General features: G+C 37.5%; 9 protein-coding genes and 1 non-coding gene across 21 annotated transcripts; 5 read left to right on the forward strand and 5 right to left on the reverse strand.

Moving 5' to 3' along the window:
- Positions 1-10,858: 10,858 nt before the first annotated feature.
- On the reverse strand, positions 10,859-193,288 carry LOC131425526 (histone deacetylase 4). 8 transcript variants are annotated; one of them, XM_058587471.1, is made up of 14 exons: positions 192,872-193,288; positions 192,583-192,795; positions 192,432-192,483; positions 65,059-65,189; positions 50,981-51,088; positions 50,669-50,836; positions 50,537-50,604; positions 29,636-29,772; positions 29,006-29,236; positions 28,515-28,726; positions 28,052-28,453; positions 26,463-27,986; positions 26,090-26,397; positions 10,859-26,023 (listed from the first exon to the last, which is right to left on the reverse strand). In XM_058587471.1, exons 3-14 carry the CDS (start codon positions 192,460-192,462, stop codon positions 25,963-25,965), a joined length of 3,381 nt encoding a protein of 1,126 aa, XP_058443454.1. In that variant the 5' UTR covers positions 192,463-192,483; positions 192,583-192,795; positions 192,872-193,288; the 3' UTR covers positions 10,859-25,962. The 8 variants fall into 8 exon arrangements, with proteins under 8 accessions (XP_058443454.1, XP_058443459.1, XP_058443453.1 ...); XM_058587476.1 differs by having other exon boundaries at positions 50,669-50,800; positions 192,583-193,288; XM_058587470.1 differs by having other exon boundaries at positions 192,583-193,288.
- Positions 132,122-132,195, forward strand: Trnan-guu (transfer RNA asparagine (anticodon GUU)). Its single transcript has one exon. It is a non-coding gene; the product is annotated as a tRNA-Asn (tRNA).
- A 5,464-nt stretch (positions 193,289-198,752) lies between the features above and the next one.
- Positions 198,753-212,222, reverse strand: LOC131425527 (dnaJ homolog subfamily C member 16). 2 transcript variants are annotated; one of them, XM_058587479.1, is made up of 6 exons: positions 211,783-212,222; positions 210,348-211,716; positions 210,045-210,276; positions 209,809-209,983; positions 209,539-209,761; positions 198,753-209,474 (listed from the first exon to the last, which is right to left on the reverse strand). In XM_058587479.1, exons 1-6 carry the CDS (start codon positions 212,013-212,015, stop codon positions 209,241-209,243), a joined length of 2,466 nt encoding a protein of 821 aa, XP_058443462.1. In that variant the 5' UTR covers positions 212,016-212,222; the 3' UTR covers positions 198,753-209,240. The 2 variants fall into 2 exon arrangements, with proteins under 2 accessions (XP_058443462.1, XP_058443463.1); XM_058587480.1 differs by having other exon boundaries at positions 209,539-209,743; positions 211,783-212,221.
- Positions 212,223-223,558: 11,336 nt separating this feature from the next.
- Positions 223,559-224,030, forward strand: LOC131425530 (MICOS complex subunit Mic10-like). Its single transcript, XM_058587483.1, has 2 exons — positions 223,559-223,758; positions 223,831-224,030. The coding sequence occupies exons 1-2, from the start codon at positions 223,683-223,685 to the stop codon at positions 223,962-223,964; spliced, it is 210 nt and encodes a 69-aa protein (XP_058443466.1). The 5' UTR covers positions 223,559-223,682; the 3' UTR covers positions 223,965-224,030.
- Positions 224,031-224,158: 128 nt separating this feature from the next.
- LOC131425528 (thioredoxin domain-containing protein 5 homolog) lies at positions 224,159-226,141 on the reverse strand. Of its 2 annotated transcripts, none has more exons than XM_058587482.1 (3): positions 225,944-226,141; positions 225,680-225,860; positions 224,159-225,367 (listed from the first exon to the last, which is right to left on the reverse strand). In XM_058587482.1, exons 2-3 carry the CDS (start codon positions 225,838-225,840, stop codon positions 224,326-224,328), a joined length of 1,203 nt encoding a protein of 400 aa, XP_058443465.1. In that variant the 5' UTR covers positions 225,841-225,860; positions 225,944-226,141; the 3' UTR covers positions 224,159-224,325. The 2 variants fall into 2 exon arrangements, with proteins under 2 accessions (XP_058443465.1, XP_058443464.1); XM_058587481.1 differs by having other exon boundaries at positions 225,680-225,886.
- A 9,212-nt stretch (positions 226,142-235,353) lies between these two features.
- LOC131425532 (ATP synthase subunit delta, mitochondrial) lies at positions 235,354-236,417 on the forward strand. Its single transcript, XM_058587485.1, has 4 exons — positions 235,354-235,511; positions 235,663-235,875; positions 235,939-236,150; positions 236,214-236,417. The coding sequence occupies exons 2-4, from the start codon at positions 235,665-235,667 to the stop codon at positions 236,274-236,276; spliced, it is 486 nt and encodes a 161-aa protein (XP_058443468.1). The 5' UTR covers positions 235,354-235,511; positions 235,663-235,664; the 3' UTR covers positions 236,277-236,417.
- A 57-nt stretch (positions 236,418-236,474) lies between these two features.
- Positions 236,475-245,950, reverse strand: LOC131425531 (putative fatty acyl-CoA reductase CG5065). The gene is made up of 6 exons (XM_058587484.1): positions 245,499-245,950; positions 245,128-245,433; positions 244,672-245,069; positions 237,073-237,333; positions 236,877-237,002; positions 236,475-236,821 (listed from the first exon to the last, which is right to left on the reverse strand). Exons 1-6 carry the CDS (start codon positions 245,748-245,750, stop codon positions 236,554-236,556), a joined length of 1,611 nt encoding a protein of 536 aa, XP_058443467.1. The 5' UTR covers positions 245,751-245,950; the 3' UTR covers positions 236,475-236,553.
- Positions 245,951-255,575: 9,625 nt separating this feature from the next.
- Positions 255,576-266,353, forward strand: LOC131425533 (serine hydroxymethyltransferase). 2 transcript variants are annotated; one of them, XM_058587486.1, is made up of 3 exons: positions 255,576-256,292; positions 264,620-264,819; positions 265,004-266,353. In XM_058587486.1, the coding sequence occupies exons 1-3, from the start codon at positions 255,984-255,986 to the stop codon at positions 266,205-266,207; spliced, it is 1,713 nt and encodes a 570-aa protein (XP_058443469.1). In that variant the 5' UTR covers positions 255,576-255,983; the 3' UTR covers positions 266,208-266,353. The 2 variants fall into 2 exon arrangements, with proteins under 2 accessions (XP_058443469.1, XP_058443470.1); XM_058587487.1 differs by lacking the exon at positions 255,576-256,292 and adding an exon at positions 264,372-264,547 and having other exon boundaries at positions 265,004-266,352.
- A 5,317-nt stretch (positions 266,354-271,670) lies between these two features.
- On the reverse strand, positions 271,671-274,541 carry LOC131425534 (zinc finger protein 62 homolog). 2 transcript variants are annotated; one of them, XM_058587488.1, is made up of 6 exons: positions 274,146-274,541; positions 273,961-274,087; positions 273,695-273,903; positions 272,215-273,615; positions 271,948-272,146; positions 271,671-271,901 (listed from the first exon to the last, which is right to left on the reverse strand). In XM_058587488.1, exons 1-6 carry the CDS (start codon positions 274,205-274,207, stop codon positions 271,749-271,751), a joined length of 2,151 nt encoding a protein of 716 aa, XP_058443471.1. In that variant the 5' UTR covers positions 274,208-274,541; the 3' UTR covers positions 271,671-271,748. The 2 variants fall into 2 exon arrangements, with proteins under 2 accessions (XP_058443471.1, XP_058443472.1); XM_058587489.1 differs by having other exon boundaries at positions 273,961-274,541.
- A 5,917-nt stretch (positions 274,542-280,458) lies between these two features.
- LOC131425535 (transcription factor grauzone-like) lies at positions 280,459-283,222 on the forward strand. The gene is made up of 5 exons (XM_058587490.1): positions 280,459-280,745; positions 280,815-281,059; positions 281,125-282,669; positions 282,732-282,930; positions 282,993-283,222. Exons 1-5 carry the CDS (start codon positions 280,614-280,616, stop codon positions 283,143-283,145), a joined length of 2,274 nt encoding a protein of 757 aa, XP_058443473.1. The 5' UTR covers positions 280,459-280,613; the 3' UTR covers positions 283,146-283,222.
- Positions 283,223-288,358: the final 5,136 nt, after the last annotated feature.

Consider the following 288,358-nt stretch of genomic DNA (forward strand, 5'->3'; position numbering starts at 1 on the left):
TAGAGAATAAACAAATAAATAAGCCTAATCTCAACAACAGTACAGCTCGAGTTTATCGCTGCGTTTCCTACCATCATAATGTCATAAAGAAAAGTACTATCATTCTTATTGAATTAAACGATAAATTAAGGCATCCGTATTATAAGTGGCCAGAACAATATTTTCAGATTGATTCTAAGCATAAAATGAAGTAAAATACATCCATTTGTCAACAATTATTGTTGTCATTTTGTCAATTGTCGACCTTCTCCGATTGTAGCGAAAATTGCTGCACTTAATCTAAATTGTTATAATTTTGTATGAAAATCTTCTGCTTGCGAACTACCTCTAGTATCTGTAGTAGATGATGAATCGAAATGCTTTTAATGATATCGCCTTCGTATACAAAGTATTAGCTCTTCTCGATCGGTTACCAGAAAGACATTGCGCAATTTTTTTTTGTGAAAAAATGATTTTCTAAATATACAACATACAAAAACTATCGCTCAAAGCTATGTTGATTCAATCATACTATACCTTTATATCAAGATACAAATTGTTTAAACGAATTGTATTAGATATATTTCTTGTACACCAAAGCAATTACGTACGTAATTTGTATGCGCTCGTATCTTTTCTGCTTCTTTCACTTCAGGGGCTTTTTAACAATTCAAGCGTATTTATTGATAAAAAATTACAGGGTTTTTTCTAGGACAGGACCAGACAACTGGCTTCTTTTTCCAGAAAAATATTTCTCTTCTTATTCCGGTTGCTCCCTGCTGTAAATAAAAAATGCCTCGGGATCACTGTTGCCAGTAGAGATAATTATTCATTCTGAAAACTTTCTCCCCTTATAACATGCAATTATTTATCATTTGAAAACACTTAGACAAATGTTATATCGGTCAAAAATATAGCTCTGGATTCATTTTGATCAGATGTTTGTTTTGAAGAAAACGTTTAGTTGAAACAGCTTAATAAATTTTTTCTAAAACACTCAATTTTGGGTAATTAATTTTTGCAGCTTTATTAACTAAAGTAGGTATTCAACATATTCTATTTGAGAAAAAAAATAACATACAGAAGTATCCAAAGATTCGGTGCTATTCTCAACCAACATAATCAATATTCTCGTCCATATCACACTTCGTGATTTCAGGCTTTCTATTTGTATCATCCAGTGATTGTTAAATGTACTCGTATACTTTCCGCATTGACAGGACTTAAAAACAAATTGAACTTATATCCTATTGAAATTAATAATTTTGAAAAGATGACCCGAAAAATAAAATATCCAATATCAAGCTACATTGTTACCGACGATACTGACAACACTTTTTCTACCACCCTGCAGTAATATTGATTTCAACAACTTGTACTTGCTTATGTCAATTTCAACCAATCACGAGCTGGTCCGAAATTGGTCCTAAAAGTGGATTAACAATTGTCAGGTTCTGTCCTAGGGTTTTTTACGAGACACGACCGATCATAAGAGCTGCTGGGGCTTCCAGTTTATTTTGTTATAAATTCTAGATGTAAATTTTAAAACTGTCCTAAATTATTCATCTAGTACTAGAACACTCCTGAACTCCATGCCCTAATGATATAAGAAATGTAATTTAGAGACTCATGAACAGATTTAAGGTCAAAAATAGGTAACTAATTGTGAAACACTATCTAGGATTCTAAAGCTAATTTTAGGAAGTTATAACCTTCAGTTACTAATGAACCATCGTCAAGTGCGTTCAAGAAGTATTTACAATAATATTCATAACAAATTTATTTTATTTGCTATCTTCCGCTTACGTTCGTAAATAGAGATTTCTGTGCACAACACGCGTGACCAGTGATTGTCGCATGTTAAGTCCACAACAGATTCGTGATTCTGATATAAGCCTTTATAAAAATTTCCAATGCTGACGAATTTCTACGGATCTACTTCTTAGTGTTTATGTAGTTAGGTTTATTTCTTTAGAAAAATACAGAAAAAATAAATTGATAACTAGTTAATTATAATCATATAATTTTTGAATACTATATTAAAGAAAAATATTCCTTTGCTACTTTGATTGGTTTGAACGAGCGATGTTAGTCGCTTAAAAGTTGCCCCGCATTAAGCCGATCCCCACATTATCGAAATGACGGAATGAGCAATGAATTCTTACTCGACTGCATGATTTTTTAGTGCTCGATCGGTTCAGTGCTAGAATTTTCGCCTGAGTTGGCTGCTCGATCAACCTGATTGACAGTGACATTATAAATGTCATTGAATATTCGCTCATTTTATGAATGTGTTAGTGTGAAATTTAGGCGACTTAAGCCATTTCACTACACTCCAGCTAGAGGAATGGATGATGCTGACTAAGGTAGGCCGTTTTGTTAATTTCCAGCGAATTTCAATAGTTTATGTTGGGATTCTAAGAAGAACTGGTTATTTACTAGTTCTGTATATCCGAAAACCATGAAGATTTAAATTTGTATATTCAGTTATATAATGTTTTCGTTTAAAAATAAACTGAAAATCAGCACGAAAACGTGCAAAATCAGGAAAGAAGAAGAAGAAAACGAATTGACAATTCAGTCCGCATCTTCTCACTCAATTCCGAATGATTTCCGAATCAACCGGTTGCCGGCGAACCGGTTCATTCGGAATCGGTTGTTGCACTGGAGTTGGAATTGATTCGGAATCCATTATGATTTCCACATGAAATTCCGAATGAAAATTTCTCGCCGATTCGGAATTGATTCGGAATCCATTCGGATCTGATAATGTGGGTCCGAGCTTTCCACCACAGACTAACAGACAGGACACTGAGATTGGACTCTTTAATTATTTAACGGTCATCTCGAATATTCCTATAATTGGGACAGTACGCGTATGTCATGATGGCGCCACGTTACCCTATCAAAAACATTCTGACTGTCATCTAGACTGTGTTTATTTTTTTTTCATTTACCAACAGAGTTGCCATTCATACAGAATTACTTGTAATGTATTAATTTGTATACGTCCATGCGAATTTCATGCAGAATACAGATTTAATACGTACTGCCAAAACTATATATGTATAGAATTGAGCCTACTTCTCATTCTCCAACGCAATACAAAATCGAACCCGTTTTGCTACAATCACCCCGATTCTGCAATCCGACGGATTTGTGATACGAACAAATCTACACTTTCGTTCAAGTTCAAATTTTGCATTCTTTATTCCGTTCGACTTGTATCATTCGATCGGCTCTCGTTTGGGAATACTTGAAATTTCGAACACTAACCATCAAAGCTGTCAACATTACTTACACGTTCTTTTATATTATTCATTTCATTTTCTTAGTAAACGAAACCGCCACACTTGTATAAATAAATTAGAACGATTCTAAACCGAACAGAAGTAAAACGTACGCAAGTCGATCGAATAATGTTCGAAAATTCAACAACTCGAACGAAAGATATTCGAGTTCATACCCGACTCGATCGGAATGCAGAATGGAAATTGCACATTCGGTCGGAATATTTCGAATCAATCGACGTACATAATAGGAGTGAATATTTACTTGCAACTTACTTACGTCAGGCCAATTTTGGAATACTGCAGCATTGTATGGAACCCATGTACCTCCGTACACGTAGGACGCATCGAATCTGTCCAAAAACGATTTCTACTGTATGCGCTTCGTAGACTAAACTGGACTAAATTCCCTCTTCCACAGAGATGGCATTTCACCAGAGAGATACACGCTAGAGTCAGATTTTTGCCACACCGAGGATGAAAAAAACGAAGCACCGCACAAAGCGTAAAGCGCACTTCTTCTCAGTGTCGAATAGACAGCATTTGAGTGTGTGCTTGTGGTTAAAGCAGCTGGCGCGAGTGAAACACATTCTCTTCGCATGAATCGCTCACACGCGCTCTCGTCTAAATACACCCAAGTGACCACTGGCGCGTGATTGTGAGCGAACACTTCTGTGAACTTCAATTAATAGAGAGTAGATCTGGCCTTGCTATGAAAAATTTGCAAGGAAAACCGAAAATTTTACGATAAATTGTTTTATTTTGCTGATTTTGCGTGTCCACGCTTCATCTACGCAAACCATACAGCAGAGTGCTCACCGGCGTGTACACCTCTGTGAAAGTATCTGCATCCACCTCAGAGAATTTATTAGCTAATGCTCTACCACTTTGGTGCGATTCGGTGGAAGAGGTAAAAGGAAATAAACAAACGCACTCATGATGCGTGTACACTTTACACAACAGTGGTGTATAAATGTGAAAGAGAAGAGCTCTCGTTGAAGTTGTCAGTGCGAGGGGAGAAATTTTGCTTGCTCTTCGTCACACAGAGGAGATAGACATCTCTGCTCTTCCATCATATAAAGCGCGTTGTATGCTCATAAACTTACAAACACTCGAAGAACGTCGCAAAGCTACAATGCTTTATTTTATCAAAGACATTATTTCTCAACGAGTACAATCTGAATCATTGCTTTCATCTCAGAAGTCGACAAATATTCTTGGAAAAAAAATATGAAACAAATTATGCCAAAAATAATCCTGGTAATCAAATGATGCACTTTTATAACGAAAACTGCCAAAAAATGGATCTAATTATGTTCAGGAAACAAATAAAAGAAAAATTGAAACCAAATTGTAGAAATAATGTATGTAATAATGTCTTTCACGGCCCTCAACAAATATATACAGTCTGGCAATGATCGGCGCTGTGTGAAATTTACCCAGAAAGAATCGCAAGTTGACAATTATCGCAGAAAATCGAATCGATGATTCTCACACTAGGTTGCAATATTTCAAAACCCTTGTGTGCACTGAAATGAAAATCTTATTTATATTCATTAGATTTGTCATATGAATCATATGCCGAATATAATTCATAGAAATTATATAAAAACTTATAATCTTTATTTAATGTGTACGTCAAATCTGAATGGACGTTATCATAATGAAAGTTATAAAAATATCCCATATAATTTATATGGAAATCCGATGAAAGTCGTGAATCGTACTGCTTGAAGCTGAAGGAATAGTTGTGTCCTCGATATTCGTCAACTGCTCCAGACCATTTTTTTTCAGGAAGTTCCGCATCTCAATGTAATTTCAAATCGCGGAAAAAACAGCTCATCCAACTTCGTTCAAGGATATGCGTTGACGGACCATGAAATATATATCCGGTACGTTTCATTACTCTATCTGTCTAGTAAGATTCCTTTTTTTATTTTCAGTCTCGGGATCTCACTTCTCTTTCGCAAATATCATGAGGTGCTCCCTTACCGAACGGAATACTAGTATAGCTTGAATCCTCAAAGAAAAGTAGTAGTTTGCCATTAACTACTATTCGTATGACCTCCATTGAAAGTTTTATATATATATATATATATATATATATATATATATATATATATATATATATATATATATATATATATATATATATATATATATATATATATATATATATATATATATATATATATATATATATATATATATATATATATATATATATATATATATATATATATATATATATATATATACTAAACTAGTCATATGGTATATATGAACCTATCGAAATAAATTCGAAGTGAATATAATATGCGCTTCATAAATTGTTCCAATGTATGTTGTACGGATATCTAGTAATGGTTATAAGACGCGCCAATAAATTTGACTCAGACTGGAAATTTCATTCCTGTAAAAATAATGAGAAGAGTTTTATGTTTCATAAGATTATCTCATATATTTGACATGATGTTGAACACATCTTGTAACTATTATTGGAAATGCTAATAGTGCAAAATCATTAGAATATCATATAATGTGAAAAATAAAATTTAGCTCAGTGTGGGGCATTCACAGACATTTTAATAAACACAACTTATACAAAGGTTATATGGACATAGAATAAGCGACAAAAGTAAAATGATTCTATCGCAATTATCCACGGCCCATTTTTGTTGCTGCGATGATAGCCGTCTCTCATTGATGGCACTGGTTGAATCGTAGAGAGCGTTTTTTGATACGATAAAATCTACGTTCGGGCCTGGATGGCGCCAGTACTGTTCAAAGAACTCTGGGTTACCAGAAGATGTACATTGAAGGATGATTTGCCAGTCTCAGGTCTGATCATCTAGGAATTCTCTGTACAATTTCAGCTAATCCCGATCAGTAACGGAGTTTTTAATTTAATTCACAAAATATTGGAATCATCTTTTTCATCAGCAATTTATAGTTCTATTCCTAGTTAATAAATTTAATTTATTTTTATTACTCATGAATGTTCATCTATGAAGCAAAGTCTTGACATTACATTCCTTTTGTGGAATTTGGCTTTTCTGTTTCAGCAGACTTCGCAGCCGATTCATAGCGTACAGGATCATTGCATGGCTAGTACTACGATCCTACTGACACTAATGTACGATTCAGACGATCCGTCTCCTTCCGTCACCGTCACCATCAACATTAATTACATGCATTCTTATAGAACCATTCACACATAACGTCACCGTGACGGAACGTCTTGACGGACGGAGCATGTGAACGTTCCGGTAAGGAAAGTATTATGTACGGTTCAGACGGTCCGCCTTCTTCCGTCAGCTTCATCGGAACGTCAGCTTCACCGGAACGTCAGCTTCCGTCAAAATTAGTCTAATGTACGATACAGACGATCCGTCTCCTTCCTTCACAGTCAACATTAATTACATGCATTCTTATGGAGCCATTCACACGAAACGTCACCGTCACGGAACGTCTTGAAAGACGGAGCGTGTGAACGTCTCGATGATTCGAATGAAGGTGAAACGCCAGCCGGTGTATCAAACCCTGGGGCGCTCCCTTCGCATCACAGAAGTGACGACTGTGCGGAGTCAATCACCAGGCACAGCGAACGGGAGCGCAGACTCCCAGGTAAGTTCCTAGATTTCTTCACCGGTTTCAGAGCAACCTCTGCTGGTTTCATTTCTACTTCAACAGATGCGCCGTGTACATTCAACGATATTGCAAGCCGCAATGATCGTGAATCGTGGTTGAAAGCGGTTGAGGATGAGCTAACGTCCCTGAACGCTAACAACGTGTGGAAATTCGTACTATGCCCTGAAGCAGTGAAGCAGTTGAAATGTAAATGGGTTTTCCGTATCAAGGAAAATGAGCATGGAAGTGCGGTTAAGCGCAAAGCGAGACTGGTCGTAAAAGGATACCTGCAAAAGCCCAAGAGATGTATGCGCCGGTTGCGAGACTGCCTACCATCAGAGATGGCATTTCACCACAGTGATAAACGCTAGAGTCAGATTTCTGCCACACCGAGGATGAAAAAACGAAGCACCGCACAAAGAGGAAAGCGCACTTCTTCTCAGTGTCGAATAGACAGCATTTGAGTGTGTGCTTGTGGTTAAAGCAGCTGGCGCGAGTGAAACACATTCTCTTCGCATGAATCGCTCACACGCGCTCTCGTCTAAATACACCCAAGTGACCACTGGCGCGTGATTGTGAGCGAACACTTCTGTGAACTTCAATTAATAGAGAGTAGATCTGGCCTTGCCATGAAAAATTTGCAAGGAAAACCGAAAATTTTACGATAAATTGTTTTATTTTGTTGATTTTGCGTGTCCACGCTTCATCTACGCAAACCATACAGCAGAGTGCTCACCGGCGTGTGCACCTCTGTGAAAGTATCTGCATCCACCTCAGAGAATTTATTAGCTAATGCTCTACCACTTTGGTGCGATTCAGTGGAAGAGGTAAAAGGAAATAAACAAACGCACTCTTGATGCGTGCACACTTACACAACAGTGGTGTATAAATGTGAAAGAAAAGAGCTCTCGTTGAAGTTGTCAGTGCGAGGGGAGAAATTTTGCTTGCTCTTCGTCACACAGAGGAGATAGACATCTCTGCCTACCATTCGGACCGTGCTAGCAGTTGGAGTTCAGCAACGCTGTATATTCCATCAAATGGATGTTAAGACGGCGTTTCTGCATGACGAGATGCGTGAGGAAATCTATATGGATGTTCCTGAGGGCGTGAAGGCTCCTCCTGGAATGGTATGACGTTTACAGAAATCGTTGTACGGGCTAAAGCAGTCTCCTCGCTGCTGGAACGATAAGTTCAACAATGTTATTTTGAAACTGGGATTCGTGCGATCGAAACACGACTACTGTCTGTACACTTGGTGCAGTGGAAGTGATGCGATTTATCTTGTGCTGTATGTAGACGATCTGATAATACCCGGTCGAAAACTCGAAACAGTTCTGGCTTCGAAGAAAAAGTTGTCTGACGTTTTTGCGATGACGGATTGCGGCGAAATGAGGCATTTTCTGGGCATCAAGATTACCTACGATCAAGGTGCTGGGATTATAAAGCTTATACAGGCATCACACATTGAGAGGCTCCTGTTGAAATTTGGCTTGGTCGACTGTAACTCGTCGAGGACCCCTATGGAGAAAAACTTGAAACTGGAATCAACGTATGGCGAGCACACTATGGAACCTTACCGTGAGCTTCTAGGAAGTCTCATGTACATTATGATGTCGACACGACCCGATATCTGCTACCAGGTAGGGTATTTGGGACGATTTCAGCAGAAACCTGGCCAACCCCATTGGATCGCGTTGAAGCGGATTGTCCGTTATCTTAAAGGTACGACGGACTTGGTGTTGAAATTTGTAAAAAGCAATAAAGCAAGCCCACTTGTCGGGAATGTTGACGCAGATTGGGCTGCGGATACTGTTGACAGGAAGTCGGTGAGTGGTTACTTGTACCAGGTATTCGGTTGCACAGTACCATGGTGCAGTAAGAAGCAGACCACTGTAGCTACATCGTCAAACGAAGCAGAGTATGTGGCTCTGAGTGCTGCTGCAGCTGAAGCAATCTGGCTGACTGGAATATTGAACGATCTTGGTGTGTAGAATGTCGAACCAGTCACAATCTACGAAGACAACAACGGGGCTATAGGAATGGCAAAGAATTTGGAGTGCAAACGGGAAAAACACATAGATGCAAAGCATCATTTTGTTCGAGACCACGTACTCTCTGGAAGATTATCGATTGAACCCATAAGCACGACGAATCAGTTGGCGGACATTTTAACAAAAGCTTTGGACGCTGGAAGATTCGAAGATCTAAGAAAGAAGCTAGGAGTAAACGATCGAGAGGGGTGTAAGCGAAGCAACCCTTGAAATAATGAAGCGATCGCTGACATGAAAATTTTTAATCATTCCCATTACGACGCTCGAAGCAAACGGTCACTAGAAATAAATTGTTCTTACCAGTGTTTATCTTCTATTCCGACCGGTCATTTCATCATATACAATAATCAATATTAGCGTAACACCAAAGACATCATATTAACAAGATATCCAGCTCTCACATTTCTCGAACAAATCATTTTTAACATCCTTTTTTGCGAGCATGGCACCCTCAGGCGAGTCCGCATCGAATTTTGTACATACAAGTAGTTGAGAGAAATGTCAAATTCGTGCGTGCCAAAATAGCAACACTGCGAAATCATACAATTGACATGATATGTTGAATGTGATGCCGTGCGATGGCGTTGCTGAACTGAAGATTGATTTCGCTCCTAGCTGACACGGTTTGGTAATACCCAATTTCGCTCAAAAAAGAAAGGCATTTCACGAATATCATAGAGCACATTGCTCTATGCTAAATTTACAAAAAAAATAGCCCACAAATCCTGAACCAAATTCGGCCACGATTTGCAGAAAACAAAACTAATGTTACTAAGGGGTTTTGAACGACTTTCCAGCCGTACCGTATTTTTGGAAATCGGATGTGGATTAATACGCGTTATACATATTACTTTACAAAAAAGAAATTCACTCACCAGCGCCGAAAACAAATCAAACGTGCTTCTTTACAACATAAAAAAAATATATACACCTGAAATTAGGTCGGTACATGGACGACCCAAATCTTCACCAAATTCACTATACATGACATTTCTGCGCATAATAGCCGTAACTTCTACGTTTCTGTCAAGTTCGTTAAATCTGTGGTGGATTTTCGTATGATATAGCAGGGAAAGAGATAAAAAATGAGATTATAAACTATCCAAAAGATATCGGACACCAAAATAATAGCTGCAAAAATATTACACATAATTTAACAAAAAAAATGTAAATTGGTAACAGCTGATTAAGATGATAATCTTTGTTTCTCTATAATTGTACACCCGCCATTAGGTTCCGCGCGGTTTCCTCAGATATGCTCGCGGTGACGATTTTCCATTGTCTCTTGAAATCATCGGAGCCATTTGCTCTCTTCTTAGTTTCGAATAGTTTTCACCTCGCTAGAGCTCAGTTCTTCTCTATTGAGCGAAGCCCTGGACAGTTTGCTGAGCTGGCTCTATTTGGCACGTGTTTGACCTCTTATACCATTCCAGAACGAATGTCACATAGTGGCAAGAAGCCAAATTAGTCCAAACCTGAGATTCTCACCAAAACTTCATATGACCTGTCAAATCAAATACCTTTTTCCGAATTTATACACCTTGAAATGTGAAATGTTGTTTGTCAGCGCGGTTTGGCACCATTTTCACTTTGTACAAACTTCAGCCCTCTGCCTCTGCTTCACTTCCAGTGCCGATCAATTCGGATTTTGCTACCGTCCATACAAAATGCATTTGCGCACTTGAATGTTGTTCCACAAGATAAAGTGGAGGGTTTCAGCTGTCATATAAGTGGAACGTTTTACCGATCTGTGAAATAGTTCAAAATCTACACTGAAAAAAACTGCTCGAAATTTAACGTCGACAGGTTTAAAGTGACCTAGAAAAATGTAATTCGTTCGGTGTTTCTTTAGAGGATTAATAGGAATCAATTTTCTGTATATATTTCATAAATGACTTAGTAATTGCATTGTTTACTCATATATTTATTAATTTCCGTGTAACACAAAACGTTCAACATCGGTTTTTTCCATACTTAACATTTTCTATTTTACTCTCTAGCCGCCTTTTCAACTTCTGTTGGTCTTCATGTTTTTTAGCCGTGAGTGTCAGAGCGAGAGGGGCCATAAGAACAGGTTCACAACGACAATATAGAACGGGCAACCCTTGCGCGGCGCAGTTCAAAACTCGCAAAACCACCCAAAAGTGTTTGTAAAAGAGACTAATTATGAAAACAGAAGACTGATTGTAGTTTTTCTTTAGTTTTCCTCCAAACAAGTGGAACAGGCCACGCCTAAAAATAAACCATCTTGCGGCTTGTTACATTCATAATTCATTTTTCAAATGAGTCGTTGATGTTTTGTGTTTACTTTTATTTCTTTTTGTGTTTGTGTTTTTGCTGCAAATTGCTCTCAACCTACCCTAGCTAAAATTGCATCTGCTTTCCTCTTTTAAATAGATTTTCTCTTTTCCATCAAGTTCTTTCTCTAATTGAATTGAACTAGCTATTCGTTTTTTTTCTGGACTACCTTCCTTCACTTTGTGTGTGTGAGAGAGAGAGTGTGTATGTGATATATGAGCATAATTTGTTCCGGAATTAAAATAAAACTTTATTTTCATTGTACGATACAAGGAAATGAACAGCAACAGCTTAATAAAATTAAACGTTCTATATGGCTAAATAATAATTATGATTCAAATGTTATTAAAGAAGGGCTGTCAATTTAACGAAACGGGAGGGAAAATTACAGCTTTACGGTTTAACTATTTACAAACTTACCCGCAAAGCTGGTGTAACATTGCATAAACTTAGACAGTGAGTTTCAACTTAAAATAAACATTCATAGAGTTTATCATCCAATCAATTGCCATTCTTCCAGTATAACTTACTTTCTTTAAAAGAGGAATGTTTCATGTTTATTGTTGGCTTATTGTGTTATACCCTTACGCCTATCTCAAATGTTTTTCTTCGCTTTTCTCATGTTGTTTGCAGTTGGTTTCCTAAACATGAGTTGTGTTTTGAGGTGTTTCGTATGTGTTTTTTCTATGTTCGTTTTTTTTTCTTCTCCTTCTTCTTCTTCTTTTTCTTAGTACAACAAAAGCGTAATAATTCGTTTTCAAATGTTATGTTCGTCTTAAAAATGAGTTGGTTTGTTTATTGTTCGCCGTCAGCGTTCGTAAAATCAGATACCCGAGGATTGATACAACATGAACGATGGGGAATTGACAAACTAGAAAAAAAAAACACGAACAACTAATAGAGGCAAAGAGTGTAGTAGAAATGCATTTTTTCTGCTTATTGTGTTTTGAGAAACAATATCACATCTCACAGCTTCAAGCTATTTTTGTTTTCAGTACTAAACGCCTCCGTTGAATTCTTTTTTTTTGTTTCCTGTTAAACTGTGTGGGTATTAAAAAAAAACGAAATTTAGTGTCCAGCACTTGACAAATCCTTAATACAAACTATCGGTATTCGCTTCTATGCTTCCAGAAAACAGAAGCATTTTAGTACAAAATATGTTGGGAAAATATTTAGTACATAACACAAGTTTAGTACTCATCCACTGACAAATTATTATTATCTATACATATGTTCAATCGACTATTGATTAATAGTTTTAGTATAATCAGGATTACAAAATAACAACTCTGAGATAAACTTTGAATAGTTCGAAAATTTGATAAATTACTCTTGATTCTGATTTTGTTATATGCGGAAGGGCACGTGAACCGTGCCGTGCCTCTTCGCTGTGCCACAGTGTATGTATGTGTGTGTCTGTCTGTCTGTGTATGTGCTTTGTGATAACTTTAGGCAAATTTCCGTTCAGTTAGTACTCAACGCTTAAAACTTCTACCGTTTTTTTTCTCTGCTTCTTTTTCAGCTAAATCTCTCGTTCTCCACTGTTTGAAAGCTTATAAATGTTGAAATTTTACCACTTTGTTATGCTTATTTTTTTTTATTTTCGTTGGTATACATTAAGGTCACTCAACACTTATTAAAGATAAACTGTTAAAAATTTACTTACTTCTGCTCTGTTTTGTTTTGCAATAACTATAAATATTTCCTCTGGGATAATTCATATTTTACCATTTCATCTTATCTGCACATCAAGCTTACCTATGCTCAGTTTGCACGTTAGCTAAAACACGCGATTGTTCCACATGAGTCAGACATCGAGCTGGTAGGGAATTTAAAGGTTCACTAGTTTATTGTTTACTGGCAGCAGTTATTTGTATGTGTTGTGGGCTTAGTTTATAGCTCTATGCTGTTATCCTTGTTTTATTCTCTCTTTTATTTTTTGTTTAAAGCAGGAAGTGGAGCGACTGAAGCATATATTGGATTAAGGTTGAGCAAAATCTTCCGAGAGTATGATAGGTTGTTTTAGTTTATTTAGCACAATTTGTCGTATCCGATTGCCTCAGTCTCCGATACAGCGGAAAGGGGTTCGAAGGGAGTATGTTAAAACTTGCTGACGGGTAACTTTTTGGTTTCAGCTTGGAAAGATTAGAAACAGTGACGTAAATATAATATGTTGCTGTAAGAGCTTCATAGGAAATCGATTTCGTCGTAAGTATAATTTTGTGTCGCCTACTGGGGCCTTCAATTAGGTTAGTTCTATATAAAAATTACTTTGTAATTACCGTTTTATTTGCATTTTGAAAAACAAACGTACTTTTCTTAACTCTTGGTATATTAAAGAACTCTTAGTCCTATATTTCCTATTGTTTAAAATATTGTTGTTAATTGTGTAGATTTTTGCGACTACATCCGTGAAACTCGCTCACGAAAATAGCTCCTAATTTTCTTCTGTTGGTTTTTTTTTGTTTCCATCAACTATTAGTAAATAACAACTAACGAAAATTGGACGTCTGCGCTGTTAACAAAGAACATCCACAATATATTCCTTATAGAAATTTCCAATCATTCGTTTATAACCTCAAAAAGTGTTGGTTTTATGTTTTCTTTACCTATGTTTAAACCACATACTACAGTAGTCCCATCTGTCGGCAACGCGTACGAAAGATTTCTTTGCTTAATGTTTGGCGGGGCCCAACCATCACCTCATAGCTCATATCAGCTGTTTTTCAAAGAAGGACGTATCTTACAAAAGTAAACAAATCGAGGTTCTCTCTCCTACCAATAAATGCTTCAAAATCCTACAATTTTGTCTGAAAATTCGTATTCTACAAAAATTTCAATCTTAGTAATACAAAGAACTATGAAAGGCGAAACTGTCATTCCATTTGTTTACGCAAGTTTCGCCCTCCGTGTTCCATGCCAACAAAAAGGGCGATACTTAAATTGCTAGTAAGGAAGGGCGAAGCTATTTATTTTCTTTATTTTAGATGGTTACCGAACCTTTTATTACTGAAAATAGTAAAAGAAACAATAAAACTACTCACAGATTTGTCTTAGTAGCGAAAACCAGCCAATTTCATGAAAAATGCGCAAGGGCGTATCTTCATAATTCACACAGGAAGTATAAAAGTAAACAAATCGAAAAAGGGCGAAACTCTTTTTATGTTGATTTATTCAGTGGATATAGAAGGAAAGTGGTAACATTTGCGTGCCTTTTGAAGATAAACTAACAATTCATCGACTAATCATAAATTGATCAGAGAATATACGATAATTTCTAAACACGATTTGATACCAAAGTCGAAACATTCGTCGATGATTTTCTCCATTTGCTGTCAATGTTAGATTCGCCGTTCTTTGAAAAACAGCTGATATGTCACTGATCAATCAATTAATTCACGAAGAGATGTACTGGTTCTGTTACCAACCTTCTGATCATGAAGCGAATTTAATGGTACAGAGTTAAAACTTCATTTTGCTCTTGACAAAAAAAGATACCGAAAACACACAGTGAGATATTCAATCTAAATTAGAGCAAGAGTTTGTTATTCCGAACCAAAATCGAAGACAAACTAAAGCACGTCCACGAACCAGAGATGCCATTTATACAGATTTATATGTACACTGAAAATCATTTCTACCTATTTTTTGAGCAGATATCATTCATTGTCGAGCTCTTCTATAACCTACCCAAAATTAGGTCGTTCTCTACTCAAACTTTGAGTTGATCGGTAAAAATGGGTAGCGTGCTTTGTTAGGGCATAAATTTTGTACTAAACTTAAATTTACCTAAATTTTGAGGTCATCACTCGTTACCCAAAATTGGGGAGATGCACTTTAGTTGATTTTGGGTAGGTTTTGACCCAAAATTAGGTAGCGGCTGGTAAGAGTGTATTATACAGATTTTTACATACTCATACAGACTTAATACAGAGTACACATTTTATACAGATTTCCTCAATTTAATACAGATTTGTACAGATCTCACAAAAAGTAAGAAAGAAAAAAATAAACTTTTCTGTCTGAGCTATGTTTTGGTATTTTATTCCAGTGATGAGATAAAAGTCTTTCAATCAACGGACAAATCACAAATTAATATGAAAATCTGTTGTGAGATCCATTTATATTATATGTAGAAACCAATTTGAACTGATATTCAAGGAAGTAATGGCATCATGGAATTTTACTGTCAAATTGAAATTCCATGTCAAATTATGAAGTCAACAATTTCAAACTAGATAAGTATATGGAATTACAATTCAATTGTTGTGGATAAAAAAAAACAAAAAAAAACTATGAAGTTTCGTCGTTGTATATTCTTGTGAGCGCAGTAATGACTGATTGAATCTACCATCCTACAAACACAATATGTTGGAATAACATCTTTTGGCATCATTTTGTTGTAAGAATTTCATTTTATTAGTGAATACAGATTAATACAGATTTTTTATGCGAAGCAATACAGATTTTCTATGAAAATATCAGGCATCTCGCACGCACGCACAATAATAACTGTCAAAAACTGACTGGACATTCAAAATGGCCGGAATTGTCCAAATAAGTCAGGGTCATGAGTGTTATATCAGCTTTCAAATAAATATTTCTTTCAGTGCATTTTCGACTTAGTACTTTTTTCCTGAAGATAAAATTATGTAACAAGTATGAATTTACCGTGTGCCTTGAAACACACACTATGTTAAATGATAAGCATAAAACTATTTGAGAATATTGAACAATTAAATCAGCGTGGTCACCACGAGATAGCGTTATGGTGATTGTTTTGACATATCCCATGTATTTAGAAAAATTGTTGACGAATTTTTCAATTTACTTGAGTTTGAAAGAATGCAGATGGCATAACCTTACAAATATGGGTAAGAAAAACGATTATTCACGTGTTGTCATCAAACATATGATTTCAAATTGTCCTATACTCTTGACAATCTCGGATGGAATTTGAAATTTTCAGTCCACATACAGATTTGATTTAGATGATAAAACATGAGTAAATAGATTAGTCATAAAACTTTTGATCATAATTTATCAATTAATCTCAAAATCCAACCAAAAAAAAACAAAGAATATCCCAGATATGAAAACAGTACCCAACCTCACTTCTTCGAATTTGGTATTTCATGTAACGATTTCTCCATAAATATCAATCAAACATACCACGGAAAGTTACTGAATCATTAATGATCGATTTTTTTACCAAATTTTCACATGTTTTTGTATGTTAGTTTTCGATTAATAAGAAAAAAATAAATAAAAACCCGACATTTTGTTCGAATCTTCAAGCAAAATCTGAAAATTATCACCATCGCTTAGTTCAAAGCTTGCCGCTCGGGCAGCGCAGCAATCGCAAAAGAGTTGGTTGGATTCTTCAATATGAGCTGGTCACCGTGTGTTTCGTGTGCTGCAACGGTAAGTACACGTTCCAAATTTGCTATTGACAAGTGGGAAAAGTGTACTGATGAGAATCTTAAGTGAAAAATTGCCACAAAAAATCAACAATTCAACCGCCCCACGAAAGGGCTAACTGCAAATGACAGTTTCTCTTTGTTTACTTTTTCTTTTACGATTTATTGAACAGATTCTATGTTTGACGCTATATTCTTCGGAAAACTTTCAAGGTAAAACTACAAGCTTTCGATTTACATTGGAAAATTTAGAGAATTTGCAATAATGGCTTCGTAATAATCAAAAGAGAAAATAAATAAAGAGAGGCTCTCATTTGCAGTTAGGCCCTTTTGTCGTGGGAGCCTACGTTTGTCGTGGGTGCATACGTAGCCCACGAAAATTCCAAATTCGCGATACTTCATGAGGGTCTACTTACAGGAAACAGCTATTGTTGAAAAACGCAAAAGCGGATAGCTTTTGTCACTGGACAGCTGCCAACCAAGCTCTACAAATCGCCAGGTATGTCAAACCCAAAATTCTCTCGATATTTCACTAGTCAGGACGCTCATTGATTGCCAATGCAATTCAGTCACGTACCAAGAGGGGGGCCCTGGCCCCTCCCGAAATCAAAAACAGATATATAATTATTTAGGAGGTCTCAGACATATGTTACAGAAATAACAAGACAGTAAACGTAAAGAAATGTAAAACAATAACAGTTCCAGTGGATAAGTTTATAGTGTCTGTTAAAAACACCCGTAAAGAGCACTCCGAGAATTAGGTACATCAGCAATCTTCAGTAATATTATTTTTTTATCTCTATCTTTATACAACAGATTCACGAAACGACGACTCGTGGCCCGGTTCAAACTCGAAAGGACTACCATCGAGTGGACTGGGTTTCGTCACAGAGTAGATCAAAGGATTGATTATACCGCTCCACTTGAATCTACGGAAGATATTGACCCTGCAGTGCATCAACTTCAAGTCGCCATCCAAGCAGCCGAAGAGGAATGTGTTCGTAAAGTACCGATAGTAGGTAAGCGAGCCCAATTAGTCCCATCCACTTCCAGTATCATCAGAGTAAAAGATGCTTTAAGACGTCAATTCCTGAGAACTGATGACAAATTCGAAAAATTCAAGCCAAGAACCTAACGAAATTAATTTCCTTTCATACGCTCAAAGCTAAAGAACTAAATATTCTAAGAAGATATTGTTAAATTAGATCCGTTTTCAAAGCCTTTCTGAAAAGTGGCTAAAGTGCTAAAGTCCAAACCTCAGCAAATACCTCCTTTAAAATCAGGGAATTCTTTACTAGTAATACCACACGAAAAAGCTAACGCAATAGGCCACCATATCCTTGATTCACACAATCTAGGTAGTTCCATTATCAGTCCGATAGAGACAACAGTGCAGGGTACGTTGATCACATTGAATAATACCCCATGTTACGTATCAATTAACAAACGAATAACTCCCGAACAAGTAGCTACAGCTTGTAAACGTTGCAAAAACAAGAAAGCTCCGGGTTTTGATGCAATCTTCAACTTAATGTTAAAAAAACTAAGCCCTGAAACCTACGAACACATTTGCAAGCTATTTAACCGTTACTTAGATCCTCTCTACTTCCCGACCAACTAGAAATTGGCGAAAGTTATTTCCAGTGGCGTCTCGTCCTCATGTGCACCTCGTGCACTGCACTACCAGTCAACTTGAAGGAATTAACTGCATCCCCATCTGGTTTCAATTATTCTTTATTTATTCGATGAAAGCAAGTGGGGTGGCACCGAATATAAAATAATGAGCAAATTTTTGTCACAGCAGAATATGGACAAATTTACCCTAAGCTGCTTGCGCTTGGTGGTCAATGACAGCCCAACGATCTTTTCAAATCGCATTGTCGTAGCCAATAAGTGAAGTTCTAAACCTCAGCACTTTGCCTTATGCACCGAAATTGCGTGTATTCAGACACAACTCGTCCAATATAAAATTTCAAGCATCTCTTGTCGGAGTGTTAGTATCTTTTCCATGCACATGAACTACTGCGTAGATTCAAGAAGAGAAGGAATTACTCCGCTTAGCTCTGAGATTTGTTGTTCTCTCTGTCACGTTTGGTTTTGTCAAACTTGTATGCCCACCATCAGGAGAGGTTTCAATGGCTTATGCTTATGGCAGTTGAAAATAAAATGGTGTCTCATGTTTCATTGAAGTTATTGACAGATTTGCTCGACGTTCAAACGACGTGATATAAAATAAGTTTAATAAAAAAATACCATTCAAAAGTGTATTGGTATTTCGTTGTATAGACAAACACAAGTAAATTTTCATTCCTCAATCTTTAGTTTTCACTTACAACGAGCTGTCATACCACATAATCAGTACGCAACCCGTAAAAATGGTCACGAGACGCCACTGGTTAATTCAATTCTAAAATAGGGTAAAATCCCTCTAGCCCTGGCAGCTACCGGTCAATGAGCCTCTTGTCGTCAATCTCGTAAACTTTTTGAAATACTTTTGCTGGACAGAGTTCTCGAGCATGTTAGCTACAACGAAATCATTCCCCTCGTTCAGTTTGGTTTTCGAGCTGGCCATCCGACCACTCAGCAGCTGTACAGAGTGATGCAGATAGTTCGTAGGAAAACAACCTTAGCTAAATCCAGTAGGAAAACAACCTTAGTTACAATTTCTCTGTCTATTTGTTTAAAATCATACAAAACTATCTCTCGAATCGATCATACCAAGTAGTGCTGAATGGTAAATGCTCAGAAAGTTTACTGATTCCCGCAGGAGTTGCTACCTACACAGCAGATATTCCGGAGTTACCAAATAACTGTTTCCTATAACTTTTCGCTGATGATACAGCTATATTATACAACGGCAGAATAACGCAACATATCACAAAAAAGCTACAGAAGTGTCTCAATAACTTATGCAATTATTTAAGCACATGGAAAATCAGATTAAATTGTCAAAAAACTCAAGTTATACTGTTCCCATACCGTCCACCACGAAGGTTATTGCCACCACCTGATTGTAAATTCGCTATGTATCCATCGACAGGACGAATTAGGCTAACTACTTGGGCCTTACTGTAGATTCAAAAATGTTATAGAGAAACCTCGTGGAAAAGATAAAAAAAAGCAGAGTCCTTCTATTGATAACAAAATTCTATCCGTTGATAAATAGAAGATCCAAACTGAACACAAAAAATAAACTTGCTGTATACAAACAAACTATAGCACCTGTCATATACTACGCCATGCCAATATGGGCGGAATGTGCAAACTCCCCAGCAAAAGCTTCAAGTTATACAAAACAAATGTTTGAAAATAATTCTTGATTTGCCGTATGACACTAAAACAACTGAAGTCTATGGAAAAACATGAAAACTATACAAAAAGCCATAGAAAGTTATTGTGAAAAATTCATAGGAAAATACACAAGCTCCGAAAATGACGTCTTAAATATTTTGGTGGGCCTAGAGTACGCAAAACAGGTCATGGATATGTTGGTGAAAACATACCAGAAAGCGGGTACGGTTGCGATGGTGGTGATGAGAGAGCGGCTCTTCACCATAAAACACCGAAATCTGGGTTCGTTAAGGAAAATCTTCGATGAGTACGACGAAATCATTCGAAAGCTGAACAGAATGACATCAAGTGTAGGGCATGCTGAAAAGATGCATGCTCTACTAATCGCCATGCCTGTAAAGTTCAAACATGTTAAAGGTGCCTTACTGGTGCTTTCGAACGACGAACGTCAAGCGAATGTTTTTGAATGCAGAAGCCGAGGAAGAGAAGCAGACAGAAGAGAAAAACATTGCGCTTGCTTCTAGATACGCATCAAAACGGCAAACAACACAGTGCTTCGGATGCAACGAAATAGGGCATTTCAAGAACAAGTGCCCACTGATGAAAAAGTTTGTGTCCAAAGAGAAGGAAGAGTACCTGAAACGGAAGAAAAGCTTCGCATTGATCAAGAGAGTAGCCCACAAAAAGGTTAGATTTGCTGTAGATTCGGGAGCGAGCGATCACATGGTAAATGACTACAGGTTGCTAGAAGACGTCGAAGAATTAGCAAAACCAGTCGACATCTCTACAGGCAAATCAGGAGATAAACTTCGGGCTACGAAGGTTGGCAAAATGAATTTGAAAAGCGTTGTAGGTAAAAATACAATAAAAGATTTAACACTGTACAACGTTCTTTTTACTCCTGGACTTGAAGAAAATCTCCTTTCGGTTAGAAGGGTAAGCAAGCATGGAATAAATGTTATATTTATCGATGAAAAGGTTATTTTCAAGACCGAGAGCGAGGTTATCGCTTTGGGAAGTTTCGTTGAATCATTCATCAAAATAACACTTGGGCAGTGGTTAACTGTGTACCCAAGGGAATGAAACCGATACACTCAAAATGGGTGTTTTCAATTAAAGTTGATGGCAGTTATAAAGCAAGATTGGTAGCAAAAGGATCCTCACAACGTCCTGGATTTGATTATTGTGAAACATTTGCGCCAGTAGCCAAGCTAGAAAGTGTTAGAATTGCTATATCACTTGCTAATGAGCATAAGTTAATAATGCATCAAATGGATGTAAAAACAGCATTTTTACATGGAAGTTTAGAAACAGAAATATATATGAAACTTCCACCAAACGCGGATGATCAAAGCCAAATTGTTAGATTGAACAAATGTTTGTATAGTTTAAAACAAGCAAGTAGATCGTGGAACAAACACTTTGATGATGCAATGGAAGCACTTGGCTTTGAACCAATAAAAAACAATAACTGTGTATATAAGTCTGAAGAAAAAGGAATAATACTGATCCTTTATGTAGATAACATATTACTAATTGGCCAAACCCTAAAAGAGATTTATTGGATTAAGGAAAAACTCAGCAAGTTATTCCAAATGAAAGATATGTTAGAAGTAAATCGTTTCTATGGTATGGAAATAAATCGTAATTTTGAGAACCAAACAATTGAAATTTCGCAAACTACATATATAGAAAAGCTAGTTAAACGAAAACTACAGAAGAACCATTTAGGGAACTGCTAGGATGTCTACAATACCTTTCGTTGACAACCAGGCTCGATATCTGCGTTGCGGTAAACATATTAAGTAAATATTCCAATTATGCTACTGACTGGAATTAGTCCGGGTTAAAGCGAATATTGTGATATTTGCGAAGAACGAGCAATACAAAAATCGTTTACTCGACCAAAAATAATTATCCTGACTTCATAGGATTTGTGGATGCAGACTATGCAAATGATCCTGATGAGAGGAAATCTGTTTCAGGATACGCGTTTCTATTATAAGGTAATTTAGTTTCGTGATCAACGAAGCGACAACCAACGGTCAGCTTATCTACAACTGAAGCCGAACTGATAGCACTTTGTTCAGCTACAAAAGAAGGTCTGTGGCTAACTCAACTTCTCTACGAATTGGATGTAGTCGTAAAACCATTCGTTATAACAGAAGACAGTATTCCATGTATGAACATCGCGCAGGAGCCTAGGTCACATCAAAGGATGAAACACTTGGACATCAAATATCTCTTCGTTCGTGAACCCATCAAGAAAGGAAAACTGAAACTGCAGTTCATCGTAAGTGTCGACCAACCGGCAGATGCTTTCACTAAGGGGTTACCTAAAATTACACATAGAAGGTTATCGATAGTGTACTATGTTAGTATTTAGAGACTTGACGAATTGAATTCGAATAAAATCATCTTCAAACCTGTTACCAAATGTGTTTATATTCTTTGGTAATTTTCAACAGAAGAAAATTCTTTCAAAATCCCTGAATAGGAAACTTTTCGCTCTGGAAAACTAAAAATATAGGTATGTTTGCAATTTTAAAGCGTTTCGTACTGAGCTTTCTTCGGATTGCAGATGAATTTTCATGCTCTGATTGTAATGGAAACCATAACACAAATTATTGACAATGTCCAGACAAAAAATTTAAATTCTCATCCAATAAAATCCAATTCAAAAGCCCTTTTTTCCCCTCAACAGTGTTGTGCCCGTGAAGTAACCAGAAAGTACGATTGCTTCATAATGAACTCTCCGCTGGTTGATAGCCAGTTTTAGCCCAATTACTTTGTCCTTCTACAATTGATCTGGTCTCATTTGTAGTGATTGATCTGATTACTCAAACAGACTTCGATGCAGATCTTCTACCGATAAATGGTATCGCGCAAGCTAAAACTGGTTCTATATTCTACCACCTTAGAAATGATCGAATAGGATACAGATCACGTAAATTATTATATAAATTATTCACGCGTGATCTGTCCAAAATAGTGTTGCCTAAAAGGTACCAGCAAAAAATCACCCTTTACCAGAAGAAGTATTGCCTCAAGCTGACATTACTGAGACAAATTATGATGGAATTAGGGCAATCATAAGCGAACTTAAAAACACGAAGGATCCTAAGTACTTTCTAATAATTTTATTAGAATATTTTCTCGATGTTACCTTTAGAATTTCGCTAGCAAGCAATTGCCAGCGTTTTATATGCTCATTCTCCAGCATGATTGACAATACTTTTCCTTTAAAAATTAATATAAAACTATCGATTTTTTTTACGTCGGTTCAAATTGAACGTCCGAGTTTTGCATTATGCAGTTCAATTTGAACTGCTATACACTGATGAGTTTAAGACGAAATGTAAACAAAATTCAATTGTTGAAGTTTTACGCCGCTATTGTGTCCGTCTACATAGTATGCCTTAGAAATAAATAAATCAAATGTGACAACATGTACATAACAACATAACAAAACTGCTGTAAAGTATTGACTGAGGAGTGCTATGCTCCTGTTTTTAACATAATGCCAAAAATCTGTGACATAGAATAACAGATCGGCTGAAAAGTTCGTATCGTTTCTATGAGAGGGTGCCACTAGAATTAAATCCATGCCATTTTCAGTTAGTCCCAACCTTCAAAAGATACGTGTATAAATTTGACAGCTGTCTGATTATTAGTTTGTGAGATATTGCATTTTTAGTGAAGCTACTTTTGTTATTGTGAAAAAAAATGGAAAAAAAGGAATTTCGTGTGTTGATGAAACACTACTTTTTGATGAAAAAAAGTGCCGCCGATACCAAAAAACGGCTTGATGAGTGTTATCCAGACTCTGCACCGGGCGAAGCAACAATTCGTAAGTGGTTTGCAAAATTTCGTACTGGTCATATGAGCACCGAAGACGATGAACGCAGTGGACGTCCAAAAGAGTCTGTTACCGATGAAAACGTGAAAAAAATCCACAAAATGATTTTCAATGACCGTAAAGTGAAGTTGATCGAGATAGCTGACACCCTAAAGATATCAAAGGAACGTGTTGGACATATTATTCACGAATATTTGGATATGAGAAAGCTTTGTGCAAAATGGGTGCCGCGTGAGCTCACAATCGATCAAAAACAACAACGAATTGATGATTCTGAGCAGTGTTTGGAGCTGTTATATCGAAATAAAACCGATTTTTTTCGTCGATAGATAACAATGGACGAAACATGGCTCCATCACTTCACTCCGGAGTCCAATCGACAGTCAGCTGAGTGGACTGCTCGCGATGAACCGAACCCAAAGCGTGCAAAGACTCAACAATCGGCCGGTAAGGTTATGGCGTCTGTATTTTGGGATTCGCATGGTATAATTTTCATCGACTACCTTGAAAAGGGAAAAACCATCAACAGTGACTATTATATAGCGTTATTAGAGCGTTTGAAGGACGAAATTTCAAAAAAACGGCCTCATTTGAAGAAGAAAAAAGTTTTGTTTCATCAAGACAATGCACCGTGTCACAAGTCGATGAAAACCATGCTGAAATTGAACGAATTGGGCTTCGAATTGCTCCCTCATCCACCGTATTCTCCAGATTTGGCCCCCAGTAACTTTTTCCTGTTCTCAGACCTCAAGAGAATGCTCGCTGGTAAAAAATTTAGAAGCAATGAAGAGGTAATCGCTGAAACTGAGGTCTATTTTGAGGCAAAGGACAAATCGTACTACAAAAATGGTATCGAAAAGTTGGAAGATCGCTATAATCGCTGTATCACCTCTGATGGCAATTATGTTGAATAATAAAAAAGAATTTTGGCAAAAAAATGTGTGTTTCTATTAAACGATAGGAACTTTTCAGCCGAACTGTTATGTGTAGTAATTTTCAAAACCGTATTTCGGTATAGCATTTTGAATCACCGAGATATCGGTTGATTTCAGTTAAATATAGTTTTAACTCACTTTTTCCGGTATCTTTTTAGCCGAGTTCAAAATTAAGTTTTAAGTGTGTGATGTTTAACAAGAAACTCAACGCCGTAGTCAGATAATAACTCAGCGTTCAAATTGGCTTTGAGATTTCGAAACCAGTTTTGTACTACCTTACTATTTCAAAGAAGTCCCGCAACAATTCAGTGAGTCAAAGAAACATACACGATTGGGATTAACGGAAGAAGAAATGTAAGCATTACATAGAAACATAATTTGGACACCGGCTAATGAAATACTAGGAGACAGAAATCCAATTAACTCAATGTGGATATTCACCATTAAAATAGACAACGAGAACCACGATACAAAGCTCGTCGGAAAAGGTTTTTTGGATTCGATTTTTAAAAACTGATAGATATTGACTGGTGCTAGTTTCGTGACGTGAGGACACCCCGGGCCATACGGTTGCATAGGAATCTTTCGCGAATGTTGCCGACATATCTCTTAAAAACTGCAAATTAGTTACCAACCTGATGGTTTATACGTAGCGACTTCCAGTGGTATGACAAATTCTATTTGTCTTTTTTTTTTGTTTTGTTAGTTCATCTGCAATCAACCCAAAAATATTCCCTGATTCAATATGTTTACAATGTTGCGATTTTCGACGGTCTTTTCGAACTAGTCGGAAACTCTACCAAAAAATTTGTTAGAAAATATAGTTCAGCTCTTCAAAATAACTCACATCTGCCTATTTCTTATCCTGTTGTAAATCTTCTGTGTGCCTAAACTTTAAAATGAACGCTTTAAGCGTTCAACTTCGTTTTACCCCCTGGCATCGAGGGTAACGTACCTTAATTCTGCTTTCCTGCTTCCGCCAACACTACTACTAGCAAGTCAATAGAAAATCAATCCGTTTGATAAGTTCCTTCCCACTTATAGCGGTGCAGTTTCCAATATGCATCAGACGCCTCGGCTCAGCCCGAGCGCGGCTCAACGCTTCACATCCAACACCGAAAAATGAGGTATCCAACATCAACATCTTCCGAAATGTTTGGCTGCAACCTTCCGGAAGCGACCGGACAGAATAGTTCACTATGGTTTATTTTATTTAGACTCATCTTGATCCATTGGTTCCTCCGAGTCCTCTCGGGAGATGTCTGACGTTCTGCGAGAGAGTGGAAAAAAGGTAAATTTAAGACTTCGGCTGAATACGCGCAGCTTGCCACCCTACCTATTGGGCGGTTGCATCGACAATCCAGCCATGGCGGTGACGGTATCAGATTCTTCTCGATCATTCCCGCTCACTGCTTGCATGGCTGAAAGGCTAACGGTATGTGCTAACCGTTTCACGCAGGGCCAGTGCGACATCTGTATCGCAATAGTTTTCTGCAGTGTTTCGATGGCAGACAGACAGGGAGGTCGGGACAGTTCCGTCGTTACAATCGGCGACAGTTCATCACCTAGTAGTGCGCGAACGCATTCCTGGGCGGAATCGCAAATAGCCGGGAGGTCGTAACCACCTTCCAACGCTAGTACTACCTGTAATTAGGACAATATTTTAATCGATTGGTAACCAATTTAGAACTGAAACTGAAAAATCTTACCTTCCCATCCGCGAGTTTCATTAGCTCTCGGGTTAGGTAACCAAAACAGGCCGGCGAAACCATGTACCCACCGAGAGGAGCAGGATGACCATAAGCCGCATCAAATCCAGCCGACACAAGGACAATGTCGGGCTGAAAGTCACGCGCGATTGGCATCACCACAGTTCGGAAGGCTGCCAGGTACTCGGCATCACCAAGAGGAGGATTCAGTCCACCGGACCACGGAATATTCACGTTGAAACCAAGTCCCGGTCCAGCACCGCACTCCGTAGGACCACCGGTGCCGGGGAAAAAGTTCCCGTCGTCATGTCGGTGGATCGAAAGGTACAGCACATTGGGGTCATCGTAGAATACCTGCTGTGTTCCATTACCGTGATGGACGTCCCAGTCCACAATGAGGATTCTACGCATTTCGGACGGTAGTCGTTGCAGCAACAGTTTAGCCGCTATGGCTATCGAATTGAAGAAGCAGAAACCCATAGCGGCGTTTGGTTCCGCGTGATGACCCGGAGGACGAACAACGGCAAAAGCATTTCGGATTTCACTTTTAGCCACTTTGTACGATAAGTCTATCACGCATCCGGCCGCCATTCTGGCAGCAGCAGCAGTATGATGTTCGTTCCAGGTAGTATCGAGATCAACACCAACTCCACCACAGGCCAGCCTTACAAAGCTTACCCGGCTGGCATCCAACTTCTGTCTGTTGATCTGATTTGTACCGAATACGAGGGAATGCGCTTCGGTGTGCACGGTTTGCAGCTCCTCTTGGGTGGCTTTGCGAGAGCGAAGCTTGTCACAACGAGACGCTAGACCGGTTTCCACTAACCGAGCCCAGACACTCTGAAGTCGTCCGCTGTGCTCCGGATGGGCAGCGTTGTCACCACAGATACAGCTATGCTTCAGCATGAGACTATCGAAGGCCAGTCCGGTAGTCAGCTTGCCGTTCTGCTGTACGGATCGAAGAGGGATTGCCGAGGCGGACGACGAGGTTGTTAGCTGTAAAGGTCCAGGACTTGCGAGACCTTCGTTAGTGTAGCTAAGCATCGAACGACTACGATTCTGAACCGTCAGATTTACTGGAGGCGGAGTATCCTCCTGACCGGTATCCGACAGGGTCATCGGATGGTTACTGCTGGCCGGGGTTCCCAGATGGACTAGTGGACTCGAAGAGGTTCGAGAGAGTGGTCGCAGTATGGTACGATTGTACGGATCTTCCAATATTCCGAGCTGAATCGATTGTCGCATGAATTCACGCTGTTGTGCCTGTAGAAACTCGACGTGCTGCTGCTGTAAACTTTCCGCAGAATCACACAACAGCGTTGTATGGGAAGTACTCTTGATCACACTGTTCGCCGTTATCACCGTCGTCTTGGGTGGTTGTTTTTTGTCCGTTAGGTCAATCACCTCGCCGGATTCTACTTCCTCCTTCAACTCAGGTTCCCGCACGCAATTGGCACGGCTCAGTGCGGTCTGGCGTATTTTCTGTTTCATCAACAGATGCTGCTCGTAGGCTTGCCGTTCGGCCTGAATGAATAGAGTTAAAGCACATTAATTTACGCTAAACAAACTAGCGACCCCAGATAACTTACGTCACTGTCCTCGTAGTGTGTCTGACCGATGTTGACAACCGAACCGGATGTCCCGGTTAGCATCGGATGACCGAGTGGCAGAGGAGCCGACTGCGTCCGACCAAGCGGTCGATGGCCTTGTTTGTGCAGTCTTGCCTGTGCAACCTGAGCGTCGGTGATTGGTTGACCGTAAACCGGTGGAACACCGGAATTGATCCCTCCCAGATGGGTCGGGTTAATCGAGAGACCACCGGCGGCAGCTACAGCAGCCGCGGCTGCTTGCAATTGCTGCTCAGTGAGTTCCAGCATTGTAGGATGATTTACAAAATGCGGTGGTAACGGTGGAGGATGATGCGATAGTGAAGGTTGCGGTGGCTGGCCAGCGGCCACCATCTGGTGTGGAGGTCTCAGCGGAACCATCGTCTATGGGGATCATATGATACATTAGTAACTCTTACGGCGGAACCTAAAACGACACACTTACAAGGTGATTTCCGGGATGTGCATCAGCAAGATGGGGCCTGCCCAGCGAAATGTTTGGCATTGAAGGTGAACTGAACAGTGCAAGGTCGTTGATGCTAGACCGGTACTGTGGATCTTCGTTCTCCTCCTGTATCGGTGCATTGGATGGTGATCCACGGCTTCCCAGTGCCGGAGGTGAATTCGGTCCCGAGTCGGGTGTTCCAGTGGAGCAATCTGTGAAATTGAAACGTTATTAGCACTAGGCATGATGTGCCATTTAGAGATGGCGATGAAAAAAACGGTCAGACTCTGTCCTTTTCGATAGATTAGTCTCATTAGCACACAAACTCAGAGTGGGGGAGGCTTTGTTCGTGCAGCTAATCTTCGTTGGCGCAAAATTAGTTTAGCTCTAGTGTTTAACACACCACAGTCACACAAAATCAAAACGACACTAGTTCTATGGTGATTGTTGACTGATCGGTGATTGTTGATTCATGACGGTATTATACATACTTGCTGGATGAGCGGCCATCGAGGAAATTTGGTGATGTGACAGCTGTTGGGAATGTTGAGCTTGCTGGTGTTGCTGAGCGTGCTGTTGCTGGACTTGCGATTGTTTCTGGAGTCGTCGTTGGGCTGCCTGTTGGAGTCGTTCCTGGCGGCGCGCAGCCAACGGTCCGGTCATAGTACGTTTCTCGATAACACGCTGCTTGATGCGTATCTTCAGCAGGTTTGACTCGGAAGCTGTCGTGTGGCAAAAATACATGCATTCGGTTTGGACGGTTAGTGGTAACATCGAAACTGTGCTAGTCTATAAAGCGAACAAGATGGTGGCGTCTGGACTAGACATGGTCGCTTTGGTAGAAAAGCAAACTGTTCAAAAAGGCTGTCGCTTTTTTTAGTAGGTTAACTTGGTCTTGTCTGTTAAATGTTACAAAAGAAAAACGCGACAGACAAGCGCAACATGCAGAAAATCAAACGTAAAACTCTAGATTTAAGCTTCGCAATTTTGCAAACTGTTATTTCGTTTCGTTTATCCAGAAATTCCAGAATCGGATACAGCGGATTCATCCAATTAGTATCAATCAAGCGAAAATGACACGCACACACACATCGAGACTAACGATCCTGTGCACAACGTACCTGTTTTTCTCAATGGAAAGTCGGAATCATATTTGGCGATCGACGACGGAGGAGGTGGCGGGATTTTGTACGGATGTGAACTGGATGCAACGGCTCCGGCCGGTATCGATTCGCCCGACGAAGACTTCACGACGCCCCTGAAATGTGGAAATAATATTTAGTGTCAAAGAAAGCATCAAATGAGTAAGATATTTATTTTATGGAAACAATATTTGTCATAATGGACGTTAGGCGTGATCAATATTTGACATTAGAGCGAATACAAGTTTGTATGTTTTATTCGAAAAAGACGAAAATAACAAAGAAGATATTTTACTCTCAGCCCCATTCGCAAAATGTGAAAAAAATATCCATGTTCAATTGACAATAACAAATGGGACAGTAGCTTGAAAATCGTATTTTGACGTTCGTAATTCTACACGGGGAAAAATCCATTGCCGGTACCATGATTAAAAATCATGAAATCATGAATCATGTCTATCATGAATAACCAAACATAATTTCATGAGCAAAACCTCTTTTTAATCCATCTAGTGGTGTGATGTTTGATAAAAATTCATTCAGATTCAGTTATGCTGTTTTTGTTTTTAGCGCTGCACCGGTGTAGTGTAGCACTGACTATATTCGCTCCAAATTGGGTGTAATCAAGGCATCCTTTACTTTCCTGCACTGGTGTAGTAAAAAAAACGAAAATGCCATTAAAACGAAAAACGAAAATGCCATTAGTTCACAACATTCTCGAAACCAACAGTATCGGCAACGATACATTTGAACATAATCATTGGTTACTTTCTAAAGAAAATGCGGATAGAATAAAAGCGGGATTTGTCGGTTACGCCAGTTATACGATTATACCTTCGGAACCCGAAGTATCTACATTTTTGTTTCCAAACTTTATGTTAATTGTACGCGAGAGATACCAAAAAACGTGCTTAATCCACCTAGCAGTGAGATGATACCTTTTTTTATCATCCCCATGTGTTTTTTGCTTGAAAGTTCTTCGGTGTTTTAGTTCTCATGACATTATTTTAATGATCGTCGTTTTAAGAGGCAATTTGATATTTAAATCACTCATTACTCTGTAATGTCGAAACTGCAAATCGGATCGAATTTGAATCTAAACGTGTAATAACATTCCATTGAGATGTCGAAATAAGTTCCACTTTAGAGTTTAGGGTTATTTACGACACTACCAGAACCGGTATTCAATAACAATACTTTTGAGGCCAACTTTGAAGCGTTTTTGGCTTCGTTTTCTATATCGGTATGAATTTTAAAAACTCATCACCGTGTAATTCCAGATTCGGATAAAATTCATTAATTTTGTATGGGACCATAAATCCTTTAATTTGAATTTTTGTTTTTGAAATTCGATTTAGCCTTTTTTGAGAAAACGATTGAGCTTCGAGAATACTGGAACCGGAATTCTAAAGTCGGTGTAGCCGAAGTCAGATAAATTCACCTGAGTAGCTGTATAGTTTACATTTGTTTCAAAATGTTTGAAAAACAGTGTAGGCATCTTTGAGAAACCGTAGTGCGAATCAAATTTTTGGGTACCTTCCGAATCGAAAACTGAATACCGCTAAAACTGAAATAAATTTATTTGGTTATCGACTATCCAAATCTGCAAACCCGATAAACCTTATTACTTTATGTGAAATAAACATTTTAATACTAATCACCCTGTATCACCTGAACCGAAAGTCGGATATGACTAGAACGCAAGATGTTTTATAGGATCTTAAAACCTTTCATTTGAATCATAGATCGGTTCAGCCATCTGCGAGAAAATGAGTTACAATTTCGTTTCGCATATCATCCTGTAGTTCCGGAACCAGAAGTCGAGTCCAAATGTAATTTAGGAACCTTGTTTGAGATTATACGACTTTTCATATGAATCTGAGTTTGTAAAAACCGGTTGACCCATCTCCGAGAAAATTGAATGAAATTATTTGTCACACACGCATTTGCTGATCTTGACGAATGGTATCAATGGTACATAGGTGCTATGCTCTTCCAGCATTTATTGCTGTAAGTAGTTTAAATCAATCTGTATATATATATATATATATATATATATATATATATATATATATATATATATATATATATATATATATATATATATATATGTATATATATATATATATATATATATATATATATATATATATATATATATATATATATATATATATATATATATATATATATATATATATATATATATATATATATATATATATATATATATATATATATATATATATATATATATATATATATATATATATATATATATATATATATATATATATATATATATATATATATATATATATATATATATATATATATATATATATATATATATATATATATATATATATATATATATATATATATATATATATATATATATATATATATATATATATATATATATATATATATATACATATATATCTATATATATAAAAATGCAGAGATCATTCTTTGTAATCGCATCACGTAAGAACGGATGGACGGATTTACATGATTCTTTTTTTGTTTGATCAGTTTTTACCCCCACCGGGTTCGTACATCAAAAAAAATAGGAAAACTGGCAGGAAAATCCATAAAGTTGTTTTGTATGGACAATGGAATTTTCCACTGAAAAAGTCGCCAATGATTGCTAGATCATCGATAGGTGTTTGGCGCAAAACGAGTTGCATAAATGTATGGCCGTCGAAGAAAGGAATACTAGATCGTTGAAAGAATCTTTTGGCGCGCAACGAGTTGTTTTGTGTGAAGTTTTCACATTCATAGTTGATCCATGTGATTTGTCACTTCGAACCACGTGCTTAATTGGGTATCGAAATTATTGCTTACTAATGTCGTTTTCGCTTTGTAAAACTGAAACTGACTCAGGGTAGTGTCATCAAGTAAACACTTTTCACGAAACTAAGTTGGGTTCGCACCTAACAACGGGGTTGTGAGCAAACCCGAAATAAAAATCAGACTCGAAACTGACTCGATTTTCAGCTCAATATCGTTGAAACTATGTTCAAAACTGGTTTCCAATAAACGATTTGACAGCAGTTAGGGTGGAAACTGGGTTAGGTTAGGCATCAAGAGAAAACGACATAAATGACTGGCGGAATCCATATGACTGTTCTAGAAATGCCGCTGTAGGCAGAAGAAAAAGTTCTGATATCGTTCACCAGTTGATAGATTGTGTGTAATGGAGTTAAATGAATAATAACGGTAATTGTGAATCAATGAAAAAATTGTGCGCACATAATAAGTGGCAATTAGATATCAATATTCAAGATAGATTGAGACTATTTCATATTCTAAGAAGCAGTGTTGGTGATAGCCGATAATTTGTCAGAGAGTGGTTCGATATTTCTTTACATTGTATACAACATTGCCAATCTGGTAGAACCGTGAGAGAATATTTCTACATCTTTTCGCACCACTTCATACTCTGAGTATTTCACGGGCCTCTCGCACTGGTGTCTATGCTATGCTAAATGAACAAGGCCGGTTTTTTGTTGCTGAGATGATATCCGTCTCCCTTTGATGGCGCTGATTGAATCGTGTGATGAGTTGCTAAAGAGCATTTTTTGATACGTTAGTAAGATCAATATCAAATTAGTAAGATCAATATCAAATTAAAATGTAAGTGTCGTCTCTCCAAGTCACCAAAAGTTCCTTAGTTCCTAAAAATATCCACTTTATTAGAGCTCTAAAGTATGCGTGGCACTTTTTGGCAACTTGAACGTACAGAACAAGTTCTGAGAAAACTTTCTCGATGCTGAAAAGCTGTACAAGAAATTCATTCAAAGTTTGTTCTGTTTCGTCGGGTGAACATTGAAGTATGGATAATTCCTCAAAAACGGACTGTTCATTTTTTTTACAAACTTTTGGTTACTTGGCTAAATACAAATTGTAAATATATCCTGAGATGACAGTTTGTTCATTTGCTCTATTTTTACTTAACGGAAGTGTTTTACATTTCCACATTAAGTTTTGGTGATGTTTCTTTTTTGGGCTAAATGTGTTTCGAATTCCGTTGATTGTAGGTTAAAAAGCAAATCCTTGGTATTACATTCCTGTAGAGGAATTTGACCTTCTGTTTCAACAGACTTCGCAGACGATTCAGAGTGTACAGAACCATTGCATGGCCGATGGTACGATTCTACTGCGTAGTGTCAGTCAGTAGTGTCCTTCAAGGTCGGGGCTCGAACATACGACAACTGGTTTGTAAACCAGCGTCCTATGCATTGAACCATCAACCCGGGACGAGGTAGGTTAAGTAGTAAAAAAAACATTGGAGAGAAACGTTAACCATTTAGTCGTTCGACAATTCTGCTATCCGAATACACAACTGCGAACAAATAATTTTTAGGCGAGATGAAGTTCGACGGGTCAGCTAGGATAATTATAGAATTACTTTCAACTCGAAAATGCTGCCATCATTTACATATGTCATATTCGAACGATTATGTTACCAAAAATGAACCATGCTAAAATCGGTCCGAAGCAAAAAGTCATGAAAAAAGATGCTGTAGATTGGTATTTAGAAACAATTGTGTGTTTTCAGTATAAAAAATCGTGTTTCACGTTGCTCCCAAGCATTGCGTTGCATACAGCGTTAAAAATTCCTACTGCTGGAATAGGGGGGAAAGTCGCTTACACAAATATATCGATATTTCCGTTAAAAATGAACGGATTTTAACAATCTATGGCTTGTTGGATAGCTAGTACCGTGCGGAATCTAAATCGGAAAACGTTTTTTATTTTCAAGGTCAATTGTGACAAATATTGTCAAAAACTGATAATTTTGACATAAAACTCAAAAAGTAAACATCCGATCTCAAAACCATTCAACACACACGGACATTTGCTCAGATTGTCGAGCTGAATCGATTGGTATATGACACTCGGCCCTCCGGGCCTCGGAAAATTTTTCTAAAGTTGGAGCGAATTCTATACCTATTTTTTATATATATAAAAATGGTAAAACATGAAAATCTGCGAAAAAAAGCCCCGTAACATCGGAAATCCGCGTCCCATGATAAAAAGGCCTAACTGCAAACGAGAGCCTATTCAATATAAATCGAAAGCTTGTGGTTTTACCTTGAATGTTTTGCGAACAGCAAGTCGTCCCGGGTTGGCGGTTCAATGCATAGGACGCTGGTCTTACAAGCCAGTTGTCGTATGTTCGAGCCCCGACCTGGAAGGATTCTTAGTGTCAGTAGGATTCATAGTACTAGCCATGCACTACCATCTGTACACTAAGAATCGGCTGCGAAGTCTGTTGAAGCAGAAAGGCCAAATTCCACAAAAGGAATGTAATGCCAAGACTTTGACTTTGAAGTCGTCAAGTATAAAATCAGTGCAATAAATCGAAAAAGAAAAAGTAAACAAAGAGAAACTGTCATTTGCAGTTGGGCCCTTTTATCGTGGGACTGTCGAATTCTTTTGTTGGCAAATGTTTTCAAAAATTTATAAAAGATCGAGTTCGAAAAAAAATCGACGTTTGGCAACTGAAATAAATTTTTACCATTTTTTATATATATAAAAAATAGGTATAGAATTCGCTCAAACTTTAGAAAAATTTTCCGAGGCCCGAAGGGCCGAAAGTCATATACCAATCGATTCAGCTCGACGACCTGAACAAATGTCCGTGTGTGTGTATGTGTGTGTGTGTGTGTGTGTGTGTGTGTGTGTGTGTGTGTGTGTGTGTGTGTGTGTGTGTGTGTGTGTGTGTGTGTGTGTGTGTGTGTGTGTGTGTGTGTGTGTGTGTGTGTGTGTGTGTGTGTGTGTGCGTGTGTGTGTGTGTGTGTGTGTGTGTGTGTGTGTGTGTGTGTGTGTGTGTGTGTGTGTGTGTGTATGTTTGTGTGTATGTGTGTGTTGTCAACTAAGAGGTCGAGATCTCAGAGATGGCTGGACCGATTTTGATCAAACTAGTCGCAAATGAAAGGTCTCCCCGTCACCCAGAACGCTATTGAATGGTTTTGAGATAGGATGTTTACTTTTTGAGTTATACGTTTTATGTCAAAATTTTTAGTTTTTTGACAGTATCTGTCACACTTGACCTTGAAAACAGAATATGTTTCAATACTTAGATTCCACAAGGTAATACCTATCCAACTAGCCATAGATTGTTAAAATCCACCCATTTTCAACGGAGATATCGACATTTTTGTATAAGTGACTTTTCCCTCTATTCCAGCAGTAGAAGTTTTGAGCGCTAGATTATAAAGCAATGCTTGGGAGCAACGTGAAACGCGATTTTTTATACTGTTACATACAATTGTTTCTAAGTACCAAGAAGACTGTGTACAGCATCTTTTTTATGACATTTTGCCTTGGACCGATTTTGGCACGGTTCGTTTTTGGCAACATAATCGTTCGAATATGACATATGTTTAACCAGAGGATGGCAGAATTTTCGAGTTGAAAGCAATTCCATAATTATATTGATTTAAACTACTTACAGCAATAAGTGCTGGAAGAACATAACTTCCATATACCATACGACTCAGCTCGTCGTTTTCTACACACTCAGACTCATATGAAAAGTAGTATACTCCCAAACAAGGTTCCTAAATTACGTTTGGATCCGACTTCTGATTGCAGAACCACAGGATGATATGTGAAACGAAATTAAAATAATGCAATTCACTGAACCGATTTTAGATTCAAATGAAATATAAGAATCATCTATTATTCCAATGAGGTCTTAAAAACACATAAATTAATAAGGTTTATCGGGTTGGCAGATTTGGATAGTCGATTACCAAATAAATTTATTTCAGTTTTTGCGGTATTCGTTCTTGGATTCGGAATGTACCCCCAAATTTTAATTCGCATTACAATTTCTTAAAGATGTCTACACACTCCTCAGGTGAACTTAACTGATTTCGGCTACACCGATTTTAGAATTCAGGTTTCAGTATCGAATCGTTTCTCAAAGCTCAATCATTTTATCAAAAAGGCCAAATCGAACTTCACAAACAAAAATTCAAATTAAAGGACTTAAGGTCCCATACAAAATTGGTGAATTTTTTCCGATTCTGGAATTACAGATGATGAGTTTTTAAAATTCATGCCGATATATAAGATGTAAATTGCTTGGCGTATCAATTTATGGCCATTCGAATCATTTTGGGTTATGCTACACACCAAAAAATTCCAATGATTCTCGGTTCAAGTCGCGGCGGTTGCGCTATCAGCATTCTTTTTTTATTTCAACGAATTACATGTCATGGAGTTTTAGACACAATATTAAATGTTCTTCCACGTGAATTTGCGTGAACTGCGCCGCTTCATTTATGTGCATCTAATAAGATGTAAAATCACAGGGATTTTTTAAGTGTGTAGTTCCTGAATACCGGCTCTGGAAGTACCATTAATAATGACGAAAAACTCTAAAGTGGAACTTACTTCGACATCTCATGGAATGTTCAATCGATTTTCACACGTTAAGATTGAAATTCGATACGATTTCGACATTACAGGGTAATGAGTGATTAAAATCTCAATTTGCCGTTTAAAACAACGATAATTAAAATAATGAGAGCTAAAACACCTAAGAATATCCATGCAAAAACATATGCGGATTGATAAAAAAGATATCATCTCACTGCTAGGTGGATTAATCACGTTTTTTGATTACAAATGTCCTAAAAATGCATGAAACGGGGAGACCGGAGCTAAGCCAGAAACTGACTTGAAACTGAAATTTTTACACTTAAAACTAACGTTTTTACACTAAGCACGCAACCTCCGGAAGCAGGGCTTAAACCGAATGAAAATTGGGATCTTCTTATGATATCTTAGGACCTTTCATTTGAATCTATGTTTGTCAAAATCCGTGAACCCAATAAACCCGATAAATTTATGTGAAATTTTTACACTAATCCCGGTATCTTTTGAACCGGAAGTCGGATCAGACAAGCAGTTTTTAATTAAGACCTTACATGTGAATATTAGATGGACGAAATCGGTTCGTCATCAAGCGCGTAAAACTCCGACTACTGGAACAAGGCAAAAAGTCGCTTACACAAAAATACCGATATCTCCGTTAAAAATGGACGGATTTCAACAATCTATGGCTATGGTTGCGGAATCCAAGTCTCAAAACATATTCTGTTTTCTAGGGCAATTGAATACTTCGTATTATTCAAAAAGTAAACTTCTGATTTCAATATCATTCTATACGCGGATTTTTCAGGATGACGGGGAGACCTTTCATTTGCGACTAGTATGATCAAAATCGGTTCAGTCATCTCCGAGATCTCGACCTCTTTGTTGACAATGCACAAATACGGACATTTGCTTAGATCGTCGAGCTGAATCGATTGGTATATGACACTCGGCCCTCCGGGTCTGGGAAAATTTTTCTAATGTTTGAGCGAATTCTATATCTATTTTTAATATTAAAAAAAGAAGGTAAAATTGGATTCAGCACGAAATGAACATTTGCAAGTACTTTAAAGACCGGCATTACAATATACAGATTTGAAATAAACCCAAAAACTAGAAAATTCAATAAAAATGTTTTAGTAAAAAACGTGTACGTTTTCATACGAACACGATTGACGCCGAACTGAATTGATTCCAGCAAACTAAAGCCTGCCTATCACACGAAAGTGCGTTTTCAAAATCAACCCTTGGATCAACATAATTGCTGATTGGAAACATATTTAAGCTGTCCGGTTTAACCCCGGTCGCCCCTAATCTCGAGAAAATTTTTGGAAAAATATAAAAGTGTCAGTTAACACCAGATCTCGACGCTTCGTACTTTTATATGACAAAAAATAAGACAACCGCATAGCTTTGAAAATTCGTAGAAAAAAATCGCACAACTTCGAAAATCCGCATCAAAATCCGCGACAAAAAACCTCCCTCTACGACCCAATAGTAACTTTAAAACGAGCCTAGGACAGTTGCAATCGGATCAGCCATTTCTGAGAAAATTAGGCGAAGAGAAAACATTACGTTTTGTTGGTTATGTCACTTATATCGTTATACATTCAGAACTAAAAATGACAACCTTTTGATGTTTAACCTGAATGGCCTGAGATGGCTGAATCGATTTTCACAAACTTAGATTCAAATAAAAGGTATTGGGGCCCCAGAAAAAAATCTAATTTTGTTTGGATATGACGTCCGATTCCGGAATTGTGGGGTAAAATGTATAACAGAAATAAAATATGTGTACTAACTTTTCCCAGAGATTAGAGAACCGATGTTCACAAAATTATTTTCAAATGAAAGGTCTTATGATACCTTAGCAAATTTCTGAATTTCATCTAAATCCGTCTTCCGGTTCCAGAATTATGGGGTAAAGTGTGCTAAAAACTGAAAATATGTGTACCAACTTTTCTCGGGGATGGCTAAACCGATTTTCACAGAATTAGATTCAAATGAAAGGCCTCACGGTCTTATAGAAACATTTTTAATTTCATCTTGATCCGAGTTTTCAACGGTTCCGAGGTAAAGACAGCATAATGAAGGATAAAAACCTTCCAACCTTCATATAGTTGACAACACAAAACTGAAACGAACGAAGTTCAAATCGATACTTTTTGCCTTTCCCTAGAGAAAGAATATAGAATTGCTGGGAAAACCGAGTTTCAATCAGAACCCCAGAGACCCCTGATAACACATCACTCAATATATCCTGTAACTAACTAGGACAAACACCTTTTTTGCCAACAATCAATTTTATTCATCAATGTAATCTCCTTGAAGAGCAATACAATCATTTTAACGCTTCTCTAACTTCTCGATGCCGTACTTGTAGAAGGAGTTGTCTTTTACCTCAAAATAGGCTTCACATTCAGCAATTTCTTCTTCATTTGAATTGAATTTCTTACCGGTGATAATTTTTTTTATATATCAGCGAATAGCCAGTAGCCACATGGGGCCAGATCTGAATTATATGGAGGATGAGGAAGCAATTTGAAATGTAATTCATTAAATTTACCCATAGTTGCTATCGACTTGTGAATCAGTGCATTTTCTTGGTGTTGTTTCTTCGACATATGAGGTCGTTTTTCCTCGATTTTTGCATTCAAATGATTGAACAACGCTATTTAGTATTCGCTATTGATTGTTTACCATGTACATCCCAAAATACTGAAGCCATAACCTTCCCTGCTAACTATTGTGCCTTTGGATGCTTTAGACGTGGTTCACCGGCTGCCGACAACTCAGATGAAGATCGTTTTAATTCCGGAGCGATGTGATAGATCCATACTCCATCCATTGTCACATAACGACGCCAAAAAATTTAATTTATTACTCGTAAACAAGGCCAAACACTACTCTGAATCATCAACACGTTATTGTTTTGGATCGACTATTACTAAACGCGACATCCACTTTGAAAAGAGTTTGCTCATGGTCAAATGGTCATTTTAACAAACTACCTTCTGATATCTTTACGGCCTCAACCGTCTTACGTAAATTCGTTTTAAAATTAGATATAACCAATTTGTAGACTTTTTTATGCTTTCTGAAATAACCACCACAATTGGACGACCAGACCGTTCTCCATTTACTGGTCTAGATCCAGATTCTAATCCTGCATTAGGACCTCCCCTAATACAGGTACAGATGCAGTTACCGAACCCCACGGTGCTAATCATCACCAGATCTTTAACCAAGAAATGGACCAAGATCTTATATAACCATATTATGGATACAGTTTCAGGATCGGGATCTGCAGAAGTATAATGGTAAGGTCAGAATTTCGATCTGAAATTGGAACAGGAAGTCTATGACTAACTGTTCTTTCGTATTCGAGGAAAATGCTCTACAATGTCTACCATCGAAGGACTTAGACGATCCGTTTTATCCGTATTCACGTCACCCAGTTTTGTCTCTGACAAAACCCGTGCGCTTTTTTTTTTAAAGAAATAAGCAAAGCTACTAGGCAGCGGAAAAATTCGTGTGGTAATTTTTTTAAAAAACATCACTATTGCACCTGAAAATATCCCGAAATTGTTTTGGTTTTTCAATTTAAATAAAATTTCTGAAATTACTCGAGTTTTTTAGGAGTCGACATACACCGAATATAATAATCCATAATAGTTGGCAATTAAATACCAAAATTTTCGAAATAAATAACCGTAAAAACCACGTTCACTTCAACTAGAGGTTTTATGATGCTTTTCTCATTAACATTTATATGAAAAATCGAAGTAATTTTCTTTTTCGGAGTTTTTGACTAATTTTTTATCTAGTTTAGGAGATTTCTTCGTTAAATTTATGTCAGTTTCAATTCGTTATATATTGAGTATTTCGCCTTTCCATCTTCGTTCAGTTTGTGTGGAGTCCATTTAACAACCTTTTGAATTTTTTCATGACTCTCTGGTAATTGAAAATGGATCACGAGTGACATTAGAATGTTTCACCCTTCTTTGTGTTTGTGTATGTGTATGTAGTTTGAAGGTAGCTATAAATCTCTATGAGAATTCAATGACGTTCTGATGCCTTTTTCTTTTGATTAAGCAATAAATTCGCCACATGCCGTAAATGCTCTTTATTTGGCTTGACGTTCAACATGCTTAACATGAAATCTGTATAAAATGTTCAAAACGACGTATGTTACAATGAGAGATTCTCTTTGTTTACTTTTTCTTTCGATTATTGCAAAATATTCCTGAATTTTCCGGTCATTTCTTTAGTGCAGATTAAAAGATGATAGCTTTAGTTGTTAGTATCGATAGATAATTGGAGTGAAGGATTGCTAAGAGTACCGTAATAATCGAAAGAGAAAGTAAACAAAGAGAATCTCTCATTGAAACATACGTCGTTTTGAACATTTTATACAGAAATGAAAGTATGATTCTGGCTTGAAACCAAGATAATAAATATGACCCAATTAAAATCATCTATTGATAGCAAATCGACATTTTGAGCTTGCTCATCTGGAAAAATTTCACAATTTGGTTATCGAGGATTTAATCACAAGTATCACATATTGGTCGCAGCTAAAACATACGTTTGCATCATGCTAAGCCCATCGCTAGGAATGCGACTGGTTCAAAAAGTTTTATGCTTATAGAAAATTTTGGGACGAAATGTGCTTGTTTGACAACCACTTCAATTTTGTACGGTTTCGCAAAGCATGCTGCGAGCTGAAATTCCCCTTTAAGCTTTAGTCATGTAGCCGTTATCACAACGTTTGAAATGTTGCATATTCGATTCAATTCGTTATTTTCAAGCTGATAAAATATAACTTCGTTTCACTTTCTTTACGAAAGCTTTATCAGTCGGAAACCGTCCGCTATAATCTGCAGAACATTTTTGAGATAAATTGACAGTAGCTCGAAGCTGAAAAATGAATGGTTATCGAAACTTTTCGATACATTCGATTAAGAACTGGCATAATTGGGTGTTCAATTTTCGTTTTCATTGGAGAATCGTTTCATTTATTAGATTACTATTTTCAACGGAATAATTCTAATCGCAAACAAAGTGACAATAATCTAAGAACAATGTTTCCAATAGTAACTCAAGTTAGGTGAAATCTTAAAACATTTGAGCAGTGATCGAATAGCCGACAACGACTGCGAATATCGAAATAAACAAAAACGATTCATGATTGAAACAGATCTGCAATGATAGTTGTCTTAAACATGACTCATGCTTTTGAAGACCTTTGAGAACTCAGAAGTTTTTATTTATATGCTTTCAGATCAATTTTCCGACGAAATTTTGGTACTGTCGATAATTACAATATTGTTGCTTTTATCAGTATCTTGTTGTATCTTAGTTTACTTAACTTCTAAAAAATCATCTCTCACATTTCATATATTGAGAGGTGCTCCAACCTGATCAATTTCAACTTAACACATATGTTTTCATAGTGGAACAACAAAAAAATCTTCACACCCACCTTTTGCAAAATGTGTGTGCCATCGTTTTGACATTTGCTCTTCAGTTGTGAAAATGGCATCGAAGCAACAGGATCATCGCAATAAAAATTAGGCTCGCGCATAGCAAAAATCCGAACTACTCGCACATAAAGTTTTCGGAATTGTTTATCGTAACCAAAACGTAACCAACGTAATACACTATCGTCTACAGCCATTATTTCCCGATCAATTCATCATAACAGAAATATATCTTAATTGTTTCTCGTTCCGATACTTGTTCGGTAAAGTTGTTATTTTAACTACTAACGAAATCGGACTTACATCGAATCTTGTTACGAGAATTGCTTTATACTTGCCACCAGAGCTAATAAAAGTCATTTTCATTGACTCAAAACAGACGAAATTGACGAGAAATTAATGGCACTCTCAGTTCCGTTTGAAAATTTCGAGAACGACAACACTAGTTTCTAAATTGTGTTTCTGTTTCGTATTGTCGTTGGAGAACGAGTGACGTTGGCATATATACTCTCGTTAGTTGCAGCGAGAGACGAAAATGTTTCCTCTCTCTCCGTTAGGTTTGAATGCGATTTATCACGGATGAGACACTTAAAAAATGAAGATGAGACTGTTAGATACGTGGCAATTTGAAGCTCGACTTGCCGCTGCTTGCTGATCGGGATGAGTTAGAAATCGTTCCGGAATGTAGACTGTAGACAAAAAGTAGTGACACAAAATCGCAGCAGTCAATCGCTTGCCAAATCAGACATTTACTATCGAATTTACCAGCAAAAGCGAATTCATATCTGCTAAGATCATCTACAAATAAAAATATTTACATCTATTTTCATGCACATATTTGAAGCAGGGAATTTGAGATAAAGGTCTCTCAGGTCTTTATTTTTCAATATAATGTAAAAGCAAAACTAAGCGTAAATTGAAATAAGCTTTGATATTCATTGAAAAATCAATTTACTTTTACATTGATGATGGTTTTCAATCAAATTTTTTATTCAACTGATGCCTGTTTCAAAGTATCGTTGATTTTCATGGCGAGTAAATTTTTTTTTCTTTGTAATTTATCGGGTGTTGACCAGTGATGGCATTTCACTAGAGGGATACACCAGTGTGTAAGTTTCATTTCCACACTGCGGATTCATTCGGTAGGCTCCACACAAAAAGGAAAGAGCACTTCTTCTCAGTGTCCATTATACAGACTTTGAGTGTGTGCTTGTGTTGATAGAAGCAGGTACGAGAGAACCATATTCTCTTCGCACGAATCGCTGTCACGTGTTCTCGCCTAAATACACCCAAGTGATCACAGGCGCGTGATGGTGAGCGAACACTTATGTGAACTTCAATGAATAGAGAGTAGATCTGGCATTGCTTTGAAAATCTTGCAAGAGCTCTCGTTGAAGTTGTCAGTGTGAGATGGACATCTCTGGTGTTGACAGACTATTATGTCTATTAGCATGCAAAAATGAGTGTTGTATCTGTTTTGATGGCATCTTTGGACAGATAAGCTGTGAAGTGAATGATATGATCCATTTTTTCATGTTTTGAATTATTAATTGAGATGAATTGCGACGCTTCCTTTAAGTGCATCTATAGAGACGTAGATTTACGCTTTTTTTTCTAAGTGTGTATTTCACTCTACTGCTGCCATGATTCCAACTGTTTATTTATTTATCGGAAATCAAAAACCCATACACTATTTTATTCGTGTTACTTGATACTGTTTTTGGAACTACAATCATAGAAATAATTTTTTTGGAAAACATCAAACAAAAAATCAAAGTTTGAAGCTGCAATGTACTGAAGAAGCTGTATAAATTGGAGCAGAATCAGTCAAATAGTTTTCGAGATATCATGGAAGCAGTTTTATACAATCGTGTTTTGAAACAAACAAGTGAAACCTGTTTTAATCCACCTAGTGGTGTAATGATGCCTTTCTCATATCAATCATACTATCATATATAATACTGTGGTATTCTTCAAAATAATTTTCGTCGATTCTTAAAAAAATAACCGAAATCGGTTTGTTTGACCGTCTACTGATTAAAACTACCAATTGGAGAAGATTTGAGGCCGATTTAGAAAACTTTTCACGGTTTTTCGCCCTTTTCAGTGATGGTATAAAATTTTTAACACACATTACCCTATATTTCCGGATCCGGAAGTCGGATCCAAATAATATTCAGGAATTTTTTATGGGACCACAAGACCTTTCATTTGAATCTCAGTACGTGAAAATCGGTTCAGCAATCTCCGAGAAAAATTAGTGCAAAAATAAAACGTTACATACACACATATCAGTTGGCTTATCTCTAGCCTTCTTCCATGCTGCATAAAAAAACCCGCAAACCTCTTATTGATTGTTAGATTTGTGCAGCATCATGCAAATCGAAGCAAGAGGAGCAACGTGTCAAAAATGTGCTCGCAGATCGCAAAAACTCGAACTACTCGCACACCTAGTAGACGAAGTTGTTGAATATCACCAAATAAGCTTCCACCTATTCAATAGAAGTGTTCGGATAGGGATTGTCGACACTTAGGAAGACTGAATCTGGAGGTGAAATCGAAAATCGCGGTTTGCGAAATCGTCGAAGAAAAATAGCAGCTTTTTCAAGCGTGACCATAATCCCTCCGTCTCAGATATCGCAAATAAGCTAGGATTGTAAATGGCCAGAAATGCGTCTGTCAGTGAACAAATTTTTGCGATCAAATAGCAGATCTTCGGTCAACCTATACAATGCCAGTCGAGCGACTATTCGACGTTCACCATGTTCAAGCGGCTCTAATTCCTGAACCAACTGAATCTTGTATGGATTTAAACCAAGAACTTTTCGCAATTCTTTCCATGTTTTCCACAGGCAAAGGTTTAATTGTGACGTGCGCCGGTGAATACACAAATTCTGGTATCCCTCATTAACTCTCATTAACAGCAGTGATTGTTACGCACAGTTTAAGCACGAGATGATGGTTTAAGATCCAATAAAGTGTAGTCCGTACGAAATTTATTCATCACTCGACGAATGGTACGTGAAGAGGGCCAGCCATGAAAGCCAAAAACAACGCGCGTTTCACGAATTGAACTATTTTTCTGGAAATACATTTTCGCAATTTGAAAGCGTTGTTCTGGTGTAAACCTATCCATGATAATTTGCCAAATGTGATATTATCACTACGAAACACATTTTTGCGTCTCGCCAAAAAACACTTGCCTGCTTCTTGGGATAGAGATGATCTGGATCGGTGGATGCACTCAACTATTCCTCGAATCTCGACAAAGGCATGGTTCACGGGTCTGAGTAGGGATTTCATACGTGTGATGTCCAGACTACACGTTAGACACACATCTCCTTCGAATTGGATTTTCCGAGACTAACCATTGTGCTTGTGGCGAAGGTCATCGCGATATTGATCATGTCGTTTGGACATGCGTGGAGTATCGTGATGTCAGATCTCAACTAATAAATTCCTTGCGTACCCAAGGTAGACTATCCGATGTCCCAGTTCGCGACATTCTTACTTGTCGTGACCTTTCTTACATGAAACTTCTTTATCATTCTATTAAGTCCATTGGAGTTCCAATTTGAATTCTATGTTATGTTAGATCCCGTTCTCTTCCATGAGTTCAACCAATAGCCAGCTATTTTGTATTGTATAAAAGTGATGAACTGATACAAACAAACTGGAAATAGTTATAAGATCATGTACAAAATAATTGGTTTTTATTTGAATGCAATTTATAATAGCAAATCGCTTGATAAAAACAGTGTTTAGATTAATTAATGAATACCGACATAATAATATGATATTCGAAATGTATTAGGTTACAAGTACTATGTATTGTGGATGGCACTGTGAAAAAAACTAATGTATTATGAAATAAACGTATAAAATTATAAATTGCCAAAGATTACTGCACTTTTACAATTGGATGACCAGAATAACAGTTATCCCTATCGAAAGATGTGACACACAAAAACACGCTTACAGAAGGAATGGAGTCACGAATAGAAATATTAAACGACATTTGGAAGGAAAAAACTGTCGAAGTTTGCTAGAAAAACCTTTTAGTAGTTAATGTCAGAGACGAATATCCGTGAGATTTACGTAGGACTGCTGTCGACAAGGGACAGATCACTTTAAAAATGCACATTTATTCTGGTACATTGTTGTACTAATAAATCATCAGTTTCAAGTAGAATCTTATTAGTTCTTTGTAAAATGCTTTGGATTCCGAAAAGAACCGAAAGTTACCATCAGTGCAGTAAAACTTCATTCAATTCAATTGAAACTGAATGTGGAACATATTGACGATCTCTCTAATGCAGTAAACTTCACTCACACACACACACACACACACACACACACACACACACACACACACACACACACACACACACACACACACACACACACACACACACACACACACACACACACACACACACACACACACACACACACACACACACACACACACACACACACACACACACACACACACACACACACACACACACACACACACACACACACACACACACAATGTTTGCTGACGACCCGAACGGGCAGCATTCAGTTCATCACTGGTTTCTCTTCAATCGAGGCTCACTTTAACCACCGTCAGTTGATCTCTTGAAGTAACAAAATATCTCTTTCAATAGTGTGAGAGCGGCCTTCAAATGAGGTTCATGTAAACATTCGAATTGGTTCAAGATAATAGATGAAAGACAAACCAGATAGCTGAAATATCAATCACAGAACACATATAAATTAATTGTTTCCTCCAACAGTTTTCATTTTTAATACTTTACTCCATTTATAATTCTATTCGTTCGAACTTGCTTACTACCAAGAGCGAAGGCAATGAAGGAGCTACACAACTTGGCACTCGAAACTGAGCAAGCAAAACTTCAAATGACTAGGTACGATTATTCAACTGACGATAAATTCCGGGAGCTTCACTTGAAAATGGCAGCAAAAGTCAAATGAATTAGTAGGGCCATAAATTTCATTTTCATCTCATATTATTCGATTGAAAATGAAATTTTACCGCACTGGTTACCATTCCTTTGACTTTCAACACAGTTGATAATTATCAATATTTCTAAGAGTAAAATTCTGAACAAGTCGGTTCCCTCTTGGGTGGCGAACGGCGCATAAAGTAAACATGCCACTTGCTTGTGTGCCCTTTCCTACAGCGCTGACGTTCCGCACCGAGTGCAAATTATTATGATTGAAATTCGATTTCATAAAATCAAATTAATGAATATGAGGAAATCGATTCGACGTGGAGATAGTGAAAATAGTCAGAAGTTGAATTATTTTACCATATTAGCGAATTATAGAACTATCATTTATGCAAGAAATGTCGATTGCGTTCAAAGTTCGATGTATTTTCCGCACTTGTTTTAGGCGAAAGTCGTACTGCGAATGGAGCACCTAACAAATCCAGCGGTGCGAACGATGCACATAGTAGATCAAAAGGTCACAATCATTCGTTCTTCCTTGCCGCAAGAGGCTTCACTTTTTCCGACCGTCCTGTAGCAGAACTGCGGCCAATGGGCGATCCTAACAGTCAAATGCTAGCTTTACGTGTACTCGTTTGATGTGGATTTCGCATTGCAAAACATGCACAAAACTAATCAAATTATTCTATATTTGCACTAAACTGATGATTTTTACATCCTATTTGCAAATAAAAAATCTTTATAGTTCTTTAGATAACATTTAGAGCCATTAAAAGGGCTGATTTTGTATAATGTTCGTTCATCCTTGCCGCAAGAGGCTTCACTTTTTTCGACCGTCCTGCAGCAGAACTGCTCACAGTGCGGATACTGAAGCAATTTTTGTTAAGGGCTTTCTTTTTACGTGATTTCGTTTGCACTTTCTGCCAAATGGGCGGTCCTAACAGCCAAATGCTAGCTTTATTTGCACTCGTTTGGTGCGAATTTCGAACTGCGAAAAGTGCAAAAAACTGGTCAAATTATGTTAGATTTGCACTAAACTGATAATTTTCGCCACCTATTTGCAAAGAATTAATTTTAACAGTTCTATAGACAACATTTAGAGCCATTAAAAGGCAGATTTTGTATAATATTTCCCATTGTTGCTCATTTTTTGTTGCATTTTTCTCCAATGCAAATGACCATCAGCAGCATGTCGCAATCGCTCTTGTTTGAAGCCAAACTCACACTGAAAATGTCCCAAATCAGAACTACAGTATGCGTCAGAAAATAATGAGACCCAACCATTTTTAATTTTATTGGGGCTTAGTATCTTTATTATCAACTTTAAACATAACCTGTATTAACATAAAATGTTCGTAGAAGATTAAGCTTCCTCTTCACTCAATATGTCCGGTATTTGCATTTATGACCGCTTCTGGACGATGCTCAAAGCTATTGCAGACCTTGGCAATATTATCTGATGACATTTATCTCCAATGCTTTGTTATGGAGGTCCGTAGATAGATCAAATTCGTGTGAGGTTGTTCACATACACGTGGTCACATCTCTTTGGGCCAGAATTAAGGTATGTTATCCCTCAACCACATTTGTGTTTTCTTCGACGTGTGGGCAGCGGCCCCGTCTTGCTGGAACACAACATTTGCATCCTTGCCGTAGCTAGATGTAATCCAAGGCAAAACATGATTCTTAAGAATTCCTAAGTACACATCTGTGTGCACGTTCAGGCCTTCTTGGATAAAAACGGGGTTCATTTTTTGGCCATCGGAAGCAACCAATCCAAACATTCCTGCTGGATGCTTTATTCGAAACGTGAATTTGATATAATCAGGTACAGTATATGCTATCAATTATCAAATATCTTTTAACTTGAGCTCTAGATTTCTATTTTACAATTCTTCTTACCGTTGCTTCTGATACGCTAGCCTGCTCTGCCATTTTTATTATGCTCCGAACGGGATTACGAGTTACTTTCATCTTAATGGATTGTATCAAGCCTGGCTTTCTCACAGATCGCTTCCGATCACTTACAGGTTTTCTTAGTACTGTTGGGAGTCCAACTGACGCCTTGACACGAAATACAGTAGCCTTTGAACATTTTACAAGAGCCATGATACCAAAAACTGACTTCTGGGCGTGAAGTAGTTTAAGTTATATTTTTAAAAACAAATTCAAATATACAATTACTGACACCTGGAGCAAAATTTTGTAAAACTAGGTTGAGGGATTTGAGCGGTAAAGTCTTATTAGTGAGAGTCTGAAAATATTCTGACGCATAAAGTAGTTGTTGTTTTTCTACGTTTAGGCTTGAGAAACGGAGCCTCATATTCGCCATTGACTGAATAATGCCGGGCGTAGTTCCTCTGTCTTGACGTAGATGGCGGTCTGCGCACTCGATGTATCCCCGATGTTCATGGATTATCATAGACTAAAGCTAGCAAACGTGCGACAGGGTCTATTAATAGAGTCTGTTGATTTTAATGTTTTAGTGTTTAGACCTATTTTAGAATAGGTTTGAAATCAAATCTAAAGTAATTTTGTTACACTTTCGGGCTGTGAAATCTTGAAAATGCACCCAGGCGAGCATAGTAAAGAAAGACGTAGTGCTTCAAAAATATCTCGTGTGGTAAACCATCTGTTCTTGTGGCTTGAAGAGTGACATTTACATCGTCATGGCGGGATCAGCGCCAGAGTATGGAAAAAAGTCTGTTGTCTTCCCACAAGCAACTCAGTTTTGGTAGGATTTTGTATCTTACCGTTACGAAAAAAGACCATGGAACGATATGCCTCAAACAAAGTGCCACTTGTTTTGCAGAATGACTATAATGAATAAATAATTTACAATTATTTATGGTTGTCTAGAGAATATTCATCACACCTGTCGTTATGGGTAACGTATGCAACGTTGAATGTCTGTCTATTTCAATGAATTCACTGCCAAACATCCACTAGAACAAACGTTGTTCTCAAATTAATTTTAATATATGGTTAAAATCGGATGAGCCTCTAGTGTAAACTCGGCCAAGCTATTTGCTACTCACCAATTTCGATAGGAAGATGGGGAACTCATACCGTTGGAGGCAGCTGCTTGTTTTTTGATTAAAAAAGTCTGAAATTAAAACCCGTTAGTCACAGAAATGGATATCGTCATTGCCCAAGCAAGTAGCGAGTACCTGTAGCTTCTGTTTGACCTCGGAACTCGCATTGGCGCTGAAGTCCTGCTTCTCCTTGCGCTTCATGGCTTCCCGTTCCCGGCGTTCCCGTTGCTGGGCGGCTTCCTCGGCCAGCCGCTGGTCTCGCAGTTCCTGGAAGATGTAGCCAGTAGTGTGATAGGCCGCAAGCTATATCGATATTGTATTCGGTTTGTGAACAGATTGGTTTGTGTTTCTGTTTTGTGCAAGAAATTTGCTGACTGCAGCAGCCAGTTTTCGCAGGGGAAACCAAAAGCATGGGAAGGACACACGGACGCATTCGTCGAAAATTACCTGAAATTTGTGCTCAAGTTGCTGTCGGTGCTGCATCTCCAGTTCCTTGTTCTTCTCCTGGAAGGCATGCCAGAGCTTTTGTTTCTGGATTTCCTGCTCCTTGCGTAACTGAAATGGCATAAGAGAAAAAGTAGCAATTAGCATCGACTTGCTTCGTAGTGTACGAACTGTTTTTCAACAAATTGATCAATTCAACCGAGATTTTTTTGTTTGTTTTCAATCGACTGATTCAATGGCAGCAATCAGCAAATCATTAGAAATGCAAATCATAACAGGATTATGATTCCCTTTGACATGATTCCACAATAATTATTTTTTCCGTTTTTCGCTTGATGCCAAACCTCACCCAGCTTCCACCCTCACTACTCTGTGTCAGCTTCAGCTGGTGAAGCCAAGCAGTGTTCCCAGAAAACCGTATGAATATCGAAAAAAGAAACAATCCAAATAGATGACTGTGATTTACTGTTTCGCAAAGTTCTCCAATGACATGTAGAAAAAGCTAAAAAAAAACATCACAAACCACTTCACTTGGCCTTCGACTACTGTGACTCAACCGTTTTTCCGCGTAGTGTTGCGATTCTCGGGATTTTCGTTGAATAATCACCTCGGATGATTTTCATTTTCGCAACTCAATAGAACGAATAGAATGTGCAGTAGTTCATCCGTACACAACCACCAGAGAGGCCCAGCAGCGTCCGAGGTTGGTTTGATGCAGTGCCAGAGCGCAAAATACTGCAAACTAAAAACAGAAAGTCATAACACTAGATGCTGCCAGCACCGGCTAAAAATAGACCTGTAAACAAAGCACTCTATTCCTCTAGTAAGTCTGCTGCAGTGTGGTAGTTAGCCTGCTCGGATTGCTTGAATTGCCCTCGGACTTGCTCCGGTTTTGAGTACGGTCGATTTCTTGGATAGAAACTATGCGTGTGGAGATATTTTGAATGCGGCAGTGAATCTCTGATTGATGAAACGATGATGTAAACAACGACACACAAACACACATAACGAAATAACACTCGGAAAGTGCGACACACCGGCGCGGTGGTGCGTTTTCGCACGGGTCTTCGTAAGAGGGTTCTAGGGTACAATCAACCACGATGTCAACGAGCTGTTAGTTGCCCTTGCTCAACTCTAGCAGCGTCTGAACACGAAACACGCGGAATTGAGTTATACTCTAAATTTGAAAAATTCGTCCGCGGTTCTAATTTCGTTCCGACTCGAGTAGGCCGAAATGCTATTAATAAGCTTTCACTGGTCGGATTCGTCGTGGGAAATTTTTCACTTTCAGTTCAGGCGTCATTGGCCACTTCAGGGACCGGAGACAAATTGTGTGTTTTGTTTTCGTTTGGTGGTGTTTTCCCGGATTCTGGGATTTTTTCCCATTTTGCTGCAGCAGTTTAGAGAATGTTTGATATCAACATAGATGGGTGATTTACAATTTGTATTTTTACCATAAACTATAGATTTGGTTTTGGTTTCCAGTTTTGGTTAGGAAGAGTCAGGAAGTTATCGTAACAATGTTATAAAAGCAATGACACTAGTCATCAATAAACAACAAGCTCAGTCTATCTGCACTCCTGTCGCGCGTACATCCTCTTCGATTGCATTCGAGGTCTGTTCGGAAACGACGATTTATTTTTCGATATTCCGGTAAATTTCTGACAAAATTTGACCGCGTGGTTATTTATGATGAGCTGAAAAGTCCCGGGCCTACTTTAATCATCAACGTAAGCTCCATCATGAGCAACGCAATCATTCCAGCGCCGGTCTAACATTTCAATAGCAGTTTTGTAGAACGATTCTTCTTTAACCTCAAAACAGGCCTCAGTTTCAGCAATAACCTTTTCATTCGTGCGAAATTTCTTACCGACGAGCCTTTTTTTCAGGTCTGCGAACAGTCAGTAGTCACTGGGAGCCAAATCTGGCGAATATGGTGGATGTGGGGGCAATTCTAAGGTCAATCCATGTAGTTTTGCGATTGTTTTGATTGAATTGTGACACGGTGCGGCGTCTTGATGAAACAAATATTTTTTTTTGTCATATGCGGTCGTCTCTTTGCAATTTCAGCTTTCAAACGCTCTAAAAGCGCTATAGATTCTTCACTGTTAATGGTATTTCGTTTCTGAAGATAGTGAATAAATATTACACCACGCTCATCCCAAAATACCGAGTCCATAACCTTTCCAGCCGATTGTTGTGCTTTCGGACGCTTTGAGGTTCACCAGTTGCTGTCCACTCAGATGACGATCGTTTGCGGAGTGAAGTGATGAATCCATATTTCATCCATTGTCACATATCGACGAAAAAATTTCGATTTGTTACGTTTAAACATGGTCAAACACTGCTCAGAATCATCAATACGTTCTCGTTTTAGTCAACAGTGAGCAAACGCGACACCCGTTTTGAACAGAGCTAGCTCATAGTCAAATGCTCAAGCAATATAAAGCCAACACGTGCTTTTGTCAGCTAACTCACGCAAATTCACTTTTTGATTATTCAAAACGATTTTGTGGATTTTTTTTAGTGTTACCGCCTCATTTGGACGTCCGCTGCGTTGTGCATCATCGGTGTCTCTACGACCACGTTTGAAGTCAGCAAACCAACGCACAGTGGGGAAAAAACGATCAAAAACGCGACTTTGCTCAATAATTTTATAAAAACATGGGCAAATATTTTCAAAATTAGTATTTCTTATACAAATTTTTCTATAGAATCGATTTATGATAGTTAGAAGATCCGCAATATTCACTATCATGCCCGTTTTGCTCCAATTCCTCTTTTTTCTGACTTTACTTTGAAAACTAACTGTGAAACTCAGAAAAAAATTCAATTCCACCAATCGGAAGGTATTCCTGGCATGCTCATAAGTTAGATAAATGGATTGTTTTTAATAAGAATTACCGCAAACAACTGTATTCTGTTTTACCTCCAGTCATCTTCTTCCGTAAATTTACAAAAAAAAAGTTCTACTGATCGGTGTTTGGACCAATTTTGGTTAAACAAGATAGTTCTATGTTTCGCATATAACCTCAAATAATAATTTACAGATAGTGTTCATGATCGCATGCTTCGTGCTACATCGTTTTACCCCAATTTTCCGACAAATGTAATTTTATGTTGAATTCAGATTTACAATCTCGAAGCAGATCCAATTTGACCTACCAATATTGGTTCATATTACGTGCAAAACATCTGTGATCCAATAAAACACAATGGGAATGACAGTACTAGCCTGTTTAACCCGTTTTACCCCCCAATTTAATTCATGAGTCGTATTTCTGGTTAAACTTTCGCTCGCATACCGAAAGCAAGCTGATTGCGGTTGATGAAAATCGATTGATATTACGAAGAAAGACCTGGAAATAGGATTACAAATGAATTCAATGTGGAGCAAAATCTTAAGACTCAGTTAAAGGATAAATTGGGGTAAAGCGGTATAACAAGATTCGTGCGGTCATTGAATTCATTTGTAATCCTATTTTCAGGTCTTTCTTCGTAATATCAATCGATTTTCATCAACCGCAATCAGCTTGCTTTCGGTATGCGAGAGAAAGTTTAACCAGAAATACGACTTTTGGTATAAATTGGGGTAAAACGGGTTAAACAGACTAGTACTGTCATTCCCATTGTGTTTAATTGGATCACAGATGTTTTGCACGTATTATGAACCAATATTGATAGATCGCATTGGATCTGCTTTTGGATTGTTGATCATATTTCAACTAAATATTATAACTAGAAAAGAAATGGGGTAAAACGATGCAACGAGTTTTCTGCTGTCAATAAAACTAGTTGCAATAGATTTGTTAGACTTTTTTACATCGGAAACACTCTATTCGCTCTTCTGCAAGTTCTTCGGTTTCATGTTATATAGTTAAGCTTGAATATAATGCAGTATAAAACGGGAACTTGGGGTAAAATGAACATAATAGCGTTTCGTGCGGTCCTTCTAAATACATGGAATCGATTTTACTGACCATTTTACACCATAAAAGTGCTTTGTGGTCAGCTGTATCATGCCTTCAAAAAAATTGTCGCGTTTTTGGTCATTTTTCCCCACTGTGCAACGTTTTATTGTTGTTTCTGATGGTCTCCATAACACTTTTCAAACCATTGATTCGCTTGAACGGTATTTTTACCACCAAGAAGCAGTGTTGAATAGAATTAACTAAATTGAGTGTTCTGAAAATAACAAAAGTAGCGTCACTCGTAGCACAATAATTTTTAAAGGTTAGTATTAACAGGAAAAAAGTGACTCCAATAAAACTAGCACCATCCATGTGTTAGACCCGGAGCTTCTCAGCCCATGTGTTAATGCATTCTAACGTAGCAGAGTCGACGATCGTTTCAAGGCCAAAAAACTGTCGAAGTTTTCGGAAAGACGCATGGCTTGGCAGAATATTTGAAGTGGTGGTAAGAATAACCAGCAGGTTCATGTAAATGAGTGTCCTTTTTTGTTTTGGCCTTATTAAGCGTCTTGCCATTCTAGTAAAGCGGCAGGAAATAACATCAACATTGTACCAAAAGATGAAACAATCCTCAGAAGACGGATCCCAAAACTTGGGTCAGTAGAGATATATATTGGGCCATTGTGAAACGAGCTCTTGGAAGATTGAAAGGGCAGACAAATAAAGACAACGATTTTGCTAAATAGTAGGAAAAGCTTTCAGACAGGCGCAAAATTTAATGGGTGGATTTAAGCGTAAAAATAAGGCCATACGGATATAACGTGAATTAGTAGATGCATTTGGAACTCACAATAAATTCCGACTCAGTTTTACCTTTTTTATATTTATAAAAAATAGGTATAGAATTCGCTCAAACTTAAAAAAAAATTTGCGAGGTCGGATGTCATATACCAATCAATTCAGCTCGACGAACTGAACAAATGTCCGTGTGTGTATGTGTGTGTGTCTGAATGTGTGTTGTCAACCTTTGTTTGGACCGATTTTGATCAAACTAGTCGCAAATGAAAGGTCTTTCCGTCACCCAGAACGCTATTGAATGGTTTTAAGATCGGATGTTTACTTTTTGAGTTATACAAAGTTTTATGTCAAAATTATTAGTTTTTTGACATCATCTGTCACACTTGACCTTGAAAACAGAATATGTTTCTATACTTAGATTCCACACGGTAATAGCTATCCAACAAGCCATAGATTGTTAAATCCTTCCATTTTCAACGGAGATATCGACATTTTTGTATAAGCGATTTTAGCACGGTTCGTTTTTGGCAACATAATCGTTCGAATATGGCACATGTAAGCCAGATGATATCAGCATTTTCGAGTTGGAAGTAATTCCATAATTATATTGATTTAAACCATTTACAGCTGGAAATTAAATGCTGGAAGAACATAACTTCCATATGCCATACGACTCAGTTTGTCGCGATCAGCAAATGCGTGTGTGACAAATAATTTCACTCAATTTTCTCGGAGATGGCTAAACCGTTTTCTACAAACTCAGATTCATATGAAAAATAGTATACTCCCAAACAAGGTTCCTGAATTACGTTTGGATCCGACTTCTGATTGCGGAACCACAGGATGATATGTGAAACGAAATTAAAATAATGCAATTCATTTTTCTCGGAGATGGCTGAACCGATCTAAGATTCAAATGAAATCTAAGAATCATCTATGATTCAAATGAGAGGTCTTAAAATCCTATGAAACATCTTACTTTTAAGTCAGATTCGACTTCTGTTTTAGGAGATACAGGGTGATTAGTATAAAAATGTCCATTTCACATAAATTAATCAGGTTTTTCGGGTTTGCAGCTTTGGATAGTCGATTACCAAATAAATTTATTTCACTTTGAGCGGTATTCGTTTTTGGATTCGGAATGTACCCCCAAATTTTAATTCGCACTACAATTTTTCAAAGATGTCTACACACTCCTCAGGTGAATTTAACTGATCTCAAAGCTCAATCATTTTCTCAAAAGGCCAAATCGAACTTCAGAACTTGTCACACGTTAAGATTGAAATTCGATACGATTTGCAGTTACGACATTACAGGGTAATGAGTGATTAAAATCTCAATTTGCCGTTTAAAACAACGATAATTAACATAATGTCATGATAATTAAAACACCTAAGAATATCCATGCAAGAAACACATGCGGATTGATAAAAAAGGGTATCATCTCACTGCTAGGTGGATTAATCACGTTTTTCAATTTCAATTGTTTGTACATACACTTGGAAAATGAATCGATTTCATAGTTCCCAAGGTCTACGACTGGGTGAAGTTCTGTCATATTCGAAGAGTTTCCATCTTTAAGTACAAAATCAACATAATTACTTTTGTACCAGTATAAAACTACCGTAGTGGCAGGATGCCGATTCCAACCAAAACAGCGTCTTCGGTAATAGCAGGAGGCGCTACTTGAGGGAATCTTCTTCGTGCATTTCTTGATGATAGTTTGACTTTGTTCGTATCATCCACAGATCCTTTGTCAGACAAGAAACTTCTTGACACAGGGGGCCTTTTGCCAGTTGATGATCATTTGATTCATCTTATCTTATCGTTATGAGACTTTGTCTCCTTATAGACTTTTTCACGAAGATCGATGAATTATTGAAGATTCAGTGTTGGCATTATCATTCCTGAGAAACGTAAAAATCAGCTATCATCACCGATAATAATCGTCGGTGATTAACGTTAACAAAATCAGCACCGAGCATGATAACGAAAATCATTTGATTTTCTGAGATTCATATTGGGGCAGCATTATCACTGTTGCGCAACTATCACCTAGTGCAACATCGCCACTGAGTATAAACTTATTTCTTTCAATATCACTACAGTGATATTCCTTAAATTCAGTAAAAATCACTGTATGGCTAATAGTCGTAATATTTTTTTTTTGCGATGACTGAGTGGAGAAGCCAAATATGAAAAACTTACAGAAAAGATGATTTTTTGAAAAATATACGCTCAGAGACAGAACTCGAACCTGCGTTCTTATGCATTCCGTGCATACGCGCTACCATTTCGCCACCCTAAGGCTTTTGATAGACACAGCTCTAAAACACGACCAGGCATTTTGAATGATTTTCATTTCATTATCACGTGTGAGTTTATGGAACATCACTTTAGTGATATTGAACGGGATAAAATTATACTCTCCATACTCTCATCGAGTCATCATAATCGGGCATGACTTATTTCAGCGGTGTTTTTTCCGCAACACTGCTCAGATGCACAGAAGTTGTTCGAAACCGGTACAGAAACATTTCTATTTGCTCCACTTAACGATAGTATTGTAGTAATTTTCATAATATGGAGCCGGTTGCGTACTGATTGAATTAGTGTGTAATTTTCAAAGAAGACCATATTTTTTACGTGTAAAGGAGAGTCGGCAGTCTTGGGCCACTCGTGTTTAACGAAAAGTATTGAAAAACTTTATTTGATTTTTTGTATTGCAAGTAAAGTTAATAATTTTTGTGACCTTTATCCAACTTTCATCATAAATATTATATTACTTCAACAGAAAAAATAACCTCATTTTTACGATGACAATATATTGTTTTCAATAATTCCTTCATATTCATTCTACTGTGAGTCTACGCGAAGATGCCAGAGAAATATATAGTAAAAGAACATATCACATACGAAACTATTTGAAAGCACTTGCAAATCAAAAAGCAAAACATTGACGAGCTAAGTAAAAAACCTGTATTAATCCACCTAGTGGTGTGACGATACCTTTCTCATGTTGCTCATATTTTCATAAATATTACTTGGGGATTCATAAAACAAAACTTTTTCTGGAATCTTGAATAAAAACAAGAAAATTCACTTGCGCAAAAAATAGTATAATATTTTCCTATTTGCAACAGTGTTGAGCTAAATTTAGAAGATTTTCTTCCATAATTCGCAACGACGCTCAAGACGACAATTTGAAAGTTTCATCTCTCATCACCTTGTAATTCCGTTACCCGAAGTCGGATTCGGAGAAAAAATCATGAGTTTTGTCTATGACCACAATACCATTCATTTGAATCTAAATTTATGAAACACGGCTAAGCAGTCTCTGAGAAATCAGAGTGAGCTCCGTTTGAGAATATTGTACCACTATTTCCGGTACTTACCGGAGACTGATGATTCTTTGGACATTGACTAATAACATCATTAAACTTGAAAAATTTATGAACAATTTTTAAGGAAATTCCAGCTCTTTGCATGGTCATTCATGATAAAAACTCCCGTAAAATCAAAATGTTTGTACTAATCATCCTGTTACTACAGAATCGGAAGTCGTATAGAAAATCAGGAATTTAGTATGTCATACCAATACCTTACATTTGCATCCGAATCGATGAAAATCGGTTCAACCAAGGCTGAGAAAAGTTAGTACACAAATTTATATTTTTTGCACATGTTATCTCGTAATTCCGGAACCAGAGGTTGAATCCAAATCAAATTCAGGACCACGAAAACTTTTATTTGAATCTAAATTTGTTGTTTTCTAATCCTCCGGACCTCGGTTCAAAATTCGGTTTTCACAGTGATTGCATTATCATTCTAATTAGAGCTGTGCGCCGATCAAAATTGTCAACATCGGCGGCTGAAATGTCTTTTTGACCAGCGGCGGCGGCGAATCGGCGTGACGCTATTTCCTGAAAACATCGGCGGCGGAGGCGGCGCGATTCGGCGTAATCAATTATAAACATATTAACAATTTTAATATTGATTCACACAGGACAATTTCTCTATCTTATTGTTTTGTCGACCTACAATCAACGATCCTAATGTTTATGTGATCCATTAAAGCCAACGTAGTGAATAGAGATGGTAAATGGTTTCGAATGCATCGAATTAGAAGAGAAATTGAGATGAGTATAATTGCAATTATTTGGAGATGGTTGACTATTGTTTAAATAAATATTTCATTCATATACAAAGGGTTTTTTTTATTATGAGCAAGAAATATGAAGTTTTATTCGGAACTATTTTTCAAATCGCTTTTTACATAGTTGATAATTATCATGTATAAAAATCGTTTTATCAACTCAAAAAATAAGTATATCTTTTTCATACGTATGTAATTAACATAAAATCGATTTGGCGCTCAAATTCATTCAGATATCAAAAATAATATCAAATTAACAAATTCAAATTTTAATTACTTCACATTTGTAACGATTTCTTATAAAAACGGGTAAATTCATTTGAAAAGTCATAGTAGAAGTAGAAGAAAATGTTTTTACTTTGAGTTGGTAACGTTGATCTTAATTTATTGTGCGAAAACTAACGTTTATTTAAAATGGAGCATGAAACTTTGTTCTATACCATTTTTCAAATGCCCGGAAATAACAAATAAAGTATCCAAAATAAATGGTACTCGATCGCTAAACATTCTAGTAACCGAGAAATCAACACTACACTGGTTTCTAAAAAAAATGTTAATCGGAAAAAACCTAACATTATTTATTTTTTTCGGAAGAACCCTCCTTTTCTTGGTTCCATTTTTCATTTTCAGATGTCGCGACCGATAATGTGCCAATAGCTCAAAACCTTTTAAATAAAGACAGAAAATAGGCTTTGAATCAAATGACATTGGCTTCGGTTGACATCGGTAGTACTGATTTTCAGTATAAGTAGGAGGAAAGTAACTGTACTGTAATTTTCAATGAATTTTCATGAAAACTGTAAACAATTTTCCACATTGATAAAATCATTTTTTCGGCTGATGTAATATTATCGGCGGCAGGATTAAAATGTGATAACCGGCGCGCTGATCATCTTTTTCTTAAATCGGCGGCGTGTCGAAATTATCGGCGGCGGCGGCGTGGCGCGGCGGCGCACAGCTCTAATGAGAAAGGCAAGCGAAATTGAAAAACGTGTGACACGGATGAAGCATCACTTGGATCGCGATTGAAGTAACATGAGCTTCTCTAATGAATCTAAGCTTCAAAACCATGTTGTTATTTACAGACAATTTTAAGTAATTATTACCAAACAATGTTTCATGGTTATCAAAAGCTGCTCACAAGTTCCTATCTCATGCCTCCCCGAGTTTCCGTGATGACATTTGGTCAATAGAACTAGGTGCTATCGCCTTCTGCGTTAGTAGCAGAATGAGAGGCTGCGAATTAGTTCGTATGTAATAACTTCTTTAAAACGCGAGAACTATTAAATCTCCTTCAAATAGATTAACTATTTCGGCTTGACTTTCTATTGCTGAAGTGAATTGAAATACCGTAATGTGGTTTTAAGCTGACGATAGTTTATCCAGCTTTTTTTCAACATTCAAACCCGTCTGTAAATTTAATTTTGCATTATCCATAAATTAGCATTTTTATCTCATCCTTAAATCATTCGACGTAGAAAGCAAAATAAGTCTTATGAGTAACAGTAATCGTTTGAATATGAATAATGTTTATAAAGACTGTCCCAGAAAGTATGGACGCAATCAAAAACCGCTGCCATTTCGCAATGGTTCATAATCTGTCAATTTTTATGGCTGCGTCTCTAACCACTTGTGCAGTTGTTTATTCGTTTTCATTAGTTTGTTTTGAAATGCGTAGACTTTCAGCAGAACAACGTCGAAAAATTGTGTACAAATGGTGCACAGAACGCGGACTGTCACTGAGAAAGATAGCAAAAATGGAAGGAGTAAGTGCAAAAGCCGTGCGAAACGCAATCAGGAAGTTCGGTGAGGATAACACCTTTGAGGATAAACCGAAAACGGGTCGAAAAAAAGGTCCTGCTAACCCTTAGTTTTAGAGGTTTCAGTTCTAGATGTGTCCAAAAAAGTGGGCACTTCGAAATCAAATGTTTTTCGTGCTAAAGAACGTATGAATCTTCGAACCTATAAGAAGCAGAAACAACCAAAACGTAGTCCGAAACAATAAGCATCGATCAGGCCGAGGGTTCGAAAGCTGTATAATCATGGACGACGAAACCTACGTGAAACTAGATTACAAATCCTTGCCGGGACCACAATATTATACGGTGCGAGAAAAGCAAGTGTTAAACCAGTCCGAGACATCGATTTAAGTCGAAAAATTTGGTAAGAAAGCTATGGGCTGGCAAGCAATTTGTAGCTGCGGTAAGCTTTCGAAACCCTTCATCACCACGTCTTCAATGAACAGCGAAATATACATCAAGGAATGTTTACAAAAACGACTTCTACCTATGATTCGAAGCCACATGGATCCTGTTTCCTTCTAGCCAGATCTTGCTTCTTGCCACTACTCGAAATCAACGGTAGAACGGTATACTACCAAAAATGTCACTTTCGTCCCAAAAGACATGAATCCACCAAATTGCCCATAACTTCGACCAATGGAGGAATTTTGGGCATTAACGAAGGCACATCTTAGGAAACATGTCTAGGCAGCCGAAACCATTCAACAGTTCGAAAAAGATTTGTATTTTTTTATTTGGCTCCAATTTGCATAAGCGTTATTCATTATCAAACGAAACAATTTACATTATCAATTTGACCCACCGTTTCTGAAACATATATTATTGAAAATTTTCAAGGGATTTTTGCTTAGTCCCTTCTCAAAAGTAAGGTTATAGTAAACCTGGGAAACTTATGATGCAAATTGTCTCTTTTGATTATGAAGAATCCATATGCAAAATTTGAGCTTAATCATAAAATGAAAAAAAAATCGACCTTCGATTTCGTGTGGAATTGCTTTAGTAGTGTTTTATATAGGAGCATCTATAGTAAAAATGTTCAGATATGTGCAATTCATACTATATCCCAAGCATGGATGGCTTTTATCGTATCAAAGAACGCTCACTCGCAACTCTTCCACGATTGAATCAGTGCCATCAAAAAGAAACGGAAATCATCGCAACAACAACAACAAAACCGGCATGGTACATTTAACATAGAATAGACACTAGTGCGAGAGCGAATTTCTCTCGGTGAACCGTCTGAGAATCAACGGCTAGCACGCTGCTGTGGGGATTCTCTCTGAAGCAACAAACGGTCGCTTATTCTCGTTTCGCGATCCGATTATATACAGGCAGTTGACAATTGCGATAGAATCATTTTACTATTGCCGCTTATTCTAACTATGTGCGTATAACCTTTGTATAAGTTGTGCCTATGAAAATGTCTGTGAATGCTCTACACAAGGGTTTTTAAATATTGCAACCTAGTATGAGAATCATCAAGTCGAATCATCGATTCGATTTTCTGCGATGATTGTCAACTTGCGATTCTCTCTTGGTAAATTCCACACAGCAGCGATCATTACCAGACTGATATTTTTTAAGGGCCATGAAATACTCAGAGTATAAAGTGGAGCGAAGAAATGTAGAAAAATTCTCTCGAGGTTCATACATTGAGATACTCGAATTCTTGTAGCATCTTCTACCGGATTGAAAATGTTGTATACAATATAGACAAAAATCGAGCAGCTTCTGTCAAATTTTCAGCAATCACCAACACTGATCTCAAGAGTGTAATTGAATGGTTCCTAAGGTTGAATATTTGGATACGATTGGTAAGAAATAGAGCATTTAATGCAAACTAAAGTATTGGTAAGATCTGAAAATGGTAACTATTTAGACAAAACTGAAAAACATAACGCGTCGATTGCTTGCCATTCGCAAGGGATCGAGTCTTTATGTAGTGTTTGAATCCATTTGATGCAAACACTGCATTGAGGTGGGGGTGGTCGATGCAACACGATTTGCTTTTTATACGAAATAAATGGGTCATCGAATTCTTTGAAAGGAAACGACTCAAAATATCGAAGTTTTAGTAAGAGACAAAATTGAAATGTTATTATGAAAGTCTCTTCAAGAAGAATATGTCAAAAATCTCGCCAGAAGCATGTTCCGACGGTGGTATACAATAACTGATGACAGTGATGTCATAATAAAAATTATATCACTGCACTGATACAATACGACATGGATGAAAATCCAATTAATCTATAGGGTGATTTTTTAAGAGCTTGAGAACTTTTTTAAACAATAAAACGCATAAAATTTGCAAAATCTCATCGGTTCTTTATTTTAAACGTTAGATTGGTACATGACATTTACTTTTTGAAGATAATTTCATTTAAATGTTGACCGCGGCTGCGTCTTAGGTGGTCCATTCGGAAAGTCCAATTTTGGGCAACTTTTTCGAGCATTTCGGCCGGAATAGCCCGAATTTCTTCGGAAATGTTGTCTTCCAAAGCTGGAATAGTTACTGGCTTATTTCTGTAGACTTTAGACTTGACGTAGCCCCACAAAAAATAGTCTAAAGGCGTCAAATCGCATGATCTTGGTGGCCAACTTACCGGTCCATTTCTTGAGATGAATTGTTCTCCGAAGTTTTCCCTCAAAATGGCCATAGAATCGCGAGCTGTGTGGCATGTAGCGCCATCTTGTTGAAACCACATGTCAACCAAGTTCAGTTCTTCCATTTTTGGCAACAAAAAGTTTGTTGGCATCGAACGATAGCGATCGCCATTCACTGTAACGTTGCGTCCAACAGCATCTTTGAAAAAATACGGTCCAATGATTCCACCAGCGTACAAACCACACCAAACAGTGCATTTTTCGGGATGCATGGGCAGTTCTTGAACGGCTTCTGGTTGCTCTTCACTCCAAATGCGGCAATTTTGCTTATTTACGTAGCCATTCAACCAGAAATGAGCCTCATCGCTGAACAAAATTTGTCGATAAAAAAGCGGATTTTCCGAATGGACCACCTAAGACGCAGCCGCGGTCAACATTTAAATGAAATTATCTTCAAAAAGTAAATGTCATGTACCAATCTAACGTTTAAAATAAAGAACCGATGAGATTTTGCAAATTTTATGCGTTTTATTGTTTAAAAAAGTTCTCAAGCTCTTAAAAAATCACCCTGTATTTGCGTAATTCCGTAGCATGTCAACTCTGCTACATTGTCCGGTTATTACACAACATGTCTGAAACTGTAATTGATTCGATTATACAAGACTTAACTGTCTGATCATCAGTCTTTTATCGAATCATGGAAATTTTATTCTATTTTTAACAACGCTAGCTAGCATAGACCGCAGATAAGAATGGTTCTAAAAATAAGCAACTGTTAGCAGCAGTTAGGGACAATACAGCGCCGCTTACCTCCAGTATCTGCTGATTGATGTCGTTTGGTCCTGCCGCCGGTTGTGATGTGGAAGGTGTATCCAACGCGATACCGGTGCTGGGCATCACCAGAACCCGATCGCGTCCCATTGTCGAGTCGCGTGCCATTTCTGAAAGTAGTAGTAATAATAATAATAATAGCAATATGAGATGCTTGAAACTGATTAGATAACTGGATGAACATGCTATGAGGCAAATGAAAATTCTCTAGTGATAGCCTGTTCCGTGCAAGAAGCTTCGAAGAAGAGTTATTACTTGAAAATATCGATCATAGGTTCCCAAAATAGCAGACCAAGTCACGACCAGAAAAGAATTCCATAACACGGAGGAAAAAACCAATCATTGTCTATTTATAGTGAATGATATGTAACTGTCACGCATCTAATGGATTTTGTGGTATCGTACCCTCATTTCCATCCGACATGGCACTGTTATTTGTAGGTCTAACAAAAAATAACACACGCACTGGCTCCGTTTTGCGAGGTAAACGAAAATGCTGATGGTTTATTGGCGACGTTAGGCACTGACTAAATGCCCGACACGACTATCTTGATTACTGCGATCCACAATTTGACTGAGCAGATTACAAAATGTACCGACACTCCACTGATACTCACCAACAGTAGTTCCGCTCCCCATTTTCAATTTTACGACCAACCAGAATAGTTAAGGCCACAGAGAGTTAAGTAGTCGATTTGTAACCACTTCCATTAGTTTAATCATGTTTCCGAAAGCCTATTCCCACCAGACGACAAAAAATGGCATTTTTCCGCTTGGAGACATCAGGCTTCCAAAAGGAAAATAATTTTACTAAAATTTTCATCTGGCTAGTATAAATACGCAGACGATAGGCGGCTTATTACACACACTGTCAGTGGCCACGGGGGACGCGACATCCCGTCAAAGACTTCCAACGTTGGGCGCCCATAAAGTGTCTAATGTCTAATGCGATGGATTACACCCAACAAGTGCCATTTTAATTTTCCCCCTTTCAAGCCGCCAGAAATTCTTTTTTTTTCGTGAACAATATAAATTCAAACTCCACTGCTTTCCCACGACGCTAAATTTAGAGAGCAAAACTCACAGCCACACCTCCCGCTGCGACTACTGGGGCACTGGTTGATGTATGGCAGGGATTAAAACATGGCTGAGGCGTGTAAACGGTTTCCTACATCTATTTTTTTATCGGGATCTGTATGGGTGAAGGAAGGCAGTAAGAAAGTTTAGTCCAGTGAGACGAGCTGCAGGTGAGTAGATCTTGGTAAAATCATGAATCTTACAAAAATGCTATGCCTAAGGTATTGAGATTGAGGTGATAATGACCATTATTTTTTTTTTAATTTTCAAACTTACCAAAACTAGCAAAGAAGTCATTTTTCATTGCATTAGAGATGCTTTCGAAAACTTAGTCGAAATTGTATAATAAATTATAATATTATTGAACATATACAAAGTAATAAAATTACTAGATGAAAAGGTTGCCAGAAATTTTACAATTCATTTTGACTTCAAATGAAGCTGCTGGTGCAACATAGCAATTCGACTTGATCTACTACCAAGCAGATGTATAATTTACTCCTTTTGAATATCAAATCAAAAACTCTGAATAAATTATATTTGTAAACGGCTAAGGAATGGGAAGGGTTGTTAGTACAACACTCGTTGGTACTAGAGGTTGGATATACTACTGCGCACTCCACAAGCGTCACGGGAGAATATTTAAGGAGTGTATCGATAAGTAGTTAGCATCAGTTTGAAACAAAACAGTTATTACTCTGAAATGGCTTAATTTTTTGCAGCGTGTTTTCCGGTGACATGTTAGTTTACATGTCAATAACAGCTGCGCAATCGATTGGTTTCGGTACGGTTTATCGTTTCAATGATGAGTCGAATTGATGCGGAAACGCGAAAGAAAATTCTGCACACTTGGTGCTCAGAAAGTGGTGTCACGTACAACGACATTGCAAAACGGGTGAAAGTGCACCACACCAGTGTCAAAAATATTATCGAGAAGTTCGGTAAGACCCTTTCCATGAAGGATTTGCCCCGATCCGGGAGGAAAACGGGTCCTAGCCAGCCCGGCCGGGACTTAAAAGTGGTTGAGTACATCAGGAAAAACCCATCGACGTCGACGCGGGATTTGGCCAAGCAGTTTAATACCAGCATCGGGATGATTCAACGGATCAAAGTTCGGAACTCCCTGAAAACGTACAAGAAACAGAAGGTGCCGTAAAAGTCCCTGGTACAGCAAGTTCAGGCCAAAACAAGAGCGCGAAAATTGTATAACCGGATTCTACAGAATAAAGACGGATGCATCCTGATCGACGACGAAACCTACACCAAGGAAGACTCTCGAGCGCTGCCCGGACCGCAATGTTATACGAAATCGGTGTACCAGGACCTGGACGACGCTGACATCACGGTGGCGTTGGAAAAGTTTGGCAGAAAGCGTGGTCTGGCAAGCAATTTGTATCTGTGGTTTGCGGTCGTCGATTTTCTTCACGAAGGGCACAATTAACGCCAAGGTGTACGAAGAAGAGAATGCTGCCACTGTACAGAAAGCATAAGGCTCCTCCTCTCTTCTGGCCGGATTTGGCTTCAGCCCACTACGCCAACTCCGTTCTACAGTGGTTGTCAAAAAATAATGTACAATTCTTGGAAAAGGACATCAACCCACCGAACTGCCCGGATCTTCGGCCAATTGATAGGTATTGGGCAATTGTCCAGCGGCACTTTCGGAAGGAAGGTACAGTGTCCGAAAACATGCAGGAGTTAAAAAAAAAACAGGACTGCTGCCACCAGGAAAGTCACAAAAGTAACTGTGCAGAATTTAATGACGAATGTCAAGTCCAAAGTGTGAGCGTTTCACAGAAACTAGGATTTTTTTTCAATATAATCAGTGAAACGCATAAAAATGTAATTTTTCTACAATGTATCGAAAACTGATGTCAAAATATGTTTTTTTTTCGCTTTTTTATTCAATAATCAATGTTGCTAACTACTTTTCGATACACTCCCTATTAGAACAGGGTGTCCCACGAAAAATGTTGAATTCAAAAATGTAACAATTAAATAACTGTTTGATAGATTTCAATGATTATACATTTATTTGAAAGGTTGATTCATGAAATTTGTATGAAAAATAATTTCGTTCAAATGACCCCTCACGGCTGGCTTGGCAGTAGCCAATCCGATCCAGCCAATTTTTAAGTACATTTTCAATTGTTTCTAGCCTTATGTCACCAAGAGAGCAATTCCAGAAATGCTTAGCAGATCATCAGACTCGACCTTCTCCGATTTGGATGAAACTTTGCACATGGCTTCAGTATGGCAAACCATAAGTTTTGAACCGATGGAGAGGTCAATCCGACTCACAACTGATTTTTAAAAAGGACGTATGTATTTTTGCATTTCACAAAAATTGCCTTTTTCAAATTGTTGTAACTCGGAAACCGTTAATTGTACAAAAATGGCGTTTAGGAAGAAATTGTAGGGAACCGATTGGGAACTCTAAAAAAAAATTTTGATTTTTTTCTCAATAATTACAAAATAATCCGAAAAAGTTAAATAAAAAAATCAGTGTTTTAATTTTTACTTTAAAGCTGTTATTAAAATCTACAGATTGATGGCTATCCCATCCGTGCCTTTTGAAAAATGAAGAAGTTACAGCTAAAACAGTTTACGAGTGTCGTTGTTATTCGGAAACAGGGCACTATAAAAAAATATACTCTGAAAAAAAAATAGATTTTTTTTCTCAATAATTCCAAAAAGAACCAAAAAATTATAATAAAAATATAGGGTTTGGACTTTTTTTGATAATTTTTATTTTAAAGCTCTTATTAAAACCTACTGAATGATGGCTATCCCATCTGTGCCTTTTGAAAAATTAAGACGTTACAGCTAAAACAATTTACAGATATATTCGAAATTTCAAGTTCTGAAACTGAAGCCATGTGCAAAGTTTCATCCAAATCGGAGAAGGTCGACTCTGATTTTGTCACTTTTTCGTCCACCCATTCCTGGAATTGCTCAAGAGCAACATGAATTTCGTGCTAAAAGTCTTTAGTTGTTTCTGGATGGGTGGCGTAACATTTATCTGGAACCGATCCCCAAAGTAAATAATCCAGCGGTGTCAAATCGTAGCTTCTCGGAGGCTAATTCACATCAACATTTCTGCAGATTATTCGATTTTCAAAGATTGTTCGCAGAACATTGGTTCGTCGGCTGTGTGGCACGTAGCACCGTCCTGTTGAAACCAAACATTTTTCACAAATGAATTTCATGAATCAACCTTTCGAATAAATGTATATTCATTGAAATCTATCAAACTGTGTTCTTATTATTGCATTTTTAAATTCAAACTTTTTCGTGGGACACCGTGTATAAATTTCAGTTATGGTAGTATTCACGGGCAACGTATTATGTTCCGGTTTCAAGATGCTCGGATCCACCACCAAACTCATGGACTTCCTGAATGAAAGTTTCCACAATATCCAATACTACAATTCTTCTTCATGGATACTGAAGTTTTAAGCGCTATCGCGAAACAAATAGGGAAATTAGTTGGGGGCGAAACGTAAAATAAATTAAAATGAGATACCAAACCTCTCAAATGACTACTATCTGTTGGCGACCAGAAAACTGTCAGTTGGTTTCGTTTATTCCAGTACGTTAGGAAAGTCCTTGTACTTCGGTGCAAACATAAGGACTGTGCAAATAGCAATGACTTTGCTTAGCGGATTATGTTGATCTGTGAGGTGGCATTAGCAGTCCAACATAATCCGCTAATGCACTGATGAACCGAAGACGAAACGTGAAAGAAATTAGGAACAAGTATTAATTATCAGAAGTTAGATGATCAGCCATGTCTAGTATTTTCTTACTATTTATACAACATACCGATTTATGTTAACTTTGCCACTAACACTCTAATATTAACGGGTTTTCGCGATGGCTGATTTTTATTATTCAATGTATATCCTTGAAACACAAGAAAACACATGGAAGTAGAACAAAATTACCAAATAAATATTTTCTCATAAGAGCAATTCCAGGAATGAGTAGACGAAAAAGTGACAAAATCAGAATCTATTTCCGATTTGGATGAAACTTTGCACATGGCTTCAGTATGGCAAACCATAAGTTTTGAACCGATTGAGAGGTCAATCCGACTCACGACTGATTTTTAGAAAGGACGTATGTATTTGTGCATTTCACAAAAATTGCCTTTTTCAAATCGTTGTAACTCGGAAACCGTTAATTGTACAAAAATGGCGTTGAGGAAGAAGTTGTAGGGAATCGATTGGGCATTCTAAAAAAAAATACATACTGAAAATTTTTTTTGATTTTTTTCTCAATAATTACAAAATAATCCGAAAAAGTTAAATAAAAAAAAGCATGGTTTTATTTTTTTTTTTCGATAATTTTTATTTTTCAGCTGTTATTAAAACCTACAGATTGATGGCTATCTCATCCGTGCTTTTTGAAAAATGAAGAAGTTACAGCTAAAACAGTTTACGGGTCTCGTTGTAATGAACCTTGAATATAGTTAAGAATTATTCATGTACATGTAATAATTGTAGATATAGCAAGCAAATAAACAATTGATGGAAATGTAAAAATGGTGTTATAATTGAATATCCAAGTATCTCAAGAACAGATACTTTTAGAAGAAAGGATATCATGAACAAATTTATTGCCTTTAACCTGTAGAACAAAATTCTACTGTTTAAATGATTATCTTTCAACGAGAACTTGAAATTTCGAATATATCTGTAAACTGTTTTAGCTGTAACTTCTTCATTTTTCAAAAGGCACGGATGGGATAGCCACCAATCTGTAGGTTTTAATAACAGCTTTAAACTAAAAATTATCAAAAAAATTAATACCATGCTTTTTTATTTAACCTTTTCGGATTATTTTGTAATTATTGAGAAAAACAATTTTTTTCAGTATATCTTTTTTTAGAGTGCCCAATCGATTCCCTACAACTTCTCCCTGAACGCCATTTTTGTACAATTAACGGTTTCCGAGTTACAACGATTTGAAAAAGGCAATTTTTGTGAAATGCAAAAATACATACGCCCTTTTTAAAAATCAGTCGTGAGTCAGATTGACCTCTCAATCGGTTCAAAACATATTTTATTATATAGATTTATAGATTTTTTAAGTTATTGACATTCCACCATAAGAAATAGAATAATATCATAAACATTTCTCTTATCTTATTCTGATATGAACATGAATTTAGCCAGGTACCTCTCACCGATGATAACGCAAATTAATGAATAATTTGTTGCTAAATAATTGAGGTATTTTGAATTTGTTGCTCAATTTTGTTTCGAGTACTTCGTTAAGTTTGTATGAAGTTGACGAAGCACTCCTCCCAAATAAGCTTGAAAATAAGTCAAAACCCAGTGGATAACTTGTTGCTTATCAGTCGCCGGTTAGTTACGGAAATTTTGAATTTGTTGCTCAATTCTCTTAAAACTTTTTTAGGTTCATATGATATTAACGAAGCACCCCTCCCTAATAAGCTCACAAACGAATAGAAACTCAGTGGATAATTTGTTGCTTATTAGTTGCTAATTAGTTACGGTACTTTTGAATTTGTTTTTTATTTTTTAAATTATTTCAAGTACTGCACTAAGTTCGTTCATATGGAGTTAACGAAGCACCCCTCCCCAAATAATTTTGAAAACATGTCATAACCCAGTGGGTAATTTGTTGCTTATTAGTTGCCTGTTAGTTACGGTAATTTTGAATTTGTTGCTCAATTTTCTTAGTACTTTTTCAGGTTCATATGATATTAACGAAGCACCCCTCCTAAATAAGCTCACAAACGAATCGAAACTCAGTGGATAATTTGTTGCTTATTAGTTGCTAATTAGTTGCGGTAGTTTAAAATTTGTTGTTGATTTTTTTAACAATTATTTTAAGTACTTCGTTCTTTTATATGAAGTTAACGAAGCACTCCTCCCAAAAAAGCTTAAAAACATATCGAAACCCAGTGAATAGTTTGTTGCTAATCAGTTACGGTAATTTTGAATTAGTTGCTCAATTTATTTAATTTTTTTTTCAATGCTTCGCTAACCTCTTCCAAATAAGCTTGAAAACAAATCGAAACCCAGTGGATAGTTTGTTGCTAATAAGTTGCTAATTAGTTATATTAGTGTAAGTTCTATACATATTCAACTGAATTACGCATTTCTAACTCCTTCTGAATTGTAGTCTCATGATAGAAATAACAGATCGGCTGAAAAGTTCGTATCGTTTCTATGAGAGGGCACCACTAGAATTAAATCCATACCATTTTCAGTTAGTACCAACCTTCAAAAGATACGTGTATAAATTTGACAGCTGTCTGATTATTAGTTTGTGAGATATTGCATTTTGAGTGAAGCTACTTTTGTTATTGTCAAAAAAAATGGAAAAAAAGGAATTTCATATGTTGATGAAACACTACTTTTTGATGAAAAAAAGTGCCGCCGATACCAAAAAAATGGCTTGATGAGTGTTATCCAGACTCTGCACCGGGCGAAGCAACAATTCGTAAGTGGTTTGCAAAATTTCGTACTGGTCATATGAGCACCGAAGACGACGAACGCAGTGGACGTCCAAAAGAGGCTGTTACCGATGAAAACGTGAAAAAATCCACAAAATGATTTTCAATGACCGTAAAGTGAAGTTGATCGAGATAGCTGACACCCTAAAGATATCAAAGGAACGTGTTGGACATATTATTCACGAATATTTGGATATGAGAAAGCTTTGTGCAAAATGGGTGCCGCGTGAGCTCACAATCGATCAAAAACAACAACGAATTGATGATTCTGAGCAGTGTTTGGAGCTGTTATATCGAAATAAAACCGATTTTTTTCGTCGATAGATAACAATGGACGAAACATGGCTCCATCACTTCACTCTGGAGTCCAATCGACAGTCAGCTGAGTGGACTGCACGCGATGAACCGAACCCAAAGCGTGGAAAGACTCAACAATCGGCCGGTAAGGTTATGGCGTCTGTATTTTGGGATTCGCATGGTATAATTTTCATCGACTACCTTGAAAAGGGAAAAACCATCAACAGTGACTATTATAAAGCGTTATTAGAGCGTTTGAAGGACGAAATTTCAAAAAAACGGCCTTGAGGAAGAAATACGTTTTGTTTCATCAAGACAATGCATCGTGTCACAAGTCGATGAAAACCATGCTGAAATTGAACGAATTGGGCTTCGAATTGCTCCCTCATCCACCGTATTCTCCAGATTTGGCCCCCAGTGACTTTTTCCTGTTCTCAGACCTCAAGAGAATGCTCGCTGGTAAAAAATTTAGAAGCAATGGAGAGGTAATCGCTGAAACTGAGGCCTATTTTGAGGCAAAGGACAAATCGTACTACAAAAATGGTATCGAAAATTTGGAAGATCGCTATAATCGCTGTATCGCCTCTGATGGCAATTATGTTGAATATTAAAAACGAATTTTGGCAAAAAAATGTGTGTTTCTATTAAACGATACGAACTTTTCAGCCGAACTGTTACTGTGCCACCTTATTGAAGTATGTGCAATCATATCGAAAATCTGATGATTTTCCACGGTTACATTTTAAAATTCTTGACATGGATCCTATGTGTTTTATACACCAATTTTGCTATAATCGTGGCTCACCTTCGAATTGATTAGAAAACTCGTGTGAAAATCTCTGAATACGTAATACATCTATACGTAATTATACGTTAATTTTTTTTTCGATTTGATTTTTATATCCTATATTTTCAACATCATTAACATAAGTCGCAATTTTCAGGAAGTAGACATCACCTAAACGGCACACGCAGACCAAAATCAAAACAAAACCCCTTGCCGCACCGGCGGAAACGAATTCTGCGCCGTAGAAAACTACCAACCGCCTACAGAAGAAAAAAACAAAAATGAAAACATTAGCCCTAAACTGAAAAAGATGGTCGATTCCTCGGCGCAGAATAGTGCCCGGTTATATTCATAATTCATGAGACTACGTCGAAATGTTGGCGCATTTTGGCTATACGGCATCAAGCCGCCGCCGCCAATCAGTGGATGGTAGCGCATCTCATTTTAGGATTAGTACACACACACAAACCGGGCACGTACACCACCGATCCAAACATAGCAGGCAACGAATCCGGCTGTCATTGCAACAATATCCGAGAATCGTTTGAAATTTGCTATTTTTATCAACGCCTGTGCGCTTGGCTTTATTTATACTTTATATGTGCCTATTTTTAGTACCGACTGTACGGTTCCAAGATACTGAAACGAGTGTAGGAATTCTGGACAGATTGTTGATTAGCTTTATATGCAAGGTGAGTGACGCATGGAGCCGTACACATCAGCGTGAGTGTGTGTGTGTGTGTGTTTATAGCCGTAGCAATCGCGTGAGATCAAACCCTTTATATATTTGGCAACACATTCTGGGTGTAGCCGTCTGTGATGTCAAGTATCACCACTTTGACGCAGTTTAATCCGAAAGCAAAATATGAGAGAGAGAATGGATAATTAAACAACGAAACCAAATTAGTGACTGAAATAATGTGCTGATTGATTACAAATCGTGCTGCGGTTCTACCCGTCGCGGTTGTTTGGCATGGCGATGAGATTTATGGTGATAGATAGTCACTTGCTGCTGGTGTATCAACGGCAGCCCAGCCAATTCCATGCAGATCGATTGATGTTCTATTTTTAAATGCGAGTTTAGTGCGGAATCGGACAAACAAACAATTTTGTAAACAGCACTCAAATAATGTATCATATATAAATGATTTTCGTGGTGACACACGTCAGACCCTATGACTGTGCTATCGACGCCTGTAAAAAAAACAAATGCTCTGAAGGTAATGTTAACAAATATATTTGATTTTCCAAAAATAAAGGCACAGATTTGGAATAAACTCAAATTTTATAATTAGTTTTATATTCATTTTGCTTGGAAATATAAAAAAAAAACTATAGAGATCAATTGCTTTATATCCACTCTATTAGCGCATACAAATCCTACAAAAGACTTGTTCATTGCTTGGTAAAACTTACTTTCCATGCTAAAGTTAAATCCAAAACAACCTACGTACATTTTCAAAGCTTTAAATTCTCGATGAAAAATAGTCATTTCAACACTAGAACGAGATTCTACAGCTCGTGGGCAATAAATTTACCCATAATGATATTTCTCCTAGAAGTAATCGTTCCCGAGATATTTGGACACGGGATTCGTGACAGGTTTTAGTTAGATTGCGTCGTTTAAAACAGTTTACACACTCAAAAATAGTTATTCTAACTCAAATACACAACTACCACCCGGTGAACGACCGCAACTAGGTTAAAGCCGGGTATAAATAAATGATATAAAAAAAAACTATTTTAATCCACCTAGTGGTGTAATGATGCCTTTCTCATGCCTTACTCATTACATCATAAATATAACCGTGAAGTTCGCAAAAACAACTGTTTATTGGATATAAATAGGAAAATTTATTCGGACCGAATTCTACAAACTCTACAAATCCTGTTTAACTTGTAGTTCCGGAGCCGAAAGTAGTATCCACAACAAATTAAGGAATTTCGTATGAAACTGTAAGACTTTCCTTTTGAACCTATAAGTTTGTGAAAATCTATTCGGCCATCTCCAAGAAAAGTAAGTGAGATCCTTTTTGCAGTTTTTGATCACTATTTCCAATAGCCGAAGTTGGTTCGTTTACTACCAACAAATATGACCTACAAATTGGAACAGTTTTGAACGTAGTTAAACCTATACTTATTATCTCATGCTCTATTTCGAATAAACCAATTAAACGAAATCTAACAAACGAAACGAACCTGCGTTTTTGTTACTTCTGCATATGTAAGTCAAGCTAAACAGCATAAAACACGAATTATTTTTATTATTATTATTATTATTATTATTATTATTATTATTATTATTATTATTATTATTATTATTGACATCACTACATAACACAACGAATAGAACAAAGCACGCCTTGTTCGTTTTGTGTTTTCTTCTTCTTTCGGTGTTGTACATATTGTCACTCTATATGGCGATTTGATAACTTTGACACTCATCAACCTGTAACTGCGGAACCGGAAGTCGGATCCGGATGAAATTTCACAGTAGCTTTGAAGACTTTAAGGAACTTTAATTCAAATCAAGATTTGTTAAAATCGGTTCAAACATCGCAGAGAAATCGAAGTGAATTTAGTTTTAGGAATTTTTTTCTCCACTTTCGTTTTCATGCCCACAAACTAACAAGCTCTGCAAACTAGAAGAATTTATCAGACAGTTTTATGAGATTTGTACCTGTTTTTAACCATCGTTCGTGCAAAAATACTAATAAAAATGGTCATTTTTCACTTATCACGCTTTAGTTCCGGAACCGGAAGTCGGATCCAGATAAAATGTTCTACAAATTTTTAGGATATTATAAGACAGATAGATAAGATATTATTTGAATCTTAATTTGCAAAAATCGGTTTAGTTGTTCCAGAGATAATTGAGTGTGAACTTTTTTTCAAATTTTCACATATTACCATATAACTCCGGAACCGGAAGTCACATTCAAATGAAATTCAATAGCAAGCTATGGGACCATAATACCTTTTATTTGAATCTTAGTCTGTGGAAATCGGTTCAGCCATCTCTGAAAAAAGTGAGTGCATATTTTTTTCATTTTTTTGGTACATATTATCCTATATCTCCGGAACCGGATCGGAATGAAATTCAATAGCAGGCTATGGGACTATGAGACCTTTCATTTGAATCTTTGTTTGTGAAAATCGGTTCAGCCATCTCTGAGAAAAGTGAGTGCATATTTTTGTTACATACACACACAAACACACACACACACACACATATACAGAGAGGGAGAGAGAGAGAGAGAGAGAGAGAGAGAGAGAGAGAGAGAGAGAGAGAGAGAGAGAGAGAGAGAGAGAGAGAGAGAGAGAGAGAGAGAGAGAGAGAGAGAGAGAGAGAGAGAGAGAGAGAGAGAGAGAGAGAGAGAGAGAGAGAGACATTTGCTCAGTTCGTCGAGCTGAGTCGAATCGTATATGACGGTTAAAAAGTCGATTTTCACAGTGATTGCATAGCCTTTCTATATAGGCAAAACATAATTACTCACAGCTTGTTACATTTACGCAAATCCCTAAAAATCTGGATACGTTGAATTTCATGTTGAATATCACTTTAGTGGTGGCATAATTATTTCACATCAAGAACGATGACTCATCATTCTCTTCCATAGGTTTTGCGGAGCTGGAGATTGGGGTAGGCTTGAGGTCAAGGATGTGCTCTAAGCTTGTGATACGATCATGGTATAAATACAAAAAAGACTTCTATAGCCAGTCTAGACAAATACAACGTAGGTGTCTGATTCGAATCACACGTCTCCACACGAAAAATAAACTTATGTCGGTTTTCATTGATTCCACTCGCTCGGTGTCAGTGTTTTGCCCTGACAGCCGATCAATGAAACGGTTTTGTAAAGTTTGGTTTGCACGCATGCTGCTCGGAAAAGAAAACGGGTGCAAAATAGTTGCCCGCGAATTGCCCCGAAAGTGCATTTTTTTCGTGCGGTGCAAATCAATGAAACACAGTGCACCTGATTTAATTGCCCGACTGCACGAAAAGTGCACGAATCGAGCAAAACACTCCACGAGTGTTCTCAATGAAAAACGACAATCAATTCATTTATATTTTGCATAGAAACACAATCACAAAGACATCATTGAATACATGTTTCATTAAAATGAAAAAAGGTAAATTCCTGAAAAATTTTGACGGGAGCCTACAGCCCAAGAATTTGAATAGTTTAGGCTGAAACTTCCTTAATTACAAAAAAATATTTAAAAAATTAACACCAAATGTTATCGTTATTATCAGGATTCAAATGAAAATATTGCAAGATATATAGAAGAATCATGAAATATCATTGCAGTTTTGCCTTCCTCATATAGAAAGGTTATGCAATCACTGTGAAAACCGACTTTAGAACCGAGGCCCGGAGGGCCGAGTGTCATATACCATTCGACTCAGTTCGTCGAGTACGCAAAATGTCTGTGTGTGTATGTGCGTATGTAACGTTTTTTTGCACTAACTTCGATAAAAAAAAATGTTTTTTTTTGTAAGTAATTTAAATTTAAACGTTGGCCAATTGTACCTGTCGTGCGGCCTTGATTGCTATTTTTTCTGTATATTGCTTGTGCAATTTTATTAGACCTTTCAGTAGCAGATAGCCTATTGCTATTCCTACTAATGCGCAGAGTGCGATGCCTTCCGTTTCCCTCGACGGGAAGGCTATTGTGTTATTGATGGTTTCGTCTGACGAAAACCAACCCATAATCTATATTCACAAATGTTATTATGTCTTATAATCAATATATGCCTAGCTTCTTGTGTCCCTAACTCTTAACTTAAGCGGAGATGGCTGAACCGACTTTCACAAACTTAGATTCAAATGAAAGGTCTTGTGGTCCCATACAAAATTCCTGAATATTATTTGGATCCGACTTCCGGTTCCGGAATTATGGGGTAAAATGTGCAAAAATATGAAAATATGTGTTCTAACTTTTCTCATAGATGGCGCGACCGATTTTCACAAACTTAGGTTCAAATGAAAGGTCCTGTGGCCCCATACGCAATTCCTTAATTTCATCAGGATCCGGAAATATAGGGTAAAGTGTGTTAAAAATTTTATACCATCACTGAAAAGAACGAATAACCGTAAAAAGTTTTCTAAATCGACTTCAATTCTTTTCTAATTGATAGTTTTTATCAGTAGACGGTCAAACAAATCTATTTCGGTTATTCTTTTAAGAATCGAAGAAAAATAATTTTGAAGAATACCACAGTATTATATATGATAGTATGATTGATATGAAAAAGGCATCATTACACCACTAGGTGGATTAAAACAGGTTTTTTTTCGTCAGTGTAGTGATTTCCTATACAGTCTGTTACATATGAGGGTGGTCACGATTACTCGCGATCGGTAAAGTGGAAAAGTGTGATTTTTTTTAACACAGAGGGCAGTAGTGTCCTTGATGCAATGCGAAAATAAATCAGCTGACTATTGTTTGCAATTCGATTTGAGCATTTATCCAAAATGAGTACCGCGTACGCCATGCGCTTCGAAGCAGTTTTTTTTGTGCTCGCACCCGAAAGGTCCCAAAATGACCCAATCTGCCTCGGCGAAATACATGAAAAAGTCGAAACAGTTTGTGAGTAAGTGATGATGAGTGAACAACATATGCAAAAACGTCTTAAATGGGCAAAGGAGCAAAATGGTGTCGTGACCTTGGATTGGCCCTCTCAGTCGCCCGATGCCAATCCAATTGGGGCTCAAATGAAGATGAAGCTTGGTAAAAACCAACCACACAGTTTGAAACAGCTTGTTCGGCGAATTCACAAATTTGGAGGTCGTTTTCAGAAGAATACGCGCAAAATCTCGCTTAAAGTATGCCTCGAAGGTGTCAAGCCAATATTAACGCTGAAGGAGATTGGACTTGGTATTAATGTATTTGCATGCATGTTTTTGATCTAATAAAACAACATTCAAAAGTATTTTCATGTTGAGTCTTTTCATCAGAAATGCCACGTTTTAGGATTTCCGAATTTTAAACTATTAATTTATGTCAGCGTTATAAAATCATAATTCAGTTTTATCATTTTCAAACATTGTGAGGGATTGACTATTGTTGACTTCAGGCTGTGCAAAATTCGACCTTCGATACGAGAACTTGAAGGTTTACATCCAGTTTCATAAAGAGTTGGATGCAATTCAATTCGCGAAATACAATAACAATGTGCACTATGTGGAGCACGAAAACATTAAGTATAACATTCCAGTATATATGGAAGATAGTGCTATAGAAGTGCGTGTGCATGATCTTCCCTCAAGCGTCACCGATCCTTATATTCGCAAAACTATGTCTTAATACGGAGAGATTCTCTCTATCGAAAAAGAAAAGTGGAAGAATTTTTTGCCCGGTATTCTAAATGGCGTACGTTCGTTATGCATGCGCCTGAAGAGGCCTATATCTTCTTATGTCACCTTCGGTCAGGATACAAGAATCCCGTGCAAATCACTTGTTACCTATGACAATCAGATGGCCACATGTCAATATTGCCAAAAAGGTGCCAAAAAGGTGTTCACTACGGTAAGCCATGTGATAAACTGGACAAGGAGACAACTACACCAAAGGACAACGGTGCTTCCTTCACACAAACCCCAAGCAACCCCAGTACACCTGTGACAGCCACCAACAACAATGAATCTCCATCCCCTTCAACGAAACCATCAGTATCCCGTATAGAGCAAAGTACACCAGCTGCAGTTAACAACTTACCCTTAAACCAACCAGCAACTGCAACCATTGTACAACAAGGCGCATCTACAGCAACTAGCAACGAACTCAAGACTGCGAACAATGAGGAAAACGAGAAGAAGACAGAAACCAACAACACTACCACCGATGCGGCAATGGATGACGAGACGAGACACGAACAAAGTGCCCCTCAATCCTCGCTGGAGGGAAATGGAAGCTCCTCTCCCCCTAGAAAAAGGGTGACAACGAGATCCAATTCAAAAAAAATTTTTTTGTTTAAAAAATCGGCTCAACCAGCCACGTAAAGCTTGTACGCAAATAGGCCTGAATAAAAATATTTTTAAATAAAAAAATATTCATGTAAAACGTTAATTTATGACTTCAAAATAAAAAAAACATAATATTTCAAAATACATTCGTTCGGCTCGACTGCATATGGAAAAATGTGATGAAGCGGATACAATACGATGACAGACGTTGCGTTAGATCGAACGTAATCGGATAGTAACAGATAAGACTAATGGTTCGAAATTCCCTATTTTCCCCTACAATTATAGTTTTCGAGTTACAACGTGAAGTAAAATGAGTCGTTTAAATGAACTGTCCAAATATCTCGAGAACGTTTATGTCCAGGAGAAACGTCAATGAGATTATATTTTTTGTTATTGATCTGTGAAATCCAATTCTAGTGTTCAAATAACAATTTTTCATAAGCAACTTGAAGTTTTTGAATTGCATTTGAATTTTTCTGATCGATTTTTGCATTTGATCAGTATCTTACAAGGCAAACAGATTTGGAAAATGACATGCGAATGCAACTATGTAATGAAAACCGCAAAAATGTTACCGCAGAGACGGTAGTCGAACCCGTAGTTAGCTCCTATCCGGGGAAATTGTTTTACCAACTAAACTACCCTGGACGCAGGTAAAAATTGAAAGCCGAAGATCGATTCAGATTGTAACATGTTCCTCTATTCATAATGCAGTGAGCTGCGTAGCAAATGACGGTTCTTTTAAAACAGAGCCGTGATGCATCAGCTCACTTTCATGAATCGTTTCATTAGAACCGCTCAAGAGGTGATTGTTCATCTCTAGTATCTATTAAACATATTTTATGGTATCTTTTCCTATTACTGAGCGCATATAAAAATTGACTGATGCGATTGTATGCGAAGAAAAAAATTGAAAAAAACTCTGCGAATTTACTTTTGGCAAAAATGCTATGAAATGATATTTAGCGAAACGACTTTCGGCGAAATGAACCGCTCCCTTTGGTAAGTGTAAATGAATTCCGAATTATTTCGACTAAATTTTGCGTTTCTGATATAGAAAGGTTATACAATCGCTGTGAAAACCTACTTCTGAACCGAGGTGTGTGTGTGTGTGTGTGTGTGGATTTGCATGAAAATATGCGCATGATTTTCTTGAAGATGGATAAACCGATTTCTACAAACTTAGATTCATATACAGGGTGATTTTTTAAGAGCTTGAGAACTTTTTTAAACAATAAAACGCATAAAATTTGCAAAATCTCATCGGTTCTTTATTTTAAACGTTAGATTGGTACATGACATTTACTTTTTGAAGATAATTTCATTTAAATGTTGACCGCGGCTGCGTCTTAGGTGGTCCATTCGGAAAGTCCAATTTTGGGCAACTTTTTCGAGCATTTCGGCCGGAATAGCCCGAATTTCTTCGGAAATGTTGTCTTCCAAAGCTGGAATAGTTACTGGCTTATTTCTGTAGACTTTAGACTTGACGTAGCCCCACAAAAAATAGTCTAAAGGCGTCAAATCGCATGATCTTGGTGGCCAACTTACCGGTCCATTTCTTGAGATGAATTGTTCTCCGAAGTTTTCCCTCAAAATGGCCATAGAATCGCGAGCTGTGTGGCATGTAGCGCCATCTTGTTGAAACCACATGTCAACCAAGTTCAGTTCTTCCATTTTTGGCAACAAAAAGTTTGTTAGCATCGAACGATAGCGATCGCCATTCACTGTAACGTTGCGTCCAACAGCATCTTTGAAAAAATACGGTCCAATGATTTCACCAGCGTACAAACCACACCAAACAGTGCATTTTTCGGGATGCATGGGCAGTTCTTGAACGGCTTCTGGTTGCTCTTCACTCCAAATGCGGCAATTTTGCTTATTTACGTAGCCATTCAACCAGAAATGAGCCTCATCGCTGAACAAAATTTGTCGATAAAAAAGCGGATTTTCTGCCAACTTTTCTAGGGCACATTCACTGATTTGCAAGCGTTGCTCGTTAGTAAGTCTATTCATGATGAAATGTCGGAGCATACTGAGCAAATAATAATGCATGAAAATCATAACCTCAAAAAATCTGAGCAAATACTAATGCATGAAAATCCTAACCTCAAAAAAATCACCTTTTAAAAAGCAATACTTTCTCATAGAACTTTTCTAATACCGTTTTCGTTTTTGATCCTAGAAGCGGGCGAGTCTGACTCCGAGTAAAACGAACACGTGGTACGCGCCCTAAACAAAAACTCATGAAAAAAAATAAAAAATAAACAAACTTACATGGATGCGTGGTGCGACCCGAGAAAATTTTCAGAGCGAAACTACGCGATTGGAGTCCGATCTAGAGCGACCTCAGGTTGCTAAAACAAACGTATCACATGTTGTTTGGGCGACTCTGGGTCAGCTTTCGGGCTGCTCTGATCAATAAACGAAAACGGTATAAGTTTTATTCGGATCTGATTTCCGGTTCCAGGGTGGTATGAGTAAAAGTGGCTAAAAATATGCACTCCATGTTCTCGCAGCTGGCTGAACCGATTTTTACCAACTTAGATTCAAACGAAAGGTCTCACATACTCGTATAACAATACTAACTTTCATTTGTACACTACTTCAGGTTCTGAAATTACATGGTGATTAGTTGCAAATATGCATTTCCAGAGCGTTTTATGGTAAAAACAAAAAATATCCTTTGAACTAGTCATATAAAACTTATGTTGTGTACGTCTTGTTAGTTATTGGACGAAAAATTGATTTAGGTGATATTGATTATTAGTTCCGGGTTTCAGAAGTACCGGAAATAGCAGTCAAAAGTTTCTCTCATTCGGAGTGACGAAGCAAAAAAGGAGAAACTTTCTTCTAAATTTGTCCCAAAACTTTGAAAATTGTGCCAATGCTGACCAAACAACCCCAGTTCCCGGTTCCGGAAGTACCAGATCAAGAACTTCCAAACTGCAAAATTCATTTTTACAGTTCTTAGTTTCAAATCAAAGGTCTAATGGCTCTATATACTTACGGCTGTTGAATTTCATCCGGATCCTAGCTCCCGTTTTGTAACTACAGGTTGGAGTGTGCCAAATTTCAAACCATCTAGAGCGACGGTGAACAAATCGGGAGAAATTTTTCTAAACTTGGTTATTTAAAACTGTTTCAATTCATAGGATATGACAGTTTATGCCCGAAAAAAACTTTTTTTTGAGATTACATCAGATCTGGTCGTTTTATGCATTTATAAGACATTTGGCATCGAAAAAAATTCGTCCATTTAGCAGTATTTTTCTACGCGGATTTCCGAAATTACGCGGTTGTTTTACGCGGTATTTTACGTGCTACGTAATCCCCGTGTAAAAAGAGACCTCAGAGTATGAATAACATGAGAAAGATATCATCACACCACTAGGTGGCTTAAAAAAAGGTTTTTGCCTTTCTCAAATAGAAAGGCTATAACACATGGATCAATAAGTCCCGAGACTAAAGCAGAGATGGCGCTCGTAGTAAACCAGAACCACGTCTTTCTAGAGGACTAACCTTTGCTTGAAACGGGTCAAAATTTTAAGTCGATCCGACCAGAAACAGCTGAGTTATCGAAGTTTTGATAAAACATTGTTTTTTAATGGGTAAAAACACCGTGCAAGCGAAACAATGGATTGAAAAATGTTATCCGGACTCTTGTCCATCAAAAGCAACGATTTGTCGGTGGTTCGCCGAGTTCAAACGTGGTCGTACCGACACAAATGACGCGAAACGCTCGGGTAGACCTGTGGAAGCTGTTACACCGGAAAATGTGAGTGAAGTGACAAAAATTATAATGAAAGATCGTAAAGTGAAGCTCCGTGAGATTGCTGAGATGACACAGATATCATATGGAAGTGTATTTACTATCCTTCATGAAAAATTGAGCATGAAAAAGGTTTCTTCCAAGTGGGTGCCGCGATTGCTTTCAATGGAACAAAAACAGCCTGCCACAAGTCGATGAAAACAATGGCGAAAATGAGCGAATTGGGCTTTGATCTGCTTCCCCACCCCCCATACTCGCCAGATTTAGCCCCCAGTGATTACTGGCTCTTTGCTGATCCTAAAAAATGCTCCAGGGAAAAAGATTTGGCTCAAATGAGGAGGTCATCGCTGAAACTGAAGCTTATTTTGAAGTGAAAGATAAATTTTTTTATAAACATGGTATTGAAAAATTGGAAAAACGTTGGAACCATTGTATCACCCTAAAAGGTGATTATGTTGATAAATAAAAAAAAATTGCAAAAAAAATGTTGTTTCCATTGTTAGTCTCGGGACTTATTGATCCATGTGTTACAATCACTGTGAAAACCGACTTTTGAACGGAGGCTCGGAGGGCCGAATGTCATATACTATTCGACTCTCTGTGTATGCATTTGTGTGTATGTATGTATGTGTGAATGTGAAAAATAATGTCACTCGATTTTCTCAGAGACTACTGAACCGATTCTCACAAACTCGGATTCAAATGAAAGGTCTTATGGTCCCATAGATCGCTATTGAATTTCATCCCGATCCGACTTCCGGTTTCGGAACTACAAGGCAATATGTGCAAATCTATGAGAAAATGCGCATTCAATTTTCTCGGAAATTTCTAAACCGATTTTTACAAACTAAGATGCAAACGAAAGGTCTTGAATTTCTTAGAAAAGTCTCCGAAAAGTTGAAAATTTCATCTAGATCCGACTTCCGGTTCCGAAATTATAGGGCAATGAGTATCAAAACTTTCAAACTGGCATACCGAATGATGCAAAATCGGTGCGCATCGGTACGTGCTAGTACGGAATAAGAAGAAGAAGAAGAAGAAGAAAACGCACCCACCTAGCATGCTTTCTTCAGTTTTGTATTGCGAGCAGGGTTGCCACATTTAAATCTTTATTAAGAGTAAATTCAGCAGCCGCAGGATTCATGTGGGTGGACTATAATATAACTGAAACTGAAACAAACGTTCCCCAGCAAGCCGTTTTAGTTTTATTTGTTCGAACAGCTCTACGGTCAAATTTAGAACTGGTATACGCTGCCGTTTTATTTTTTATATATTTGAAACACAGATAAAACTCTGATGGGGCTGTCAGTTTTTTTTGTTATAATTTCTAGATTTAAGTTTTAAAACTGACAGAAATTATGCATCTTGAACTAGAACACTCTTAACTTGACAACATGCCCTAACTTGACATAACTGTTTACAAATTGAAAAGGTGATGGAAGTTTACACCAAAGATTTTTTTTGATTTTATTCAAGTTTGAAAAAGAAAATCTTGACAGAATTTTCTAGTGATAAAAAATATATGAGAAAGGCATCATTACACCACTTGGTGGATTAAAAAAGGTTTTTATGGAGTGATAAGAAAATTTTGGGTTGATTTAACAAATGTTTACTTGAAACGAAAGTAACCAAGACATTATTTAAGGGGTTTGGCATTTCAAGGATAGCCAGTTTGAGCAAAGTAGTAAATTCTAGTTACCTTTACATTTCGTCGTAGACTCATCAGTGCACTAGCAGTTTGTATTGCAACACTTTACATCTGCCAAGCGGTTTTTGACGGACCTCGAGGTGGCAATCTTCACGTTTCGTCTTAGACTCGTCCGGGCAGATCAGGTCAAATTGAACCGTCTGGTGCAAACTTAAACAATTTAACTTGAACCGCTAAGCAGACGTAAAGTTATTGCTACTTGCAAAACAGTTTGGAGTTTGGATTGATTTTTCAATGAATAATTCGGATCTAAGTTAACACTTAGTTTTGTTTATAAAAGCACATTGAAAAATAAAGAACTGTACAGTAAATTCACAAAATATTTTTATCTGTAAAGATCCGTTTACGACAGAGTTGTTCCTCTGTGAAGCAGCCGCATTCTGGCGCAAATCTATTATATCCTAGTCTAGAACTAACATCGTCGTGTTTTAATTTTTTGGTTCAACAGACAATTAAGCGTTTGGTTGTTTAGAATAGTCGGTATTTTTTATGTATCACTTTCTGAAAATTACAAATCTCCTCGGCCAATCTAAATATCGCGGTGACCGACAGCAATGTAAAACAACCTTATCTAAGTTGGTATGTGTGAAAGAGAGAGACAGAGAGAGAGAGAGAGAGAGAGAGAGAGAGAGTGAGACCAAAAACAACAATGGAAAACCAACAAGTGTCCCCCCGCCCCTAGTTTTCTAAGTGGCAGGATATACCGTCCAATACAAACTTTGTCTTTTCCATACAGTAACTCAAGAAACAATGCTCCACGTGACAGTTGACTAACTGCGAAGTCCTTGAATGTTCCGGTGCCGTACCAGAGAAAAACACGCACTGTCTAATGAGTCATTTTGTGCTTCCCGGAAACTCCTTCTCCCCAAAACACACACACACGAAAGGCCAAGGAAAATTTCCCCAACCATTCGAGTGACACAGAAGCTTGTGTGTGTAAGTGGTCGTAAGCTCCAGCAAGAAGGGGAAATTCTATGTATCGATTAAGACGATGGTACACTGTAAAAACATTTGACAAAGCACAGCAAGATAAGTTTGTTTAAAAATAGCGTGCTATTGATGTTGAAGTATTCGAGTTGGATCAAAAAATGAATGGTAATCAGATCATCTTATTTAATTGTATCAAATTAAGTTGACAGTTCAGAATCTATGAACCGTCATCTGACAGAGATTGTTGAAACCTAATTTACGCAAATTTGAGTATTAAACAGCACAAACAAAAAGATTCGGCACACACACCACCCTTCTCACATACATTTGGTCGGCTTTGTGTGGTACTTAATGTACGTTTACGTTATCAGTTAGCACCTTACAAAAAAACTTCCAGCTAACAACCAAACAGAATATTCCGTCGCCGACTAGGCGTCACAATCTGTTTGAAACGATGGAACGACGTCCCAACGTTTGGATCACATAATCAACCAAACTTTTCCGAGTGCGTTGTTTCAACGCTTAATCCCTCGAGTAGACATTCTGTTTCGACCTTGCCAAAAACAAAAAAAAAACATTATGCTACTGAACACGTAACCCACATACCAATACAAGTACCTAACCTATGTGCGCCGTCTGCAACAAATAATAGCGTTATCGATTGAAGTCTAAAAATAGCACCATTTGCCGCACCCGGCCTCTTCTTGGTATCACTCGCCGCGAGTCCCGATTCTGCCCGTTACCAGTAGAAGTTTTTTTCTTCTCCCAAGCGATCCAGTCACCAGTCAGTGCACTTGACCGAACGGCGAAGTTTGTCACTTCCAGGGTCAGGAATCTGAACGGCGCTGGAAACGAACGACAATGAGGAGAAAAAATTTGCACGTGTTTCACCTTTCTCTCATCGGTCATCTGTGGGAGTCAACAAGGGGTCTCTATATTAGTATTGCCGCCTACTTTCCGTACCAGGCCGATCCGTTCGGATTGGTGTAGTCAACAACCGATTCGAGGGCACGACACACCCCATTCTACCGGTCGGTGGCAGTTTGTGTCATTGTCATACTCGCAGGAGGTGGGCCGGTAGTCCAAAAATAGACTGTTTCTCGATCGGTGGTTGCCTCTGGTAACCATTTCATTATCCAGTACGGTACAGTGGTAGCGGCCCGTATGGAAGGGACTGTACATGGTTCCCTGTATTCGATGGAAATACCAGGGAGGTTGTTTTCGAAACTCATCCTATTTTTTTTTCCTCTATCCCACGCAAATGTCTCGATAAGACTGGCTCGACTTGTTATATTGTACAACAGTACCTTCCACCGGGAGTATTTGGTGTATGTAAATGTCGTTTCCCGAAATGTCAAAGCTTTAACCGGTGTTTTAATGGCTGTCTTTTTCTGTGACAGCCTGTACGGAGTGGGAAGTTTCCATATGTGTTCGCCAAATTGGAAAGTCGTTGGGTTGTTGCTATGATCTAGACTGCATTAAATATCACAGAAAAAGATTCCGCTAACCGTAGACCTAGTAACTATTTGCTTGTTTATTAAATTTGCTCAATTTGAATAATGCAGTGCGGATCAAATTGAGAATGAACTTTTTTTTCCAACAGGCATAAATCCTCCTCTTTTTCTGTATCAACAACATACAATCACTTAAAACGATATGATAATGTTTGTTTTGGTGTCCGTATCTCAGAAATGACAGATCTACTCGTCAACCAGACCGGTATTGATAATTGTAAGGATTTGATGGTAATTTTTGCCTTTCTCATATAGAAAGGTTATGCAACCACTTAAGGTGAAATGTATCGGAATGCGAAAATCGCGTTTTTGATCAATTATTCAAAAACTAGACCGATTTTCGAAAAACCAAAAACACTTAAGTTTTCTAAATCAAATTTATCATAACTAAGTATTCTTAGAATTTTGAAATTTTGCTTTGCCGAGCCGTAATTGGTTTTTGAAATGTACAAACGGTCACTGTTCCGTCCCACGGGGATGATTTTAGAACTGAAAAGTAGTGTTTGTAGCAGAATTTCACAAAGAATCTGAAAATGTAACTCAAAATTATAAAATTTTAGCGAAAACAACCGAAAATTGAAAAAGTTTACATAAACTTTTCAGCATTTTTTTTTTATTGCTTGCGCGCTGCTGTTTCGTATTGAAGTGGTGTGAGAAATGCACGGTGGGCACGGTGGCATTATATCGTGAGCAAAAATTACATATAAAATAATGACGCGAATTTATGCAGTATTGGGTTTTGTGTTGAAATAAAAATGAGTTGAATACAATAAAATGGGTAATGTAAGAAATCGTTTATTTTCTAAGTAACTGTCATTTATATTGCTAAAAATGTCCAACTCTGTTGAGTTCAATGCATTGATGTTTTTGAAGCAATAATGCTTGGCTGTGTAATATCGTAAAACAGGTATTATTTTAGATTGTAGCAATTTTTATAGCAAAACTAAAACTTCAACATTGACAAGCTACTGAATGAAATGAATACAAGCCAAGTATTATCGTTCATTAACCTGATACACAAACAATGTGATAAACATTGAGGGTCAGCTTCGAGCCAGTCAGCATGGAATTGGAATTCATTGGTTTTTCAAATATTATGAACACAATGAATCAACGATTGATTTTCCTTTCAAAATCGATTGAATAATAAGGAACTACGAAATAACTTTATATTCAATTTCGTGCCCCAAATATGTGCTTGAGAAAAGATTAACTAAATAATTTTAACTGCATGGTATGATGAACTATTAGTTATAATTGGAATGTATTCCAATAATGTAATCTAAGAAATTATTAAACTATTGATGATTTCTGGCACCGGAGGCCAGAGGCTGGTCTTCGGTTCGTTATCGTTGAAACAGACATTTCTAGACTCATCATGCTATATAATTCCGAAAGTCGCTCCCGAAAAAAATTTAATGGTGAATACTTTTACGTAAATTCTATCTCATCGGCGGGAAGGGCCTGGTGAACGACTGGCAAAGATATCGAAAATACTTGAATGTTCTCTTGTCTTCAATCGTTCTTTTGAAGGAGAATCGATGCTTGCTACTAAACTCAGGCATATACATGATTAGAAAGTTAGTCAATACATATACATATAACCTCATGTTAATCATTCATAATTACTCATGATTTATAGATCTAGTGTAAGAGTAATCACTAACAATGATGATTGAATTAGCATATATTCAAAGTGTGAAGAATTCTAAAATCCATTACGTCCAGTCTTTTTTACAAGCCAATATAACGAGAGGTAAGCCCACTGCGCTCAATCATTGAAAAAAGTTCTTGTTTCTATGTGGCCGTTTTTCTTGATACGCTTTGTGCGACGGTTCGTTCAACTGAAGCGGATAAAATTTTACGCGCATTTTATGACGCTACATTTCATCTTAAAAAACCGAACTAGTAATTCAGTTCATCGAACTGAGCAATGTCTGTGTGTGTGTATGCGTGTGTGTGTGTGTGTGTGTGTGTGTGTGTGTATGTGTGTGTGCGTATGTGTCAAATAATCTCACTAGGTTTTCTCGGAGATGGCTGAACCGATTTTGACAAACGATTCAAATGAAAGGTCTCGTGGTCCCATACGGAATTCCTGAATTTCATCCGGATCCGACTTCCGGTTCCGGAGTTATAGGGTAAAGTGTGTATGGATCCATCACCGACAGCTCTTCCCGAGACTTTTTCAGGTAGTTACGATTCTTGGGCCCTTGCTCGAAGCGTTGTGACGATTGAATCGGTCAAATGGGCAGTTGAGAGTTTTGCTCCGTACAAATCTCCTGGAAAGGATGGAGTTTTCCCAGTGTTACTGCAGAAAGGGTATGAACATTTCAAACATGTTTTGAAGAAAATACTTACTTTCAGTCTTGCGACAGGATATATTCCAAGAGCCTGGCAGGAAATAATTGTCAAATTTATTCCAAAAGGCGGTCGCGACACTTATGAGGAAGCGAAGAGTTTCAGGCCTATCAGTCTTAGCTCATTTCTTCTTAAAACAGTGGAACGCATAGTCGATCACTATATCAGGAATGTTAGTCTGGGCGTGCATCCGCTACATGGAATGCAACATGCTTACCAGCGTGGAAAGTCCACTACAACCCTGTTACATGATGTTGTGTACAACATTGAAAAAGCTTTCTCACAAAAGCAATCTTGCTTGGGAGTTTTCCTAGATATTGAAGGTGCCTTTGATAACGTGTCTTTCAATTCAATTCTGGAAGCAGCACGTGGTCATGGCATACCTTCAAGTATCACAAATTGGATACACGCAATGCTTAGAAATCGACTTCTTTGTTCATCGCTTCGGCAAGCAGAGATTAGAAAGCTGAGTGTCTGTGGGTGTCCTCAAGGTGGTGTACTATCCCCACTTTTATGGAACCTAGTCGCTGATGGTTTGTTAAGGAAACTTAATAACCTTGGATTTCCGACTTATGGTTTTGCCGACGATTATCATATATTGATGACCGGTATAAGCATTAACACTCTCTTTGATTTAATGCAGCAAGCCCTGCGATCTGTTGAACAATGGTGTTGTCAGGTTGGATTGTCTGTAAATCCGGGCAAAACATCAATGGTGCTTTTCACTCATCGTAGGATAATCACAGGAGCTCGTCCGTTACAGTTCTTCGGTTCAGAGGTCACTGTGGTCGATCAAGTTAAATACGTCGGGGTTATTCTTGACTCAAAACTGAATTGGTCTGCTCACATTGACTTCAGGATTAAGAGAGCTTGTATGGCTTTCGGCCAATGCAGACGAGCTTTTGGAAAATCATGGGGACTCAAACCCAGATATATTCATTGGATCTACACAACTATTGTTAGACCAATTTTAGCATATGGTTGTCTTGTATGGTGGCAGAAAGGAGAAGTCGCGACAGTTCAGTCAAAGCTAAATCATCTCCAAAGGATGGTCCTAATGGCGATGACAGGAGCATTCACGACAACTCCTACTGCTGCTCTAGAGGCGCTACTGTGCATTAAACCACTACATGTGTTCCTAAAACAAGAAGCATTATCTTGTGCATACCGTCTTAGGGTTACAGGGCTTTGGAACAGTAACCCATTAGATTATGCTACCAGCCACACTCGCTTGTGGTCTCAAATGGTTACATGGGATGAGTATTTACTCGCTCCTTGTGACCTAACTCTCACATGCAGTTTTCCTTTCAAAACATTCCATGTGAGCTATCCTCTTCGTGAGGAATGGTTGTCTGGTTGTCTGGAACGACAACTTGATGAACACATAGTTTGTTATACGGACGGTTCTCTGTTGAATGGTCGTGCTGGTGCTGGTGTCTACTGTCGTGAAATGAGGCTGGAGCAGTCTCATTCACTTGGTAGATACTGTACTGTGTTCCAAGCAGAAATCTACGCGATTCTGTGTGGAGTACAATCGGCACTTCAGCAGAGGATCTGTGGTAAACGAATTTATTTTTGTTCCGACAGTCAGGCAGCCTTAAAAGCACTCAGTTCGAATGACTCACGGTCGAATCTAGTGATCGCATGTCGAACTCAAATTGAAGACCTCAGCATTTCAAATGCTGTTTACTTCTTATGGGTACCCGGCCATTCTGGTATTACTGGAAATGAATGGGCTGATGTGTTGGCTAGAGCTGGTGCAACGAATGATTTCGTTGGTCCTGAACCAGCTTTACCACTTTCAACTATTTGGATAAAGCACAAGATTCGTTCTTGGGCTGCATCCAAACATGCCAGCTACTGGCGCAGCTTGCAAACTTGCGCTCAGACAAAAGCATTTCTACCAGATTTAAATCTGAAAATGTCAAAGTGTCTACTGCATTTCTCCAAGCAACATTGCAGTATTCTGGTCAGAGCTCTGACTGGACATTGCAAACTCAATTATCACATGGCTACTATTCAACGTGCTGAGTATTATTCGTGTGATTTGTGTGAATGCGATTACGGTACTTCATATCATCTGATATGTAACTGTCCCGCATTGACGCAGCTACGTATCCGGGTTTTTGGTTCTCCATACATGGTTGAGTCTGTGTATGCGGAGCTAAAATTGAAGGATATTCTCTCGTTTCTCACCCAATGTGGTAAGGAGCTATAGTCAGAAGGGTTCATCGTTCTTCCTGGAGTGAATGAATCCCTTCTGTATTCACCTTAAATAGGGTTTAGCAGATTGTTTGGCATCCTTTAGGGGGTGCCGAATTTACTTCTGCTCGTACATACTGCGAATCGTTCTGCATTCTTCCGGGAGTGCAGAATGGTGTCGCTTTTGTAAGATCTCTAAATCCTCTCGGGGGTTGGAGGTTTTATTAACAGCAGACTGTTCGGGACCTCGTAGAGGTTCAGAATTTACTTCTGCTTCCACTAAATGTGATCCTCAGCAGATTGATCGGCATCCCTTAGGGGTGCAGAATTTACTTCTGCTTTTATGTGTTTTTGTGTCGTCAATTTTTCCCATCCTCCTAGTCCAACCCTTACCATTTCCTTTCAATCCTTCCCTCTTATATATCGGGAAAATGATGCTAAAAACAAATTGATGGCAAGGCACAAATCTCCAAATGTCAAGGGGAACGTGCCATTTGAGCCAATTTGTTCTGATTCCTGATTCCTGATACATATTGTACACCGTCTCTTAAACCGGCGAAACAAAAAACGTGAAAAATTTTCTAAACTGGTCTCAAAACCACACAAATCGAAAGTCATTATCAGTAGGCAACTAAACAAACCGATTCCGGCTATCCTGGTTCCCGGTATCCGGTTCCGGAAATACCGGAAATAGTGGTCATATATACCAAAATGGATCTCACTCACTTTGCTCAGCGATGGTTTGACCGATTTCCACAAACTTAGATTCAAATGAAAGGTCTCGTGGTCCCATATGGAATTCCTGAATTTCATCCGGATCCGACTTCCGATTCTGGAGTTATAGGGTAAAGTGTGTGCAATATTGTACACCGTCACTTAAACTGGCGGAACAAAAACCGTAAAAATGTGATAAACTGGACTCTAAACCGTTATTCCCAATCTTAGGGTCAATTGAAAGGTCTTGAGACGTAATAAATCAAGTTCAAACGTTTTACTGCTGTTCCAATGAGACTGTTCAAATGAAAAGAGAAAGGCACATCATCGAACAACTATGTGGATTAGAAAACGTTTTTTTTTCATTTAGGGGTTAGCCGAATTTTGTGCTAGGGCACATAACCAATTTTGATTTTTCAATTAAAGAATACAAGCAAATGACACATATTTAACTTGAACCTTAAACTGCTCAAAGTTTACTCGTAGTGCCATCTATTGTAAAGTTTTAGAAACTTACAACCCAATATATGAGAAGAACGGAAAATTTTCTCAAAGCATATTGCAACCATTTCGAGCAATATGAGCCACTCCACGCTCTCTCAGCACTGTTTTATGGAACTATACCAGACGATTGCCAATTTAGCTTTAGCAAAGCCAGCTGCAATGACGCATTTCCACAGAAAGGCTGTTGGTGTTAATTGGATCTGCTAATGACGTAGCGTCAATTTAGCTATGAATGAAGGGAGGTGGTTTTTGATAACATCTGGATAGAACGAGATACATCTCATTCATGTAAGTAAACTGTTCGGAATTTCATTCTGAAGATTGCCATAGAAAAGAAGGATGAATTAACACCCGAAGGCAGTATCTCTGCTCCACTTTCCACTTAAGGTACGTACCAACAAAAGTGTCAACCGAACGACAAAACAATTAGGACCGGCTCCAATACAAACGACCAGCAGAATTTATGAAGGAAGCAAATAAAGTAGTCCAAATTGAGTTCGCCGCGCAAGTCTGCAAGCAAGTGCGTACGGTATCAAGCCAAGTCGGTACGGGAGGATGTGGTAGATGCAATATAAACAAAAGCCAGTTTATCCCGGTTCACAACTTAGCGAGAGTTAGTGTAATAGCAACAGAGCTTGCCGGTGCCACCAGAATTGAGTTTGACGATTTGCGTCAGAGTTTGTTTCGCTGCAAGCAAAGTGACATGGAATGTTCGTGGCCTCTGTAGCAGCATCATACGAACAGCTGTTTCTAGAGGTGATAATGCTGAAAATATTTCATCACTTGAACTTTATGTTTACAGCACTTTGTGCGGTTGTATGCGGTCACGCTTTTGACGTATGCCGCGACCGGAGCGGGCTTTGGTGATATTTGATTATCAAAATCTTCCTCTCGTACCACGACAGTGGTCCCGGAGGCGATCGTTTATTACTTGTACACAAAGCAATAATATATACATATGTTTACTCTGTGTTTGAGTCAAAACAACAAATATTTTCGTCCAGAAAATGTTTTGTCAAAATGCTTTAATTTGCAGAGCAAATATGGATTCAGCGAAATTCATTGTCCCATAAGGTACCCCATTTTTTGCTTCGATTCGAGTTTTTGAATCTTAATAAACGCTAAATGGAGAATATTGATGGTAGAAAAAATCCTCGATCAGAAGTGAAGAAGGATTCGTAGAAGACATTCAGAGTTGATGAATAGCACTAGCTGTTCATATTGAATTGCTAAAGCGGCCTAACAGTTTAGCATAAACCGCTAAGCAGACGTAAAGTACAACTCTGTTTGAATGTCACATTTTTTACCAGGATGAAAACATCACAGTTTTTTTTACTGATGTATCAGACGAAAATATTTATGTTGAACTGTTCAGTTGCGTTAGCAATTCGATAGGAACTGGTAACGCACTGATGAGTCGAAGACGAAATTTAGATAAATCAAAAAAGTTAGTGGTAATCTAAATTACTAAAAAATAGTCCCCGGTGAACGACCAAAAGGTTAAAGCCGTGGTAAAATAAATGATATTAATAATAATACTAAAAAATAACTAACTGAATTTTACCGTTATCTTCAAAACGAGGACATGTGAGGGTTTGTGGATTATCATTACTACCTAAGTGCCAATAATAGATTCTCTTTGGTTACTTTCTCTGTCAATTATTACGGAATAGTTATGTATTTTTTAATAATTTCTTCAGTGCATATTAAAAGATGATGGCTTTAGTTATTATTCTTTGCAAATTGCAGAGAGAAGGAGTTCCATAATAATCGAAAGACGGAATAAACACTAACAGATAGTGTCATATAACACAGGGCCTAAAAATTCCCGGACGTAACACAGAGAAGGTGCTAGTTTTATTGCAGTTACATTTTTTTCAGTTAATGCTAACCTTCAAACGACAGCTGTTAAAATTTCGTGATATCCTATTCATTAGTGTGTGAGTTATTGTGCTACGTGCAGTGCGGTAAAATTTCATTTTCAATCGAATAATATAAGATGAAAATGAAATTTATGGCATATCCTTTCTAATTCATTTGACTTTTGCTGCCATTTTCAAGTGAAGCTCCCAGAATTCATCGTCAGTTGAATAATCGTACCTAGTCATTTGAAGTTTTGCTTGCTCAGTTTCAAGTGCCAAGTAGTCTAGCTGCTTCATTGTCTTCGCTCTTGGTAGTAAGCAATTTCGAACGAATAGAATTATAAATGGGGTAAAGTATTAAAAATGAAAACTGTTGGAGGAAACAATTAATTTATGTGTATTCTGTGATTGATATTTCAGCTATCTGATTAGTATTTCATCTATTATCTTGAACCATTTCGAATGTTTACATGAACCTCATTTGAAGGCCACTCTTATACTATTGAAAGAGATATTTTGTTACTTCAAGAGATCAACTGACGGTGGTTAAACTGAGCCTCGATTGAAGAGAAACGTTCGGGCCGTCAGCAAACATTGTGTGTGTCAGAGAGTAAAGTTTACTGCAGTTGAGAGATCGTTAATGTGTTCCACATTCAGTTTCAATTGAATTGAATGAAGTTTTACTGCACTGGCTACGTGTGAAGCTAATTTTGTTATTTTCAGAACAATGGATCAAAACAATTTTGTGTTTTAATGTTACACTGCTTCTAGATGAGAAAAAAATTCGTTCAAGCTAAGCAATGGCTTGAAAAGTGTTATAGAGACGACGCGGTAACGCCATTTAAGTTTACAAAATCGTTTTGAATGATCGAAAAGTGAAGTTACGTGAGTTGGCTGACATCGTAAAGATATCAAAAGAACGTGTTGGTTTAATATTGCATAAGATTTTGATTATGAGAAAGCTCCAATATTGGATGAGATTTTGATTATGAGCAACCAAAAACCGCTGCCACTTCGCAATGATTCAGAATCTGTCAATTTTTACTGCTGCGTCATGTTGTTTACACTCTTCTCTAACCACTTTTGCAGTTGTTTATTCGTTTTCATTAGTTTGTTTCGGAATGCGTGGACTTTCAGCAGAACAACGTCAAAAAGTTGTGTACAAATGGTGCACAGAACGCGGACTGTCACTGAGAAAGATAGCAAAAATTGAAGGAGTAAATGAAAAAACCGTGCGAAATGCAAACAGGAAGTTCGGTGAGGATAACACCTTTGAGGATAAACCGAAAACGGGTCGAAAAAAGGTCCTGCTAACCCTCAGTTGGATAGACGTATACTGAAAGCGTTCGAAGGAGGTTTCAGTTCGGGATGTGACCAAAGAAGTGGGCACTTCGAAGTCAAATGTTCTTCGTGCTAAAGAACGTTTGAATCTTCGAACCTATAAGAAGCAAAAACAACCAAAACGTAGTCCGAAACAAGAAGCATCGATCAGGCCGAGGGTTCGAAAGCTGTACAATACGATTCTTGCTGGAAATTTGAACTGCATAATCATGGACGACGAAACCTACGTGAAACTCGATTACAAACCCTTGCCGGGACCACAATATTATACGGTGCAAGAAGGGCAAGTGTTAAACCAGTCCGAGACATCGATTGAAGTCGAAAAATTTGGTAAGAAAGCTATGGTCTGGCAAGTAATTTGTAGCTGCGGTAAGATTTCGAAACCATTCATCGCCACTGCTTCAATGAACAGCGAAATATACATCAAGGAATGTTTACAAAAACGACTTCTACCCATGATTCGAAGCCACACGGATCCTGTTGTCATCTGGCAGATCTTGCTTCTTGCCACTACTCGAAATCAACGGTGGAATTGTATACTATCAAAAATGTCACTTTCGTCTCAAAAGAAATGAATCCACAAAATTGCCCACAACTTCGACCAATTGAGGAATTTTGGGCAATAACGAAGGCACATCTTAGGAAACATGTCTCGGCAGCCGAAACCATTCAACAGTTCGAAAAAGATTGGAAAAAAGTGTCAAAACTTGTCGCCAAGAAGTCTGTACAGAATTTAATGAGGCACGTTCGCAAGAAGGTGCGCCAGCTAGTCTACAATGGCTAAGTAGCAAATGTTGAGAATAATATTCTGTTGTTGTAGTCTAATATTATCAGTATATCGAATAAAATTTGAATATCTAACACTTGTGAATTATTTAGAGCGAATATCAAAGTGCGTTTATCCTTTCAGGGACAGTCTTTATGTGACAATGGATGAAACATGGATTCATCACTTCACTCCGGAATCAAAACGATCGTTATCTGAGTGGACAGCAACTGGTGAACCTCGTCCAAAGCGCCTCGGTATTTCGGGATGAGCGTGGTGTAATATTTATCGACTATCTTGAGAAAGAAAATACCATTAACAGTGAATCTCTTTGTTAGGCCAGAGACTTTTCAGCCCATGTGTTATATTCAAGATCACGTTTCAGGTTATATTCAAGATCACGTTGGTTCCCCAAAGTAACAACAAACGAAAAGGAAAACGTTGGTGTCTGGTATTTTACATGTAGAAAGTGTGCAAAATTTGAAACAATGGGGGAAGCAGTTTTCGATTGACGATGGACACGGACTTTAATACCTGCTTTCGAGAAAAACGCGTTTTAAGTTTATGTCTATAAAATCGAAGAGAACAAATGGTCGTCAAATGGTGAGATAACTTAGTCCTCACAAGTTCCTATCTCATGTCTCCCCGAGTGTCTATGATGCCATTTGGTCAATAGAACGGCGTCGACTGGGTGCTATCGCCTTCTGCGTTAGTAGCAGAATAAGAGGGTGCGAAATGGCTTGTAGTTTGAAGCCAATCCTAAAGTGCAATATTTATCATAGTATATTGCAACATGTGGTTCTGTTGTTTGTTGTATTATTTGTTATTATATTGAATTAAATTATATTACATTGTATTATATATTGTTGTTATTATTATTACCATTACTATGGTTATTATTATTATTATTATTATTATTAGTATTATTAAAAAAGAAATATATCTCCTGCAGTACTGCAACGAAAGAGGAGCATAACTTACACTGCGACATGCGACTGTTATATATTGTATCATAGCATATCACTTCATATATTATATTTTGTTATGTTATATTATGTTGAATGGTATTATACTACATTGTATATTGTATTATATTAAAGTATATTGTTAGAATATATTCTTTAAATATCACATTATGTTACATTATATTTTATAGTATGTTATATCACAGAGAACAGATATCCAACAGACATTCATGCGAGCAAAGTTGTGTGCAACGGTGATTTTTAACGGATTTTCACTTGTATGCTTTACACAACTTTTTGAAAAAGTTTGTGCCTGCTTGGATGTCTATTCTCTATAGTGATATTATATTATATTGTATTATGTTTATAGAATTATATCATATTATATTGTTTTGTATTACATTATCAGGTGTACAACTTTGCTTCCGCCGTTTTTTTCCAAAATTAAAGACTTTATTGAGAAAAAGTGCTTACAGATGTATTATTCAAAGTTTTTTCCGTCGCTAGCGACGACTTTCTCTCATCTTTCCGGCAATTTTCGGATCCCGACTCGAAACAAGAAGTCTTCTTTTGACGCTATCCATGAAGCAATCCATTTTTCCAACTCTTCGAAGGATTGAAAATGTTGATCTGCCAGGCCGTGTGCCATCGAACGGAATAGGTGGAAGTCAGAAGGGGCGACATCTGGGGAATACACGGCGGGTGGGGCAAAACTTCCCATTCCAGCGTTTCCAGGTACTTTTTGACCACTTTTGCGATGTGAAGCCGAGCATTGTCATATTGGAATTTTTTCTCTTCCACCACCATGTTTGTCTTCGACATCGAAATCACCATTTTTAAAACATTGAAACTACTCCCGACACGTTCTTTTACTCAGAGCAGCATCCTTGTAAGTTTCTGAGAGCATTCGATGCGCTTCAGCTGAATTTTTTTTATTTCAAATTGTAACAGAAAAGTAAAACTTAACGCAATGGCGAGAATTGGGCACATAAACAGATATTTTCGAGCGTGAATAATACGAAAACAAGATATTATATTATATTATATTATATTATATTATATTATATTATATTATATTATATTATATTATATTATATTATATTATATTATATTATATTATATTATATTATATTATATTATATTGTATTATATTGTATTATATCGACAACGAGGAGAGGCAGGGAGTGCACCAGGGTATCTTACAAGTGAATGACTGGAGGATGGATTGGATTGCCAACCTGAGTCACGTGGGGGAAGCTTTGTGTTTCTCCCTGAAGGTCTGAAATAAGTAAGACGCACCCTTCTAACAAACAAACCATCAGGCGGGTTTACACTGGTATAGCGAAGTTCTTTATTATATGGCCGGATGTTCTTGCTGGAAGGCGCCGGGTCCTCAAAACCCATTTTTTGCCTTCTTAACTGTAGTTATATGAGAGCTATCTGATAATCAAATTCGGAAATTCGAATAAAATCGAAGAGAACAAATTATTTTTCTGGGCAGCACGTAGAACCCAATACTTTCGAAAAATCATATTTTTTCTTTGAATTTTGTCATAATAAGATATTTCAAGAATGTTTTGTCAAATTTTCAAGACAAAAGAAGCAGAACTCTTGGGCCTGTGTACCGAGCTCTTGCTTCTTCTGAGATAAGCAATGATAAAGGCCCATAAGTTTTGTTCCGATATGCTTGAAAATTTCACAGAATATTATTGAAATGTTTCACTATGAGAAAAACATAGAAAAAAATTAATGATTTTTCAAAACTGTACCCGCCCCTTATGGAAACGAATAAACGGCTACACAGATGGTGAAAGAAAAGCGCAAATAACAGGGTTTTCAGGGTCCGCCGGACATTACCAAAGCTAATTGATTACACTTATTTCATAGAAAAAAAAAATTCCACTTATTGTTCGACTTCCTATCCAAAAAATAAAATAATGAACGCCGTTATGCGAAAAAAAATAGTGCAATCCGAATCAGCACCAGAATGCTGAATAATAAATTGTTTTCTGGTTCGTAGAACTCCAGCAAGCGTTGATGTGGCGGCAGCGCAATGAGTTCTTCACTTCTTCTGCACTAATAACAGGAGCCGCCTACTCGGAGCACTCAGCCGTTCCGTCTTCGGTCTCTCTGATAAGAAACCATCGCGATGCAGGCACCATCGCACCGTCATCGGAGCTTGAGCTACCGGTTGGGAAGAGCAACAAAAATGTGGTAGAATCAATGACCGTCGGTTGTCGTCTATGGCGTCAAGATCAACCATCAAGATTCGCGGAATTTCATCATGCGGAAACTGCTCGTTACAAAACTGCCGCACGTGCCGTCTTGGGTTGGTATGGTCACGGAACGCGCATACACATACATACACTTCAAAATGGGAACGAGTATAAAATTGAATCGTCATTAAAATTGAACGTTTTTTTCTATTATTGTTATTTAGAATAATTTGTGGATCCCATCAGTGGTATTTTCGTTCGATCCGAAACGACCGCGAAAGTGGTTTATTTTCTGCGAAGGGTAAAATCTGCTATAATGAGGGGAGTAAATAAGTCTCTCCTAATTGTGTGACACAAATGCAGTACCACGACAACAGACAGCAAAGAGCGGTATTCAATTACAAATCCGTAGCTCAAATTTCCCATCAACAGAAAACGTAATGCTTAATAATGAATGGAATTTTAAGCAGCATAAATTCCTTTTTGCATATGATCAGTTTAGCTCGAGTTCACTGTATATATATAAAGTTGTTTACGTCGACGTCTCCTGTCGTTGTTTGAAAGATCCGGTTCGTTTCGTTTTCTCAGATTTTCTAGGAAACTGCACGGTTTTGTTTTGAAACTTTATGTGGGCCGATTATAAAACACAAACACACATACAAAACTCGAACGAGGTGACTTGTTAGTCTCAGCCACTTTTGCAACGTTTGACGCTATTGACGAGAGAGCATTTGTTTTCGCATTTTTGACTACATATTGAATGGATGTGAAGTTGGCCTCGGCCTTTAGACAAAAAGTGACCTTTGAATTTCTGTTCATGGTAAGATGTTTTCGTCATCATTTGCGTTATATTTGTAAATTGTTAAATGTAAAAACAAACATCTAAAAATGACACAATAAAAAGTCGTTTGTTGAGTCAGAGTTCATTCATTGAATAGTGCTAAGAGTTTCTATATGGAGAACACACGAACATTGGAAATTCGATGTTAACAGCAATCATGAATTGAAATATAGTATCTGGGGTAAATATTCAACTTATGTCCGAATAATGACAATCAGTGCAGTAAAAATTCATTCAATTCAATTGAAATCGAATGTGAAACACACAACGTTTGCTGACGTACCGAACGGACAGCATTCAGTTCTTCAATCGATTATCTTTAAATCAAAGCTCAGTTTAACCACCGTCAGTTGATCTCTTGAAGTAAAAAAATATCTCTTTCAATAGTGTGAGAGCGGCCTCCAAATGAGATTCATGTAAACATTCGAATTGGTTCAGGATAATAGATGAAAGACAAACCAGATAGCAGAAACATCAATCAAAGACTGTCCCAGAAAGTATGAACGCAACCAAAAACCGCTGCCATTTCGCAATGGTTCAGAATCTGTCAATTTTTCTGGCAGCGTCCAATTGTTTACACTCTTTCTTAATCACTTGTGCAGTTGTTTATTCGTTTTCATTAGTTTGTTTCGAAATGCGTGGACTTTCAGCAGAACAACGTCGAAAAATTGTGTCCAAATGGTGCACAGAACGCGGACTGTCACTGAGAAAGATAGCAAAAATGGAAGGAATAACTGAAAAAGCCGTGCGAAATGTAATCAAGAAGTTCGGTGAGGATAACACCTTTGAGGATAATCCGAAAACGGGTCGAAAAAAAGGTCCTGCTAACCCTCAATTGTACAAACGTATACTGAAGTCGTTCGAGCAAAAGAAGGAGGTTTCAGTTTGGGATGTGGCCAAAAAAGTGGGCACTTCGAAGTCAAATGTTCTTCGTGCTAGAGAACGTTTGAATCTTCGAACCTATAAGAAGCAGAAACAACCAAAACGTAGTCCGAAACAGGAAGCATCGATCAGACCGAGGGTTCGAAAGCTATACAATGCGATTCTTGCTGGAAATTTGAACTGGATAATCATGGACGACGAAACCTACGTGAAACTCGATTACAAATCCTTGCCGGGACCACAATATTATACGGTGCAAGAAGGGCAAGTGTTAAACCAGTCCGAGACATCGATTGAAGTCGAAAAATTTGGTAAGAAAGCTATGGTCTGGCAAGCAATTTGTAGCTGCGGTAAGATTTCGAAACCCTTCATCAGCACTACTTCAATGAACAGCGAAATATACATCAAGAAATGTTTACAAAAACGACTTCTATCCATGAATCGAAGCCATACTACTCGAAATCAACGGTAGAATGGTATACTACTGAAAATGTCACTTTCGTCCCAAAAGACATGAATCCACCAAATTGCCCACAACTTCAACCAATTGAGAAATTTTGGGCATTACCGAAAGCACATCTTAGGAAACATGTCTCGGCAGCCGAAACCATTCAACAGTTCGAAAAATATTGGAAAAAAGTGTCAAAACTTGTCGTCAAGAAGTCTGTAAAGAGGAACGTTCGCAAGAAGGTGCGCCAGCTAGTCTACAATGGCTAAGTAGCAAATGTTGAGGATAATATTCTGTTGTTGTTGTCTAATATTATCAGTATATCGAATAAAATTTGAATATCTAACACTTGTGAATTATTTACAGCGAAATCAAAGTGCGTCCATACTTTCTGGGCCAGTCTTTACAGAATACGCGTAAATTAATAGTTTTCTCCTTCAGTTTTCATGTTTAATACTTTATTCTATTTATAATTCTTTTCGTTCGAACTTGCTCACTACCAACAGCGAAGACAATGGTGCAGCTAGACTACTTAGCACTTGAAACTGAGCAAGCAAAACTTCAAATGACTAGGTACGATGAATTCTGGGAGCTTCACTTGAAGCTGGCAGCAAAAGTCAAATGAATTTGTATCGATATGCTGACGGTCAGTGGTCATAAACTACATTTTCAACTGATATTATTCGATTGAAAATGAAATTTTACCGCACTGATGATAATACCTGATCGACTGTTCCGTTAGGGAAAAGTGGAAAACAGCACAAAACAAGAAGAAATATGTACCAAAATGTTCATTTCATAAAACCTCCAACCCCCTTAGAGGATTTAGAGATTTTACAAAAGCGACACCATTCTGCATTCCCCGAAGAATGCAGAACGGTTCGCAGTATGTACGAGCAGAAGCAAATTCGGCACCCCATAAGGGATGCCAAACAATCTTCTAAAACCTTTTAAGGTCAATATAAAAAGGATTCATTCACTCCAGGACGAACGATGAACCCCTCTAACTATAGCTCCTACCACATTGGGTGAGAAACGATACAATATCCTTCAATTTTAGCTCCGCAAACACAGATTCAACCATGTATGGAGAACCAAAAACCCGGATAGTAGTTGCGTCAATGCGGGACAGTTACATATCAGATGATAATCACACGAATAATATTCAGCACGGTGAATAGAATCCATGTGATAGTTGAGTTTGCAATGTCCAGTCAGAGCTTTGACCAGGAAACTGCAATGATGCATGGAAAAATGCACATTTTGACATTTTCAGACTCAAGTCTAGTAAAAAGGCTTTTGTCTGAGTGAAAGTTTGCAAGCTGCGTCAGTAGCTGGCATGTTTGGATGCAGCCCAAGAACGAATCTTGTGTTTTATTCAACAATTTGCCAACTCATCAGTCTATTCTCTTCCAGAATGGCCGGGTACCCATAAGAGGTAAACAGAATTGAAATGCTGAGGTCTTCAATTTGAGTTCGACATGCGATCACTAGATTCGACCGTGAATCATTCGATATGAGTGCTTTTAAAGCTGCCTGACTGTCGGAAAAAAATATATTCGCATACCGCAGATTCCCTACTGAAGTGCCGGCTGTATCCCACTCAGACCCGCTTAGATTTATGCTTGGAGCACATTACAGTATCTACCAAGTGAATGAGACTGATTTAGCCTTATTTCACGACAGTAGACACCAGCACCAGCACGGTCATTCAACAGAGAACCGTCCGTATAACAAACTATGTGTTCATCAAGTTGTCGTTCCAAATAACTAGACTACCACGAAGAGGATAGCTCACATTAAATGTTTTGAAAGGAAAACTGCATGTGAGAGTTAAGTCACTAGAAGCGAGTAAATATCAAGTGTACAGCTTTGCTTCCGCCGTTTTCCGATAGGTGGCTGTACCAGCTTAGGCTGGTTAAAATACATAGATGATAATGCCTTTAAAGTGAGTGTATACAGTGCCTAACGAATTGTCATCGCCGTTTCAGTGACAATTGTTCTTGTTTTCGTATTATTCACGCTCAAAAATGTCTGTTTATGTGCCCAATTCTCGCCATTTGCGGGAAGTTTTACTTTTCTGTTACAATTCGAAAAATTGCAACTGAAGCGCATCGAATGATCTCAGAAACTTACACTACCTTGAGGACAGATACTCAGCTTTCTAATCTCTGTTTGCCGAAGTGATGAACAATGAAGTCGATAGCTAAACATTGCGTGTATCCAAGTTGTGATACTTGACGATATGCCATGACCACGGGCTGCTTCCAGAATTGAATGGAAAGACACGTTATCAAAGGCACCTTCAATGATCCCAAGCAAGATTGCTTCTGTGAGAAAGCTTTTTCAATGTTGTACACATCATTCAATAGGGTTGTACTGGTAAGCATACTAACATACCTGATGTAGTGATCGAAAATACGTTCCACTGTTTCAAGACGAAATGAGCTAAAACTGATAAGCCTGAAACACTTTGCTTCCTCATAAGTGTTGCGACCATCTTTGGGAATAAATTTGAAAATTATTTCCTGCCAGCTCTTGGAATATATCCTGTCACAAGACTAAAAGTAAGTATTTTCTTCAAAACATGTTTGAAATGTTCATACCCTTTCTGCAGTAACACTGGGAAAACTCCATCCTTTCCAGGAGATTTGTACGGAGCAAAACTCTCAACTGCCCATTTGACCGATTCAATCGTCAAAACGCTTCGAGCAAGGACCCAGGAATCGTAACTACCCGAAAAAGTCTCAGAAACAGCTGTCGGTGATCCCGAGTAGAGTGTGAGATCAAAAGAAAACTCAATTTGATGTTGTGCTGTCGGTATATATCAATTACTTAATTTGCTATCGTTTTGGCCGTTTTAACGGTTAAAAGATCAAAATTAAAAGCAGAAAAAATGCTATGTGACATCAAACTGAAAACTAGTTTTGCTCTCAGTGAAAGCACATTGAAAACTTAATATGATGTAGATTTTCTCGAAATGACACGTCACGAACATAAGCTAAAAATAAAACAGCCAAAAAAGGTCCGGGATAGTATACATTTAGGCGATATTACTCGCAAGCAAGAAAAAAGATTTTATGCAATCACCATATTAGTCGCAAGCAAGAAAAAAGATGTTATGCAATCTCCACACTACCGCGGAGAGAATCCAGTTTCGAACATAGGTGATTTGGAATGCGAACTTTTTGCGATTGCTATGAACTGTAAGTGTTAGCTATAAGGAGACGGAAAATTTTCGGTTATATGACAAGCAGTGTTGTTTCACAAAGTTGTATGCAGGTAGTTTCTGTCAATGCACACTCGTTGCGTCGCTTCCATCCCGCATCCACCGTGAATAGCAGTTTGGCTATTTGAGCACAGTATAAAAATGCTCTCTTTGTCCTTCTCATATCCAAAGCTGTAGCATTATAACAAGTTGAGTTATCTACTTGATCGCACACAACTCGCACACGTAATCACTTTGAAATACGAATTTAGAGGCTCTGAAGACCGAACGTTTTACAGTGAAGTCTCCTACAACACAGCGAACGTGAATTAGGAATCCAGCAATAAGATATCCCAGATCATTTGTTTTTCGACTAATTGGGACAATGAGCGATTATCTCGCTTCTGACCACAGATAGAACCATGATCTCTTCAGTAATTTTTTAGTTTTTTTGTAGACTTATAATTTACGATCATTTGATGCAGAATTAGTCCTGTGATTCAAAATTATGAAGATTTAGTTAGACGGTTTCTTTGGAAAAGTGTATTAAAGTTCCAAGATCTATTAGATGATTGATAAAATACTTCTCATAGTATCTAGCGTTAGTGAGTATATGAAGTTCTAAGCATTTATAACTAGGAATGAGAATTGTTTTAAAGATTGTCTTCGACACAGTTTGTGGAGTATACAAATTAAACACATATTTTCTTGGTGGCTGAAATCTGAGACATTCAATGTTCGTTGTTCGAGCTTCGTAAACAATTTTTCCATAGTGTTGGATATAAAGTTATGGGTATTTTCAGATTGGCGAGTAGTTTATTTTCGCAATCCAGATCCCCGATTTCTGGATGCACTGAAAATAATGGTCTAAAAACTTTGGAATGACCTTCGCGACGTCGTATGATTACAAATATCGAAACATTTTTTTTAAACTGAACGCAAAAATTGTTACAGGATCGGATACTTAACGTATCTAGAAGGATTTCGATGACGTCAAATAGATTTCTCATATCAAATTCTGAAATAAGCTCCTTCTACGGCAGACGATCAGTGAGATTGGAATGCCAAAGCCACTATTCAGTTTGACCTGCTTCAGACAAACGTGGTACCGATGATCGCCAATTTATCTAATGCCTCCCAGACGTGTGGTTTGATACCAATATTCTCGTGGTTAAAAAGAAGAAGCATTATTTGCGTAAAAGTTGAAAAATGTTGACAAAATCGTTTCTTCGCGGTTATGGTTGCGGTCAACTGCCAACTCGGCAGGATGTCAAAGCATTTTTGTAAAAGGTAACATAGGATTTTTGAGTTACCATTTGAAATTTGCTCAATTTCAATGGATTCACTAAGATGTTGATTTTAATATTTTCATTTTTTGAGTTTCACAAAACTTTTGCCTTTAAACAGCAAAATGATAACATGATGAGATATTAATTTAAAATTTGATGACATGTCGATATCATATTAGGATTTCAATCTGATGTTGCTATCATAATCAGATTTCAATTTGTTCTCATTTTGATGTTAGACTTTACTCGGGATGGCTTCATACATCCTGGAAAGTGAGTGTTAAAAAGATAGTGAAGTACATCACCTTCATCAGACAAGTACTCACCATCTGAAGTTCTCACGAAACCGACAATAAAGTTCTTAGATTTCGAGACTTTTGTGTAAAGGCTTTTCCATCCACTACGCTCAGGCGATCGAATAGAATCCTTTCGACCCATTTCTGCGTCGGTGGTTCCAAACTCTTCTGCAAAGTTTCCTTAGTCTAGCAAGTTCAGCATTTTACCAAGGAGTTCCGCTGGTAGCTAGCACAATCCGAAGTAGACAAGCCTCTTAATATGCTGCAACTATGAGTGAGTTTGTCTCGTCGACAACATTTTCCAAATCAATTGTGGTTTCAACTGTTGGTTGATACCCGTAAAATCTAGTCGCCAAACCCTCTTCATAGAGGTCCCAGCTTGTAGATTTGGGTTTACGATATGTGACGATATCAAATTGAACGTATGAATGATACAAAAAATGTACTTATGATCAAATAACGAAGGTTCGAGCTCATCGGAGACGAGCTAATTTACCAACACATGCGAAATTCTATCAGAGCAGAGAATCACGTCAAAGATTTCCTCTCTTTCAGATCTCGCAAAAGTTGGACGGTTTCCTGCATTGACTATGTGCAGGTTTGTACTACTCACAAATTCCATCATATCAGAGCCTATCGAATTTATATCTGTGCCGTCACTGCCGATTATAAGCGATAAATCAATTTTGCAGCAGTATGATACAACCTTTTCGAAGTCATCACTTGGCGAAGGTTGGTTATGCGGCAAATATTACGGACAATAGACATATTTCCTGTCTTGGCCAATCAATAGTCAGACCAACTGTGACAACACAAAAATCCCGAGTTGGAAGCTAAGATACATCGAGAGCACTATTTGCAAGTATGCAGGCTCGAAGCATTTCACGTGGATTAGTCATACCGTTTTTGTTGAAGGCAATGGAGACTGTGTTTAATAATTTTACAACGTAGAAGTTTCTGTTTTAGAAATATGGTCCTTGAACCAAAGCTATAGAAGGTTTACTTTCTTGCAGAAGTCTAAATAGATTCATAGTTACTGTACGATTATGCTGGAGATTGATTTGTGCTATTTTAACCATCATCAATTAAAGTTATGTACACTCCATCCCCAGAACTTATCCATTTAGTCGGTGTTGAACAGTCGTTCGCACCACACGCACTGGAATTTTTTTCTGGCTACCTAGAGTTTCATTGATTCAAGGCTTCAGTCTTTTTCAAGGCTACCTGAATCACTAACAGTCTTTTTAAAGACTAACAATTAGTCAGCCTTTCTCAAGGCTATACAAAGAGAGATATTAGAGTGACTCAGTGATACAAAGAGTGACTAAGTGATACAAAGAGTGATATTAAAGTGACTAAGAAATAAATCAGCCTTTTTTAAGGCTAGCTATTCAAAGAACTATTCTTCGAACTAATCAGTCTTTATCAAGACTTTTTCAAACTAGGAGTCTAATCGAAGACTAATTTAGCCTAGTTAATTTAATTTAAAACTTCATTCATTCCAAAAATGCCTGCGTCCAACCGGAAAGGCAACAAGCCTAAGGCTAAACATAATTCAATACGGAATAAATCACAATCCGTTATTCAACATTTTTCTAATAACATAGAAGAAAATTCTTCAAAAATTCCCAAAATGGGCGCTTGTCGTTCTGGGAAGAAACATCAATCTATGCCACCAGTGACGGTGATGATTTCCGACTTCAAAGCATTCCGGATTGAGCTTTCTACTTTTCTCCCGGAAGTAAAAGTCTCATTTAAAATCGGACGAAGAGGAGAATGTCGAGTCTTGGTTGATGGATTGGAAGATTACGAACGTCTTATTCGATATTTGTCCTAGAAACTTCATAAATTTTATTCATATGATATAAAATCAGACAGACCCTTCAAGGCTGTCTTGAAAAGCTTATCAAATGATCAAAGTACTGATGAAATTCAAAATGAACTAAAAGAATTGCTTAGTTTTGCTCCTTCCCAAGTAATACTTATGAAAAAAAAAGAACGAATGGTACTAAACCACGCTCTGGAATTTCCCATGAACTTCACCTAATACACTTCAATCGATTGAAAACTTTAGAAAAAGTACGTTTCATTTCCCACATTAAAATTCATTGGGAACATTATAAATGGCATAATCATATTGCAAACTTAACGCAATGTCGTCGTTGCCAAGGCTTCGGCCATGGAACCAAAAATTGTCTAATGGATATACGGTGTTTGAATTGTGGTAAATCGCATTCGAAAGACGTTTGTCCAATGAATGAAAGCACTGATAAATTTTCTTGTTCAAATTGCGATGGAAATCATAAATCCAATTATTTGAAACGTCCTGTCAGGGAAAAAATTTTAAACGCTCGTTCGCTTAGACAACAAGTCAAATCAACGACCTTAAATTTACAGAACATACCTGAAAATCAAAAAACCGTTACAAATGCCACGCCTAATTCTTCTAAGGCACTTATTTCTTTGAATTTAAAACAAAAAAATAAGTACGCCTGCCAATTCGTCTTCTAACGAAAACAATTTATTGACAGGTAGATTGACCTTGTCTTCATCTTCTTCTGTCACTTATGCTAGTATAACAGGTAGAAACCTACCACTTAATTCTTCTAATGTAAATAATCAAAACACAGGACCGCCTTGCAGTTCATCTTCTAACGAAAACAATTTATTAATCGGTAGATCGGCCATATCATCTTCTTCTAATGGCAGTCTACCTACAAATATTCCTTCAATGCCATTCGCTTCTTTAAATGAAGTTGATTTAGGCGATATAACTGAAAATAAAATGATCTACCTACAAGATCAACTTTTTCAAATGATCATCCGAATGAATTCGACTTCATCACTTTTTGAAGCATTTCAAATCGGATGGCAATTTGTAAATAATATTATAATGAATTTAAAATTTAACAGTGATGTTAAATAATTATTTGAATATTTTAAATTGGAATGCTCGATCTTTGAAATCGAGTGAAGATGAATTTTATAATTTTCTCAAAGTTCACAAAATTCATATTGCCATTGTGACAGAAACTTTTCTTAAACCAAATGTCAAATTGAAAAGTAATCCACATTATATGGTTCATCGATTTGACAGGTTTACTGGAATGGGTGGTGGAGTTGCCATTTTTGTCCAACAGCAAATTAAACATCGAATTTTACCTTCTTTCAATACTAAAGTTATTGAAAGCTTGGGAATCGAAGTTGAAACCATCAATGGAATTTATTTCATCGCTGGAGAATATTTGCCATTCCAATTCACCAACGAACAATTACATTTCTTTAAAGGCGATTTGCAAAAACTCACAAGATATCGATCGGAATTTTTCGTAATAGGGGACTTAAATGCTAAGCATGTCCAGTGGAATTGTAGGCAAAATAACAGTAATGGTAGAATACTTCATAATCAACTCTCAGCTTACAGGTTACTTCACAGTTCTTCATCCCAGTAATCCGACTTGTTTCTCTTCCGTGAAAAACCCGTCTACAATTGATCTGGTTCTAACAGATCAAAATCACATTTGTAGTGAACCGATTACACATGCTGACTTTGACTCATATCATCTTCCAGTAACATTCAGACTTTCCAACGAAGCTATAATTAATCCAATTAGTTCTATATTCAACTATCATAGAGCTAATTGGTTGGATTACAGATCTCACATCGAAAATCATGTAGATCATGAAACTATTTTAGAAAATTCTGCGGACATCGACACAGCAATTGATATTTTGAATCATTACATTATCGAAGCTAGAAATCTTTCAGTTTCCAAAGCTCAAACTAAATTGAATTCTTCTATCATCAATGACAATCTTCAACTGATCATTCGGTTGAAGAATGTTCGTCGACGACAAAATCAACGTTCTCGTGATCCTGCTATGAAAAACATAGTTAAGGATTTACAAAAAGAAATTAAACATAGATTTACTCTTTTGCGAAATGAAAATTTCGCTAAAAAAGTTGAACAAATTAAACCATATTCTAAACCTTTCTGGAAACTTTCTATGGTTCTTAAGAAACCTCAGAAACCAATTCCTGCTCTCAAGGAAGGAAATCAAATACTTCTTACAAATGGCGAAAAAGCTCAAAATCTTGCTCAGCAGTTCGAGAGTGTACATAATTTTAATTTGAACGTTGTGAGTCCTATTGAAAATGAAGTCTCATTGAAATATGCTCATATTTCAACCCAAGTGTTATCACAAGATGACATTATTGAGACGAATTTTGATGACATTAAATCAATTATTAGGAAACTTAAAAACATGAAGGCTCCTGGGAATGATGGAATTTTTAATATTCTTATCAAAAATCTTCCCGATGTTGCCTTGAGACTCCTGGTTAAAATTTTCAACAAGTGTTTTTCATTAGCTTACTTCCCAAAAAGATGGAAAAACGCTTAAGTAATTCCTATCCTGAAACCTGATAAAAATCCAGCAGAAACATCAAGTTATCGACCGATTACTTTCTTTTATCAGTAAACTTTTTGAAAAAATTATCTTGTTGAGAATGATATCTCATATAAATGAGAATTCATTTTTTTACCAGAGCAGTTTGGATTTCGTCATGAACATTCAACTACACATCAACTTGTCAGAGTAACGAACATGATAAAAGCAAATAAATCTTCTGGGTTATCCACTGGAGTTGCTCTTCTAGACATAGAAAAAGCATTCGACAGTGTTTGGCACAAAGGTGTAATAGTAAAAATATCTGATTTCCAGTTTCCTATTTATTTGATCAAAATGATTCAAAATTGTTTAACTGATTGTACTCCTCAGGTTAGCTATCAGGTGTTCCGCAGGGTTCGAGTGTAGCTCCAATCTTGTAGGGTAAGGGCTCCCTATTTCATCTCATTTGTAAGGACGTCGCCTTCAAACCTCGATTTAACCACTAAAATCACTATAACTATTTCATATTACTGCTTCATTCGCCTTGCTCCACATTGAGATTTGATTCACATTGCTTGGAAATTAAAATAATGTTCATTAAACAGCAAAAAACACTTATGAAATGTTCACTACTCTGCTCCTAATTTCATCTCAATGGATTTTTATCCATCCTATCGTTGATCCTTTATTCATCCTATAAATTAGCAATGGCGACAGCAATCAAAACGAAATATTCCACTAATTACACTCTCAGGTTAAAAATGTCAGAATTCTTCTTAAAAATGGCCTAATGCCAACTATGAGACAATATACGATATTTTTAGAACCAGTTTGAAATCATTTCAACGTTTAAAACTTTTTCAGTCGTTTCCGTTACCTTTCGCTTTAAATTTAAAATTTTACTGAAAAGTTAATTTGGTGAACTTTAAATAAAAACAAAACTGTGATTGTTACTATTTATTCATTAGCCCTTCTTAAAACAAAGTGTAGAGCCAGATATGCCATTTATACAGATTTATATGTATTGTATAGATTTTTGCGTTCGCATACTGGTTTAAATCGAAGTACCGATTTTGTAAAGATTTCCTAAATTTTAAACAGATTTGTACAGGTTCATAGAAAGAAAGAAGTAAAAAAATAGACTTTTCTTTCTGAGTATCTATAGTATTTGATTGCAGTGATTCTTTAAAAGTTTATTAATCAACGGACAAATCACATGTTAAAGTTAAAATCTTTTATGTAGATAATTGATTATGAACACTGATAAACATATATATATATTAAAATTTGGAACCAATTTGAACTATTTGAAGCCAGATATTTTCATAGAATATGTATTACGTTGCATAGAAAGTCTATATCTGGTCTATCTGTTTTCACTAATAAAATGATGTTAACAGATTTTATTAGTGAAAACAGATTTAACATCATTTTATTAGTGAAAACAGATAGACCAGATATAGAGTTTCTATGCAACGTAATATATATTTTCTATGAAAATATCTGGCACCTCTGTGCACAGCCGATGAAACACACACACTTCACAGCGTTATGTTGACGTTTAGCTGAATGAAACCAGTGCTACTAGATTTGCCACAATGGTTATTTCATTAGTATTTAACATGCTCTTCCTGGTAATATTCGAAGCCAAAACAGTTTTATTGAAATATTAATATCAATAATATAATTAAACTAATGTCACGGATACCAAAAAACATACTTTTTGATGAGATTTTGAAGAAGAAAAACAATTTTTGTTTTGTAACATTATGAGATAACTTGGCAACTTTGCGAAACCAAATGAGATGAAAACAAAGCGCAATCAAGTGAACTAAGTGAAAAACTTTCATCTCATATTTTTGAAGACTTTTATTATTTGTCGGGTAGTTTTTAAAGTATTAAATCGTTAAATAAACAAGTAGCAAGAGAACATTACTAATTATGAAGTCATCCAGCATTCAATGGTAGTGTAATTGTGCGAAAAAGTGATCATGTTTTGAGACGAATCGATTGGTAGATAATCAGAAACATGACGAACTGTAAATCTTGAGACGAAAATGTGTCCTAAATTGAAAAGTGAGTTTATTTGAAATGAAAAAAACGATAACCGAAGAACTTAAAATCATTTCTTTCAATAGTAAAGTGTGACAATAGCTTTTTTATTCTTTTTCAAACATTTCACAGTTTGGTTCAGGTAGGTTTTAAAATATTATTCATGTTCAAAGTTATGAGGTGAAGGGATGAGATGGAAATAGGAGCTCAGATGAAATAGGGAGCCGTTACCCTATAATATTTTCATTTCTGATCTTCCAAATCTACCCGTTGGTTGTCAGAAATTGCAATCTTCAATTGAATCGATTCGCTCTCTGTATTAGTTAGTAAGTTAGTATATAAGTTCCATTTCCCCATTACACAATACAAGTAGGTTTAGAATTTTCCCTACACAAAAAATCTCAGAATTGCGGAAGCAAATGATGTCCTCATGGTAATAACCAAATCATATATATAAAAGGGCTGAAAATTCACCACTTGTGGCTGAACACCCAATTTTAATCTTAATAATTTAATTTCAACGCATATTCCAATAAATAGTTATTTGAGAAAAAAATAACTTATTTATTCAGCAATCGGCACGGATATACACCTTGACTTGGGAACTCCTATTTATGTGGCCTTTTACGACATGGAACAGGAACCCAGTGGATCAATTCGTGGTTGAAAATAATTCCGCCGGATGCCATACAGCTTTTCTGTTTGGTGGACAAGATTTCTTGGGAATCCATTCCGAGGAACATGAATCAATCTAAAAAAATCAATCCTTTCTGGATTATTTCAGAAGTACGACTGTATGTCAACAAAACGGGAGTAAATACTATCATCTTTCGTTTGTCTTTATTTAAAAGTAATTCCAATCACAATATTAAGACAATTAAAGGATTCAACGAAATGACCCTCTCGGCGAAATGGTTTAAGGTGGAATAACCCTGACTCGAATGAACCAGGACTACCAAAAAATGGCTCCTGCAGAAGAAACGAGTGAATATGATTTATGCGAATTAAAGTTCTCAAAAAGAATTTTTATTAACTTTTCGTTTGAGTGTTTGAACAGAATGATTTTACAAGGATAATAATTAATATTACCATTTTATTCTGTTATAAGTATATCACGCTACTATACAAATTCACTATGTGTCTCACAACACTATAAATAATGTATAATGAACGTCACATCACATATACGTATTTCGAATACAATTTATATTCATCTTCAGTGTATTAGGTTTTTTTATTATTAAAAAAAAGATAAGAAAGAAAAATCGAATAATTGTTGAAGCATGTAAATTTTAGGACTGAAAAGTCACTACTGATGACTGAGTACCCAACTTAAATCCTAACAATGTAAATGTAAATTAATTTATATTTCACTAAGTAACATTAAAAAAAATCTTACCTAATTTTAAAACGTGCATTTCTTCGATAAACGACGGAAGATTGACGCAAACCGATTACTGTACTGTACCAGTCTACGGTCAAAACGAAAAACACACTTTTTATCAGCACTAGCGCATTATGTTGTTTACAAAAATGCCCAGTGCGATGATATGCACTCGAAGTGAAACCTCAATCCACCACCGTTAATCATGACATTATTTTTGTTGACACAAAACATCTATTATCTACCGACAGGATCTTTTTACTTTTTCTTTCGACTATCCTAAATTACTAACAAAATTGTGCTTGATCACTTCACCGTTCTTGATTTTCACTTGCACAAAATTGACTTTTCTTTTCCCAGAAGAAAAAATACACTATTTTCCAAGTTTTATTTCAACTCAAATTATTATGATATTCCTAAATATCTTTTCGCTGACAAATATCACTATAGCTCATTAAAAAAACTGAAAAATATATTGATAAACCAGATTTATTGCTATACCGGACCATCTATCGAATACGGCTATGTACCGTCATATCGTCTTTCTTCGTGCGTTGAATCACTAGAACCCGAACAACTGGTCCAATAGTGTGTTCGAGATGTATGTTGTTTATGCGTAAATGTCCTATATGCTCCATTTGCATAATGATAACGAGCAGACCGACGATCGTGCGTTGACAAGGTGACGTCGAGTGATAATGCGGTCAAACGAAATCTCTCAACAGATAAACAACAAAATACGAGTAGTAGTAGTAGTAGCAGTCAGAGAAGGAATTTGTGATGTCGATGTAATGATTATTTTCGACAGGGTACCAATGATTCATATTTGCAAATCAAAATAAGAGAAACATAAAAAAGTTATATTTTATAACACCATTCAATACCACGGAATAACTTTATGAAGGAACATAAAAATATAACGATTTAAATGCTTAGGTCTTCTCTACAAAATATATTCTCAAATAATCTAACACACACACACAAAATCTAGTTCGTCCAGTTTCTTGTTTTATTGCCATGATCGTTTGATTTTTTTTCTTAAACCCATCAAAACGCATTAACCGCTATCATAACCAATGAACTAAGCAGGTTTTCGTCTTTGAATTCTCTTCACCTCACTGTGCCATTTTTGTGTGCGGTTCCACACGAATCTTCAAATTCCGCACATTTCGCTACTGCCGTATTTGGCCGACTGAAAAATTAGCATTTCTTCTTTTTGTTTATTGAAAATAGTCACCAATATTCATACACTCATTCGGACGGATATTCTCACCGTGGCCTACTCTTCGCAAACTTTCGCAACTTGTTTTATTTAGTTTCAAAATTCATTCAAAAAAATCTTAGGAATCGCTAAATACTGTCAAAGTACTGCGCCAAAACAGGCTCTATCAGGAATGAACCGCACCACCGAGCGCTCGTAAAATAAATGATAGCCGACGGCAAACACAGAGCTACGTCGCTTATCAGCAGAGCGCACATACACACGCACGTGGCAACACACTACACAACTCTTTTCGCTCTCTGTCCAACGTTGCAGGACAAAACTCTGATACGCAGTCGGTATCAGCATCAGCACACACCTATAGAAGCATCACAAACGGCATTCCTGGTATGGGGATTCTACACACTAGCACAACGAGATTGACGGCTGTTTATGACGCGATGCTACTAAAAACACTACGCAACATAGACCAAAAAACACGTCCACTCGTGACAAACTGGTTCTCGAGACTGGAGATAATATAGGAAAACTTGCTTAGCGCGAGAGTACCGTTCTTTTCGCGATCGCTTCGGCCCATTCGGCTTCAGTGCTTGTCGTTGTGTGAGTGCGGCTCGGTTATCGCGCGGATGGGGAACCGGCTGCTCCACCAAGTATGCCAAAGTATGTGCGTGTGGCAGGCGAAACAGTGATAGTGCTGTGAGCCGCCGAAAGAAGAAAGTGTAAACCAATATGTAGGAGCAAGGAACATTCGATGCACAACGGGCCCAACAGGCAGAGATTTGAGCATATTACTGGTCTATGATACTAAGTTTTGCTTTTATTAAAATGATTTCCAAACGAATTGACCATTTGCTCTGTTTGAACGCGAATTTATGTAATAATAAATTAATAAATAAACAGAAAAAATAGGTATAGAATTCGCTCAAACTTTAGAAAAAATTCCCGAGGCCCCAAGGGCTGAGTGTCATATACCAATCGATTCAGATCGACGAACTCAGAAAATGTATGTGTGTGTGTGTGTTGTCAACAAAGAGCTCGAGATCTCAGAGATGACTAGACCGATTTTGATCAAACTAATCGCAAATGAAAGGTCACCCCGTCACCCTGAACGCTATTGAATGGTAGAGATAGGATGATTACCTTTTGAGTTATACGAAGTTTTATGTCAAAATTTTCAGTTTTTTCCAATATCTTGAAAACAAAATAGATGCCGCACGGTAATAGCTTTCCAACAAGCCATAGACTGTTAAAATCCGTCTATTTTTAATGGAGATTTAGATATTTTTGTGTAAACGACTTTTCGCCTAATTCAAATAGTAGGAGTATTCAGTTCGGTTTTAAATCTCATCCAAGTCAGTCGATAAAACAAAACCGCTTACGTTGGAAACAGAAGAAACCAAGTACAGTATTGTGTAGTGAACAATAGACCTCGAAAATGAGTGAACCAAACGAACAAAAGCTACCGCCGACACGAAAGAATACAATTGTTGTTGACTTTAGGCAGTGCAAAATTCGACCTTCGATACGAGAACTTGAAGATTTGCTTAAGGAGCAAATGCATCTTGACATTAAACGTGTGCATTTACTTCAATGCAATAAGACGAATAATGTTGTTTACATCCAGTTTTATAAAGAGTTGGATGCAATTCAATTCGCAAAAGACAATAACAATGTGCACTATGTGGAGCACGAGGACATAAAGTACAACATTCCAGTATATATGGATGATAGTGCTATAGAAGTGCGTGTGCATGATTTTCACTCAAGCGTCACCGATTATTATATTCGCAAAACTATGTCCCAATACGGAGAGATTCTCTCTATCGAAAAAGAAAAGTGGAAGATTTTTTTCCCCGGTATTCTAAATGGCGTACGTGTATTACGCATACACTTGAAGAAGCCTATACCTTCTTATGTGATTTTCGGTCAAGATACAAGAATCCTGTGCAAATCACTTGTTACCTATGACAATCAGATGGCCACATGTCAGTATTGTCAAAAAGCTGTTCACTACGGTAAGCCATGTGATAAACTGGACAAGGAGACAACTACACCAAAGGACAACAGTGCTTCCGTCACACCAACCCAAAGCAACCCCAGTACACCTGTAACAGTCACCAACAACAGTGAAGCATCTCCTTCAACGAAACCATCCAACGTATCCCCTATAGAACAAAGTGCATTAGCTGCAGTGAACAACTTACCATCCAACCAACCAGCAACTGCAAACAATGTACAACAAGGCTCATCTCCAGTAACTAGCAATGAAACCAACAACAATACCATCGATGTGGCAATGGATGACGAGACGATCCACGAACGAAGTGCCCCTCAATCCTCGCAGGAGGGAAATGGAAGCTCCTCTCCCCCTAGAAGAAGGGTGACAACGAGATCCAACTCAAAAAAAAAAATTATATAAAAAATCGGCTCAATCGGCCACGTAAAGCTTGCACGCAAATAGGCCTGAATAAAAAAAAAAAGTAGTAGGAGTATTAAGCGCTTGATGTAAAGCGGTGCTTCGGAGCAATTTGAAACACGATTTTCAATACAGTTTCATGCTATTGTTTCTTGGTACCTAAAAGACTATGCACAGCACCCTTTTTCGTGACGTTTCAATTTTGGCACGGTTCGTTTTTGGCAACATAATCGTTCGAACATAACATATGTGTTAAAAAGATGGCAGTATTTTCAAATTCAAAACAATTTCATATTTACATTGCTTTATATTGCTTGCAACAATAAATGTTGGAAGAACACAACTTCATGCACCCTTATACCATTCGAAGAAGTTCGTCGAGATAAGCAAATTTGTGTGTGAAAAATAATTTCAATTTTTCTCGACTGATTTCTACATACTATGACTCATATGATCAATCCTATGTTCTCATATATGGTTTCTGAATTTCATTTGGATCCGACTTCTGGTTCCGGATTTACAGGATGATATGTGTAATGAAATTTAAATAAGGTAACTCATTTTGCTAGTAGATGGCTGAACCGATATCGTCCATCTAACATTCAGATAAAAGGTCTTAAGGTCTCATGAAAACTGCTTGTTTTTCAGTCAGATTCGACTTCCGGTTTAGGAAACACAGGGTGATTAGTGTAAAAATTTCACATAAATTTATCGGGTTTAACGGGCTCACAGATTTTGAGAGTCGACGTTCAAATAAACTTATTTCAGTTTTACCGGTATTCGATTTTCGATCTCTGAATCCCGGATTTCTCCTAGGATACACTGATTTTCAAAAGTTTCGAATCTAAAGAAATGGTTAACAATACATTAAACGAATTTAACTGACTTCGGCTACACCGATTTCCGAAAGTATCGGGAAAAGAGAAGCTAAAAGAAGGGCCAAACGAGTTTAATAAACAAAAATTAAAATTAAAATAAACTAATGGTCCCATACATAATTGGTGAGTTTTATCCGATTCCAACTTCCATTTTTGAAATTACAGGGTGATGAATTTTTAAAATTCAAATCGTCGTAGAAGATCAAAAATTCTTCAAAGTTGGGCTCAAAACTATTTCAATTTATTTGTCATACTAATTCATGGACATATGAACTAATTTTAGTTATGCTGGTCTCTGAATACCGTTTCTGGAAGTACCATAAATAATGACAAAAACTTTAAAGAACCTAAACTTCTACATCTCATGGAATGCTTGATCGATTGTCACACGTTTAGATTTAAAGGCATAATTTTAAGATTCCATACAATTGCTATCTTCGATTCGTCATGCAGTTTCAAAATTTTAATTTTAATTCATTAAAAACGACGGTCATTAAACTAATTTAATGAAAACTAAACACAACGAAGAATATTTACGCGAAAAACACATGCTGATTGATAAAAAAAGAAATTGCAGTGACTCCATAATTTTTAAAAGAGAAAGTAAACAAAGAGAGGCTCTCATTTGTAGTTAGGCCCTTTTGTCGTGGAACTATCGAAATGGCCGTATAAGAAAGTTACAGTTTCTTTTTGTTTACTTTTACTTTTGATTGTAGTGAAACGATTATAAAGATGTTCTTGGTTTTAATAGTGCTGATATACACCATTCGACTCAGCTCGACAAAATCTGAAAATGTCTGTGTGTGAGCACCTTTCAATAACTTTTCTATCTTCTCAATTTTCTCGGAGATGATTAAACCGATTTCAATAAGTTCAGTATAGTTTATAACCGTGGTGGAAGGCCTGATTTGCACATGAAAAAATACGAATTAAGATATCTGAATGTGAATACAAAAACGCGCTCTGTGCATTGAAAAAATAAGTAATAAAATTGAAATAACGATCATTTTTTGAGTTGTGAAAACTGTGTAACACGTGGATCAATAAGTCCCGGAACTGATCATAGATGGCGTTGCCAAAAATTGCCCTATTTCTTCATACCTTCAAAAGATATCTGTAAAAAATTCATGACAATTTCGCGTGTCGTTGCTTTTGACCCGGGGTATTTCTGAAATCGGAAACTGAGCACCGGTATAACTAATGAGAGATTATTTGAACATATTTACCAACAAGATCTACGAACATTAGAAATTTATGAACAACTTTCAAGGAAATTGCAGTTCGTTATATGGTGATTGAAGAAAAAAAACTTTTAATCAAAATATTTGTACTAACCCTGTTTTTACCGAACCGTAATGAGAAACAAAATGTGACGGCTAAAACCCGGGCTCGCAAGCGCAGAGTTGACAAATCAAAATATGTGTCTTAATATGAGAAATGTGTTTACCTTCTGTAATGCATAAATTACATGAAAATCTGTAAAAATCTTAGTGAAATGTCTTCGAAATCTGTCAGTTTAAAAAAAATCATTAGAATCATACCTGAAGAAATCTGTGAATTTTTCTAAAATCTAAAAACATCTGTGATGTGTGATAATGGATGATGAAACATATGTGCTGGAAGACTTTAATCAGTTTCAGGGATTGTCATTTTTATACTGCCATACAACGGAGCGGAATAGAGCAGCATTTCAGTACAAAGAAAAAGGCCGTTTCCCCAAAAAATATGTGGGTTGGCAGGCAATATGCAGCTGTGGTCGAGCAAGCCAAAACATCATCACAAACTGAACGATAAGCAAGGAATAATATACCATTAATAATTCCTAAAGAAATGACTGTTACCATTCCTATGCAGCCATGGCGCTTCCTCGCTATTCTGTCTTGATTTGGCAGCATGTCACTATGCAGGGAGAACCCTTCGATCATAAAATCGCGATATCGCAGTTTTTGATTTTTGCGATAGTTGATTTAACTAATTTCATTTTGATTAAACCAATATGGTTTTTGATTTGCATATATTCAAGTAGTTATTATTATTATTATATCGTTTATTTATACCCGGTTTTAACCTAGTTGTGGTCGTTCACCGGGTTTGTATCGAGTATTTGGGTTTGGTGAAATTGTGTTCATTCGATTTGAGAAATTTATGATAACAAGTGTTTATCTAACAGCGGTGTTATGATACAGTTAACCATGTTTAGATTAAAAATATTTGGTGACAAATTAGAAAATGTTAATGAATGATCATCTCGTAATCTTTCAGGTATGCGCAAAAATTTTATGCTTCAAATTCGATCATTGATTTACTTCCAACAGACTGTTTTACTTCCAGCTGTTTGATACCGATGATGATGTTCATGCATTAGCAATAAAACGATTTTTGACATGAATTTAATTTATAAAAGTAACACACAGAACGCGCTGCGATTGTATGACGCGTTTGAATTGCCGTCGCAAAATTCCAATTCCCAGCGGTTGGTGCACCCAAGCTCATATAAATTGACTAAAATTATCAGTGCATAACTTTAGTTCAACCGTTTGAAGGCATCATCTTTCAATACTCATTTTAGGTAAATTTAATAATTTCGCTATTTACTTGCCCCTCCGGGCACTTTTGCTGATTGAAAACGTTTTTCTACATCAATCATTTCCGATAGAATCAGAAGTATTTTTTTAGAATTTAGATCTTTACTGATCTCGACTTGACATGATCATGATCATATACAAAAATCAAAATTACTTAGAGATCAGATGAGTCCTGATTTCGTAATTATTCCTTGGTTAAGATCACTTGAAATCAGCAGTGATCGGTGGTTTTCAATGTCAATGTCAATATAAAATACTGTTTATATTTTAACAACGATATTTATTTCATGAATCTCAGCATACCGAACTTATTTCAAATAGATCATGATGTGTATCAGTAAGTATATTATGATTATTTTCGCAAATCAATAACATTGTTCGAGCTGATTCAACTATTTGCAATGTCTAAAACAAATAAAACCGATTTATTTTTCAACTAACAGAATTTTGTTTCAATAACAACACCAGTTATTTCAATTAAAATATTTGTTGAAATTGAAAGGTATATATCCTCACTAATTGACAGCATTTTTTTTTAAACAGTTAAATTAGTTGTTTCAACCATCGTTTCTGCTAATCGAAAAACAAAAATGACAGTTTAGTTAAAACAACAATCGATTAGTTGTACCGAATTTTAACCAATCTAATTCAGAAAATCAACTAATATTCTGGTTGAAATGGGATCGCGGGTGGTTCTGTGTGCCGAAGATGTTTTGGAATGGTATAATAGAGTTCATGTTGTACCGAAAGAGGCGAATCCACAACTGCCCGGAGTTTCGTGAACGTCAAAAGCAGTAAAATCGATTGCAGAGTTTTCTGCACAGACCCTAAGGGCTGGAGTAATCTTAAAAGCTCGTAGTATCTTCATTCAGCTTAATTAAATAACTGTGACTAGTTTTAAGATGACTAATAATGTACAATTAAATGGATAAAAATGCATCTTGGATTGAACTAACAGCAAATTTCTTTTATTCTGAACTTAATCTGTCCAGATTTTGTCGCGAACAAGCCTTAAAAGAAAGGTGTTGAGACTACAACGAACGTTTTTTTTCGGGAATGTGTTTAAATCGCCTCGAGCAATCTCTGAGAAAATTGATCGGTAAAAACAACGCGTTTTGTCGCTTACGTCACTTATACCAATATATCTCCGGTAACAGAAATTAGATTAGCGCAATGACCCGGCAAACTTAAGCTGTCTGTCGCGTCTGGAAGATAGAAAGTAGCACAATTGTTCTGGCTCGATTTTACATCTAATTAGTTGAAAAATTGTTGTTTGAGAAATGTTTAAAAATGTATGGTAAAAAAATTAAAATACTATTTTTGATTTTAACTTTACGTTTAATCTGTGCCTTGTCTGCGCGTGATAAATTTTCAAGTTGACTGTGTGCAATGAATAGCTAACGTACTGACGCATCGAAGACTGAGTGTAAAGCATAGTAATTTCTTCTAAACACATTTTATAGCCCTTGAAAGATCTTTGTCCGAAAAGTCGCCCGTTGTCTGATGTCAAAAACAAGTAGGAACATCGTATACTAGGGGCTTATCTAAAGTATCGAAGTGTTCTTTCAATATTTAAATTTCATCGAAAAAAAATGTTATCGGACGTTTTATCAACTATTGATTGCTCTCGAATAGTTTACTTAGCCAAACTAAATTAAAAGGGTTCAGTTTATATTCGAGTACCGCCTACGAACGGCACTGGTCGTAATCTATGGAATCGAAGAGCTCGTAACTATCCTATCACAAAGCAGTGTTTAGAGGTATTGTAGAAAATACCCAACAAAACAAAGATGGGGGCGGCAGGCTAGGCTTGGAGACACAGCACAGCCGCACGAAGTCGCAAAAGCCATCAGTCTATTTATAGAATGTTTGCATTTGGACAGATCAGCTTGGTCTAAACGAAGAGTTGGAGGCGAAGTGTCCGTGCAAAAACTGTTTTTACACACACACAGTCTTTCGTTACATCCATACACGTTCGACGACAAATGGGCCGTTCACACAGAGACGATATTTTATTGATGATGGGGTTATGATGACAGATTATTTTTGGCTTGCAAACACCGAAATACGGATGATGTAAAATAGAAGCAATTATGACAGGCTGTCATTGACAGCCGGTAACAACACCTGGTGGAGCCATACTTTCCCGGATGGTGGTTAAACGAAGTTTCGATGACAAATCCATCACACGGAACGAGACGACAGTGATCTAAGAAATTAAATTTGGAAACAAAATAACAAATAGTGGATTGATTACATTTTTGTTTGCAATCTAAAGGTCAAAGTAGGCCATAAAGTCATTATCATGGACTCAATCAAACCTACTAATTAACCAAATACAACAAATACAAAATTTAGAGATGATATTTTTATTTGATCGTAGCTTCGGTATTTGGAACTCTATACAAAGACCATCTCGACAGAAGAAAGAAAAAAAATGCGGCATAATACACTAGAACTAGTCCTACAGCGCAAGCAATCAAGTTATGCATAAACGAAACTTTTCCGCGATAAAAATGTTTTCTTCGCGAAATTCTTGCTTCATCAACTTGTTAGTGTGCACGTGTACCGACCGGGGCCAGGCTGAGTTCCACTTCCACTTCATCCCATATGCGAAACCAGTCCGGCGAACTTGCTCTGCACCATAATAGTTCATCATAATATCGTTATCGTACAAACGAAACAACGATCGAAAAACAAAGTTGTATTTGTTGTTGAACCGAGCGCTTGATGTCGTGTTGTTGTAGTTGTTGTTATTATTATTTTTTTCTCATACCCCACGCTCCCTCGACACGTTCTGGTGAGTTGGAAAGTGAGGGGTTCTAAAAATAGCTTCTACTGCGCTGAGTTTGTTTGCGCACTTGTTGTCATGTTTCCGATGGATGTGTTAGAGAACGTTGTTTTAGCTACATACTTTACTGACACAACTGCGGTGATATACTTCTGCTGTTTTCTTCTGCCTTCCAGGAGGCATCGTGAACCGTGTGGCCAAAGTTCGGGATCTATTAGAAACCATCCATCCTGTTTTTCGCATTTCGAAATGAGCGTTTCTCAAGTTGGGTAGCGGTTCAAATTGAACGGCTTAGTTGCAATAGCAATTCAATTGGAATTGCATCTTTTCCGGTTGAATGGTTCAAATGAGATTGAAATTCGCTCTCTGTAATTTTAAATCCATCGGATGCAAACATTCTATACGGAACGGGTCATATACCTGAGTGCTGGAATCGAGTACTTTACACGTTTATTAAAACTACATGTTCGTTTAAACTACTGCGTCTGCCAGTAATGTTTTAAATTTTCACACAATTGGCTAAAATTATGCATTTGTGTGCGAATTTTAAACGAGTAAATTATGTAAATTTGCCAGACTTTGGTAAAATTCGATTCGTTTCAAATTATATTGCTAATCCCTGATAAATTTCGGAAATACAACTAGCAGACTCATCATCTGTTCATAGATGCAATGCCCGATTCGGTGTAGCGCAACGAACTGTGGCCAATCATGATGGAGTATGGCTTTCCAACAAAGCGGATTAGACTGACTGCAGGACGCTTGATGGTTCAAAATTATGCGTTGAGATAGTTGGTGTGAAATTCGATGTAATTGTGACACAAACTGGATGCTTGATATAGCGTTTGAAGGTGCGATACGAAGAAGCGGGATCAGCACACTAAGTCTCATGTGCTGTCTGGCCTTGCGGATGACATTGGTATTATTGGTGTTGATCGTAGAACTTTCTTCCACAGTTCCACAGCATTTGTTGGGAAACTGTGAGAACCACAAACTTTATCAAGACAACTCTATGATGACTGGTACAGCACGAGACATATAAAAAGATCTGAAATCAAGGTGGATAGAAGTTCCGATTGACAAACACCAGATCTCGACGTTTCATACATTTCAAAGACAAAACAAGACGCACAACTTTTAAAATTATTTAGAAAAATAGAATAAAGTTGTATAGTTTAGTTGTTGGTTTGGTAATGACAATGGTCGTAGATCTGGTTTTGTGATAATGTAAACTGTGGTATGTGGTTCCTGTAATGGTCTGTATGGAATGTAGTGGAAATAATTGTAATAGTAATAACAATAATAATAAGCTTTTAAATGGGTTTACCTGTTGGGTACTTGATGTATTTCTTTTACATACTTATCTATTCTTTTGTGTTATTTATTCGTTTCTTTTTTATATTTCTGGTATCCTGCATCATTCTCCTTCTTTTCCAAGTTTAAGAGCTTCTCTTAGTTCGATTTTCCAGTTTTCTCAGTGTGAATTAATTTCATATGGAATAGAAATGTTGTGTTAATAATTATTTACAAATGCAATTTACACATACATATACATCTACATATGCACGCAAACATACTCACATACATACATACATACATACATACATACATGTACATGTACATGTACTCTACAAGCAAATATCGTAACTTTGAGCTACTGTTTCTATTCTAATAGATTCTGACTAGGGTTAATGTACCAATAATCATCTCATCAGTAGTGTCACCATATTATTTTAGCGATTACTCGATTTTCAATTAAAGCATTGTGATCAAATCGAATACAATATCTTTGCTTCGGATTTGTGAAGCACTACCGCAGAAAAAGTAGTTCGAAAATGGTTCAATACTGTTGTTATAGCAACGCGAAAACTTGAAGCGAATGCTCCTAATTTCATCTTACTTTTGAAGTCAATCTATCGCACAGAGACAACAGGTCTCACTCTAACTAATGGTTTTCGTATATGAGATGACTAATGGAGCTGAGATAAATGAGGGTACCGTTACCCTACTTTTATCTCTACTATTGATCGATCGTTTGTCCTGAGCTGAAACGGTGGCCTTCATTACCGTTCTTGCATACACTTCCTCTTACACTTCACTCACATATCATCTCACCCATCAGGTCTCACATGAAAACGACACAACCTCACAAAATGATCTGGATGAACATCGTTTGACAGCTATCAATGGTTTGCTCATTTGTTCAGTCTGTATTATTTTATTCTATTCTACAATATTCTATCTCATTCCACAGTATTCCATGCTACACAAACCACCAATAAACGTCGAATATGGACTGCATTTACCGTTCGTGTCAACGTGTGAAACCCAATTGTGATACGTTCACTCCATTTAATTTCCATTTCACACTGGTAATAAGGGCCGGTAGTATGAAAATGAAACATAAAACAGAGCTCAGTTAAGCCCTACCGGCCTCTCCAAATCCCGGATGTTTGGAACGTAATGCAATCAACATCTTATTCAAGTCGTTCCGTATTTCATTAATTGAATTCAATAATTAAGCTAAAGCTGTAACATATATCTATATTTAATTCTAACTGTAATTGATTGTATCTGATGATGTTTGCAATACCGTCAAGCCCACCAACCACGGGAGGGAACTTTTTGAGTTTAGATAAATTTTGTATACAAATTCGAAAAAAAAAATTAAAAAAAATCGCTTTTGCATTGTTGCGTCTCTCTCATAATTGAATACCATAAACTAACTATAAAATTCGCTATACTCGTCAAACGTCACAGAATATGGTTTGGATTATACATAAAATAGTTTTACGTTACGTTGATCGAATGGCTTTTTTACATGCAGGCTTGTAGTTCCGGAACCGGAAATCGGATTCGGATGAAATTCAATGGCACCATAAAACCTTAAAACAGAACTTTTTAAAATCGATTGAGGTCTTTCTGAGAAAATTTAGTGAACTCTGGTTTTGAATTTTTGACCACTTTTTCCGGTACTGGTGAGCGGGAACCGATATAGTAGAAATATAGTCGCATTGTCGCTCTAAATGACAGGTTACAATTGAAAGCACACTTCACCCTGTAACTCCGGAACCGGTAATCAGATTCGGACAAAACTGTACATCAACCACAATACCTTTCATATGAATCTATGATGAAAATCGGTTCAGCGGTTGGAAGTATACGATCACTTTTTCCGGTACTTCCGGAACCGAGAACATGGATCCGGTATAGCCAAAATAAATATATTGGATCATAAACTGACACGGCCTGCCCAACTGAAGAATTACACGGCTAGTTGAAAGTATTTCGCAAGATATTTCAGTGTCATGAATACAAATACACTCTTGAAATTGAATTGTTTTTATACTTAGCAACCAGTACTTACAGAATTGGAAGTTGCATCTGGATACAATTTTATAGAAAATCGATTTTGCGGTCTTTGAGAAAATCGAGTATACTGCTTGCAGTTTTCTTGCTCATTTTACCCCGTTACTCCCGAACAGCTGTTCAAAACTGTTTAAAATTATAATTCTGGATTTTATAACACATTTATATTTTATAACAACATCGTTCTGATTAAATATCTCACTCAACATGGATACAAACGCATTCGACATCTACAAATTTAGTTTCCTACACTTCCTCTATCATACGTTCGGTACAAGAACGACTACAAGTACCTTATGATCAAAAAAGAACCGGAATTCCAGAGCTTGTCCAATCGGTAAACTTTTATTCTCTCAACGTTGGCAACACTTTTATACACATTCTGTTAAATTTTGACGCATATCGTACGATTAGTTTTTGTTTAGCATCTATGTTGAAGTTGAAAAATTTTCATGTGGCGATTTTTATAATGGATGAAAATTTAGAACAACGTGCGTGCATCAAATTTTGTGTTGCAAATGGATTTAAGTGTTCCGAAACGTTGAAAAAGCCTTTGGTGAATCGTGTCTAGGAAAAACACAGGCATACGAGTGGCATAAACGCTTCAAAGGTGGTCGTACAAGCTTGGATCATGTTGAGATCCCTGGCCGCCCAACAACATCTGTTACTGAAGAAAACATTGAATCGGCGAAGCAAATGGCGTTGCAAAATCGTTCTGTACCGATTAGAGAGATTGCTGTGTTGTCAGGCATCTGTTATGGATCAGCCGAACACATTTTAACTGATGTTTTGGGTTTGAAACGCGTCGCTTCTCGGCTGGTGCCAAAATAGATGAATTTCATTCAAAAGCGTCGTGTGTGCGTTGGTTGTGTCGCAGTTTTTGGCCAAAAACTCAACCAATATCATCAACCAAGCACCGTACTCTCCAGATATGGCCCCGTGTGACTTTTTCCTTTTCCCCAGACTCAAATTGCCATTGCGGGGAACGCGTTTTGAGACCATAGAGACCATAAAAGAGAATTCGCTGCGTGAACTAAAGGCCATACCTTCGGCGGCCTATAAAACTTGTATGGAAAATTGGATCAAGCGTTGTCATGCATGTATTGCCGCAGGAGGAGAGTACTTTGAAGGCGATAATAAAGAAATTTATTAAAAATTAAAATTTTACGTAATTCCGGTTCTTTTTTTATCATAAGGTATGTTCTATTTACACCGATTTATCCACTGCGTCTGACAAGATCATTCAAACCATATCAGGAATCAGAACAAATAGCACGTTCCCATTGATATTTGGAGATTCTAAATATCAAATATGTCTTACTGGTCGCGAAATGACGAACAGAAAATATTTGACTGTACAGCCTTATAATTCGCTGTTTCCTCTATATTTCCTCAAAGAAGTCACCTTGGACAATTTATACTTTTACTCTATCTCAATGATTTAAATTTTTTCGATCAACTGAATGAAACTATCGCTCGTCGACGAATTCAAATTAGTTTATATCATCAAAGCCACAGCTGACACGGAATTTTTACAAGAGCAGTTGAATTTGCCTGATTCATGTAATATAAACAGAATGGTTTCGAATGCCTCCAAATGCTCCGTAATCTCTTCTAGTCGCAAATGTAATCAAGTACGACTATAATATTTCTCAAATTGTTCTGGAGCGTCCATCATCTGTGAAAGACCTTGGTGTCTTTCTGGATCTGAGTTAAATTTTAAGGAGTTTCCAAGTCTCTAGGATTCATTTTCCGCGTTCCGTTACGCCGTTCTTTCATGTTTGCGGTGTTTGCAAATTGGCGATTGGGAACATCTGTAACGAGCCAGTTTGGGGAGAAGTTCAGGTCCTTCCGCTTGAGCGCTACATTTACCAGGAAGGTCAGGGACAACAGATGAAATTAGGTTTGCGAACTGGAAGGTGTGTACTTACTGGAAGGTACCAACAAAGTAGATACTAACAATAATTACGTTATGCACCTGAATGTATTTCCCGAATATGATCAGTAAAAGTTGCTGTTAAATAATTTCGGAACTTATGTCGGTCATATTCGTTTAGTGCTGCTTAAAATTGTCTCCAGGATTTCTCTGTTTCGCATGCACTATCAGACTATCGTTCATTACTATCAGACTTCATTTTCATTACGTATATTTGAGTTGGATGAAAATCGATCAAATTTTTGTTCCTGACATGGCAGAATACTTTTTACAGAAAAATAATAATAACATCAAATTTATCCACTTTTATGTTTGAAAGGATTCAGACTTAATTAATTGTGAGAGTTACGAACATGCCTCGCTATGTTTGTCTTGCGTAATTTGTGAACCAGTTGAAAACTTTCCGAATGCTACCAACGTTCATTGCTGTCAGTTGAACGATAACTTTGATACACACGTACACATTGCTAGAATATCGTGATCATTGCAATCATTAACAGTTGCAGGGCACGTTTGTGTCCCAAAACAGGCATACTGATTACCACTCGCAATCGAATCGGGAAAACTGACAGCAAGCAGACAGCCTCCGTGGCGCAATCGGCTAGCGCGTTCGGCTGTTAACCGAAAGGTTGGTGGTTCGAGCCCACCCGGGGGCGGAAAGTTTTTTTTACAGCGAAAAACAACGGCTCATGTTGATGTTGTTAAGAGAGATTAGCGCATGTTTAAATTTTGTTTTGACATTAAAAAGTTCCTAGCACCTGCCCTAGTTTAAGTTGTAACGTACGATTTATGTTTTTTTATTAGGATCAATACATACTCACATTTTATGTCCGGGTTGGTCAGTGTTAAAAAACTTTGGTTGGCCACATTTTGCTATAATATCATTCGAACCAACTACGGATACCAGAATTTGAAGCACGCTTTGAACTAACAAAATTAGGTCAAACAACTGACAGAACAGGAGGTAGATAAAATAAGATACAGCCAAAATTTAAATGATTTGATATATCAACGAATCTTTTGGATTTGTTTTTGTGCTAATTAATAATCTAATCAAACGAGCATCACCACTGTTTCGTAGTTTACTTGGCCAACAATCAGCGGATGACGCTGAAATCGGAATCCTTACCTGTAATGTAAAAGAGAATACAGAAAGTATTAGAACTAAAATCAGACGTGTTTGAACGGGTTGGAATTTGAAATCTTTTACGCGTATCAGAAAAACATAAAAATAAAGGAATACTATCAGGTGTACAACATTGCTTCCGCCGTTTTTTTTTCAAAACTAAAAGCTTTATTGCGAAAAAGTGCTTACAGATGCATTATTCAAAGTATTGCCCGTCGCTAGCGACAACTTTCTCCCATCTTTCCGGCAATTTTCGGATCCCAGCTCGAAAAAAGGAGTCCTCTTTTGACGCTATCCATGAAGCAATCCATTTTTCCAACTCTTCGAAGGATTGAAAATGTTGATCTGCCAGGCCGTGTACCATCGAACAGAATAGTAGGAAGTCAGAAGGGGCGACATGTGGGGAATACGGCGGGTGGGGCAAGACTTCCCATTTCAGCGTTTCCAGGTATTTTTAACCACTTTTGCGAAGTGAGGCCGAGCATTGTCGTGTTGGAGGATGACTTTGTCATGTTTGTCGCTCTTGATATTGTGGCCGCTTTTCTTTTAGCGCGCGCGACTAAGGCGCATCAGTTGCGTTCGCTAGCGATCTCATGTGATGGTTTCACACGGTTTTAAGAGCTCGTAGTAAATCACACCGAGCTGGTCCCACCAAATATCAATCATAACCTTGACGCCGTGAATATTCGGTTTTGCCTTCGACGAAGTAGCATGCCTGGGCTTTTCCCATGATTTTCTGCGTTTAGGATTATCGTATCGAACCCACTTTTCATCACCGGCTACGATTCGATGTAAAAACTCCTTACGATTTTGTCTTTGAAGCAGTTGCTCACATACAAATAGACGGCGCTCGATGTCCCTCGGTTTCAACTCGTACGGCACCCAGTTTCCTTCTTTCTGAATCATGCCCACGGGCTTGAGACGTTTTAAAATGGCTTGCCGACTCACTCCCAACGGTTCGGCAAGCTCTTCTTTGAAGGTTTTTTCTCTTCCACCACCATGTTTGTCTTCGACATCGAAATCACCATATTTTAAACGTTGAAACCACTCCCGACATGTTCTTTTACTCAGAGCAGCATCACAGTAAGTTTCTGAGAGCATTCGATGCGCTTCGGCAGCATTTTTTTCAAATCGTAACAGAAAAGTAAAACTTCCCACAAATGGCGAGAATTGGGCACATAAACAGACATTTCCGAGCGTGAATAATACGAAAACAAGAACAACTGTCACTGAAACGGTGATGACAATTCGCTTTAAAGGCATTATCATCTATGTATTTTGACCTGCCTCAGCCGGTACAGCCGAAATGCAATTTGATTTTGCTGTAAATAATTCACAAGTGTTAGATATTCAAATTTATACCTTCTTGCGAACGTTCCCCTTTAAATTCCGTACAGACTTCTTGGCGACAAGTTTTGACACTTTCTTCCAATAGTTTTCGAACTGTTGAATGGTTTCGGCTGCCGAGACATGTTTCCTAAGATGTGCCTTCGTTAATGTCCAAAATTCCTCAATTGGTCGAAGTTGTGGGCAATTTGGTGGATTCATGTCTTTTGGGACGAAAGTGACATTTTAGATAGTATACCATTCTACCATTGATTTCGAGTAGTGGCAAGAAGCAAAATCTCGCAAGAATACAACAGGATCTTTGTGGCTTCGAATCATGGGTAGAAGTTGTTTTTGTAAACATTCCTTGATGTATATTTCGCTGTTCATTGAAGCAGTGGTGATGAAGGGTTTCGAAATCTTACCGCAGCTTCAAATTGCTTGCCAGACCATAGCTTTCTTACCAAATTTTACGACTTCAATCGATGTCTCGGACTGGCAAGGATTTGTAATCGAGTTTCACGTAGGTTTCGTCGTTCATGATTATACAGTTCAAATTTCCAGCAAGAATCGTATTGTACAGCTTTCGAACTCTCGGCCTGATCGATGCTTCTTGTTTCGGACTACGTTTTGATTGTTTCTGCTTCTTATAGGTTCAAAGATTCAAACGTTTTTTAGCACGAAGAACATTTGACTTCAAAGTGCCCACTTTTTTGGCCACATCCCGAACTGAAACCTCCTTCTTTTGCTCGAACGCCTTCAGTATACGTTTATCCAACTGAGGGTTAGCAGGACCTTTTTTTCGACCCGTTTTCGGTTTATCCTCACCGAATTTCCTGATTGCATTTCGCACGGCTTTTTCACTTACTCCTTCCATTTTTGCTATCTTTCTCAGTGACAGTCCGCGTTCTGTGCACCATTTGTACACAATTTTTCGACGTTGTTCTGCTGAAAGTCCACGTATTTCAAAACAAACTAATGAAAACGAATAAACAACTGCACAAGTGATTAGAGAAGAGTGTAAACAATAGGACGTACCCATAAAAATTGACAGATTCTGAACCATTGCGAAATGGCAGCGGTTTTTGGTTCCGTCCATACTTTCTGGGACAGTCTTTATTGGTGAAGCTCGAAAAAAAGTCTGCTGTAATCCACCACAGTGGTGTAATAACACCTTTCTCATATTACTCATATTATCGTTAATATGGCTAAGGAACTCTACTGAACTCTACTCTTTCGCACTGCACCTTGTTGTTATTCTGGAATAGGAAGTCGGATCCGGACAAAACTCAACAAATCACTATCAAAACCTAACGTTTGAGCTTAAGTTTCGGAATTTTCGACCAGTATTTCCGGTACTTTCGGATCCGGAAAAAATACGATTAAAATTTATTTATTCGATTGATAAATTTCTCATGAAAGGTATTTAAGCTTACTTGCAAAAAAAATTCTACGTCCTTACAAGCGACCTTCCGGCAGTTAACCGGAAGATTTGACATGGCGGACGAAAACAACACCACCGCCACGTCGAGATTTGTCGGGAAAACCGAATTGATCATCTTCTGTCGTCCAGGCACTTTTTCACCAGGCCAAGCGCACGCAGCAATGTAATCACTTTTTCCTCGGTCTTCCGACAACCGGGCTTTCTTTCGATGCGTTGATTGTTAACTAATAATGCCAAGATGTTGTAGATGCCGGAAAGGGCGTATCAGGCGTTCACAAAGTGCCGCACAATGTCCGTTTTTGATGCGTCGGGTGCTGTTCTTTGAACACACTTCTGAACGAAGTTGCTTCACTGTTTTTGCCATCATGGTTAGAGTTCGACTGATAGAGCTGTCCAATTTTGTCTGCTGACTCATGTGTTACTATGATTGATGCTCACAGTTTTCATTGATTACAAGGGTGTTGTGTATCATGAATTCCTTCCACAACGCCAGACATGGCGTATTATTTTGGCATTTCGAGACGTTTGCGTAATTCGGTAAACAACTCGTGAATCTTGCATCACGATAACGTACCGTAACACAACTCCATCGTTATCAGTGAACATTTGACTAAAAACGAAACGAATACCATTCAGGAATCACCAAATTCGCCTGATTTGGCTCCCTGTGACTTTTTCCTATTCGGTCGACTAAAGAAAGTGCTCCGTGGAACGCGTTTCAGCACCCAAGATGAGATTATGGAAAAATCGCAGAGGCTTTGATGGTCATATCGGAAACTGAATATAAACTATATTTCGAGCATTGAATCAAGCAAGTGTGTTGCAGTCGATGGGGACTACTTTGAAGGGGACAATATCTATGCTAATGAATAATGTTTTTATTATTTTAACGTTTCGTGTTTGACTCATCAGTGCAGAGCAGTTCAAATTGAACTGCTTAGTGTTAAACTCGGCAGTTCAATTTGAACCGCTAATCAGACGTAAAGTTTCTGCTATTTACAGAACACTTTTTGTTTTGCAACGGAGTGCAATGTCTTTTCTGATGTGCCGAACGAAAACGTGTTTTCGACTATTTCTGGCCGATGCAGGTTTGGTCATTTAGGGGTTAGCCAAATTTTGTTGTATTTTTAATTTTCTGAATAAATCCTTGGAGTTTTTTGTTCAAGGTAGTGTCCCGAACCGGAAAAAAATTGCCGTTGTAACTTTCATATAAGCTTAAGCAAAGCAAAACACCTTGGTATTACACATTCCTCAGGTGGAATTTGACTTTTTGTCTCAACAGACTTCGCATTTCATAAGTGTACAGAACCATTGCCTGGATGGTCCTACTGACACTAAAAATCTTTCCAGGTCGGAACTCGAACATACCACAACTGGCTTGTAAGGCCAGTGCCTTAGGCATTGAGCCGACAACCCGGGCGAAATAAGCTTAACTTTCTCGAAATTTGTTGAGTCATCTTCGAGAAAATTTAGCCCACGAAAAAGAGCGATGAGTCGGTTACGTCACTTATACCTTTATATCTTCGGAAACAGAAGTGACAACCATTTGATCTTCGAACTTGATCCACTGTTAATTAGTAGCTTTCAAACAAGTATAGACTTGATTACATCGGCTCAACCATCTCGGAGAAAAAGAGCGATAAAAACAACGCGCTTTGTCGGTTACGTCACTTATATCATTATATCTCCGGAACTAGATCTGACAGTCATTTGATCTTAGAAATTGATCTACAATTCAATAGTAGCTTTCAAACTAGCGAGCTTAGACTTGATTCTTAGCATGCCAATTTTCCATATCGGACTGCGAGTATGGGTAGTAAAAGTGTGGTCAAAACCGTGATCTCGCTCTTTGGTCACCCTTCGGTACAACATTGTTTCCTCTATGCTGTTGCTTTGTTAAATATAATTTCCCCCGGTCTCGACCGCCGAAAGCTTCCAAGTGGGAGGAAAACTGATTCGCCGAAAGACTATTTACGATGCGAAAGGGGGGTGGGGGAGGGGACCAGGCGGGCGCGGAGATGACGAGTGCACATTTCCGTGTTGGCTATTTTTAAACCGATTCGCGTGTTTTTTTTCCCTCTTCAATTGTTCGATGTGGGCTTCGAGTGTTTTACTATCTTTAGCTTCACAGAATAATTGCAGCCGTCGCCAACGGTTGATAATAAAGGAGCATTCCTGGGAGGTGTCATTTTAGAGCGCAGCGGAACTTTGTTTCCGAGCTATATTTAGATGGTTTCGATGTATGCCGGGGTGCTATATGCGGTCGTAATCTGCTATTTCTGTAGCAGCGATAAAGTGAATCTGCTTCTAATCCCAATGCACCAAGCGATGATATTTTTAGGAGACAGTTGTTCCTGCACCAATTCGACGAGTAGCGCGAATAAGTCTACGGTGATTTTTCTTTTCAAATTTCTCTGTTATTGATCTGACACCTATGGATCGGATCAGACTTTGTTAAGAACTGCTACAACAAAGGATATTTTTAGTTGTTCTAAACTTTCACCACAAATAATTTCATCCCATAAATATCAAATTTTAACATGGTTTAATTTCGTCTGTATAAAAGAAAAACAAAAAAACAATCATGACAATAATTTGATGGATTGACGTCATCGCTGTCTGAAATACTCGACAAAAATGAAAGCTAATCTATTACTTCAGGTTGTACTATGTGTCGAACGGTGCGTGATGACGCAATGATGCCATGGTATTCTTGAGTTATTTCGTCGCTATTTCCACTGTTGCTTCGGTGTCTGTCTTTGGAGGAACGTAACAGGTTCGCAAAATAGAATCGGTAAAATAAATAAACGCATTTCACCAACATAGCAGAGCCCATTAGATGGAACCAAAATAATGAACAGAATCGATGCCAACTGTTTGTAAATAGAATTTGACGCAGCGCATTTCGTCCGAATAACAATAGTGGATCTTCCGAGTATGTTTGACAAAGTTTCTCCAAGGCCTGCTGTTAGTTATAAAACGGAAACTATATTTAAAAATACTTTGATTGACGCAGTTACTAGTTATCAGAGCAACAGAGAGCAACTCGTATACTTTTGCCGTAGATTTAAAATATATCCCTGACAGAGGTCAAAGGTGACAATCAATGTTATTCTTACAGGGCACAATGCGTAGGATCAGGTATTACTTTTATACGTCGCCAGAAACTTTCGGTGGTAAAACCCGGAAAGGTGAAATATGTAACGTGATGATGCACCATCGCGCCTACGTTCGAGGCTATAATTGCGTGCCGACGATAATGTTAGGGGTCACTTGAAACGATCCGAGCACGAAGCCTCCCGGTATTTTTCGTGCGAGAGCGGAAAGCAGATTATCGACATGGACTTGGATGATTTAGGATTATAACATTTGATAACGTTTGATCAGACTGAATTTTTCATTATTGTACCTTGCAATATCAAATACTAACATTGATTGTTTTAACAGTGCATCGACAGATGTCTGAAAATAAAGCTCACTGATTTTTCATATCTAAATGAAAAAAATCGTTTTTCCAATCAAGCGCTTGGCATCTGCGTTGCCTATTTATATGAGAAGAGATGCTAATCTAAAAAACTCTTCTTACTCCACTTAGTGGAATTTTCATAGATCTTGAAAAATTGGTGATGGTGATTTTTCCAGATCGAAAATTTTCAAATCTTAACCGCCGGGTAGCACCCCTTATACATATCCCATTTAGCTCAAATTTTGCTTGGGGACTTTTTTCGAGGTGCTTAAACTTTCGAACAATAGCGCTCTACGAAATTAGAGGTGATCCCAAATATTGGCACCTTTATATACAGGGTCCGGCACTCGAAGTGTAACCAATTAAAAAGGCCATAAATTCAGTTTGGAAAATTACTTTTACTTAATTCAAAGTACAAAATGTGTAAAAATAATACAAAATTCAGAATCAATTCACTTTTGCTCGATATGACCACCTTTTGCCTTGACTATGGCCTTGAGACGGTCAAAAAACGAATCGCAAGCTGCCCGAATGTGACTTGCAGGTATTTTGGCCCACTCGCGGACAATAACTTTTTTCAGCGCCTCGAGACTGGTGTATCTTTTAGTTCGGACTTTGCTCTCCGAAATGGCCCAAAGAGAATAATCCATTGGATTCGCATCTGGTGAATTCGAGAGCCATTGTGTGGACGTGATGAAGTTCGGAACGTTGTTTTTCAGCCATTCTTGGTTCACTCGAGCTTTGTGAGACGGTGCCGAGTCCTGCTGAAACGTCCATGGTCTGCCACCGAAATGTTTGTCTGCCCACGGCTTCAAAGCAACCTCCAGAATACTTTCCCGATAATATGTCGCATTTACCTTGACGCCAGGCTCGATGAAAACGATTGGAGAGCGCCCATCTGCGGTTACAGCGGCCCAAACCATTATCTGTTGCGGGTGCTGCCTCCTGGTGGCCAATCGATGACTCAAATTCTCGTATGAACGGTCGGTCAAGTAAACCCTATCGTTTTGAGAGTTTACGAATTGCTCAATTGGAAAAATTTTCTCGTCAGAAAATACAATGTTCGGAAATTGACCGCTTTCGGCCAAACGAAGCAACTCCATCGCTCTCTCAAGTCTAACTTGTTGCTGCTTCGGTGTGAGATCATGCGCCTTTTGGATCTTGTAAGGCTTGACCTTCAGATCATTTTCCAGTATCCGGCGGATGCTACGGTCGGATATTTTCAGTTCTTTTGCCATTTGATTGGCACTTCGTCGAGGATTTGGTTCAAGTCGCTTCTTCACTTTTTGAACCATCTCACGTGACGTTGCAATCTTTTGATGACCACCTCCATGACGTTTTGCGATGCTACCAGTATTATTGTAACGAGTTATGGTGCGATAAACAAAAACTTTATTCACTTTTGTTTGAGCTCAGAAACAATCGCTGGTTGTGATTTTCCATCTAAATATAAAGCAATCACACTATTACGTTTTAAATCCATCACTGATTTTTTTTCGCGTTCACTTTTGGCAAAATGCTTTCTTGCGCTTGTAAACAATACAACTCCGAACTGTCATTTAGCAAATTTCTAGAGAGCTGATGCCCGTGCGTCAGCTGCGCGAGCGGTCTGAAGTTTGTTACACTTCGAGTGCCGGACCCTGTACATTAGAGCGGTAAAACACAACCTGTTTTGTCGGTTACGTCACTTATACCCTCATATCTCCGGAACCTAAAGTCACAGCCTTCTGATTTTTCTAGCTTGATCAATGACCCTATAGTAGCTTTCAAACGAGCCTAAGTTTGTTAAAACCGGTTCAACCACCTCTGAGAAAATTTCGCGGTAAAAAAAAACCCGTTTATCGGTTACGTCACTTATACAATCATATCTCCGGAATCAGGAGTCATAGCCATTTGATCTTTGATCTTGATCAATGATTCGAAAGTAGCTTTCAAACGAGCCTAAGTTTGTTAAAATCGGTTCAGCAATTTCTGAGAAAATTGTGTGTTAAAAAAATTCGTTAAAAGGTGCATCTGCGTGTGAATGTCTACACCCATATACATACACAGACAGACATTTTTCGATCTCGTCGAGCTGAGTCGATTAGTATATAACACTATGGATCTCCGAGGCTCCAATCGATAGTCGGTTTGCCCAGTACACTAAGGTCATGTTTTATGCGGTTTTTTATGCGAATTTTCAGAGTTATGCGATTTTTTTCAATGCAAATTTTCACGTGCTTAATCCACATATCAGTGAGATGATACCTTTTTTATCGATCCGCATTTTGTGCTTTTGCATGAATATTCTTCGTGGCATTATTTAAATGATCGTCGTTTCAAGCTGCAGTTTGAGATTTTAATCACTCATTACTCTGTAATGTCTAAACTGCAAAACGGATTGAATTTGAATCTAAACGTGTGACAATCGATTGACCCTTCCATAAGATGTCGAAGTAAGTTCCAGTTTAGAGTTTTTCGTCATTATTTACAGTACTTCCAGAGCATATATTCCGGAACCAACATAAACCAAAACGATTCGTATTAAATTAATATGACGAATAAATTGCAATAGTTTTGAGTCCCACTTTGGAGCTTTTTTGGGATGGTCATCTTCTATATCGGTTTGAATTTTAAAACCTCATCATCCTGTAATTCCAGAATCGGAAGTCAGTATCGGATAATAATAATTAATTTTGTTTGGGACCATAAATCCTATGATTTGATTTTTTTTTGAACTCGATTTGGTCTTTTTGAGAAAACGATTGAGCTTTGAGAAACGATTCATTACTGGAATCGGTGTAACCGAAGTCAGATAAATTCACCTAAGGAGCAGTATAGTTTACATTTGCTTCAAAATGTTTGAAAATTAGTGTAGACATCTTTGAGAAATCGTAGTGCGAATTGAATTTTTGGCTACCTTCCGAATCGAAAACTGAATACCGCTAAAACTGAAAGATATTTATTTGGTTATCGACTATCTAAATCTACAAACCCGATAAACCTGATAAATTTGAAATGGACATTTTTGTACTAATTATCCTGTATCCCCTAAACCGGAAGTTAGATCTGACTGAAAAGCAAGATGTTTTAAAGGATCTTAAGACCTTTTATTTTGATCTTGTATGGTTCCTAGATTTCATTTGAATCTTAGACCGGTTTAGCCATCTACGAGGAAAATTATTATTTCAATTTCGTTTCACATGTCATCCTGTAGTTTCGGAACCAGAAGTCCGATCCAAATGTAATTCAGGAACCTTGTTTGGGAGCATACGACTTTTTATATGAATCTGAGTTTGTAGAATATTGTTGAGTCATCTCCGAGAAAATTGAGTGAAATTATTTATTACACATGCATTTGCTGATCTCGACGAACTGATTCGAATGGTATATGCGTGTTATGTTCGTCCAGCATTTATTTCTGTAAGTAGTTTAAATCAATATACTTATGGAATTGCTTTCAACTCGAAAAAGATCCCATCATTTGGTTTACATATATCATATTCGAACAATTATGTTGCCAAAAACGAACCGTGCTAAAATCGGTCCGAGGCAAAATTTCATGATAAAGTATACTGTACCCATTCTTTTTGGTATTTAGAAACAATTATATTAAAAATCGTGTTCCACGTGATGTGATGTGATGTGAAGTGAAGCCACCATCAGTTCAAGGACTTGCCAGTGGATGCGGGTAGACTTACAGTAGCCCCGATATGACTCATCCATTCACCTTCTTACTATAGCTGTTACCAAAAAGCGAACAAAAAGGGTTGGGCGGATATGTAAGTAGAGTTACTTACTCGTATTCCGCGGGAATAAAAGATGCTCTTCCAACCATAATATCCAGTGCATGGATGAAGCATATCGCTATACTTGCTTGAACCCGCCTGATGGTTTGTTTGAGAAGGGCGCGTCAGACTCATGTCAAACCTTCAGAAGGAAACAAGTTTCCTTCAAGTGACTTGGGCTGGCTATCCACAATCCCTCGTCCAGTCATCAATTCGTCCGATGCCCTGATGCTCCCTACCCTTTACGCCCCCGTGCAAAATGTTTTATATTGAAAAATACAATGAAACATAGTGTAATGAAATTAATATAACATGAAAAGATATAATAGATTACAAAATTATACAATATAACATAATATAATATAATATATTTTAATTTAATATAATATAATACAATGTCATAAAATATAATATAATATATCATAAAACAATATATAAAATAACATTTAGTGTAGAGTGTCAGTTATGCTCTTCTATCTTCGCAATACTGCAGGAAGTAGAATGTTTCTCTTCTAATAACAATAATAATATTCACATCTATAAAAATAATATATGTTATTATTATTGATGACAAATTAATAATAATAACAATAAATATAATAATGAAAATAATAATAAAAAACAAAAAAAAAACAAATCTAATATATTACAATGCAATATATAATAAATAATATAATGAATAAAATGATATGTTGCGATATGCTATGATATTATATTACTTGAATCTATATGTCATTTCTCACCCTTTCATTCTACCATCAACGCATTCCCTCGACCAATTGTCACCACAGACACACATGTAGGCATGAAACAGGAACCAGTGAGGACCAAGCTCAGCTTGTGACGACCTTGATAGTTAGTTAAAAGATTACTTAAAAAATGATAACTTATAAGGAAAACAAATTTATATTTTGCGCAGAGGTACGTAGTACTACTCATAATATTCTAAACCCTATAATATAATATAATATAATATAATATAATATAATATAAAATAATATAATATAATATAGTATAATATAATATAATATAATATAATATAATATAATATAATGCAATATAATATGCTATAATGCAATGCAGTATAATACCATACTAACATAAAATAGTGTAAGACGATAATATATGAAACAATATGCTATGATATAATATAACAGTTAATATCGCAGTGTAAGTTGCGCTCTTCTAATAATAAAAATAATACTAATAATACATGATGTAACAAACGACAGAACTATATGTTATAACATACTATGATGAACATTGCACTTTAGGATGGGCTTCAACCTACAAGCCATTTCGCACCCTCTCATTCTGCTACTAACGCAGAAGGCGATAGCACCCAGTCGACGCCGTTCTATTGACCAAATGTCATCATAAACGCTCGGGGAGGCATGAGATAGGGACTTGTGAGGACTTAGTTATCTCACCATTTGACGACCATTAAAAATCGTGTTCCACGTGCTCTCAAACATTACTTTGTCATTCAGCGCTCAAAACTCTTACTACTGGAATATAGCGAATAGTCGCCTACACAATAATATCGATATCCCCGTTAAAAATGGACGGGTTTGACAATCTATGGCTTGTTGAATAGATATTACCGTGCGGAATCTAAGCCTGGAATAATATTCTGTTTTCGAGGTCAATTGTGACAGATATTGTCAAAAAACTGAAAATTTTGACATAAAACTTGGTATAACTCAAAAAGTAGACATTCGATCTTAAAACCACTCAATAGCGTTCTGTGTGAAGAGGAGACTTTTCATTTGAAACTAGTTTGATCAAAATCGGTCCAGCCATCTCTGAGATCTCGACCTCTTAGTTGACAACACACATACAGACACACACATACACACACACGGACATTTGCTCAGTTCGTCGAGCTGAATCGACTTGTGTATGACACTCGGCCCTCCGGGCCTCGGAAGATTTTTCTAAAGTTTGAGCGAATTCTATACCTATTTTTTATATTTATAAAACAAGGTAAAAAGACTTGCTAAGGTCTTTTTTATGCGGTTTTTTTATGCGACTTTTTTATGCGAAGTTTCAGAGTTATGCGAGTTTTCAGAGTTATGCGGTTTTTTATGCGAATTTTCAGAGTAATGCGGTACGTAAACTCGCATAAAAAAGACTTAATTCTAACACCTTTCTATAGGCAAAACGTTACTGTAAAATCGGTTACATCGAAAAAAAAAGAAATTCACTTCAGAAATGTTCACTCAATTGCAAGGCGACTTTCGTAGTTAGAGTACGCTATGTCGCCTTCGCCCTCAGCCAACATCATGCGTACTGTTCTATTTTGATATTTGATTCTCGGTTGTTAAAATGTCAACGAAGCAAGAGTGGCATCATGTCGAAATTTTGCTCTCCCATCGCGAAAATCCAAACTACTCTCACGTAAAGTAGTCGAAATTGATTAATGTGGTAAATCAAACGGTTACCAATATGATAAAAGTATTCAGAAAACGTTTGTCGATTGCCAGGAAGACTGAATCAGGAGGGGTAGAAATCGAACGCCGGATGTCACAAGAATGTCGCAAAAGAGTGGCCATCTGTTTCACGCGGAACTTCTCCATCTAATGTTTAGCAAGCAAGCTAGAAATTCCATCCAAAATCGTGCATCGCCTTAAAAAAAATAGCTTGACTCACAAGAATGTCATAACTCCAAATCGCAAATCAAATCGGTCGGTCGCGCAAGCAGCTAATGAAGCAGCTAAATTACATCAAGACTTTCAGATTTTAAAAAGCATCCTGAACAGGAATATTCGACGACTACTGAAAAAGAGATTTTCAAATACCTTGAGCTAGAGAAATATCGCGTGTGGCGAGTAATCTGTTTTTTTTAAATTCAATAATATAATATAGTATTAAGGCACACTGCTTAAGCTCTAAGATGCCAAGGGTATTTTCTAATCTTAATTATCGTCTAACTTAAAACTAGAATAGTATCATTATGTAATGTAGTATCGGGGTCGCGGATTCTCCAGAATCCAGCTTTCAGCTGGCGATCGGTAGTGGCCGGTGAATTGAATTTCGTATGAGAGTCTTTCAGATGGCGTTGGTAATTATCTATGTTGGCCACATTCTTCGGTCCGTGTGGGTCTGCGGGGAGTAATCTGTTTTGATGTGAGATAACACATGGACTGAAAAGTCCCGAGTCTAATACAAAGATGGCGCTAGTTTTATTAAACTCAACTTTTTTCAGTTAATAATAACCTATAAAAGATAGCTGTTAAAATTTCATGACATTCTATTCATTAGTTTGTGAGTCATTGTGCTAAGAGTGACGCTACTTTTATAATTTTCAGAACAATGGATAAAAAACAAATTCGTGTTTTAATTTGACACTGCTTCTTGATGGGAAAAATACCGTTCAAGCGAAGCAATGGCTTGAAAAGTATTATAAAGGCGAGGCGGTAACACAAGAAAACATAAAAAAATTCAGAAAATCGTTTTGAATGATCGAAAAGTGAATTTGCGTGAGTTAGCTGACATCGTAAAAATATCAAAAGAACGTGTTGGCTTTATATTCCATGAGCATTTGACTTTGGGAAAACTCTGTTCAAAGTGGGTGCCGCGTTTGCTCACTATTGACCAAAAACGAGAACGTGTTGATGACTCTGAGCAGTGTTTGGCCATGTTTAAACGTAACAAACCGGAATTTTTGCGTCGATATGTGACAATGGATGAAACATGGATTCATCACTTCACTCCGGAATCAAAACGATCGTCATCTGAGTGGACAGCAACTGGTGCACCTCGTCCAAAGCGTTCGAAAGCACAACAATCGGAACGGTTATGGCCTCGGTATTTTGTGATGTGCGTGGTGTAATCGACTATCTTGAGAAAGGAAATATCATTAACAGTGAATATTATATAGCGTTATTGCAGCGTTTGGAAACTGGAATTGCAAAGAAACGATCTCATATGGCAAAGAACAAAATTTTGTTTCATCAAGACAACGCACCGTGTCAGAAGTCAATCTAAACAATGGCTAAACTACATTAATTGAACTTCGAATCGCTCTCACATCAACTGTATTCGCCAGATTTGACTCCCAACGACTACTGGCTGTTCGCAGATCTGAAAAGAATAATTAATTACTTTTATTTTGAAGCATGGTGTTCTCTTTATTAGAGCTGGGACTATTCAGCCCATGTGTTATGAAAAAACGCTGAAGACCAACAAAAAAGTTTGAAGACGCAATATTGCAAGCATTATTGGAAGAAAATGATTATTCCGATCGACAGTAATGTTAATATTGCACAACAAACGATTTCTGACCGTTTAAAAACTATAGATAAAATGCAAAGAGTGGCTGGGTTCTGCTATCCTACCCGTCGTATTCACCAGACTTGGTCACCAGTACAAAGATGTAACCTTTCCAAATTAAAAACCAAAGAGTTTACGAAATACTGAATCCGTCAAACACAACTGTTTTAAAACAGGCTTCAGTATGAACTACATCATTCAATTAAATGAATCTGTTTATTAACAATTTATATCCGGTTTGCTCAAAGCAACATACTTTCTCGAATTTACACAGACAGTAGTTGACGTTTCACAACTTAGAAAACGAAAATGAAAAGAAAACGAAAATAATAACAAGTAGTCAAGTTATTTTCAGATGTTTCCGCAGATAAATATACTAGTGGCAAATAGTTGAATGGAAAAACCAGCAAATACCAGAGCACGACGAATACGGTAAATAGTGACAACACGTGTGACGCAATTACCTACCAGGAAATGATTTTCTCAGTGTTATTATGTATTACGCAGTTCCGAGTTTGAAAAGTGAAAAACAAACTATCCTTGAATGCACGAAATCGTCCATGAATTAAAAATACCAGCCAAAGTTTGAGCATCGAGCATCACTAGAAGCCACAAGCACGTCAAGGCGAAGACGCAACTCAAAGAAGAAGTCTTTTCTTAGTCAGAAAAAAAATTGGCACGTGGTCTTGACCATTCATTTCGCAAGCTCGGAACATTTTCGACAGTCCTCCCACTAATGTCGTCCTATTCATAGTTCCCCAACTGGATTGAATGCTTTCTACTATTCAAGTGAGGTGGTCGGCAATTGAAACGTATACCCCGTCCGTCCGCGCCAAAGTGCAAAGAGACTAGCGGGCTAGCGGTTTTTACGTTTTTTTTTTAATCGAACATCTTGCCACCCACCACCCGCCACAACCACCACTAGTCACGCCACCGTCGACGGTATTTATTGGTTTGAAAATAAATTTACCAAGAATTTTCTAATTTTAGTCAAGCCGGTGCAGTCCGATTGGCACAGGAATCGTCGATAAAGGCGGATACACAAGTACAAACACAAGGTAGACGAAATTTTCAATAGCATGGTCTCGAGAAAGCGGATGGCAAAACAGATTGATGGCTTATTTAGCTCACCTTTACCTTTACAGACACAGAAAATGCTAGCAGACCAAACGTCGTCAACGTTGTCGATTGAGTGTTTTTTTTGCAGCTAGTAGCATCGATACCGATTCGGAATACACTCGTGATTTGTGGCACGTTACTGAGTCCCATCGAATCAACACCGAGAAATTTATAGATTGACATGGAATTTTTCGGTTCGCTTTTCACATACTCACATTTCATACCACAACTAAGAATTTTTGTGATAATACGTAACAATTTTAACATACAATCATTAGAAGTATTATGATCGCAAATACGAACACTCTCTTTCAAAATAACGAAACGTAATCACACCCTAGAGCGATAACATCACACATCTATTAATAGCATTACCGCGATAATAGTAAACACCCTTTTACAACATCGATTGTATCAGTGAATTACCACAACTCGTGTAACCGATACTCGCATTGGCAATCAACTTGTTATCACGGAGGTCACAGTTCTGTTAACAATGGTAGTTGAAATGAGAAGTATGAAAATCCAAAAAACAGAGCTACATTATTTCTAAAAATTAGAAATAAAGACTGTACCAGAAAGTATTGACGCACTTTGATTTCGCTGTAAATAATTCACAAGTGTTAGATATTCAGGGTTGTTACGAAAAATTTCAAAATTAAAACGCGCGAAATCCGCGCGAAGTTGTAAACTAAAACGCGCGATATTCGAGCGAAGCGTTTACACCACTAATTTTATGCAGAACTTGAAAATCCACTTGAATATAATAAATTTGTCATATAAACACGATAAATATGTCCGCATACAATACGTCACTTTGAGAAACCCCATGAAAACGATTTCATTTTAGTTCTACATCTTTTTTGATGTTCTTAGTTGATATTTACTCTCTGATGTACGGAAATGTAAAAGCGAAAATAAAATTGCCCACAATTTTGTCACTTTGAAACAAACTTAACAGAGAGAAAACATTTTTTTTTGTTTCAAGATCTCGGTAGGAAGAATTAAAATGTAGGCCACATCAGGATAATCTAATTTACTATTTTTATTTTTATTTTCAGTTTCAATTATTTGTCGCGTCCTGTTCAGCTTTTGTTTTCCGAGACAACGCCTTATCTTGTTGTCGGATTTTACTCTTACTGTCTTTCTTTTCCTTCTCATCTTTTATTATTTTTTTTGGAGCAGGGAAAAGCCTACTGGAGTTTCTGTCAAACTTGTTCTCCAGTATGCATAAAACCTCATCATCTCTTGCATCAACAGATTACGGTCATCTGAATGAGAAATTTCCTTAAATCTAGTGCTTTTATAGTAACTAAATACAATGAGACAATAACATGAGGAACGATTTCTTGATAACATTATGTGATATAAATGAACGCCGAAAGAATTGAAACATTTGTTAAATATACGGCACATGCTAGTAATGGACTCGTTATATCCATAATTAGTTCTAGCATAGGGAATCCGAAGACAAAATAAGATCGAAGATTATGACGTCGAATGTCTAATTGTAACAATTGCAAGCTCGGAGCAATCGATTCGCGTCTGAAGTAGGTCTGCCACAAAACTTGTCTTACAAACATTGCGAAGGACAGATAATAAATCGAGACCAATCAGTTCGCAGCGGTCATGGTATATCGGTAGGTTTAAAGAATATCTCCATGGAAGACGTCGGAGAGCGAAGCGGACGAATTTGCGTTGAATCACTTCAATGCGTTAGATGTCGTTTTTATAATAAGGTGATCAGATAACAGCAGCATATTCGGAAGTTGAGCGAACTAAAGCGTAATACAGAGCTTACAAGTAGCTTACATCAAAGGATTTTTAAGTAACGTGGAAAATAAATACTAATAGCTTAGAGGCTTTGGAGAAAGTAAACTCTATGTGTTCCTCCAGGTCCTTAACAGACAATGCGTGTTCGAGAACAGTTTGTGAAATATTCTGGTGGAACTTGAATACAGACTTTTTGCAACCAAAAGAGATGACAGAGCATTTAGAGGCATTTAAACCCATTTTGTTGATGTTACACCAATTAGTTGAATTAAATAATTGTTTTCGTAGAAACACTGAGTTAGCTGCAGATTTGATTATATGAAATATTTTAAAGTTATCGTCGAACGATAGTTTTATACATTATCGAAAAATTTTGATCGTTGAGATACAATAAAAGTATAAACGGTTCAAGGTGACATCCTCGAGAAACTCCAGAGGTAACAGCAAATGGTGAGGTTCTACAGTCTCCTGTTTTCAATATCATTTCACGACCAGTTAGATATGATTGAAACAAATTAAAAAAATATCCGTTAAATCCCAGTTTATTTAACTTGGAGATCGCTAAGTGATGATTGATTTTGTCGAACGCAGCAGAGAAATCGGTGTACACTGAGGTCTTTTATTACGCGTTTTTTATCCGGTTGTTTTATAACGCTTTTTTACGAGGATTTCCGAAGTTACGCGGTTTTCTTGTTTTGTCTTAGAAATACATGAAACGTCGAGGCCTGGTGTTATCTCGAAAGTCACTGATACTTAAAAAATATTAGATATGAAAAAAAAAAGTTTTTAGATTACACCAGATCTCAACTTTACAAGCATTTCGAAGACATTTGGCGCAAAAAAAAAACAATGTTTCGATTTCGTAAATCAAAGTTCTTAGTCGATTTTAACAAAAAAAATTGAGATTACACCAGATCTGGACATTTCATGCATTTCTAAGACACTCGGCATAAATTTTTTTTTGCCATTTTGCGGTTTTATTCTGCGCGGATTTCCGAAGTCACGCGGTTTTATTTTGCGCGTTTTTTTAGGCGGCACGTATCCCCCGCATGAAAAGAGACCTCAGATTATATAGAATCTAGTTGTAGTCGTGCTTGTGATGAAGGTATGATGAAGGAAGTGTAGGTTACTTCAAATAAAGAGATGGCTGTTTTGGTCAATTGGTTTCTCGTCAAAACATTTATTTTTCGTTAAAGGCCAACGTTTCGAAGGTTTCACCTACATCTTCAGGGCAACTGTAATTTTATGTATTATTTAGTAACAAAAATTTTTTTTTCGCAAAATACAATAATTTTACAAAATGTACTCACAACGACTACAAATATTTTTCGTCAAGTATGGTGTAACATTTATAATAGTTGGTTGAAAAACGGCTACTCTACACTAAAACACAAAAACGAGACATACGAATGCAATTTGTTTAGAAATTTCCATTAGAATTATTTGTTTTGCCAAGAACTTACACAAGCACTTCCCACGTACATCGACTTTGATTGAGCACTGAAATATTGCAAGCAGCGAATATGGAAGACAGTAGAGCAAAAATTAGAGTGAAACAGATGAGACATGATAGACAGCGAATTCGGAGGTGAGATTGACAGTTAATATGTGAGAGAGAGCAACAGATCGAAGTATACAGCATTCAAATTATGCGTGTCGGTGCTGAAGTTATTGGTTGAACTGTCAATAAAAATATGGCACATTTCCAATATTTGTAAAGGATTAGTTCTGTTTTCTTAATCGAGAATTTTGATTTTGTTTAGATCAAAACTGTGTTCATTGTCGATCATATGAACCATCAATGCGGTTTTTTTTTAACTCATCTATTTTGCTCTCTGTCTTTTCGGAATCCTACAATTTGAATTTTTTATATCGTTGTATTAATGAACGATGTCCAGACAACCGTTGTTTCAGTTGCTGTATAGTCAGACCAATGTAAGAACTATCGCAATCAATGCAGGGAATGGAACTGTAATTTTATGTATTATTTTTGTGACTAAATAATACATGAAATTACAGTTGCCCTGAAGATGAAAATATAACCTTCGAAACGTTGGCCTTTAACGAAAAATGAATCATTTAGGGGTTAGCCAAATTTTGTGCTAGGGCACATAACCCTTTTTATTATTTTTACGTTTCGTCTTTGACTCATCAGTGCAGAGCAGTTCAAATTGAACTGCTTAGTGCTAAACTCGGCAGTTCAATTTGAACCGCTTAGCAGACGTAAAGTTTCTGCTACTTACAGAACACTTTTTTGTTTTGCAACGAAGTGCAATGTCTTTTCTGACGTGCCGAACGAAAACGTGTTTTCGACTATTTCTGGCCGATGCAGGTATGGTCATTTAGGGGTTAGCCAAATTTTGTGCTAGGGCACATAACCGTTTTCATTATTTTTACGTTTCGTCTTTGACTCATCAGTGCAGAGCAGTTCAATTTGAACTGCTTCGTGCTGACGATCCGCGTTGTTCTGCTGAAAGTCCACGCATTTCGAAACAAACTGATGAAAACGAATAAACAACTGCACAAGTGGTTAGAGAAGAGTGTAAACAACAGGACGCAGCCATAAAAAATTGACAGATTCTGAACCATTGCGAAATGGCAGCGGTTTTTGGTTGCGTCCATTCTTTCTGGGACAGTCTTTAAAAAAAACTAATGGATGAACTTACTCTGAAAGGTCAGATACGATTCTCATAATAATGGGTCTGGTGACGTTTCAGCTAGTCTTGCGATATTATCCAAAAATCAGTACTCCTTTTTTCTCGAAATATATTAAGCATATTTACGCCAGTTCATTTCGAATCTACTACAAATCAGAAAATGTCCTTTTTGTTCAATCAGACAAATTCACTAAGATTAGTTTCTTTTTCACTGACTGCGACTACCCAAGTAGCAAATAAAACATGTTCAAATTGGCATGTTTCACGATTGCTACAGAACGGTTATTTTTGTTCGATATGTTAGACAAGAGATTTCACGTGTTTTTGTAACAAATGTAAAAATCATTCGTATTACTGCTTGTGAAACCAACTTAAAAACCTTTAAGGATTATGTTCTACCTCGGTTTTATTAACTGACTGTACACTATGTTCATTTGAACAGTTTCATTTCCGGCTTTCTCTTAACAAATATTACTGAAGTGAAACATATCAAACAAGAAACTTGTTGCACATCATACAAACAAAGTGCGCTTTTCCAATTTCTTAATCGTTGCGAGAAGAGTTACGAGATACAACACAAGAACAATGTTTGCTACTTGGGTATTATACTCCGAGCGCCTTTTCTGTTCAGAACCACGTTTAGCTGGTCGAAAACATAAGTCAAGTAAATCTGGACCAATCGATTCAAAAATTTTACAGAATATTCTCGAAAGTTATCTCCACAGAGGTACGTAGGGGTTTTTGAAAATTGTGAATATTTTTTTATGAACAATTTAGTGATGAAAAAAATGAGGTTTTATTTTCAAAGGGCTGTCATTTTACAGAAAATCAAAAAATTAAAAAACCCCTACGTACCTCTATGCACACTGTGAAATGAAATTAGGAAATGTTTCGTTTTTTGTTCTAGATCGAAAATTGCGGAAGCTGAATTTCCGGCCGTCAAAATGCAGCACTTTAGCGGAAATGCTGCCAAGCCGCCATTTTGTTTTTCAATTTTTAAAACTGATCATTTTTTTGTACTTATATACATATTGAAAAGTGCTTTATACAAAATTCGGACTACTCCATTTTTTGAATAAAAAATAATTCCCCAAAAAAGTCCCTTAAAATTATTCCTCTCAATCTTAACGTGTGACAATCGATTAAGCATTCCATGGGATGTAAAAGTGAGTTCCTCTTTAAAGTTTGTGTCATGATTTATGGTACTTCCAGAAACGGTGTTCAGAGACCAGCATAACCCAAAATCTTTTTTTTCGCCTCGAACAGTCATCGGGCGCGGTTCGCTTTTTCGAGCGCTCCGCAAGTAATTTATATTTATTTATTTTTTGACGCGTAGCCTACGTCGCGCGCGGGCTTTTTTCATAGCCTTTCGGACAAATTTTATCTAGAATAATGAAGTGCGGTGTAAAATCGTGTGTTAATATTGGCGATCGCTTCCTTTGGAAATGCGAATTCTGTGAAAAATCGTACCATTCAGCCTGCATCGGCGTGCAGCGGCATCAAGAAAATTTTATTCTGGCATTTATGGTACCAGTGTGTGCCGACTGTCAACATTTAATAAGGACAGGAGCTGAAACTCTAAAACTACTTCATCTACAGGAGCAACTTCTAAAGCACACAAAAAATCAAACGGAAACGTATCACCGGACCACTGCAGACATGAAAACCCATTACCTGTAAATATTCGACAGTGTCGAGCGCTTGCTCATCGACGTGAAGCAGTCATTGTCCAGTATCAGCAGAAACGACAACATTTGCGGTAAAGTAGGTCAGCGCATACAGTCATTCGAGGCCTCGTTACACAGTGCCATAAAAAACGTTAGCGATTTTAGTAAAGTCAATGACCAGCACATCAAGGAAATGAGCGAACGGCTTCTTCGCCTCGAAGAAAAATTCTTACTACCTACCAAATCTGAAGTCCCTGCAATAATACCTAACACTATTCTGGAAGAATTAAGGGATGAAGTCAAAGCAATATCGACTTCAATCTCCAGTATCGGAACCAAAGACCAAAATACCAAACCTAAGTCTCTAGCTGAAGAACTCAAAGAGAAGGAAATTCAAACATGCGACAGTGGCTGGCGCTTCATTGGAGGAAAAAAAAAATCTGGAAACGAGACTGGAGTGAGTATGACAAGAAACAGCGTACTCGACGACTGCAAGAAAAACAAGCAGAAAAAGCAAACCTCAGACGAAAACATCGGAAGCGGAAACAACAAAATAATACAAATTACAGTATAGGCAGTAAAAACAACAGCAAACACGACAACAACAACAACAACAACAACAACAGCAGCAGCAACAACAACGACAATAATGTGCACTACAACAGCAACTTGAACACTAATAGTAACAATACCTGCCACAACAATAACAATAATATGTCATTACAATATACCTTACCCTTGGACAAGGACTTACTAGCAGCTGCACGGGTTCAATTCTCCGGGCATCCAGGTGCAGATATTGCCTCAAAATTCATAAATTTTCAAAAAGGTGAAACCATCAACCCTTACAAAGGAACAAGAAGTATTCAAAACAACACTACTCCGGTCTTAGGAAGTAATGACATCGAAGCTGCACCATCCACTAACTATGTGAACACATCTTCAATATCACAGAACATAAATACATCTACAGTATCACAGGACATGAGTACAGACAGTTAATTCGAAATTGATCCAATGCGTCCTCCAATTGTACGTCTTACTTCACAATCTGCAAATGGCGACGAACGCTTCTTGAAAGCAAGACTTCGTGACCCGAAAATAATGCACGTCGTCCGTCTGTATTTGTCATACATGAAAAATCAACAATCTACAGTATGCATCGAGGGTATGACATCAACTAGTATAAAAATGCTATTAGCATCAGAAGGCCTTCCAACAACACCTGACCACCTTCTACGAATCTTCATCGAAGTGCATCAGGAATATGGAATGAAACCTAAGGAAGCGCAGGCCGACCTGGACTCTTATGGTAAATTTTTGACAAGTGAACATATCCGCCGACTCCAACTAATCCGGGAAGCCGAACACAATTTTACAAGGCCGAATTTTCGGAAATAACGACGCCCTTTGACGAAGGAATAGACACAGAAATTAGTAATTAATCCTCTTTCGACGTAATCCTTGGAACTGAAAGCAGCTGGGATGAAAATGTTAGAAGCGAAGAAGTATTTGGAAATAATTTTAACGTATTTCGGCACGACCGAAATTTATCTCTGTCAGAAAAAATCTGGAGGTGGAGTCCTCATAGCCATTAACTCTTGCTTTACTTCTGAAGAAATTATTACTCCTAAATATAAAGAATTTGAGCATGTATGGGCCAATGTCTCAATATTGGGAGAACATATTTACTGCTCTGTCTACTTCCCACCTGAAAATGCGAACAAATTCTCTTTTGAATTATTCTTTCAATCTTTAGACACAATTATTTCGAATTTGGAACCTGAAGTAAAGCTACATATTTTCGGCGACTTCAATCAACGTAATGCGGACCTCATTTCTGACATTGAAAATGAATCAATCTTACTTCCAGTCATAGGAGAAAACGAAACATTGCACTACTTTTTCGACAAAATTTCTAATTTTGGCCTACATCAAGTAAACTCCGTAAAAAATCAACAAAACGCATATTTAGACCTTCTTTTCACAAATTACACAGAAGACTTTTGTGTGAATGCATCAAACCTGCAATTATGGAAAAATGAAGCATTTCACACCGCAATTGAATATTCATTAATTACACACAATGCATCCCTTCCCTACGACTTGGAATATGAGGAAGTGCCGGAATACAATAAAATTGACTTTGAAGAAGTCAAGTGTAGACTAAGTATAATAAATTGGCGGAACATACTGAGTACAGAAGGAAATGTCGACGTCGAAGTAAACAAATTCTATCACATTATAAACAAAATATTATCCGAAACTTTGCCCATGAAAAGAAGAAGAAAAAATCATAACAGCAAATTACCTGTATGGTTCAATTCACAACTAAAACATTTGAAAAATAGGAAACAAAAAGCACACAAAACTTACAAACAAGAAAAAAGTGACGCTCATCTTCAAAATTACTTAAATCTATGCAATCAACTCAAAATAGCCATTAACACAGCACACGAAGAATACAACCGCAAAATTTAAAACGAAATAAAGACTTACCCTAAGAACTTTTTTAACTACACAAAAACTAAACTAAAAAGCAACAATTTTCCATCTCAAATGCACCTCGACGAACATGTAGGGAAAAATAGTACAGAAATCTGCAATCAATTTGCAGATTTGCAATCAATCCGATTTCCAAGAAGTATATACATCTTATTCAGAAACTGACCGTGACCGTGAGTACTTCTCTTTAATACCTGCATTTTCTAGCTCCATCTCTGTAAACTATCTATTAGAACATGACATTTCGACAGCACTGAACAACTTAGACGCCTCAAAAGGGCCTGGACCTGACAGTATACCACCAATATTTTAAAAAAATCTTGCTGAAGAACTTACACTACCACTACAACTACTTTTTAACTTATCACTTAATAAATGTACTTTTCCTAAAGCATGGAAATCTTCCTTTCTTGTACCAATATTTAAATCTGGTGCAAAATCTAACATTCGGAACTACCGTGGAATAGCCATTATCTCATGCATTCCAAAATTATTTGAAAAAATTGTAAACGAAAAACTTTTTCATCAACTTAAAAATGTAATAACAAACAAACAACATGGCTTTTTTAAAGGCCGCTCAACTACAACAAATCTTTTAGAATTTATGACATTCACTCTGAATGCAATGGACGCCGGCAACTACGTAGAAACTCTTTACACAGACTTTAGCAAAGCCTTCGACCGTATTGACATACCATTACTTCTACACAAACTACAAAAATATGGCATAAAACATACTCTTCTGAAATGGCTCAAATCATACTTAACGAATCGTGTACAGGTAGTCCGCTTCCAAAAACATTCTGTCTGAACCAATTAATGTAACTTCTGGCGTACCTCAGGGTTCTCACTTAGGGCCTCTCCTTTTCATTTTACATATAAACGACATTTCCTTCATACTCAAAAATCTGAAAGTGCTTATATATGCAGACGACATGAAACTCTTCATGGAAATAAAAAATATCAACGACGCTGTAATATTCCAGAACGAAATCAATCTATTCTTCATTTGGTGCTGCAAAAGTCTACTCCAACTTAATGTAAACAAATGTAACTCAATAACTTTCAGTAGGAAAAATGAAACTATACCCACAAACATACATCTAGGAAATCAACTTGTAGAAAAATGTAAAATTGTAAGAGATTTAGGCGTAATCTTAGACTCCAAGCTCACTTTTGTGGAACACTACAATACCATAATCAATAAAGCAAATAGCATGCTGTGCTTTATTAAACGCTTCAGTCATAACTTTCAGGACCCATACACAATAAAATTATTATACACTACATATGTCAGACCTATTTTGGAATATTGCAGCCTAGTATGGAATCCATATAATATTATTCACGAAGAACGCATCGAATCTATTCAAAAACAATTTCTTTTATATGCACTTCGTAAATTAAACTGGACAGCATTTCCTCTACCATCATATGAAGCACGCTGCATGCTCATCAATATACAAACACTTGAAGAACGCCGCGACCTTGCAATGCTTTATTTTATCAGCGACATTATTTCTCAACGCATTCAATCACCTTCTTTATTATCGCAACTAAATTTTTATACACCTAGCCGTCAATTACGAACCAGGAAATTATTTTTAGAAAGAAACACTAGAACAAATTATGCAAAATACAGTCCAGTCAATCGAATAATGCGCCATTACAATCAATACTGCGAACATCTTGACCTTACTATGTCAAAAAATCAAATCAAATCTCAGCTTTGTCGTAGAAATAATGCGTAGTATGTAAGTGAACATTGTAAACAATTTATATGTAGTCTACATTTGCTTGACGAAATAAATAAATAAATAAATAAGTTCGTAAGTCGATCAACTAGTATGACGAATAAATTGAAATAGTTTTGAGCCCAACTTTGAAGTTTTTTTTGTATCGCTATGACGCATTGAATTTTAAAAACTCATCATCCAGTCGGTGTTGAACAGTCGTTCGCACCGCACGCGTATAGCTCTTAGCTCCTGGAAATTTTTTCTGGCTACCTAGAGTTTCATTGATTCAAGGTTTCAGTCTATTTCAAGGCTACCTGAATCACTAACAGTCTTTTTAAAGACTAACAATTAGTCAGCCTTTCTCAAGGCTATACAAAGAGTGATATTAGAGTGACTAAGTGATACAAAGAGTGATATTAGAGTGACTAAGAAATTAATCAGCCTTTTTGAAGGCTAGCTATTCAAAGAACTATTCTTCGAACTAATTAGTCTTTATTAAGACTACCACAAAATCAGTCTTTATCAAGACTTTTCCAAACTAGGAGTCTAATCGAAGACTAATTTAGCCTAGTTAATTTAATTTAAAATTTCATTCATTTCAAAACTGCCTGCGTCCAACCGGAAAGGCAACAATAATTCAATACGGAATAAATCACAATCCGTTATTCAACATTTTTCTAATAACATTTACGATCTTATAGAATCTGAATGTAAAAATAAAAGACAACGGACGGATTTCCCTTGCCGTCTAACAATATTTACGAGATTCTTCCTGAATCCGATTGTAGCGACATAGAAGAAAATTCTTCAAAAATTCTCGAAATGGACGCTTGTCGTTCTGGGAAAAAACATCAATCTACAGGGTCCGGCACTCGAAGTGTAACCAACTAAAAAGGCCATAAATTCAGTTTGGAAAATTACTTTCACTTAATTCAAAGTACAAAATGTGTAAAAATAATACAAAATTCAGAATCAATTCACTTTTGCTCGATATGACCACCTTTTGCTTTGACTTGATGACTTGAGAGAGCGAAGGAGTTGCTTCGTTTGGCCGAATGTGACTTGCAGGTATTTTGGCCCACTCGCGGACAATAACTTTTTTCAGCGCCTCGAGACTGGTGTATCTTTTAGTTCGGACTTTGCTCTCCAAAATGGCCCAAAGAGAATAATCCATTGGATTCGCATCTGGTGAATTCGAGAGCCATTGTGTGGACGTGATGAAGTTCGGAACGTTGTTTTTCAGCCATTCTTGGTTCACTCGAGCTTTGTGAGACGGTGCCGAGTCCTGCTGAAACGTCCATGGTCTGCCACCGAAATGTTTGTCTGCCCACGGCTTCAAAGCAACCTCCAGAATACTTTCCCGATAATATGTCGCATTTACCTTGACGCCAGGCTCGATGAAAACGATTGGAGAGCGCCCATCTGTGGTTACAGCGGCCCAAACCATTATCTGTTGCGGGTGCTGCCTCCTGGTGGCCAATCGATGATTCAAATTCTCGTATGAACGGTCGGTCAAGTAAACCCTATCGTTTTGAGAGTTTACGAATTGCTCAATTGGAAAAATTTTCTCGTCAGAAAATACAATGTTCGGAAATTGACCGCTTTCGGCCAAACGAAGCAACTCCTTCGCTCTCTCAAGTCATCAAGTCAAGGCAAAAGGTGGTCATATCGAGCAAAAGTGAATTGATTCTGAATTTTGTATTATTTTTACACATTTTGTACTTTGAATTAAGTAAAAGTAATTTTCCAAACTGAATTTATGGCCTTTTTAATTGGTTACACTTCGAGTGCCGGACCCTGTATGCCACCAGTGACGGTGATGATTTCCGACTTCAAAGCATTCCGTACTGAGCTTTCTACTTTTCTCCCGGAAGTAAAAGTCTCATTTCAAATCGGACGAAGAGGAGAATGTCGAGTCTTGATTGATGGATTGGAAGATTACGAACGTCTTATTCGATATTTGTCCGAGAAACTTCATAAATTTTATTCATATGATATGAAATCAGACAGACCCTTCAAAGCTGTCTTGAAAGGCTTATCAAATGATCAAAGTACTGATGAAATTAAAAATGAACTAAAAAAATTGCTTGGTTTTGCCCCTTCCCAAGTAATATTTATGAAAAAAGAGCGAATGGTACTTCTAAACCACGCTCTGGAATTTCCCATGAACTTTACTTAGTACATTCAATCGAAGTGATGTAAACAATTTGAAAACTTTAGAAAAAGTACGTTTCATTTCCCACATTAAAATTCATTGGGAACATTATAAACGGCATAATTATATTGCAAACTTAACGCAATGTCGTCGTTACCAAGGCTTCGGCCATAGAACCAAAAATTGTCACATGGATATACGATGTTTGAATTGTGGTAAATCGCATTCGAAAGACGTCTGTCCAATGAATGAAACCACTAATAAATTTTCATGTTCAAATTGCGATGGAAATCATAAATCCAATTATTTAAAATGTCCTGTCAGGGAAAAAATTTTAAACGCTCGTTCATTAAGACAACAAGTCAAATCAATGACCTTAAATTTACATAACATACCTGAAAATCAAAAAACCGTTACAAATGCCACGCCTAATTCTTTTAAGGCACTTATTTATTCGAATTTAAAACAAAAAACAGGTACACCTTCCAATTCGTCTTCTAATGAAAACAGTTTATTGACAGGTAGATCGACCTCGTCATCATCTTCTTCTAATGTCAGTTATGCTAGTATAACAGATAGAAATCTACCACTTAGTTCTTCTAATGTAAACAATCAAAACACAGGACCGCCTTGCAGTTCATCTTCTAACGAAAACAATTTATTAATAGGTAGATCGGCCATATCATCTTCTTCTAATGGCAGTTCTAATGGCAGTTGATTCTGCATTGTTTGTTCAAAGACTAAACGAGAACTTACTTTTGTAAGCTTAAGCGAGGAAAAAAGGCCCCTCGAAGTAGAACTGAGGTTTCGTAACGAAACTTTCTTATTAGTACCGTTCTAGAAAAAAGGTTGAGCGAACTCAAAAAAAGATCCCTCGACTTTGAACTGAGGAACTACCGTTCTCGAAAAAAGAAATATAGCTCGTTCATTCTTTCAAAAGAACTAGTTCTTTTGAACCGTTCGCGAACGAATTGCCCATCTCTAGTCCTCATGGTAATAACCAAATCATATAGATAATAGGGCTGAAAAGTCACCACTTGTGGCTGAACACCCAATTTAAATCTTAATAATTTAATTTTAACTCATATTCCAATAAATAGTTATTTAAAAAAAATGTGCTTTTGCACAAACCAACAAACTCCCTGAATATTCAATAGGAATTGGTTTTTAGTGTAGTATCCGTGTATCGATATAAAGGTTATGACAAGAATTTTTTTTTGAGAAAATAGATGAAATGTGAAATCATCATGGTTCCAACACAAAGTGGCTTGCGGAAATTCTTGGACGTGGACCAAAAGTCGTGAAAGGCGAAGTGCAATCTATGTGACAAGAAATATACGGCGATACAACAAATTTATGGAAAAACCTTTCTGTACATCATAAAATAACGCCACAGTCGACAATTTTATTTTATTCCGAAATGATTGCTGCGCAAGTATCAATTGATACTTTATTGCCTATTGGTATCGATACTTTGCCTTTCGAGTACTATCCCTACCTGCAATACAGTCCTTACTAGATTCTTTGAACTTTGCAAGTATGCAGGGATCAATGCAGTTTACACATTGATAAACAACGTGTTATTACCATATGTTAGCATGTGATTTGAAAAAAGCAACCTCAATCGGTCCTGACTTTTAACGGAGTAGCAACATACGGGCGGTCTCTAATGCTAATGCTATGCAAAATTAACTTTAAAGAATCAAATAAATTTAACTGAATTTTGAATTTCGGCTTCGCATCAACCTTTTTATTTAACACTCATATTGTTCGAAAGAATTTGATTGTTTTGTATAAATAGAAATTTATGTCCTCTTCCTGACGAATAATATTTTTAGCATATTTCAATCAGAAACACATAAACTATTGTGTGGCGTATGAAATTCAACGCTTTGATATCGGGCTGAAACATCGGGATTCAAATTGTTTACATAGGTCTTTCTATATGAGCAAGGTAAAAAATAAATAAACCCATTCTCTTCCGCAACGAACGACGAGCATGCCGCGTTTGAAATACCACGTTCCTCCATCGTACCACTCGAGTAATAAGCAGAGCATTCCATCTTTCTCTTTCTCTCTCTCTCGGAATCGGATCAACCGACCTGCACTTGTTTCGTATGTTCTTTCCGAGACCGAGTTTTTTTTTTAAACAGTACCCCAACTATACACAGAAACTAAACTGATCTGATACACAAACCAAAAAGACCAAAAGAACGACAAACAGCACATACAACTCCTCAAACAGACCACAGAACCCGGCAACGTTCGATTTCTGCTTCGATTCAGTGAAGACTATTATTATTACATGGTGTCAGCAGCAGGGTCGGCCGGGTGCATGGAATGGAAAATCAAAGGGCATATGCCAGGTTCAGCCGATACCGTCGCGGCCGCCGTTGCCGCCACCGGGTTGGGACCGAAATAGAACAGCACGAAGAGCATCTCAACCCACCAATAGCAGAAGTAGTACAGGCGGTGGACGAAAATAAAGAAATAATACAACTAAACAAAATAACGCGTACATATAGCGAAACCCATCAACGAGGGTCTAAATTTGGAACGCGCGCTTCGTTCGCCGTTTATTACGGATTGAGTTTGGGTTCTATTTTTAGCTGCCCGCGCTCCACGCGCATTTCAAATAACAACTGGTATGTCGTATACAGATCTGCTGGTAGTACATAGAAAGAGAGAGAGAGCAACCGTGATCTGAGGGAAATTTGCGTATATTGAGTTCTACGTTACTTGTTTCAATGTTTTATCACACAGAGCAAACATTCGTGCATTTGAAACAGGGTAAAAATTTACGATATATTCAAAATTTGACAAACGTTTAATTGTTATGTTATTTTCATTTCGACGTAATGCTTAGGTTTCTTCTGAATTAAACTCGAAAACATATAGATTACAGAAGGGCAACTTAGTGTAATCATAATGATGAGCATTAAACACCTTTTTTAATCCACCTAGTAGTGTTATGTTGCCTTTCTCATATTACTTATATTTCCAAAAATATTACTAGAAGATTCTGTCAAGAAATTTTTTTTCCAATCTTGAACCTTCTTTAGGTATGAACTAACATAACCTATTGAATTCGTAAACAGTTATGTCAAGATAATAGAAATTTTTCTTTATTTTGCATCGTCGCACTGAACGATTAAACACACTTTACCCTATAGATCTGGAACCGAAAGTCGGATCAGGATGAAATTAAACAGCAACCTAAGGGACTATAGGAACTTATATTTGAACCTGTTTGTGGAAATCGATCAAATCATGTCTGAGAAAACTGAGTGAGTCTCGTTTTAGATTTTTTGACCACTATTGCCGGTACTTCTGGTACCGGGAACTTGCACCCAGCACAGCCGAAGTCGGTTCGTTTAGTAAGTAACTAATGTACTCTACAAATTAAATCAGTTTTGAGCCAAATCTAGAAGAATATTACCCTTTTTTGCATCGTCGCTCTAAATGGCGGACTGCAAATTTAAGCCCCCTTTTACCCTATGCGAGCATGATGAAATTCAATAGCAACCTATGGGACTATGAGATTTTTTTATTTTATGAGTGACATTATTTGACACACATACATTGCTCAGATTGATGAACTGTATCGAAAGATATAACCTGACTTAAACCTCCGGGCCAATTTTTACTAGTAATTTAGGGGTTTGGTACCACGTGGGTACCGGATTTGTGCTAAGTACACATAACACTATTTTCATTTTTTACGTTTCGCTTTCAGCTCATCAGTGCGTCAGGAGTTTATGTTGAACTGCTAACGCCACCTAACGGTTCAACATAAATTGCTGAGCTGACGTAAAGTTAATGCTATTTACATATACACTGAAGTCTTTTTTTATGCGAATTTACGTACCGCATAAAAAAACGCATAATTCTGAAAACTCGCATAAAAAACCCGCATAAGTCTGAAAATTCGCATAAAAAAAATCGCATAACTCTGAAACTTCACATAAAAAAGTCGCATAAAAAACCGCATAAAAAAGACCTTAGAAAGTCATTTTTTATGCGAGTTTACGTACCGCATAACTCTAAAAAATTCGCATAAAAAACCGCATAACTCTAAAACTTCGCATAAAAAAGTCGCATAAAAAACCGCATAAAAAAGACCGCATAAAAAGACCTTAGTGTACACTTATCATATCACACCGAAGTGCTATGTCTTTACTGACGTGCCGAAAGAAACGAAACTAAGTGACGACGTTCTGGCCGTCAATAGATAGTAATTATTTAGGGGTTTGGTACCACGTGGGTACCGGATTTGTGCCAATAAAACTGCTGACGCACTGATGAGCTGAAAGCGAAAGGTAAAAAATGAAAATAGTTACGTTTACGTAAATAGCATTAACTTAACGTCTGCTCAGCGGTTTTTGTTGAACCGTTAGGGGGCGTTAGCAATTTTCACTAGTCATTTTTTCAAGTGTTTGCATAAACTTGCTATATGAGAAAGGCAATAAGTGTACTTTTCTAGTATATTAGGTGTACAACTTTGCTTCCGCCGTTTTATCCAAATTTTAAAGCTTTATTGCGAAAAAGTCCTTACAGATGTATTATTCAAAGTATTGTCCGTCGCTAGCGACAACTTTCTCCCATCTTTCCGGAAATTTTCGGATCCCGGCTCGAAAAAAGGAGTCCTTTTTTGACGCTATCCATGAAGCAATCCATTTTTCCAACTCTTCGAAGGATTGAAAATGTTGATCTGCCAGGCCGTGTGCCATCGAACGGAATAGGTGGAAGTCAGAAGGGGCGACATCTGGGGAATACGACGGGTGCGGCAAGACTTCCCATTTCAGCGTTTCCAGATACTTTTTGACTACTTTTGCGACGTGAGGCCGAGCATTGTCGTGTTGGAGCATGACTTTGCCATGTCGCTCTTGATACTGTGGCCGCTTTTCTTTTAGCGCGCGACTAAGGCGCATCAGTTGCGTTCGGTAGCGATCTCCTGTGATGGTTTCACCCGGTTTTAAGAGCTCGTAGTAAATTGTTATTCATCTTTGAAGGTTTTTTCTCTTCCACCATCATGTTTGTCTTCGACATCGAAATCACCTTTTTTAAAACGTTGAAACTACTCCCGACACGTTCTTTTACTCAGAGCAGCATCACCGTAAGTTTCTGAAAGCATTCGATGCGCTTCAGTTGCATTTTTTTCGAATTGTAACAAAAAAGTAAAACTTCCCGCAAATGGCGAGAATTGGGCACATAAACAGACATTTTCGAGCGTGAATAATACGAAAACAAGAACAACTGTCACTGAAACGGCGATGACAATTCGTCAGACACTGTACATACTCACTTTAAAGGCATTATCATTTATGTATTTTAACCAGCCTCAGCCGGTACAGCCACCTATCGGAAAACGGCGGAAGCAAAGTTGTACACCTGATAAGACTAACAACTAGGTACCAATTGAATAAAAGATGTACAAACTTGCATTTTTTTACATGAAAAATATAGATTTAAATGTGGCAACCCTGCACGCTATACGAAATTAAACAAAGCACGCTGCGAGCGGAGCGAAGCCGCACGTACCGGCGCGTACCAGTTTTGCATCGTCATTTTGAATGACGATTTAAATGTTTTCACACTCATCCGCTTATAATTTCAGAACCGGAAGTCGGATCTAGATAAAATTGCACAGTATATTTTGAGACAATGAGAGTTTTAATTTGAATCATGATTCGTGAAAATCGGTTTATCCGTTGCTGAGAAATCGAAGTGAGTTCCGTTTTTTTGAAGCTTTTCCTAACTATTATCGGCGCTTCTGGAAGCGGAAACCGAGGACTAGTAGTCCCAAAGTAGTTTTATGTATTCACTAACTAACTAAATTTGTGAAACTAGATGAATTTTGAAGTAAGTTTTATAAAAATGTGCTCTTCGTTTCGCCATCGTTTGTGAAAAAATATTCATGAAATTGAAAATTTTCACTAATCGCATTGTAATACCGGAACCGGAGGTCGGATCTAAATAAACTTTTCTGGGACTTTTTACGAAGTTCAAGATCTTTTATTTGCTTCTTAGTTTGTAAAAATCGGTTACAAAATTTCTAGTGCGCTATTTTTCATAACTAAATAGTCGGATAAAGTCGGATCAAATTGAAATTGTGGAAAATTGTATGATGAATTTTGAAGTAAGTTTTATAAAAATGTGCTCTTCGTTTCGCCATCGTTTGTGAAAAAATATTCATGAAATTGAAAATTTTCACTAATCGCATTGTAATACCGGAACCGGAGGTCGGATCTAAATAAACTTTTCTGGGACTTTTTACGAAGTTCAAGATCTTTTATTTGCTTCTTAGTTTGTAAAAATCGGTTACAAAATTTCTAGTGCGCTATTTTTCATAACTAAATAGTCGGATAAAGTCGGATCAAATTGAAATTGTGGAAAATTGTATGAGGCTATAAGACCTTTCATTGGAATCAATGTTTGTGAAAATCGGTTCAGCCATCTCTGAGAAACGTGTGTGACTATTTTTTTCTTGTTTGGGTGCATATCACCCTGTAATTTCGGAACCGGACGTCTGATCGGGATAAAATTTAATAACAGTTTATGGAACTATAAGACCTGTCATTTCAATCTGAGTTCGTGAAAATCGGTTCAGCCATTTCTGAGAAAATTTAGTGACATTATTTGTCACATACATACATACATACATAGATACATGTTGTGATCACGACGAACTGAGTAGAATGATATATGACACTCGGCCCTCCGGTCCTCGGTTATAAAGTCGGTTTTCACAGCGATTGCATAGCCTATCTGTATGAGAAACGCAAAAAAGTGTACACCCAGAAGCAGAACTCGAATCTGAAACCTTCCCAAATGCTGGAGGACACTTTGCCATTAAGGACTAAATGTAAACCAGATCTACTGTTGTTGGTAATTTATGTATTACGTACATTTTCTTTAATACGTGTGTCATAGATCTATTCCCAACAACACAGGATGGAAATTTTAGGAATACTTAAACTTACAATGGGTAGTATTGCTAGCAATAGGTACAATTTAAGTTATTTTTTTCTAATGAAGGAAGGTAAAGGTTATAGGTAACAATAGTCGCAGACCTTGTTATGAACACAAAAAGAATGTTGTAAATTATTATATCATATTTATTGCATATCATTGAAGCCACGTGTACAATTTAATTTAAAACATTCTGTTTTGTCAAATAAATGTAAAAAAAGGCTGATTTTTGGTCGTCAAAAGGGGCGATAACTAAGTGCTCACAAGTTCCTATCTCGTGTCTTCCCGTGATTCTGTGATGACATTTGGTTAATAGAACGGCATCGATTGGGTGCTTTCGCTTTTTGCGTTAGTAGCAGAATGAGAGGGTGCGAAATGGTTTGTATGTACTATTTCATTTGAAACGCGAAAATGATTGAAAATCCTTCAAATAGACCAAGTATTTCGTCTTGACGTCCTACTGCTGAAGTGTATTTAAACCCTTAATGTGACTTTAAATAATCAACTTGTTTTCATGGAAACCGTTTGCAGCATTCTTTGCAATTCATAAATTAGCATTTTGCATATGATCCTTATACAGGGTCCGCCATCTAACTTTTTTTAACTAGCGATTATTTCGACATTGGTAACCTTAATGTCACTTCTGATTTGACAGAAACTTAGTTTCATCCTTCCGCTGAACGAAAATGGTTGTGTATACGCTTGAAGAACGCGTGAAAATAGCGAGGTTTTACTTTGAAACTCAGCTTACGATCAGCTTGAAGAAGACCGATTTTTGCCAAAAAATCATCTTCTCAGAACATTTCCATCTCGGCGGGTATGTTAATAAGCAAAATTGTCGCATCTGGGGACGCAAATCCCGCACGTTATCGTGGAGAAGCCGATGCATCCTCAGAGAGTGACGGTTTGGTGCATCATTGGCCCATTTATCTTCGTAAATGAGGCAGAAGCCGTCGCCACGGTCAATGGCGAGAGCTACCGCACAATGATTAGCGATTGGTTCTTCCTGTTACTTGAAGAGGAAGACTTGGACACCATTTGGTTCCAACAAGACGGCGCTCCGAGCCACACAGCCAACGCTACGATCGATCTTCTGCGCACAGTCCTCGAAGATCGACTTATCAGTCGAAATTCGAATGTCGTTTGGCCGCCTCGGAGCTGTGATTTGACGCCGTTAGACTATTATCTTTGGGGAGTTGTCAAAGATAAGTGTTATGTGGACAAGCCAGAGACAATTCTAGCCTTGAAGGATAACATTCGTGCAGCCATAACTGAAATAAAGCTGCATACAATCGAAAATGTACTTAAAATCTGGACCGACCGTATGGCGTACTGCAAGGCCAACCGAGGCAGCCATTTGAATGAAATTATATTCCACAATTAACCGGAAGGATTGAACTTTAATATGAAAAAATAAATTTTGAAATCGGATGAACCGTTTGTGTTTTATTGCATGTTTTTAAAAAAAGTTGCATGGCGAACCCTGTATAATTTGATGCATAATGCAAAATTTAGAGGTAAGATTAACTTTTTTGTGTATGAATAATAATTTTATTTCTATTATAAGTGTTATATGCAGGAGCGTCCATAGAAAATTTTTTAGAAGTGTGCAATATCATACTATGTTCCAAGCGTGTAATTGGCTGGTTCAGAAGACTGAAGGTTTTGAATGCAAACTCGAGTATTGGTAAGATTAGAAAATATTAATTATTCATATAAAACTGAAAAACGTAAACTAAATATGCGTCGATTGCTTGCCAGTCGCAAAGGCATTGAAAGCCTTTCTGTAATGCTTTTAATGTATTCTGTATCCTTCTGTAAATTATGTAATCCATTTAATGCAAACGTTTTTATTTAGGCGGGGCTGGTCGATGGAACACGATTTGCTCTGTATACTAAATGGGTCATCGGAATTCGATTGAGTCAACGCCTCCTTGAGTCCTGGACTAAAGTTATTTGCATGTATAAATAAAACACATGGAAACATCTTTTGTCGTGAATACGACTTACTTTATTATGGTGCACTTTTATCCGTACTTTAGTGTATGTGCATTATTTCAAATACTAGTAGTGAAAAGGGGGAATGCTTGCACAATTCACACAATCGATCGACTAACAGATATTCGGAAATGTGAAGGAAGCGTGCCAATTTTATTCGTATTCACGACATCCAGCTATGTCTCTGACATAATCCATCCACTTTTTTTCTGTAAACCTGTTTAACCTGTGTGTTTAACAGAGATGTCAGGTAAATATTTCAAATATCTGCAGGCAGGCCTTGACGAGCAAAAAAAAAGGTCGCGACAATTTCTAAAGTCTGTAAATTTGGACGAAAATCTGTCTGCGAATTTTCAAAAATCTGCACAACAAAAAATGTCTGCAGCACTATACCCGAAATCTGCAGATTTACAGATTGTTTAACCTATCCCAAGCCCCACTGTTTGGCAGCGGTTTACAGAAAAAAGGTGGGTGGGTAATGTCAAAGACATAACTAAATGTCATGAATACGAATAAAATTGACACGCTTCCTTCACACATCCGAATATCTGTTAGTTGATCGATTGCGTGAATTGTGCAAGCATTCCTCTTTTTCACTACCTAAATTTGAAACGATGCACGTAAATATCGTAACGTAACAATTCACACAAATATCGTTTCTGATAAATTTTTTGTCAATATTTGATAGAAAATTACTTACATAACCCCCATGTAAGGGGTGATTTTTTAAGATGTATAGGATTTGATTCTCAACAAAAATTTCTCTAGTCAGTAGTAGATCGAAAACAACAAGATAAGACTACATGTCATACAACGATTGCAACAATAGACAATTGGAGTTAGAAGTGAGTTATATCGCTTATTTTGCCTCGTTCTCAGCTCTAAGAATCGGTTACCGGGTGGTACGAGCTTCGACCTGGAATGATTCTTAGTGTCATTACGATCCATAGTACTAGCCATGCAATGATACTGTACGCTAAGAATCGGCTGCGAAGTCTGTTGAAACCGAAAGGCCAAATTCCACAAAAGGAATGAAATGCCAAGACTTTGCTTTGCTACGGGGCGGTACCATTAATTCTTAGTTATTACACAAGTGGCAATGAGATACAATGATTCTCAAACGATGGGAAAGAAGATTGGGTTTTTTCGTGAAGTAGATTAAATGAACAATTCAACGGGAAAAAGATAGTTTGCATGCTCACGTTCAGCCTGGTGTATTTTTCGCCAAGTTGTACTTCCTCATTTTTTCGAATCGATTCCCCTACCCCCTGAGAGTCTACGTGATTTGAAAATTTTAATCTCATGAGTTTTTTTTTCTCACAAACGATGGTCAAAACAGGTACAAATCTCATAAAACTGACTGATAAATGTTTCTAGTTTGCCGAACTTGATAGTTTGTTGGCATATAAACATAATTCGGCATTACTGGTCCCCCATTTTCCTGTTCCGGAAGTACCGAAAGTAGTGATTTCTCAACGATGCGATTCACAAATCTTGGTTTAAATTCGTCTGGTTCCGCAATTACAGGGCGATGAGTATTTCAATGGTTTCAAACCGCCTTTAAAAATGACATTACAACAACGGCACGTACTGACACGAAAGAAGAAAACACAAAACGAACTATGTGAGAATTGTTTAAAACATTGGTTGACGTTACTTCCAAGATTAAGATTAATTTTATTTTTATAAATTCGTTTACTTATATAGCCTATTCTCTCCTAGCCTATCTAATTAGTTCTTACAATTAGGATCTCTGAGAATCCGGGAGGAGGAGTTAGAACGCGCAATGTAAATCGGGTTTAACCAATGGGACTCGTTGTATCGTGTCGGCCATTGTATATTTTGTGGGTAAGAGAGTGAGTAAAGCTTCTTGATATGCGTGAGCGGGTGTAATACGGAGAGGAGAGGGCGATGGCATGTTGGGTTATTCTCGTGAGTGTCGGTTTGAATTAGTGTGTGTTCCTGAGTTACTGTTATTCTAGGTCGTGTTGACTGGTATCGATTGTGGGACATGAGGGACGTGCAGAAGGGGCAAGCGACACAGCCTGTTATGTTCTTGTGTTCTGTGTTTTCGATGACATAACGATTTGAAACTCGATGCTTCCTTGTTTCTGTAATCGAATTTTATGACCACGGCATTTTTCGCTGGGTCACCGGAAAGTGCAAGTACTGACATTTTAGTTGGCTTCATGTAGGTAATGTTTTTATTTTATGTATAAGGTACAACTTTGCTTCCGCCCTTTTTTTTCAAAATTTAAAGCTTTATTGCGAAAAAGTGCTTACAGATGTATTATTCAAAGTATTGTCCGTCGCTAGCGACAACTTTCTCCCATCTTTCCGGAAATTTTCGGATCCCGGCTCGAAAAAAGGAGTCCTTTTTTGACGCTATCCATGAAGCAATCCATTTTTCCAACTCTTCGAAGGATTGAAAATGTTGATCTGCCAGGCCGTGTGCCATCGAACGGAATAGGTGGAAGTCAGAAGGGGCGACATCTGGGGAATACGACGGGTGGGGCAAGACTTCCCATTTCAGCATTTCCAGGTACTTTTTGACCACTTTTGCGACGTGAGGCCGAGCATTGTCGTGTTGGAGGATGACTTTGCCATGTCGCTCTTGATACTGTGGCCGCTTTTCTTTTAGCGCGCGACTAAGGCGCATCAGGTGCGTTCGGTAGCGATCTCCTGTGATGGTTTCACCCGGTTTTAAGAGGTCGTAGTAAATTGATATTCATCTTTGAAGGTTTTTTTTTCTTCCACCACCATGTTTGTCTTCGACATCGAAATCACCATTTTTAAAACGTTGAAACCACTCCCGACACGTTCTTTTACTCAGAGCAGCATCACCGTAAGTTTCTGAAAGCATTCGATGCGCTTCAGTTGCATTTTTTTCGAATTGTAAAAAAAAGTAAAACTTCCCGCAAATGGCGAGAATTGGGCACAAAAAACAGACATTTTCGAGCGTGAATAATACAAAAACAAGAACTGTCACTGAAACGGCGATGACAATTCGTTAGGCACTGTACACACTCACTTTAAAGGCAATATCATCTATGTATTTTAACCAGCCTCAGCCGGTACAGCCAACTATCGGAAAACGGCAGAAGCAAAGTTGTACACCTGATAGGTCTCTAGGTTTTCGTGGAAGGGCGCCTTTACGGGTTTTTGTTAAGTGCGTGTGGTCTGGGGTGTGTGAAAGATTTAGTCTCAAATATTCATATTACATGGTCTGGGATGTGTGAGGAGATTTAGTCTTGAAGGCTCATATTACAGATGCGTGCTTTGTTCTATTTTGTACACGCTATAATGAAAACGAAACCGTTACGAATGTCTGCTACTGGTGTGTGATTTTGGTGAACAGATGGTGTCGCGGTTGACAAAAATCTTAGCTATTTTACGATAAGTGCGATCGAAAGAATAAAAGAATGTCAATGAATTAAAATCTATTTGAAAAAAAAATGCAATTTTCACAGCCAGTAGTGCGGTAATATCGTGCCGGTGGGGGAGTGATGTCAATGACAACAGTAAGTAATATTAACATATACACTTTTAAGAAAATTATTTACAATGATAATAATGAAAACAACAATAATGCTGCTGATTCATACTGTTTAGGTTGTCTTACATATGCAAAAGTAACAGAAACGCAGGCTCGCTTCGTTTGTTAAATTTCGTTTAATTTGTTTAATCGAAAAAGAGCATGAGATAGAAAGTCAATCAATTGAAATTTAAGAAAAAACCTTTGTCTCTATTTGTCCCGGGTTGGCGATTCAATGCATAGGGCACTGGTCTTACAAATCAGTTGTCGTATGTTCGAGTCCCGACCTGGAAGGATTCGTAGTGTCAGTAGAACCTTAGCACCAGCCATGCAATGGTTCTGTAGACTCTGAATCAGCTGCGAAGTCTGTTTAAACAGAAGGTCAAATTCCACTACAGGAATGTAATACCAAGGCTTTGGCTTTGTCTCTATAATCAATATTCAGAATTAAATATTATTTCAAGAGATTTTTTTTTATTTTCTCATATGAAAAGGTTATACAATCACTGCGAAAACCGATTTTGCACTGAGGCCCGAGTGTCATATACCATTCGAATCAATTCGTTGAGTACCCAAAATGTCTGTGTAGCACATGGGCTGCAAAGTTCAGGGCCTAACAAAGAGAACACGATTTTTTTGTTCAAAATTAACTTTATCCATCAACGTAATCTCCATCAAGAGCAACGCAATCATTCCAACGCCGCTCTAGCATTTCAATACCACTTTTGTAGAACGATTTAACTTTCAGCGATAACCTCTTCATTCGTGCGAAATTCCTTACCGGCGAGCATTTTTAGTCAGGTCTGCGAACAGCCAGTAGTCGCTGGGAGCCAAATCTAGCGAATTCGGTTGATGTGGGAGCGAATCGAAGTTCAATTCATGTAGTTTTGCCATTGTTTTGATTGAAAAGTGCGTTGTCTTGATGAAATGATTTTTATTTCTTTGCCATATGCGGTCGTTTCTTTGCATTTCAGCTTTCAAACGCTCCAATAACGCTATTTAATATTCACTGTTAATAGTATTCCCTTTCTCAAGATAGTCCAAAAATATTACATCACGCACATCCCAAAACACCTAAACCATAGCCTTTCCAGCCGATTGTTGTGCTTTCGGACGATTTGGACTAGGTTCACCAGTTGCTGTCCACTCAGGTGATGATCGATGGAGTGAAGTGATGAATCCATGTTTTATCCATTGTCACATATCAGCGCTAAAGTTCCGGTTTGTTACGTTTAAACATAGCCAAATACTGCTAAGAATCATCTACACGTTTTGCTGTTTAGTCAACAGTGAGTAAACGTGGCACCCACTTTGAACAGAGCTTTCCCATAGTCAAATGCTCATGGAATATGAAGCCAACACGTTCTTTTGATATCTTTACGATGTCAACTCACGCAACTTCACATCACTTTAAAGTCAGCAAACCAACGTTTTGTTGTTGTTTCTGACGGAGCGAAGTCTCCTTAACATTTTTCAAGTCATTGCTTCGCTTGAACGGTATTTTTCCCATCAAGAAGCAGTGTTAATTAAATCATGAAATTGTTTTTGATCCATTTTTCTGAAAATAACAAAAGTATCGTCACTTTTAGCACAATAACTCACAAACTAATGAATAGAATATCATGAAATTTGAACAGCTCTCTTTTAAAGATTAGTATTAATTGAAAAAAGGTAACTGCAATAAAACTAGCGCCATCTATGTGTTATGCCCTGAACTTTTTAGCCTATGTGTTAAGAGTTTTAATTTCTGATTACTTACTCACATATCTTAGATTGATCGATTTTCACAAACTTTGATTCAAATTAAAGGTCTTATGGTCCCATACAAAACTGTAGAATTTCTTCCGGATGCGGCTTTCGGTACTGGAATTACAGGGTGAGGAGTGTTTGAAATTTGTACATCGTAACTTAAAGTGGCGAAGCGAAAATCGTTAGAAAAATTCTGCGCTCGAAACTCGTCAGTCATTGTTGAATTTAATTCAACGGGATATTTCCGAAATTATGATTCTCGCCCGGAAACGAATGAAAGACGCTTGATCCAGTTATGCAGAGAGAATATAATTTTCCTATAAACAATTTCAATATTTGATTTCAGTGAGTTTGTTTAGTTCAGTGTACATAGGTTTTAGATTAAGTTATAGAATATGATCTGAATATTTGTAATAGTGAATAGAATACGAATTGATTTCTGGATTACTCACGTTTAGTTCCCTTAATATAATTTAGTTCAATTTATAGTTCATAAGCCGGGTAGCGTAGAATGCACTTTTAATAAGCTGCGACTAAATTGTTCAGGTTACCTAGTATTTAAATTTGTTTAGCATTTAACTCATAATAATCTGTGAATTCAATTCTTACCAGTATGTAAAAACTATGAAGTTTAGGTTAACGAAATACTGATATAAAGCTGATGCCTAATCTTATAAATGATTTTAGTAATAGCTGCTCTGCGCACGTTCGTTGTTATTTTCTACTTTTGTCTTTTTCTTGTTTACCTTTAACTCACCCGATGTGACAGATTAGCTTTTCTCATCTGCCTATGCTCACACAGCACAGGGTTGCCATTTCTACGGTTGTCGCCAAGATGGTGGGACTGAAGGTGGGCGCGTTAGCCTAGTATGTTAGGCAACAGTCATTGTTTGTAGACGGCCTATCAAATTAATTCCGGTTATCTTAATTCCAGATTTAGGATTCCGGAAGTACCAAACATAGTGTTCAAATACTCCAGAATGAAACTCAGTCTGTTTTCTCAAAGATAGTTTGAACGATTTTCACGAACTATGGATCAAGTAGAAGGTCTCATGGTTCCATATAAAATTCCTGAATTTCATACAGGTCCAACATCTGGTTTCAAATCTACTGGGTTAAGTTTTACAAATTTCATAGCGCCTTCAAAAGCGATGAAGTGAAAGAGAGAAAAATTATTTTTAACTAGGTTCAAAACTGTTCCAATTTGTAGGTCATATTTGTTGCTGGGCATACGAACCAACTTCGGCTAATCCGGTCCTCGGAATCCGGTTTCGGAAGTATTGGAAATTGTGGTCAAAAACTGCATGAAAAAATCTCACTCACTTTTGTTCTAGATGGTCATATCGATTCTCACAAACTTATAGATTCAAAGGAAAGGTCTTACGGTTTCATCTGGAATCCTTGAATTAGTTGTGGATACTACTTCCGGATCCGGAACTGTATGGTGTTTTGATTTGTAGATTTTACTAAATTACATTCGGACCCACTTTCTTGTTTCCATTCAATCTGCATTCAATGATTCAGAATTTCAAGTAGTTTTTGTCCAATATGTGAATTTCTCGTCGAAGATGAAATGAATCATCGGATCAAAATTTTCTGATAAAGAACGCACACACGAAATAAATCAGTAAAATAGGTTATTTTTGCTAGAGAAGGTGAGCTTATTTAAACCAATCAAGTGCGTCTCTTGAACGAATCAAAACAGGGCGAGATAGAAACCCTGCCGAAACAAAAATCGAGATTGATTCAGGCTTATTCAAATTACCACGTTGCGACTCTGCCGTCCTTTCCTAACCCGAACCCAAGTTCTATTAATAAATGAACAACCACAACTAACTACTGTGCCGTCCGTCCTTACGACCTGAAGGTCCATGCACATAATTCTAGCGAACAAAGTTCTAACTCTCCATAAATCCTTATCCAAAAGTCAAAAGGCACACACACCGTGCGCTGTTAGGCAACCGGCCAAACCCAATGCTACCTATATTCCGGTTCGAAAATATTCAAGTTGAATCGAAACGGATAAAAATAACGAATGTATAAATTGCTCTCACTGCCCTTTTCTCCACGGCACATTATTCCGATGTATGGTTCCATCAATTCCGAACAAAGCACCGAACGGTGCCGTTCCGTTTCCAGTTTATAAATAAAACCGTTCACAAATAGATCCTCGCTTTCCTCGCATTAGTTATTGGATATTGGTTGGTCGATCGCATTATTATTCCATGTGCAGTACTGACTGAGTACACTTCGACCTTTCCGCGAGTACATCTATTTGAAAGTTGCTGATGATTTTTTTGTTTGTTTGTGGGGACTAAATCTGGCTATGCTGCTGCGAGAATGTCATCAAACAAAAATGATTCCGAATACAATCGAATCGGTCTCCTTACCCCGTGCATTGGTAATGCCGATGGCCAGCGCCGAATCAACTGTCAAACCATCTGCGAACGTCGTCTAAAAATAAACGGCCATAAAATAAAGCAAATAAAAACTGAATGATTTTCTGTTTGATCAAGTGTTGCCATCACTATTGCGCGTTATTGCGGTGCCATGGCTAGCTGGTCTGTTTGTTTTTATCCCATGTTCTAAATTTATATGGCTTATAACTACGTCGATATACACACTATTTACAATGACGACAGGAGACCGCGAAGGCGGGTGAGGAGGCTCAAAAGACTTTTAGACAATAAACAGCCGCCTCTTGACATCAGTGAGAATTTCTGCTTTGAGACGAAATGTTATTCGATTTAACACGAACATGTTTCGTTGTGTAGAAAGGGTAATGTTTTTATTCACATTTTTGTTCAATGAACTCTACCTCATTTCTACTTACTCAATAGTGCAAACAGCAAATATATACGAAGACGAGTTTTTCCGCACTCAATTCAATGTTATTCAGGGGATGTCATTGATTGAACTGAAAAAGACGGTTCAGCCTAGAAGAGATCCCCAACACGAGAATTCAATGATGTCATTACGGCAAGCAATGGGGACATTTTCATGCAAAGCAGTAATGTCATTACTTAGAAATGGCATAACGGAACTCTCCGGGCAGCGCGTTCCTCCAGCAAGCAACACTTGTGTTCAAGGGAAATCTAATGTTGTACCACAGTTTGATCGAACTATGAATAATAAAATTTGTTATGTCACTGGTACAGATAAATCAAATTGCTCGTTAATATTGTGATGTGTGTAGTATTGATGGTGAGGATTTATTTTACTTGCAAACCGTCCAGTTGCGAGAGTTCAAACCCAACAGGTTAAAATAAAACACGCTGTAACCAAAATTTAGTGAATTTAAACTCAGCAGCCCATTATCGGGAAGATATAACTTACTATTCAGTATATTTTTACTTGAGCGTCTTAATCAAAAATAACCCTATATAACGAGCCAATTAATCAAAATTAAGTTATTTTCTTGTTTCGTGTAGGTAGCAAAAAAAAAGACGGCATACGTATATAAGCGTTGTAGTGCGTTTGTAAAAATAAAAACAATTCTTAATCCAGTTCGGTTTCCCATCTCATCCAAGTCAGTCGATAAAACAAAACCGCTTACGTTCGGAACGGAAGAAACCAAGTACAGTATTGTGTAGTGAACAATAGAACGACCTCGAAATGAGTGAACCAAACGAGCAAAAGCTACCGCCGACACGAAAGAATACAATTGTTGTTGACTTCAGGCAGTGCCAAATTCGACCTTCGATACGAGAACTTGAAGGTTTGCTTAAGGAGCAAATGCATCTTGACATTAAACGTGTGCATTTACTTTAATGCAATAAGACAAATATGTGGAGCACGAGAACATTAAGTACAACATTCCAGTATATATGGAAGATAGTACTATAGAAGTGCGTGTGCATGATCTTCCCTCAAGCGTCACCGATTCATATATTCGCAAAACTATGTCCCAATACGGAGAGATTCTCTCTATCGAGAAAGAAAAGTGGAAGAATTTTTTCCCCGGTATTCTAAATGGCGTACGTGTATTACGCATACACTTGAAGAAGCCTATACCTTCTTATGTGATTTCGACTCACCAAGAATTCCGTGCAAATCACTTGTTACCTATGGCAATCAGATGGCCACATGTCAATATTGCCAAAAAGCTGTTCACTACGGTAAGCCATGTGATAAACTGGACAAGGAGACAACTACACCAAAGGACAACGGTGCTTCCTTCACACAAACCTCAAGCAACCCCAGTACACCTGTGACAGTCACCAACAACAGTGAAGTATCCCCTTCAACGAAACCATTCAACGTAACCACTATAGAAAAAAGTACACCAGCTGCAGTTAACAGCTTACCATCCAACCAACCAGCAACTGCAGCCAATATACAACAAGGTGCATCTACAGCAACTACACGGAACCACCCGCGATCCCATTTCAACCAGAATATTAGTTGATTTTCTGAATTCGATTGGTTAAAATTTGGTACAACTAATCGATTGTTGTTTTAACTAAACTGTCATTTTTGTTTTTCGATTAGCAGAAACGATGGTTGAAACAACTAATTTAATTGTTTGAAAAAAAAAATGCTGTCAATTAGTGAGGACACATACCTTTCAATTTCAACAAATATTTTAGTTGAAATAACTGGTGTTGTTATTGAAACAAAATTCTGTTAGTTGAAAAATAAATCGGTTTTATTTGTTCTAGACATTGCAAATAGTTTAATCAACTCGAACAATGTTATTGATTTGCGAGTAAACTAGCGAAATTATTAAATTTACCTAAAATGAATATTGAAAGACGATGCCTTCAAACGGTTGAACTTAAGTTATGCACTGATAATTTTAGTCAATTTATATGAGCTTGGGTGCATCAACCGCTGGGAATTGTAATTTTGCGACGGCAATTCAAACGCGCCATTCAAACGCAGCGCGTTCTGTGTGTTTGAAACCCTTCGCTCCTGTTACTTTTATAAATTAAATTCATGTCAAAAAGCGTTTTATCCATCGATGTTGTTTTCATTGACATTTTGAAGCGACGCGAACAGATTTCAACTAAAATAGTTATTGATTTTGCATTGCGATTATTGTTTTGCTTTCAACTGTCTCCGGCATTTGACAGCATTCAAAACAACATATTTTTCAACTACTTGAATATATGCAAATCAAAAACCATATTGGTTGAATCAAAAAGAAATTAGTTAAATCAACTATCGTAAAAATCAAAAACTGCGATATCGCAATTTTATGATCGAAGGGTTCTCCGTGTAGCAACGAAAAGAAGACGGAAATCGACAACAATACCATCGATGCGGCAATGGATGACGAGACGAACCACGAACGAAGTGCCCCTCAATCCTCGCAGGAGGGAAATGGAAGCTCCTCTCCCCCTAGAAACAGGGTGACAACGAGATCCAACACAAAAAAAATTATTTAAAAAGTCGGCTCAATCGGCCACGTAAAGCTTGTACGCAAATAGGCCTGAATAAAAAAAATATCTTCTAAATAAAAAAAAAATAAAAATAAATAACATTACTAGAAGAATCTGTCAAAATACTTTCTTGAATAAAATCAAAAACTTTCTTTGGGTATAAACTACCATCACCATTTCAGTTTGTCAACAGTTATGTCAAGTTTATATAGATTTTAATGTGGCAACCCTGCACGATATACAAAATTGAACAAAGCACACTGTGTGCTAGGTGGTGGTGTTTTCTTCTTCCGTACCAGCACAAACCGATGCGTACCGATTTTGCATCATTTTGTATGGCAGTTTGAAAGATTTGATACTCATTGCCCTATAATAAAAGATCTGGATGAAATTGCACAGTACCTTTTTTAATACACAGAGAGCTTTAATTTGAATCATGATTTTTGAAAATCGGTTTACCCGTTGCTGAGAAATCGAAGTGAGTTTCGTTTACGGAGCTTTTCTTTACTATTACCGGTGCGTGTGAAAGCGGAATCCGGAGACTAGTAGTCCCAAAGTAGATGTATATATCCATTTACTCCATTTACAACTAGATGAATTTACCAGTAAGTTTTATAAAAATATGCACCTCGTTTCGCCAACACGCACTCATGAAATTGAACAATTTTCACTACTCGCGCTGTAATTCCGGAACCGAAATTCGGATTTGGATAAACTTTTCTAGGACTTTTCAAAGAATTTCAAGATATTTTTTTTTGCATCTTAGTTTGTAAAAATCGGTTAGGAAATTTCCGAGCAAATTGAGTGCGCATTTTATCATAGATTTACACGAATTGCTTTGTAATTCCGGAACCGGAAGTTGGATCGGGATAAAATTCAATAGCGATCTGTTACACCAAAAGACCTTTCATTCGTATCTGAGTTTGTGAAAATCGGTTCAGCCATCTTAGAGAAAACCGAGTGACATTATTTGTCACATACACACAGACATTTGCTCAGTTCGTCGAGCTGAGTCGAATGGTATATGACATTCGGCCCTCGGTTTTCTATATGAGAAAGGCAACAAATTATTGATCGATTACGTCACTTGTACGATTATTATCTCCGAAATTTGAAATGTCATCCATATGATCATCGAAATCGACCCACTGCCCAATTCTATTCTCGAACTAGTCTAAAATTATTGATACCGGTACCCATATACAAAAATTGAGCAAGAATGAGTTTTGACGTTTACATCAAAGCAAAGTCTTGGCATTACATTCCTTTTGTGGAATTTGGCCTTTCTGTTTCAACAGACTTCGCAGCCGATTCGTAGCGTACAGAATCATTGCATGGCAAGTACTATGGATCCTACTGACACTAAGAATCCTTCCAGGTCGGGGCTCGAACATACGACAACTGGCTTGTAAGACCAGCGTCCTATGCATTGAACCGCCAACCCGGGACGTGCTATTATTACGTCACATTTGCCATTATATCTTCAGAGCCGTAACCGGAACCAAGAGCGACAGCCATTTGATCGTCGAAGTTGATCGATGACCCAATATTAGCATTTAAACAAGCTTAAGTTCGTTGAAATCGGTTCAGTCAACTCCCAGAAAATTGATCGTTAAAAACAATACGTTTTGTCGTTTACGTCACTTATACCATTATATCTCCAAAACCAGAAGTGACAACCAATCTTCGAAATTGATGAATGACTTAATAGTAGCAAAAAAACGAGCATACGGTTGTTCAAAACAGTAGCTATCTCTGAGAAAATTGAACGTTAAGCCATTTGATTTTCAAGCTTGATCAATGCCTCAATAGTATTTTCAAACCGAGTCTAAAGTTGTTAAAAATTGGGCAGCTATCTTTGAGAAAATTGAGAGGAAATGAAACAAGGCGGTTACGTCACTTATCCCATTATATCTCCGAAAACATCCATTTCGGCACTAATATGTGATCAGGGCATATCATACGATAGGCCCTTGCGAATGTTACAAAATATAATGCTCATTGCTTGACTCTACAACTTTCATTTCCTAATAATCGATATAATCTCGTAGATGGAAGCTCAATCTATAAAATTATGCACAAAATGCTTGAATTCCATGTTCAAAAGGATCTATCGCACGATATGTCTCAATCACATGTTAGTACCACTTTAATCTTCGAACTTGATCAATGGCTTGATAGTAGCTTCCAAACGAGCCTGATTTTGTTGAAATCGGTTCAACCCTCTTCGAGAAAATTGAGCGCTAAAAAAATCGTTGAAAAGTGCAAACACATACCTACATATGCACACAGACATTTTTCGATCTCGTCGAGCTGAGCCGAACGGTAGATAACACTATGGGTCTCCGAGGCTTCGTTCGAAGGTCGCTTTTAATCGGCAATTTTATAAGTTTTCTATAGAGAATGACAAAAAGGAAAATGCTTTTTTGTTACTGGATCTGGTCGTGGTGGATTGATTGAGATTGTTTATTGTTGTTAAGCTATGTCGTAGAAGTACTGGGGCTGCTTGGAGTTTCTAGTCCAGTTTATCGCAGGGCATACTGTAGCGAATAATTTTCTGGAAGTATGGACATGTAGCCAGTTGGTTTACGTAGGTGACAAGTGATATACAAAGAATACTAGTGCCCTGACCGAAAATCACATAAGAATGTAAAACCTTCTTCACCCGCGTGCGTAAAACCGTACGCCAAATTCTCTTTACCAACAATTGTATTTTAGCCTTTCTCATATAGAAAGGCTATGCAATCACTGTGAAAACTGACTTTTGAACCGAGGCCCGGATAACCGGAAATAGTGGTCGAAAACTCAAAAACGGAATTCTCTTCATTTTCTCAGAGACAGCTGAGTCGATTTTTACAAAACTAGACTGAAATGAAAAGGTCTACGACTGAAGAAATAAACTTATATTTCGGATCTGACATTCAATTATTAACAATGTTATGTACGACAAAAAAATTGAAATTTCATCTCAAAATAAGAACTTCACTGTGGAGTGCAGAACATTCTATTTGTTTATTTATTTAGACGGCTGTGTGACGGTCGCTGATTGGAATCAATAAACATCGGTGGAATTGATTGTCGAAACACAGCGGATCGATGACTAAAAACACTACTCACAATTGTATGCAAAACTTCAAAACAAATTGGCTCAAGTGGCGTGTTCCCCTAGTTGTTTGGAGATTTGCGCCTTAAAATCTTACAAGCAATTGTCGAATTTTAAACAGGAAGTTGATGCGAAAACAGTATAAACACGTTTAAAAATTTTCGGACTTTAAAAAAACAACAAGCTTAAGTTAGCAGAGTTGGTAAAAGCTTAGATGTACATATATCTAAAATTTTGCAAAACTGTCCTGCTGCCAATGCTGGCTTTTCACCATTTTTTCTAAAGTATCTGTTAGTCAACACAACCGTCAGTCATAGCACCCAATTTCGAAAATGAAACATGTTTACAATTTCAATGCGTTAATGAGAAAATAAATCAAAAGAGATTTGCCAAAACGCACAATATATCGACACATTTTTTTCTTAATAGGGTTCTAAATGTTTAGTATCTCTCGTTCAATAATCAGAAAAATGATCAGAAAGTACGAGCTCTTCATAATGAGCTTTTCACTGATTTCAAATCAGTTTTATTTCCAAAAAGCCCAACTATTTTATCTTCTATAAGATATCCTTCTACAATTGATCTGGAACCAGACTTTGATTCAGTTCATCTACCAATAATATTCCGGATTTCAAATAAAGCAATGATTAATTCAATTAGTTCTGTATTCTACCACCTTAGAAATAACCGTCTACGGTACAGATCTCACACCGAAAGCAATGTGAACCCTGAAATTGTTTTAGGAAATTCGACTTATATCGATACAGTAATAGATTGTTTAAATGATTACACGATTGAAGTTAGAAGTCTATCAATTCCAAAATCTCAAACTAAATTTAATTCTCCAATCATCTCCTTCGTCGCCCCTTCAACATTCTTCCTACTACATAATCCACAGTTGAGCACCTTAAAAAAATTAAACATAGATTCACTAAACGAATCAAACCATATTCTAAAAAAATTCTACGGTTCTTTTCAGCTCTCAAAGAAGGAAATTAAAAACTCCCTGCAAACGATGGATAAAGTCAAAGTCGACCACTTTTTCAATTTTGTGAATCCTGTTTAAATTAATATCTTTCACAAATATGAGCAAAACACAAGTACACTGAAGTCTTTTTTTATGCGAATTTACGTACCGCATAAAAAACCGCATATATCTGAAAATTCGCATAAAAAACCGCATAACTCTGAAACTTCGCATAAAAAAAACCGCATAACTCTGAAACTTCGAATAAAAAAAACCGCAGAAGGAAAACCGCATAACTCTGAAAATTCGCATAAAAAAACCGCATAACTCTGAAAATTCGCATAAAAAAGTCGCGAAAAAAACCGCATAAAAAAGACCTCAGTTTATTGTCTAAAGATGACATTACTGAGACAAATTATGATGAAAAATTTAAAAAGACTGCTGTTAGACCCTTAAAAATAGTTTAACGAAACATGTGGTGTTGGCCAAATTTCCAGTGGATTGTTCAACATTTGACACTTTTACTGAACTTCTAGCTCAAACGCCAAATTGGGCGTTGCCTGCAACTTTTCACTTGTTGAATAAAAATAAACCATGATGCTGAAAATTGTTACTCATAATTGAGCTAGTAATATTTTCTTCCCAAAATGGAAGAATTGGACAAGTCTGACATGTGGTTTCAACAAGACGGTGCCACATCCCACACGGCACGCGAAGCAATGACCAAATTGAGAGCCGTCTTCGATAAACAGATTATCTCACGTTTTGGGCCCGTCAATTGGCCGTCTAGATCGTATTATTGACCACCTCTAGAGGATTTCTTGTCCCGGGTTGGCGGTTCAATGCATAGGACGCTGCTCTTACAAGCCAGTTGTCGTATGTTCGATCCCCGACCTGGAAGGATTCTTAGTGTCAGTAGGATCGTACCCTCGTAGCCATGCAACGATTCTGAACGCTAAGAATCGGCTGCGAAGTCTGTTGAAACAGAAAGTCTGTTGAAACAGAGAAACTAATATTCCACAAAAGGAATGTAATGCCAAGACTTCACTTTTTAGAGTATTTCTTGTGGGGTCATGTTAAGGCTCATGTCTAAAAGGATGAACGCACTGAAAGCCAATATTGAAGAGTCTGCTTCTAATGAACATGATGGGCTTCACTACTGATGACATTGAAATTCTAAAATAAATTCCAATCAATTCAAACAATCTCATGACAATGAGTTAGATTTCAGCTCAGACGAAAGGAAATGTTTCGAATCCTTTTAACGTTGGAATAAAGTATTTTTAGCGGCATTATGTTTTTTTCGAATTCTTTGTATTACTTCACTTAATCCGCCGGTCCAAATTGGCAACGTTCAAACCAATAACTTCGTCCCAGATCCAACTAACGTGAAGACTGTATTGTTATGTGGAATGCGAAAAGCTTCATTGGTTCGAGAAAACACTGAATGAAAAAAAAACACTGCCCCGAGCTTTCTGCCCCCGACAGACAAAGCAGCCTACGGTGACTGGCTGTTATTATATACATATGTTCAAGGTTGATGTTAGGCAATCAGCTTTGGAGACAGAGAGACGAAGGTTGCTTTGACGATGATGATGCTTTCGATGATTAATGTCAAATGTAGCGATGGAGATGTATCGAAGGAATTACGCGACTCAGAGAGCACAAAGGAGACACCTGTCTACTGGGACATAAATACATTGTTTAGCAGCTCCGACAAACTTTGCAATGATTTCCATTTAGAATCCTTCTCGGCAATGACTATATATCACTTGAAGTCGAAAATTAAAGCAAACAAGGACTTGATTTACTTCGAAAGATTGGTTTTGCTGAGTTATCGCTCAATACATAGTGAATGAATATCGCAAAGAAAACTTCTATTTTTATTTCTGGGAGTTTGTAGAGATGGCGGCGCTTTTCTCACGCGACAAGCAAAAAAATGTCGGAGGGGCAATTGATTCACAAAAAGTAGTGAAGAATTTGTTGATCTTTAAATTTTTAATTTTGGCTTGATCTTAAAACAGTCTGACATGAATATGTCTTACTTTACTATGGGGCGCCTTTCTAAAATTCGATGGAACATAGTCGTAAAGTTCTCCATGCTATCGGAAATATGATCAGTAATTTAAGATTAAATTTTTCAACAGTGTGAGATAACCATAAATAACTCAAAAATTTAGTTTTTGGAAGCAATGAGGAAAACGCATTACGCTTGCTTGCCTTTTTCGTTCTCGGACGACGGTTTTGAGGTAGTCTCAGGTGAGGTGAGTAGTCATCTTCAACCAGCAGCAGCTAAAACAGACCTTCTGGACGGTATAAAGCCTCGAACGCTCAGGTTGCGCTAGCATTTCCTTGCAAAGCCTCATTTGGATTGGATTATGGGATGGAATTCAGAATTTCGAATTAATCTGGATTTTGGCACAATGTTATAGATCTTAAACAGAGTTTTCAAACAGACTGCTGACCCTGAATACAATGCCCGATTCCAGTTTCTGAGTACATTTCAATAATTCAGAATAAGTATGCTGGAATTGAATTCGGGACTTGAGCTTTAATTCACGTTCAGTATTCAGTCCTAGGAAAAAAATTCGGATCCTGAATTTAAAAACTAAGTTCCAAAATTATAAAACTAAATTACTGAACAATTCTTGATCTGGATTCCGAACCTGAATGATGCAACTGAATTCTGTTTCAGTCATACTCCAATATAGATGCTTCGTTACAATTCCAGAAAGAAAGCTTTAAAAGTTGTTAAAATCACATAATCTATCAACTTATATGAACGATTATTGATATTCGGACGTGTGAAAGAAGTATGTCAGTTTTGCATTCACGTCCTTCAGTTATGTCTCTGACATTACCCACCCACCTTTTGTTTTATCTTTTACTGACTGTGAACTTGAATTACTTCTTGGAATTTCCGAAACTGATTTCTGATGCGTGGAATCCGAACTGTAATATGAAGACCAACACAAAAATAGGCATTATGGTTGCACATGTACGGAAAGTGCAAAAAGATGAAACGAGAATGATGCCAAAGAGTAGATTTTATCCCGATCCGACTTCTGGTACCGGAATTTTCAAGTAAATATGTTCAAATTTATGAAAAAATGCGCACTCAATTTTCTCAGCAATTTCTTAACCAGTTTCCACAAACTAAGAAGCAAATAAAAGTTCTTCAAACTCTTGAAAAAGTTCCCGAAAAATCGATCCGGATCCGACTTCAAGTTCTGCTTTAACAGCGCGAAAAGTGAAAAATTTTCAATTTCATGAGTATTTTGGCACAAGTGGCGATACGAGGTGCAAAGTTTTATAAAATTTACTGGCAAATTCATCATGGATCATGTTGGTTGGAGATATAAATCTACTTTAGGACTACTAGTCCCCGGTTTCCGGTTCCGAAAGCTTCGTGCTAAAGAACGTTTGAATCTTCGAACCTATCAAAAGCAGAAACAACCAAAATGTAGTCCGAAACAAGAAGCATCGACCAGGCCGAGGGTTCGAAAGCTGTACAATACGATTCGTGCTGGAAATTTGAACTGCATAATCATGGACGACGAAACCTACGTGAAACTCGATTACAAATCCTTGCCGGGACCAAAATATTATACGGTGCGAGAAGGGCAAGTGTTCCGAGACCAGTCCGAGACATCGATTGAAGTTGAAAAGTTTGGTAAGAAAGCTATGGTCTGGCAAGCAATTTGTAGCTGCGGTAAGATTTCGAAACCCTTTATCACCACTGCTTCAATGAACAGCGAAATATACATCAAGGAATGTTTACAAAAACGACTTCTACCCATGATTCGAAGCCACAAGGATCTACTCGAAATCAACGGTAGAATGGTATACTACCAAAAATGTCACTTTCTTCCCAAAAGACATGAATCCACCAAATTGCACACAACTTCGACCAATTGAGGAATTTTGGGCATTGACGAAGGCACATCTTAGGAAACATGTCTCGACAGCCGAAATCATTCAACAGTTCGAAAAAGATTGGAAAAAAGTGTCAAAACTTGTCGCCAAGAAGTCTGTACGGAATTTAATGAGGAATGTTCGCAAGAATGTGCGCCAGCTAGTCTACAATGGCTAAGTAGCAAATGTTGAGAATGATATTCTGTTGTTGTAGTCTAATACTATCAGTATATCGAATAAAATTTGAATATCTAACACTTGTGAATTATTTACAGCGAAATCAAAGTGCGTCCATACTTTCTGGGACAGTCTTTGGCGGGCACTTTGAGAATTGTTTTTTTTTGTCCTACGTTTCGATCATTAACACATGGATCAATAAGTCCCGAGCAGAGATGGCGCTCATAGTAAACCAGTAACCACGTCTAACCTTTGCTTGAAACGGGCCAAAATTTTAAGTCGATCCGACCAGAAACAGCTGAGTTATCGAGGTTGGAGTAAAGTCGTTTTGTAGTTTGTTTAAAAAATGGAAAAAACCGAGTTTCGTGTTTTAATAAAACATTGTTTTTTAATGGATAAAAAAACCGTGCAAGCGAATGGATTTGAATGGATTGAAAAATGTTATCCGGACTCTTGTCCATCAAAAGCAACGATTTGTCGGTGGTTCGCCGAGTTTAAACGTGGTCGTACTGACACAAATGACGCGGAACGCTCGGGTAGACCTGTGGAAGCCGTTACACCGGAAAATGTGAGTGAAGTGACAAAAATTATAATGAAGGATCGTAAAGTGAAGCTCCGTGAGAATGCTGAGATGACACAGATATCATATGGAAGTGTATTTACTATCCTCCATGAAAAAGGTTTTTTCCAAGTGGGTGCCGCGATTGCTTTCGATGGAACTAAAACAGCAACGAGTCGATGATTCAGAAATTGAACGAATTGGGCTTTGATCTGCTTCCCCACCCCCCATACTCGCCAGATTTAGCCCCCAGTGACTACTGCCTCTTTGCTGATCTTAAAAAAATGTTCCAGGGAAAAAGATTTGGCTCAAATGAGGAGGTCATCGCTGAAACTGAAGCTTATTTTGTAGCGAAAGATAATTTTTTTATAAACATGGCATTGAAAAATTTCGAGAAACGTTGGAACCATTGTATCACCCTAAAAGGTGATTATGTTGATGAATAAAAAAAATTGCAAAAAAAATGTTGTTTCTATTGTTAGTCTCGGAACTTATTGATCCATGTGTTAGTTTATAAAAACAAATAACTGAATGTTTCTCATCTAAAAAATTATCAAAAACAAAATTAACAATCAAAGCATAGGGCAATAAAACAACCGTTCTTATTTAAGAGACCGCAAAACATGAATGCAATACAAGATTGCATTTACGTTTACGTTTTACCATATTTAAAAAATAAGTGATACTGATGCTCTGTACGATATTTTCAGTTGAAAAATCTTTTCTTTGTAATTACTCTTTCGGCGAACGTGCTCCTAGGTTTAGTGAATTCTTATGTTTGACAGCAATCGATGTCATCGTACAAATTTGTGATCTCTCTAGTAAATAGTAGCAAATGAAGGTCTGCAAATTTAAGGTGCCGATGGTCTTCTGGTGCGATCAGAATTTTTATTGGTCACCTTCTAAGATTTGGCAACAGATAATAGCTAGAGAGAGCCAAATGAGGCGAATAAGGTGAGTGGAGCAATAATTGAAGGTTAAAATCGATTCGTCATTATTACTCGTATGTCGGCGCATTGTCCTGTAGAAAACTATTTTTTTAATTCATGTGAGGCCATTTCGCAGTAATTGAGTCCATGAAAATTATGACAATACTTTAAAATCTACTCCATGTGCCGGCTTTAGTCCATTTCCAAACAATGATTCTGTTATGAGGCGTGAAATAGTGGATCTAAGTTTATTGTTATCAACAGTTATCAACAGACAACAGAAGCTCATCCGATTCCACATCAGCAAGTACAAACACGTTTCCGAAGGGCACTCGCGTTCCCTTTTTTTTTTTTGGTTCAACAACAGAACTTTTAAATCACGCGTACATTCTATTCAGCCTTCTTGGGATGAGTCGATGGGTCCATCTTCCTTTGAGCTGGCCAACTCTTGCTGCCATCGATTCTACTCTGACCGTTCTTCCCACAGTCCTTGTGTCACTCATTCAACGTCCTCGGCTAGGCTTATCATCTCCACGATAACGCCTACTGCCTTCAATTTCAGGAGCAAATCCGTGTTCTTTGGTTTCGGAATGAATACCAGCTTCTTTATTTTACATATTTCCTAAATTTAGGCTTTTCCGAGCATTTTCACGGTATACCAGGGGTGCAGTTTTCAGTGCTACGTATTTTGAGAAATTCTACGAATGTACGTGGAAATTATTCACAGGTTTTGGTTCGAGACATAATGTATTTTTTGTAAGTTTGAATAGTTCGATGTGAATGTTAAAATCGGGCTTAAAAAATAAAATTAGCGTAATAATAATGATAATCATAATAGACGAACAATCATTTGACAAAAAAAATTCTTGCGTTTCATCTTCGACTCGTAAGTGCAAAGCCGTTTCAATAGAACTACTATTATGACGTCCCAAACGAAAGGAAATAAGCGGTTTTCTAGCCAACCACAGATTGTGGTTGTTTGAGGCTTTTGTCGCCTATTCTTTTCGTTTGGGATGTCATATCAGACATTATGATAAGTGTTAAGCGGTTCAAGTTATACAGTTATAGAACACTAGCAGTTCTATTTCAACTGCTTTGCACACTTTTGATGAGTTGAAGACGAATCAAAATGACTATGTGCCCTTAGCGCAAAATGGTTACTCATCTACAAAACCCGTAAATAAGCGTAAATCGTTTATAGTTCTCTGAATGCTTTCTTCCTGGAAATATTATGTGGAAACCGCAAGAAATCTGTTCTCTTTTTTACAAATTTCAAGAATTTCACTAAAAAATTAAACTGTTGGATGATGACCGGTATAGAACTACAAAGGGTTATAACCGAAATGTAATAAAGCAGCATTGACAAGTATGGTTGGATGAAGGAAACTACATTATAAAGAATCTATATTTTATAACTTGAACGATGGAATGATTCAATTGAAATAAAATTTCTTTTTCAAGATAAACGTACAATTTGGCAAGGAATCTGCGTTTGTGGAATAATCGTTAAGCCATTAATCATTGGATCAACATCAAACGAAAAACTTTCCAATGTGAATGTTTTCCAAAGGTCACTTGTTCAATTAAGTTCTGGGAGAATATGGCAAGTACAGAAGTACGTATTCCTGAAATTCTCAATCCACTAAATGTTAATTTTCAAACTCGAAATTATTTCTTCAGTTATTTTCACACTTATGCGCCTTCCGCCATGAATATTGGCAATTCATTTGCAAATTACGGTCCGTTGTTTCTGTTAGAGCTAGCCGAACGCCCACCCGCATCTGCACAACTATTCTGCAGCCATTCAATGAAGGAACAAACTTTGGCATACTTGCGGCATCGTTGGCAGCGCCGCAAACAAGTAGGTGGCATTACCCGGCCTTACCTTCCGGCTCTTCCAAGGTTATGTACAACGTCGTACCTCAGCACTGCTGCGACTTATTTGCTCCATTACTCAAACACGGCGTCAATGTTTCTGCTCCAGAGCCGAGAACCAAACCGAAACAGTAACACGTAAAGCGGGAATGTCGCACTGGAAGAAAGCATTTCGGTGCCAAACTAAAAATAGATCCACCCGCTTCTACGATTTCGACGACGCAAACCAACCCGACGCCCATTAAAATCGATTACTGCTGTTCGCAGTGGGGTGGGTTTTCCCTGGCACATCACCAGAGCAAAAAGGCAAGAATTGCCAGTTTTGCGGATGGGACGAAAAACTAAATAGCGGACCTTACACGATCATTAAAAGTGTCATTAATGCATAATAATATAATATTAATGAACGTGTATGGTGCAGTAATGACGAGCAAATTTGAAATAGCATAACTTAGTCATCATTAAAAATGACAAAAACAATTCTCGCGTAAGGGCTGCTAAAAAAAATTTATATCGTAGTAAAAAATCTGCCCGCATGCAAAAAGTAACCAGATAACATCCACTCATCCTCATAAGGATATACCGGCTAATCGCATGAAACGCGAACTCACCGGTGAACGATACTCTCCAATACGGTTAATATCGGAAGAAATTAGTTATCGAATCATGATCACTGTACTGCCGGAAGGAAATGTCAATAAGCCAACACTCACCGTGACGGAAGTGTCCTTTAGAAGCGTCCATTCTGTCTTGCTTGGGTTTGTCCTTGAAGCAAAAGAAATAGTCAAAGCATCAATATTTAATATTTATCAGTTCAAGTCAACTACTAACAACAAAAAACAAGTAAAAGTTCAAGGTGAATACCTCTAAGAAGTCTCCTCTGCATAAATCACCACCATTCCGCTTGTAAATCGTCTTCGCTTTTCTCCATCCGGCGGATGGCGTATTTTTACTCGTTCCTCGCTTGCTGGTAAACTGAACAACACTCTTCTTTTGTAAACAAACCACCTCACCCACCGGCAGGAAAAGCTTTTCCTTTATTTATTATTATATACCTACTGGCCCACTCACACAGATCTGCAAACGCTTTTATTTACTACACATTTTTTTTCAATTTGCTGCTGCTACTGCTACTATTGCCGATGATGATTACCTGTTCGTCTCCTATTGTGACCAAAATTCTAGAATTTCTTCACTGCTAGTAGGTAAACACTGCGGCAAATCATTCACAACCTTGCCACAAGACCAATATGTAAGTATTTCAGAAGGGTATTTTTTCTTGTGTACGAATATAAATAACATCAAATTTGTGTATTTCTAAAGCGTTAGCACAAAGCACACAAGTGAAATTCCTTTCCGATGATTTCTTCCGATTGCGACTATACTTTCCTGCGGAACACACCCAGCCTGTAGCTGAGCCGGAGCGAGCGAGCCTACACAAGGTTAAGCAAATATTTAAGGCTCCGTTTCGTGATGGAAATAAAAATTTTCGATGATTTCGAGGTTCACACGCAAAAGCACGTATGAATTACGCGGAGAACCAAACACTTGTTCAAGGCGACTTCAAGATTCGAATGGGATTTGACAGTTGAGGGGGCAGATTGTTCAATTTGTCATGAAAATGAGTAACCCCGGTGAGTGGTTGCCAAAACGCTTTCGAGATGTTAGGCGATATTGGTTAGGGTGTCTTAAAATGTCGTATTTATTTTATTTAATTTTAAAATTGTATCATAGAATTTTGAACTACAAATTTTTATTCACCTGGTGATGCAATGGTGCCTTTATAATTATAGTTTACATGAGAAATTGATGCAAGTTCCAATTTAGAATGTTTAATCATTAGTTCCGGTATTTTCGAAGCTGGAGTCCGGAACTAGTATAGCCGAAGTCAATTTCTACGATCATCAACTAACTAGACCAAGCAGGCGCATATACGGGTGTTTTTATGGGCTCAAACTCCCTCCGAAACTAAAGACTTTATAACCAAAAATTTTTCAAATAATCATATAAATATTTCTTTTCGTATGGAAGTCGATCAACATATTCTGAAACACCATCCGAAAAAAATTTCTGGGTACGCGTATTACGTGTATCCGAGCTAAAAAAAAGTCATTTTCATTGATTCAAAATATATGAAAATGACGAGAAATAAATGTCACTCTCAGCTTCCCTTGCAAATTATGAGAACGAGATCCATGTCCAGTCAATGACATTACAGGAACAGTAGTTTCAAAATTGTTTTCTTTTTTTCATTTTAGTCATTTCTTGGTTGATTTTTCATTAGGGCGTATAAGCAAGTGACAGTTTCTCTTTGTTTACTTTCTCTTCTATTAATTTCCAAGCAATTTCCACGTTCATCACCCAACTCTTTGCATAAAATGATACCCGAAACATAGGACGTTCAAACAGTGTAGTGAAACCAAAGAAAATCGTTTTAATCACATCACAATAATCGAAAGAGAGAGTGATCAAAGAGAAACTGTCACTTGCTTATACGCCCTAATGAAAAATCAACCGAGATTTGCGGTATTCAGTGAAAATCCTGTAGCATGCAATGTCGATATTCAACCGAAGCCTTGAGAATCGAAAATTACAGAAAAAGGTTTCACAATGACTTTTACCTGGTGGTACTCGAATCTGTAGTAGTTTTTGTTTCCAAAGAGGTTCTGGAGTGTAGTTGTCTCGATTTATCATATTTTAGTCATTTTTTATACCAAAACGTCATAGATTTTTATTATATTTATGAAAATATGATAACTGAAATTCTTCGGATTCTCCCAGCAGACGTTAGTTTGGATTCGTCTTGTGATAGAGGAACGAGTGACGGTAACATTGATACTCTTTTGTTTTTGCAATGAGAGACGAAAATGTTTCGTTTCTCTTCGTTTGTTTTGGATGCGGTCATTTACGAATGAGACAGTAAAAAACGAATATGAGGCTGTTGGATTGGACTCTTTTATTGAAAATGCGTGACAATTTTTTGTGTGTTTTAGAAATGACGTTAACTTAGCGAGTACTTAGCGGTTCAAACTGAATTGTTTTAGTTTGCACTGAGCAGTTCGATTTGAACTGCTCTGCAGATACGGGTCAACGATGAAACGTAACGAATCTTCAAATGGGAATAATTTTTAGCACTGTTTCGATTTTTTTTTAATTTTTTGAATCATCATTTCACTCGTTGCCTTATTATACAGAATTTGTATACTCACTTATGGGTTATCACCCCGATTTTGTACTTATTTTGAATAGGATAATTTCAAGTTTTCCATACAAAAGCATGTTTTCCGTTTTGGAAGTTTCAACCACTATTTTCGGTACTTTCGAAACCAAATACTGAGAATCGGGTTAGTCAACGACAGTTTGGCTATCAATTAACAAAACCTACAGGTTGTAACAATTTCTAACACAGTTTCGAAGACGTTTACTTTCTTTCCATCGTCACTTCGAACAACGGTTTTAATTTTTCCAACACTCATCACAGTACAATACCGGAACCGAAGGTCGGATTCAGATAAAATTTGACTGTAAAACCCCTTTCATTTGAACCTAAGTTTAAGAAAATCGGTCAGCTCTGAGAAATCGAAATAAGTTCCATTTTGGAGTTTTTTATCACTATTTCCAGAGCCGAATTTTTTGCGTTAAAATAGTTTTCGTCGGTCCTTGAGATCTCTAAAAATTAGTGAAATCCAAAGGACCAAATTTCCACGTTCTTTGGTGTTCGTGGTGTTAGAATCCGGACTGCTGACAAGATGTCGTTTTGTGTGCTAACACCGGTTAAACGGTTCAGAAAACGAAACAACCATCCAGCGTATATACAATTCTGGGAACTGATATTCGAAGGCGTAGTTTATCTAACAGGTTAGTTCAGTCGTGCTGTTCTGTGTACCCGCCTAAAATTGGTCTTCTAACGACAGTTCGACATGTAGATGGCGCTGTGGTCCAAACAATGATGTTTTGGAATGAAGTTGCTCTGGAACAGCAAGACTGCCTTGTTGAAAAGACGGTACACAACGTGCGAATCAATTTTTGTCCGCAACATCCGGCAACGCACGGTGTATTTGCGCATAGTGCTTGAACTAGATGAGAAAACTGTGATAAGGATCAATCCGCATATCGGTCTCTTGCATCGTGGCATGATAAGCTGATCAAGTGCAATACGTATACATAAGCACAGCCATACAGCATGTTGCCTTCCATTGAGATCGACTCCGTGATCTCTATGGAAGAGAACGATAAGTCGTTGTCCTTCCGTAAAGTAGGTAAAGCATCAACATTTTCTTTCTGTGAACGACGGATATTGGGGATGGCCGGCAACGGTGGCTATCATGCTGTTGAAAAGTTCACTTTGAGTTGGAATCATATCAATACCATTTCCTAATCAACTCTTATTGGTCAATCAGTAAAAAACATGATAATATCAGTGTGCAGTTGGCCACGTCACAACGCAATTATTTCCGGTACTTCAGGTGCCGATGTAACTGAAAGCTAAGTCTTGGCATTACATTCCTTTGTGAAATGTGACCACCCATGTTCAATTTTCCTCATGTATAGAACCATTGCATGGCTAGTGCTCCAAACCTATTGACACTACGAATCCTTCCGAATCGGGACTTGAACATAAACTGTCTTGTAAGACCTACACATTGAATCGTCAGCCCGGGCCGGTGTAACTTTATTTGCTCATTAACTAACAGCATAGACCAACTGACAAAACACTCAAATTGGAATCTTTAATCATTTAACGATTATTTCTAATATTCCATTATTTGGGACAGCACTCTCATGTGCCATGATGGCGCCACATTACCCTATCAAAAACATCCAGTATGTCATCCAAACTGTGTTCATTTTTTCATTTGCCATCAGAGTTGCCATTCGTACATAATTATCTGTGATGTAACGGGTGGCAACTAAAATTTTGGAATTTTTTCGAAGCCTGTATGCTCAACAACAAACGAGCTCAGAAAGAACTAAGAGTGTGTATGTGTTAGCTCTCTTTCTCCTCTTGCTGCTAGTATTTTCTGTTTTGTTCGTGCTTGCTCAGTTTTGCTCAAAATGCCGTCGAAACAAGAAATATTTCACGAGCGCATTGTACAGTTCTACGAACTGCACAGAAATCACGGCAAATAGTACAACATTTTAACGGCAAATAGTATAACATTTTAAAAGCAAAAATGTTGCGGCTTCGACAGTTTACAATATCCTAAGATGCCCAACAACTGCTCGTAAGGAAGGCCAGCCAAAATTATGGACGCAAAAGGACTTCGTTCTCTTTCTCGTGCCTTCAACAACAAGCATTCACTGAGTCAAAGGGATGCCGCAAAAAAGTTCTCACTGTTCTCACCAGTACATCTGCAAAACATTGAAAAGACTCGGAATAAAGTACCGAAAGAAGACACGAGCCCCAGGATATACTGACGCACAGATTTCAACGCTGAATTCCCAATGCCGCTGGTTGATTAAAAATTTTTCCGGAAAAAGTTTTGTTTTGGACGACGAAAGTTACTTCCCTCTTTCGAAGACGCAGATGCCCGCAAACAATCGATACTATTCAACGAATAGTTCTACTGTACATCCGAACATAAAATATTAGTTTAAACATAAGTTTGAACAGAAAGTGATGCTGTACATTGTCCTTTCCGAGAAAGGAGAAATTTTTAAGCCATGGTTCAATCCCTCTAGTTTGGCAATCAATCAAGATGTGTACCAGAACGAATGTTTGTAGAAAGTTTTGATCCCGTTTTTTTCAAAAACATCATGCTGATGGACAATACGTGTTTTGGCCGGATAAAGCGTCATCGCATTGCGCCAAAAACACAATCGTTCCTAAATACCCATTCGATCCCATTTGTACCCAAAAACCACAACCCACAACCTCAGTGTCGCCTAATCGAAGATTTCTTCGGGGTTTTGAGCTCCTTGGTGTACGAAAATAACTGGAGAGCCACGAATTGCTATCAGTTGCTTGGTAGAATCAAGAGATGCATTCGCAAAGTTGACATGAAGTCCGTACAACGCTCCTGTTCGGACATCAAACGGAAGCTTCGCCGAACATCCGATTACGGACCGTTTTCAAATATTCACTCATTTTTTTCAACAATGGACAATGTATGTTTAATTTCAATCAATCAGATCATCTTCAAGTATGTTCGTCTTTTTTGACAGCTTAAGACAGAAATTCCAAAAAAATTTTTGCCGCCCGTTACTAATTCGTATATGCTCATGCGGATTCCATTAGTGATATATTTAATATCTATTCTAAAAATAAATGAAGAATTGGGCCTATTTTTCCAAAAATATTAATATTATAGATTCAATCCCTTGTCATTCGCAAAAGATCAAAAGTTGATTATTAATAAATTACCACGTACCACGCGTACTCTTAAGCAGCTAAAATGTGCACGCGGAACTTGTTCTGAATTTCGAACTGTCAAAATCACCACGTGTTTTCCTTAACAGCGAGAAAGTTCTTCGCGGACCTTGTTCTGTACTTCCAAGTTCTCAAAAGTTCCGTGTGTACTTGTAAGCAGCAAGAAAGTGGATGTTTTATGTTGTTTTCGCTTGAGAAAACTGAAACTGACCCAGGGTAGTTTCATCAAACAAACAATTTTCACGAATCTGTATTGATTTCGCACTTAGCAACGGGGGTTTGAGCAAACCTGAAACTGACTCAATTTTCAGTTCAACAACGTTAAAACTAGATTCGAAACTAGCTTCAAACGAACGGTTCAGCAGCAGTTAGGGTTAGGTTTGGCATCAAGCGAAATCGACATTAAATAATTGTGGAACAACTGGTGTTTTCCTCGTTAGAAACTGATCAAAATTAATACTAGCTCTACATCTTAACAATACCGAAACAGATCGTTTCTTAGTAATTTTTGAATCCATTTGATGTTAACATTGCATTAAGACGAGACAGATCGATAGAGCGTCAAAAGAACTGCTGTATGAACGGTAATAAGAGAACGAATTTATGAGATACGGGAAGAGTCGGGATTTTCTTTCATTAAATGAATGATTCGTGCAAATAGATGTTTGTGTGAAATTAACCTAAATACTTTAAAGGTGTTTGAAGGTTTATAAATCTGATTCGCATTGAAACGTTAGCTTGTGGCCTCCAACCTGGAGGAAACCTTTTTTTTCTTTTTTTTTACTGTTAGGAAAAGACGTAGCATTTTGTTTTTTTTTTTGACGCTACGATCTGTAGTATTTTTCTAGATTGGTCTTTACTGAATAGATACATTCATACAAAGTTTTCAAGCGTTTTCCCGAAAGGACTAGACGATTTTAAATAACTACCATTTTGTTTTATTTTATACCTCGTTCCGGCCATCTTTGGCAAAAAAATGGAAGGTGCACTCTAACCATACTACACACAGGAAATGCCTCAAATGCAGTCTTCCATTTTCGGTCGTGCGTCTTTCCGTGGATCACTTTTATTTTTATCTCGATTGGGTTGCCGAAAACAAAAACGGGATCTGTTCACAGCTAGAGTGATTCACGATATATTCTTTCGTTTAAACAAAAACAAAAATGATCAGTAGGAAAATGGTTCTAGTTTGTTTGATTGAATATTCTAAGTTCTTAAAATTAATATTTATCTTTTATTATTATATGTATTTACTATTGGAAACAATATCACTGTTTCTGTTTTCTTTTCTTCCCTATGCTGAATTTGACTAGACTGGTTGTTGTACCTAGGACGAGGCTTGCGAAAGTAAAGAAAAAAAAACAATCTAATGACTGAGCGACTATGACCTAGAAGTAGAAATAATGTGAAAGAAATCGTGAAATCCGACTATAGAAAAAAAACGTTATTTTCGCAAGTCACGTCTTAGTTCAATACGTTTCTCCAGAGCGTTACATGAATAAATTTGCATGTCGATTGACTTCAAATAAGTGATGCGTTCTTCTTTATCTTATTTCATGAGAAGTCCTTTTAGCTGAGGCTCTCCTCTGTTTTGATCTCAAATTTATTATTTCATCTATGAGCAGTGTGTTAGTATTTCTGATACCATCTTAATCGAATGTGTCATCTCATTTGTTGAAGATTCTAAACAAAAAACTTTACAGATATGTTAACTGTAAAATTATATAAGACCACGAAATATTCTGTGACTATACAGCATGGAACTAACTGAATACGATTGAAATTTTAAAATGTGGGCACTTTTTAAAAATTTCTTCCTAGAAGGTATCTGAGTAGTGCTTCTGCCAGCTTACAATTTTGGGAAAGCAGCCATTGCTGGAAAATGCAAATGCAGTTTTTTCCGCTATCACTAGATAAACCTTCGAGAGAAAAACATCATTTTATTCAGAATAATAAACTGAATGAACTGGCATCTCTTTTTTAAGCTTCGCCTCAACATAACAAACTCAGAAAGTTAATAAAAAGGGTGCTATTTTCAGCGATGACCTTTGAAGCGGAGAATTTAAGGAATTTCAAACCATCGGTCTTATCTGTCATTATCTGACATCGATCCAAACAAAACTTCTGTAATCGTTATTTCAGTTTCATCTCTGAAAGTGTTCTGAAAACTTAAAAATGCATCCTGTTGTTCACAATTTTTCTTCCACCACTTGTGTAGCCATTTATTTGTTTCCATAAGCTTGTTTCAAAATGCTTGAACTTTCAATAAAAAAACATAAATTGTGGAAGTTTGGTGAAAGTAACACCTTTGAGAATAGACCACAAACGGGCCCAAAACAAGGTCCAAAGATATTCGAGTAGAAAAAGCAGGTTTCAGTACGGGATGTGACGAATGTTCAAATGTTCTTCGCGCAAAAGAACGTTTGAATCTTCGAACTTATGAGAAGCAGAAGCAACCAAAATTCAGTCCGAAACATGGAGCATCGACCAGGCACAGATTTAAAAGTAGTACGATGCGATGTGTGCTGGGAATCCGAATTGTATAATCGTGAACCTACGTGAAATACGCTTAAAAATCCTTGCCAGGACCACAATATTATACGGCGTCAGAAGGATAAGTATTGAAACAGTTTGAGACATCGCTTCAAGACGAAAAATTTACTATAGTCTGGCAAGCTATTTTTAGCTGTAGAAAAATTTCATTACAGCTTCTTCAATGAACGTGTTTAAAAAACGAGTTCTACTCAAGATTCGAAGTCACAATGTTCCCACTATTTTTTGGGTAGATTCTGCATCTTACCATTATGTTAAATCAACGATAGAATTCCACCGAAAAAGTTACTTTCATTCCAAAAGACACGAACCCACAAAATTATCCACAAATTCGACCAATTGAAGAGTTTTAACCATTAACGAAGGCACATCTTAGGAAACATTTCTCGGCAGTCGTAACTATAATGGTCTTCAGTTGGAAATATATTGAAAGAAAGTTTACAAATTTGTACCAAAAACCCTGTACTGAATCTAACGAACGTTCGCAAGAAAGTGCACCAGCAAGTCTACAATCGCTAGATCGAAAATGTTGCGAAAACTAATCTATTCTGCTAGTCTAATATTAAAAGTACATTCAATGACAACTAAATATGCAACACCGCGTTTAAAACCCGGACACACCTGATGTTTTTTATTTTTTTATCCGTTGGGTAAAATTAAGTTGATTTCATCAAATACACAGTTGCAAAATGGCGACGAAAGAATAGTTCGAGTAGAATAAGGATCTGATTTTTGATCGGAAGCGAAGAGCCCTCAGATCAACAAGAACGATCACTAACGCGTGTTTGAGGCCTCTAAACGAAAACCGCAAAAAGCCGTGTTCGAAAGGTACGCGACCAGAAGTTAACGAAACCACACTACTATGAAGAAACGATCCGAAAACCTACGGACACAGATGATGTCAAAATTCGAAAAAAAAAATCTTGATTTGGCAAGCGATTTGTACTTACGGAAAATGGAGTGCACCTTTCATCACCGTAAGCATCATGAAAGGACAGGTGTATTTGAAAGAGTGTCTCCAAAAGCAGTTTTCTCTCTCCTGATGGTTCACGACAGTCCCACCAAATGCACAACATCGTTTTCTTTCCGCAGTTATAAGCTTTTGCAGTTGATGACGAAGGTTGGCCATCGGGATTCTTGAGATTCTCAAAATAAATCCGTTTTACATCTCCCTTCACAATCCGGGCCAGTAAACTCTTTGTTACAAGTCGAGAATGCAAAATTCTCCTCATGGTTTTCGCTTTTCCTACTGAACTATCATTTAGCTCATAAGGAATCCAATTTCCACCTTCTGCATTTTTACCCTAACGTGCAGTCGATTGGAACCGGTAACTAATGTTTAACTTCTCCTTTTTTGAGTTTGGATATTATCTTCGAACCGAAATACTTTGCCAACATGCACAAGTCACGACCGATAGAGTATGTTCTCCGAAAGCTTCGATAAGAATTCGAAAGGATTTAGCAGCAATTTTTTGCAAAGCACGGTAATGGACCAACACTTCGAAAATGCGCTGTATTTGGCAAACAAAACAAATGTTTACAGTGTCTTGAAATTTCCCGCATTAATAACTGGTTTACCTGGTGTACAATAATTCTCAAACGTCTTTACCGGATGAATGATAGGAAACAAAATGTGTTTTTTTTCGTAGAGTGGTGCTTTGAGTTTATCCTCGGGGGAGCCTTTTTCAAAAATTTTTACACTCGCAATTTCAATCGTATACCATTGTCGAATCCGTCCTTCGTTGGGCAGAGCTAAAGTGATGACGGCTTCAAAACAACGAAAAATTACCTCGATTTCAACAATTTTAGGCTCATGTGAAGGCTACTGTTGGTTGGTGGATCAAATTCGAAAATCGTATATACCGGAGAGCTCTTCCTTTATCCTTGAATCCGGCGTATTGATTTCTCGATTGTATTTTATTTATATTAAAACAAAAACGCTAGCAAAATCCATGGGAGCTAGGATTCGATTGAAAAAAGAAGGTGGGTGGGTAATGTCAGAAACATAACCGGATTGACATGAATACGAATAATTACCTCTAATTTAGTGCAGATTTAACGAGTAAAAACACATCTGACACCACTTGCGTAACCTGAAGTCACAAAAACGCATTCAAACCAATACACACAATGCATTTTTCTCGATCGCAAAGCAGCAGAATGTTGGTTTAATTAGCACTCATTTGGAGTGAAGTTCGCACTGTGAACGGCTCAACAAACTGATTAGTTTTTCACTACCAATTTGCATATTTATAGTTCTTTTGTAAACATATAAAGCCCTTAGAAGAGCTGATTTGTAGATTTTTTTTCCGTCGTTGTTCACTTTTCGGTGTATTTTGCTTCTATGCAAACGACCAGCAACGGAATGCTGTTGTAATTTCCCTTGTTTGAAGCGAAAATCACTGCGAACGGTGCACGACGTGAACTGCGAATTAGAACTGAATTCTGAACTTCTGGTCCCTAATAAAGAAAACTGAATTCAGTTCCAGCTTAAAGAAACGAGATTACGGAAATAAATTCTGAAACTGATCTTAGCAATCGAACTCTAATTCTGAGGTCAGTTCTAAATTCGGAGTTCAGATCTAACATGTCATTCCAGAATGTAGATCTGAAATTCATATTCTGAATTTTGTTCATGAATTCTGAAGTAGAAATCCAAAATCAAAATTAGAATTAAGGATGGCTTTTATCGTATCAAAAAACGCTCTCTAGCAATTCTTCACACGATTCAATAAGTGTCATCAAAGAGAGACGAATATCATCGCAGCAACAAAAAACCGGCATGGTTTATTCAACATAGAATAGATACCAGTGGGAGAGCGAATTTCTCTCGATGACCCGTCTGAGCATCACGAGTTAGCACGCTGTTGTGGGGATTCTCTCTGAAGCAACAAATGGTCGCTTATTCTCGTTTCGCGATCCGATTCTATACTGGCAGTGGATAATTGCGATAGAATCATTTTAACCTTTTTGTATAAGTTGTGTCTATGAAAATGTATGTGAATGCTCCACACAAGGGTTTTTGCAATATTGCAACCTAGTATGAGACTCATAAAGTCGAGTCATCGATTCGATTTTCCGCGATAATTGTCAACTTGCGATTCTCTCTTGGTAAATTCCACACAGCACCGATCATTACCAGACTGTAATTTCTTTTTAAAGGCTGTGAAATATTCAGAGTATGAAGTGGAACGAATAAATGTAGAAAAATTCTCTCACGGTTCATGCATTGAGAGACACGAGCTCTTGTAGTATCTTCTACCGCATTGAAAATGTTGTATACAATATAGAAAAATATCGAGCAGCTTCTGTCAAATTATCGGCAATCACCAAAGACTTAATTCCAGTTCCAAAATCTAGTCTAGAATCTAGTTCCAGAATTCAGTTTCAGAGTCGTAGTTTCAAATCCTGAACTTTATTATTTTTATTATTATTACTATGTCGTTCATTTAACCTCCCAACTTTAACCTTAATCCTGTAATCTGGAACTAAATTCTGAAATCTAAAACTAAACCAGGTGAACCAGAATCCAGGTTCTGAATGCAGCTCTAGAATCCAAACCGAAAATCGGTTCCCGACTCCAGATACAGTATTCAAAAGCTGAATGCAATTATTGGTGACATGTTATTGCTGCTGCTGGTTGAAGACGACTGCACGTCAGGGACTGTTCATAAGCCACGCAGAAGGTCAGTTGCTGCTGCTGTTTTTGGAAGGTCCTCCCCAAGACGTCCAGTTCCGTCCATACTTGAACTTGTCTACAGGCTCGTACAGTTAACTACCTCAAAACTGTCGTCGCGGGTACGGGAAAGGCAAACAAGCGTGATGAGTTTTCCTCGTTGTTTACCAAAGTTTGAGAAAACTAGATTTTTGAGTTATTTATGGTTATCTTATAATGTTAAAAATTGTATCATAAATTGCTGACCATATTCCTGATAGCATGGAGAAAGATTTATGTTGTTGCGTTTAGTAAAACTCGAGATATTCACGATTAAGTTATACCCATTTTTCCACAGGGCGAAACTTCAAAAAAGCGCTCCATATTAAAGTGAGACTATTCACGTATTCACGTCAAAATCAATACGTCGTTATTCACAGAATAAGGGAGCTAATCGTAGAAATGACGTAACCGACAAGCAGCACTTTTTCTATACTCACAGTTTTCTCTGAGGTGGTTAAACAAATTTCAACCAAATTAGATTCGTTTGAAAGCAACTATTAAATAAGTGATCAAGTACAAAAATCAAATAGCGGAGAAAGATAGCGATGGCTGAACTGATTTCAAGAATATCAGGTTCGTATGCTCATTGATCCAGCATGGAGGGTGAATGGATAACCCATTCGGTTTCGAAGATATCTTCGAAGATATATTCGAAGAAATGACTCGGAAATCGCTCAACGGATTGCGACAATCTAAGGCTACTGATCAAGATTGGAAGGGTCATGGCGAATATTACTAGTTTATGACAAAGACTGATTGAAACATATATTGGAGAAATGAATAAAAAACTTTACAGAAAAGATGATTTTTTGGAAAAAATACGCTTCGAAACAGGACTCGAACCTGCGTTCTTATGCATTCCGTGCATACGCGCTACCATTTCGCCACCCAGAACCTTGTGATAAATACAGCTGCAAAACACGGTTAGGCATGATAGAAAGTACATCGAACGTGGTCTACATCCTGGTCGTCTCACGACCGGTACCATACATCCAAACATTTTCACTGTTCATCAAACACTGGTCTTCTCGCTTTGAACCTATTTTCCGCTCAAGCACTGAGTAGGAGAGTGTATTTATAATCGCTTGTCACCTTCTCTACTGATGCCAGTCGAGTCCTGTCTCTGGGCGTATCCTTTGCAAAAAATCATCTTTTCTGTTAAGTTTTTCATTCATTTAGCTTCTCCATCATATGTTACCACTCAGTCATTATCAAAAACTGAACTTATGGTTGAGTTATGGCGACTTTACGTCAAACCAATTAAAATTAATAAATAAAATATTTCTAGTTAGAGATGAAATATTAATAAAATTTTTGAAATGATTCTTTTATCAGCAAAATTTTCTCAGAAATGCCTAAAATGATTTTGAAAACAAAACTGTGGCGCTACTATTGGGCTATTTGATAGGTTTTCAAGGTTCGTAGCGAACACATTTCGGTTTCAGAGTTAACCGACAAATCGCATTTTGTTCTATCCGAAAAAGTTTCGCAGACTGTGGCCAATGATAAAGTTAAAGTGTATCGAAGCTGATGCTTCCGGTTCCGGGAATGTTGTCGAATATGCGATGTAAGCGCTGAAGCACACCTTTGTAAACTACAATGAAGTTTCTTTTTACGCGGGGAATACGTAAAAAAATATTGCAAAAAAAATGCGTAACATCGTGTATAAAAAACCGCGTAACTTTGGAGTCCGCATAAAAAACCGCAAAACTAAAGATTTTTTTGGTGCCAAATATCCTAGAAATGCATGAAACGTCCAGGTCTGGTATAACCCACAAATTTTTTTTGGAAAAAATCGATTTCGGGCCTACGCGTAGAAAAATACCGCAATATCGAAACAAATTTTTTTGAAGCCAAATGTCTTAGATACGCATGAAACGTCCAGATCTGGTATAAACTCGAAAAAAAAATTTGAAAAAATTCGTCTTTGGAACTTAGAAAAATTTTGAGCTTTCTGAAATCGAATTTTTTTTTGATGCCAAATGCATGAAGTGTCAGAAGGTTGACTTAAAAAAATTTCGGGATAACACCAGATCTCGACGTTTCATGCATGTTTCATGTCTTAGAAAACAAGAAAACCGTTTAACTTCGGAAATCCGCGTAAAAAAAGCTGCGTGAAAAAACACATAAAAACCTCAGTGTGCACTAATCAATCTGAACGAATTTGTTACAAAAATACTCGAATTTCTTGTCAAAAATTGCTGTCTCTACAAGGATCAGCCCCATGGGGTTGTTCAAGCCATTGATGTGGAACAAGGCAACCAAAATTTCTAATGATCTCCAATAAAACAATTCAATCAATCGTCACACTTTTGAATCCGCTTTTGCACGAGAGTCTGCTTAGATTGATCTTGATTAGGAACCAACACCGAACATCGTTTGTCTTGATTTGTAATTGTTTTATAGCCGACGAAATTACACCAATATCCCAAATGTATGCAATTAAATCTTTGTACATACTTGCGATACGGATTTCGATATTTAAGCTTCTCTTCGCCAAGCTTGTGTTCAAGTTTTGTATGCAAGCAGTTATTTTTATAGCGTTAAGGAACAAGACTCTTTGCAAGCGTATGAGTAATGCCAACAATGTGTGCGTAAAAACAAATTTCGGCGCTTCTTTTCCTTATTTTGCTCAATAAATTTTCCATATGGTTGAAAAATAAACCAATCGGTTCATACTGCCTAAAATTGCAATTCAAGAAAAGCGAAAATTTTCCTTAAAACTGCTCGAGAAAAATTATTTCAGTTTCAGCTTACTTCCACTGACACATTTGATTAGCAACAAACACATTCCTATATGGATTTCCTCTTGCAGAAATTATTGCGGTATAAAGATTTACGTACCTTCTATTAGTAATCCGGCAAAAAAGGAACCTTGAATTTAACACGCGAAAGGCAATGGATATGGAATGTTGTCGTAAAACTATTTATTTTTCCGGCAAACTGCTTTTGTAACAGAAAATATTTAGTTTTGTTCATTTTGTGTCGTGCAATCTAATACAAATGCATTGAAGCAGTGTTGCTATCTGTTTCATTACGGAATTAAAATCTACATTCATAAAATGTAAGCAATTTTCCATCAAACGTTGGTGAAAAATTGATCAAAACTGATATTTCATTCAAGATGTCATGCTTAACATTCATTTGAGAATAAATTATTGTGAAAAAAGATTGTTTGAATCTCAATCGTGCAATCCAATTTGATAAACTCGGTGCACTGCATATATGAATACACAGATCTATGGCATACGTACCAAATAAAATGTTCATAATACACAAATTACCAACACAAGTTAACTTGGTTTACTGTTGATCCTTAAGTTTCTCTACCATTCTGCGATTTCGGTTGAAGCGATAAACTTTTTCTTATTATAAATCGAGTTCATCTTATATAAATTATAAATTAATTTTAAGCACTCAAAATTTACCGTGGGGTAGCTGTTAATTCCTCAGGCACAACGACGATACATGGATTTTCATCCGAGCTTGCATGACATTAGATCAGATCATACCAATTAAAGCTTCAAATCGTTTTATGGCAGTGTTTGTCTTGCTGTCTAGCAACAACCTACCTCTAGCATGCTACGCGTAGGACTGAAACAATAGCTATAATTTCGCTTCTATTCAAAGATTCGCGTGCTTCAAACAGCTTCGCTTTTGCATCGATTGACCAAGGGAGAGCGATGCTTTCCCTTTGATATATCGCTTACTCCTTCAAAACCATCGTCTATGGCAGGGAAATCCGATATGTCGGAGATTTTTAGCAGACAAAATATGAAACTGCTCGCTACTAATCAAAATTTCAATCATTTATAATTGAAAATACGTGGCTTGATACATTCAAATCGAATCTTAGAAATATTTCCAATCAAATAATCGCCCTTATTCTGAATAACGACGTATTGGTTTTTCGATCGAATATGGTTCGGTCGAATCCTAGCTACCTTTGATTTTGCTAGCGTTATTAGGAATACGAATGAAATACGGCAACTACTAAAACGTGGCATTTTGCTTCTAGTTTGATTTCCATTGCTCGAGAATTGGAGAAAAAATTATTGTTTTGAGTTAAAATACCAATCAGAATCAACGTAGTGGTTCGAAATTCCTTACCTTCCCCTAATAAATTCCCGAAAGAGTGAGGTGCCTAACGGGCCATAATTATTTCGCTGAAAATATTGCTTGAAAATAGTTTTTTTCTTGCACCAGCAGACTAGGATTATATCATTGAAGAATATTATACTGGCGGGCGACAGTCACCACATTTGCCTAGGTTTATTCGTACTGATCGGTTTGCTCAAAGCTAGACTAGAACAAAGGAGTCAATTAATTTACCTAAACCCACTGCGTGTACATTCCAAATACCCATGTCCAAGTATGATGATTGTTAAATAAACTTTTAGATCATAATGCCGGTTCTTCAAATGAGAAGTTTTTCTTAACAAAAAATAAGGAACAGCATTTCTTGCGCGTGATCGATGAAGAAACTGTGATGTCTACCACCTATTTGTGAACTTTTCTGCACGCTTAGGAAAAAATTGATGAACCTTTCATGATGATGATGTCGGGAGTATAAATTACCTAATTCGATAACAATCATATCTTATCTAACTAAAAACTGCTTAGAAATAGAATCAGCTGCAATGAAACAATCCAGGCAATAGAAAACTAAAACTGAACAAATCGGTGTTATCCCCGTGTCTTTCGATAGATCTCAGAACAAGTGTCGTCATCAAGGGCGGAAGGAGCAGCGAAGCCGCGCACGGAAAAGCATCCCTCTCTCCCTTTTCATATTACTAGTTAATTCTGGTCTTTGGCTTTAACAAACTTCTAAACAAATAAATTTAGAACAGTGTCTGAGTGTGAGTGGATTCACTCTCGGGTTCACTTCGAGGTGAAGTCGGGCCAGTAGTTGATGTAGTACCGATGGGTGGTACCTTCGAACAACCGATCTAACCAGTTTGGCAGCCCATCGAGCAAATTTTCTTCCAGCAGAATTTTCGGCTCCGACACATCGGAGGTGCTGCACTCTGAGTCGGAACTTTCCATTCCGAGGAAGGCACCGGCTTCCGGATCGGTTGGCAGCGAGCTTAGCTGCCTGGTCATTTTCATCATGCGCTGCACCACCATCGGAGAAAAGCGTGTTCATAAGAACGTATTTTCTTACTTCATTAGAACTTACCTTTGCACCACGATTCGACTCCGGATGCTTTGCATGGTACATGCAGAAATACTTCCGATGGCCATTCAGCGCAATCACCGTCCCGACGCAGTTCCGTGGATTGATCTTCATCTCGCGGGACTCCGACAGGGAAAGGCGCAACAACTCCGCATACCATCCGATGCCCTTCTCGATCAGCATGTGGGCAAACATGAGCGTTTTATTTCTAGAATCGGAATCGATACTGTACTATTAAAATGAGCACATCTTCTACTGGCTAGGACCACCTACTTTCGGTACGGCCAGACGGCTTTATGAAAAGCTGGAATCAGTTTGTTGCGAGACTGCAGATCCGTCAGCAGGACAATGGTTCGACAGCCGGGTTTCAGCAAACGCACCAAGCCGTTGTATTTCTCCGCTCGCAGCTCGTGAAGACGCAGTTCCGGAACATAGTTCGTCAATTTACCTATCACCAAAACGTATTTGAGAAACTTATGTCGTAACTACAGAGAGAGCGAAAAACGTACCATTTTTAGTATCAGAACTGGCGTTCTGTTTCTTCTGGATATTTTCCTCCTCTATACGTACTAAATAGGACATTAGATAACCTGCTGCCAAAATGAATGCAACCGTTCCCAGGACAGAAAGTGCCGGCAGAATGTGTTCCTGGCCCAAATTATCCGTCATGTACTCAAATGCCAGTAGTACTTTATTCAGTATGCGGATAACCAATCCTTGGGCGTGTTCGTCCAGCAGATCCTAGAATGATTTGGTTCAATTAGTTTTAGCAAGGCAATCTACTGAACCAGCCAGCACAGAACCACACTTACTTTCACCTCAGCCTCGTAGCTCAATGCTTCCGATGACCGCAGCAACCGTTGAATCGCACTGTCCAATTTTTGCTTAGTGTTGTTGAAATGAATCTCGTTTGTTTCGTTTTCGACGCTCTTATCCACTGTCTCCTGCAGTGTCGCCTCGTGAATCCACTCGTACTTGATGTGTTTGGTATCTCGTCGCCAGATGATCACCACTCTTAGAATGGTTTCCTGCAGCTTTCCGTGCTGTGCCAAAGCACTGATGAATTCGGTTTGCTTTTCCTGATAGATATAGGCGAATCTAACCCGCTCCGGACTGTAACTGGACGCCAGAGCTATCCGACGCATCGCCTGTCGGGCCTCATCATGGGTGGCAGTGTTTTCGGTGACCAGAACCACACATAGCCGTTTCCGTGGGCGATTCCATTCCGCCGGACAAACTCCTTCCAACATCGCCTGAGAGGACAACCGCGGTAGTGCTAAATACTGATTGACTGAGATGATATTGTTCAATGTTGGTGTTGGAATGTCTGACATCGAGATAGAAGCGACCGGGCGGCTCGAGTCCTCGTTGAATATGAGCAGCGTGTCAAGTGAGGGATGAACTTTGTAACGCTCTTGAATCTGTTTCGTCTTTTCCGAGTTCAATTGGACGAATCCAAATGCCACACGTTCCCGAAAATGAAACGCAGTAATAAGATAACGCAGCCTCGGTTGTACTCTCGGTTCCATGACCAGTGCACGGACTCGGTTATCGGCCCAACCTTTCAGAAAGGTGTCTATCGATCCGTCGTCAACTGCTGGAAGCAGTTTGTAAGGAAGCTTCTGTCTAATGAATTCCACTACTCGTTGAGTGTTGTATACACTTTCTTTGTACACGTAATTGTGTCCATCCAAAACCATTATCACGCATGGCAACGAATGAACGCCAACTTTTCTCACCAGTTGATTCTCGTGACCAGCGTTTATTGTGGCAAACGTCACCCCGAATGGTTCCAGTGTATCGATCATTTTTTTGAATGAATTGGCGGCCTTCATACAAGAGAAGCACCAATCCGAATAAAACATCAAAATCTGTGGCGTGTGATGACTCTTCGGGACGATATTAGTTTCGTAGTATTTCGACGTTATTGACAACTTGTGAAAAAGACTAATGTCTTGATCGTGGAAATTAAAATTATGTCCGAAAAATTGCTCGAAAGGATCCGGAAAGCGACCGTAGTTGCTGTAGTCCGGTCGTTCCTTGTACAGATAGGCATCTTCATTGGTTATTCCATGAAGGTCATATGCTCTTCGGCGCTCTGTATCCGACAGCAATTCATAGGCTTGCTTAATCTCAACGAATTTAGTCTCGGCCTCTGGATGATCAGATTTGTCCGGATGCCTTGAAAAAAAAACACAACACATACAACCTATTAATCGATTTCTCTCTCGATACCACAAAACTCACCATTCCTTTGCTAGCTGTTTGTAAGCCCTCCGTATGTCCTGCAGGGTAGCATGTCTCTCCAATCCTAGAATTTTATACGGATCAGCACCACCGGTTGCCGCCTGGACCACGACCACTAGCACAAGCAACAGAAACAGTCCGCCTCGCAGAAGATTGCTGCTGTTGGTGTTTTCGCATCTTTTGACAAATCCCTTCCTTTCAGGGCAAAATTTTAACACTAATGGAATTTTCATTGCTTGATTCGTACACTGGGTTATTTTCGTTCAAATCGATTGCACTACACCGAAGGTTTTATATCCGTAGTGGCAGCATTAGTAATCCGTGCTATCAACTCGGTAGAAACTTGTTCAGTCGAATTTTATCGAAATTCGATTGGTTGAAAAAATTTTCACCACCCTCAACTGCAGTCTGCAAAGAATATATAGAAATAGGATTTTTGACTTTTCCTGGTTCTTATGATCGTTCTTTCGTGAATTGTATACGCTTAACTGAAACTACTAAAGTTTTAGCGAAACACGGTCTAACAAGTACACCGATAAAAATAGAAACGACCGATTCACGTGTTATATCAACCACAATTTTCCGCAATAAAATTCATTCCACATTAAAATTTTCATTCGGAATTTCACGTGGAAATCATAATGAATTCTGAATAAATTCCACAACCGATTCCGAATGAGTTTCGCCTACAACCGGTTGATTCGGAAATCTGTTGGAATTGAGTGAGAAGATACGGACTGAATAATCAATTCGTTTTTTCTTATTCTTTTCCGATTTTGCAGGTTTTCGTGCTGATTTTCAGTTTAGTTTTAAGTAAAAACATTAGATTTTTTTCCGATTAATTATTGAATACTTACTGAAGAGGTCACGAATTTTTATGACGGTTGAAATCAAGGATTCCATCATTTGTTCCGTTTTTGTAAATTTTGTTTTATCACGGCGCTTCATTTTGAATTGAGCAAAATGGCTACTTTGTTGATTTACTGAATTTCGGTAGTCTGAAAACTGTATACCGAGATTTCGGTAAATTAATATCTTCGATTTACAATGGTACAATGGTCCATTGCTGTTGAACACGGTAATTTGAAGAACCGAATATCGATATAACATAATGAATTGCTGAAAATTCAGGAATAGTCTAACGAATATCTCGGTAAACACAATGTTTACCGAAATTTCGGCTGAATAATGCATTGCCGTGTTCTTTCAACATATTTTTTGCCGAGATCAAAATCAAGTTTTAAGTGTGCACAAAAGTAAAATGAATTACCGAGGAAAATTTACCTTTTTCTTACATTCGAAAAAAAACACTGTGACCATTCTGCATTGGTAACATATATACATGTTATGTGAAATTGTGAAACTCTATAATGCTATTAGTGATAAAGTAAGATCCTTATCTGAAAACAAAAAATGTCAAGGTTCCAAGTGAAAGGGTTGAATTACGAAACCAGAGAGCAACCGTTCATCTAAATAAATATAAAAATAATACGCCTTAAACAGCATTAATAGTGATCTTCATTTATTCATGTTGAATATTAAATATCTTTTTCAATATTTGAATTTCATTCGTAACTCATTATTTAAGCACTCTTATTGCATTGCGACATTTATAATCTACAGTTGAAATTGTTACCATCGATATTTGCATTATAGCTACTTTAATAATGTGCAATTCCTACTTCACCTGTCAGATCCTAGAAGAGTCTAATAATCGCCCTTTTGAGCTTTATAATAGCATTGTAACAACATGTATAACTCCGCTTGGGTTGTTCGAAAGTTATTTTTTCATATTTCACAAAGGGTCGCTATATTTGGGGTAACTGGCGGTAAATCGTTCAGGAGAAATTTTTATTTTGTTTTTTTTTTTTTTTTGTTTGGAGTACCTGGTCGTGTCGTAGCTGAACGGTCCGACCGGAACGGATAAATCGTTCAAAAAGAAAGGTATTGAATTGTTATAAAAGCGCTGAACGTGTTGCGTTGCTCTTGAATGTTTATTAAAAAGTTGAGTTTGGCCAAAAAAGTGTTTTTCTTAGTGAGTGTAGGGACATGAATATGAAAAATTACGAATAGGTAATATCGGAGACCTATCTGGGCGTAGTGTTTTACAACTAGAGAAGTACGTGAACGAGCATGATGATTGCTGCTTATCTTTTACAATGCAATGGAAAATAAATTTGTTGAAGCGAAAAGTTAATTTTCGTGTGAGAAAATCATATTCTATCTCTATTATTTTTGCAGCACCCAAGATTCTGGTTTAAACAATGAACATTTTTAGTTCTGGTTTCAATATGTAAGATAATGTTATGTTGATCATGTGATGTGATGTGATGTGAAGTAAAGCCACCATCAGTTCAAGGACTTGCCAGTGGATGCCGGTAGACTTACAGTAGCCCCGATATGACTCATCCATTCACCTTCTTACTATAGCTGTTACCGAAAAGCGAACAAAAAGGGTTGGGCGGATACGTAAGTAGAGTCACTTACTCGTATTCCGCGGGAATAAAAGATGCTCTTCCAACCATAATATCCAGTGCATGGATGAAGCATATCGCTATACATGCTTGAACCCGCCTGATGGTTTGTTTGAGAAGGGCGCGTCAGACTCATTTCAAACCTTCAGAAGGAAACAAGTTTCCTTCAAGTGACTTGGGCTGGCTATCCACAATCCCTCGTCCAGTCATCAATTCGTCCGATGCCCTGATGCTCCCTCCCCTTTACGCCTCCGTGCAAAATGTTTTATATTGATAAATACAATGAAACATAGTGTAATGAAATTAATATAACATAAAATGATATAATAGATTACAAAATAATATAATATAACATAATATAATATAACATATTTTAATTTAATATAATATAATACAATGATATAAAATAACAGTTAATGTAGTGTCAGTTATGCTCTTCTATCTTCGCAATACTGCAGGAAGTAGAATATTTCTCTTCTAATAATAATAATAATATCCACATCTATAAAAATAATATATGTTATTATTATTGATGACAAATTAATAATAATAACAATAAATATAATAATGAAAATAACAATAAAAAACAATATAATATAGTACAATGAATTATATAATAAATAATAGAATAAATAAAATGATATGTTGCGATATCCTATGATATTATATTACTTGAATTTATATGTCATTTCTCATCCTCTCATTCTGCCATCAACGCATTCCATCGACCATTTGTCACCACAAATGACAAATTAATAATAATAACAATAAATATAATAATGGAAATAACAATAAAAAACAATATAATATAGTACAATGAATTATATAATAAATAATAGAATAAATAAAATGATATGTTGCGATATGCTATGATATTATATTACTTGAATTTATATGTCATTTCTCATCCTCTCATTCTGCCATCAACGCATTCCATCGACCATTTGTCACCACAGACACACGTGTAGGCATGAAGCTCAGCTTTTGACGACCTTGATATTTAGTTGAAAGTTACTTTAAAAATGATAACTTATAAGGAAAACAAATTTATATTTTGCGCAGAGGTACGTAGTACTACTAATAATAAACCCTATAATATAATATAATATAATATAATACAACATAATGCAATACAATATAACACAATACAATAGAATACAATATAATATAATATTACATAATATAATAAAATATAATACAATATAATATGATATAATGCAATGCAGTATAATACCATACAACATAGTATATAATAACATAAAATAGTGTAAGACGATAATATATGAAATAATATGCTATGATACAATATAACAGGTAATATCGCAGTGTAAGTTACGCTCTTCTAATAAAAATAATAATAATATTTTTTTTGTTTTTTCATAAATACGTTTATTTCTTAAGGCAGTTTACATAAGTTTTTCTTCGCCGTAGCATCACTTTTACATAATATTCTTATCCTAATTTAATTCTAACATAGTCACAACGTTTTGAATTTATTAAAACATATTCTCTTATAGCTTAAATATCATCTTAGGTAACTCGTCAATAATTATGAAATCTACTCGGAAATATTATTTGAACCAAACGATTACCTTCCATAAATTATAAAATAAGCTGTTATTTTCAGACATTTTGTTGATAATTTCATAAACTGTCTCGAGTTTGTTTGTATCATTACATAATTTTTATTCTAATTTAGCTATTGGTTGAACTCATGGACGCAGCTGGGATCAGAGCTAAGTCTTAAAAGGGGCCTTTATTAAATTGAAACTCCAATTTTCTTTATGAAATGATAAATAAGTTTCATGTATGAAAGGTCACGACAAGCAAGAATGTCTCGAACTGGGATATTGGATAGTCTACCTTGGGTACGCAAAGAATTTATTAGTTGAGATCTGACATCACGATACTCCACGCATGTCCAAACGACATGATCAATATCCCGATAACCTTCTCCGCAAGCACAATGATTAGTCTCGGAGAGCCCAATTCGAAGGAGATGTGCATCTAACGTGTAGTGATTGGACATGAGTCTGGACATCACACGAATGAAATCCCTACTCACATCCAGTCCCCTGAACCATGCCTTTGTCGATATTTTCGGAATAATTGAGTGCATCCACCGACCCAGATCATCTTTATCCCAAGAAGCTTGCCAGCTGGCAAGTGTTCTTTGGCGAGACGAGCTATAGAATTCGTTGAAAGCAATCGGTCTCTCATAAATTTCACCCTCAATAGCACCACGTTTGGCTAAAATATCGGCTCTTTCATTGCCAGGAATGGAGCAATGAGCCGGGACCCAGACTATAGTGATTAGATAATTATTGTTCAATATGTCGTTCAGGCACTGTTTTATTTTGCCCAGGAAAAACGGTTCAGTCTTGCCAGTCATGTTTGAGCGAATGGCTTCAATTGCACTCAGACTATCTGTGAAGAGGAAATAATGGTTTGGAGATAATGTGACGATTACACTCAAACTATAATGAACTGCTGCTAGCTCTGCTATATAAACAGATGCAGGTTCTTGAAGCCTAAATGAGGCCGAAACATTATTGTTGAACATACCAAACCCTGTCGCTTCTTCAATTCGCGATCCGTCCGTGTAAAACATTTTCTCAGAGTCAATATGCCTGAACTTACTTGAAAATATTTTTGGGATTTCCGTCGAGCGTAGATGATCCGGGATTCCACGCACTTCGCGCTGCATGGATGTATCGAAAAATAAAGTTGAGTCAGGGGCACTTAGGATGCTGACACGGATAGGAATATATCTTGAAGGGTTGATTTCCTGTGACATATGGTTAAAATATACTGTCATGAATTTTGTTTGAGATCGAAACTCGACTAGTTGTTCGAAATTATTAATTACCATGGGATTCAGCACCTCACATCTTATTAGCAGGCGTGATGAAAGCTCCCAAAATCGATCTTTTAATGGAAGAACTCCCGCCAGAACTTCAAGACTCATTGTATGTGTTGAATGCATGCAGCCTAAGGCAATTCGCAAACAACGGTACTGAATTCGCTCCAGTTTGATAATATGAGAGTTTGCAGCGGAACGAAAGCAAACGCATCCATATTACATCACTGAAAGTATCGTTGTTTGATACAATTTTATTAGATCTTGCGGATGAGCACCCCACCAAGATCCTGTTATTGTTCGAAGAAAATTTACTCTTTGTTGGCATTTCGTTATCAGATACCTAATGTGTCCTCCCCACTTGCATTTGGAATCGAACCACACCCCGAGGTATTTAAAAGTTAAAACCTGTTGGATCATTCTTCCCATCATATGTAGCTGAAGCTGCGCGGGATCATGCTTTCTTGAAAAGACGACTAACTCTGTTTTCTCCGCAGAGAATTCGATACCAAGATGAACAGCCCAATCGGACAAGTTATCTAAGGTATCTTGCAATGGCTTATGCAGATCAATAGCTTTGGGTCCAGTAACTGAGACCACGCCATCATCTGCCAATTGTCTTAGTGTACATGGGGTTACAAGACAGCTGTCAATGTCATTCACGTAAAAATTATAAAGGAGCGGACTGAGGCATGAGCCTTGCGGTAGACCCATGTAGCTAATTCTGAATGTTGTCAAATCGCCATATGAAAAATGCATGCGTTTCTCTGACAAAAGGTTGTGCAAATAATTATTTATAACCGCTGGGAGTCCATGTTGGTGGAGCTTGTCTGAAAGAACATCAATGGAAACTGAATCAAATTCTCCTTTAATGTCTAAAAATACAGATGCCATTTGTTGCTTTTGAGCGAAGGCAATTTGGATGTCAGACGAAAGTAATGCAAGGCAATCATTCGTCCCTTTATTTCTACGGAAGCCAAACTGAGTATCTGACAACAAACCGTTCGTCTCGACCCAAGTGTCGAGACGTCGTAGAATAATTTTTTCGAACAATTTTCTGATGCAAGACAACATTGCAATGGGTCTATATGAGTTGTGATTGGAAGCTGGTTTCCCCGGCTTTTGAATGGCGATAACTTTCACTTGTCTCCAGTCAGGTGGAACAATATTTTGCTCAAGAAACTTGTTGAACAATTCCAACAAACGTCTTTTTGCGAGGTCGGGCAGATTCTTCACCAAGTTGAATTTAATTCTGTCCAACCCAGGAGCGTTATTGTTACAAGACAAGAGTGCTATAGAAAATTCCATCATTGAAAATGGGTTATTAATAAAACCATTATTTGGAGGAGATTCCCGTATAATGCTCTGCGTAGGAACAGAATCTGGGCAAACTTTCCTAGCAAAGTCAAATATCCATCCATTCCTCATTCGTCTGGCCATGTTCCAAAGAGTGCTCATTGAGGTTTCTCTTGACAAACCTTCGACAAAATGTCTCCAATAGCTACATTTTTTGGCTCGAAGTATGCTCTTGTACTTGGTTTCTAAAACCATAAGTTTTTCAAAGTTCTGAGGAGTTCCTCCTCCCCGTTTTAGAAACGTCTTGCAAGCATTTTGTTTTGCGAGTTTAGCCTCTGAGCACTCTTTGTGCTTCTGTTAGTCGTTGGCCCAGGAAAGCGTTTAGTTTGGGATTGTTCTGCTGCCTCCAGAATCGAACAAATGAGGAAGTCATATTCTTCAAGTGGAGGGAGCTCTTCCATTGAATTCAAAATACTAGAGATACTACTTTGGTATTTAATCCAGTCGATATTTTTTGTCAAATCATATGGAATACTAGCTGAAGTAGCAATGCAATTGCTATTACTAATTGAGATGATGATTGGTAAATGATCGCTACCGTGTAAATCAGGCAATATTTTCCAGGTGCAATCTAGTCGAATTGATGTTGAGCAAAGAGATAGATCTAATGCACTTGGGCGTGCAGGAGGTCTTGGGATCCGTGTCATGCTACCCATATTTAATACCGTCATGCTAAAATTGTCACAAATGTTTTGTATTAAAGATGATCTGCTATCATTGTAAACGGAACCCCACATCATTCCGTGTGAATTTAAATCCCCCAGAATCAATCGTGGAGCAGGAAGGGCTTCAACCATTTCATTAAGCTGTCGCTGTCCAACTTGTGCTTTTGGAGGAATATAAACCGAAGCTATGCAAATATCTTTGCCTTTAATGTTTATTTGGCAAGCAATAACTTCTATACTAGAAGTTGAAGGGATGTTTAATCTATAAAAGGAATAGCATTTCTTAATTCCCAAAAGCACTCCACCATACGGAGAGTCTCTATCGAGACGTATAATGTTAAAATCATTAAAATTTAAAGCTATGTTTGAAGTAAGCCATGTTTCGCATAAAGCAAATACATCACATTTTTGGCTATGCAATAAAATTTTAAATGAATCAAGTTTTGGCATGATACTTCGACAATTCCACTGCAGGACAGTGATTGTATCATTTGCGGCGGGTGATAAATTATCCATCAAAAGATACAAAACCTGAGACAATTGGCCATTGAGCTGATAACTGCTTCAAAAAATTTCTAGCTATTGGAAGGAATGCCATTATGAGGGTCTTTAAGGGTTCAGATATATTGAATGCTGAGAAAATCCATTCAACAATTTCCGAAAACTTCAGTAATCCTGTTGGTGGCTGTGAAATAGAGCCCACAGGATTATTACCTTTTTCTGTGCTAGATCCTGGATTGGTTTGTGAATTTGACAAACCAGGAGGCACAGTCTTTGATTTTGACTTTTTTTGTTTAACACGGGGATCTTTTTTTGAAGATGAAATTTTAGGGGTCTTTTTTGGTAATTTGGAAGAAGACTTCTTTCTCTTAACTGACCCTTGGGTAGTGATAAACGAATTACCTTCACTATTTTCGTCAGAGTCAGAGTCCTCTGGTTCCTCTAGATTTGAAAACCCGTTTTCGGTTTCCAAAGGGGGGACATCAATGACCGTTTTAAGCATTTCTGCATATGTGCGCTTAGACCGTGCTTTTAAAGAAAGCTTAATTTTGTCTTTGTGTACTTTAAATGCAGTGCATACTGAAATATCCTCATGAGGACTTTCTCCACAATAAATACATTTTTCAATTTCCTTGTTGCAATCATTATCTTTATGAGGCCCTTCACACTTAATACATTTTGGTTTATTACTACAGTAAGTAGCTGTGTGGCCGAATTTTTTGCAGTTCGTACAATTCATAACATTTGGAACAAAAAGCCGAACAGGGAGGCGAATTTTATCGACATAGACATGGGACGGCAACGCAGACACGGCAAATGTCACTCGAAACGAGTCTGATGGGCGATAAACTTTCTTTCCCTCTTCATGAACTACTGAGTACAGTTGTTTGCACTCCAGTATTTTCACACCCTCAAGCATAGAGTTCTTGAAACGACCAACACCATGCTTGAGTAGATCATCTACCGAAAGACTCGCTTCGGTAACAACACCGTCAATTTCGACATCTTTGGAGGGTATGTAAACTTTATACTCTTTAATGAAATGTTCCGAAGAGACAATATCATTCGCGTGTTTCAAATTATTTACCACAACACGAATTTTATCGTTATTTACTTTTATGATCTCTTTGATTGAAGAGTATCGTGATGTCAAACCTTTATTAATTTGTAAAATGTTTAATGGCTTTGATATACGTCTAAAAAAGACTATCCAAGGCCCAGAAGAGCTCTCCTGATATTTTTTCGTTCGTGGGGGTATCGGATTCATGCTAGGATTTACGTCCATGGATTCATCCATCACATTAAAATTTTTAATCAAACTTTAAATAAAAAATGAAACCAACACTACACAGTACTCAATCAAAAGGAAAAGAAAAAACTTCTACCTTGAAATTGTTGTCTATCTCCGTTGCACTGCCGTGTAGATCCTCGTTGCTCTAGATGTTCTTGTTGGATGTGATGCTACTGCTACCTGACATCAAGCACCACTCGATTTCCGATTTACTTTTGTCTTCGCCAGCTGTAACCAGCGCAGGTCACCGGTGTATACCTGCGTGTTGTATGGCAGTGGAAAGACCGAGTTGTCTTGTCTCCTTCTTCTTTGTGCTCCGCACCGATATGCTTCTGCACCGAAGTGCCTTCGCACCGGTGTGCCTTTGCACTCTCCTGCTTCTATGTGCCTTTGCACTCTCCTTCTTCGATGTGCCTTTGCACTCTCTTGCTCAGCACTTGTGGCTGTGTATTGTGGCCTGGGTAGAGCTTGGGACACGCCCTTTGTTGTTTCCTTCACCAGCTTGGCCCAGCACTAGGGCTCTCTTATGCAGCACGACTATACGTTTTAACGGCTGCTGCCAACAGGTCTCTACCTGTAGTTCAACCGTTGTCGTATTTAACGCGTGTAAACTAACCAGCGTTGTTAAACTGTACGCTTCTATACACAACCTTCTCGGTTGAACGGCTATTACTGAATGTAATAATAATAATACATGATGTAATAAACAACACAATTATATGTTGTAATATACTATGATAAACACTGCACTTTAGGATGGGCTTCAACCTACAAGCCATTTCGCACCCTCTCATTCTGCTACTAACGCAGAAGGCGATAGCACCCAGTCGACGCCGTTCTATTGACCAAATGTCATCATAGACGCTCGGGGAGGCATGAGATAGGGACTTGTGAGGACATAGTTATCTCATCATTTGACGACCAGATAATGTTATGTTGATCATTGTCAAATAATTTTATTCGTGCATTTTTAAATCTCAGTTGAAGAACCGTACGGATATGCAAACTTAACCAAATATTCGATGTTATGATGAAAAATAGTAAATACTGATACTTCATCAGTGTATCAGTTTTAAGTCTGTAGGTTGGAAATAGCACACTAAAATACCCAAGTAACCACGACGCATTATGACTTTATATTATTTAAGCTTTAAAAATTCGCGTAAAAAATTGATTAAATGCAATGGAGTTACACATGTTTTTACAATGCTATTATAAAGCTGAAAAGAGCGATTATTAGACTCTTATAGGATCTGACAGGTGAAGCAGGAAGTAGTTATAATGCAAATATCTACTTTATCGATGGTAACAATTTCAACTGTAGATTATAAATGTCACAAAACAATAAGAGTGCTTAAATAATGAGCTACGAATGAAATTCCAATATTGAAAACGATATTTAATATTCAACATAAATAAATGAAGATCCCTATTGATGTTGTCTATGGCGTATTATTTTTATATTAATTTTGATTTGAACCCATAAACCGTGGCTCTCTGGTTTCGTAGTTAGCACCTTTAACCTGGAATCTTGACATGTTTTGTTCGCAGATAAGAATCTTACTTTATAACTAATTGCATTATAGTATTTTCACAATTTTACATAACATTTGTAGATGCTAAGAATGTAGCTATTCAATTTCCTTGCACTGTTATTATTAAAGTTTCGTTGCTTCAAAATATAGCAATGAATGTCGATATATAGCACGGCGGAAGGTTGTGGTAAGATAATGCTCAGCTATATTTTGAATGCAAATTTAACGTACATTGCTTTAAAGTATGTAGGATTAGTGTAATTATACATTAACAATGTAAAAATAGAGATGTAAATGTGCAGTGATATAATGCACATGGTTACTTGGGTACTGTATCTGTGTCTGCTACTATCTTGTGACGTTAGTTGCGAAATAGTAAATATTTATCAAGTATAGTAGAGTCAAATAGAATAAATTTCGATTAATTTGTAAATATAATTACACTTAACAGATACACAGACTCGACCAAAATTGTTCAAAAACCTCTGTAAATTCTAAATTTGCGCTGCGTTGGAAACATGGTGCTCACTACTGTCACCTATTCGACTATTCGCCGCGATCTTTCAAAACGTTCCACTATGTTCGGGAACGATAACAAAGCTTTTCTTTCTATTATAGAGATAGTCTCACACGACTTCCCTAAGTGTAAAATTCAACTTTATAATATCATGTAATTCACGGTAACTCGGTTTCTTTGTCTTAAAAATGAAATTTTGATTATTATGAGTAGATTATATTTTCAAGAAACAGTTTGGTGCTTCTATATGAAAATTCAACTTTTTTGTGATAACGGTCAATAAGCCATCTATCAACATTAACTTTGAAGAGGAATTCCGAAAAACTCGGTACTCGCTGAGAGTAAGCCATACTTGAAAAGATAGTGAAAAGTTTTCTCTTTCGTCTGGTGTTAAAATCAATACTCGTTTTTTATAGTTCGCTTGCAATTTCTTGCAAAAGAGGATGATGACAGATTTTTTTTTTACGTTATCACATAAAAATGCGTGAATTGTGTTATCGAGTTGGTTTTCAATCTACATAACGCAAAGGGTATTTTCTCAGTGCATTCCAATAAGAGATGCTAACCGATATGAAGTATTGTCATTGGTCTGCCGAAAAACATTTCAATACTTCAACACATTTTCGAATGGTGCGAATGCGGGTGTAAAAATCCTGATTTTCTGCTGAAGCTGTTGATTTTTGATACGTGAAAATCGAAACATGGCTCAAACACTTGCTGAGGACCAGTACGGCAGGAAGATCGATCGCTGCCTCACCGATACAGTTGTAAAATTCGGTAAGAATTTTATTAATTACGCTTTTTTTTTCGTTACATAACTTGAAACTATTGTTTATCAACTAATTTCAGGTGGTGGTCTGGTGCTAGGCGGTATGTTCTCACTGCTTTTCTTCAAACGAAGAGCCTGGCCAATTATCATGGGTTCTGGTTTTGGGATCGGTATGGCTTATACAAACTGCGAGCGTTCGTTAAATGGCAAGTGAAAGATAGCATGAGAACGGTGTTTTGTTTAAATAAATTTCGTCTGTAATTCATTGTGCTGAAGTGAATAGGTAACAAAATAACTAAACTCCGAAATCCCTAAAATCTATCCCGGTGTAAGAAAAAAAAGGAAACATTCGTCAACATTTTCAAAGAACGCTTTGTAATACATCACTAGGAAACTCTTAAAACACGATTTTTCCCTATGATATTGGCTCGTGTCCAAATTTATTTAATAAATGCTTCTACGGGTAGTTTGTTTTCGTCCCCTGTACATTTTTTGTCTGCTATCAACACACACAGATATGATTGAATTATAATTTTCGGGGACACAACTCTCATCTTATTTTAATAATGGAAAACTTACAACTCGTCGTGCTCACCCAAATGGCGGGTAACGAAATCATGCAAATCCTCTAGCGAGCGATTTCCGTTGTATTCACTCAGTTTGTCCCCGTTTCGGTATATAAATACGGTTGGAAAACCGTTCACTTCCTGCTCGCCACATAGTTCCTTATTGACTTCCAGTGTGCAGTCAACCTTGGCAATCTTGACCGTGTCTGAGCCTACAAATTTCTCAGCCAGTTGTTCCCAAGTCGGTGCAAGTCGCATACAATGACCGCACCAAGGGGCATAGAACTTAACGAAGGTAACTCCTTTACCGATGGCATGCTGGAAATCCGGTTCCGATAATTGTAGCACAATCGAAGTGTTGTCTTTTTCTGCTCCGTCAACCTTTTGCGCGGATGCCTCATCTAAACTCAAACCGCCTGCCATTTTTGAAACGTACGCTTTCAAATCTTCGTGAGTTCGTGACCCAGAGTACTTTTCAATTTTCTTGCCGTCCTCAATCCATAATAGTGTCGGATAACCTTTAACTTCGAAATCGGTACAAATCGGTCGGTATTGAGTGCAGTCGATTTTCGAAATGCTGATAGCAGTATCATGTTCCAATGTTCTAGCCAGCTCTTCCCAGGTGGGAGCTAATTTAGTGCAATGACCACACCAGGGAGCAAAGAATTTTACGAAATGTTTCCCACTGGAGATATGCTTTGCAAAGGTGTCATCAGTTAGCTCGACCAATGGTGAAACAGGTTTCGGTGGTTCTGCTACGGCGTTCGACTCAGCATCCGCAGTATCATCATCATCATCATCATTCTGCAGACCAAGTTGCTCACGCAGAAAAGCTGTGAAAGCATCCAGATCTCGAGCCCCCCGATACTTCACCGATGATTCAGATGGCGAATCGGCTTTGAAAAATTTCAGCGTTGGATAGCCGGTAACATCTTGCTCACTACACAAATCGCCATCGGTAGTGCAGTCTACTCGGCCGATTTTAACTTGTAGTGTTTTCGATTCCGCTAGCTTAGACCATGTTGGGGCAAGTTTTTTACAGTGACCACACCTGAAAAAGTGCGACTCATAATTATCTTGTTTAATTTTCGAATACCACAAAAACAGGACGGCAGAACAAGCAAAGACAAGAAAGACATCTTCTATTTTGAGATAACAGGAATGAGATAGCGATAAGAATTTTTGTCTCAGGAAGCAGAACCCAAATGTTTTATGGTCAAAAGAATCAGAAGACAAACGTGTGACACCTCCACACTCGCGCTAGATTCTAAAAATATCCACCTAAAATAGCTCCCGGTAACCTGTTAAAAAGAAAGTTACGCAGATTTTGATTTATAATGCAGACATTCAGCGATTAACTTACCATGGAGCAAAAAACATGACGAAATAATTATTTTCATTCAGCTCTGAATGAAAGTTTTCCTTGGTGAGCAAAACACTTTGTGTGTCCTCATCGTGAGCTTTGATAACCGGTGACAAAAGCAGCACTGGTAAAAATGCGACAATTCGACTGAAGGTGAACATCTTCCACTGCTCTTCCTGTCCTGTGTATGGAATGATAAAAACGCCCCTTAGCGGACGACAATATATAATAAGCAATATTTGCCGGTAGTGCGGATCAACTTACCAGTAACAAATTTCAAGTGTTGATCTTATCTACAGTTTATTTTGAAATTAAATAAAAAAGTAACGACAGTAGCCCTAAAATGAATGACCGCTGACCGTCGTATTTTCACTTGTAAGCGGAAAAGAAAGGTACGAAGAGATAAGAAATAATCTTGGAAATACGACGAAAGAAAACCACGAGAAACACCGCAACAGCCGATGACAGTTTACACTTTTACTCAACTCTACTCAATTACACAAAATAATGTTTTACCCAAATTTAGGTAAAACCGCATTACAAGCCGGAAAGACCCGATTCATTAAATATACACGCTCATTCAATCTTTCTCTCAAGTGAGTAATTTGTGCTCACTTTGCTTATTTAGTTTTGAACTATTAAACAAGAGTTACTCACAAGGGAGTAGTTCCACTTTTAAAGAAAATGAGTGAAATTGTAATTATTTTACAGTAACATTGAACGAGCGTGTAAGATAAGAAACATCACGTTACGAATTTGGAGCCAGGCCTCGGGATCCACGTCTTCAACGCAGTACCGACGACACGACCAGGCACTCCAAAGTAAAATTGGAATAAAAAGTGTCCGTGAGCGATTTACCGCCAGTTACCACAAATATAGCGACCCCTTGTTAATGATAAAAATAAAATTCCTAAGCAACACTGTTTTGGTTGCTACTAAATAGTTACCGAGGTACCATAGAGATATAAATAAACAAACAAATTGAGATAGTTTGTCTATCTCTAGATTACTTCTGGGGAGTTTAAAGGATTATAGACTTATAATTCTCTGCATCTAACATATTTTATGGTGAGTAACAACATATGTTTCGGAGTTCTTTAATTTAGTAGGCTTTCAAATTTTATTATCCATGAATTGGTACGAAACCTAGCTGTTTGTTTGCCAGGTTTCACTATGGAGCTCTACATAAAATATGATTGCGATCTTTACTACCAATCTATTCGAAAACTTGACAAAGTTACCGACTAATTGTTTCCTGGTGAGAAATGAGAAAAGTGTGGGTAGAACAACTCAGGAATATGGCCAGTAGATCAACCAAAATTTTCTGTCCATAAGGTAAATTCCGATCCTACCATGGTTCAAGTGACCGCGGTACAATCACAGACTAACAGACATGACAGTATGAGTAAATTCTTATAAAAAATAATTTTTCGTGATGCACTAGCTCCATCTATATTCTACTGCGCGAACTATTTACTATCTGTACACCCCTTGTGTTATGTAAAAGTTTTTTTACTAGTTGGTTTCCCCTCGTTTCTCAACACCGATCAGATGCTTGCAGGGATGCCTGATTTCATCGAAATATTTGAAAATGAATCGTCACAATAAATTATTGGATTACATTGATAATATATTTAACTTTTTCGCGATGTTGGAAGGTAATCATTTATTTGACTCAACGTTGTTCATCTAGACTATTTTTCATTGTGTTGGTAGTTTTCACCCGAAATTAAGTGGCGGCAGACCAGAAGCAAGTAAATATTGTAACAAAACGGGTTCGATTTTGTATTGCGTTGGAGGATGAGAAGTAGGCACAATTATGTATATAGTTTTGGCAATATGTATTAAATCTGTATCCTGTATGAAATTCGCAAGGACGTATACAAAACAATACATTACAGGTAATTTTGTATAATTGGCAACTCTGTTGTTAAATGAAAAAAATAAACACAGTCTAGATGACAGACAGGATGTTTTTAATAGGGTAACGTGGCGCCATCATGACACATGTGAGCACTGTCCCAAATAAAGGAATATTCGAAATGACCGTTAAAATGATTGAAGAATCTAATTTGAGTGTCCTGTCTGTTAGTCTGTGATTATACTCTCTCTTTTTCAATGAGAAACGAAAATGCTTCGTTTCTCTTCGTTTGTTCTGGTGTCGGTCATTTACGAATGTGGGAGTAAAATGTTGAAAATGAGGCTGTTGGAATGGTTTCTTTCATTGAGAATGAGTGGCAATTTTAAGCTCTGCGCAGAACTGTTTCCTCAACCACAGGGCCATTCTCATTGTAGTCGCATCGTAGACCCTAGCAAAGACATAATAATAGACCCTAGCAAAGACATAATAATCCAGCTCTCACATTTCCCGAATAAATAATTGAAGATAAACATTAGAAAAGGTCCTAAGTGCAAATGACAGTTTTTCTTTGCTTACTCTCTCTTTCGATTATTACGGCCCTATCGACACTTCGCATAGAATAATGACTGAAATCATCAATTTTCGATCTGCACTTATTAATTCGTAAAGAGAAAGAGAAAGTAAACAAAAAGAAACTGTCATTTGCACTTGAACCTTTTCTAATGTTCGTCGAGAATTGACAACATCCTTTTTTGCGAGCATGGCGCATGGCAAATCTGCATCAAATCTCATACATATAAGCAGGGGAGAGAAATGTCAAACTCGTCCCAAAATAGCAGCACTGCGTACCCATAAAATTAACATTGATTTCACAGCTGCTGGATTCAATTATTTTATTGTATGTGTAGTATTCTAAACAATACGCTAATAGGACATTTTATTATTTTCTAAGAAAAAATGTATGGGAAAATCGAAAAAAAAATTTTGTTACGATACGTTACAATCTCAGATCCTATTGTAAAATGGTTGATCACAAAAATATAGAGCACTCTCGAATTGTGAAAATTACTTCCGCTTGATGTCCAAAAACACTATCTAATGTATATTAGGTAAACCTACAAGTTATTGCGAGATAATCGACCCAAAAATCACTAATTTTCGTGCAATAAAAAAGGTATAACAAGGGGCAAATCACTCTAAACTTTGTCTGAACTCAAACAAGTTTTACCGGGAGTAAAAAAGTTTAGCAGGGATCTCGCTGGATTAGAATGGGATTAGAGAAGTTTAGCCGAGATCTGGAAAAGCATTATTTTGACATAAGAAGCTGTAAACGTGGAAGCAGAGATTCCAGATATTTTCATAGAAAATCTATATTGCTTTGTATAAAAATCTGTATTGTAAAATAAAATGATGTTTAAAGATGTTATTTCATTAAATTATTGTTATAGAATGGCAGATGCAAGGAGCATTCCTTTATATCGTAAGTCCTTGCCGCACTGACAAGAGCATTCAACGACGAAATTTAATTGTTTTTGTTATCAACCACAATTGAATTGTAAATCCATATACTTTTTTCGTTTGAAAATGATGACTTGTAATTCAAACATGGAATTCAAACGCCCAATACGCAACGTCAAGTCAGGTCATACAACTTTTCAGTCTGACAATAAAGTTTCATGACACCATGACTTCCTTGAACATCAGTTCAAATTGGTTTCAAATTATGATATAAATGTATTTCAGCGTTCATCATCAAACAGCTGCGCGAAAAAATTTTCATTTTAATATGGGCAATCAAACACGCTCAGACGAAAAAGTTTCATTATTTCTTTCTTATTTTTTGTGGTATCTGTATAAATCTGTATAAAATCTATATATACTCTGTGTTAAATCTGTATGCGCATGTAAAAATCTGTATAATACAGATAAATCTGTATAAATGGCATCTCTGCGTGGGAGCTCGAATGACAGATACACTTCGAACAAGATTAGGCAAAAGTAGGTTGGATTAGTTTTAAATTACCCAAATTTATCTAGACTAGTTGGGATTGAAAGAGATTAGAGAAAATTGTTTTGGAATGACATGAGTTTATTAGTATGAGATTGTCTAGAGTTTAGAGTGATTTGCCCCTTAGCTGGCAGACATTCTGGTGACCGACTGCCTCACCGCTGCCAGGTATACAACTCAAACGATACAACCGTATCCACCAGGATTTTTCCACATTGAAATCTTTGACATTTTCAGCGAAGGTGAGAAGATGCAAACGCTCGGCTAACTTAGATACAGGCGACTTTGTTTTGTCAAATTGGATTTGACAACCGTCACTGAATCAATTTTGGTAGCCGTCTGGTGGCCATGGCTGCCCAGGTAGCCAAAACGCTATGCGGGGATTCATTAAACATACACGCTCATTCAATGTTACTCTCAAGTGAGTAATTTGTACTCACTTTTGCTTCCCGCATGAGCATGGCTGCTAGACGGCTGACTAAACGCTACCAGCGAACAAAATATGGCTGGCAGACATTCTGGTGACCGACTGCCTCATCGCTGCCAGATATACAACTCAAACGATACAACCGTATCCACCAGGATTTTTCCACATAGAAATCTTTGACATTTTCAGCGAAAACAGAGAAACTGTCACTTGTTTATACGCCCTAATGAAAAATCAACCGAGATTTAGTTTTGAACTATTCAACAAGAGTTACTCACAAGGGAGTAGTTCCACTTTAAAAAAAAATGAGTGAAATTGTACTCATTTTACAGCAACATTGAACGAGCGTGTATGATAAGAAACATCACGTTACGAATTTGAAGCCAGGCCTCGGGAGCCACGTCTTCAACGCAGTACTGTTTTCCCAACCACAGGGCGATTCTCATCGTTTTCAACTCAGTACCAGTGCTAATAAAAGTCATTTTCATTGACTCAAAATAGACGAAAATGACAAGAAATCAATGTCACTCTCAGCTTCGCTTGCACACTATGGGAACAAAATCCATGTCCAGTCAATGACATATGCGGAACAGTAGTTTCAAAATTCAGCTGTTTTTCAAAGAACGGCGAATCTAACACTGACAGCAAATGGAGAAAAACATCGATGAATGTTTCGACTTTGGTTTCAAATCGTATTTAGAAATCATCGTATATTATCAGATCAATTTTTGATTAGTCGATGATCTGTTCGTTTATCTTTAAATAGTATGCAAATTTTACCACTTTCCTTCTATATCTACTGAATAAATCAACATAAAAAGAGTTTCGCCCTTTTTCGATTTGTTTACTTTTATGCTTCCTGTGTGAATGATGAAGTTACGCCCTTGCGCATTTTTTGTGAAATTAGTTGGTTTTCGTGACTAAGATAAATATTCGGGTAATTTTATCGTCTCATTTATTATTTCCAGTAGTAAAAGGTTCGGAAACCATCAAAAATAAAGAAAACAAATAGTTTCGCCCTTCCTTACTAGGAATTGAAGTATCGCCCTGTTTGTTTGCATGGAACACGGAGGGCGAAACTTTCGTAAACAAATGGAATGACAGTTTCGCCCTTTATAGTTCTTTGAATTACTAAGATTGAGATTTTTGTAGAATCCGATTTTTTAGGCAAAATTGTAGGATTTTGGAGAATTTATTGGTAGGTGAGAGAAACTCGATTTGTTTACTTTTGTAAGATTCGCCCTTCTTTGAAAAACAGATGAATTGTGTTCTTCTATCATATGCCCTTTCAGTCATTTGCTGTTTTCAGAGAAAACATTCGGTATTCAACCGAAGCTTTGAGAATCGAAAATGACAGAAAAAGGTTGCACAATGAATTTTACATGTTGGTACTCGAATTTGTAGTAGTTTTTGTTTTCAAAAAGGTTCTGAGATGTAATTACTCCGATTTGTCATATTTTAGTCACTCTTTATAGCCAAGCGTCACAGATTTTCAATTCATTGATGAAAGAATGAGAATTGGAATTCTGATGATGATCCCTATGCGTGGCAATTTTAAGCTCTGCGCAGAACTGTTTCCTCAACCACAGGGCCATTCTCATTGTAGTCGCATCGTAGACCCTAGCAAAGACATCATAATAACAAGATATCCAGCTCTCACATTTCCCGAATAAATAATTGAAGATGAACACTAGAAAAGGTCTCAAGTGCAAATGACAGTTTTTCTTTGCTTACGCTCTCTTTCGATTATTACGGCCCTATCGACAATCCCTCTCTCTAACACTTCGCATAGAATAATGACTGAAATCATCAATTTTCGATCTGCACTTATTACACAGACTAACAGACAGGACACTCAAATTAGATTCTTCAATCATTTTAACGGTCATTTCGAATATTCCTTTATTTGGGACAGTACTCACATGTGTCATGATGGCGCCACGTTACCCTATCAAAAACATCCTATCTGTCATCTAGACTGTGTTTATTTTTTTCATTTATCAACAGAGTTGCCATTCATACAGAATTACCTGTAATGTATTGATTTGTATACGTCCATGCGAATTTCATGCAGGATACAGATTTAATGCATATTGCCAAAACTATATACATAATTGTGCCTACTTCTCATCGTCCAACGCAATACAAAATCAAACCCGTTTGGTTACAATATTTACTTGCTTCTTGTCTGCCGCCACTTAATTTCGGGTGAAAATTACCAACACAATAAAAAATAATCTAGATGAGCAACGTTGAGAAAAATAAATGGTTACTTTCTAACATCGCGCTAAAGTTAAATATATTATCAACGTAATCCAATAATTTATTGTGACTATTCATTTTCAAATATTTTGATGAAATCAGGCATCCCTGCAAACAGCTGATCGGTGTTGACAAACGAGGGGAAACCAACTAGTGAAAAAACTTTTACATAACACAAGGGGTGTACAGATAGTAAATAGTTCGCGCAGTACAATATAGGTGGAACTAGTGCATCACGAAAAAATATTTTTATAAGAATTTACTCATACTGTCATGTCTGTTAGTCTGTGCTTATTAGTTCGTAAAGAGAAAGAGAAAGTAAACAAAGAGAAACTGTCATTTGCACTTGAGACCTTTTCTAATGTTCGTCGAGAATTGACAACGCGAGCGTGGCGCATGGCAAATCGGCATCAAATCTCATACATATAAGTAGGGGAGAGAAATGTCAAACTCGTCCCAAAATAGCAGCACTGCATACCCATAAAATTAACATGATGGGATGGCATTGATTTTACAGCAGAAACAATTGATTTACCATCAGATCTGCTGGATCCAATACAGTTTACTGTATTTTGATTGCAACATTTTTATTTTCAACAATTCAATATATTGTACATTTTATTATTTTCCAAAAAAAATGTATGGGGAAATTGAGGATTTTTTATTGTTACGATACGTAACAATCTATAGTCACTCTCAAATTGTGAAAATTACTTCCGCTTGATGTCCAAAAACACTATCTACTGTATATTAGGTAAACCTACAAGTTATTGTCAGATAATCGACAAAAAATTACTAATTTTCGTGCAATAAACAAGGTCTTAAAATAAACAAGTGTCCTTAAAACGATTGCATTACTGATTGTTTATTTAAATTGCATTCAGCTGATTTAGAAGTTTTCATTTTGATCTCATCAAGATGACGTCGTGACAGGAGGTCAATTAGAACAGTTCATTTCCCTCAGTACACATTTACAAATAGCGGCCCTTACTCGTGACAATATTATTGTTAATCCAAAGTATTGTCAATACCGTCATTCCAATTGGCGTGGAATTTCTGTCCACATTTTTCGAAAAAATCTAGCGTATAGAGCTAAAGATATTGCAATTAAATATTGAAATATAGAGAAAAGATTCAGTGCACATATTAAACAACTGCACTGCACTGATGAGTCAAAGACGAAACGTAAAAATAATAAAAACGGTTATGTGCCCTAGCACAAAATTTGGCTATCCCCTAAATGACACATTAAACAGTTTTCTCTCTGGAGAGAAAGTATTGTTGGATTTATAAGTATTGTTGGATAGGAGTTCATTGCACATATTTGATAGTTTCCTCTCTATCGAGAAAGTATTGTCGGATTGATGAGCAGTTTTGATTTTTTGACAATGTTTTCGTCAATCCGATGAAGTTTCCATTTTCGGATGTTAAATTGACATTTTTTCAAATTTGTATACCTTTCGTGCAGCTGACTTTGATTTTGTTCGTGTTTTCCACTGTTATTGAAACAATTTAAGTGCACAAATCTTCCTGAAAATTTAACCTACCATCTTTTATTTGAACGACATGTGGCTTTTGTGCTAATATTAGTGTGCGAGAAAAAAAATTCTCTCAACATTTTTAGCGTTAGAGTTTTAGAACTAACAACATTCGCTATAAGACACTTTTCAGTACATTTTCGCAAGTGCCTAATGGAAACTACTTAGAACCTTTTTTACTTTTACTCAAATTAGGTTTTTGAACGGATCTCCGAAGTTTGGTGGAAAGGACGATTATTTAGTTTTGAGGTTGCAGTTATGTAAAAAAAACAAAAGCACAATTTTATTTATTTTTGTTTGTCGTGAATAATCTTAACTTCATCGTACTTCATTTTAGATATTTATTGAACAAAAACATCGCTTTCGTGTAATCTAGCTTATTTTTAGTATTCTGCTAATAATAGAACTAATGAATAATGGAGAAGATAAATAGAAAACTCAAAATTAGGTAAATTACAAGAAATTTTTGGTTCTGGGCGAGGGGGACGACAGATCTGTTTTTTTTTAAATAAAATACAAAAAGTCAATGGAAAGCGAAAAAAACTACATCTATCCAAACATCTAGATCGATCCGTTTGAAAGCGTTTCTAACCGTGTAAAAGAAAGTCAAAGAACATATGATCTCTTAAAAAGTTTCTGTTACTGGTCTTGACATTCACTGAGCGTCAACATTGATTCGTCAACAGATTGGTAAATGAAACATTGAAAATTTGTTCTCTTAGTAGCTGGGAGCATGAAGATGGAATATATTTCAATTTATTGTAGCCCTTTGAAGGTTTACCCGAAGATATCTCTGTCTGTGATATTAAACTGGTTTTATATTTTGTTAGATGCTAAGACTTGCAATTTTTATGTTTAGAAACGTTTTTCATTAATACTGAAGCATAAACTGAATAAAGCTGTGTTTAATATGTTATTGAAAATCTTATAGAAAGAATAACAATTCATTTTTTTTACTTTAATACAGATTAACAGCAAACTACATACTTGTTTACTTCACGATTTCCCTTCTAGCATATTTTGAAGATTCGCAGACGTTAAAAAAATCAGACAATGGAACGTCTCTACAAGAGAAACTCTACAGTGTACGATGTAGATGAAATTCGGAATAATTTTTGGTTCGAGTTGAATATAGAAATTGTGGAAAATGACGCAGATATTAAACGAGAATGGCCAACATTCCGACAGGATATGGCAGATAATCCGAAGCATACGCTCTCGGTGTGTGGGTTCGCTATGCACCAGAATATAACAAAACTGATTTTACAGGACGATAGTTCACAACTCTCCGAACTGTCTGCATCTGGCATCTTCATGTGACATTTGCAACTTTCAGGTTTCATGGCCTATTACGATACATCATATCTCCATGATTATGTTTTTAACCAGCAAAAATCCAAGAAAAGACGATCGATCCATATTCAACCGTTACTATGTGTAGCAAAGAGAAGGAAAGTGTGCATAATCGTATGCAGCGTGAAAAAGCCTAATCGAAGCGAAGTGCAGTTTTTTAGTGTCGTCCCCCTCGGTTCTGGGTGTGTTTGTTTGGTACTGTGGTAAGTGAGTATTTAATGTGAAGTGTGTTTAACTTGGGAGAATGGATTTAGAGATACGACAATTTCAATTTTTCGTCGTGTAATGTCGGGGACAGTACATTGACAGTTATCGGTGGACAGTCTTCGTTGCTGCGTGATAATTTCGATATTTCGGTGTGAAAATCTATACAAAAACTCCAAGTAAGTAGAATTAGTTTTATTCTTTAGATTAGTTCTATTGTCACTGAGTTTTTTATTGCTATTACCATTGTTTCGTTTGTTAACCTTCGTCGGAATTCACAATAAATCTTTGATTACATAATTTCTGCTGTTCCACCTTGCGGAAAAAAAGAAATGTCGTTCGCACTAAGAAGTACTGCACGCCTGGCCAGTTCGGTCCGTCCGGCATTGCTGACAGCATCGGTTCGTGGTTATGCTGATGAAATGGCCTTCACCCTGGCCGCCGCCAACAAAGTCTTCTATGATTCTGCAAGCATTCGCCAAGTTGATGTACCTTCGTTCAGCGGGGCCTTCGGTATTTTACCAAAGCATGTGCCGACATTAGGTAAGTTCTAATTTTCCGTAAAGCAAGAAAGGGTATTCAATTATACTCCATCAACTTATATAGCCGTGCTTAAACCTGGTGTTGTTACCGTGTACGAGCAGGACGGAGGTGTCAAGAAGGTATTTGTTTCCAGTGGAACGATTTCTGTGAACGAAGATTCCTCCGTTCAAGTGCTAGCCGAAGAAGCTCACCCGGTTGAGGATCTCGATGCTGGTGCGTGTCGGGAAATTTTATCCAACGCTCAGAGCAAACTTTCATCCGCTTCAACTGATGTGGTAAGCGGGAACTTTCTATCTTCTCAGTGAATTCAATAAATCATGAACATTGTATAATTGTAGGAACGGGCCGAAGCCGGTATCGCAATTGAAGTTGCCGAAGCACTCGTTAAGGCTGCCGAGTAATTCTAAGCTCCAACTGTCAAACATTTTCTGTAGATCTATTTCCTTAAGTGCAAACTACCAATTTTCTTCTGTTGTGGACAATTCAAAGAAGTCAAGTCAATAAAATCTGGCAAAGTGATTCAGCAAGTTTAGAACAGTTCACACATGACAAGATCGATTATTGGGGACAAGTATGAGAAAATCCTTTCAGAATAAATATTTCACGATTTCATGATTTTTCTCAGATGCTTGAAAGCTTTATTAAACTTAATATGCATTCAACTGATCATCAACCTAACTAGCAATTCAATTGCATAGCGTATGTGGAAACGAAATGCAAAAATATGCTCAGTAGATCCAACTTAATGAAAAATAGATACAATAGTCCGGTGACGATCAACAAATGGCAAATCTTGTCGAGCAATTTCATGCGGTGCAGATGAGTCACAGCCTTGGGAATATCTTCGTCCTTCTGTTTGAGCAGGTAACGTCGGGCACCAAGAATACAATTCCGAAAGTATAGTGTGATGTCGAACTCGATAAAATCTCGATAGTAGAACTCTTTGCTGTAATGATATTTTACTGTGAAAACCAAGTTTAAAGTTTTATTTACAATCAGACTTGTCTTCCGGTTTTATCTCCGATGCCAGATGGATGAAGTTGCGATTTCTAAAATCCCAATTATTCAAAATGAAATACTCCAGGGCAACGTTAGCCGCGTAAATCTTCCGCTGTAGTTTCGCTAAGCTGACGAGAATTGATAATTTTAAGGTAGTTAGTTGTCATATAGCACTATAAAGTTGTATCCGGTACTCACAATGGACGTCGTCCGACGGTTTTGAGCAGTACATCGATCAGCATGGCAGGTAGTATGTGGTACATCATGAACCGAATGAAGTTCAAAATGTAGATTTTCGTCACTCCTCCGCCCGGTGCCCAAACGCAATTGTCCAATGGCACATCGTTGCTTAAAATTTTTGCCATTTCTATAATTTGACCCATAGTCGAGTTGCGCAGGTTTGAAATGCAACAGTTGTACACCGGAAGCGTCGCGTTGTCTTCCGGTGCAATCTTTTTACTAAAAATGAAGAGAGAAGTAAACATATAATGGAAGTATTTGATGCAAAGTTCAATTACGGAGATTATATTCTATCTTGAATCTTTTCTCATACAGGCATTTGATGATTGTAGTATTTTCAAACTTTTCGGCTTGTTAGGAAACCCGATTTTTTCAACCTTTTTAAAAAACTACGGATGTCTATCTTCAAAACTAACTTACTACTGAATTGAAGAACAGTTTTAGACAGCCTTCCCAGACAGATTTCAAGTACATATCGAACCTCAAACTTACTGTGTGTGTCCATGTTCAAGTTCATGTCTAGCACCGTACACGAACGAACACAGTACGTACAATAGCTCGAGTTTTCGTGCACGTACACCGGATACATGCTAGATACGATTGAACCAGTGATAGAGGAAAGCAAAAACAGAACAAATTCCGTAGTAATCAGATTGAAAGAAGGGCGACTGTAATAGGAGCGAAGCAAAACTGCGGATGTCAGATTTGCAGTATATTTACATTTATTTGGCGAAGATAGAAATCTAACAATAGTCTTTTAAATTTGTTTAATATTAGTTCAGAGCCGTATTCTACATTGTTCGGATCTTGTACTAGAACAATTCAAAGTTTGATAATTGCGGCACAACATCCAATAAATCGTTCATCACGAAACCTGCAGAGAATGAATATTGTACGATTCAGAAGACACTGGAAGGTTACTCGAATCATTAATTCTAGCGAATATTATATACATTCAAACGGTTGCAAGTGAAGTAAATGTGGATTCTGAAATTACCTTTTTGCATGTTCTGACTTGAAAAATCATTTATAGATAATACTGATATACTTGTCTATCGAAAATTTCCGGAATGGGCATTGTGATAATCTGGAATCACTGCTCAGCAGTTGGCGAACATCGAGTCCGTACACTATGTACGTACATGGCGTTTGATTGTGCCACCGAACATGTGCATGTGTTATATTTCTATAAAAATAAAATCTACATGCGATCCACGTTACAAATCAAATGATCACTAAAATTATATGAAAATAAGTTTCATTGACTTTTCGCTCAATATGTATATGATATACTAATCAATTTCAAAATGCTTACGAAGAACCAAAACTTATTGTACATCATATAGTTTTTAAGGGCACCTTCATTAAAGGTTATTCATTTTCATATGTATTTAATGAAATGATCTGTGTACGATCCATATGACACATTCAATGAATATGCATTATGTAATGGGATACATTGTATCGAGTTTTCATAATAAATATATATGATATTCTTATCCATGTTATTATGGTTAAACTTCATATACATTTTAATTAAATATTATAAATAGTATCCATATGATTTCTATAAATTTTACGATTCATATGACGAATCGTGTAAATTTAATTGAAATTAATTAATCATTTTACATGGGGGTTTGAAACCTTCGACACTCATCGGCCTGTAATCGCGGAACCGGAAGTCGGATCCGGATGAAATTTCACAGTAGCTTTTGAGACAATGTGAGCTTTTATTTAAATTAAGTTCTGTGAAAATTGGATCAAGCATCGCTGAGAAATCGAAGTGAGTTCTATTTTTGGAATTTTTCATTACTACTTTCGGTGCTTCCGGAACAGGAAATGGGAGACCAGAATTAAGTGTATATGCCCACAAACTAACAAGTTCTGCAAAAAAGAAGAATTTATCAGCCAGTTTTTTTAATTTTTTTCCTGCTTTTACCATAGTTTGTGAAAAAATACCTCTGAAATTGAAAATTTTTCACGTATCGCGCTTTAGTTCCGAAACCGAAAGTCGGATCGACATAAACATCCCTATTCTGTATTTCGATCGAACGATTGTAAAAAAATGCATTCTGTAATTCGATCTAGTGATGCTTCTGTATGGAAAACTCGAACTCGATCGAGCTACAAAATGCAAAATTTCATATTCGATCGAAATAACCCGACTCGAACGAAATACAGAATCGAGGTGGAAATGTTCCAGCAATTTTTAAAGAACAATTTCACTTGTTGGGGGTTTGAGCGGTTAGTGAAATGAAACTAGACCGTTTAAGTTCGCCTAAATTCCACTAAAAGTTTAAGTTCTCTTAAATTCCACTATGCAGAATTTTAACTAATTCGTTATAATACTAAGGGCATGTTCAGGAGTGTTCTAATTCTAGTTGCATAATGTATGTCAGTTACAAAATTTAAATCTGAATTTTATAACCGCCCCAGCAGTGTTTTACTCGAGTTTCAATTATACAAAAAATAGAACGGCATCGTAGACCTGACTTAAATTTGCCTCGTTCAAAGATGAGAAAGGCAAAAACATCGCTACAAATTAATTCCAACATATGATGAAAAACTTCATTAGAAATGCAAATTAGAAATTCAGTGGAATGAACATATAGAAAAATGGTGAGGTTTCGAACACTTACAGCTCAGACGATTTTGTTTCGAATAGTAATATTAATTCATCTACTGATTGGAAATATTCCTACGCATCGATTCGAATGACTAAAATGACATCAATTATTGAAAATCTTAGGGTCTTATTTTGCATGTAAAAAATCAGAGACGCTCTGCAGACTGACTGGCATTCCCTAACAAAGACGATGGTTTTGAAGTAGTAATTTTAAACTTATCAGTTGGAAAGCATCGCTCTGAATCAGCGCTGCCAACTATACCGATTTCTCGGTATTTATACCGATTTTTGGACTCGATACAGGAATACAGATATGCTCTCTCAAAATACCGATATTTCAATTTTCATACAGATAAATACCGATTTTCAGTTTTTGTGTTGGATTCCATAGGGGTAAACCAGGTCGAGGCGGAATTTTTTTGGTCGCAAAATTCCGCACCAAATCGATGTTTGATTTTTCGAGAAAGATATTGTACAGATAGATTTTTCCGCCAAATACAGATTTTTGAAAAAAAAAATTGACAGCACTGCTCTGAATGGTCGTTCAGAGCAAATGCGAAACTGTTCAAGCACCATAATATTATTAGAAAATTCCGACAAAAATCGATGCAATCTTCAATTGAATCGATTCGCTCTCTGAATTAGTTAGTTAGTTAGTATATTAGCTCCTTTTCCCCATTACACATTACAAGTAGATGGGTAATAACCAAATCATGTACATAAGGGCATGTTCAGGAGTGTTCTAGTTCTAGGTGCATAATTTATGTCAGTTTCAAAATTTAAATCTAGAAATTGTAACAAAATAAACTGGCAGCCCCAACAGCGTTTTATCTGTGTTTCAAACATAGAAAAAATAGAACGGCAGCGTATACCAGTTTTAAATTTGACAGTGGAACCACAAACGAATTTCCAGACATGACAGTCACGATCTTTTTTTGGCGCACATCTACGGTCCTCCGTGAAACTGGCACCAATGGTGATAAATTGGTTGCACTGCTGAGTTCCCATCATACATTCCTAATGCAAATGTCAAACCGTGAGAACCCTTTCGATTCAATAGCTCATTTGTATATATTGAGATTTTATGGCACACTTTGGTTGAAATGATAACAATGCAATTAATCTCGCGCTCCACCAAGCGGTGAGTGCGGTCATTTCAGAAGGTACCGGGAATGAACCACATTTTTCAAAAATATTCATATGCACGTGCATGTCTTTATTATTTATCTTTGGTGGAACTGTTCGAATAAATAAAACTAAAACGGCTTGCTGGGGATACGTTTGTTTCAGTTTCAGTTATATTATAGACCACCCATATGAATCGTGCAACTGCTGAATTTGCTCTAATAGGTCTGAAAAGTCACCACTAATTTAAGTTTAACTCATATTTCGATAAATATTTATTTTAAAAAATTTAATTGGTCCTGTTAGTACAGTTTAGTTTAGCCAAATACATCATATTAACAAGTTATCCAGCTCTCACATTTCCCGAACAAATCGTTGGCAACATCCTTTTTTGCGAGCATGGCGCCCTCAGGCGAGTCCGCATCGGTCCGGTTCGTAAACTGAACGCTCATGTGTAACCGACTTCAAAACGAATAATACATATAAATTAATTATCAATATACCGATTCGCGATGACGCCTAATTGATGCTATGAGATATTTCCTATTTAATAGTGTAATATATACATTTAGAAAAGATATGCATACGGTGAAGTTCAAATTCAATCGTACCTCGAAATGCGATATCAAGGAAAATTATTTTATAAGAACAATCTACAAAAATGGAAATGACAATTTATTTATCTGGTGTCTGATTTAAAATAGCCAAAATGCATTGGTAAGTTTCTAACGAAACTTGATTGAACTTATGCTCTTTTACCTCAATCTCTAGGCAGCCGGTTACCAAGAGATAAATATGGAGTTATTTTAATTGACGGCCAATTAGTTCTAAACTGAGGTGCAATGGTAATATTGAAAGAAGGTATGAACTATATCTATATCTATATCAATCGTTACTCTTCCGGACAGGTTCCTAGTTCGTCACACTAAACAAAGCATTAGAATAGCTTATTTAGTAAAAATATGTGTGTACTGTCCTGGACGGCATAGACTATGCATTGGACAACTCAATTCATAATTTAATTTAAGTTAGTAAAAGAGGCGTATGGAGTAAAGGGACTACAAATAATAGTGAAGCAAAACAATTTCACTGAAAGCACCGCTTACGTATCACGCCACGAAAATAAACGGACATGAAAGACATTTTTTCCAGATATTGGCATAATCTTAAAAGCTCGAAAGAATAGATAAGAAAAAATTGTCTTGAGAAACTCATGCAATTAGGGCCTTTTTACGACATGGAAGTAGGAACTCAGTTGATCTACTCTTGGATATATTTTTTTGCTGCCGGATTCCACACGGCATCTAGGCTGATTCTGTCCGGAGAAAGATAATAGATACTATCAATGTCCGATTAAACCCCAGGTCTTTTTTCGATTATAGAGGTTTTATCCTTAGGGTCATTCACTTCTTCGGTCCAGAAAAACTTTCTGACCCTGAGGGCGGGGTGGGAAATCGAACCCAGGTAGGCTGCGTGAAAGACATCGACTAGCCATCACGCTATTTTTGCCATTCTCATATAGAAAGGCTATTCAATCACTGTGAAAACCGACCTTTAAGCCATGTCTTATACCATTCGACTCAGCTCGACAAACTGAATAAATGTCTGTTTGTGTATGTGTGTAGGTGACAAGTAATGTCAATCGATTTTCTTAGAGATGACTGAACCGGAATTACAGAGTGATATGCACCAAAAAATTACAAAAAAATTGTTATTCATTTTCTCAGAGATGGTTTAACCGATTTTAACAAACATAGATTCAAACGAAAGGTCTTATGGTCCCCTAGCTCGCTATTGAATTTTCTTTTCATCCGGCTTCCGGTTCTGGAATCACAAGGATTGTGAAAATCTATGACAAAATGCGCACTCAATTTTCTCGGAAATTTCTTAACCGATTTTTACAAACTAAAATGCAAATGAAAAGTCTTGAAATTCTTGAAAAAGTCCCCGAAAAGTTGACTTTTGGTTCCAGTATTACAGAGAAATAAGTGAAAAAATCTCAATTTCATGAGGATTTTATCAAAAGTGGTGGCGAAACGAGGTGTAAATTTTTATAAAATTTACTGATAAATTCATCTAGTTTGCAGACCTTGTTAGTTACTGGATATATAAACCTACTTTGGGACTACTAGTCCCCGGTTTCCGCTCTCCGGAACGCACCGGTAATAGTGAAAAAAAGCTTTCAAACTGTCATACAAAATTATGCATAATCTGTACGGATATTCAAGAGCCTTCAAAAGATATACGGAATCAAAGATCATAAACCACAGACAAACAGAACACATTCGTTCATTTTCGCCGAACTTTGTTTGATTATGTCACACCCGAGAAACTTAATTCTAATGCACAGTGGTCCGAAATCGGAAATTAGCGTGACAAAAATATTTTCACTATTAAATATTAGTTTTTTGTAGTTGGTGTCTTCACAAAGGTTGTTTGTAATCAAATGGCGCTCCTTATTATGAAAAAAGTTACTAGAGTGATCCTCATTTAGATTGAAATCTAAAATCTAACTTTCTTAATTGAACTCAAAAATGATTTTGTTGTACAATAAAGTTGTAGGAAATTTTATTTTGAGCAGCTTTGCTGAAAAAAGCACCTCTCTAGCTTTTCGTTTGATCGAGTTGCATCAATTTTCCCTAGTAAAAATAGAGTGGCTCCTGAAAAATCACTATTTTTGTTTTAACTTTTTTTGTGAAACGTTCTACGGAAAAGTTGTCTTCAGAAGAGTGGTTGAACTCATCATTGCGCACAATTTTACTCAACCAAGCTTATTCATATGAGCTATCAGTAAAAAGTTATTGTTTTTTCATCAAAAACTAGTCAAGCATCAAATCAAATATTAATATTCATTAGATGCCAGATCGATAGAAATGTATCCTATGCGGTTACTGAAAGGTCATAATATAAGTAAAAATTTAAGAGAAAATTGGAAGGGTGTTATTTTTTTAACTTATTTAAATTAGTTTAAAAAATACCTTAAAAAATCTCAAAAACATTGCATAACTCTTAAACGACTTGACGTATCAACATACTTCCTTCAGCAAAATAATAGTATCAAAATAGTTCTACAAGTGTTCCATACATTATCCTTTTGAGAAATCCTCAATTACTTTCGTTTTTCGATTATTTTTGAGCAAATTTTTAAAATGTTTCAGCATGGTTTACAACTGAATAGGAATCTTAGGTGTAATTTTACAGGAACAGAAAACGTAAGCATGAATGAGTTAATAATCACTATGACGGGAAGTAAATACCATTGAAGAATAAATGTTGTTAAATAATGCAAATTTGGCACCCTACTATACCCCTTAGCTATATAATAGACCAGTCGGTAGAGGTTGAAGTTCAAATGTTGCTGCGGAAAACCGGAACCGGGCTCGTAATGCAAATTTAGTTGTGCCGCTGATAAAGTTCACGCATATATTGAAATGGAATAGTTCTATGAATATAAAATAAATAAACTCAATTCAAGTGGTGCTCGCAAGCAAACTCCCTTTTTGTTTAGTACAAGTCATTGTGTACTCGCATTATACCAATCCACTTATTAAAATTTTCATCGAGTTTCAGTGTAGACAGCTGCTAAACCGGCGTGAATGTCACTATCGCGCTGTGTAAAATGACACAATTTCTACTACGTACGCGGGAAACAACTAATTGCTACCTTTCATCGCTGCCCACGTAATCGATATGCATTAAGTCATCTAATTGATACAACCTTTACAGCCGACCGCCGAGTTAGCTGTGATACGGGGTTTCCCAAGAACAATGCCTAATCATTCATTACCGGGTTATGTAATTACCTTTGAATCTCATCCGTTCCCTTTTTCCACGCGGCCACAATCATCGCTTTGATGCACACATCCACAGGAGTATAGTCGGAGACGTTGTCCGGATCACAGTACATCGTACGACAAACTCCGATCCCAGAACCCACCATCAGTCCGATGGGTCCGTTGAAGTTGTCTATCCATCCCGGAATGGGATCTCGCATCGAGGAGATGACAATCGAGGGACGAAATAGAATCAATGGCAGTTCAGTCTTGTACTCGTCGACGATCTGTTCGGCCAGAGATTTTGTGAACACGTACGTATTTGGTAGGAAACCCATGTATTTTGCCGCAAAGATGTCCAACGTTTCCTCATCCAATTGTTCTGCCAATTTGATTGTTTCCCGCCAATCAGCATACGGAGGGTAAATCTGCGGCAGAAAATTACTTCAATTTTGTAACACATTTCCACCCGTCTGGCTTACTGACCTGTTCGTCGATCACGTAACGATCTGGATTAGAATATGTTGTCGACACATGCAGCAAAACACTCAAATTTTTTAACGACCGTGAGAACTGAATCACATCCCTAGTACCACGAGTATTCATCAGAATGGCATCCCTTAGAGGATCATCGAATCGAACACTGGCTGCCACGTGAAAAATGATCGACACATTACTCATCATTCGGACATCCTCTTCGGATATGCCGAGTCCAGGTAAAGCGACATCCCCTGCGATTGGAACCATTGCGTCTAAAGCTGCTGGATGCTGCTTCCTTAGCAATTCGAATAACTATTTAAAAGAAAATCAAAACTCAACTCATCGTCCTTTGATCACCACACATTAGGGAAATGTACCGGTAATTCCTGAATATCCTTGAGCCGTTGCTGAATAGTTTTATGTTTTTTCTCTCTCATTAGAATGAAAATCCGATTGACGCCTCCGCACGATCGTAATAACTTTTCGATCAGCACTTTTCCCATGAACCCAGTACCGCCGGTGATGAAAATATCCCGGCCGGAATAGAACTGCGGAATTGAAGGTCTACTGGGATCATAGTTCTCCTCAACAGGAAGCAGTCCGATTGGGTGATTTGAAAAGACCTGCATGCTGAAACTACAGAGCTAGTCTAGCTAGTTTTCACCGTTAGTGGCTGAGGAAAATAAAAAGTCGGAACGATCCTATCTTTCTGAGAACGCACACGTAACTGACAACTGATGTCGATGGACGCTAAGTAGACGGTGTTTAATGAATGCAATCGTGCATTAATTAAAATTCATTTATTAACAAACAGAAAAATAGTGTGTACAGTCAGCACTGACAACCCGAGGTGCGGCGTGCTTGGAGGCATGAATTCGAACTGATGCACTTCGCAAAAGTACATATTGCCATCTTCTCTATAATCCACAATAATCATGCGGGCTTGATCTTTGTGTGGCAGGTTGCGATGCAGATCGATAACGATAATACTTAATTGCAAGTGAAAATAGGTAAGTCGATGAAGCGTACGATGAATCATTTCACAGTGTGAGTTCTCACCATACTAAAATATCACGTCGGATTGTCTGTGATATGATTAATGTTACGAACATCGATATTTTCCATCGATTCCAGCATTAATTAAATTAAAACTAGTTTACATTTTATAAAGAGGTAAATAAATCAGGTGGAAATAGAAACTTGTGACTTTCCTTTATGGGAAGTTATGCAATCTCTCTGAAAATCGTCTGATGACTTTAGTATTAAGAAATACACATAAAAATACCCCTAGGTCCCATACAAACTGATCGCTATTGTTTGATCCACCAAAATGAACATGCTAGCATAGCCTACTATTTTATTCAGCATTTAAAAGTGATTGCTACAGAAAGTATATCTAACTGACAGCATTTAATGTTGCTATGGTTTTTAGTCCGGTGAAAATTCGAGTATTTCGCGAAAAAGGAAAGCATTTTTATCTGTACTTTGGCGATACGATGTTGCAACACACACTTCGTTATTAGTTCAGAAAACAGAAAGTCCATTGGATTACATATAAGCGAAGAATAAGTGACTATATATCCTAGGTTTATGGCCATCAATCGCCGGGAATGAGATGACGCCAAACAGAAAAAAAGAAGAAAATAGACGTTCCGATATAGTGGTTTTATTACTTGGTAATAAATTTAGACCATTTCAAATACTCTTTCTTTTTTAGGACCCGAAGCTAATTCCGCTTCATCCGGGATAACAACTAAGATGGAGACGAGGAGAGAGTGGACCTGTTCGATGATAACATTACCTATTGTAATAAATCAATTCACCAGTTCGTCCTTCCTTCATATAACTGTAGAACTAAACTCCTCATCTTGGCCGATACGAGACAGATCGACCGGATCAGGAAAGTAACTGAAACGAAAACGACATAGCGACCGCGCTTCGGGAGCAACGAAAAAGATTTCACACGCGCAGCGGATAAAGCCTCTAAAGGTCATAGATAAACAATCGAGTCCGTTGAGAATTCAAATAGTTCAATAGTATTCGGGGACTTTTATCGACGAAAAGGACAATACGATAAGCGGGACAGGGTTCGAAGAAAGAGCGAAGACTTATTTTAGTTTTGTTGTTTCGAACACAGAATTAGGCAACAGTTAAGATTCTGGATAAAAGCTTCGTACTGTTTCTTTAGCCACATTGCTCTAAATATCAAGCTTTTAGATTGGGCTTTCTGGCAAGAGACTTTGGAAAGTATCTTGTAGGCACTGAAATATGAAAATTCAAAATAATATGATCAACGACAATATTTTGGGGACGGGTATAGCGTGATGAGTAAATCGATGCCATTCACGCAGCCCACCTGGGTTCGATTCCCAACCCCGCACATAGGGTCAGAAAATATTTCTGGTCCGAAGAGGCGAATGACCTTAAGGTTAAAACCTCTATAATCGAAATAAAAAAAACGACAATATTTTGTTCAATGCTTTTAGCGATTTTTGGACCCACTACTTTGATTATAATGAAAGGAATCCTTTTAAGAAAATCGCCTCACTATTGAATCAACCCGCACTGTAAGCTGTTCCGTAGCGGAACACTTTTTATTCCTGCTTTCAGCTCTTCTCTGAGCAGCGTTAAGCATTGGAATTATAACGTTGACAACATTACGATATTATTCACCTTTATTCTGAATAACGAAATATTGATTTTTCGATCGTATTTTATTTGTATTCCCAATAACGCCACCAAAATCAAAGGTAACTAGGATTCGATCGAAAAATTAATACGTCGTTATTCAGAATAGGGTGATTATTGATAAATCAAATAGCCCTTTTCAGATATCCAAAGCCTTCTTGTGAGAGCCTCAAATAAATCGTAAAGAGCGTATTTGGAAAATTCGAAATATCAGCTGCAGGTACTTGAGTAAGACCAGAACCTGTCAGCTTAGAAAGAAATCAGTGTTCAGTTCAGCTACGCCTTCGCACGATATCACATTGAACATATCATGTCAGTTGTATGGGTGCGCAATGCTCGCAAAAAATATGTTGCTTGCCATTTGTTCGTGAAATGTGAGAGCGGTATATCTTGATAATATAATGTCTTTGGTAAGACTTAAGCCATCGATTTTTTATTTAGCTCGATTGGCATATTGTAGCGAAACTGAAATGTAGAGGCGCTGCTTGTTTAGAGATGATGCTTTCAGCAAGAGCTGTCAAATCGGTAGGAAAATTTCTAATTACTCCACCTTTTCATCGATTTCTTATGAAAACGGGCAAATTCATTTGGAAAATCATTATAGAAGTTGAAGAAAAAGTTTTTACTCTGAGGTGGTAATGTTAATCTTAATTCATTGTGCGAAATCTACCGTTTATTCAGAATAGTGCATTAAACTTGGTTTGATATCATTTTTCAAATGCCTGGAAATAACAAATAAAGTATCCAAAATAAATAGTACTAGATCGCTAAACATTCTAGTACTTCAGAAATCAAAATTACACTGGTTTCTGTTTAAAAAAATGTTGACCCGATAAACCAACCAAAACAGTAATCACTTTGAAATCGATTTTCTTCTACTCCGAGTGTACTTTTATTGCTGATATCTATTTGTACTATTGAATAAACGATAAAAAATGTTGAAAATCACTACTGCCGATATTAAAATTTCCGAATGAATCCTCCTTTCTTGGTTCCATTTTTCATTGGCAGGTGTCGCTACCGGAAAATCAGTTTTGCGACAATGTGCCAATTGGAGTGCTACGTCTATGACATTACCTATTCCTATTGAATATATAATATATTATAGATTATAGATTAAAACAAATCATTGAAAGTCAATGGTAACTTTGAAGGGTAAAACAAATATTTTTACCCCCCCAAATTTATGCTAGGTACACATACCCGTTTTGACTTGATTTTACGTTTACGAGTCAAAGACGAAACATAAAATCGAGATGTCCTTCAATATTTTGTGCCTGAGATCATAATTGTCGCTGCTGTGATCACACATCAGCTGAGATCATCAAATAGATGATGACGCTGATGTACCCCATAAGCAGCAAAAGAGACAAACCCCAAAATCTCAAATCACTGTCTGACGGCAAAGCAGACAGACTTGCGATGCGTCATGTACAGGCATGGATCCGTTTTGCACGGTACTCACCTTCACTCATGAACACACCACCAGGAGTATTGAATGCAACCATAAATCAAATAAACATAGATTTCCCATTGTACGGAGACACTAACAGCGCTTCTAGTGAGAAACGGTTGTACTTTTTTCCATTAGCTACTGTGGTTGTGTTAAATGCGCAGGCAACTTTGTACATGCATTTTAGGAGCATTACGCACCCATTATATACACCAGACGACGCTTTTGGTGTCACGGGTCTCTCAACTACATTACTATCACCAAAGACATCATACTAACAAGATATCCAGCTCTCACATTTCCCGAACAAATCATTGGGAACATCCTTTTTTGCGAACATGGTGCCCTCAGGCGAGTTCGCATCGAAACTTGTACATAGAAGTAGGGAAGAGAAATGTCAAATTCGTGCGCGCCAAAACAGCAGCACTGCGCACCCATACAATTGACATGATATCACAGACTAACAGACAGGACACTCAAATTAGATTCTTCAATCATTTTAACGGTCATTTCGAATATTCCTTTATTTGGGACAGTACTCACATGTGTCATGATGGCGCCACGTTACCCTATAAAAAACATCCTCTCTGTCATCTAGACTGTGTTTATTTTTTTCATTTACCAACAGAGTTGCCATTCATACAGAATTATCTGTAATGCATTGATTTGTATACGTCCATGCAAATTCCATGCAGGATACATATTTAATACATATTGCCAAAACTATATACATAATTGGGCCTACTTCTCATCCTCCAACGCAATACAAAATCGAACCCGTTCGGTTACAATATTTACTTGCTTCTGGTCTGCCGCCACTTAATTTCAGGTGAAACTACCAAACCAATAAAAAATAGTCTAGATGAACAACGTTGAGTCAAACAAATGGTTAGCTTCCAACATCGCAAAAAAGTTAAAAATATTATCAACGTAATCCAATAATTTATTGTGACGGTTCATTTTCAAATATTATGATGAAATCAGGCATCCCTGCAATCAGCTGATCGGTGTTGACAAACGAGGGGAAGCCAACTAGTAAAAAAACTTTTACAAAACACAAGGGGTGTACAGATAGTAAATAGTTCGCGCAGTACAATATAGGTGGAACTAGTGCATCACGAAAAATTATTTTGATAAGAATTTATTCATACTGTCATGTCTGTTAGTCTGTGATGATATGTTGAATGTGATACCGTGCGATGGCGTTGCTGAACTGAAGATTGAGATCGCTCCAAGCTGACAGGGTCTGCTATCACAGACTAACAGACAGGATACTCAAATTAGATTCTTCAATCATTTTAACGGTCATTTCGAATATTCCTTTATTTGGGACAGTACTCACATGTGTCATGATGGCGCCACGTTACCCTATCAAAAACATCCTGTCTGTCATCTATACTGTGTTTATTTTTTTCATTTACCAACAGAGTTGCCATTCATGCAGAATTACCTGTAATGTATTGATTTGTATACGTCCATGCGAATTTCATGCAGGATACAGATTTAATACATATTGCCAAAACTATATACAGAATTATGCCTACTTCTCATCCTCCAACGCAATACAAAATCGAACCCGTTTTGTTACAATATTCACTTGCTTCTGGTCTGCCGCCACTTAATTTCGGGTGAAAACTACCAACACATTAAAAAATAGTCTAGATGAACAACGTTGAGTCAAATAAATGGTTACCTTCCAACATCGCGAAAAAGTTAAATATATTATCAACGTAATCCAATAATTTATTGTGACGATTCATTTTCAAAAATTTTGATGAAATCAGGCATCCCTGCAAGCAGCTGATCGGTGTTGACAAACGAGGGGAAACCAACTAGTAAAAAAACTTTTACGTAATACAAGGGGTGTACCGATAGTAAATAGTTCGCGCAGTACAATATAGGTGGAACTAGTGCATTACGAAAAATTATTTTTATAAGAATTTACTCATACTGTCATGTCTGTTAGTCTGTGCTGCTATCACACTGGGGAATCTACACACAAAATAATAATCATGTTATAGTTACGTGAAAAGTTATGTGAATATTTTCCACCCTACTTTTCACATAGGTTTTAATAGATTGGTATTTAAAAGCTGTTTAATGCATAATCCAGTAAAAGTTCCGTGTTTCATAGGTAAAATGTAATGTACTGCTCATATCACATTTATCTATCAGTTCATATCAAACTTAGATACCAGAGAATTACTATTTTATATATTGGTTGAAGTCAAAAGGGAGATTTCAAATTGTTATATAAATCTAAAAAATGAAAAATGCCTTGAAAAATAAAACATTTATTTCAGAAAATCAGCATAGAATTTTAAATAAAAATAAAAAGCAACTAATAAAGTCGTGGAATCTCGAATCGACAAGCCACCAGAAATCGTTTTGTTGTTACTACCATCCAACCGAAGCCGAAGTCGAGATCCGAGAACTCCCACAACACTACCGATGCAGGTTGAGGTCCCATTACATGGGTCCAGTGTCTCTAGCTTCATACCGATTTTGAACTCGCTGATCGGTGGACCAACGGCCAGTTTGAAGCATTCGGCAGGAGCAGGCACACTTCCGGACTCACGCAGGCACTTGGTCCAGCCTAACACCCAGAAACTTTCATACTGGAATGAACCGATCGATGTAGTAAAACATTGTAATTAAATAACATTTCTCGCAAATATTTACACTACTCACACTTTGAGGGCCACTGTTCTCCATTTTCAAAATCGAGTTTTTCACACTGGAAATTCACGTAGATTGTTTGACGTTTGGTCAATTCATATACCTTATGTAATGACTCTATTCATTTCAAAGGATGTTCGTATAGCATTCATTTTCGTCACGTAAAATATTCAATTTAACATTTGAAACGAGTTTACGTGATTTTTTAAGTGAATCGAACGTGAATTTTTATTTGAGTGTAGGTTTATTTTATTTATAATGCTACGCTTCGTGCCCGTGTTGAAAAACCAAAACCGAACGCAGCAGAAAAAGCACTCGTAGCGGTGGTCGTGTAATTGCCAAGTAACGGTGTTTGGATTTTCGGACAGCACTGAATTCGAGTGTCCCTGATTTCGGCAAACACCGAAGCCGAGTGTCTCCGGTTTTGCCTTATACGTTGTTTGTACGATATTCGCCTATACCATTCATTCAGTACCTTAAGAGCATGTTCAGGAGTGTTTCAGTTCTAGATGCATAATTTATGTTAGTTTTAAAATTTAAATCTGGTAATTATAACAAGAAAAACTGGCAGCAGCGTTTTACTCGTGTTTCAAAAACACAAAAAATAGAACGGCAGCGTATACCGTATACCGGCAGCGTAAATTTTTACAGTAGAATTGTTCGAATAAATAAAACTAAAACGGTTTGCTGGAGATACGCTTGTTCTAGTTTTATTTCTATTATAGATTGCCCATATAAAACTTCCAGCCGCTGAATTTGTTCTAAAATACCGCAGTAAACCAATTCGGAATTAGTTTTCCAGAGACAAACCTGTACTCCAATGATCATCGTTCGCTTCCCTTCACCTTTGTTCGATAATCGCTCTGATATTCGAACTTGTCCGTATATTCGGGTGCGAACGAAGTCGACGCTGCTTCCCTCTCAACAGGCGGTTCTATTTTGTTGATCGTTGAGCGCTTGTTGAACGATATACTGCACGAAATATTCGTTCAGTGTGCTGGAACGGTTTGTTGTTGTTTTTTCTCTTCCAAAAATAGTGTGAAAACTAGGTGTTACCTTCATATAGAAAGGAAATTTGTTGTTATTCTACGTGAAGCAGAAGTATTGTGCAGGTATGTAGTGTTAGTTTTAAAAAATAAATGGAAAAAACTTCAGAAAATCTGCAGTCAAACTAGTCCAACGGGGCTCTAACTTCTAATATTAAAAAAGGCTCAACAATGGACCTCTGTATGCTGGATTTGTTGAACGAAAAAATGGCATTCGGTTCAACGGTCTGTTTAAAAACCGGCAAACGAAGGTCCTGTGTTGGTCTCCCATTGAACGATTGATTGGACTTTAATTGGACCAATGATTTAACGTTAGTCCCCGGCAAAAGATCTAACCTCGGTTAGTCCCCGGCAAAAGATCTAACCTACACCGACGGAGAGTTCCCCGGCGAAGGAAGTTCTCCCGACCCCGATTATTCATGATTATGTCCGGTTGAAGCCTGGCTTCCGGTTTACTGGAAGTTCTCCCGTAACTGTTGCTTCCGATATTCGTGAACGGATCGATCGGCAGGGTGCCTGAGTCGCTCCAGTGATTCCGGTTGGAGGAAGGCTTCCGGTTCACTGGCGCTCAGACGATCTTTACCAGTGCTACGTCGCAATCTACTCGTCTAATCCCCGGCGAAGGATCATCTCCGTTACTGCTCTGTCAACAACGTGCTACGTGTCTTAGTCGCGACACATTTCCTCTACAATGTTGTCGACTGTCACGCCGCGCATATCCCTGCGTATCTCCGCGAACCTAGGGCATTCAAAGACGACGTGCGCCGGTGTTTCCTCCACGTTCCCACACTCCGGACAAAGAGGGAAAGACGCGTGACCAAACCGAAACAGATACTTCCGAAAACAGCCATGTCCGGACAGAAACTTCGTCAGGTGGAAGTTTATCTCTCCATGCTTCCTGTTCACCCACGCCGACACGTTTGGGATCAGTCGGTGGGTCCACCTACCGTTCGCCGCATTGTCCTACTCTTGTTGCCACCTCGCTAGCGAGTCCGTTCTAGCAGCTGCCGTGTGTGTGTGTGTATGTGTGTGTGGGTGTGTGTGTGTGTGTGGGTGTGGGTGTGTGTGTGTGTGTGATGAACTATATCCCAGCACTCCCCCATTGTTGATACCTCACGAGATATGATGAATTTATTAGATGAAGAATGCTTTGCGAAGGATGGAATCCAACAATCTTTGCTGTGACGCTATTCGAACCATTTCGAAGAGTAAAGTAAATGAACGAATGACAAACGAATGTATAAAACGAACATGCACGATGTATACCAGCAGCGAAGAATGTATTAGTAGATTCGGGTTCTCTACGATTATTGCTTATTCATTTTCACCCTTCTCTCTTTCGTGCAGTGAATAGACAGAATATTCGCATCGAGAATGGGTGAATAAATTATTTATACGAAGAATATGTGAATGAATTAGTTACACGAATAATATTGATACGAACAACTTATGAATTCCACAGTACATGATAATAAAACTTTCGCACTATGTATCTAAAAAGTTTGTATAAATTTCATAAGGCTTTTTATCGGAATTCCAGTTTTCGTGACTTCATTATCACACCTACAAAAAATCGTGTAAATTTACATCTTCTGAGACCGACATATATGAGCGTCGAAATGACTCAATTTCACAGTAAATCTAACTTTTATTTAATGCATTCTGACATATTTTTGAGTACTTAAACATGTAAATATAAACGTTTGTTTGAAAGGCGGGGTATGTATATTTATATCATTCCTGTGAAATTTAGTCATTTCACGGATTACGTTCTTATGAATTGTGTTATATTGTGGATTTGCGTCACTTGTAAATTTAATATTTTTTTGCTGTGATGATTCGCATACGATATTATTGTGGCTAAAAACCATACGAAATTATGATGAAATTCCATATATTTTTTGCCTGAGCGTGGGATCACAGTGAATAAATCTCGGTTAATTTTTCAAAAAGGCGTATAAGCAAGTGACAGTTTCTCTTTGTCTACTTTCTCTTCTATTAATGACCAAGCGGTTTCCACGTTTATCGCTCAACTCGTTGCATGAAATGATACCCCAAACTTTCGACTTTCAAACAGAATAGTGATATCAAAGAAAATCTTTTTAATCACATCACAATAATCGAAAGAGAGTGATTAAAGAGAAACTGTCACTTGCTTAAACACCCTATTGAAAAATCAACCGAGAAATGATATCTTTTACACACTCGAAGCTTGCATCTTCTGTAAACTTCAATATAATTTCCAGTTCCGTATCAGACGCAATGATCGATTCTGAGTAGGAATCAATTGTTACATAAGAAGTTGAAACTCATTTGAAAATTAGGATAGATTCTGAATCAAATTTCGGAATAGATTAACTGAGAAGTTGATGCGTCGTGTGACTTATGCTTTCCACGTACCGCTGTACAAAAACAAGCTGTCATTTTTAACTATTCTGCCAATCTATAATCAGTAAACACATTTCCGCATATATTACTCACACATATAGATTGTATAATATTCATACAAACAATGCGATAGTATAGGACAGCAAAACAAAACAAACGGCATTGCCGGCGTGAACCAGTGACTTTTGTTTACGTTTACGTCGATTTTCGTAAGGATTGATAAGAAATTCCCTTCAGCAGTGAATGTATAAAGTATCAAAATTATCAGCTGTTTCTTCGCAAGAGACTTGTGATGAGTTGAAAATAGTTATTTTGTGAACTTTTGCCATGGGCCTGAATACAGGTTAAGAACCCAAACTTAAATCTATTAGTCGAAACAAAAATCAAATAGCAGAGGTTATCGCTTTATTGCACAGTCAGTTCCTGATAACACAAGACTTTAGAAGAACTCGAAGCAAAAATACTGTTGGTTTCATTTTCATTGAAGTTCGAATTTCCTGTCGATCGGTCGATCGTTCTCGGTACGGATAAAACAAATATCGCGTTCTACAAAAAAAAACTTCGATCAATTTGTTTCAGTTTGAGTGTAGTCCACAGAAAATATCAGCATGCCCGTGTCTTTTGTGCGGACTGGAATTGCGCCTCTCGCTCGTGCTTACGGTGAACCGATAGGAAAGAGTGTGTGTTTTTCGAGACCGATATTAGCACTGGATAAAGTTTGCAAACATCATGCCTACACTAATACTAGCGAAGGCGCATGCCGTAAACGCTTTAGCACGATTTCTCCATACTGCAAGCCTCAGCAGCTCTTGGGCACAGTTCCACAAAAATCAATCACAGTGCACGGTTTATCGCGTTCCAAAAGCGATTTATCTTCTAATATCCTCAGAGGTCCTGTTAAATCGGAACCGTTTAAAGTAAGTACCTTTTCATTACCTATTTTTGAAGTAGCTGAATTAAGTTACATAGGAATGTTGAAATAGTGGTTGCACGAAACACGTGCAGAAGAATGTTTACGTATATCAGCGCTGTTTCCTCTCCGTGCTTGATGCTAATTTGCCTGATAACGAACTTGGCTGATTGTCTCAATCGTAGAACAAGAAACAAAAGTATTTTAATTTGGAGTGAAATTGCTCAATCATTGCGTTATGCGACACGTTTCTGGAACATTCTTGCGCTGATTCATCTGATTCTGATCAAGAAGGCTGATTTTTACACTGAATTTAGAATGTGTCGAGTTTTGGTTATGTTCTGCTATGTGAAATTTATTCACATACGTCTATCATCCCTATATTTAATTTGATCCACAAAACAAACCAGAGGAGGGATATATGTATGATGTGAACAGATAAGTTATTTTTCGTGTTATAATTCCATTTACTATTTTACATATGTTAATACATTTTTTTTGCCTGATACGGAGTAAGGTAGGAACTGTCAAGTGGGTTTTTGCTCGCACAATTCTATCAAACAGGCTAGTTTCAAAGCTAATATTGGGTTGTGAATCAAGTTTGAAGATCAAGTGGCTATCACATCCGGTTTCGGAGATACACTGGTATAAGTGACGTAGCCGACAAAGCTCGTTTTGGCATTAAAAATGCCTTAGTCTTCGCTATACGGGGTTAAAAAATGCAAAACTAGTCGCGTAACCTTTTTCTGTCATAATTTTGAACGATAAAAACTCCCTCCCTTTGGTTGGTGGGCTTGACAGTATTGCAAACATCATCACATACAATCAATTAGCGTTACAATTTGATAAAGATATGCGTTACAGTTTTTAGTTTCATAATTGAATTAAATGAATAATATATGGAACGACTTGAATAAGATGTTGATTGCATTACGCTCCAACATCCGGGGTTGGAGAGGCCGGTAGGGCTTAACTGAGCTCTTTTTTATGTTTTATTTTCATACTACCGGCCCTTATTACCAGTGTGAAGTGAAAATTAAGTAGAGTAAACGTATCCCAATTGGGTTTCACACGATGACAATAAATGAACGGTAAATCGAATCCATCTTTGACGTTTATTGGTGGTTTGTGTACCATGGAATACTGTGGAATGAAATAGAATATTGTAGAATATAGTAAAATAATAATGACCGAACCAATGAGCAAACCAATGATAGCTGTCAAACGATGTTCATCCAGTTTATATTGTGAGGATGTATCGTTTGGGACCTGATGGGTGAGATGATGTGTGAATGAAATGTAAGAGTGAGTGCATGCAAGAACGGTAATAAAGGCCACCGTTTCAGCTCAGGACTAACGATCGACCAATAGAAGAGATAGAAATTGGGTAACGGTACCCCCATTCATCTCAAATCCATTAGTCATTTCATGTACGAAAACCATTAGTTAGAGTGAGATATGTTATCTCTGTTTGATAGATTAATTTCAAGAATAACATGAAATCTGGAGCTTTTTTTTTGTTCGTTAAAACAGCAGTATTGAATCATTTCTGAACTACTTTTATGTTCCATTGCTTCTTACAGACGAGGCAAAGATTTTGTATTCGATTTTATCTCAATAAATTTATTGAAAGTCGAGTAATCGGTAAAATAACATGGTGACTCTACTAATGAGATGACTATTGGCACACAAATTTTAGTTAGAATCTATTAGAATAGAAATAGTAACTCAATGTTGTGATGCTTGCTTGTGGAATACATGTAGGTATGTATGCATGTGTGTATGCGTATGTGCCTGTGTGTATGTAAGTGTTTTTGTGTGTACAACATACATTATACCGTTCCCTCGGGTGTGTTGTATCAAATTGGTTGTGACACATTTCGATTGCGAGTCAGTGTACCAGATGTTCAAAAGTGCCTGAGCGGATGGTAATATACTGTCAAGAATCAACCGAAGATAACGAAATGTGAACATGCTGTAGCAATACTATTAAACCCAAGTGTTATTATCATTTAAATAAAAACGCATGTCCTCAGTTCTTATCCGTCAAACCATGATGAGCTGCCCTACAAAGATCAATGAAACACTAATTTTTTTTTTTTTTTTTTTTTTTGGAAACGGATGACTGAATGAGGAACAAGAAATACGAAAATGCTGAAAGAATTAGAAAGGAATATTGGAAGCAACATAACATGCCAGCAAAAGTACGGAGTGAAAAATGACAACAAAAGACACGAATCACAGCTGAATAGAACACTGGAATTAAGGTAAAACAGAATACAAACTATGAACAAAGGTAAGAAAACCAACATGAAGAAATAATAGAAACTGCTGGGTAACAATGTAATTTCCTCATATTGAAAGAGGCGTTTATATGGCGCGCATGCGCTAATTCGGCCTGATACAAATTAACGGGGAGGGCAATACATTTGGGACAGGGCTGTAAAAAGCTGATTGGAACCTTTTCCCCACCAAAATGTAATATAAGGAATAAGGATAATTTTGAACGATAATAACTCAGTCATTTGTTGATGGATTGAAATAATCGATTTGGAAACATTTAACTTATACACCCACTAAGATTTAATTCCTTTGTTCGGTAATATTTTTGACGAGAACTTTCGGTAATCTATAGAAATAACCGATATTTCGGTACGTGAGTTTTATTTTACAATAATTATGCAAAATTTTACCGGCCGATCAGTTTTACGTAAATTTTCATTACAGAATTCTGTAAATAGATATACAATTGATACGGTAAATCTAAATAGTTGCCGAGTACGGTAAAATCACACTGTCCGTTTGGCAAAGTTATCTTCCAATAACCGAACTTCTGTGAAAACTGATTGTCATGAAACTGACTGTCAAACAGCTGAATATTCAGTAAGTGTCTTTATTAATCAAACGAAAAAGAATTTGAAAGGTTCATCGAATGGATTGAGGTACAGGTGCTAAAGTTTTTAAAACTTTAGAGCCATTAAAAACTTTTTCTCTACTTATAGGCAGAAAATAATTTTGTATCACTTGTCCACTTGCTGCCAACAGAAATCATTCAAGGGTAATTTCTGGTGGACTCGACGGATTGTGCAGTGTTTTGGAAGGCGCTCATAATTCCGGTCAGTCCGGACATTTGACACAAATTTTTCGTGGAATAGAACCATTTTCTTCATTCGTGTTGGTTTTTGAAATCCGAAAGGAAAACAAACAAAAAAAATATCTAACGGTCTGTTAGATCCATTTGGTTTACTGATTACGGTAGTTGTTTGACAGTTCAGCAATTACCGAACGATCGGTAATCAATTCAGTTACCAAACTGATTACCGAACGTTCAGCTGTCGAAAATTCGGTAAAGAAATTACCGAATACTGCGAAATTTTGTAATTGTGCAGTTTTTGTTTATTGATCAGAGCAGCCCGAGAGCTGGCCCAGAGTCGCCCAAACAACTTTTGAGATGTTCGTTTAAGCAACCTGAGGACGCTCTAGATCGGACTCCAATCGCGTAGTTTCGGTCTGAAAATTTTCTCGGGTTGCATCACGGCATCCATGTTAGTTTGTTTATGTTTTCTTTTTTATGAGTTGTTTAGGGCGCGTACCACGTGTTCGTTTCACTCGGAGTCAGAATCGCCCGTGTGTAGGTTCAAAAACGAAAATGGTATTAAACATATGTTATGTTTGAATCGATCTATGTTTTGACAAGCCAATCACAGCATGCCATCATGATGTCATCCGTTTGATTTCTCTCGGACGGCCGACGGTTTTGATTTTTGCTTCTCTTTTAGAACTTAGTTCAGCAGCAGTTCTGCTTCAGTCGGCTTAGAGAGGCTTTGCGTCATGCATGAAAAAAATACTGCATCGTTCGGGGTAGTGTGAAGTACAAAGAGGTATCTATAAATATATGCCATTTCTCAATTTTCATTTAAGTCGGTGGCTGCCAGCGATGTCAGATGTTAGAAGCTAGCAAGCGTTGTATACGAAAATTTTCCTAAATTGAGAGTTACAAATCATATGAGTTATTTTGTGGAAACTATGAATGTTAAAAACCGTTATAAAAGTTAGATTCTTACGGTAACCGAGATGATACGAAGTGTTATATACGTCGCTCTTTTGTAAGTTATAGGTGTTACAAAACGTTACATGCGTTACTTGTTTGTAAGTTATAGGCGTTACGAAGCGGTATATGCGTTACTTTTTGTAAAGATAGGCATTACGAAGCGTTATATGCGCTACTTGTTTGGAAGCTATAGATGTTACGAAGCGTTACGAAGCATTATGTGCGTTACTTTTTTGGAAGTTATAGATGTTACGAAGCGTTACATGCGTTACTTTTTTGTAAGTTATAAACGTTACGAAGCGTTACATGCGTTACTTTTGTAGAAGTTATAGATGTTACGAAGCGTTACTTCTTTGTAATTATAGGCATTACGAAGTGTTGCATGCGTTATTTGTTTGTAAGTCATAGATGTTACGAATCGTTACATGCGTTACTTTTTTGTAAGTTATAGGCGTTACGAAGCGGTATATGCGTTACTTTTTGTAAAGATAGGCATTATGAAGCGTTATATGCGCTACTTGTTTGGAAGCTATAGATGTTACGAAGCGTTGCATGCGTTATTTTTTTGTAAGTTATAAACGTTACGAAGCGTTACATGCATTTCTTGTTTGGAAGTTATAGATGTTACGAAGCGTTACGAAGCATTATGTGCGTTACTTTTTTGGAAGTTATAGATGTTACGAAGCGTTACATGCGTTACTTTTTTGTAAGTTATAAACGTTACGAAGCGTTACATGCGTTACTTTTATAGAAGTTATAGATGTTACGAAGCGTTACTTTTTTGTAAGTTTTAGGCGTTACGATGCGTTATATACGTTACTTTTTTGTAAGTTATAGGCATTACGAAACGTTGCATGCCTTATTTTTTGTAAGTTATAAACGTTACGAAGCGTTACATGCGTTACTTGTTTGGAAGTTATAGATATTACGAAGCGTTGCATGCGTTACTTTTTTGTAAGTTATAAACGTTACGAAGCGTTACTTTTTTGTAGTTATAGGCATTACGAAGCGTTATATGCGTTACTTTGTTGGAAGTTATAGATGTTACGAAGCGTTACATGCGTTACTTTTTTGTAAGTTATAAACGTTACGAAGCGTTACATGCGTTACTTTTGTAGAAGTTATAGATGTTACGAAGCGTTACATGCGTTACTCTTTTGTAAGTTATAGGCATTACGAAGCGTTATATGCGTTACTTGTTTGGAAGTTATAGATATTACGAAGCGTTACATGCGTTACTTTTTTGTAAGTTATAGGCGTTACGAAGCGTTATTTAGTAAGTTACAAGCGTTACATGTGTCACTTTTTATGAGTCATAGGCTTTACATGCGTTACTTATTTGTAAGTTATAGGCGTTACGAATCGTTACATGCGTTACTTTTTTGTAAGTTATAGGCATTACGAAGCGTTGCATGCGTTATATTTTTGTAAATTATAAACGTTACGAAGCGTTACATGCGTTACTTTTGTGGAAGTTTTAGATGTTACGAAGCGTTACTTTTTTGTAAGTTATAGGCATTACAAAGCGTTACATGCGTTACTTTTAAGTAAGTTATAAACGTTACGAAGCGTTGCATGCGTTACTTTTTGTAAGTTATAGGCATTACGAAGCGTTACATGCGTTACTTATTAGTCAGTCATAGGTGTTACATGCATTACTTTTTTGTAAGTTATGAACGTTACGAAGCGTTGCATGCGTTATTTATTTATAAGTTATAAACGTTACAAAGCGTTACATGCGTTACAAAGCGTTACATGCGTAACAAAGCGTTACATGCATTACTTTTTTGGAAGTTATAAAGATTACATGCGTTACTTTTTTTCAAGTTTTTGGCGATGTTACTAAGCGTTACATGCGTTACTTTTTTTGTAAGTTATAGGCGTTACGAAGCGTTACATGCGTTACTTTTTAGTGAATCATAAGCGTTACATGCGTTACTTTTTTTGTAGAAGTTATAGATGTTACGAAGCGTTACGTTTTTGTAAGCTTTAGGCGTTACGAAGCGTTATATACGTTACTTTTTTGTAAGTTATAGGCATTACGAAGCGTTGCATGCGTTACTTTTGTTGTAAGTTATAAACGTTACGAAGCGTTACATGCGTTACTTTTGTAGAAGTTATAGATGTTTTTGTAAATTTTAGGCGTTGCATGCGTTATTTTTTTGTAAGTTATAAACGTTACGAAGCGTTACTTTTTTGTAAGTTATAGGCATTACGAAGCGTTGCATGCGTTACTTTTGTTGTAAGTTATAAATGTTACGAAGCGTTACATGCGTTACTATTTTGTAACTTATATGCATTACGAAGCGTTATATGCGTTACTTTTTTGGGAGTTATAGATATTACGAAGCGTTACATGCGCTACTTTTTTGTAAGTTATCGACGTTACGAAGCGTTACATGCGTTACTTTTTTTAAGTTTTTGGCGTTACGAAGCGTTACATGCGTTACTTTTTAGTAAAATATAGACGTTACGAAGCTTTACATGTTACTTTTTAGTGAGTTATAGGCGTTACGAAGCGTTGCATGCGTTACTTTTTTATAAGTTATAGGCGTTACGAAGCGTTACATGCATTACTTTTTTGTTAATTATAGGCACTTCGAAGTGTTACATGCGTCACTTCTTAGTATGTTACAGGCGTTACGAAGCGTTTCTGCTTTGTAAGTTATTGACGTTACGATGCGTTACTTATTTGTTAGTTTTAAACGCTGCATGCGTTTTTTGTAAGTTTTGACGTAATAAAGTGTTACATGCGTTACTTTTTGTAAGTTTTGGCGTTACGAAGCGTCACAAGCGTTACTTGTTTGTAAGTTACAAGCGTTACGATGCGTTGCATGCATTATTTTTTGGTAAGTTTTAGGCGTTACGAAGTTCCTTTTGTAAGGTACAGGCGTTACGTAGTGTTACTTTTCGTTAGTTACAGGTGTTACGAAACATGACATGTATTAATCTGTAGACTTTTTTTTGCGTTACGAAGCGTTACATGTGTTAGTTGTTTGTGAGTTGTAGGCGTTACGTGCGTTACACCTTTGTCAATTACGGGCGTTACGAAGTTTTACATGTGTTACTTTTTTGTAAGTTAGAGGTTTTACGAAGCGTTACATTCGTTACTTTAAATAAGTTTTAAGCGTTACGTTTCTGTTTTGTAAGTTGGAGGTGTTAGAAATCGTTACATGCGTAACTTTTTTGCAAGTCATAAATATTATTCCAGTGAATTAATTGTTTTATTCTGTCCATGAAGGAATCATTAGTTTTTTTCTTGATATTCATAGCATAGTATTTATAAATTTACAAGATGTTTTCCATTCTCCATGAATCGGCTGTGCTATTCTATGCAGTGAATTGTCGTCATCCAAAGTAGGAATGTAAATGATCTCAGAAAATATGGCATCATTACAAGTCTTGTGGATTGCTGTGCTATATAAGTATTTAGAAAGTCTTAGACATGTGTGACAAAAATAACATGAAGAAATGTAATACAATAACCATCTCTTGGGTACAATCAAAAATTTTTTTTTGAATTGTCCATAATGACAGTTCCAGTGGAAAAGTTTATTAGGTACATAAGTAATCTCTGGGTACGAGCCTGCAGATCAGTATAGTTAGGAAAGATGTAGTTCTACGTCAAAATTTAGGGAAAGGTAGAGGTTTTGAATGAAATTCGGATTAATTGTGTGAGAAGCCGCCTCATCAATGTCGCTTCATCCTCCCCGTTTGTTAGTCACTGTTTGTAAAAAGTGTTCGTATTGCTAGTTACATAAAAACAATCACTGCACAATGTTTTGAACCATGTTTATTTGAGCTTTCTGCATAACAGGTACTAGTTTCAATAACAAAGCTATTTTTGTTATTGCAAGGGTTAGATCTAATCATACTTAGTGCTGACGCAGTCCAACCTAATAACAACGTCAGAGATTTGCAATCATCATTGCTTCATGAACACCATCTCTCTGTCCTTGCATTGATAAGAAGGGCTCGTTCAGGCTTTATTATTATGAATTTCCTATCAACATTTCATAGACCTAGCTAACGAAAACACGAGAGTCCGAGCGATAATCAGTTACTACAAAACTAGAACTGGTTGTTCACTTACTCATTCAACTGCAAGCAACTAACGAGAACAGTTCCACAGAGAAAAACTATTATTCAAAACTTTTTTTTGTGATTTGTAGAAAACAACACACAAAATGCCAACTAATTCAACTAAAAAAGTATCTATCATGGCATATTTTTTGTGGTAAGCTTCAAACTAACCTCTCGATTTGCTCATCATTCCGTTGCAGATGTCCGGCAATGCAAAACTGCTCCACGAAAACCTTTGGGAGTCTGACCCAGAACTTATGGGGCTGATTCGAAAGGAAAAGAAACGACAAATCCTCGGTTTGGAAATGATTGCTAGCGAGAATTTCACCTCACTGTCAGTGCTACAGTGTCTGAGTTCCTGCCTGCACAACAAATATTCCGAAGGACTACCCGGACAGAGGTGAGTGTTCAAAGGTACCGAGTGTTCGACTATGAATCGGTGGAAGTTCAATTATTCCTTGATTCATAGCTACATCGCTTGATACTGTGACCTTTTAGCAACTTGACTTTGACTGTAGATCACTGGTGCTAGCGTGAAATCTGTTATCTGAATCTAAAATCTCACTTTATTCTCTGCCTTGCAGATATTACGGCGGAAATGAGTTTATTGACGAGATCGAAATTCTGGCGCAGCGCCGGGCACTCGCAGCCTACCGTCTTGATCCCGAGCAGTGGGGATGCAATGTGCAGCCGTATTCCGGATCGCCGGCCAATTTTGCTGTATATACGGGCCTTATTGAACCGCATGGCCGTATCATGGGATTGGATTTACCGGACGGTGGCCATCTGACGCATGGTTTCATGACGGCCACGAAGAAAATATCCGCCACATCGATCTTCTTCGAATCGATGCCGTACAAGGTGGACCCAGTGACCGGGCTTATCGATTATGACAAACTGGAGGAGAGTGCAAAGAATTTCAAGCCTAAAATCATCATCGCCGGAATCTCGTGTTATTCCAGATGTCTGGACTACAAACGTTTTCGGCAGATTGCCGACGCAAACGGAGCCTACTTATTTGCAGATATGGCACACATTTCCGGACTCGTTGCTGCCGGTGTCGTTCCATCGCCGTTTGAGTATGCTGACGTGGTGAGCACCACAACACACAAGTCCTTGCGCGGTCCCCGAGCCGGTGTCATATTCTATCGGAAAGGTGTTCGTAGTGTAAAAGCCAACGGCGATAAAGTTTTGTACGATCTGGAATCACGTATCAATCAGGCAGTGTTTCCCGGTCTGCAGGGTGGTCCTCACAATCATGCCATCGCTGGAATTGCAACCTGTATGCAGCAAGCTCAGACTCCCGAGTTCAAAGAATATCAGGTGCAGATTATTAAAAACGCACGTGCCTTGTGTGATGGACTACTGGCAAAAGGATACAGTATTTCGACAGGTGGAACCGACGTTCATCTGGTATTGGTAGATCTTCGTCCCGTTGGAATCACCGGAGCACGAGCGGAATACATCCTGGAGGAAATTTCCATTGCATGCAACAAAAACACCGTTCCGGGAGATAAAAGTGCTCTGAATCCATCCGGTATTCGGCTGGGTACACCGGCACTGACGACACGCGGTCTCGTCGAATCGGATATGGTAAAGGTAGTTGATTTCATCGATCGCGGGTTAAAGCTGTCTCTGGAGATATCGGCAGTGTCGGGGCCGAAACTGGTAGATTTCAAACGGGTACTTCACGAGGATCCGGCGCTCAACGCGAAGGTACAAACACTGAAGAAAGAAGTTCAAGACTACAGCAAAAATTTCCCAATGCCGGGATATCAGGACTATTAGGTAAGCCTGAATTCTATTCTTTCATGGAAGGAACGCAAGCCTGTTATGAATGTTCAAGTGGTTCTTAGAACTGCGAAAAAAGTGAAATATATACATATGACAAATGTGCCAGAAAATATTAAAAAAAAAGGTTTTAAAACTAACATGAAATATCACCATCTTTTGTCATTTTTGATCGTGTTTCTTCTCCGACTCATCGGTGCATTAGCAGTTCGCTACTGTTTACTCTTAGCAGTTCAACTTAACTCTCCGTCTTTTTGGACTTTTCTTATTCCTTCGGTTTGACCGATAGGTCTGGTCCGAACCCTATACATTTACGTGCATTTTATTATAAATTGGATGTGTATTCATGCATAGTTATTGTTTTTTAGTTTTTTCACTCTTCATGGCAAATGAAGTAAAACTAATACTTTTAAAAATTCGAACGATAGAAACAATCATAACTCACCCAAAAAATAGCATAGAAAATTGCATAACTTTGAAAATTTGCCTTAAAGGAGATTCAAATGAATTCTTTTTTCTTCTGGGGTGCTGAAAAGGACCGTTAGTGGCTTTGGAGTCCTGGAAAGGACTATTACATAAACATAAAATAAAATCATTACATTAATATAATCGTAACACAAGTCGTACAATCGCTCATATATTTCATACATCTCAATATTTGAGTGAAAACTATTTTAATCCACTTAGTGGTGTAATGATGCCTTTCTCATTTCAATCATATATAATACTGTGGTATTCTTCAAAATAATTTTCCTCGATTTTTGAAGGAATAACCGGAATCGCTTTGTTTGACCGTCTACTGATAATGACTACCGATTGGAGAAGTTTTGATATTGATTAATTTTTTCCCGTTTTTTTGTTTCGCTACTAACTCGTCTACTAACAATGACTATCGAATGGAGTAGGTTTGAGGCCAGTTTAGAAAAATTTTCAAGTGTTTGTTTCGTCCATTTAAGTGATGGTAAAAAAATTTTAACACGTTTTACTATATAATTCCAAAGTTGGAAGCCGGATCCAGATGAAATTCAGAAGTTTGGTATATAATCATAACACCTTTAATTTAAATCTATAAATATGAAAACCGATTCAGCCGTTTCTGAGAAATTGGAGTGATTTCCGGCTTGGAGTACACGATCACTTTTTTTCCATACTTCCGGAATCTGGAACGAAGATCCGATATACCCAAAATCAATGTATTTGATCATCAACTAACCAAATCTGTCCAATGCAAGCATTATACGGCTATTTCAAAGTATTTGATTGAATTTTCCGTGTCATGTATAAAAACACGTCCCAGAAAATGTATTTTTTTATTTATTAGTTTGTAATTCCGGAACCGGAAGTCGTATCCGGATTAAATTTGGTAGGATTATATGGGGTTGTAAGAGCTTTCATTTGAACCAACGCTAATGGAAATTGGATGAGCGGTCTCTGAGAAAATCGATGGCTAGTTATTAGTTCAGTTTTGCACATTTTACCCCGTAAGTCCCGAACCAGAAGTCTGATCCGGGTAAAATTCAATAGCACCCTATGGGACCAAGAGACCTTTCATTTGAATCTAAGTTTGTGAAAATCAATCCAGCCATCTCCGAGAAAATTGTGTGCACGTTTTTGTTACATACACACATACATTTACTAAATTGGTTGAGCTGAGTCGAAAGGTGTATGACATTAGGCCCTCCGAGCCTTGGTTAAAAAGTCAGGTTTCACAGTGATTACATAACCTTTTTATATGAAAAAAGTAAAAATATTATCAAAATGTTGTACGGATTTTATTTCTGGTTTTTGAAATGGACAAAATGTGGAATTCTCTACGATATTCAACACTGTTCGGAACATTTTTCTCAAACGCGATGCAGTCAAATGTAAGCTTTGTTTGCGCTCGTTTGGTGCGAATTTCGCATTGCGAAAAGTGCACCAAGCTAATTAAATCATTCTAGATTTGCACTAATTTGATGATTTTCACCTTCGATATGCACAGAAGTAATCTTAAAAGCTTTTAGACAACATTTAGAGCCATTAGAACGGCTGATTTTGAATAGCATTCCCCATCGTTGTTCCCTTTTCGTTTTCTATTTCTGCAATGCAAACGACCAGTCAGTTGTCATATGTTCGAGCCCCTATCTGAAGGATTCATAGTGTCAGTAGAATCGTAGTACTAGTTATGCAATGATTCTATATGCTAAGAATCGGCTCAAGAAACATTTTCACTGGGCTGCCGTCCGACATCCTTATGACATGCCCAGTCCATCGTAGACGTCCGATTTGAGCTGACCGTACGATGGGTGGTTTTCCTAGCAGCTGTTGCAATTCGTGATTCATACGCCGTCTCCACGTTCCATCTGCGCTCCGCCATAGATGGTCCTCGGTATTTTTCTTTCGAAAACACTAAGGACACGTTGGTCCTCTGCCAACATAGTCAAGGTCTCGTGGCCATAGAGAACAAACCGGTCTAATGAGTGTTTTGTAGATGGTCAATTTCGTGCGGTGGCGTACTTTTCTCGATCGGATGGTTTTTCTGAGTCCAAAGTACGCACGATTTCCTGCCAAAATACGTCTCTGAATTTCTCAGCTGATGTCATTATCAGCGGTCACCAGTGAGCCCAAATACTCGAACTCGTCAATCATCTCGATATCGTCACCGTCTATCAATATTCGTGGTGGCAGGCGTAGTGTTTCATCTCTAGAGCCTCTTCCTCATGTATTTTGTTTTTGACGCATTTATGGCCAGTCCGATACGCCTAGCTTCAGCTTTCAGTCCGATGTAGGTTTCCGTTATCTTCTCAAGGTTACGTGTCACAATATCAATATCGTCAGCGAAGCCAGAAAGTGGTACGGACTTTCGGAAGATCGTGCCACTCGTGTCGATCCTCGCTCTTCGAATCACACCTTCCAAGGCAATATTGAGCAAGATACAAGAGAGTCCATCACTTTGCCGTAACCCTCTCCGAGATTCGAAGGGACTCGAGAGCGTCTCAGATACTCGGACGTAGCACATCACTCCATCCATCGTTGCTTTGACCAATCGCGTCAGTTTATTTGAGAAACCGTATTCGTGCATGATCTGCCATAGCTGTTCTCGATCGATTGTGTCGTATGCCGCTTTGAAGTCAATGAATAGGTGATGCGTGGGTACGTTGTATTCACGACACTTCTGGAGTACTTGTTTTATCGCGTATATATGATCCGTAGTGACGCGGGCTCCCGTAAATCGCGCTTGGTACGGCCCTTGGACGACGGTAAAGGATTTGAGAGTACCTTGTAGGCGGCGTTCAGCAATGTGATTGCGCGGTAATTGCAACAATCTAGCTTATCATTCTTTTTGTAGACGGGACATACCACTCCTTCTATCCATTCCTGCGGTAGAATCTTCTACTCTTAAACTTTGGAAATCATCCAGTGCTGTGCTCTAGCCAGTGCCTCCTCCATGTTTCAGCAGCTCGCCTGCTAAATGGTCATTGCCGCGGCTTTGTTGTCCTCAGGCTCCTCACTTATCTCCGACAGATCAGGTGCTGGGAATCTGTCGTCAGAAGCTCGTCATAGTACTGCTTCAACCTCACGTTCGTTCGTGAGAAGCTTACCACTGGTATCTCAGCACATTTCGGCCTGTGGCGTGTAGCCTCTGCGTGAGTGGTTCAGCTGCTCATAGAACTTCCGTGTGTCATTTGCGCGGTACAGCTGTTTCATCGTTTCGCGATCTTAGTCTTGCTGGAGGCGTTTTTTCCTCCGGAAAACCGTGTTCTTTCTGTTCCGCGCCTGTCTGTGCCGTTCCTCGTTCGCTCTCGTGCGGTGTTGCAGCATCCTCGCCCTTGCTGCGTTCTTATCTTCGATCAACTGCTGACATTCGCCGTCAAACCAGTCATTTCCTCGATTCGATAACCTCGTACCTAGAACGGTTGCAGCAGTGCTCACGGCGGACCTTATATTCCTCCAGCCGTCTTCGAGAGTCGCCACGCCAAGCTGCTCTTCCGTTGGTAGCACTAGCTCCAGTTGTTGCGCGTATTCCTCTGCAGTACGAAAGCTACGTAGCTGCTCGAGATTAAGTCCCGGCGTTATTGTGCGACGAGTGTTGTGCACCGTCAATAGTTTTGAGCGCATACAAATCGCGACAAGGTAGTGGTCAGAATCAATGTTGGTACTGCGGTAGGTGCGGACATTGATGACGTCGGAGAAGAATCGACCGTCAATGAGAACGTGGTCGATTTGATTTTCCGTATTTTGATCAGGTGATCTACAGGTGGCTTTATGGATACCTTTGCGGGGGGCAGAAGGTGCTTCGGACTACCATTCCTCGGGAGGCTGCAAAGCTTTCGCATCGTTGACCATTGTCGTTAGTTGCCGCGTGCAGGCTCTCCAGTCCAATCACAGGCCTGTACATTGCCTCCCGGTTTACCTGAGCATTCATGCGAGTTTTAGACAGCTTTCGTAGATTCGTTCCAACTGTGCGTAAAAAGCTTCCTTCTCCTCATCGGGTCTCGTCTCATGTGGGCAGTGCACGTTGATGATGCTGTAATTGAAGAAACGGCCCTTCAATACACACATCTTATCACTGCTTGGCTGCCACCCAATCACGCGCTGGCGCATCTTGCCCAATACTACAAATCCCGTTCTTAGAGCGCTGGTTGTAGTGGCCGCTCTATACCCGCCTTTTCACAACTTCTGCCCCGTCCAACAAAGTTCCTGCAGCACTACGATATCGAAGCCGCGGATTTGAAGCTCATCATGTAGCATTCGGTCGTATCCTGGGAAGCCAAGTGATTTGCAGTTCCATTTGCCAAGCTTCCAATCTTAGTCCTTTGTCGCCTAGGTCTTTGCCGATTATTCTCCTGCGCATTTATATCCTGATTGTACGTAACATGTGTTTTCCGGGCGGCTTGTTAGGCCTGCACCAACCTTCTGTCTCGCCGGAGGGCCATCGTGTCAGCACTGTTAAGAGTTCCACACTGACACAAGGACGGAATCAGGCGCTTCTAACATGGAGAACAGACGCTCGGGTAGGCTCGCTCTATGTAAAGAGATCGCTAGCCACTCCCCCCCCCCCCCCCCCCTCCTCCCCTGTCCAAATTCCAAGGTCTAACCGAAGGTTGATTGCCTGATCCTGCCTGTGTAGTAGATTTTTAATTCCACAAGGAAATTAAATATACTACAGCAATAGTACGTCAAGTCGAAGTACTTGACCTATTTGATGGATTTTCAATATTGTTTGCATATTAGGAGTTATTACATACAAACCAATTCGCACTTCTCATTCTGCTTCTAACGCAGAAGGTGATAGCAGCCAGCCTTCGACGTTCTATTGACCAAATGTCATCATAGACCCCACAGGGAGGCATGAGATAGAAACTTGTGAGCATTTAGTTATTAGTTATTGCATCTTTTGATGACCTCGATATCAGGCGGTAGTCATTCTCCAACACCGAAAAAATGAAGTGACAAAAGGTTTGATATGTTTTGCTGATTGTGATAAAAATATTAATTATTTTATTTCTTCTATAAAATAATTAATCTCTAATCGCAGTAACCTCGGGCAATTACTAGTTAGCGCTTGTAGTAGCGCGCAGCGACTTCTTCGGCCCATTTCTCGGCATGAACTGTCTTTTTGTGACTGTACATATTCGAGCTGGAGTTGGACGTTCGCGGGCAGTACGGGCATTGATACAACACTGCTCCAGTATGTGTTGCTTCGTGTTCCTAGAAAAACGTTTTAGAAACGGAATTAACGAAACCATCATCTTACCTTCAACCGCAGCGGTGTTCTACACTCTTTTTCGCAATACGAACATTTCAGCATAGGTCGCTTGGAATGGTGAAAGTTTTTGTGTCCCATAAGTGCGGCTTCATTAACAGATTCCTTACCACAGATGTCACACTTCACCGGTCCATTGGTGTCGTAACAAATTCGCTTGTGTTTCGAGTAACTGCCCTTGTTGATTAGCCTGCCAACAAGAAATCACGATTGATTGAAAATCGAACCTTAAAATATTTTCGAAACTAAAACTTTTACCACTTTTTGCACTTCTCACACTGGATCTTCAGACTGGTCAATCCTTCCTGTGTATGGGTTAAACGATGCTCCTCGAGGGCGGCCCGATGTGCAAACCCTTTGGCACACACGTCACATACCCAATCACTGATAGCACCGTGCTTCCTCTGCTGGTGTACTTTCAAGTACATTGCATTTGAATACGCTCTGTTGCACAACTCACAGAAGTGACTCTTTCGCTCCTTGCTCAAGTGAGTGTCCATATGCTTCTTCAGTAGGTAATCTTTCACAAAGGCATCCCCACATATCTCACATTTAAAGGGTCGCTCGGAAATCGGTGTGTGAATTCTCCATCTGTGGCTCTGCAGGGCAGAACTGTCAGCGTAATTTTTTCCACAAATGTCACAACGGAAGTGATCCGGGTTCTGATGTCGTAAGCAGTGTTCGTATAACTGTTCTCTGCTACCGAACCGACGGTCACAGCAGTCTACTGTATATGAATTAATTCCGTGTTGTTTTAATGCATGATTAACCAATTCCCTGAAAGTTTCTCCCAAAAAATCACACTGAGGACAATTTAAAGAGACAAATTTCCGAATCAGTTCGTCTTGTTGTGCGATTTCAACAGCCGGCCGTTTTGTTTTGGCCGTAGACGATCGCTTAGGCAGCTTTTGTTCCTGAGCAGACTGTTTCGCTTGACGATTGTGTGTTATCATGTGATTTCTTAAATTTTGTACTCTCAGAAAGTACTTATTACAGATCGTACAGTAATGATTTTTTTTCTCAACCACCTCATGCCATTTTATGTGACTATTAAGCAAACATTCCGCAGCGAATGCTTTCGAACAACGGTCACATTTGAAACGTTTTTGTTCCTCCGGTGTGTGAACCAGAAACATGTGGCTTTCGTAACTTTCCTTATCTCTTAATGTACATTTACACTCTAGACACGTTGTTGCTTTGGTCTTGCTGTTTTTCTCTATTGCAGGTTTATGTTTTTTCAGATGACTTGCGAGTCCTGTTTTGGTCGACCATTTGCGCTCGCAGCAGAACACGTATCCGTTTGATTTGTGAACCTGTTTGAAATGCACCATCAGTCGATAGAATGATTGGAACGTATTCTGGTTAGCCACCACGTCCGATTCAGAACACTTATCGCAAACAAGATTTATGTGCTTTTGTATAAGTTTGTCCAGTTCACCATTCTCGTTATTTAGTTTCCTAGGAGTCTTGATCGCACGTTCAATAATAAATCGTTTACTTTGACTAGCTGAAGCAAAAGTTTCTTCCTCCTGTTCTTGTTTAAGGGTTGACTGATTGCCATCGTCCGAAATGCGATCGTCACCTGTACAATCTACTGTTTCCTTGTTCAATTCTGCCTTTTGTTTTTCGCCGAGAATTGGAGTATCGGTTCCAGATTTACTGAAAAGAACAAATGTATTCTTGAATCGATTGTCCGTATCATTGGAGAATTTTGCAGAACTTCAAATAACCAACCAACCTACTGCTTTGGGTATCAACCGATAGTATGTCCACCTTCTGATCTACTTGTTCCTCACCATCAAATTCAGCAATACTGTCTTCCATCTTGACTTCCACCAACAGTAACTGAGAGCTATGCACCTTTTCCACGTTGCAGTAGAATTTATGAAACTCATCAATTTTTTCCCAACAACTAGTACACAGTGCTCGATCCCGGTATTCATCTATCTGTGGAACAGTTCAATTAATTGAGTATTTCGCGGTGAAAACAAACTGATCACATACAGTAAACCAAAAATGTTTGACGAAAATTTCCTCTACACTTTCGTCTTCGTCTTGGATTATGCGGATTAAGCTGTCACTCTGCCGAAAACAAGTGAAGCAGTTTTCTAGTTCTGCCTTGAACATCTTCCTGTTGGGTTGACTGAACTAAATGACTTTGTCTATGTAGCGGTCGATTAAAAAATTACAAATTGTACAGTAAAACACAAAATATTTTTTTTTCACTCAATCGAATGTTTTTTGTAGACATAGAATCAACATAATTTGTGATTTTGAACAGCTACATTTTCTTTACAAGCAGACCAACTAATATTTCTACTATTGATGGGGTCACTTAAATTCCGAGAAATTGAAACAATAAATTTTTGGGGTTGGTAGCTGTCATTAATGATCTAATTGATGCAGAAATTATGTCGTTTTCGCTTGATAAACCTGAAATTGATTCGGGTAGTTTCATCAGACAAACAATTTTCACGAAATTGAGTTGACTCGAATTTCGGCGTTCAAACTATAGTTTCAGACTAAACGTTTTGTCAGCAGTTGGGGTGGAACCCGGGATAGCTTTGACATCAAGCGAAAACATTAGACAAACTGAAGATGAACATCGGAAAAGGTCCTGACGTTCAGAATGACAGTTTCTCTTTGTTTACTTTCACTTCCAATTATTATGGTACGATCGGCAAACCTTTTGTCTGCAACTCCACATGGAATAATAATAACAATTATTAACTTTTGATCTGCACTGAAGAAATTTTTGGAAAATTCAGATATAATATATCATGAATCATCCACTCAGGCAAAAAATATATGGAATTTCATAATGATTTCGTATGATTTTTAGCCACAAGAATATCGTAAGCGAACCATAAGACCGCCTTATGAAATCCCGAAAATAGGAATTCCAATAAAACGCCTTATGAAATTCATACGGAATTTTTAGGAACATTATGCGAAATTTCTATGATAAACATAACTTCTCTCATATCTTGTGAAGTTCATAAGTTGTTCGTATGAAAACTATAATAGTGATAGATAAGATGTATATTGCAGAGGTATATTTTTCATATTTATCTTATGAAATTATGATTTTGGTGATTTTTGATGCATCATAAGATTTGCCTTATGATTTTCACTACTCAATTTGCTTGAGTGTCACATTATCATATTATGTCGTGATAATCGAAAAAGAAAGTGAACAAGAAAAAACTGTTATTTTAACATAGGACTTATTCTAATGTTAATCCAGAACCGGATTTTCTTGCGTGTACACCCTTAGTAGCCGCTACTTAATTTTGGGTAGAATCCTACCCAAAATCAACGTGCTACCATATTTGGCATAAAGTCGTTTGGCATAATGGTTATTTGGCATAATGGTTATTTGGCATAATGGTTATTTGGCATTATGATCATTTGGCATAACAGATCAACATGCTGCGTAAGAGAATTTGTTTTAATTTACTGCGATTTTTAAAGGTCTAATGCGGCTAAGTTTCTTCGTATTTAATTACCTGCAGACTTAACTGAGAGATACCCCCTAGTTTTGTGTGATAAAAAAACGCGTAACTCCGGAAATTCGCGTGAAAAATAACTTCAAAACTAAAGAAAAAAAGTTAATGCCAAATATCTTAGAAATGTATGAAACGTTCCGACGACGACACGACCTGCCACTCGTCTATAAAAACTGTGTCGTAAATTTAACTACCCCCCCAGTAACTTGTAATGTCAAATTGAAATCGTTGAAAAAATATTTTCAACTGGCGACCAAGAATAAACAAGTGTTGTTTCAAATAACGGTCACCTTCGCCGTTGCTACCGGTTTCAGCAATGAAAACAATATGTATAAATCATTTTAATTCCAATTCAAAGACTAGTTTTGGTGCGATAAACGATTTTTTTTGGTTTCTTGTCTGAAAATATTGAATTTATAAAGATTGTCCTAGTGTGGAAAAGAATACAACTTCTTAAATAATGTGGTTGTGCAGAATCAATTCCCCAGTGCATTTAATAGCGTAGATGTTGTTGAATAATAAAGAAGTAATTTATTATAATAAAATAAGACTGCTCGAATTTGTTCGATTTTATCTAGTTCCATATTAGAAAACTCATAGATTGAACGGACTCCTGCAGAAGTTTTTTCAACAAACTCAACTAAGGCATGCGAGAAAGATGATAAATCGATTATCAAGCTAAGCAAGGAGTTTTAGGCAATGAAAAGTGATTTTCGATACAAATGTACAAACCTATTCCGAGCGTGAAAAATCATTTTGCATTTGAATCAATAATTGGTGGGATTTCTTTTATTTCTTGTTTGACTTGATTCGGGTCAAACACTGATAATGAATTCAGTATTGGAGGCCATTTTAATGGACACAGATGTCGTTTGATTGCTAACAGGGTTTGATTAAGCCTGAAAGAACAGAACAAATAATAAATTTAACCCGGTTTAATGTTGCAAAACCGTATTCGGTTAATATAGATCCATTTGATGTTTTGTTTGTTCGAACTGAAACAAATTTTATTTCGATCATTACCATTTGTCGATATTCAAAAATTGTTCACAAACCTCCTTCAAACTGTTTGGATAAACGATATTTTCCGTGCTCAGCGATTAATTTAATTCCTCAATTAAGTTGTTTATATTGATGATTCCTTGGAAACTAGTTCGTAGCAACAATAAGAGTGTTGTGCGATAAGATTTTTTTTTAACATTAGTAAGGGGTCGCTCAATTTACGGTAACTGGTGGTAAATCATTAACGAACACTTTTTATTCTGATTTTTGTTCGGAGTGGCTCGTGTTGTCGGTTCAGATCTGGTGTAATCACAAAAAAATTATTTTGTGAAAATCGATTTTGAGACTTTGGGAATTTTGGACCGCGTAACTTTGGAAATCCGCGTAGAAAAAAAACGCAAAATACAAAAAAAAAACATTTTTGTTCCAAATGTCTTAGAAATGCATGAATCGCCCAGATCTGGTGTAATCCCTAAAATTTTTTTTTGTGAAATCGAATTTGAGACCGCGTAACTTCAAAAATCCGCGTAGAAAAAAAAACACAAAATGCAAAATAAATTTTTTGATGTCAAATGTCTTAGAAATGCATGAAACGTCCAGATCAGGTGTGTTCTGAACATTTTTTTTTGAAAAATTTATAAGTGTGAAAACCGCATAACTTGGAATATCCGTGTAAAAAAACCGCTTAACTTCGGAAATCCGCGTAAAAAACCTTCAAACTTAAGAAGAACAATTTTTTTTGATTCCAAATATCTTAGAAATGCACGAAACGTCCAGATCTGGTGTAATCTTATTGTAATTTATCAGCCCACAACCTGGCAGACCGTGTCCGCCCATCTGCTTGAGTGAGGTTCACTTCAAGCTGGCTGTGAGCCTACTAAAGCCTGACCGTTGATATGCACTAGACCGTATAGCACACCGGCTTCCTCCACCAGCAGGCGCTGCTCTGAGTCCCACTGGTTTCAGATACATTAGGTTAGGGATAGTGGAGATAAATAGGGAAATATAGCATTTAGAAGTTTACTAACTACTGTGTTTGTGGCTGAAAATAAAGCGTACGGAACAATAATAATAATTATAATAATAACAATAATAATAATAATGGTAATAATAATAAAGTGACATTAAAAACAATAGTGCACTTACCGCTCTCTCCCCACCTTACCTCAGCTTAACAAAGGTCAAGTTATCACTCAGAGTACCACCCTTTCGTCACTCTCTGGAGACGCCTTCTTCTTCCTAAAATTTCTTTGCTCTTAGGCCTTCGATGACAGTTCCTTATTTCAACATTCTCGTTTCATTGCGCCCCACCATGAAATGAAATAAGATAAAATAAAGTCAGGTGTTAGCAAGTTTGTTGGATTATATGATGTAAGGTAAGGATGCGCATTCAACACCAGACTGTCCAGGGAAGCCACAGCATGCACACAATGGCACGATTGCCCAAAATGTCTTCACACCTGCCCGAATCAGTTTCGCCGTCAATGCAATTTGTACAACATCAGCACCGATATCGAACCGGATCGGAAAGGTTTGAAACCTCCCCAACAGCTCACAAGATGTCAATCCGCTCCTATTCCTGATCAGAGATGCCAGAACTGCAGATATGTCTGTAAATCCGCAAATTCCACAGACTTATGAAATTGTCGCGACCTTTTTTTCAAGTTCGTTCAGTTATACATCATAGAGAAATTTCTGCAATATTTGCGAACAGCAGATTTGCTTTCGGATATACAGACTTTTGCAACGCTGTCTGAGGATATTTGAAATGTGAGTGATGCCTTTGTATGGAGAACTCGATCGAGCTACAGAACGCAAAACTTCACACCCGATCGAAACAATCCGACTCGAACGAAACACAGAGCCGGGGTGAATAAGCATCCCAATTGCATCAGTAATGCCTGAAACAACCCAACGGCCCATTGTCAATTTCAAGCAGCATCAGTCATGTCAACTCTGCGATAAACACAGATGATATAATAAATTCGTTTTACCGTTTTAAGCGAACGATCGATCTCGGTATGATCCGACTTGGTCAACACGAAGTGTAAATTGACTCCCACCCTCATCCGCCAAGCAGGGCACGCGCCCTGTAGTCCATCATCCTAAGCTCAGGGCAATAGGATAGTTACTATTAATAATATAAAATTTATAATTTTTTTAATAAAAGTTTACATGTTGCACACTTCCCACGTTGAGAATATTAGCAAGAGTCACAAAGTGGGTTGATAATCGAGACATCTATAGTAAGATGTTAGTTCCTTATCAACAGTTGCACTCTATCCCACCGCTTGCTAATACTCCGCACCTCCTCATTCTGCTAAAAACAGGAGTCACCAGTCATCATTTGACACCGTGTAGGCATGAGGTCGGGGCTTGTGACGACCAGAGCTAAGTCAATCAAACTGCCGATACAAACAGTAAGATATGATATTAGTCGCTCCTTCCAGGATGTCGTGCACCTTTGACCCCCAGATCTGGTGTAATCTTAAAATAAAAATTTTGTGAAAATCGACTTTGGGACATAGAAAAATTTTGAGACTTCCAAGATCGAAATTTTTTTTTGATTCCGAAAAAAAAAACCGCGTAACTTTGGAAATCCGCGAAAAAATAACCGCGTAACTTCGGAAATCCGCGTAAAAAGAGACCTCAGTGTACTATGAGAGTCTGTAGTTCATGATTAATATTGAGCACAATGAATTGCTATGAGAGTCTGGTGTTCATTGATGAATATTGCACACCGCATCTTACTGTCAATATCATCGTACGTAAAACTAAAATTGCACAATTTTCACAGAAAAAAAGCCTTCAACGTGTTATTGCGTTCGAGATCATAATCATAATCGCTGTCAAAGTTTGAGTATTTTTTATTCAAAATTAGAATTTTTTTTTTCAAAATTTGAATGAGTTTAACACAAAATTTGTATTCCATACACTCAACATAAAGTAACTTTTTTTGTTTATTTTTATATACATGGAATCCCTATTAAAGTCGTTCTGTTTTCTTTTAAATGGGAAGCACAAAAAATGTGATTTAAAATCGTTTCCTTTGGACTTATTTGTAGTACAATTTGAACTATTTTGATGTCCTTATTTTGGACTTAGCATAATCGAAGCCAAAAAATTTCCACTGAAAACATCTATTATTGATGCTTCATGGTTTCAAAAATCGGGTTAGAAACGATAGTAAAAAACGATGAATCTTGCATTATTAAATTCGATAAGAATATTCCGAGAATGACAGCGCACTGAAATGCCAGTAGTATTTTTTCACTCAAATGTTTGAGAACTCAACGCTTACTCTATTGTATGAACAAATGCGAGTGCTCATGGCCTGAGCGATTTTTTTTTCAATTCTCGGGTAATTTTTCAAAAGGGCGTATAAGCAAGTGACAGTTTCTCTTTAATCACTCTCTCTTTCGATTATTGTGATGTGATTAAAAAATTTTCTTTGTTTTCACTACTCTGTTTGAAAGTCGAAAATTTCGGGTATCATTTTATGCAAAGAGTTGAGTGATAAACATGGAAACCGTTTGGTAATTGATAGAAGAGAAAGTAAACAAAGAGAAACTGTCACTTGCTTATACGCCTTTTGAAAAATTAATCGAGAAATCCGTTCTCAAATTTTGACATATTGTTCCAGTTTATGAATTTGAGTAATCGTAACTCAAACCATGAGTTATGTTCAAAGAGCGTGTAAAGCATGTACACTGAAAATCATTTTTACATATTTTTTTAGGACAATCACTCATTGTCGAGCTCTTCTATAAGCTACCCAAAATTAGGTCTTTATCTATTCAAACTTTGACTTGAGCGTAACAAATGGGTAGCGTGTTTTGTTATGGCATAACTCTTTGGGTAAACTTACATTTACCCAAATTTTGAGGTCATCACTCGTTACCTAAAATTGGGGAGATACACTTTAGTTGATTTTGGGTAGGTTTTGACCCAAAATTATGTAGCGGTTGGTAAGAGTGTAGTGAAACTAAATCACCTCAACAAATTTTGCGTGTACTCAATGTCACAACAAAAACAAAGTTCCGCTTACAGGTTCCTCATATTATTCGGTTGCCTCCTCATTTATCAAGTTGGGCCTGTAAAAAGCAACTAAACTAAATTTGTAAGTTTATTAAAACACAACGCGTTATGTCCTCGACTGAGCTGGAAAGTTGTTTCACTTGCCTTCGAAAATCGGACAATTTTCTTTGCATCACCGAACGAGACGACGTGAGCGGCGAAAATGTGGAGGAAGTGTTTGTCAAACACTTTTGGTTTACCGTACGTAACATGCCGGAATGAGAATTATTAAATGCATATGATATTTTGGCGTTTTTTTTTCGTTTACAGAAAGATGAGTACTGCAACAAAACCGTTTGTACTAGTTGTTGGGAAAAAATTGATGAATTTCACAAGTTTTACTGTGAGGTAGAAAAAGTGCACCCTCCTCAATTGGCGATTTCCGAGATCAAAACGGAAACGGTTGATTGCTGTGCAGAAGAAATGATAGTTGCTACCGTTAATGATGTCCACGATAATCTCGAGCAAAGAGACTGTTTAGCTAATCCAGAGCAAGACGGTCTATTAAATGTTAGGTAAGTAAACGTTCAGTTTTTACCTAAATGAACTATAATTCACCACACGAGTTTTTGCTTTGCAGACATCTAAACGCGCAAGTTTTTGGAGAACCAATATGTAAATTGGAGGTAAAACAAGAATCTGAGAAAAAGACTTTCGATTGTGAAACATTGCAAAGCAGAACTTACGATTGTGATGATAACGATGAAGACGATGGTGCTACTAGCAACGAGGGCAATGGTCAGGAATCGAGTTCGAGTTCTTCAAGTGAAGAAAGTACTAATGGTTCCGATGTAACCGATTCGGATGTTCCGCTGGCGAAACGACTTGCTGCCAGAAAGCAAAAGTTGGTGCTGGTCAAAAGACGTAATCATAACAGGACAAAGCTGAGAAAGGAAAAGTCAGACAATGAGAAATTAAATGCGTTCATAAGACAACACATGGATATTACGTGTCACCGGTGCGCTGAAACTGGACTGGATAAGGCCGAAACGTTCGAAACTTTTTATCGGTTGAGGGTACACTTTAAGAAAGTTCACGATACGTATGGGTACATATTTTGCTGTAATCGGAAATGGTCTACAAAAACCGGGCTGGTGGAACATTTGAAAAATCATGAACCAATGAAAAATGATCACAGTCGTTGTTTGGAGTGCAACTGCATTTTTAAGGATAAGCGTAGCTATGCGAATCATATGTTTTTAGTGCACACACCGGAGGACCAGAAGCAGTTCAAGTGTGATCGCTGCTCGAAGGCGTTCGCGGCGGAAGATTTGCTCAACAGTCACATAAAGTGGCACGAAGAGGTGGAGAAAAAGAATCACCATTGCCAAGTTTGTGGAAAATATTTTCTAAGTGCCCGAAATCTTGAGAATCATAATCTGAGCCACCATGTTTTCGGGGAGAATTCGTCTGCCGTGCCGAATACTGGCGGAGAAGACATCGAAGAGCAGCACTCTTTCGATCAGTCTGTCGAAGAATCGTCAGCGAAACCATCGAGCTCAAAGGGCAGGCGGAATATTGACGATTTAGTCCAACAAGATGAGCTTATCAAAAAATACGTTTCCTTAAATTGCTCCAAATGTGACTTCATAGGGGAAACTTTCAACAAGTTGTCCTATCACGCGTTCAAAGTTCATAACATGAATACACACGCGGTCATTTGCTGTGATCGTCGCTTCGGTAAGCGTCAACGGCTGTACGAACACTGTCTGAGACATTTGAATCCCGACCATTTCAAGTGTGAGATCTGCGGTAAAACGTACGCGGACAGTTCGGGATTACAAATCCACAAATGGTGGATTCATACACCGGTTTCGGAGCGACCGTTCAAGTGTGACATATGCGGGGCTGCTTTCGTGAAGGACTATCTGCTGAAGCAGCATACGAATTGGCATGTCAACAAAGAACGGAAGACCCACTTCTGCGAACAGTGCAATAAGGCTTACTCCAACTCGCAGCAACTGAGGGCGCATCTACAGAAGAAGCACGGTGCAGTGTGCGATTGGGTTTGCGACATTTGCGCTAAAGGTTTTAATCATCGGGCTCTACTGGACGAACACCGTTTGACGCACACGGAAGAAGGGTTGGCCAGTTTGAAGATTCAGTGTGAAAAATGTCATAGGTGGTAAGATGTCCCTTACATTTGAAACGATGATACACAGAAACTAAATTTTTGTTTGTTTAAAGGTTGATAAATAAGAAAAGTTATTTGCGACATAAACGACGCTGCTACGACACGTCCGGGCCCGTGAAGTGTGATATTTGCGGCAAGGAATCTATCAACGAAGCAGCTTTGATGGGTCACAAAAATTTTCACCATTCCAACAGACCTCTGTTCACCTGTGCTTTCTGCGGCAAAGAATGCAAAACTCAGCTTCGTTTGAAGGTAATGGGATGACTGTTTTGGACTGTCGACAAAAGACAAATGCGTTTTTTTTTCTTTCGTAGGAACACGAAGCAACACACACCGGTGTAGTGTTGTATCAGTGTCCATACTGCCCAAGGACTTCCAATTCAAGTTCGAATATGTATACTCACAAGAAATCGGCGCATCCGGAGAAATGGGCCGAGGAAGTCGCTGCGCGATTTTACACACGGTGAGAGAGGTGAGGGAACGATATAATTACTGTACGTAAAAATATACTGGGAGGCTCTGATTGGTGTATTGAATCTTGAAATTATTGTTTGTCAGAGGTACGCAGTTTGATGACAATCCTGCACTAGAACGTTCTTGTACTGTTTCATAGGAATGCACAGTGGTTCGAATCGATAAAAACGTGAACTTAATTCTCTAGCTGCTAAATATGAAAAAGCCTACTATGAGAAGAGCTCATTTCAACAACTTTTTCCCGTAAGAGATAGATAAACGTAGAGTGCCTATAACCAGAGTAATGACATCTCATCCGTAATGTTGGCAACACCTCCAAACATTTTATACGAAATGTTGGCACTTTCGTTAGCTTCACATTGTATTTGACAAGTCGTTTGCTCGTTTGGAATAAAGCTGTTATATCTTCGCATTTTCATTTGATACCCCTAAAAATCAATTTTTTTTACAAAACTTTTTTCGCAATTGTTTTCAATGCTTACTATGGTCGAGACCATTACTGAAAACGTAAAATTACAAAATTTTGCTGAAGACTGTGTACGATTTGGCCGTGTCCTTACAAAGTTATTAAATTTTTTTAATTTTAATATACACTAACTTTAAATACTTATAGGAAGCAGGATTGCAGACCAAATGCACATACATATACTTTTTGGAAAGCTGATATCAAGTAATATAAAGTTACGAAGTGCGTAACATGGCCCTTTTAAATTGTGTAGATAAGATAATGAAATTCAAAGTATTGTTTTACCATTTTCTTAGGAAAAACGTGTACTAAATCGACTATTTTTACGTTTATTAAAAGTTAATTATTCTGTATTTCATTCGAATCGGATTGTTTCGAGCGAATACGAGATTTGCATTCTGTAGCTCGATCGAGTTCGAGTTTTCCGTACAAAAGCATCACTCGATCGAATTACAAAATGCAATTTTTTTCATTCGTTCAAGAAAATCCGGTTAGATCGAAATACAGAATAGGGGTGTATAAAAATTCGGATTTCAATCCTTTTTATTGATCATTCGTTTAATGGACGATATCTTACACCCAAACCACTACCAGCACACCTACAAAAATTGCTTAAATTCACGTCTTCTGATATCTATTTTTAACTGTTGAATTGTGTTGAAACGCTTACTTGAAAGACTGAATCGTTTTTGTAAAATTTTGTCATTTTACGTATTACGTTTTTATGAATCCACAGCAAAAAATAATAAAAATTTAAACGATTTGTGAATAAATCTATGAAATGGACATTCGTTGAATCGAAAATTCGATTTAAAACTGTCCTCGATGTAAAACCAAATTGGAATGCATTTATTTATCTATGAACATGACTGTATATATGTATTAACGCAGTGCAGTAACTTTACATTCAATTTCCTGGTCCAAATAAGGAGTGTATCGAAAATAAGCTATCCACATACATTTATGTTGTACGCATGTTTTTGTGATGGTTTTTATGTCCAGATCATAGCATGCTGTACGTTTGGCTTTCGTTTGTTTACTTGTTTGTGCGGTCGGAATTCTGCGTTTTCAAAATGTTGCGTATTGAAAAGGAAGCGAAAATTAAGCGCTCTTATTCTGAATAACGTCGTATCGATTTTACGATCGTATTTCATTTATTTTTCCTAATAATGCTAGAAAATCAAAGGTAGCTAGGATGGGGTGGCAAAAACTCGCTCATAAGATTTGATTTTTTCTATTCATCAGCTCACATGATTTACGATGCAATCCGAAAAATGATGGTAAAGATGAAAATCATCGCTGATTTAAACAAACACACTCACCTATACAGAGCACCGCTGACATCAAATTATGATGGTATTGATGGTTCTCAGTTTTGATTTCATAGCATTTAACTCTCATTCCTAGTTTTAAAAAGTGAGTGCTGAGTTTGGCATCACTGTACCGAGCTACACCGGTGAGTGTATTCTTAAACCACAGAGCTGCCAACACAACCCAGATTTTCGGTTTTGTTTTTGCTGGTACTCAAAACGAACACGAGCATTAATGTACTAAAACAAATGTCGAACCGTAGTGTGATGTATACCATAAACGATTGAATTTCATGTCTCGAGCTAAACACAACTGGCTACTGAAACGAATGCGTTCTCCAGCATGCGAGAACATGTCTTGAGAAATGGATTGAAATGGCATCGATTCGAACATTGGCCGCCCATGGCAACTCTGGTGGGTGGGGAATACAAGCGAGACAGTTTCATAAGAATCTGATTCAGTGTGTTGATGTACAAACACATCAAATCACAACTCACAAATCGTCTCTCAGTGGGTTCTAATATTTGATGAGCAGTCAGCGCTCATCTGCTGATTGCTTGACACTACGATGTTCAGACGATGTTTTCTCTATACAAATGGGTACCCAGTTACTCAACTCGTTCAGCGATGCTTTTGAAACCGATTTGCAGGTGAGCTGAACTCGGTGATGATGAAGTACTGAGTTGATTATTGCCAGCCCTAGGATTCGATCGAAAAATCAATACGTCGTTATTCAGAATAAGGGTGAAGGTTCTGAACACATGGCTAACAATAAGTCTCGAGACTAACAATGGAAACAACATTTTTTTGCAAATTTTTTTTTTTATTCATCAACATAATCACCTTTTAGAGTGATACAATGGTTCCAACGTTTTTCCAATTTTTCAATACCATGTTTATAAAAAAAATGTATCTTTCGCTTCAAAATAGGCTTCAGTTTCAGCGAAGACCTCCTCATTTGAGCCAAATCTTTTTCCCTGGAGCATTTTTTAAGATCAGCAAAGAGCCAGTAGTCACTGGGGCTAAATCTAGCGACTATGGGGGGTGGGGAAGCAGATCAAAGCCCAATTCGTTCAATTTCTGAATCATCTACTCGTTGCTGTTTTTGTTCCATCGAAAGCAATCGTGGCACCCACTCGGAAAAAACCTTTTTCATGCTCAATTTTTCATGAAGGATAGTAAATACACTTCCATATGATATCTGTGTCATCTCAGCAATCTCACGGAGCTTCACTTTACGATCTTTCATTGTAATTTTTGTCACTTCACTCACATTTTCCGGTATAACGGCTTCCACAGGTCTACCCGAGCGTTCCGCGTCATTTGTGTCGGTACGACCACGTTTAAACTCGGCGAACCACCGACAAATCGTTGCTTTTGATGGACAAGAGTCCGGATAACATTTTTCAATCCATTGTTTCGCTTGCACGGTGTTTTCACCCATTAAAAAACAATGTTTTATCAAAACACGAAACTCGGTTTGTCCATTTTTTAACCAAACTACAAAACGACTTTACTCCAACCTCGATAACTCAGGTGTTTCTGGTCGGATCGACTTAAAATTTTGACTCGTTTCAAGCAAAGGTTAGTACTCCAGAAAGACGTGATTACTGGTTTACTACGAGCTCCATCTCTGCTTTAGTCTCGGGACTTATTGATCCATGTGTTATTACTATGCGACAATTTGCGGTTTGGAATTCATCATGCCAGTGTTAAAACCATCATTGATAAATTTGGGGTACACTATTCTTTGGATGAGCTACCAGGAAGAGGAAGAAAACCCGGTTCTTCCAAGCCGAAACTGGTGTCTCTTATCATGACGAACAAATCAATGTCAATGCGTGATTTGGCCAAAAAAGCAAGAACGAGTGTCGAAATGATCCATCGTATCAAGAGGCGATATCACCTGAAGACCTACAAGAAGTAGAAAATCTCGAAACAAAGTATAGAACAGAAGAAGTGCTGCTCGCTGGCCCGGAAATTGTATTCGCGTCTTTTGCAGTGTTCGGATGCATACGTTTTGATGGACGATGAGACTTATGTAAAGGAGGACTCAAAAACACTTTCAGGTCCACAATACTTTACTGTCGTCGTTCGTCGCAAGCAATATGTTCTTGTGGTATGAAGTCAACCATTTTTTACACTACCGGAACTATAAATGCAGAAATCTATCGATCTGAGTGTCTCCAGAAGAGATTGCTGCTTTTATATAGCAAGCATAGTACACCTCCACTGTTTTGGTCTGATTTAGCGTCGGTTCACTATGCCAAAACCACTCTCAATTGGCTTGCGGAAAAGGGTAAAAATTTCGTTGAGAAAAATATCAACCACTAAATTGCCCTCAGCTTCGACCCATCGAACGTTACTGGGCAATTGTGGAGAGGGTCTTCAGGAAGACTGGTAAGGCAGCTGGGAACATGCAGGAATTCAAAAAAAATTTGGGCTCAAGCGTCCAAAAAATGCGATGCAACACTTGTCCGGAACTTGATAAAGAGCGTTCGATCAAAAGTTCGAAAATTCGTGAAGGAATAACTTAACTGTCCCAGAAAGTATGGACGCAACCAAAAACCGCTGCCAACGTTCGCAATGGTTCAGAATCTGTCAATTTTTATGGCTGCGTCCTGTTGTTTACACTTATCTCTAACCACTTGTGCAGTTGTTTATTCGTTTTCAATAGTTTGTTTCGAAATGCGTGGACTTTCAGCAGAACAACGTCGAAAAATTGTGTACAAATATTGCACAGAACGCGGACTGTCACTGAGAAAGATAGCAAAAATGGAAGGAGTAAATGAAAAAGCCGTGCGAAATGCAATCAGGAAGTTCGGTGAGGATAACACCTTTGAGGATAAACCGAAAACGGGTCGAAAAAAGGTCCTGCTAACCCTCAGTTGGATAAACGTATACTGAAGGCGTTCGAGCAAAAGAAGAAGGTTTCAGTTCGGGATGTGGTAAAAAAGTGGGTACGTCGAAGTCAAATGTTCTTCGTGCTAAAGAACGTTTGAATCTTCGAACCTATAAGAAGCAGAAACAACCAAAACGTAGTCCGAAACAAGAAGCATCGATCAGGCCGAGGGTTCGAAAGCTGTACAATACGATTCTTGCTGAAAATTTGAACCGCATAACCATGGACGACGAAACCTACGTGAAATTCGATTACAAATCCTTGCCGGGACCACAAAATTTTACGGTGCGAGAAGGGCAAGTGTTAAACCAGTCCGAGACATCGATTGAATTCGAAAAATTTGGTAAGAAAGCTATGGTCTGGCAAGCAATTTGTAGCTGCGGTAATATTTCGAAACACTTTATCACCACTGCTTCAATGAACAGCGAAATATACATCAAGGAATGTTTACAAAAACGACTTCTATCCATGATTCGAAGCCACAAGGATCCTGTTGTCTTCTCGCCAGATCTTGCTTCTTGCCACTA

Source organism: Malaya genurostris, chromosome 1 (genome assembly GCF_030247185.1).
Source record: "Malaya genurostris strain Urasoe2022 chromosome 1, Malgen_1.1, whole genome shotgun sequence".
NCBI classification, from domain to species: domain Eukaryota; kingdom Metazoa; phylum Arthropoda; class Insecta; order Diptera; family Culicidae; genus Malaya; species Malaya genurostris.

Coding starts and splice junctions, on each gene's coding strand:
- LOC131425526 (XM_058587471.1), bottom strand. CDS start 192,462: ATGGACGCTTCTAAAGGACACTTCCGTCACG. Junction 51,089..65,058: donor TCAATCAGCAGATACTGGAG/GTAAGCGGCGCT, acceptor ATGCCATTTCAG/TTACGCAAGGAGCAGGAAAT. Junction 29,237..29,635: donor CTTTCCATTGAGAAAAACAG/GTACGTTGTGCA, acceptor GCCACACGACAG/CTTCCGAGTCAAACCTGCTG.
- LOC131425527 (XM_058587479.1), bottom strand. CDS start 212,015: ATGAAAATTCCATTAGTGTTAAAATTTTGCCCTGAAAGGAAGGGATTT. Junction 210,277..210,347: donor GCTACGAGGCTGAGGTGAAA/GTAAGTGTGGTT, acceptor AAATCATTCTAG/GATCTGCTGGACGAACACGC. Junction 209,762..209,808: donor GCCGTCTGGCCGTACCGAAA/GTAGGTGGTCCT, acceptor TTAATAGTACAG/TATCGATTCCGATTCTAGAA.
- LOC131425530 (XM_058587483.1), top strand. CDS start 223,683: ATGGCTCAAACACTTGCTGAGGACCAGTACGGCAGGAAGATCGATCGC. Junction 223,759..223,830: donor CGATACAGTTGTAAAATTCG/GTAAGAATTTTA, acceptor AACTAATTTCAG/GTGGTGGTCTGGTGCTAGGC.
- LOC131425528 (XM_058587482.1), bottom strand. CDS start 225,840: ATGTTCACCTTCAGTCGAATTGTCGCATTTTTACCAGTGCTGCTTTTG. Junction 225,368..225,679: donor GTCATGTTTTTTGCTCCATG/GTAAGTTAATCG, acceptor GCACTTTTTCAG/GTGTGGTCACTGTAAAAAAC.
- LOC131425532 (XM_058587485.1), top strand. CDS start 235,665: ATGTCGTTCGCACTAAGAAGTACTGCACGCCTGGCCAGTTCGGTCCGT. Junction 235,876..235,938: donor AAAGCATGTGCCGACATTAG/GTAAGTTCTAAT, acceptor CAACTTATATAG/CCGTGCTTAAACCTGGTGTT. Junction 236,151..236,213: donor CATCCGCTTCAACTGATGTG/GTAAGCGGGAAC, acceptor GTATAATTGTAG/GAACGGGCCGAAGCCGGTAT.
- LOC131425531 (XM_058587484.1), bottom strand. CDS start 245,750: ATGCAGGTCTTTTCAAATCACCCAATCGGACTGCTTCCTGTTGAGGAG. Junction 245,070..245,127: donor GTTACGTGATCGACGAACAG/GTCAGTAAGCCA, acceptor TTTCTGCCGCAG/ATTTACCCTCCGTATGCTGA. Junction 237,334..244,671: donor GGAACGGATGAGATTCAAAG/GTAATTACATAA, acceptor CTTCATTTTTAG/TAAAAAGATTGCACCGGAAG.
- LOC131425533 (XM_058587486.1), top strand. CDS start 255,984: ATGCCCGTGTCTTTTGTGCGGACTGGAATTGCGCCTCTCGCTCGTGCT. Junction 256,293..264,619: donor TTAAATCGGAACCGTTTAAA/GTAAGTACCTTT, acceptor ATTCCGTTGCAG/ATGTCCGGCAATGCAAAACT. Junction 264,820..265,003: donor GAAGGACTACCCGGACAGAG/GTGAGTGTTCAA, acceptor TCTGCCTTGCAG/ATATTACGGCGGAAATGAGT.
- LOC131425534 (XM_058587488.1), bottom strand. CDS start 274,207: ATGTCTACAAAAAACATTCGATTGAGTGAAAAAAAAATATTTTGTGTT. Junction 273,904..273,960: donor TCAAACATTTTTGGTTTACT/GTATGTGATCAG, acceptor ACTGTTCCACAG/ATAGATGAATACCGGGATCG. Junction 272,147..272,214: donor TGTGAGAAGTGCAAAAAGTG/GTAAAAGTTTTA, acceptor TCTTGTTGGCAG/GCTAATCAACAAGGGCAGTT.
- LOC131425535 (XM_058587490.1), top strand. CDS start 280,614: ATGTCCTCGACTGAGCTGGAAAGTTGTTTCACTTGCCTTCGAAAATCG. Junction 281,060..281,124: donor GACGGTCTATTAAATGTTAG/GTAAGTAAACGT, acceptor TTTGCTTTGCAG/ACATCTAAACGCGCAAGTTT. Junction 282,670..282,731: donor TGTGAAAAATGTCATAGGTG/GTAAGATGTCCC, acceptor GTTTGTTTAAAG/GTTGATAAATAAGAAAAGTT.